This window comes from Tursiops truncatus, chromosome 15 (assembly GCF_011762595.2).
Source record: "Tursiops truncatus isolate mTurTru1 chromosome 15, mTurTru1.mat.Y, whole genome shotgun sequence".
Classification (NCBI taxonomy): domain Eukaryota; kingdom Metazoa; phylum Chordata; class Mammalia; order Artiodactyla; family Delphinidae; genus Tursiops; species Tursiops truncatus.
In genome coordinates, this window is record NC_047048.1 from 59499755 (window position 1) to 59752874 (window position 253120).

General features: G+C 44.5%; 7 protein-coding genes and 2 long non-coding RNA genes across 18 annotated transcripts; 6 read left to right on the forward strand and 3 right to left on the reverse strand.

Annotated features, from left to right (window-relative positions):
* Positions 1-5044: 5044 nt before the first annotated feature.
* DEFB127 (defensin beta 127) lies at positions 5045-6914 on the reverse strand. Its single transcript, XM_004326751.1, has 2 exons — positions 6866-6914; positions 5045-5298 (listed from the first exon to the last, which is right to left on the reverse strand). Exons 1-2 carry the CDS (start codon positions 6912-6914, stop codon positions 5045-5047), a joined length of 303 nt encoding a protein of 100 aa, XP_004326799.1.
* A 36643-nt stretch (positions 6915-43557) lies between these two features.
* Positions 43558-51217, forward strand: DEFB125 (defensin beta 125). Its single transcript, XM_004324918.4, has 2 exons — positions 43558-43641; positions 50649-51217. The coding sequence occupies exons 1-2, from the start codon at positions 43584-43586 to the stop codon at positions 51047-51049; spliced, it is 459 nt and encodes a 152-aa protein (XP_004324966.1). The 5' UTR covers positions 43558-43583; the 3' UTR covers positions 51050-51217.
* A 12775-nt stretch (positions 51218-63992) lies between these two features.
* On the forward strand, positions 63993-70673 carry DEFB115 (defensin beta 115). Its single transcript, XM_004324917.4, has 2 exons — positions 63993-64086; positions 70435-70673. Exons 1-2 carry the CDS (start codon positions 63993-63995, stop codon positions 70671-70673), a joined length of 333 nt encoding a protein of 110 aa, XP_004324965.4.
* Positions 70674-95806: 25133 nt separating this feature from the next.
* Positions 95807-171086, reverse strand: LOC117308348 (uncharacterized). The gene is made up of 2 exons (XR_012326261.1): positions 170965-171086; positions 95807-96042 (listed from the first exon to the last, which is right to left on the reverse strand). It is a non-coding gene; the product is annotated as an uncharacterized lncRNA (long non-coding RNA).
* LOC109552642 (beta-defensin 36) lies at positions 96021-114211 on the forward strand. Its single transcript, XM_033840997.2, has 2 exons — positions 96021-96317; positions 114032-114211. The coding sequence occupies exons 1-2, from the start codon at positions 96260-96262 to the stop codon at positions 114175-114177; spliced, it is 204 nt and encodes a 67-aa protein (XP_033696888.2). The 5' UTR covers positions 96021-96259; the 3' UTR covers positions 114178-114211.
* Positions 136490-145034, forward strand: REM1 (RRAD and GEM like GTPase 1). Of its 4 annotated transcripts, none has more exons than XM_033841375.2 (5): positions 136490-136617; positions 137481-138063; positions 139086-139174; positions 142974-143175; positions 144448-145034. In XM_033841375.2, exons 2-5 carry the CDS (start codon positions 137724-137726, stop codon positions 144717-144719), a joined length of 903 nt encoding a protein of 300 aa, XP_033697266.1. In that variant the 5' UTR covers positions 136490-136617; positions 137481-137723; the 3' UTR covers positions 144720-145034. The 4 variants fall into 4 exon arrangements, with proteins under 4 accessions (XP_033697266.1, XP_033697269.1, XP_033697268.1 ...); XM_033841378.2 differs by having other exon boundaries at positions 144296-144689; XM_033841377.2 differs by having other exon boundaries at positions 136503-136617; positions 137510-138063.
* HM13 (histocompatibility minor 13) lies at positions 169698-211018 on the forward strand. Of its 7 annotated transcripts, none has more exons than XM_073792840.1 (14): positions 169698-169986; positions 177024-177122; positions 182490-182572; positions 189100-189188; positions 190734-190912; positions 191005-191130; positions 191957-192014; positions 195131-195214; positions 200518-200554; positions 202926-203028; positions 207758-207843; positions 209547-209693; positions 210325-210487; positions 210609-211018. In XM_073792840.1, exons 1-14 carry the CDS (start codon positions 169804-169806, stop codon positions 210957-210959), a joined length of 1788 nt encoding a protein of 595 aa, XP_073648941.1. In that variant the 5' UTR covers positions 169698-169803; the 3' UTR covers positions 210960-211018. The 7 variants fall into 7 exon arrangements, 6 of the variants coding, with proteins under 6 accessions (XP_073648941.1, XP_033697262.1, XP_033697264.1 ...); XM_033841371.2 differs by having other exon boundaries at positions 169700-169986; positions 190827-190912; XM_033841373.2 differs by lacking the exon at positions 210325-210487 and having other exon boundaries at positions 169700-169986; positions 190827-190912; positions 210609-210845.
* A 20920-nt stretch (positions 211019-231938) lies between these two features.
* On the reverse strand, positions 231939-235148 carry LOC141276533 (uncharacterized). The gene is made up of 2 exons (XR_012326262.1): positions 234537-235148; positions 231939-233552 (listed from the first exon to the last, which is right to left on the reverse strand). It is a non-coding gene; the product is annotated as an uncharacterized lncRNA (long non-coding RNA).
* A 136-nt stretch (positions 235149-235284) lies between these two features.
* ID1 (inhibitor of DNA binding 1) lies at positions 235285-236510 on the forward strand. Its single transcript, XM_004311331.4, has 2 exons — positions 235285-235814; positions 236053-236510. Exons 1-2 carry the CDS (start codon positions 235392-235394, stop codon positions 236092-236094), a joined length of 465 nt encoding a protein of 154 aa, XP_004311379.1. The 5' UTR covers positions 235285-235391; the 3' UTR covers positions 236095-236510.
* The last annotated feature ends 16610 nt before the right edge of the window (positions 236511-253120 follow it).

The following is a 253120-nucleotide window of genomic DNA, read 5'->3' on the forward strand; positions in this document are numbered from 1 at the left end:
GACTCTGAGACACTTTCCCCTCTAAGACTGCCTCATGTGATGGTTGTTTTCAACCCATTATTGCACACAAGATCACACACATTCAGAACTTGCACATATTCATGGACATGCTTATGCACACTTTAGCCCCCAGTCCTGACTGCATCCCAGGAGTTTTCTGAGGTCACTTCTTTCATTCACTCACTGTTTCCTGAGGCTTGATTCCCAACATGCCCTCCAGACTTGGAACCTAATGTGATTGCCTCACCTGGGGGGTGGGAGTGAATGAGGACTGTGTGCGCTGACCACATGATATGCATCCTGGCATCCAGGTTGCGTAGGAGTGCCGTTAACACTGCTGTCTGCCAGGGTCTGGAAAGCTCCTTCAGTCAGAGGAGCCAAGAGGCCATGTTCATGCAGCAGCAGCAGCTGCCTGGTTCTTAGTGACACAGGCGCTGACTGCTGCATTAGCATACTGGGTAGCAGTGTGCTGGTGTTGGCTTGTACTGAGTACATAGAGCCCACTGTGAGCATCTCTTTCCAACTCCATATTCAGTGACTTCACATTATAGCTTGAAATAAACTAGGTGGGAGAATTTACACAAGGAAATTAGCAAACACTTTAAATCAGGTCTGCATCCCCACCTTGGGAGCTGGTTTATCAGTGCACTGTGGTTGTTCAGATTGTGCAATAAAGTACTAACATTTTTTTTAACTTGATGAAAAATGACTTTTTTTGTGGTTCACTTTATTAACCAGTAGGGAAACTGTTGGTCAGATTGGTCAGCCTTGGTGCAGGCAATAAAGAGACACATTGTCTGTAGGTTTTCTCATAGATAGATATTGAATGTTTCAAACACTTTTCCTGCATTTATTTAGAGGCTGTACATTATTGAGATTAAAAAGCCTAAATTTTTAAAAAGAAAATTAAATGCAAGTAAAGCAGGAGGAAGGTGATGATTAAGAGGAGAGCAAAACGTTGAGAAATATAAGGAGAGAAGAGTGTTGAAATCCCCAAATATAATTGAGGATTTCTCTATTTCTCTATTTTAGTTCCACCAGTTTTTATTTCGAAGTTCTATTCTTAGCTGCATTCACATTTAGTGAATATATTTTCTTGGCAAATTAACTTCTTTATGTCCCTCTTTATCCTTGCTAATATTCCTTGTTTTGCAATCTACCTTGCCCAGTATTAATATAGCCACTTCAGCTTTATTTTAATTAATGTTATATGTAATTAAAAAAATTTTATCTACATTTTTTTTAATATTTAAAGAGCTTTTTTGGTAGTCAGCAAATAGTTAGGTCTTCTTTTTTAATGCAATCTTTTTTGTTGTTGTTGTTTCTTTGTTTGTTTGCAGTACGCGGGCCTCTCACTCTTGTGGCCTCTCCCGCTGCGGAGCACAGGCTCCGGAAGCACAGGCCCAGTGGCCATGGCTCACGGGCCCAGCCGCTCTGCAGCATGTGGGATCTTCCCAGACCGGGGCATGAACCCATGTCCCCTGCCTTGGCAGGCGGACTCTCAACCACTGCGCCACCAGGGAAGCCCTGTGCAAAAGCTTTTAAGTTTCATTAGGTCCCATTTGTTTATTTTTGCTTTTATTTCCATTTCTCTAGGAGGTGGGTCCAAAAGGATCTTGCTGTGATTTAGGTCATAGAGTGTTCTGCTATGACATAAGTCACAGCAGAACACTCTATGTCATAAATGTCAGTTTTAAGCCACATAAAAGTTCATGTCAAGACAGAGGATCATAATGAAAACAAACTGTATGAAGGACAAGTGTGTAAATGTTTCTGTGTATGATATGTTCTGTTTGTTTTAAGTTTTGATGTTTAGTTGATTTTGTTTACATAGAATTAAAGCAACATTACTGTATTTGTAATTACAATTGAGAAAATTTCATGGTCAATATTTGTCCCCATAGACCTCATGTAATCTAAGTTCTATTTATGTACTCTTATCTAAGAAAAATGAGAAGGTTTTTAATATAATAATGAACATACTATATGCTAAAAATTTGTGGGATATTGCTAAAGCTTTGTAGAGAGGGAAATCTATAGCTTTAAAATGTTCATGTATGTGGGGCTTCCCTGTTGGCGCAGTGGTTGAGAATCTGCCTGCCAATGAAGTGGACATGGGTTCGAGCCCTGGTCTGGGAAGGTCCCACATGCCACAGAGAAACTAGGCCCGGCTGTCACAACTACTATGCCTGCACTCTAGAGCCCATGAGCCACAACTACTGAAGCCCGCGGGCCTAGATCCCGTGCTCCGCAACAAGAGAAGCCACTGCAATGAGAAGCCTGTGCACTGCAACGAAGAGTAGACCCCGCTCACTGCAACTAGAGAAAAAGTGCGTGTGCAGTAACGAAGACCCAACGCAGCCAAAAATAAAAAAATAAACAAATTTTTAAAAATGCTCATGTATGAAATGAAGAAAGGCTAAAAATAAGAGAGGTAAACATCATCTAACAATGTTAGAAAAAAGGGCATATTAAAACTAACAAAGTAGAAATAAGACATATTACACATTTAAAACAGGTGATATTATTGCATGTGAAGTTGTTTGAAAAATAAGTGAAAATAAAAACATTAATAAAGACATTAAAGAAATGGAAACTAAACAAAAATTAATAAAGAAAATTTGGTTTTTGTAAAGACTTATCAAATTAAGTGAATAGTGAGACATCAAGAAAAAAGCGAAGACACAAACAATGGTGAAATGAAAAAGTAGACATCACTATATATCTTACAGACATTAAAAAGAAAAAGAAGACTTTACAAATTATTTTAGGGAAATACATTTGAAAATCTTAACAAAATGGGAAAAATAATAAAGCAAAAATACAAAAGCTAACTAAAAGAAATAGAAAATGAGAATTGTCCTTTAAGTCTTCAAGAAACAACCTATAATTTGTATACTTCCTATAAAGAGTTGAATCTTAGTTGATTCTATCAAATGTTTAATGACGGTATAATACGAAGGCTCTTGGATAAATAGGAAAACAGAGACTCCTGCCAAATTGATTTTGTGTTTAGTTTTTTAATTTAAATAAACTTTTAATTTTAGAACAGTTTTCTATCTATAGAAAAGTAATACAAAGGTAATACAGAGAGCTCCTGTATACTCCTCATCCAGTTTTCCTTATTGTTAACATCTTATAAGACCATGATGCCTTTGTCACAGGTAAGTACATTGTTATTAACTAAGCTCTGCCCTTATTATAATAGTTTTTCTTTAACCTCCTTTTCCTGTTTTAGGAGACCATGCAGAATATCACATTACCTTTAGTTGTCATGTCTCTTTATCTTCCTCTGGTCTGCTACAGTTTCTCAGAAATTTCTTGTTTTTGATGAGTTTGACAGTTTTGAGGAGTATTGGTCAGATATTTTGCAGAATGCCACTCAGTTTGGGTTTTTCTCATTGTTAAACTGGGTTATGGGTTTTGGGGAGGAAGACGACAAAGGTGAAATGCCATTTGCATCACATCACACGTTCATGCTATCCATATGATTTTTCCATAAAATCTAAAACATGATTTTATGAGGTTTACCCATTGTAAAGTGACCCTTTTGCTCCTTTCCATAGTCTACTCTTTGGAAGGAAGTCACTAAGCACCGCCCATATTCAAGGGAGAGGGAGGTGAAGCCCCACCTCCTTGGGCAAGAAGTATTTACATAAATTACTTGGAATTCTTCTGTACAGAAAATCTGTCTCTTCTCATCCATTTATTTATTTATTTATTTATTCATATCAGTATGGACTCATGGATGTTCGCTTCTACCTTGTATTATAATCCAATGTTATGTTATTTATCTTACTGCTCAAATTGTCCCCATTTTGGCCATTCAAAGCTCTTTCAAAGTGACTCCTATGTCCCATTAATATGTGCCATCCTTCTGATTTTTTTTAACATCTTCACTGGAGTATACTTGCTTTACAAGGGTGTGTTAGCATCCTTCTGATTTTTAAAGCCTGTCCTTACTTTATGGCACTACGAGACACTTTAGGCTCATCTTGTATATTCCCCTGCCCCAGCCCTAGGACAGGAGATAAGAGGATAATTAAGAGAACACATACCATAAATTCATGATGGATACTACAGTGGTGAAATAATATAAGAAACAAAACTGAAAAATAAGTGTGAAAAGTAGTTGGAAAGAAAATTTTCATGTTAATCACATCCAAAAGGTATAATTTTAAGAATTAGGTTGAGTATATAAATGGATAGTCATTATGTCATCTTGCATATCAAGACAGCAACAAAATCTCATACAATACTGCAATTCAGACCAGTTCCTAGGTCCTTTACATTTCCTCCAAACACCTAAGGGCTCCAGTCACCTCAGTAAAGGATGCGTTACTAGTGGTAACACATTAAACAACGACAACAGCAAAGAAACAACTAAAAACTTTGTCTTGGAGTTACATATTTATGTCTGCCTCCACCTTATATGGTGAGCTCCATAATAGTGGAATGTTATTCTTCTCTATCTTCCCAGCTCACTGCTTTTACACAGGAGCTAAGGAAATTAGACTTCCCCATAGTTCAACTTTGGGTACTCTATTCTTAAACCAAACAAAATGCATGTATATCCTCCTAAAATGTCCTGTCTTTTCTAATTTCCTTCCATTTGTTGATTTCATCTTTTTCACTCAAATTACCTTCTCTACTAACACTCACCTGTTGAAATCCTACACATTTCACAAGGCACAACTTTAATCCTAAACTCACTCACATATTTTTCTTAATACTCAGCTTCATATTTCCCTCTCCTGAATTACAGATCTACTTTCCTGAGTTTCTCCTTCCAGTCTTCCATGTTATAGATTTTTTAGTGTACTGGTTGTACCCCCTTTTCAAGGGGAGGTCTGAGTTGTCCTTATCAATTCATCATTTGATATATTGAATGTTCAACCTCTGGTTAAAGAACAATGAGTCCGAAAACTGGCAATGAGATTTACTAGACTGAGATCTAGGAACAAGAAGGGAGAGGATGTGGACCTCTTCACCTCAGTTTATTGGAATAGGTTGAGAAATAAACTAACAGAAAATTGTGCTTGATTTATGTAAACGTTTTGTTGGAGTTTGTATAATTCTGTTCATCTGCATAATACTCTTGTGGAAAAGTAAATGCATATGTCACTGGCTTTGGACGAGGTGGTCTGGTAATTTTTTTACGTGCTTCCAGTTCCATGATATTGAGGCAACAATATCTCCCATTTTCACATAGTACTTCACGTATTTGTGCTGTTTTGCATATTTTCCTGCAGAATCCTTGTAAGTATTCACCCCAGCCTTTCTTAAGTTGTTCGGTTACTGTGTACATAAAGAACAATAGGCCAAGGTCACTGTTTGAAACAAAAGGCAACTTTAGTCATAGGGAAAACAGAGAATGTTTGTAGGGATAAAGTATATGGGAGACCCAGAGAACATATACCAGTAATATTCCACAGAGGATTCTCCAAGAGGGTGAACTTCAGTGTTTATGTCTAACTGATCACTCATATTTTATTCCTCTAAGGTTTTGGGCTTCCATCCTACATCTGATGGACTTCACCAAGAGCAACAGATCTTATTTGGGAAAATAAAGGAGCTGAATCCTTGATTTCAGGCTATGGATCTATGCTCCATCTGAGAACCTCAGAAAATCTGCCTCTATTTGAATGCTTCCAGAGTACTACTTCCCTACCACCGCTCGGAATACAATAATTTGTTACTAGGTATTTATGTCTGAATCAAACTCTGCTCTTGGGTTCATACTTGCTACCATGGTCAAGAATGACATTTTTTGGTCCAGTCAGATATTTTTACCCTCAACTTTATTCCTCCCCCATTACTTCTCAGTATTGTACATTTTTGTCAATGCATATCTTCTTTTGGCTTCTATGTCATCACAACAATCTTGGGTTTGTTTTATCCCTCTATGACCTCTCATTCTCTTTCTATCTCCAGAGGAAAGAATTTCTCCAGACCTTTGCTCACCTTGATATGTCTACTTTAGTGATCCTAAATATTTTCAATAATCTAAGAGTTTAGGATGTTCACATTTTGGCTTCGGGGCTTGTACTATCCTCTGGAATAAACCCCAGAGGATGAGACTGAGAACAAAGATGCAGCCTCCAACACCAGGTTCTAGAGATTCCTTTGATTCTTAGGAGTTTAAGGGGCTACAGATAGACCATTATTATTCCTATAATAAGGGACAAATATAAGGGGTCTGATTTTGAAAGAGGAAAGGAAGCTAATTTTTAAGTTTTTAGTATGTGCCAAGCCCCGTGCTAGATGTTTTACACGTTTTTGTCATTTAATAAATCCCCTATGAGCCAGGTGTCATTATCCCCACAAATGAGGAAATTAAGGCTCAGCCAGTCTTCACCTTTTATCCAAAGTCGATAAACTAGTAGATGTTGAAGGCATGTTTCTAAAACCTGAATCCAAAGTTTGTTCTCCTTCCACTGTTCACACACTGTAGTAAAATAGATTAAAATATATCTACAGTATGAGATTGGAAGAAAATATGGCTGGGTGCCAGAGTAAAATCTGTATCCAAAGAAATAAGGGCATCCCCAGATATTGGTCTTATGTCTTTCTGTAATGAGTCCTTCTCAGAGGAAATTATGACCTATTTCAGCTCTATGAATACTCCTTTTTTGAAAACAGTAGCATAGGAGAAGGGCTCAGGAAGAGGGAATTTCTGATGACATTGGATGGACTTCAGCCATCCTTAGGGTCCTATCTCTTCCTACTGTGAATTATAAAATTCTCTTGGGTTCTTGAAAGTACTCCATCCATTGTTGATTTGAGTGAGCCCCTGGAAGGCAGCTACGCTCACCTCTATAAAACCAACGTGGTCTGAGTCAGCCCTTGGAAATCTCTGGATTACCTGTGAAGTTTTGGAACAGCAGAATTGCAATGATCAGGAGGAGCCTCATGGCCAGGCTTCCAAGAGGAGGTGACAGCCAAGGCTCTTTGTCCACTATGTCATCTCCCTCAGAGACTTAGATTCTTATGCACTGAACCAGAACAGATGCTATGATACGAAGCGTGCCCCTAAACTTCTGAACTGTGGACTTCTGATCACGTGGGCAGGCACAGGAAATATGTTTACCCACTTTACCCATACATGGAATTCAGAGACACAGTGTGTTCCATCCCATCACACCTGATGCCATTCTGTAGGCTGTAGACTGCTGGTGAGAAAACTCTGTGCTTTCTCTACTTTGGCTGTCTGCCCAGATAGACCAAGGTAGACATGTACTCACTTCTAGGAATGAATAAGGAAATAGAATAAATGAAGCCTATTCCATTGACTGCATTCGGCTAAGTCTAGGTCTCTAGGTATTGTGTCTATCACTTCAGCCAGTCCAAATGGTAGCTGATTTTTATTCTTATATCCTAGCTAAATTTACAGACAAGCAATATACAATGATGGAAGATTAAAAGGATGACTACAATAAAATTTTCATTTAGAAATAGCAAAAAGGGGAGAAAATACAGAGATAACATAGCATAAAGCATCATCCTGATGGACCAAAATAGCAATGGTTTATTTCCTGCCAGTGTAGAGAATTCTTTAGTTAGTTTGTGTCTTTCTGGTCTGCTCTCTGGGAAGATTTGCTTTTCCATTGATTTCAGTGGACATATCTTGGAGAAGGTTGGGAGAAAATTCTTCTGGGGATTGTTCTACTTTGACAACACATTTCTTATTAATGCAGGTTTAGGAAACTATGTGAATGATTTTGTTACTCAGGCTTTGATTTCTATGGCATTATATTCCTTTTGAAAGATTAACGGAAGACTAATAGACTTTCCTTTGAATTGCTTTCAGTCATTTTCATGTCTAAGACCAATCCAGAAATCCATTTGAATCAAGGCAGTTCATTTTAGATCCAAACAAGGACACTAATATCATCTATGGAATAAGCTTTTGGAGATTATACTGTCTCTATCATCTTAGTTTAACAACCTCTCACTCTGGCTCTGGCTGTGAGCAGTTCAATACAATAGCCTCTGGACAGTGTAGATGAACTAGTTGAGATTGATTACCATAAATTTACATAGTATCAATGTATTTTATGTGTAATGCCACCAGCAACACTTGTCTATCTAAATACAGAAATGTACACAACAGATAGTCAGGTCAATACAGGTTTGTGGTGTGCCCAAGGACTTAAATGACTAAAAGAAGAGGAACAAAAGAGTTCTAGTTATTGAAGTAAATCATGGACTCTATTCTAGATAGGATAAGAAATACAAAGAGGGTAGGGCTGAAAAATTGATCTTTGAGTTTTGAAGATGAAAGAGTTTATTTGTATTAACAAAATGTATTGCCTCTACAATGAGGAGAACATTCTATATCTAACCTGCACTGTCTTCTTCACCAACTCTTTGATTAGAAAACTCACATTCCTTGTCCCACAGATAACATTAAAAGAACATCTTAGAAAAAATTGTGTCTAGTTGCTCCCACTTCAGTAATGTGTGTGTGCTTGCATGTGTGCATGCATACGTATACGTGTATGTCTATTCTATCCCCTGCTGCCATAGAGTCTCTGAGCCTGGAAAATCTCCTAGATTGATCCCATAAAGTAGGGAGTAGGTGTTCCCATGAGTAAGATGGATGAATAAAGAACATGATGTTTCTTAAAGAGGAAGAAATCACTAATCAGTACTTATTGCTAAATCTAAGGACCTCAAAGTCCACCGGGAGTTTTAAAAGTACAGATTGTTTTAGTATACTACTTATAAAAGGATGTAAGTGAGATAAATTTCTGGATAACTCACCCACCAGGCTCTATTGAGTTGAGGAGTTGAGAGCAAATTATTTATTTAAGTGGGTCAGCCAGGAAGCATGTTTATTTGAAAGTTTTTTGTTTTATTTTCCTTTTAATGTCAACTAAAAACGGTATTTAAAAATAGTTTTATCATGTAACTTGTACACTATTAACAAGAATCTGGAAATACAAAACAAAAGAGAAGGAACAAAATAACGAGTAGCATTACTACTATCTAAAGAAAACATCTGGGAACACGTTGTATACTATTCTAAATTTTTTCTTTAGCTGAATTAAAATTGCTTTATTGTTTATCCCAGATATCCGCTTATGGGATTTTCCTGATTCATAGGAAAGTTGTAGTAAAACTGTCTCAAACTTCCACCAATTGCATGACTTTTGAAAGACTAGGGTCTTTCAAACCTTTGCTAATTCCAGAGATGTTTACATTGTCAGGGATACACTGGCCTTCAGAATTCTCTGTCTTCATAGGTTAACTCTGATTTGCACAATGTCCACCCTCCCTGATGCAAAACTCTTCTTTAACTTCTAACAAAAATCAAATCATATACTAAGCATTTTGGAATTTAGCAGAATTTATACAAGACTCTAGGAAGCAGGGCTACTGAGAAGGTGATCACTTGGCAGTAACACAAATAACTTTCAATAGGACCAGAAGACATCATTGAACTATTTTTTTAACCTGACAGCTTTATTGCCATTTTTTAATTTAAAAAAATTTATGAAGCTCTTCCTTCCTTCCTTCCTTCCTCCATCCTTCCTTCCTTCCTTCTTTCATTCCTTCCTTCCTCCTCCCTCCCTCTTCCTTCCTTCCTTCCTCTTTCTTTCTTTCTTTCTTTTCCTTCTTTCTTATTGAAGTATAATTGACTTACAATATTATATTAGTTTCAGGTGTACAACATAGTGATTTGATATTTTTGTACATTACAAAATGATCACTGTGATAAGTTTAGTTACCATTTGGCACCAAAGTTATTACCATATTATTCTCTAGTCTGTACATTACATCCCTGTGACTTACTTATTTTATAATTGGAAGTTTGTACCTCTTTTTTTTTTGTGTGGTACGCGGGCCTCTCACTGCTGTGGCCTCTCCCGCTGCGGAGCACAGGCTCCGAACGTGCAGGCTCAGCGGCCATGGCTCACGGGCCCAGCCGCTCCGTGGCATGTGGGATTTTCCTGGACTGGGGCACGAACCTGCGTCCCCTGCATCGGCAGGCAGACTCTCAACCACTGCGCCACCAGGGAAGCCCGGAAGTTTTTACCTCTTAATCTCCCTCACTGATTTCACTAATCACCTCAACTCTCTCCCCCTCTGGCAACCAATAGTTTGTTCTTTGTATCTGAGTTTGTTTCTGTTTTGTTAGGTTTGTTCATTTGTTTTGTTTTTTAGATTCCACATATGAGCAAAATCATAGGTATTTGTCTTTCTCTGTCTGATTTATTTCACTTAGCATAATACCCTCTAGGCCCATCTGGCTTGTTGCAAATGGTAAGATTTCATTGCTTATTATGGCTGAGTAATATTCCTTTGTATAGATATACCACTTCTTCTTTATCCATCGATTTATTAATAAACACTTAAGTTGCTTCTATATCTTGGCTATCATAAATAATTTTGCAAATAATCCTGTAAATAATGAAAATAGGGGTGCATATATCTTTTTGAATTAGTGTTTTTTTTTTCCTTTTAAAAATGCCCAGAAGTGGAATTGCTGGATTGTATGGTAGTTCTATTTTTAATTTTTGAGGAATCTCCATACTGTTTTCCATAGTGGCTACACAAATTTATATTCCCACCAATAGGAAACAAAGGTTCCCTTTACTCCATATCTTAGCCAACACTCATTATTATCTATTTGATAATACCCTTTCTGACATCTGGTGTCTTATTGTGGTTTCAATTTGCATTTCCCTGATGATAGCGTTGTTGAGCATCTTTTCCTGTGTCTGTTGGCCATCTGTATGTTTTCTTTGGGAAAGTGTCTATTCAGGTCCTCTGCTCAATTTTTAATCAGGTTTTCTTTTTTTTTTGGTTGAGTTGTATGACAACTCATACAACTCATTTATATATTTTGAAAGTTAATCCCTTATTGGATATATGATTTGTAAATATCTTATCCAATAGGTAGGTTGTCCTTTTGTTTTGTTGATAGCTTCCTTTGCAGTGCAGGAGATTTTTAGTTTGATGTAGTCCCATCTGTTTATTTTTACTTTTGTTTCCCTTGCCTGAGGGGACATATCCAGAAATTATTGCTAAGACCAATGCCAAAGAGAGTACCACCTATGTTTTCTTCTAGGAGTTTCATGGTTTCAGGTTTACATCCAAACCTTCATTTTGAGTACATTTTTAAAATATGGTGTGAGATAGCGTTTCTATAGTTTCATTCTTTTGTGACTGTCCAGTTTTCCAAACACCATTTGTTGAAGAGACTATTCTTGCTCCACGGTATGTTCTGTGCTCCTTTGTCATAAATTGTCCATATATTTGTGGATTTATTTATGGGATAACAACTCAGTTCCATTGATCTAGGCATCTATATTTCTCTCTGCCAATACCATGCTGGTTTTTTTTTTTTTTTTAAACTTTTTTTTTGCGGTACACGGGCCTCTCACTGTTGTGGCCTCTCCCGTTGCAGAGCACAGGCTCCAGACGCACAGGCTCAGCAGCCATGGCTCACAGGCCCAGCCACTCCACGGCATGTGGGATCTTCCCAGACCCGGGGCACAAACCCGCGTCCCCTGCATCAGCAGGTGGACTCTCAACCACTGTGCCACCAGGGAAGCTCTACCATGCTGTTTTGATTACTATAACTTTGTAATATAGGAATTTTAAATCAGGAAGTGGAATACCTTCAGCTTTGTTCTTTTTTCTCAGGATTGCTTTTGCTTTGGGGGACTACTGTGGTTCCATATACATTCTAGAATTTTTTGTCCTATTTCTGTGAAAAAAGTCCTTGGGATTTTGATAGGGATTTCATTGAATCTGTAGATTGCTTTAGGTAATATGGACATTCTTATCCTGTTAACTCTTCCCATCCATGAGCATGGAATATATTTTAATTTATTTTTGTCCTCTTAATTTCTTTCAACAATATCTTTTCATTTATTTTTGTCCTCTTAATTTCTTTCAACAATATCTTTTTTTTTTAGGTTTCAATTTTGTTTTTATTTTTATTTTTTAAACATCTTTATTGGAATATAATTGGTTTACAATGGTGTGTTAGTTTCTGCTGTATAACAAAGTGAATCAGCTATACATATACATATATTCCAATTTCTCCTCCCTCTTGCATCACCCTCCCAACCTCCCTATCACACCCATCTAGGTGGACAAAAAGCACCGAGCTGATCTCCCTGTGCTATGCAGCTACTTCCCACTAGCTATCTATTTTACATTTGGTAGTGTATATATGTTCATGCCACTCTCTCACTTCGTCCCAGCTTACCCTTACCCCTCCCTGTGTCCTCAAGCCCGTTCTTACATGTGCGTCTTTATTCCTGTCCTGCCCCTAGGTTCTTCATAAGCTTTTTATTTATTTTTTTAGATTCCATATATATGTGTTAGCATATGGTGTTTGTTTTTCTCTTTCTGACTTACTTCACTCTGTATGACAGACTCTAGGTCCATCCACCTCACTACAAATAATTCAATTTCATGTCTTTTTATGGCTGAGTAATATTCCATTGCATATATGTGCCACATCTTCTTTATCCATTCATCTGTTGGTGGACACTTAGGTTGCTTCCATATCCTGGCTATTGTAAATAGAGCTGCAATGAATATTGCGGTACATGATTCTTTTTGAATTATGGTGTTCTCAGGGTATATGTCCAGTAGTGGGATTGCTGGATCATATGGTAATTCTATTTTTAGGTTTTTAAGGAACTTCCATACTGTTCTCCATAGTGACTGTATAAATTGACATTCCCACCAACAGTGCAAGAGCGTTCCCTTTTCTCCACACCCTCTCCAGCATTTATTGTTTGTAGATTTTAAAATTTATTTATTTTTGGCTGCATTGGGTCTTTGCTGCTGCATGCAGGCTCCCTCCAGTTGCGGCAAGCGGGGGCAAGTGCAACAGGCTTCTCATTGCAGTGGCCTCTCCCGCCGCAGAGAATGGGCTCTAGGCATGCAGGCTCAGCAGTCATGGCCCATGGGCTCGGTAGTTGTGGCTCGTGGGCTCCAGAGTGCAGGCTCAGTAGCTGTGGCGCACGGGCCCAGCTGCTCTGCGGCATGTGGGATCCTCCCAGACCAGGGCTTGAACCCATGTCCCCTGCACTGGCAGGTGGATTCTTAACCACTGTGCCACCAGGGAAGCCCTGTAGATTTTTTGATGATGGCCATTCTGACTGGTGTGAGATGATATCTCACTGTAGTTTTGACTTGCTTTTCTCTAATGATTAATGATGTTGAGCATTCTTTCATGTGTTTATTGGCAATCTGTATATCTTCTTTGGAGAAATGTCTATTTAGGTCTTCTGCCCATTTGTGGATTGGGTTGTTTGTTTTTTGATATTGAGCTGTATGAGCTGCTTGTAAATTTTGGAGATTAATCCTTTGTCAGTTGTTTCATTTGCAAATATTTTCTCCCTTTCTGAGGATTGTCTTTTCATCTTGTTTATGTTTTCCATTGCTGTGCAAAAGCTTTTAAGTTTCATTAGGTCCCATTTGTTTATTTTTGTTTTTATTTCCATTTCTCTAGGAGGTGGGTCAAAAAGGATCTTGCTGTGATTTATGTCATAGAGTGTTCTGCCTATATTTTCCTCTAATAGTTTTATAGTGTCTGACCTTACATTTAGGTTTTTAATCCATTTTGAATTTATTTTTGTGTATGGTGTTAGGGAGTATTCTAATTTCATTCTTTTACATGTAGCTGTCAGTTTTCCTGGCACCACTTTTTGAAGAGGTTGTCTTTTCTCCATTGTATATGGTTGCCTCCTTTATGAAAAATAAGGTGACCATATGTGCATGGGTTTATCTCTGGGCTTTCTAACCTGTTCCATTGATCTATATTTCTGTTTTTGTGCCAGTACCGTACTGTCTTGATTACTGTAGCTTTGTAGTATTGTCTGAAGTCCAGGAGCCTGATTCCTCCAGATACATTTTTGTTTCTCAAGATTGCTTTGGCTATTCAGGGTCTTTTGTGTTTCCATACAAATTGTAAAATTTTTTTGTTCTAATTCTGTGAAAAATGCAATTAGTAATTTGATAGGGATTGCATTGAATCTGTAGATTGCTTTGAATAGTATAGTCATTTTCACAATGTTGAACCCCCCAATCCAAGAACATTTTATATCTCTCCATCTGTTTGCATCATCTTTAATTTCTTTCATCAGTGTCTTATAGTTTTCTGAGTGCAGGTCTTTTACCTCCTTGCGGTAGGTTTATTCCTAGGTATTTTATTCTTTTTGTTGCAATGGTAAATGAGAGTGTTTCCATAATTTCTCTTTCAGGCTTTTCATCATTAGTGTATAGGAATGCAAAAGTTTTCTGTGCACTAATTTTGTATCCTCCTACTTTACCAAAGTAAAGTTTATTATCTTTTTTTTTTTTTTTTTTTTTTGCAGTACGCGAGCATCTCACTGTTGTGGCCTCTCCCGTTGCGGAGCACAGGCTTGGGACACGCAGGCTCAGCGGCCATGGCTCACAGGGCCAGCCGCTCCGCAGTATGTGTGATCTTCCCAGACCAGAGCACGAACCTGTGTCCCCTGCATCAGTAGGTGGACTCTCAACCAGTGCACCACCAGGGATGCCCAGTGTATGATCTTTTTAACATGTTGTTGGATTCGTTTTGCTAGTATTTTGTTGAGGATTTTTGCTTCTATTTTCATCAGTGATATTGGTCTGTAATTTTCTTTTTTTGTAATGTCTTTTTCTGGTTTTGGTATCTGGGTGATGGTAGCCTCATAGAATGCACTTGTGAGTGTTTCTTCCTCTGAAATTTTTTGGAATAGTTTCAGAAGGATAGGTGTTAACTTTTAAATGTTTGATAGAATTTGCCTGTGAAGCCATCTGTTCCTGGACTTTTGTTTGTTGGAAGTTTCTTTGTTTTTTTTTTTTTTTTTTTTTTTTGCTGTACGCGGGCCTCTCACTGTTGTGGCCCCTCCTGTTGCGGTGCACAGGCTCCGGACGCACAGGCTCAGCGGCCATGGCTCATGGGCCCAGCCGCTCCGCGGCATGTGGGATCCTCCCTGACCAGGGCATGAACCCGTGTCCCCTGCATCGGCAGGCAGACTCTCAACCACTGCGCCACCAGGGAAGCCCGGAAGTTTCTTAATTACAGTTTTAATTTCAGTTCTTGTGATTGGTCTGTTCATATTTTCTATTTCTTCTCGGTTCAGTCTTGGAAGATTGTACCTTTCTAAGGATTTGTCCATTTTCTAGGTGGTCCATTTTATTAGCGAATATTTGCTTGCAATAGTCTCTTATGGTCCACTGAATCTCTGTTTTGTCAGTTGTAACTTCTCCTTTTTCATTTCTAATTTTATTGAGTTGAGTCCTCTTCCTTTTTTTTCTTGATGAGTCTGGCTAAATGTTTACCAATTTTGTTTATCTTCTCAAAGAACCAACTTTTAATTTCATTGTTTTTTGCTAATGCTTTCTTCATCTCTATTTCTTTTATTTCTGCTCTGATCTTTATGATTTCTTTCCTTCTAATAACTTTGGGTTTTGTTTGTTTTTGTTTCTCTAGTTGCTTTAGGTATAAGGTTAGGTTGTTTATTTGAAATTTTTCTTGTTTCCTGAGGCAATATTTTATAGCTATAAACTTCCCTCTTAGAACTGCTTTTGTTGCATCCCATAGATTTTGGATCATTGTGTTCTCATTTTTATTTGTCTCTATGTATTTTTTGATTTCTTCTCTGTTCCATTGGTTGTTTAGTAACATATTTTGTAGCCTCCATGTGTTTGGTATTTTTACATAGTTTTTTTCCTGTAATTGTTTTTTAATGTCATATCATTGTTGTTGGAAAAGATGTTTGATAGTATTTAAGTTTTCTTAAATTTACAAAGACTTGATTAGTGGTCCAAGATGTGATCTATTTTGGAGAACGTTCCATGCACACTTGAGAAGAATGTGTATTCTGCTGCTTTCAGAGGGAATGTCCTATAAATATCAATTAAGTCTATCTGGCTAGTGTGTCATTTAAGACTTGTGTTTCCTTATTGCTTTTCTGTCTGGATGATCTGTCTGTTGGTGTAACTGGGGAGTTAAGGTCCCCCACTATTATTGTGTTACTGTCAACTTTCCCTTTATAGCTGTTAGCATCTAGTGTGTCAAAATTTAGTAAAATATCAAGTAATCATACTTCACTTGTCTGTACATGTATTATACTTCAACAAAGAATTAAAAGTGAGTGTGAATTCATGAATTTTTATATCAACAAAAAATGAGAGAATTCATTACCTGTGACCCTGCATAAAAAGAAATATTTAAGGGAATTCTTTAGGTAGTAAGAAATAGAGAAAAAAGAGACATAGAAATGCAGGAAAGAATAAGAATACTGTGTTAATAAATATAGTATGTACAAGAATACTAGTGTTTAAGTATATTAAACTTACAATATAGAATAACAATAAGACTACAATTAAGGTGTCCTAATGTTGTATTATATGGGAAGGTGTAAAGATATTTTATCAGTTGCTTATAAGTCATGGATACATGTTATACTCACAGGGTAAATATTTAAAGAATACTAAAAGGTTATATAACTAATTAGTTAATACAAGGGAAAATGGAAAAATGTCTTAAAAGAGTAATCTAAAAGAAGTAAGAAGATAAGAGGAATAAAAACAAGTAAGTCAAATAGAAAAAACCAGTAGTATAGTAGTTATAAATCAACTGTATCAATTCTTACATCAAAGGTAAGTAGAATAAATATTCCTATAAAGAGGCTATGTCTATAAGGTTGAATAAAGACAAAACTCCATACTGCTTAAGAGACATACTTTAAAGAAAACTTTGAAAGTGAAACAAAAGAAAACAATATTCTGGTGTATCTATGTTAATGCCAGAACAAAGTACACTTTAAGCCACAAAACATTACTTGTGATAAAAAGAGGAAAAAACATTAATATAAATGGGGAAAATAAACTAGACTCTATCACAATTTAAAGTCCATATGTATCTAACAATATGGCTGTAAAATATCTATAGAAAACCCCACAAGGACCAAAAGGAGAAGTAGAAAATTCAAAATTATAATGAGTTTTTAGTACATCTCTCTACAGTTGATAGAATAATTAAGGTAGAAAAGCACAGTAGATCTGAACAATGTGATTAAGAAACTTTACCTAACCGGCATATAAAACACTCAGTAATGATATAATTAATCTTTTATTGAAGGACATATGGTACATTATCAAGTGACCATATGCTTGGCCATACATTAAGCCAATCTCAACAATTTCCAGTGATTAAAATTAAATAAAAAGCGGGCTTCCCTGGTGGCACAGTGGTTGAGAGTCCGCCTACCGATGCAGGGGACACGGGTTCGTGCCCCGGTCCAGGAAGATCCCACATGCTGTGGAGCGGCTAGGCCCATGAGCCATGGCCACTGAGCCTGCGCGTCTGGAGCCTGTGCTCCACAACGGGAGAGGCCACAACAGTGAGAGGCTCGTGTACCGCAAAAAAAAAAAAAAAAAAAAAAATTAAATAAAAAGCTAATTGGTTTAAAGGATGTACATCATCTGTGTATTCTCTGATCAAAATGGAATGATGTTTGAAATAAAAAATAAGAAAATAACTAGAAAATACCCAATTACCTGGAAATGAAAAATTTATTTCTACATAATTCATGTGCTAAAGAAGTTACAATTGATAAAATAAACATTTTGTACTGAATACTAATGAATCCACAACACATAAAAACGTGCAGAACACAGCTAAAAGAGTACCTTAGAGGGAAATTAAAAGTTTTTATTAAATGCAAATCCTGGGGAAAAGGTGGAAAAATCAATAATCTGAGCTTCCTTTTCAAGGGGCCAGGAAAAAAAAAACAAAACAAACAAACAAACAAACAAAACAACTGCAGCAAATTAAATTCACGAAATGTGGGGGGAAATAAAAGATAAAATTAGAAATGAAGGAATAGCAGAAACACAACTGAGAATAATCAATAAAGTCAATTTTTTAAACAAAGAATAAAATTGATAGTTCCTTAGTAAGACTGATTATAAAACAGGGATAAAATTTCAAATAAGTATAATGAAAATTAGGGTCTCAGTAAAGATACTTCAAACATTTGAAGATTTAAAACAAATTTAAGAAAAATTTTACATTAAGAAACTGACAATTTAGATGAAATAGGTAATTTCTTCAAAAAAACAATTTAAGAAAACTGTGAGAAGGAAACTATAAAATCTTAATACTCCAATGTATTTTACATAAATTAAATGCATTATCGAGACCTTTTCCAAAGAGATAACCTAATCCAAGATGGCCAGTTAATTTTTTTTTTTTTTTTTTTTTTTTTTTTTGTGGTACGCGGGCCTCTCACTGTTGTGGCCTCTTCCGTTGCAGAGCACAGGCTCCGGACGCACAGGCTCAGCGGCCATGGCTCACGGGTCCAGCCACTCCGCGGCATGTGGGATCCTCCCAGACTGGGTCACGAACCCATGTCCCCTGCATCGGCAGGCAGACTCTCAACCACTGTGCCACCAGGGAAGCCCGGCCAGTTAATTTTTTAAAAATCTTTAAGGAAGCAATATTGCTAATCTCACACAAAGAGTTTCACAGACTATGAAAAGAGGAAGTATTCTCTAACTTCTTTATGAGGACAGCATAATATTAATACTAAAACCTGTCAATAATATTATAAGAATAGGCCATTTAAAACTCATTTTTTATCAACCTAGGACCAAAGGTTGTAAACAAAATATTGACAAATCAAAACAACCTGTATATAAAAAGAATAATACATCATCATTAAAAAGGGTTTATTCCTTGAGTATATCACTTAATATTTAAAAATTAATTAATGCAATTCAATACTTTAAATGAAAAAAGAGAAATATGTTGTGATTATCTCAAAAGATGTAGCTCAAGCATTAAAAAATTTCAATAGCAATTCATGATGAAATATCTCTTAAAGTAAGAATAGAAGGGGAACTTTTTAGTCTGGTAAGGAATAGCTTAAAATAATGTAAGGCATAATACTTCATGGTTAACTACTCAAAGTTTTTCCTTGATATCAAGATCATTCAAGAATTATATTGGGGATACTATGTTATGTAATAATACAATAAAAATAATTTAAAAGCATATGTTTGGAAAGATAGAGACAAATCTTTCATAGTTTCTTTAACAACATGGTTATATATACAGAAAATACAAAAGAATTTGAAATTATTAGAATTTAAAAGTGAATTTTGTAAGGTTGCTAGATATAAGATCATTATAAAATAATCAACCTGTTTTACGTATCAGCAACAAAAAATAGAAAATGAATTTTTTATAAAAACACAATTTATAATGGCTTCAAAACCATGAAATTCCCAAGAACAAATCTAACAAGATGTGTTCTAAATTTATATACTGAAAACAACAATTATTTTGAGAGGAATATAAAAAACCCCCCAAAATGGGGTATATAATTTGTTCATGAATTAAAGCATTCAGTATTGCAAAGATAAGTTATTCAAATGGACTTGTCTAATCGTGTGTGTGTGTATTTGTGTGTGTGTGTGTGTGTGTTCCTGTGTGTGTGTGTGTGTGAAAGACATTGCGGGGGGAGAGAGAGAGAGAGAGGGAAAATGGTTGTTCAGGAATAAAGAGAAATAGAAAAATAAATATTTTTATTTATTTTTATTTATAAAATATAAATATTTTTATTTATATTTAAATATAAAAATAAATAAATAAGAATCAATATTACACAAAAACAAATAGCAAGTGGTGACCATAATTTCAGTAATATTAATATTTACATTACATTTTAGTGGATTAAGCACTCCACCTGAAAAGTAAATATTTGAATTTCATAAAAAGGCATGATCCTAGTATGTACTGTCTAAAAGAACATAGATATATCTTATCAAGATAGATAACAATTGGAGACAAACAGTTTTGCATGGAAAAAGCTATACTATGCAAAGAGTAAGAATTAGAAAGCTGGAGTGGCTATATTAATATCAGACATAATCGACTCTAAGACAACGAGTGTTTACTAGAGATAATGAAAACCATTTACTAATGATGAAATCCATCAGACAGACATGAAGTAGCTGATAACAGATCCGAAAAATACATGAAGTAAAAATTGACAAAACTAAATTGAAAATAGACAAATCCAAGTTCATGGTTGGAAATTTTATCATTCACTGACAATTACTGATAGAATAATTAGATAAAAATTCAATAAGAACATAACAAATCTGAATAATACTATTAGCCACCTCAACTTAATTAATATTTATTGAACTTTACATCAAACAGCTGCAGAATACACATTCTTTTCATGTACACATGGAATCTTCACGGAGACAGATGGTGATCCTTAAACTAAGTTCTTTAAGTGTAAAAATATTGAAATATTGCAATGTATTGCAGTAGAAATAAGTTAAAAATGTTATCCAGAAAAAATTTCATAATTAAGTTGGAAATCAATAAAAATAAGGTAAGAAAAACACAAAATATTTTGAAACAAAACAACATACTTCTGGGCTTCCCTGGTGGCGCAGTGGTTAAGAATCCACCTGCCAATGCAGGGGACATGGGTTCGAGCCCTGGTCCGGGAAGATCCCACATGCTGCGGAGCAGCTAAGCCCATGCGCCACAACTACTGAGCCTGTGCTGTAGAGCCTGTGTGCCACAACTACTGAAGCCCGTGTGCCTAGAGCCTGTGCTCTGCAACAAGAGAAGTCATCGCAATGAGAAGCCCGTGCACTGCAACGAAGAGTAGCCTCTGCTCACCGCAACTAGAGAAAGCCCGTGCACAGCAACAAAAAACCCAACGCAGCCAAGGTAAATAAACAAATAAATAATAAAAAACAAAACAAAACAAAACCCAAAAAAACATACTTCTAAGTAAGCCATGTGTTAAATATATCATAATAAATATAATATTAATATATTTTATATTTATATAAATATATATAAATATAATATAAATTATCATAAGGATAATTTACATATGTTTTGAACTAAATGATAATGAAATATCAAACATAAACAACTTATTAAAATGTGTAGAATATAGCTATTACTGTGCTTAGAGGGAAATTTATAACTGTAGATGCATGTATCATCAAAGAACGGTTTAAAAACAAAGATCTAATTTTTCTACCTAAAGAATGAAGAAAAAAGACAACCAAATTACATTCAAGGTAAGTTGAAAGAAGGAACTAATAAATACATGGCCATAAGTCAATGAAATAGAAAACAGAAAAATAAGAAAATTAGCAAAAGAGAAATTAAGAAAATTAAGCTTAATTTGCTTTGAGCAAATTAAGAAAATTAACATTGCCCTAGCAAGACTGATCAAGAAAAATTTCTTGTTTCAGGAATTAAAGAAAGGTTATTATTATAGATCATATCAACATTAAAAGGATACTGAAAGTATTATTAATCACTTTATGTCAATACATTTGACATGAGATGAAATGTCAAGTTGTTTGAAAGACAAATATGACCAGAAAAAAGATTAAATAGAAAATCAGAACAGTTCATATCTGTTTAAGAATATGAGTAAATTTTCCAAAATCTCAAAAATAAAACTCTAGCCCCAGATAATTCAACTAGTGATTCATATCAAACATTTAAGGAAGATTTTCTCATGAAATTTTAAAGAAAAGATAAGAAGAGGAAACACTTCTTAACTTGTTTCATGTAGCCATCATAACATATACCAAAATCTGACAAAGACAACATGAAAACTACCGATAAATATCCCTTATAATCATAGACAGTCATCTTAAACTGGTATTAGTAAATAAATTCAAGCAATATGGAAATAATACAATGCACCAATGCTTAGTAGGTTTTTTGCTGGGAAGGAAAGGATATAGAATTGTTTATAGCATTTCCTTCTCATTTTGCTCTCTGCAGTTTCTACAGTGCTATCTCTTGTTCCATTCCTCATATTGAAAATTTGTGTTGAAATTGCTAGAAGTTTGCCAATTGTATTGATCTTTTCAAAAAAGCAGCTTTTTGTTCCATTGATTTTCTTTACAGTTTTTCTGTTTTCAGTTTCATTCATTTCTACTCCTGTCTTTATTACATCCTTTATTCTCCTTGCTCTAGGTTTAATTTGCTCTACTTTTCCTAATCTCTTCAGATGAGAGCGTAGATGAATGATTTGACACATTTCCTCTTTTGTAATATAAGCATTTCATACTCTAAATTTCCCCTTGAGCACCTATTTAGAACAAATTCCGAACAAGTTGAATTTTCATTTTTGTTCACTTAAGTGTGTATTTTATTTCCCTTGAGATTTTCTCTTTTCCTAGAAGTGTGTTGTGTAGTTTCTAAGTGTTTGGAGATTTTCCTGTTTTGTTTCTGTTATTGATTTCTAGTCAGATTCCATTATGGTCAATCATACAGGGAACAAACTCTGTATGATTTTCAATTCTTTCTAATTAGTTGAGGCTTGTTTTATGGCCTAGGATATAGTCTGTCTTGGTATAAGGTTCATGGGAACTTGAAAGAAATTCTTATTCTGCTGTAGTTGGGTAGAGTGCCCTATAAAGGCACTTGCAACTTTGCTGTTTGGAGCACACACATTAGGATTGCTCTGTCTTCTTGGTGTATTTGCCCTTTTATCATTAAGTAATGACGTCTATAATCCTGATAATTTTCTTTGCTCTGAAGTCTACTTTATCTGATATTAATACAGTCACTCCTGCTATATTTTGATTAATGTCTGCATGGTCTATTTTCCCCATTCTTTTACTTACAACCTACTTATATCATTATATTTGATGTGAGTATCTTGTAGACAACTTATATTTGGTGTTATTTTTAAATACTCTCTGACAATCTCCATTTCTGTGTATTTAGATCATTTAAATTTAAATATAATAATTTAAATGTAATTACTTATATGTTAAGGATTAAATATTTTTGTATTATTTTGTTTCCCTTTTTTCCTCTGTCTTCTTTTTCCTGTGAGTTACTTGGACATTATTTATAATATCATTTTGATATATCTAAAGTATTTTTTAGTGTACATCTTAACGTAGGTTTTATAGGGTTTGCTCTCAGTATTACGTTTATATCCACAGTTAATCAGCCTACTGGTGCATCATTTTACCAGTTCAGGTGAATTTTAAAACATTATATCCCTTATGTCTCTTTGATCTTCCCCATTTAAAACAATCTACAAATACTTCTCTACATATGTTGAGAACTACAATAGAGTGTTAGAATTTTTGCTTCAACTCTCAAACATAATTAGGAAAACTGCAAAGTAGAAGGAAAGTCTATGGTATTTACCAATATTTTTGTTCTTTCTGTTCTATCTTTCTTACTGATATACCAAGATTTCCTTTTTTTACTTCCTTTCTGGGTGGAGAACTTCCTCTAGTCATTCTTTTAGGTTGGTCTACTTGTGATCATTTTTTTCTTCAATTGAGAATGTATTTATTTGCTCTTTATTCTTGAATGATATTTTCTTAGATATAGATATCTGGGTTGACAATGTTCTTTCAGCACTTTAAAAATGTTGTTTCACTTCCTTCTGGCCTCCGTAGTTTCATGTGAGAAATCTTCTGTCCTTTGAATTGCTTTTCTTCTTTCGGTATGAGTGTTTTCTCTCCAGCAGTTTTAAAGACTTTTTCTTTGTTTTCAGTTTCAGAAAAGTTAATTTGATAAGTCTTGAGGTGCATATTTTCAAGATAACTATTTTAGTCATCTTCTTGAATCTGTAGGTTTATCTTTTTTCAAACTGGAAGACTTTTGACCATATCCTTGAATCATTTTATAGCCCCACACTTTTCCACTTTTTTTTTTCTGGAATTTCCATGACACAAATGTTATATCTCTTGTTATAATCTCATAGGCTACTGAGGCTTAGTTCATTTATTTTTCAGTCTATTTTCTCTCTTCTGTTCTATCTTCAAGTTTATTGAGTTTTTCCTCTGTTCCCTTCATTCTGCTATTGAAACTGTCTATTGAGTTATTTATTTTGGATACATATTGATTTTTTTCAGTTCTAAAATTTCCATTTGATTCTTTATACAGGCACACATAAAAGATATTCTGGGTTTGGATCCAGAACACTGCAATAAAATGAATATTGCAATAAAGTGAATCATACAATTTTTTTTTGTTTCCCAGTATACATAAAAGTTATGTTTATACTATACTATAGCCTACTAAATGTTCAGTAGCATTACATTTAAAAAACAACATATGTACCTTAATTAAAAAATATTTTATTGCTAAAAAATGTTAACCCTCATTTGAAGCTTCAGCAAGTCATGATCTTTTTGCTGGTTGAGAGTCTTGCCTCAGTGTTTATGGCTGCTGACTGAACAGGGTGGTGGTTGCTGAAGGTTGGGGTGGCTGTGGCGATTTTTAAAAATAAGACAACAATAAAGTTTGAGGCATTGATTGACACTTCTTTTCATTAGAACACTTAGAGTCCATTGTAAGGTGATTTGTTGGCCTAATTTCCATATTGTTGTGTCTCAGGGAGTAGGGAGGCCCAAGGAGAAGGAGAGAGATGGGGGAATGACCAATTAGTGAAGCAGTCAGAACATACACATAATATTTACTGTTTAAATTTGCTGTCTTATATGGGCATGATTTTTGGTGCCCCCAAATAATGACAATAGTAACATCAATGATCACTGATCACAGATCACCATAAAAAATATAATAATTATTAAAAGTTTGAAATATTATGAGAATTACCAAAATGTGATACAGAGATACAAAATGAACAAATGCTGTTGGAAAAAAATGGTGCCAATAGTCTTGCTTGATGCAGGGTTGATACAAACCTTTAAATTATAAAAAAAAATCAGTGTCTGGGCTTCCCTGGTGGCGCAGTGGTTGTGAGTCCGCCTGCCGATGCAGGGGACACGGGTTCATGCTCCGGTCCGGGAAGATCCCACATGCCGCGGAGTGGCTGGGCCCGTGAGCCATGGCCGCTGAGCCTGTGCGTCCAGAGCCTGTGCTCCGCAATGGGAGAGACCACAACAGTGAGAGGCCCACATACCGGGAAAAAAAAAAAAAATTCAGTGTCTGCAAAATGCAATAAAGTGAACTGCAATAAAAAGTGGATTGCCTATATTTTCTATTTCTTTGCTGAAGCTTTCTATTTGTTTACAGTCTTTCTTTCCTTTTAATGTGTTAGTAATTGTATGTTGAAGCATTTTTATGATGGCTACTTTAAAATTCTTGTCAAATAATTCAAACATCTGTTCATCTCTGTGTTGGTATTCATTGATTCTATTTTCATTCAAGTTGAGATCTGCCTGATTATTAGTATTTTGAATAATTTTTTAGTTTGAAACTTGGACAATTTGGGTATTATATCATGAGGTCCTGGATCTTAATTATATCTTTTTTTCAAATCAGGCCTCCTCTGATACAACTGCATTGGCATAGTCTCATTTCTACCTGGTGGGGGTGGAAGTCCAGGTTCTTCACTTGGTCTCTGTCAACATGAAGGACAGGAGGAACTCCTCATTACTGTTGGGAAACAGAGGGATTTCAGGCTTCCCACAAAGCTTCCACTGATACAACTCTGGCTAAGAGGGGGACAAATATCTCATTACTTATTCAAACATGGCCTGATTTAACTGACTTTGACTCTGTGTGTGTGTTTGTCTGTGTGTGTTCGTCTCATTACCCCTGAGTAGTGGTGAAAGTAATGACTAAAATTTTTTGACAGCAGTGGGTAGGAAGGGTGCCCCCTTACTGTCAGATAAGGGTGAAAGTTCAGGCTCTTAACATTGTCTACTGATACCATGGTGTGAGTGGTTTCATTATCACTGAGAGGTAGTGAAAGTCCTGATTTCCAATAGCCTTACTTTGTCACAAATCCCTGTATTTTACTGAGATAATTTCCTTCTATTTCTATTTTGTGGAGTGATTTTAATCATGAAAGTTTGTTGTATTTTGTTAGATGAATTTTATGCATCTAGAGATAGAAACATGTGATTTTTTTTTTTGCCGTACGCGGGCCTCTCACCACCGTGGGCTCTCCCGTTGCGGAGCACAGGCTCTGGACGCGCAGAATCAGCGGCCATGGCTCACGGGTCCAGCCGCTCTGCGGCACATGGGATCCTTCTGGACTGGGGCACGAACCCGTGTCCCCTGCATCGGCAGGCGGACTCTCAACCACTGCGCCACCAGGGAAGCCCCATGAATCATGTGATTTTATCTTTTATTTGTTAATGTGGTGTATCCCATTGATTGATTTTTGTATGTTGGGCCATCCTTGCATCTCAGTGATAAATTCCACTTTGTCATGTTGCACAACTCTTTATTGTGCTGTTGAACTTAGTTTGGCAGTATTGTTGAAGATCTCTGCATCCATGTTTGTTAGGGATATTGGCCTGTACTTTTTCTTTTACTGGCTTTGGTATCAAGGTAATGCTGGCCTTGTAAAATGAGTTTGGAATGGTTTCCTTTTCTTCAATTTTTTTGGAAGAGTTTGAGAATGATTAGTATTTATTCTTCTTGAAAATTTGGTAGACTTCACCAGTGAAGCCAGTTGGTCCTGAGCTTTTCTTTGTTAAGAGTTTCTCAGTTACTGAGTCAACCTCTACACAAGTTATAGGTCCACTCAGACTTTTTATTTTTTCATGATTCAGTTTGTAGGTTTATGTTTCTAGGAATATTATCCATTTCCTCCAGGTTATTCGTTTACTGACATATAATTGTTCATAGTAGTCTCTTCTGATCATTTTTATTTCTCTGGCATCAGATGTAATCCCTTTTCTTTCATTTTAAAAAATATGAGTCTTTTCAAAAATCATCTCTTAATTTCATTGATTTTTAAATTGGTTTTTTTTTTTCTGTTTTCTTGTTCATTTATTTCTGCTTGATCTTTGTTATTTCTTTCCTTCTGCTAAATTTGGGCTTAGTGTGTACTTATTTTCTAGTTTCTTGAGGTGTAAAGTTAAGTGTTTATTTGAGACCTTTCTTCTTTTTAAATGTAAGTGTCTATCGTTCTAAACTTCCCTCTTAGTATGGCTTTAGCTATGTCTCATAAGTTTTGGTGTGTTGTGTTTTTGTTTTCATTTGCCTCAATATATTTTCTAATTTTTCTTTTGATTTCCTCTTTGACCCCTTGTTCAAGAGTGTGTTGTTTAATTTTCACAAATTCATGACTTTAACAATTTGCTTTCTGCCATTAATTTCTTTTTTTTAACATCTTTAATGGAGTATAATTGCTTTAGAATGGTGTGTCAGTTTCTGCTTTATAACAAAGTGAATCAGTTATACATATACATATGTATGTATGTATTGTACTGAAAGTAACAGAGACAGAAACAAATGAAAGAAGACCTTTGGACTCCCAAAATTCTATTGGCAGAGAACAAGGTGATAAAATTACTCAGCAGTAAATATATGCATCACTCATGAAAAAGGAAAGATGGGTCTTATCAGTGAAAATAATGGAGTGGGTAGTTCCAAGTGCCCATCCCTACATCGACACATTGAAAAATCAAGCAAAAAGTGTCAGAATTAACTTTGTCAGAACTCTGGAACATAGTCAAAGGTTAACAGCAACCAAGTGAACACTGAATCAAGAAAAAGGAAATGTTAACATATTAGGAAAACTTTGCAGCATGTTTACTTGTCTTTCCAGTAACTCCTTACTCAGCAGTGGTCTGAAAGATGGCAGCCTGGATTTGTAGTGTGTCAGCCAGTGTCTGGTTCCAGAGAGAGCAGGGCAGACCTCCTTCTCAAAGCATTATGTTTATTTGTTCTAACCGATCAGGGGTATACTTCGACTGGCACAATGTATTCACCATTATTTTACTTAACTCAGAACCCACTCAAGGCAGAAACTGCCGGCACTCGCTGAAAACTTTGAAAGGAAAATGAACAATTTGCTGCCTCCTGGTGGCAGAAGTTACAGTTGAGGCTACCTTTATTTAGGTGTTGAAAGCCTAGCAGGAAAAGTTGCTTTGACAAATTAAGGAGTTCAAAAATCCATGTGTATACTGGGAATTCAGGAAGCTACACACATGCAGAGGGAAGGACACATGCCCAGAAAAGTTCCTTTTCTTGTTTTAATGTTGGAGTGACAACCTCCAAGCTCCTTTCATGTTAAGGCTGAAATAGGAAATCTGGCTTGGCATATAATAATTGGGTGCAACACTTCCTCACAGAAGTCTGTGTATTCTCCTATATTTTAGCTATAAGGTGTGAGATGTTGATCTAATTACTTTTTTCCTTTGTTAATAATTTGTTTTTTCTAATTAGAGGCTTGGACGTTCTTCTCTTACCCTAGACTTCAGGAATTTTACCTGGATTTGCTTAGGAAAGTGACATATCATCAACCTATCCTGGATCCAATGACATTTAAATCTCCAGACTTGTCTTATTTTTAAATTTTGGAATTATTTTGTTAAAATTTTTTTCTCAATTTAATTTTTTATCCTTTATGCATTCTTCTGAAACTGTTGACGTTTTTTGGATGACTCCTCCAGGTTCTCATCTACTCCCTCATTATTTCCATCCTTTGGGTTTTGTTGATGCTTTAAGGCATTTTTAGTACTTTGTTATCCAGGTTACTAAATTGGGTCTGAGTAGTGGTCATACATTTTTGCCTTGAATATTTCATTTGGGAAATCATGGTTTTAAAATTAAGTTAATCTTTTCTCTGCATGTGAATTTGAAGCAGCCTTCTACTCCATTTGGCAATGTATGAGTAAACTGTCTGCCAGTTTTTTGTGGATTTTTTTTGTTGTTAGAAACCTTTACAGCTTACCTGAACCTATGCATTCTCAAACTAAAATCAGGGAGAGGTCGGTATACTCATTCAACTCCTTTTTTAGTCTCTTTGGTGGACATAAGCCTCATACACTCATGTGGGAACAAAATTGACTCTCCACAGCCTTCACAGGTCTCTGAAAACTGGGAAATTCTTAAGGACTGCCAGGAATTTCTCTACCTCAGTCAAGGGGAAAAACCTCACAGCATTTCTCTTTGCCTGTAGCCCAGTAGAGCTAAGTCTTTACCTGTGCACCTGCCCAGAAGTATTAACAGCTCCTTGACACAGGAGAATTAGATACATTGAAATTCAGAGTAGAGGAGCAAGAAATGAAAGTCAGGTCACCAACTTCCAAGAATCCCTTGAGACACGTCTTCTAACATTACAACAGAAATGACAGCCCTGACCATGTAAGCATAATGAATAATTGACAATGTAGGTAGAGATGTTGGGTTGAGGAGATGAGGTGTATTTAACATCATGAGGAATCCAAAGTGACGTCTAAAGTTAACAGATGGTAATAAAATATTTGCATATCTAATTTCATATTATAAAGCTAACTAATAGGAGAACTAAAGAATAATATTACTAACAAAAAGTGGGGCTAAGTTAAAACCTCCTACATAAGTGAAAACAAGGAGCTCTAGGTACAATTTTAACTTCGTAAGTAAAGAAAAGGTTTTATACTATTCAGACATGAAGAGAACCATTAGAATATCAAACTTCGGAAATCTTCCTTTTGAGGGATGTTTCAGGGATTTTTACTTCATATTTTATTTCATTCAATAATATTTGAAAATGTTTCATCACATACATCTATGGCTTAGAATTAATAACTTTTTGTGAAATAGTTACATAATGAAATGTAATGGGATAAAGTATTTGGCCAACACAGGCTCAGTTAAGACTAGATTGGATTTTGTTTACTTTTGATTACCAGTCTGTTTTTCTTTGAATGTGACATTGTAGCAAGACAGAGTGACATAAGGGATATTATATAACTTATAGTTTAGTTGAATAAAGACCATATATATATTCATGTATTTTTATATACTTGTCCTGCTTTTCTATTAGCCATTGTGAATTAACTTGTGTATGGACCATTTTTTTGTCTCTGTAATTTCTGTTTGCTTAGATATTCTATTCTCGTCTCATCTCTTTCTTTTTAAAACTTTATCATTATTATTATTATTTTGGCTGTGTTGGGTCTTCATTGCTGCACTCGGGCTTTCTCTAGTTGCGGCAAGCGAAGGCTACTTTTCGTTGTAGTGCATGGGCTTCTCATTGCGGTGGCTTCTCTGGTTGTGGAGCACAGGCTCTAGGTGCAAGGGCTTCAGTAGTTGCAACACACAGGCTCAGTAGTTGCAGCACACAGGCTCTAGGGCATGCGGGCTTCAGGAGTTGTGTAGTGTGGGCTCAGTAGTTGTGACACACAGGCTTAGTTGCTCTGTAGCATGTGGGATTTTCCCCAACCAGGGATCAAACCCATGTTCCCTGCATTGGCAGGTGGATTCTTAACTACTGCACCACGAGGGAAGTCCCTCATCTCTTTCTTAATAAAAATCTTGCTTTATTGAAAATTTGTGTTGTATTTTGATTTCTTCTCTTTATTTTTACTATTTATCTTATTTGCTGTATTTAAGTTTGATGTACCAAATTTTCTCTACTCTTTCAATATGAATCTCTAAAAATTTATTTTAAACTTATGTCCTTGTCTAATATATGGATTGAACGGTATAAATTTTCCTCTAAGAACTCTGGTTGAGGGACTTACCTGGTTGCGCAGTGGTTAAGAATCCACCTGCCAATGCAGGGGACATGGGTTCAAGCCCTGGTCTGGGAAGATCTCATGTGCTGTGGAGCAACTAAGCCACAACTACTGAGCCAGTGTGCCACAACTAGAAAAGACTGTACGCCACAACTAGTGAAGCCTGCACACCTAGAGCCTGTGCTCTGCAACAAAAGAAGCCACTGCAATGAGAAGCCCTCACATCGCAACAAAGAGTAGCCCCCGCTTGCTGCAACTAGAGAAAGCCCACGCACAGCAGCAAAAGACCCAATGCAGCCAAAAATTAATTAATTAATTAAAAAAGAACTCTAGTTGATATGTTATATCTCTAATATAATTTAGTTCAGAAGATTTTATCTTATCAGCTTTGTTGGGTATGATTGATAAATAAAAATTGCTCTTATTAAGGTATAAAACATGATGTTTTGATACATATATACACTGTGCAGTGATTACCAAAATCAAATTAATTAACAAACCCATCACTACACATACTTACCATTTGTGTGTGTGTGTCTGATGAGAACACTTGAGATCTACTCTATTAACAAGTTTCAAGTATAAAATGTACTATTATTAACTATAGTTACCATGCTGTACATTAGGCCTCCAGAACTTATTAATCTTATAACAGAAGATTTGTACCCTTTGATTATTTTCCTTTCCCCCCACACCCAGCCTCTGGCAACCACTATTCTATTCTACAGCATTCAACTTTTTTTTTTTTTTTTTAAGATTCCACATATAAGTGAGATCATGTGATATTTGCCTTTCTGTGTCTGGCTTATTTCACTTATCATAATGTCCTCCAGTTTCATTCAGATTGTTGCAAATGGTAGAATTTCCTTCTTTTTAAAGGCTGAATATTAGGTTCTTACTATTGCCCTTTTTGTTCATTGTTTTCTGGGTGTTTTGAAGATCTTTTGTTCCTTTTTTCCTCTTTCGTGATTTGATGATTTTCTCTAGTGGTATCCTTTGATTCCTTTCTCTTTATATTTTGTGTATTTTCTACTATAGGGTTTTGCTTTGTGGTTGTCATGAGGCTTGGAGTCAAACTTTTAAATATCATATTAGGATCAAATACCAATGAACACTGAAATTGAATTCTCATTTAATTTATTTAAGGCAAAACCTATTCAAAGGCACTAGAGCCTGAATGCACACAGATATGAATGCCCATTTGCAGAGCTCATTCTTTTCTTCCTTTTTCCAAGTTTATTGAGATATAATTGACATATAACATTGTATAAGTTTAAGTTGTACAATGTGATAATTTGATATATGCATATATTGCAAAAGAATTACCACAATAATGTTACTTACCACATCCATCACCTCACAGCTCCTTTTCTTTGTGGTGAGAACTTTTTAATATTTACTTTCTTAGCAACTTTCAAGTGTACAATACAGTATTCTTAACTAAAGTCACCATGCTGTACATTACATCCCCAGAACTTGTCCATCTTATAACTGGAAGTTTGTACCCTTCACCAACATTTCCCTATTCGACTCCTGCCCCCTCCCCCATCCTCCCACCCTGGGTAACTGTCCTCTACTCTCTGTTTGCAGAGCTTATTCTTGAGGACTGTATGGCTATGCAAGATGAAAAGCTAACAGCTAGAAGTCAGCTTTGAAGATATCTTCAGGATTAGCATGAGATGAATTAGAGATATGTGGCCTTGGAGCAGGCAGAACCACTTCCAAATGTGGTTGTCCCTTCTTGTTCAAAATCCTTTCCTCCACGAACTCAGATTTTAGATATTTTAAATGGTAATAACCTATACCTCACATACCTTTTTATTTTATTTTTTAGTTTTGGCTGCGTCGGGTCTTCGTTGCTGCGCACAGGCTTTCTCTAGTTGCAGAGAGCGGGGGCTACTCTTCATTGCGGTGTGTGAGCTTCTTGTTGCGGTGGCTTCTCCTGTTGTGGAGCACGGGTTCTAGGCGCTGGGCTTCAGTAGTTGTGGCGCACGGGCTTAGTTGCTCTGTGGCATGTGGGACCTTCCTGGCCCAGGGCTCGAACCCGTGTCCCCTGCATTGGCAGGCGGATTCTTAACTACTGCACCACCAGGGAAGTCCCTCACATACCTTTTTAAAGCCTACATTTCTTAGCGTTTCACAGGTGCCAGAGACTGTGCTCGGTGTTCAATATGCCTTATTTTATTTAATTGTTAGAATCATTCTAGGAGGTATGTGTGTGATTATACCTTTTTCACCATTGAAGAAATTGCAGTAGAGACCACATCATAAGTAAAAGTAGTAGAGAGAGAACCTAGATATGTTTTGCCCAGTTTTGTCAGACTTAATCATGTGATCATAATTATTATATAATGCTTTTGTATAAGGAGATTGTGCGTCAATTTGCTTGGCACATTGTGGGTTCTAATACAATGTAGTTTCCTTTTCTCCCCCAAACTGTAAATCAGGGAAAGGTTATTCCCACCTAAGTTCAAGGATGAGATGAAGAAGAATGGTACAAGACAAGAAGACCGGAGAGTAAAGATATAGCTCTAAGATTATATTCTTCTTCTATAATCTCAGTGATCATAGTTCTATGATGATTTCAAGGTAGTGATCAAGGTGATTACTGAGGAGAAAGCACAGTGAGTTCTACCAGGAACCTTTAAAACACCATCTGGCTGTTCAAAGAGATCCTATGAGCCAAACCTCTGTCACACTCTTCTCTGCATAGTAATGAACTTTCCCACAGGTGAAAAATGGCTTATAATCACCCATAACCATGCAGAGCAAAGATGGGCAGGGCCCTCAGGAAACTTGCCTTTTTGCTTTTCACCCAGGAATCATCAACTTGTTACAGCCAAAATCCCTATAATGTGAGTAAATTTGAATATACTACCTTAGTATCTCAAAGTACCCTGAGTGGGAGTAAATGTTTTCTCTATTCTTCAAGTTCATAAACTTAGGCTCAAAGATGAGAAATCAATTGTCCATAGTTCAAGACTGAATACATGGTGAGACCATGAATAACCTCATATATGTCTGACCAAAAAGCTCATGGTTTTTTCTACTACCCTCCTTTGCTGAAATGACCTGCCTCTGTCCTCCCACCTTCCTGTGTGAGTTCAGGAGTTCTACCTACAGTGATAGACATGAGTATAAAAGACCATGATGTCCTACTAGTTGAGATAATCCATTCCTCAAATCTCTTCTACTAGATAATGATATATCATAGATGTATCTCTTGAAGGAGATGCATCAGAAACATCTGTAGGGCTTGTTTCCTGGTGAAGATAGAATAAATGAAGGTGATATTTCATTCTGATTACCTTCTCTGACTTACGTGGGGAGAGTTCTTAAGAGAAAAGTCCTACGGCTTTTAAGTCACAGTACAGAACTCTTGATCTCCCTTCTATCCTCTTTAAGTTTGCAATTTATATGAATGTAGATTTCCAGGGAGGAAAGAGAATTGCATAATATCAAAGTGCTCTTAATCGTCAATTAAGTCTGTCTCATTTCTAATAGCTAAAAATCAATATTTCTCTCCTCTGAAGTGGAGGTCCCAATATCTACATCGTAAGTTTGTTGTAGGAAATCCAATAAGAGAATGGATATGAAGGCACTCTGTAGAAATGCTTTTGTATTACTAGCCGCTTCAAAAGTATGTAGCGAATGCCTTCGATCTGTAGGAGGAGACCTTCACTCATTCTATATTACAGATCAGCGGTTCTCAAAGTGTGGTCCTTTGATCAGCAACATCAGCATCACCTGGGAGCTAGTGAGTAATGCTAATTCTCAGGCTCCACCATGGAATCAGAAACTGGAAATGAGGACCAGAAATCTTTTTTTTAAATTTATTTTAAAGCAGGCCCTACAGATGTTTCTGATGCATTTTAAAGTTTGGTAATACTGCTAAGGCAGGTTGGGAGCCTATGGGCTGGGAACTGTTTTCAAGGTTGACACCATTTCTGTCCATTAGTCTTAATGAGTGTTTCGGATTAACCTTCACTTGTGCCTGGCCTCTATTTTATTTTCATCCCTACCCTGGAACTGCTGGTGCTATGGAAATATGATGCTCTTCCAAACATTGTTGAATGGAGAGACAATGGGAAAGAGGTTATAGAGAGAAGACTGACCCCAGATTAAGTTCCTTTGCTTTAATGAACCAGGCATATAAGCAGTATAAGCAGTGATCATCGTTACTTTGGTTCATTTCCTAGTTGATAATTGATTCTAACAGTGGGGTAGATGTTTTATTACTGGAAGCTGAGGGTTTAAAGTTGTGGTTGATAGCCAGAACAGAGCTCACCTTCTGCTTGCCACATTTCCCTTTAAAATGATCTTTCTGAAACTCTCCACTTTTGCATTTCATCTTGCAATATCTGATTTTGTTTTCACACTTTCTCAAAAGTAAATTCTCTGCATGAAGGAATTATATAAATCATTAAGCCAAAGATATTTATCAAAATAAATTTAAAACAGCAAGCTTTTTTTTTTTTTTGCGGTCCGCGGGCCTCTCACTGTTGTGGCCTTTCCCGTTGCGAAGCATAGGCTCCGCGGCCGTGGCTCACGGGCCTCTCCGCGGTATGTGGGATCTTCCCGAACCGGGGCACGAACCCGCGCCCCCTGCATCGGCAGGCGGACCCTCAACCACTGCACCACCAGGGAAGCCCAACAAGCTTTTCTGAGCATTGACTATTCAAGTCTTTACCAGTTGCTTTCTTATATTTGTTCTAATAGTGAAAACCTCCTCTGAGGAATAAATGAGATTTCACCCACACATAAATATGTAGATATAAGATATATGTATGGACTTACCACTCCTGAAATCAGAATTCTGCATGCCAGCTTTCACCAGAATCCTATTTCTCTCTCTCTTTTTTTTTTTTAACCACATGGGAAAAATATAACACATCATTACACATCAACACAAAATCCCCAACCAATTTCCTAAACTGTAACCAAAACACACTTATACATCTAGATAGAACTCACAAGCTATCATCTTAAAATATAAAATGTTTAAATTATTGTTGTAATGATTCTTAGCATTATCCAAAACACACATGGCTTATTTTGACACTTGGTGGGAGTTTCAAAAGGTCTTTACATGTTCGTGAGGTCTTACAAATTACATTTGGAATGTAACTCTATGCTTGCCTTATATATTATATTAAAATGTATTGAATGATAGACAAGTACATATAAACTTTTTATGTATAAACATGGATTATATATAATATTGAGATATATGCACATTTTTGGTAATTTTAGGAATAAAATATACAAGAGGCATTTTACTAGGAATATATTAATCAGAGAGACACTCTTCAGGGTGTGCCTGTAAATATATAGATATACTATATACATATATAAAATCTCCCGTCACTTGGCTTGACATATAGAAGGGCTTCAAGAGATGTTGGAGCTCTTCTTGCCTTTCTCTATGTTGAGTCCGTTTATTGTTTTATTCAATATATATATATGAAATCAGTCCCTACTGAGCAGGACAGACAAGGCCAGGCACTTACATTAGAAAGGAGGAGAAAGAAAATAAAGAAGAAAATAAATAACTACAGATTGATATAAATATAATTATGGAAAGAAATAATGTGATGTAACACAGAGTAACTGAGTAGAGCTACTACTGACAGGGTGATATAGGAAATTATCCCTGAGGGAGTGACATTCAAGGTTAGACTTGAGAGATGAAAACGATCCAGCTATGTGAAGAGTTAGAAGAAAATTGTTAAAAACAAAGGGATTTTGTATTTGCAAGGCCATGAGCTGGTGAAAAGCTTGACGTATTTGTTGAACTGTTGTTTTAATGACTCTTCTTCCTCTTCATATTCTTCTGCACGCTTCAAGGCTCCCCACAGTGGTCCTTGGACTTAAAAGTTCCTTTCCAGCTGCTCCATCTATTATCCACTTTTTCCTCACTGTCACAAACATCTCTATGAACGTGACACTCAAGTGTCTTTCCTCAGCTGGGAAATCTGGATGGAGATCTAAGATCAAGTCTATATTTTCCCTTTCCACTCCTAATGTTCCACATTTTTTTGGGTTTTGTTGAGTTTTTTTCTCCCATATATCCTTCCTAAGCATTCCATTTATTTTTCTTAAAAGGCTCATTTATTTATTTTAATATTTATTTATTTAGCTGTGCCGGGTCTTCTTTGCCGCATGCGGGAATCTTTGTTGTGGCATGTAGGATCTTTAGTTGTGGCAGGTGGGATCTTTTAGTTGCTGTATGTGGGATCTAGTTCCCTGACCAGGGATGAAACCCACACCCCCTGCATTGGGAGTGTTGAGTCTTAGCCACAGGACCACCAGGGAAGTCCCAGCATTCCATTTCTAACGCTACCAGATCTTGGATGGATTGGTTAATCTCAGAGAATAATTGTGAATTGCTTGTATTTGTCTAGTAAGGGAACCTGAGTGTTCTCAGGGCCTTCAGTTTAGAAGTAGAACACCCTGTGTGTATGTGATGTATGTCATCAATGTCCCAGAGGCAGAGAGAGAAATCATGTAATCTAAACTTATAGAATTTCAAAGATACTGTAGACCAGAAGCATATTCTGAGGCAACTTTCATACTATTATTAATTTTCTCTTATCCATCAATCTGAACAGTCTTCTATTATAAGAGAACAAAATCGATCTCTAGATGCAGGCTGTAGGTTATTGAACAGCTCTCTTTCTGTTAGGAAGTTCTTTCTCAAAATCTAGTTTGTCACTTTGTGCCAGATATTTTTTATTTTAACATCTTTAATGGAGTATAATTGCTTTAAAATGTTGTTTTAGTTTCTACTGTATAACGAAGTGAACCAACTATATGTATACATATATCTCCATATCCCCTCCCACTAGCGTCTCCCTCTCACCCTCCTATCCGACCCATCTAGGTGGTCACAAAGCACTGAGGTGATCTCCCTGTGCTATGCAGCTGCTTCCCACTAGCTAGCTATTTTACATTTGGTAGTGTATATATGTCAATTCTACTCTCTCACTTCGTCCCAGTTTACCCTTCCCCCTCCTCGTGTCCTCAAGTCCACTCTCTATGTCTGTGTCTTTATTCCTGTCCTACCCCAAGATTCATCAGAACATTTTTTTTGATTCCATATATATATGTTAGCATACGGTATTAGTTTTTCTCTTTATGACTTACTTATGACAGACTCTAAGTCCATCTAGCTCCCTATAAATAACTCAATTTCGTTTCTTTTTATGACTAATATTCCATTGTATATATGTGCCACATCTTCTTTGTCCATTCATCTCTCGATGGACACTTAGGTTGCTTCCATGTCCTGGCTACTGTAAATAGTGCTGCAGTGAACATTGTGATACATGTCTCTTTTTGAATTATGCTTTTCTCAGGGTATATGCCCAGTAGTGGGATTGCTGGTTCATATCGTAGTTCTATTTTTAGATTTTTAAGGGACCTCCATACTGTTCTCCATAGTTGCTGTATCAATTTACATTCCCACCAACAGTGCAGGAGGTTTCCCTTTTATCCACAACCTCTCCAGCATTTATTGTTTGCAGATTTTTTATGATGGCCATTCTCACCCGTGTGAGGTGATATCTCGTAGTTTTGATTTGCATTTCTCTTATGATTAGTGATGTTAAGCATCCTTTCATATGTTTGTTGGCAATCTGTATATCTTCTATGGAGAGAAGTGTCTATTTAGCTCTTCTGCCGATTTTTTTCTTTTTTTTTTTTTTGCGGTACGCGGGCCTCTCACTGTTGTGGCCTCTCCCGTTGCGGAGCACAGGCTTTGGACGCGCAGGCTCAGCGGCCATGGCTCACGGGCCTAGCTGCTCCGCGGCATGTGGGATCTTCCCGGAGCGGGGCATGAACCTGTGTCCCCTGCATTGGCAGGCGGACTCTCAACCACTGTGCCACCAGGGAAGCCCAATCTATATATATATAGATATAAAGATATATAAAGGAAGACAGCAACCAAATCAATAAACAAATCTACCAATGATAATAAGTTCTAAACATTAAACTAAGATAAACATAAAACCAGAAACAAATTAGATGCAGAAGGGATACCCCAAGTCTATAGTTGCTCCCAAAGCCCACCTCCTCAATTTTGGGATGACTCGTTGTCTATTCAGGCATTCCACAGATGGAGGGCACATCAAGTTTATTGTGGAGATTTAATCCGCTGCTCCTGAAGCTCCGCAGAGAAATTTCCCTTTCTCTTCTTTGTTCGCACAGCTCCTGGGGCTCTGGTTTAGATTTGGCCCTGCCTCTGCGTGTAGGTCGCCTGATGGCATCTGTTCCCCACCCAGACAGGACAGAGTCAAAGCAGCAGCTGATTAGGGGGTTCTGGCTGACTCAGGCTGGGGGAAGGGAGGGGTATGGAATGAATGGCGGTCACGCAGTGGCAGAGGCCGGCATGATAGTGCAACAGCCTAAGGTGCGCCATGTATCCTTCTGGGGAAGTTGTCCCTGGATCACGGGACCCTGGCAGTGGCGGGCTGCACAGGCTCCTGGGAGGGGAGGTGTGGATAGTGACTTGCGCTTGTACACAGGCTTCTTGTTGGCTGCAGTACCAGCCTTAGTGTCTCATGCCCATCTCTGTTGTCCGCACTGATAGCCGCTGCTAACGCCCATCTCTGGAGCTAGTTTAGGTGGTGCTCTGAATCCCCTCTCCTCGTGCACCCCAAAACAATGGTCTCTTGCCTCTTAGGCAGTTCCAGACTTTTTCCTGGACTCCCTCCAAGCTATCTGTGATGCACTAGCTCCCTTTAGGCTGTGTTCACACAGTCGTCTCCCTGGGATCTGACCTCCAAAGACCGAGCTTCAGTTCACAGCCCCCACCCACCCCAGTGGGTGAGCAGACAAGCCTCTCAGGCTGGTGATTGCTGGTCGGCACTGATCGTCTTTGTGGGAATCTCTCCACTTTGCCCTCTTCATCCCTGTTGCTGTGCTCTCCTCCATGGCGCTGAAGCTTCCCCCCCACACCGGGCCCCCATCTCCACCAGTGAAGGGGCTTCTTAGTGTGTGGAAACTTTTCATCCTTCACAGCTCCCTCCTTGAGGTGCAGGTCCCATCCCTATCCTTTTGTCTCTGTTTATTCTTTATTTATTTTTTGCTCTACCTGGGTACGTGGGGAGTCTCTTGCCTTTTGGGAAGTCTGGGGTCTTCTGCCCATGTTCAGTAGGTGTTCTGTAGGAGTTGTTCCACATGTAGATGTCTTTCTGATGTATTTGTGGGAAGGAAGGTGATCTCCACGTGTTACTCCTCTGCCATCTTGAAGGTCCCCTCACCACCCCAGACTCTGGTGAGGCGTGGTTGTTATATTAAGTCCAGAGGTTTTGGATGAAAGAGGGAGGAATGGGATACTCCAGCTTGGTTGAATTGGAAGTCAATTTTATTTATTTATTTATTTTTTCGCTTTTTCCTATCACACTCTTTGTGGTCACCTTCAATTACAGAACTCATTTCTCTGTATATATCTTTAAATTTCTCTCTCTCTCTGTTTTTTATTTTGTCCACTGATTTAGAACAATATACTGGCACTGGTCACCTGTCAACTGAGCTCTTCTATTTGCCCCATCTCTAGCCTGCTCCTTTCATAGGTTGTGGTCTGCACATGCAGTTCCTCCCCTGGCCCTCTGTGATGTTCCACAAAACTCGTGGTATGCCTGCAAGCTATCAGCTCAATTAGATCTTGATGTTCGAAGAAAGGGATCATTAGTTTGGCCCTGCAGGTTGTGCCAACATTCTTGGAGAACTGAGTGTGCTACCTGAGATCGGATGAGGAGTGAGTGTTCTCTGGGCATTTCCATTTATTTGCTCCTTATTACATCATATTGTGTCTGAATCATAGCTCAGTGCAACAATATGGCCACGTAAACTTCTTTTCCAACCCTTGCAAACACACGGCAGTGGAATGTGATGTGATTATGGCCAATGATATTAAGCAGAAAATTTTTGGTGGAGTATCTGGTAAGATACTTTAAATGGGAGGGGGCAAAGATTCAAGTCATGTGTACCCATTAGCTTTTTAAAAATAGTTAATTAATTAATTGATTTTTAACATCTTTATTGAAGTATAATTGCTTTACAAAGGTTTGTTAGCTTGTGCTTTATAACAAAGTGATTCAGCCATACATATACATACATCACCATATATTGTCCCTCTTGACTCTCCCTCCCACCCTCCGTTTCCCAGCCCTCTAGGTGGTCACAAAGCACCAAGCTGATCTCCCTGTGCTATGTGGCTGCTTCCCACTAGCTATCTATTTTACATTTGGTAGTGTATATATGTCCACGCCACTCTCTCACTTCATCTCAGCTTTCCCTTCCACATCCCCGTGTCCTCAAGTACATTCTCTATGTCTGTGCCTTTATTCCTGTCCTGCCCCTAGGTTCTTCAGAACCGATTTTTTTTTTTTTTTTTTAGATTCCATATGGTATTTGTTTTTCGCTATCTGACTTACTTCACTCTATATGACAGACTCTATGTCCATCCATCTCACTACAAATAATTCAATTTTGTTTCTCTTTATGGCTGAGTAATATTCCATTGTATAAATGTGCCTTTCTTCTTTATCCATTCATCTGTTGATGTACACTTAGGTTGCTTCCATGTTCTGGCTATTGTAAATAGTGCTGCAATGAACATTTGGGTACATGACACTTTTTGAATTATGGTTTTCTCAGGGTATATGCCCAGTAGTGGGATTGTTGGGTCCTTTGGTAGTTCTGTTTTTAGCTTTTTAAGGAAGCTCCATACTGTTCTCCATAGTATCAATTTACATTCCCACCAACAGTGCAAGAGGGTTCCCTTTTCTCCACACCCTCTCCAGCATTTATTGTTTCTAGATTTTTTGATGATGGTCATTCTCACCAGTGTGAGGTGATATCTCATTGTAGTTTTGACTTGCGTTTCTCTAATGATTACTCATGTTGTGCATCCTTTCATGTGTTTGTTGGCAATCTGAATATCTTCTTTGGAGAAACGTCTCTTTAGGTCTTCCACCCATTTTTGAATTAGGTTGTTTGTCTTTCTGATATTGAGCTGCATGAGCTGCTTGTAAATTTTGGAGATTAATGCTTTGTCAGTTGCTTCCTTTGCAAATATTTTCTACCATTCTGAGGCTTGTATTTTTATATTGTTTATGATTTCCTTTGCTGTGCAATACTTTTAAGTTTCATTAGGTCCCATGTGTTTATTTTTATTTCCACTTCTCTAAGAGGTGGGTCAAAAAGGATCTTGCTGTGATTTATGTCATAGAGTGCTCTGCCAATATTTTCCTCTAAGAGTTTTATAGTTTCTGGTCTTACATCTAGCTCTTTAATCCATTTTGTTTTTATTTTTGTGTATGTGTTAGTAAGTGTTCTAATTACATTCTGTTACATATAGCTGTCCAGTTTTCCCAGGACCACTTATTGAAGAGGCTGTCTTTTCTCCACTGAATAGTCTTGCCTCCTTCATCAAAGATAAAGTGACCATATATGTATGAGTTTATCTCTGGGCTATCCATCCTGTTCCATTGATCTATATTTCTATTTTTGTGCCAGTAACATACTGTATTGATTACTGTAGCTTTGTAGTATAGTCTGAAGTCAGGGAGCCTGATTCCTCCAGCTCTTTTTTTCTTTCATGGATGCAACCTAAGTGTCCATTGAGAGATGAATGGATAAAGAAGATGTTGCACATATACACAGTGGAGTATTACTCAGTCATAAAAAATGAAATTGAGTTATTTGTAGGGAGGTGGATGGACATAGACTCTGTCATACAGAGTGAAGTAAATCAGAAACAGAAAAAATAAATACTGTAAGCTAACACATATATATGGAATCTAAAAAAAAAAAAAGGTTCTGATGAACCCAGGGGCAGGATAGGAATAAAGATTCAGATGTAGAGAATGGACTTGAGGACGCAGGGAGGGGGAAGGGAAAGCTGAGATGAAGTGAGAGAGTGGCATGGACATATATACACTACCAAATGTAAAATAGATAGCTAGTGGAAAGCAGCTGCATAGCACAGGGAGATGAGCTTGGTGCTTTGGGACCACCTAAAAGGGTGGGATAAGGAGAGTGGGAGGGACCCGTGAGAGGGAAGGGATATGGGGATATATGTATATGTATAGCTCACTCACTTTGTTATAAAGCAGAAACTAACACAACATTGTAAAGCAATTATACTCCATTAAAGATGTTAAAAAAAGAAAAAATGCTTAAATGAAGTGACAGGGGCACACATGTCCATGGATAGGAAGACTCAACATAGTAAAGAAGTCATTTTTCTTCAAACTACAACACAGCTGTAACTCAATTGCTTTCATATTCCCAACAAGATCTTTTATAGATATACTCAAGACTATTCTAAAATTTTTATTGAAAGGCAGAGGAACTGGGGGAGCTACAACAATTTTCAGAAAGCAGAATAAAGCAGGAGGTATCCCTACACTATCTCAAGACATATTATACAGCTACAGTAATCAAGAATGTGTTGTACTGGCAGAGGAACAGGTACATAATCCATGCAATAGAATAGAGCACCAAGTATGGCCAACTAATTTTTGACAAACCTGCCAAAGCAATTCAATGGAGGAAGGATAGTACTTCCAACAAATGGTTACTGCAAAAATTGGATATCCATGGCAAAAAAAAAAAAAAAAAAAAAAAAATCCATTTAAAGCAAACTTCACAACTTATAAAAAAATTAATACACAATGGATTGGGGCATCACTCAGATGGAGAAGGGGATAATCTATGGGATATCATAAGCTTACTGGTCCAAAACAAATTGGATCATGATATAGCATTCTGCTATCATGGCTATATACACAGTGTTGCATACAGACAGAGGAGACGTAACTGGCTCCATGCAAGGTTAAGGAGGACTTTATTGGGGAGTTGTTTCTTTCCATCAGGCCCTACACATCCTTAGGATTATACTTCATTTCATAAGGCCTCAGTTTCCTATAACAGTTTCTAGAACAGAGCATTATTTTGTCATGCACACTCAATGATGTAAGTTAATCATCTGGTGTTCTGGGTGGCATAGCGTTCTCCTCCTCTCTGGTTCATCACCCATGATAGGCCAGTAAAGGTGACCACTCAGAGTCCTAACTGTGCAAAGCGTTCTGCATTCCTCAGGACACAGGGCTCCCTCTCTCCCAGAAGCCATGAATCTCCTGATGCTGACCTTCATGATATGTGGGTTACTAAATCTGGTGACCAAAGGTAATGGAACCCTACAATGGAGAGATGATGGAACTAGGATGAGTTGTTGACCCTGGGCTCCCAGGTGTCTTGAGGGGGCAAGAGGTCCGCAGGAAAAGCCTTGGGCCAATAAAGAGCAGCACAAGTGCTCTTATGATGGCATGCTGGCAGCTCCATGTTCCTGCTCTCTAAGACTCTGTTAGAGGCACCTATGAAACTGGGGTGTCTTCTGAAACATTTCTCCAAAGGAAGAATTTCCTCAGTCTTCTGAGCAACTCTCTCTGTCTCTCTCTATAACTAACCACTGTTAACTCAGCCTGACTTTGCTTCTATTTTAACAATTTCATTGTTGCACCTGTTTTATTGTTGTGTCTCATTAGTCCAACTCTCACTACCATCTTGAATTCTCTTTTGTCGTGAAAGTGTTTTCAAGGGAGGTGCTCGTTTGTTTATGTTCTGAGGTACGGTGAACAAGTTCATCACACTTTTTGTAGGATCTGCAGAGCTGTCGTCAGAAAGATAACACAAATTTAAGTTAGAAGTGGGGATAAGTTAAGACAGAGTAAAAAGGTAAGTGACCAATAGGGACCTTCTGCTAATAGATCAATAATGAATGAGCTTATTCCCTCTTTTTAATAATGTTACTTTGGAAACTTACCTACTTTTATTGGAAAGTAATACTTGCAATTGATTAAAAAGTATCAAGCAATCAATAGGCTTATATGAGTTTAAGGAAAAGGACTCTCCTACCCTGGAATAACAGTACTTCAGTCTTCTCTTTCAGAATCTCTGAATCATTCAATGAAGTAATCTTACCAATTAGTTGTATATCCTAGTAGATCCAAATATTTATATACCTTAGATTTTTAAAAACCCAATGTAAAGAGATATGGGAACATATGTATATGTATAACTGATTCACTTTGTTATAAAGCAGAAACTAACACACCATTGTAAAGCAATTATACTCCAATAAAGATATTAAAAAAAAACCAATGTAAATTAATCATACAGATTCTTCTAAATGTACTAGCACAATATCTCGGAGACTTCTTATCAGTGCCTGAACCTACTTCATTATTTTTAATGTATACGTAGAATATATGGGGGTGAGGTTGTGAATTTCCTTTCTTAATTTAATTGGTCTACTAAGCAGGAAACTTTTAATTATCAGAAAAAATTCAGCTAGGAAAATTAGTAAACAAATGTATATCTTTCCCCTTATGGCCACACACACACACATACACACACACGCAAGATTGGCAAACAACTGACCGAATGGACTACAGTATGTGCACTCTTATCACTTGTGTGTGATAGTGTCAGCTTCCCACACACTGATCACTCCATTTTTTTATCACATTCTTTCGTGTATTACATTTCAGTGTGTGAAAATGTTGCCTTATCTTTGTTTGAATTCATCACGCTTCAATTATAAATGAGTTTGAACATCTATTCCATTGTATTTCTGAACTCTTTCTTATTGATTTTTAAGAGTTCTTTATGCACTAAGAAAATGGACTCCAAACTTGGAGACGTTGTATCTTGCTTAGAAAGGTAATCACTACCGTGAGATGGACATACATGTGCCTATGTATCTATATCTTGATTCACATGGACACATGTAAGTGACGTAAAGAATTATCACCTACACTCAATTCTGATTATGAACTATTCACCGAAATTTTGGAAAGTTTTGAAATAATAAAGAAGTAACAATACGGTTTTGCCCTTTTGCTCTCCCTGAGATTCCTGGATAACGTGGGAAAAAAATGTATATCCTCCTTTAAAATTTTCTAAAACATGATGAGTATTCTCCCACATATTAAATATTCTCCAAAAACTGAACTTTTAATTATTGCATAGAATTTCATGCAATGGGTGCTCTGTACCTTTTTAAAAATCAATTAATTTTAAGTAATTTAATGGCTACGTTGAATCTTCATTGCTTCATGCGGGGTTTCTCTAGTTGCGCCGAGTGGGGGGCTACTCTTCGTTGCAGCGTGCGGGCTTCTCATTGTGGTGGCTTCTCTTGTTGTGGAGCACGGGTTCTGGGCATGTGAGCTTCAGTAGTTGTGGTGTGCGGGCTCAGTAGTTCTGGCTCGCAGGCTCTAGAGTACAGGCTTGGTGGTGTGGCACACAGGCTTAGTTGCTCCGTGGCATGTGGGATCTTTCCAGACCAGGGCTCGAAACCGTGTCCCCTGCACTGACAGGCGGATTCTTAACCACTGCACCACTAGGGAAGTCCCTCTGTACCTTTTTTATCCAATTTCATATTTGGACATTTATGTGCTTATCATTTTTGCTAAGAAGTGTATTTATGTTTCATATACAAGTATATTCTATACAACCATTCATAGACATAAACCATTCAACATAAAATTCCTAGACATGCACCTTATTCCTGTCTGCTTAGTGCATTGTCAAATTCTGAATATTGCAAATGTTTAAAATGAAGGAACATATCTAAGTTTATAATATTTTCTATTTCTTTGATTATGGAGAAGTCAAACTTCAAATATATATTTATATATAAAGTGTGTGGTTCTGCTTATTTTCCTCTTTTATTGTGAGGGCGGTAGATTTGTTTCCTGCTGATTTATAAATTTTTGCTTATAGGTTCTATTTTGCAACTTAACTATTTAATGTTTTGAGTGTATTTTTCTGTTTTAAATTGAGATGGCACCTGAGGGTTTTGTAAAGAAACATTTTACCAAGCCAAACTGTCCATCAGTGGAGTGCTGTTAATAGCTGTATTTAAGTTGATGCTATCTGATTCTGTATCTGTTTTCTTTCTTTTTCTTTTTTTTTTCAGAGAGAATTCACACAAGGGATAATATTTTGGCTAGATGGCTTATGTGCCTGAATTAATACCACTGTAATTCATATTTTTTAGATTTATGATTTTGAAATATTGGTGATGGAGGTCACAAGTCCTAATGACATAATAATTCCAGACTGAGGAGCTTTGAAATAAGTGATGGTTGTCATTCTAAAAAAAAAAAATACATTAAGTTATAGATTATTCCCAGTCACCATCCTTGTATTGCTTAAGCCATATTCTTGGAACTATCTTTGATATTCTAAGCTGTGATATCCATATCTACCAGGAAATCTCTTACATCTACCTGCAAATTATGTCTAGAACCAACTGATCTCACCGCCTCCATCCACTGCTACCGCTCTGATTCAAGTCACTATCATCTCTCACCTGTTACTGCTTCTTATAGCTTCCGCACAGGTCTCTGTCCTTCTACTCTTGCCTCCTGCTGTCTTCTGTCAAGATAGCATAGAGTGTGATCTGCTCACACTGGAAGTCAGACCATGTACCTCTTCTGCTCAAATCTCGGCAGTGGCCCCCTCTTCACTCAGAACAATAACCAGGGTCCTTACAGTGACCCACCAGGCCCTCCATGATCTGGTGCCTATGACCTCTCTCACCTCGTCTCCCACTACTCTAGTCCTCTAGTCCTTGCTCACTTTGCCAGAGCCACACTGGTAAAGTGTGGCTTTCCACAGTGCCCTTCCTCAAACATGCCAGGCTTGCTCAACCCACAGAGTTCTGTTTTTTCCTCTGCTTAGAATGCACTTGCCCTACATACTGATGTGACTAATTCCTTCACCACCTTCAAGTCATCGTTTAATCGTCACCTTCTCTCAAGACCTCTGCTAACTGCTGTTTAAGAAACAGTCATCTGTCCCCATGACACACCAAATAGATTCCACTTAAATCTATTCTCTCATTTCTGAAAACTACTTATCATCCTCTCACATACAGGATAATTTACTCGTTTTCTTTACTGTCTGTTTTCCCCTGCTAGAAAGTAAGCTCTATGTGATTTTGTCTGCTTAGTTCACAAATGTACCCTGAGGACCTGGAACAGAGTCTGTACCATAGTTAGGGGCTCAAACCTCTGTTGAGTGATGAGCTGTACCCGAAATTTTAACTCTGGCAGGAATAGTTGAAAAGGAGTAATGAGCAATGCAAGTGAGAGGCAAGTTTAAAGAAGAATTGACAGAACAAGATGATTTAACGTGTTTGGGAATGGAAGAGAAATGCTGACAGGACTCAGATTTCGAGGATGGGTACCCTGGAGGAAAAAAAAAATACATAGAGAGGTAATCTTTGTAGAAGTTAGGAATGAGGAAGCAATGTTAGACTTTGTCCAGGATGAAAGATGTGGTACGGCTACCCTCGAAACTTACAGAAAATTCTACCAAGGGCAATAGAATTGGAGCCAGTAAAATAATAAAAGAACAGTGAATCATTGGAGAAGTTGGGATAAAGCCAACATCCCCAGGGGAGGAAATAGGAGCCAAGTTTTCATTGTGCTCTCTCTCCACCTCAACCCACGAAAGGTACTTTTCATACTTTATCAAGTTAAATGCAAAAAGGGTTGTTTTGAGAATTACTTGACCTTCTTCATACATCCTTGGCTTCCTCCAACATAGAGCCTTTGCACTAGCTGTTTCCTAGAATACACCAACCTTGGTACTTCTCGGGTGGTTTGCTGAGAAAGATGGTCATATAGTTGCTTGATAAATGATCATACAATGGAACAGACTAGTTTCACGGTAGATGCCTATCCTCCCTCCTCCAATGAATTAAGACGCTGCTTCGTAATCCTACTGTATTTCTTGTGTGAGCTCATCTTTCCTCTTTCCTAGGCCACCTTTTTGCACTGACCTTTCTTTCTTTTCAATTCTCCTGCTCCACTCCTGTCTGTGATGTTCCCTCCCAGCTTAGGACTTTACCCCACATCTCAAGATTTCAAAAATTCAAATGGCACTTTTTACCGCTGCCAACACTCATACCAGTATGGCTTTTCACCCATCTTCTCTTTCCCTCTTGACATAGCTGAGGAAGTGTGCTTCTCCATATCACGTACAGTCAGATGCTGTATGTGTTCTTAATCCTTGTCACCTAATCAAGGACTATGCCCTTCTTTTGCCTCATTTCCCTCTTCTACGTTAATCTCTCCCTTTCTACTTGTTCCTTCTTAATATTTGCAAACATGCTCTCTTATTTCGCAGCCTTCAAAACAAACCTGAAAAACCTTCCCTTGACTCCATATTGTCCTCCGAGCACTTCTCTATTTCTCTGCTCTTCCTCACAGCTAAACTTCCTAAGAGTTTTGTCTCCAGGTGCTATTTCCACTTCTCATTCACATGTCAACCACTTCACTTCTGTTTCTCCTCTTCTTACCACTCTGAAGATTACCAGTGACACTCATCATGTTAAATGCAGTGGAGGCTCCAGCTCCTGCGTTATCTCGCTCAACCTCACAGCAGTATTTGCCTACAAGTGTCCACGTGTTCCTTTAGGAAACGTTTTCCTCACTTGCGTAATCTAGTCATACCTGATACAACTTTCTTTGTATCCCTTTGGCATATGCCATTTTCATGCACACCAGCCTGACCCGCACCTGGCAGTATCCTCAAAGCATGGTCGATTGCTTGCAAATCAGTCCTGAACGCGGCAGTCTGGAAATGACAGGGAATTGTCAGCTCACTCTGGTATCATCTATCAACTACTGGATGGTGGGGAAATATTCCAGCTCCTCTGACCCTCAAGAAGGATAACTTGGACCTTTATCCTAGCCATACACTAGTTGCTGGATTTCCCCATGGGGTCATGCTCTAGTCAATCACAGTGGTAACTAACTGTATAACTCTCCTCTCTTTGGCTGTCTTATTTCCATAACTTCCCCATTTCCAAACTGATTTGGCGATGTGGGGAGTGCTGAATGCCCTCAACTCATTTATTATACAGTAGTCAAAATTTATCCCAAGGTCTGCTTTTGGGAAAACTAATCTAATTCTCCAGTGTCTCAGTCTCCTGTTTTGCTCTAAGTATCTGGCTGTTCCTTCTGAGCCTTCTCCTCCTATCTGAGCTCTCAATATTGACACTCCCCAGAATTTAACTATGGCCCCCTTTTATCTCACATTATTCCAACACTATATGTACTTTATCTATAACTGTAGTTTTAAATACTATCCATGGCAATGATTCCACAATTTACATCTACAGTCCAAACTTGTCTACCGAGTTGCTACAGCTATATCCTACTGCCCTCTGGACATCTGAGGTATATTGTGCTATATACCCCAAAACAAGCACTTGTAACCACCTTTTTCTCTTCCCTCCAAATCGTGTTCTTTCCTCTGTTTACTATTCTATGAATAGCAAGTATCACGAATCTCCCCTGTATCAGCTCAGAAATGTACTAATGTACTTGGATTTCTCCATCCTCCGCTGACTTATATCCAAACAATCGATGTCTTTAATCTGTTCTCTTCTTTACAACTCTCACAGCCCTGGTTCCAGCCATCTTCATGTTTTACTTGGCCAAAGCTTCTAACGTGTCTCCCAGATTCTATTCTTCCTTTTCCCTTATCTAATTTCCATGTGAAATCCCAGCTAACTGAAGTAAATTAACTCACATAATGGTTTGGAATAAATAAAAATGCTTAATAATGGCCAAATTGATTAGGCAATGGCATGGTTACTTCAAGCTCATTTTATCTCGTGCTCCTTTGTTCTTTGCACATTATACTTCAGACTCTTCAGCCTTCTCTTAATACCTTAAAGACATGATGCTGTTTCTCCACACTGGGACTGAGCATTTGATGGTCCTTTCCTGAAATAATCTTTGCCTCCTGTGTATCCTGTAGCCTCCTTTCATCCTTCTTGCCTTGCCATGGCTTAACTATTAGCTTTGCATATGTCTATCCTCTCTGTCTCATCTTCTTCCTCCTCCTCCTCTTTCCTTCTTCTCTGGTCTTTCTCCTGCCCCCTCCCCTCTCCTTCTCTCTCTCCTCTCCCCACCACCAGCAATTTCCTTGATAGCACATGTCACAGTTTTTAATATACAGTTTTAGTTTTCTTCTTTGTCTCTCCAAATGGCTTGTGGTATATGTTATCATATTACTTTAGATGGCAATAGTAGTAGTTGTCAAACTTTGGAATTAATGTTTGTTGTCTTGTGGCTAGAATTTAAAAATTGACTGCTTGTTTAACCCTGCAGCTGGCTGGTTTGTTGAAAGATGCTGGAAGAATGGTGTAGGACACTGCAGAAAACGATGTTTACATCTCGAAAGGTACAAACTTCTTTGTATGAACAAGCTGTCATGCTGCATTCCCCTAAGCAGTGACGATCCTTACACTCCATGGCCAATACGTCCCACATTCGGTGAAGATGTAACTTTTGGATTTGGTACTCACGATGGCTTTCCTTTTTCTCCCGTATCTGGGTTTGATGATGAGGTAACAATTAAAACAACTAAGACTCAAGAAACCACAGTAACTGGGACGACTGCTTCCGAGAGAGATTCTACCCAGACTTTGACAACTATTCCTCAGAGCGTTGAGGGTACAACATTTTCTCATGAGCCTGAGACAGCAGATCTATATAAGTATTGGGACTAATATCCAGGGAGCCAATTCTACAGATGTTATTTCACCGGGGACAGTTCAATTGAGAATTGGATGACATAGAGGTGGACATAATGTTACTGCCAAGGCAAGAACTGAGAGAGTTACCTCACAATTAGAAATGTATAAAGAGAAGTGTATAGAAGATATAGGGATTCTTTATTTTGGGCTTAAAATTTTTCTTTGTTTTCCTCTGATATACTAATATACATGTGCTAATATTTGGCATCAGGTGATATTTGTGTGTGTATTTTTCCATAATAAACAAACAAACAAACACATAAATAAATACCACAGTTTGGAGTTGCCTGTATAGTTGAGACTGAAATTTTGATTTTAGTAATACCTGAAACACTTACTATCATATATGGAAGTACCTATGAAGGCACATAAAAAGTTCCAGACAAGTCCTCCCTTTCCTGTCCCTCTGTCTTCACCAACATTTATTGTAAGTGCTGACTTTAAATCCCTGTTTGTATCATGAGGTCAAATTTTGTTTAATACTTCAACCGGAAACAAACCCAGTTTTAGTTAGAAACTACCTCATTCACCACAAACACTGATTTAACTAGATAGAGGTGCACATGGGACTTGCCTTAAGAGTACATCATATTAAATTAAGAGCTACATCACAAATTCTACTTATCTTTCCAATGCTCTTTCCACTCAAAAGTCTACTCAAAACTTCCAACTGTGGTGGTCTCATTGCGTGCCTCTCCAGATGTTCATTTTGTCCACAAATACTAGTTGTGTGTAGGGGGTCTATGCTTTGTCTGCCTCTGTGCGTGTGAGTGCTGTTTGCACAGCAACTGGTGGATCAGCGACTTTACTCTCTGATATCACAGAGAAGTAGTTACTCACTCTAAGGTTGACTAATTGTTAATGTGCTGAACTAAGGCTGGTGTGCTTCTGAGAGCCACAGTCCCAGATGCCTAAATGTCTCAGAATCAAGAAGGTTTATTCTCTAATTCTTTTTATTTTCTTAGGGTCAAGCTGCCAGTGACCCCAGCTGTAGATTTGATATTGGCCATCAGGCCACTGACCTTTAAGTAGGCATCATATTCCAATAGATCTTGGGCCTCTTGTTGGCTGGCAAACTATCCTACTTTTCTTGGGACTGAGGGTCTTCCCAGAACATGGGAATTAGAGTGCCAAAACCAAGAAAGTCTTCAGCAAACCTGGACAAGGTGATCGCCTTCTTTCTAGTGTACCTTGGCCTAAATTGCTCTTCTCCATTTCTTTGTATGGCTGACACCTCTTCACAGAGGCATTCTTTCACCATAAAGACATCCCTAGGCCACCAGTCTGCCTCAGCCTAGAGTACTCTTCTTGTATACCTTTACCTTAAATGTCACCTCCTCAGAAATAATCCTTGGCCACAAGACCACTCCTCACACTACTCTGCATTATTTTCTTCCTATCATTTAAATTCTTTGAAATTATTTTGTAGATTTCTTTGCTCTCCTTCTAAATTATTTTATCATTTACTTACATATAGCCTGTCATCACTACTATAATGTACATGGGGTCCTTACACTGTGGTCCTGTTCATGGCTGCATCCCAAACTGCTAGACCAGTGCCTTGCACATGGTGGATGCTCAATAAAAATTTTTGCACTTGTTCATGAAATCATCTCAATCAATATGAGAAGATCTGAAAATATAAAGTAGTAATCTTCGGGCTTCCCTGGTGGTGCAGTGGTTGAGAGTCTGTCTGCCCAATGCAGGGGACACAGGTTCATGCCCCGGTCTGGGAAGATCCCACATGTCGCGGAGTGGCTGGACCCGTGGGCCATGGCCACTGAGCCTGCGCGTCCGGAGCCTGTGTTCCACAACAGGAGAGGCTACTACAGTGAGAGGCCCACCTACCACAAAAATAAATAAATAAATAAATAAATAAAGTGGTAATCTTCAAACTGGAATACTGGTTGCAACATTTTTTCCCAAGATATGCATATTGATAATTTAAGGGAAATATTTTTTGACCCTTAATTTTTTAATATCTTGTGATACTCAGAGCATTCTTTTTTTTTTTAATTCGGTTATAGTTTCTTTACTATAGTAAAGTGTTTACTATAGCATAGTGTTGTGTTAGGTTCTGCTGTACACCGAAGTGAATCAGCTTTATGTATACATATATCCCCCCTTTTTTGGATTTCCTTCCCATTTAGGTCACCACAGAGCATCGAGACTAGTCCCTTGTGCTATATAGCAGGTTCTCTGTAGTTATCTGTTTATATATAGTAGCGTATGTATGTCAATCCCAATCTCCCAATTCATCCCAACCATCCCCTTTTCCCTGTTGGTGTTCATATGTTTGTTTTCTATGTCTGTGTCTCTATTATTGCTTTGCAAATTAATTCATCTGTACCATTTGTCTAGATTCCATATGTAAGCATTAATATATGATATTTGTTTTTCTCCTTCTGACTTACATTACTCTGTATGATAGTCTCTACATCCATCCACATCTCTAGAGATGACCCCATTTTGTTCTTTTTTATGGCTGAGTAATATTCCATTGTATATATGTACCACATCTTTTTTTTTTTTTTTTTTTTTTTTTTTGCCGTACGCAGGCCTCTCACTGTTGTGGCCTCTCCCATTGCAGAGCACAGGCTCCATACGTGCAGGCTCAGCAGCCATGGCTCATGGGCCCAGCCACTCTGCGGCATGTGGGATCTTCCCAGACCAGGGCACGAATCTGTGTCCCCTGCATCGGCAGGCAGACTCTCAACCACTGCGCCACCAGGGAAGCCCATGTACCACATCTTTATCCATTCATCTGTTGATGGACATTTAGGTTGCTTCCATATCACTTAACAGGCTCTTCTGTCTCCACTTTGTAAATTTTTGTTCTTTAACTTTGAAAGAAAACTTACCTCTCACCTCTTCTTTTTCTGCCAATCATGGATTGCTCAGAGTGGAAAAAGGTCCATGTGTCAAACCAGTTGATAGTTGAAAGATTGGTGCTGGTATTCAGAAAGTAAGTAATCATAGACTTTGGATAATAAATCCTTTAGAAATTCAAGTGACTTTGCATTTTTCATTTACCATAGCAATGACAGCAGGGCAAATCACCTGGTGGGTGATAGATCTTTGTAAATAAAATTTAGTGATAGCTTACTATGGGATTTGGGGCATATAAATTGCAAGGACTTAAAAGAACTGTGTACTCTCTCTCTCTCCCCATGTATCTATCATTTATCTATCTACCATCTAATCTTTAAACTTTCACATTTACCTTTTCGTGTGAATAAGATGTCTCAGTGATTACATTTAAAAAAATAAAAACTGGGAAGAAATTTGGTACTGACTCTCATCAGTAAAAAATAATATTCATCTACTACACATAAGCTAATTGAGAGAAAGCAATATGTATTTACTAAGAGGATGCATTTGTAGTACAAAAAATGTTATTCTTCATAAATAAATATTTTTCACATTTTATAATACATTTATGTGGTTTTAATCAATTTTGTTCCAAATATTGCAATAATGACTCAGTCTTGAATATGCTGTTAAATATTTAGAGCCTTATATTTACACAGATTTCACAATAAAAATTACAATATATATCCACATTTTTGCAGAGAAATATGATAGAATTATCAACAGTAGAGTTTCAAAGACTAAAATATATTACATTAAGGTCTAATTTTATGGGTATGTTGGAATAAAAACGAACAGCTGGAATAAAAGTTTAAAGAGAAAAAATGATGTAATATTGCTAATTGTTAAGGAAATGATTCCTTGCATATTTATTAAATGGATTACTGTCAATAACAAATTCTATGCATTCAGATTGAATTGAAAATTTAAATTGTAATTTTTTACGTGTCAATTTTTATAATATACCAGTAATCACATCATCTTGTTATATAAATTTATGATGAAATATTTTATATCTCAATTTAAAATTGTGTAAGAAAAAACACACCCTCAAAATCCAAAAAATTCAGGTTCGGACTGATGATTGTTTTTCCAATACTCTGATCATTATGTTTTTTTAAAAAATTCCTGTATATTCTGTTTCCATGATTATAGGTTTCACCATCATGCAGCATGATAGCTTTTGCTTTCTTTTTTAAAATTATTTTTTAATAAATGTTTATTATACCTATGTGAACTGCTAATTTTTAATCAAAAGCTCAGAACAGAAGACACTTGTTCAGGACCTCATGGTTATAAAGGACAAGACAGAGAACAGAAGAAAAGGGAAAGCACGGGGAGGAAGAGCACAGATGAAATTAAACAGATGTGACTTTGACTTTCAAGTCTACCACTTAGAAGTGACTTAATTTTGGGTGAGTTACACACCTATATGAGCCACAGTTTTCTCATCTCTAAAGTTGGAACAGTATCTACTTTTCAGGGGTCTTCTGAGGATTCAAAATTGTTCTTTTTCTTTTACTGGGGTATTGTTGTTTTAAAATGTGTTTGTTTCTACTGTATAGCGAAGTGGAGTTCCCTGTGCTATACAGCAAGTTCTCATTAGTTATCTATTTTATACATATTAGTGTATATATGTCAATCTCAATCTCCCAATTCATCCCACCCCCACCTTTCCCACCTTGGTGTCCATATGTTTGTTCTCTATGTCTGTGTCTCTATTTCTGCTTAGTAAACAGGTTCATCTGTACCATTTTTTTAGACTCCACATATATAAGTTAGTTTATGATATTTATTTTCCTCTTTCTGACTTACTTCACTCTATATGACAGTCACTAGGTCCATCCACATCTCTATAAATGACTCAGTTTTGTTCCCTTTTATGGCTGAGTAATATTCTATTGAATATAGTGGTATCTGTACCACGTCTTCTTTACCCATTTGTCTGTCCGTGGGCATTTAGGTTGCTTCCATGACTTGGCTGTTGTAAATAGTGCTGCAATGAACACTGGGGTGAATGTGTATGTTTGAATTATGGTTCTCTCTGGGTATATGCCCAGTAGTGGGGTTGCTGGGTCATATGGTAAATCTATTTTAATTTTTTTTTGCTTTAGGATTTTTTCTTTCTTTCTTTTTTTTTTGCAGTACACGGGCCTCTCACTGTTGTGGCCTCTCCCGTCGCGGAGCACAGGCTCGAGATGTGCAGGTTCAGCGGCCATGGCTTACGGGCCCAGCCGCTCCGCAGCAGGTGGGATCTTCCTGGACCGGGGCACGAACCCACGTCCCCTGCATCGGCAGGCGGACTCTCAACCACTGCGCCACCAGGGAAGCCCTCTTTTTCATTTTATTGATGATATCTTTTAATGTGTAAGTTTTAAATTTCTATGAACTTCCTTTTGTTGTCGCTTTAGCTTTTGGTATCATATCTAAAAAATCATTGCTTAATTCAAGATCATGAAGATTTACTCTTGTGTTTTCTTCTGAGAGTTTTAATTCTAACTCTTACATTTAGCTCTTTGATCCATTTTAATTTAATTTGTGTATGATATAACACAGGAGTCTTAATTTGTTCTTTTGTGTGTGGTTCTCCAGTTTTCTCAACTCTGTTCATTAAAAAGATGATTCTTCATTGAATTGTCTTGAAACTCTTATAGAAAATCAGTTGACGTTAAGTATTAAGATTCATTTCTAGACTCTCAATTCTATTCCATTGTTACATATGTCTAGCTATTTTGGAGTGTCCCCATCACCTCTCAGGTCTGATGATTCACCAGACCTAGATAAGCTCATGTGTACAATTTATTACCTTTAAAGGATACAGACTGAAATCAGCAAAGGAAAAAGACATAGAAGGAGTCTAGAAGAAACCAAGTATAAGATTCCTAGTTGGGTCACATGGACCCAGCTTAATTCTCCCAGCCATGATGTGTGATAACATATGCACAGTGCTGCCAGCCAAGGAAGCTTACTGGACCCTTGGTGTCTAGGGTTTCTATTGGGGATCAATCATGTAGGCATGGAGCACTCACATGCATGAAACTAACTACCCATCTTCAAATCCTGCTTCTAGAGTTCAAACTGATACAGCTTAGCCTAAAATCATATAAACCAGGTATTCACTGTATATCACATGGTTAGGACAAAATATCTGGCATGGTCCAAGTCAGGAATGCAAAGACACTTTCTCAGGTGGGATATTTTAAGGGTTCAGAGGTTATTTGCCAGATGCTGGTCATCGAACAATTCTGATGATTTTTGAAATGTGTAGATTTGGTCAGCCACAAGTCTGCTGTTAGTGATTTATTTCATAGTTTACACCCATGGCCTTTTGCCTAGGTTCTCTCAGAGAAAAATGATCCTGATTGAGCATTTACATTTAGTATAACATTTATGTAACATATATAGCAATAGTATCAGGGTGAATATGCATAACTTTTGGAGAAGCCAGTGTGCGGTAGGAATAGACTTCAAGAAAACTTATCTACTATATAAAGCCATTATATACATTTTACATGTTTTTTTACATTATAATTTTTTTTTTAAAGAAGATGTTAGGGGTAGGAGTTTATTAATTAATTTATTTATTTTTGCTGTGTTGGGTCTTCGTTTCTGTGCTAGGGCTTTCTCTAGTTGTGGCAAGTGGGGGCCACTCTTCGTCGCGGTGCGCGGGCCTCTCACTGTCGCGGCCTCTCTTGTTGCGGAGCACAGGCTCCAGACGCGCAGGCTCAGTAGTTGTGGCTCACGGGCCCGGTTGCTCCGCGGCATGTGGGATCCTCCCAGACCAGGGCTCAAACCCGTGTCCCCTGCATTAGCAGGCAGATTCTCAACCACTGCACCACCAGGGAAGCCCTACATTATAATTTGATTACTTGTTTCCCCCTTGATCTACCATTTTACCTTATGATAAATGTGTGCAGAACTACTTAGTATAGAAATTAGTTTATTGTTGGGCAGAGCCACGAGTGACTATCTCATATACAATTATAACAAAGAGAATAAAATACTTAGGAATGAATTTAACCAAAGAGGTGAAAGACCTGTACCCTGAACACTATAAGACATTTTAAAAATTGAACTAGTTGATTCACAATGTGGTGTTATTTTCTGTTGTACAGCAAAGTGATTCAGTTATGTATGTTTGTTTTCTGTGTGTCTGTTTCTGTTTTGTAAATAAGTTCATTTGTATCATATTTTAGGTTCCATATATAAGCGACATCGTATTGAGGCAGGAGATAGAAGGGTTCCAGGTTAAGCATGTACAACTGGCCTCCTGTTTACATTTCATGGGGTAGGAAAAGTGTGTGCTTCAGGCTGGACACTTAAAACTAGCCTCCTGTTTGCATTGCCTGAGACAAGAGATAGGTGGGCTCCAGGTTAGGCATTTACAATCAGCCTCCTGTTTGCTCTCCGAAATGGAAGTAACAACAGAAACAGGGTAAATAGCCAGGTTTCATCTCCTATGGACACCTTAAGATAGCTGTCATGGCAGGAACAAAGAGGGGCTAAACCCTGCTTGAGTAAAGGATCAAGAGAACACATATTTCCCCTCCTTTGGGCAAGGGAGACACTACACATGCACAGAAAGCCTCCTTGCAGGTGAAAATTCAGGGGATGCCAGGCCATAATAAAAAAGTCCACCCGTGCATATTTCCGCATCTACTCTGCTTTTCCAATAAACATTTTACTTTTCTCTTTACCTTCTGCCTCCTCATCGGAATTTTTTCTTGTCAAGGTAGGCAAGGACTGGGGATTTAGGCCCTAGCTGCTGGCCCCTGTGGTCTAGTGATTAGGACTCCTGATCAGGAAACTAAGGTCTCGCTTCCAGATACTACTCATTGCTGCAAGCATCCAAAATCAATATGATTTTTGTCTTTCACTGTCTTACTTACTTCACTTAGTATAATAATCTCTAGGTCCACCCATGTTGCTGCAAATGGCATTATTTCATTCCTTCTTTATGGCTGAGTAGTATTTCATTGTATGTATGAACCACAATTTCTTTATCCATTCATCTGTTGATGGGCATTTAGGTTCCTTCCATGTCTTGGCTATTGTACATATTTCTGTCATGAACATTGGTGTGCATGTATCTTTTTGAATTAGAGTTTTCATCTTTTCTGGATATATGCCCAAGAGTGGGATTGCTGGATCATATGGTAACTCTATTTTTAGTTTTTTAAGGAACCTCCATACTGTTCTCCATAGTGGTTGCACAAATTTATATTCCCACCAACAGTGTAGAAGTGTTCCCTTTTCTCCACATCCTCTCCAGCATTTATTGTTCGTGGACTTTTTAATGATGGTCATTCTGATGGGTGTGAAGTGATACTTCATTGTAGTTTTGATTTGCATTTCTCTGATAATTAGCGATGTTGATCATCTTTTCATGTGCCTATTGGCCATCTTTATGTCTTCTTTGAAGAAATGTCTACTTAGGTCTTCTGCTCACTTCTTGATTGTTTTTTTTTTTTTTTTGAGTTGTATGAGCTGTTTGTATATTTTGCAAACTAAGCCCTTGTCAGTTGCGTCATTTGCAAATATTTTCTCCCAGTCCATAGGTTGAATTTTTGTTTCATTTGTGGTTTTCTTTGCTGTGTGAAAGGCTATAAGTTTGATTAGATCCCCTTTGTTTGTTTTTTCTTTTATTTCTATTGCCTTGGGAGACTGACCTAAGAAAACATTGCTACAATTTATGTCAGAGAATATTTTTCCTGTAAAACACTGTGGAAAGAAATTGAAGACACAAATAAATGGAAAGATACTCTGTGTTCATTGATGGAAAGCAGTATTATTAAATATTGTACAGCCACTATGGAAAACAGTATGGAGTTTCCCCAAAAAATTAAAAATAGAACTACCATATGATCCAGGAATCGTGCTTATGGATGTAATAAAATCACTATCTTGAAGAGATATTTGCACTCTCATGTTCATTGCAGTATTTATCACAATAGTCAAGATATAGAAACAACACAAATGTCTGTCGACAGGTGAATGGAAAGAGAAGACGTATATATGTATGTATACACACACATGCACACACACACACACACCGTGACATATTAATCAGCATTTTAAAAAGAAAGAAATCTGCCTTTTGTGACAACATATATGGACCTGAAAAACATTATGCTAACTTAAATAAGTCAGATGAAGAAAGAAAAACACTTTATGATTTCATTTGTATGTGGAATCTCCATATTTAAACTCATAGAAGCCGAGAGTAGATGGTGGTTACCAGGGTCTGTGTGGAGGGGGAAATGGGGAGATGTCAGCCAGTGGTACAAAGCTTCAGTTATGCGAGATGAATAAGTGCTGAAGATCTATTGTACAACAATGTTTCTATAGTTAACAATGTTGTATTCTTCAAATTTGCTAAAAGAGTAGATCTTGTTTTCACCACAAAAAAAAAACAAATAACTATGTGAGGCAATGAATTAAAAAAACATGAAATGGATTAAAAGAAAAAGCATAGACTGAGAGATATTATTTACAAAAAAATATCCAACAAAGAACTCATATATAGAGTTTACAACATTTAGAAAGTGGGGAAATGAAAAGACATTTCACCAAAGATGATATGTGGATGGCAAATAAGTACATGAAAAGATGTTTAACATCACTGGCAATTAGGGAAGTGCAATTTAAGAACAAGATGAGATAGTACTACATATCTATTGCAATAGCTAGAATTAAAAACCATGACAGTATCACACAGTGATGAGGAGAAACTGAATCTCTCACACATTGCTGGTGAGAATGTTGAGTGGTGCAGGCACTCTGAAAAATAGTTTGGCAGTCTTTTAAAAAGCTAAATTTACAACTATCATGGAATCCATCAATCAAACCCCTAGGCATTTATCCAGAGAAATTAAAACATATGTTCACAAACAAACCTGTATGCAAATGTTCATAGCAGCTTTATTTGTAATAACCAAAATCTGGAAACAACCAAAATGTTCTATAATATGTTAATGGTTAGATAAACTGCAGTACATCCATACTATGGAACACTATGCAGCAATAACAGGAACAAACTATTGATATACACAGTGATCTCAGAAGTCATATTCTGTATGATTCTATTTATATAACATTCTCAAAATGACAAAATTAGAAAGATGGAGAAAAAATAGTTTGTTGCCAGGGGTTAGGGATGCTAAGGAAGTAGGGGGTTGAGTGTTACTATAAAGGGGCAGCACAAAGAAAATCTTTGTGGTGATTGAATAGTTTTGCATATTGATTGCTTACACTAATCAACACCTGTGAAAAATGACATTGAAATATACATATATATTGTACCAATGTCAGTTTCCTTGTTTTGACATTGTACTATAGTTATTCAAAATGTAATATTTGGGGAAACTGGGTAAAATGTACACAGAATTTCTTTATTATCTTTGCAAATTCTTGTTAATCTATAATAATTCCAAAATTAATAAAATAAATAAATAAAGACATAATTAAAACCAGAAGACTTACGTGTTTGGTGAGACAATATTCTCTGTTGTAAGGAGCAATGGCTTTGGAGTCAGGTGGACTAAAGTCCCATTCCTGACTCCATGGCTTACCAGCTGTGTGGCCTTCAGAAAGTTGACTGACCTCTCTGGCCTTCAGTTTTCTCTTCCAAAGAATGGTCTTTTTCAATTTTGTAGCCCAAACTTTAGCCATTTATATATCATCTTACAATTTTTTTTGCATTATCATCTATAAGCTGTAGAATTATTTACTTAATATTTTTTATAGAAACCAACAGACCATTTTCTTAAATCTGTATTTGATCACATCCTAAGGGATGTTATCTGTAAAATCACCAGATCAAGGTCTAGTGATTTTTTTCCTCAAATAAGCATTAAAATAAAAGTTATGAAAAACACATACTGCCGGTGACATGGGCAGTGACACATTCCAGAAAACACTTGTTTAGCCCAAATACTGTACTTTCACAGATGGAGAAAGTGATGTCTTACAGGCAAAAAGACAAAAACAAACTTTCAGATTTAAATGATCTCTTAAAATGTAAGTCACAATTCCCTATCATATATCAATTACAAAGTACTTAATAGAGACCTACAAGATCTGACATACTATAGTTCTGCCTGCCTGTATGATTCTCGCTTCTTTTATTCATCCCCTCAACTCATTCTACTGCAGGTACACTTGACTTTTGCTCTTCCTAACACACCTAGCACTTTCTTTCCTTAGAGCCTTTGCTCTTGCTGTTCTCTCTGCCTGGAGATTCTAGATATCCATGTGTCTCACTTCCTCAGTACATGTAGTTTTCTACTCAATATCACTTCCTCAGAGAGTCCTTCCCTGCACAACCTGTTCAAAATACACACACACACCATATATCATATTATTCTGTATCCCTTATCCTGCTTTATTTTTCTTTATAGTACTCGTCACCATCTGGCATTATATGTTTGTTGTCTCTCTCCCTAACCAGAGCGGCAGGACATTGTTCTCTTCTCCTTTTAGACCCAGTGCCTAGAACTGTGCCTAGTAAATAGATCCCTATCCAGCGAACACAGCAGTGCTTCCTACAGAATCTGAGAGAAGTGGTCACACAGACTCAGTTTGCAGCATTTGGACATTGGGAGCCACCACTTCTCCCAGACTGTCCAATTGTTTCTGGATGACTTCAATCATCAGAGGTCTTTCCAATTAGCTTAAACCTGCTCCCCCGCAGTTTCCACCCAGAACTTTTAGTTCTGCCCTCTAGGCTTGCACAGAACATGCCTTTTCAGAAGATAACAACTGTAACTCTCTTCAGCCCATTACTGCTTTTCAGGTTAAATGGGCCTCTTCTTCCTTCATTACTCAGGCATTGATCCTCTGGGATGATAGAAAGAACATATGCTCTGGGGACAGGTAAACCAGATCTAAATCCATACTTCACTCTAAACACTATGTAACCCTGAGCATATCGCATCTACCGTCAGGGATCCTGTGAGGATTCTAAGGGGTCAAGTATGTAAAGTTTTTATCATAGTTACTGAGAGACAGTGAGATTCAGTGGGTGGCTCGATGCTCACTGCTTTCCCGAACAACATGCTATCTGGATATCAAGGGGAAAAGACTTCATGAACCCCATCATGCTGCCCCTAACACCTGCCAACTTCACAAAGAAGAAACTATAATAGAAGAACACTGGACGTATTAAAAGATGTAAAGTAGCCATAAGACATACCAAGGAGTCAAAAAAGAAAATCCAGTGGGCTCACAGACAGACGTCCTGAAGGAGCCAAGGGATGCCCCCTTCTATACCGTCTTTGTTGCTCCCTTCTTCGGAGTCAGAGTCCAAGAAAGGCCTCAAAGCACTAATATCAAGGATTTGGATAGGTAATAAGGAGAAAAATGCAGTTAAAAAGAGCTGGACTACGAGTTGGGTTATGAGGGCTCTCAGTCTTTTCTTTCTTGCCCATAGTGTAACTCTAGACAATTCTCTTCCACTCTATGGGCCTGCATTTTCTTAACTGAGAAATGCCAATTCTAAGATCTATGTGGCTATAAGGGAATACCATAATGCATTTATTCATTCATTGTTTTCAACAAGTGTTCACTGCACAGTCTGGACATAAAGAAATCACAGCCAGTGCCTACTTTCAGAGGTCTCGTGGTCTGTAAAAGTTGCCAGTGTCATCCAATAGAGGAGATAAATTAGAAAAATACTTAGTTCCAACTTATCGTGATAAACATTATGAGAGAAAAAAGGAAGCACAGAGGCTGTGAGAATATAAGGGAGGGGGCTCAACTGCCCAAGGAGAGGAGTGGGAAAGGCTTCTTGGAAAGTGGGTCCATTCTCTCCACAATGCCACAGACTTGCAGGACTTGTATGTCCTCTGCTAATGCCTTCCACCTTCCCAGATGATGTCAAGAGAAGGACTCTGAATACTGGATGATCAATTTACATTGCTGACCTATAGGTTGATGTCCTGGGTAGTGGAACATTCTGTCCTTCTCTGATTTATTGTCCGTGACTCAGCCCTACCCAAGTCAATAAAACACAGAGTGAAAACCTACCCTCCCAAGCACAATCAGTATGCTGCTGGATGGTTCCTCACCCCTCCCAGGATATAGCAAACTCTTGTTCCTGGCCTTAGCTGTCCTTGTGGTCCTGACTCAGGCTTCCCCAGGTAACGAGATCATGGAGAGGAGGGAAAAAGGAGTAACAATGGGGTTCAACTCATAAAATCATTGGAAAACTAAACATGTATGGGAATGAGAACAGCTCAGAGGGATGGTACAGATCTGGTGAAAAGCCTTATAATGAATATGCCCCATTGTAAAGGCAGACTGTAACCGTGACCATGATGGTGCTTCTCATAGGGGAACCTGGCAAACATCAACAGAGTCCAGGATTTCTTTTCTTTTTCTTTTTAATTGGAGTATAATTTCTTTACAATGTTGTGTTAGCTTCTGCTGTAAAACAAAGTGAATCTGCTATGTGTATACATATATCCCCATATCCCCTCCCTCTTGCGTCTCCCTCCCACCTTCCCTATCCCACCGGTCTAGGTGGTCACAAAGCCCTGAGCTGATCTCCCTGTGCTATGTGGCCGCTTCCCACTAGTTATCTATTTTACCTTTGGTATTGTACATACGTCAATGCCACTCTCTCACTTTGTCCCAGCTTACCCTTCCCCCTCCCTTTGTCCTCAAGTCCATTCTCTACATCTGTGTCTTTATTCCTGTCTGGCACCTAGGTTCTTCAGAACCATTTTGTTTTATTTAGATTCCATATATATGTGTTAGCATATGATATTTGTTCTTCGCTTTCTGACTTACTTCACTCTGTATGACAGACTCTATGTCCATCCACCTCACTACAAATAACTCAATTTCATTTCTTTTTATGGCTGAGTAATATTCCATTGTATATAGGTGCCACATCTTCTTTATCCATTCATGTGTCGATGGACACTTAGGTTACTTCCATGTCCTAGCCATTGCAAATAGTGCTGCAATGAACATTGTGGTACATGACTCATTTAGAATTATGGTTTTTTCAGGGTATATGCCCAAGAGTGGGATTGCTGTGTCGTATGGTAGCTTTATTTTTAGATTTTTAAGTAACCTCCAAACTGTTCTCCATAGTGGCTGTATCAATTTACATTCCCACCAACAGTGCAAGAGGGTTCCCTTTTCCCCACACCCTCTACAGCATTTATTGTTTGTAGCTTTTTAAAATGATGGCCATTCTGAGTGGTGTAAGGTGATACCTGATTGTACTTTTGATTTGCATTTCTCTAATGATTAGTGATGTTGAGCATCCTTTCATGTGTTTGTTGGCAATCTGTATATCTTCTTTGGAGAAATGTCTATTTAGGTCTTCTGCCCATTTATGGATTGGGTTGTTGGTTTTTTGGTATTGAGCTGCATGAGCTGCTTGTATAATTTTCAGATTAATTCTTTGTCAGTTGCTTCTTTTGGAAATATTTTCTCCAATTCTCAGGGTTGTCTTTTTGTCTTGTTTATGGTTTCCTTTGCTGTGCAAAAGCTTTTAAGTTTCATTAGGTCCCATTTGTTTATTTTTGTTTTTATTTCCATTTCTCTAGGAGGTGGGTCAAAAAGGATCTTACTGTGATTTACATCATTGAGTGTTCTGCCTATGTTTTCCTCTACGAGTTTGATAGTGTCTGGCCTTACATTTAGATCTTTAATCCATTTTGAGCTTATTTTTGTGTACAATGTTAGGAAGTGTTCTAATTTCATTCTTTTACATGTACCTGTCCAGTTTTCCCAGCACCACTTATTGAAGAGGCTCTCTTTTCTCCACTGTATATTCTTGCCTCCTTTATCGAAGATAAGGTGACTGTATGTGCATGGGTTTATCTCTGAGCTTTCTATGCTGTTCCATTTATCTATATTTCTGTTTTTGTGCCAGTACCATACTGTCTTGATTACTGTAGCTTTGTAGTATAGTCTGAGGTCCAGCTGCCTGATTCCTCCAGCTCCGTTTTTCTTTCTCAAGATTGCTTTGGCTATTCGGGGTCTTTTGTGTTTTCATACAAATTGTGGAATTTTTTGTTCTAGTTCTGTGAAAAATGCCATTGGTAGTTTGATAAGGATTACATTGAATCTGTAGATTGCATTAGGTAGTATAGTCATTTTCACAATGTTGATTCTTCCAATCCAAAAACATGGTATATCTCTCCATCTGTTTGCATCATCTTTAATTTCTTTCATCAGTGTCTCATAATTTTCTGCATACAGGTCTTTTGTCTCCTTAGGTAGGTTTATTCCTAGATTTTTTATTCTTTTTGTTGCAATGGTAAATAGGAGTGTTTTCTTAATTTCACTTTCAGATTTTTCATCATTAGTGTATAGGAATGCCAGAGATTTCTGTGCATTAATTTTGTATCCTGCTACTTTACCAAATTCATTGATTAGCTCTAGTAGTTTTCTGGTAGCATCTTTAGAATTCTCTATGTATAGTATCATGTCATCTGCAAACAGTGACAGCTTTACTTCTTCTTTTCTGATTTGGATTCCTTTTATTTCTTTTTCTTCTCTGATTGCTGAGGCTAAAACTTCTAAAACTATGTTGAATAATAGTGGTACGAGTGGACAACTTTGTCTTGTTCCTGATCTTAGAGGAAATGGTTTCAGTTTTTCACCATTGAGAACGATATTGGCTGTGGATTTGTCATATATGGCCTTTATTATGTTGAGGTAAGTTCTCTCTATGCCTACTTTCTGGAGGGTTTTTATCATAACTCGGTGTTGAATTTTGTTGAAAGCTTTTTCTACATCTATTGAGATGATCATATGGTTTTTCTCCTTCAATTTGTTAATATGGTGTATCACATTGATTGATTTGCATATATTGAAGCATCTTTGCATCCCTGGGATAAACCCCACTTGATCATAGTGTATGATCCTTTTAATGTGCTGTTGGATTCTGTTTGCTAGTATTTTGATGAGGATTTTTGCATCTATGTTTATCAGAGATATTGGTCTGTAGTTTTCTTTTTGTGACATGTTTGTCCTGTTTTGGTATCAGGGTGATGGTGGCCTCATAGAATGAGTTGGGGAGTGTTCCTCCCTCTGCTATATTTTGGAACAGTTTGAGAAGGCTAGGTGTTAGCTCTTCTCTAAGTATTTGATAGAATTCTCCTATGAAGCCATCTGGTCCTCGGCTTTTGTTTGTTGGAAGATTTTTAATCACAGTTTCAATCACAGCCCTGTCAGTCACATGGCTGAAGAAAGAAGAAAAGTGAGAAGAGAAAGAAAGAAAGAAATAAAATACAGTAAAATAAAGTTATTAAAATGAAAAAAATTAAATTATTAAAATTAAAAAATTTAAGAAGTAATAAAAAAAAGAGAGAGCAACCATACCAATAAACAAATCCAGCAATGATAACAAGTGTTAAAAACTATACTAAGATAAACATAAAAATCAGAAACTGATCAGTCGTATACAACAAACCCCAAGTCTACAGTTGCTCCCAAAGTCCATCGCCTCAATTTTGGGATTATTAGTTGTCTATTCAGGTATTCCACAGGTGCAAGTACAGCAAGTTGATTGTGGAGACTTAATCTGCTGCTCCTGAACCTGCATGGAGAAACTTCCCTTTCTTTTCTGTGTTCGCACAGCTCCTGGGTTCAGCTTTGGATTTGGCCCTGCCTCTGCATCTAGGTTACCCTATGGCGTCTGTTTTTGCCCAAACAGGAGGGGGTTAAAGGAGCAGCTGAGTAGGTAGTTCTGGCTCACTCAGGCTGGGGGGAGGGAGGGGTAAGGAACATGGAGAGAGCCTGCTGTGGCAGAGGCTGATGTGTTGCAACAGCCTGAAACATGCAATGTGTTCTCCCGGGGAAGTTGTCTCTTGATCATGGGACCCTGGCAGTGGTGGGCTGCACAGGCTCCTGGGAGGGTTATGGATAGTGACCTGTGCTTGCACACAGGCTTTTTGGTGGCTGAAGCAGCAACCTTAGCATTTCATGCCAGTCTCTGGTATCCACGCTGATAGCCACGGCCCCCATCCATCTTTGAAGCTCATTTAGATGATGTTCTGAAGCTTGTTTAGGTGGTATTCTGAACCCCCTCTCCTTGCCCACCCCGAATCAATGGTCTCTTGGCTCTTAGGCAGTTCCAGACTTTTTCCCAGACTCCCTCCCGGTTAGCTTTGGTGCACTAGCCCCCTTCAGGCTGTGTTCAAGAAGTCCTCTCCCTGGGATCTGAACTCCGAAGCCTGATCCTCAGCTCCCAGCCCCGACCCGCCCCAGCAGGTGAGCAAACAAGCCTCTCAGGCTGGTGATGCTGGGCGGCACTGATCCTCTGTGCAAGCATCTCTCCACTTTGCCCTCTGCACCCCTGTTGCTGCACTCTCCTCCGTGGCTCCGAAGCTTCCCCTCCCCACCCACCTCCTGTTTCCACCAGTGAAGGGGCTTCCTAGTGTGTGGAAAATTTTCCTCCTTCACAACTCCCTCCCAGAGGTGTAGGTCTTGTCCCTATTCTTTTGTCTCTTTTTTTTTTCATTTTTCTTTTGCCTTACCCAGGTATGTGGGGGAGCTTCTTGCCTTTTGGGAAGTCTGAGGTCTTCTTCCAGCATTCAGTAGGTGTTCTGTAGGAGTTTTCCACATGTAGATGTATTTTTGATGTATTTGTGGGAAGGAAGTGATCTCCACGTCTTACTCCTCTGCCATTTGAAGGTCCTTCAAAAATGATCTTCTAGGGCTTCCCTGGTGGCGCAGTGGTTGAGAGTCCACCTGCCGATGCAGGGGACACGGGTTCGTGCCCCGGTGCAGGAGGATCCCACATGCCGTGGAGTGGCTAGGCCCGTGAGCCATGGCCGCTGAGCCTGTGCGTCCGGAGCCTGTGCTCTGCAAAGGGAGAGGCCACAACAGTGAGAGGTCCACGTACCGCAAAAAAAAAAAAAAAAAAAAGAAAGAAAGATCTTCTACAGCAGGCTTATCAGGCAAAATAAAGAATCTGAGCACTTGAAAGTTGATCTCTTGATACTAGTTATGAAGGGATCTTTATAGTCCTTTCTGGTGTCCAAGGTCTTCTGCTAGTTTTCAACTGGTGTTCTGTGAGAATTGTTGCATCTATAGATGTATTCCTGATGTATCTGTGGAGAGAGATGAACTCCATGTCCACCTACTCCCCTGCCATCTTGAATATCTCCAGTGTTTCTTGAATGAATCCCCTTCCATATGCAGAAGCAACCCCCAAATTCCTAGTGTCCTTAATATCCTGTCCCAAATGTCAACATGTTCTCATCCCAGGCATCTATCACTTCCAACTGATACCACTTCTGTACCACATCTTGCAGTAACCAGTCCCATTACTTTGCCTCTCCATTGTTGTGTGTCTTTGAACCCTCCTTTAAATCAATCAGAGGGGGCATCTTGCTCTTGTCTTAACGTGTATAGTGAAAATTTTGTAGGTTGATGTTGGTTATCTACAGGTTTGTAAAGCGGGCTCAAGCTGTGGAGCTTGGGCTACGACAGAAGATTCTGGATTCCAGATTGAACGTGGCCAAAGCACTGTAACAATACAACAGACTTCATGGCCAAGTGGTGAATAACTTTCTAACAAAAATGTTTTCCACTTGGGGCTTCCCAGGGGTTCTAAAGTTTATGATTTCTAATTCCATGATTTCCTTTTGGGTCATTGCTGTTGGAAGTTGCATCCTCTCTTCATTCACCTTTTCAAACTGAAAGTATTTGTTAACCACTCATTTGTTCTAGAAGCAAAAGAAGATAATCATGGGCTAACCCTGAGTTGGCTTCAACCTGCCTTAAACTACAGTGAGGGCAATTGGAATAGCTGAGGGAGTGCAGTCATCCTGACTCTGATTTTTTTCCAGTCCAGATATCCTAGTGAGAAAGAAACAATTGGGAGTTATCTCCCAGGAGGGGAGTTTGGAGGAAAAAATAAGTAAAGGTAATCATAATTTAAACCAAGATATTATGGTCTCTCAACTGAACTTAATGTGCTGAGGAAGCTGGGTCTATACTTTGTGTTCTATTGACCTATGTAGAGCTTAGAACATCTGCCTGCCGATCAGCAATACAAATTGATCACTCAGTGTTCAAAGTACTGCTCCAGACATCATCTGGGGCATGCACCTAGAACAGTGCCTGGCACATGGTAGGTGCTCAAAACTCACTGTTGAGTGAATAATGAATGCAGAGGGAAAAAACAGGTAATTGTAGGCATAGTCTCATTCCTTGGCAAGCATGTAGATTTGGGAACAAGGAGGAACCAGTGTTGGTGAGACTGAAAATTGACGGAGATGGAGATACCCTAAGCATAAAAATAAAGTCCAATTAGATCTGGTTGGAGGAAGGGCAATAACTACTCATATCTAATACATATCAAGACCAGCAGTAAGCATTCTACATGCACAGCTTTATTTGATATTCCCAAGAATGCCATTACACTTCAGTAGTTTGTTCTAACCATTATTACTACAATTACCAATGTCTTTAGTATAATTGTCTTTACTTTTTCATGTATTTGTTTATTTAGATAGATGGATGGGCCAGAAAGTGTGGTTATGGAACTGGCAGGTGCAGGAAGCATTGCAAAGAAAATGAGAAAAAGAGAGAAAAATGTGGGTTAAGAAAGCTTTGCTGCATCCCTGCAAAACATAAACCATCAGAACCTGCCAAGAAAGAAGAGATGACCTACAGGGCTATGGCAAGTACAGCTAAGTATCAACTTAAGACTTCTGACAAGAGAGTTTTGGCAGTTACTGTAATGAGTCAGTAAGGTGGCCATCCAGGTCACCTGCATGGTCCTTAGATCTTTAGTAGCTCAGGATACTGGGTCCTTACATGATCCATTAAAAAATATATGCTCGGGCTTCCCTGGTGGCGCAGTGGTTGAGAATCTGCCTGCTAATGCAGGGGACACGGGTTCGAGCCCTGGTCTGGGAGGATCCCATATGCCGCGGAGCAACCGGGCCCGTGAGCCACAACTACTGAGCCTGCGCGTCTGGAGCCTGTGCTCCGCAACAAGAGAGGCCGCGATAGTGAGAAGCCCGCGCACCGCGATGAAGAGTGGCCCCCCACTTGCCACAACTAGAGAAAGCCCTCACACAGAAATGAAGGCCCAACACAGCAAAAATAAATAAATTAATTAATAAACTCCTACCCCCAACATCTTCTTAAAATATATATATGTGTATATATATATATATATATATATATATATATATATATACTCATTCCAGCTATCATTCTTTCTTGTCTCTCCAGTCCTCTATAGCTTAACATCCCTAGGTTGTCCCAGGGTATGACGGGGATATCAGTTCTCATGGTAAACCAGTTTTATAGAATCTGAATCCTGAATTCCTAAGCCTCTAACTAGATGCTGTAGGTCTCTGAATGTGGAAGTTTTCCAGGCTATTGCAAATTCCACCGTGGTCACACATTCTTATCTAATGTCTCATCCTGGATTGTTGAGACAGGCCAGTGTGATCCAGAAATCTTTTTTTGCCTCTTTGGCTCAAGGTTTACCCCAAGGCTCTGCCTTATTGTCTCACTCTTGGAATCTGCCCCTTACCCCAACCCCTTAATCACACTTGGCTGTTAAAAGATTGGCATGCCTTCTGACCAGGAGACAACAATTACCTGTCCCAAACGAGTGGAAGGGGAAAATAGTAAAACAAGAAAATTAACTAACTAAACAACAAAAAAACCCTCAAATTTTACTGAGAACTTACTGTGTGCAAGGCCTTGTCTTAAGCACTTTACATATATAACTTCATTTTGCCCTAACAATAGCTCCATGAGGTAGGAAATAGTATTGTGTCCTTTGGTCAGAAGAGGAAACTAAGTCACAGAGAGTTTAAGTGACTCGCCCCAAGTGGTACAAATATCTAGCTCAGTAGCAGGACTTTGAACCCATGATGCCTGAGCTCAGACATTATTCTTCCTTAAGGTGGAAAAATGATTGCTGCAGTAATAAAAGCTTCCCTTTTCTCTTCCCACCCAGGATCTACTTCCTTAATGTGGAAGGTGTAGTGAAAGGGAAAGTTTTGTGAGCCTCCTTGTGGTTAAAATGTGTAACAAACCCAGCACTAAATGGTATATCCAGGCACAAATAGAAATTATCCCCAGTTGCAGTTAAGGAGGAAGTTGTTCCCATTTAGCAGACAGTCTTGGTTTAGAGGCCAATGCCAGTCAGGTCTAAAGTTGAATATTAGCCCTAGCCTCTGTTGACATAATAACTGGAGAATGTACACTGAAGACAAGGTACATAAATCATCAAATAATGGCAATTTCTAGCCCTTCAACTCATTTCTCAAAGTACTTTCACTTCAGTTCTCTAGTTTTTTCCCACTGTGATAATATGCGGTAACATTCATGTCCCAAACCTTAAAGGATGTCCTTGGGATATCTGGGGAGTGACTTAGAGACTGGATCTCAGATTACCTAGGCACAGTGATTCCAATTAACACTTCAATTCCAACCCAGACTACACCAATGGCTGCAGATAATAGCTACAAGCCTACCTGTTCTTGAACTAAGTGTTTTAATGTATTTTTTGGCTAGAGGAATTATGTCCACAAGTAGACCCAGGAGTCTTAGAGAGTTTCATAAACATGACTCCATGTCCACAGTCCGAAAGAAGTGAAAAGGATGCAGGGGAAATACAGATATGTTAATAGGATGGGACTAAGTCACCTTACTACTTACTTTGTCCAGCCCCAAAATGGAAGTATTAGATTATAAAATCCATATGCCTTTCAACTCTTAAAGCCATTTTCACTCTTTAAATTATGGTGAAGATCCATTCTTTACCTATGACTTCAGAAGATGCCATCGTAGATAGCAAAGGCATGAAGAATGAAAAGAGACTGAGAAACAGGAGAGTGCTCTCAACATACTCAAACCGTAATCCTAAAATACATCCCAGATACCTTCTTCTTCCTCACTGCTCCCTGCCCCCACTCATCATGTCAGCCACAAAGAGCTTCCAATTCTGCCTCCATAGCACCTATTCTCCATCCCTACCTCTACTATTCTAATTCAGCCATCATCTTTCCTTGACCATTATTATGGGCTGAATTGTGATCCCTTAAAATTCATATGTTGAAGTCTTAATCCCCAGTACCTCAGAACGGGACTGCATTTGGAGATAGGATAAACAAGTAATTTAAAGAGGTAATTAAGTTAAAATGACATCATTAGGGTGAGTCCTAATCCAAATGACTGACATTTTTATAAGAAGAGATTAGGAAACAGACACACCACAGAAGGAAATCCATGAGAAGACACAGAGGAGATGGACATCTACAAATCAAGGAGAGAGACCTCAGAAGAAATCAATCTCACCAGCACCTTGACTTCTAGTTTCCAGAATTGTGAGAAAATTAAACTCTGCTGTTTAAACCACCCAGTCTGTGGTACTTTATTATGGCAACCCTATCAGATTAATGCACACATACTATAACATTTGCATCCTATTGACCTCTTTGTCTCTGTTTATGCCTTTGACTCACTCCAATCTTTCCATACAGTTGCCAGGGAATCATTTCTAAAACCCAAATCTGACATTTTTGTTTTTCCTCCCAAACCCTTCAAAAGCTGTACAGTGATTACAGGAATCAATTCTAAACTCCCTTTATGATAATCCCCTTCTCACTTCAGTAGTGTCCCTTTCAATGCCCACCATGGACCTCACAAGCAACTTGTGTTCTTGGGAATTAATATATTTCTTGCCCTTTTTTATACATGTCCCCTTTTGCTGAGAAGGTTCTTCTTGCAAACCAGACTTATGCTTCTCTGTAAGCAACACCCGAACAGTTCTTCTACCTTCCCTAAGCCGTATATATTCATTCCTTTTTTTCCTCAGGAGGAATCTTTATTTACATTTTTACAAATAAAAATTGTATATATATTTAAGATAACATCATGATGATTTGATATATGTATACATAATCGACTTAATTAACACAGCCACCACCTCATATTGTTGCCCTTTAAAATTTTTTTTTCTTGAGGTATAGTTGATTTACAATGTTGTGTTAGTTTCTGGTGTATAGTGAAGTGATTCAGTTATACATATATATATTCTTTTTTATATTCTTTTCCATTATAGTTTATTACAGGATATTGAATAGAGTGCCCTGTGTTATACAGTAGGGCTTTGTTCTTTATCTATTTTATACATAGTAGAGTGTATCTGCTAATCCCAAATTCCTAATTTATCCCTCCCCCACCCTCTTTCTCCTTGGCAACTATAAGTTTGTTTTCTATGTCTGTGAGTCTGTTTCTGTTTTGCAAATAAGTTCATTTGTATCATGTTTTAGATTCCACGTATAACTGATATCATATGTTATTTGTCTTTCTTTTTCTGACTTACTTCACTTAGTTTCTCTAGGTCCACCCATGTTGCTGCAAATGGCAATATTTCATTCTTTTTTTATGAGTAACATTCCATTATACACATAGCACAGGTTTCCACTAGCTATCTATTTTACACATGGTAGTGTATATATGTCATCCTAATCTCCCAATTCATCCCACACCCCTTCCCCACCATGTCCACATGTCCATTCTTTACATCTGCATCTCTATTCTTGCCCTGCAAATGGGTCCAGCTGTACCATTTTTCTTTTGATTTGCATTTCTCTGATAATTAGTGATGTTGAGCGTCTTTTCATGTTCCTTTTGGTCATTTGTATGACTTTTTTGGAAAAAGGTCTATTTAGGTCTTCTGCCCATTTTTTTGATTGTCTTGTTTGTTTTTTGATATTGAGTTGTATGAGTTTTCTATACATTTTGGATATTAACTACTTATCAGTTGTATGGTTTTCAAATATTTCTGGAGATTGCCTTTTAACTTGGTTGATTGTTTCCTTAATTTGATGTAGTCACATGTTTAATTTTGCATTAGTTGCCTGTACTTTTAGAGTCAAATTTAAAAAAAACATTGCAGGACTAATTTCACATAGCTTTCTACTATGTTTTCTTCTAAGAGTTTTATGGTTTCAGGTCTTACATTTAAGTCATTAATCAGTTTTGAGTTGATTTTGTGTATGGTGTAATATGTCTTTTTTCCCCCCCTTGGTTAAGTTTAGCTAAAGCTTTGTTATTTTGTTTATGTTTTTAAAAAATCAACTCAGTTTTGTTGACGTTTTCTATTGTCTTGCTAGTCTCTTTTTTTTTCTGCTGTAATCTTTATTATTTCCTTCTTTCTGATAACTTGGAGCTTAATTTGTTCTTTTCCCAGTTCCATGAGCCATAAAGTAGGTTATTGATTTGAGATCTGTCTTTTTTCTTAATATAAATAGTTGGCACTAAAAACTTCCATCTTAGAACTGCTTTTGCTGCATCCCAAGACTTTGAGTATGTTTAGTTTTCATTTTTGGTTGTCTCAAGTACTTTTCAATTTTCCTTTTGGTTTCTTCTTTGATCCATTGGTTCTTCTGGAATGTGTATTTAATTTCCACATATTTGTGGATTTTATAGTTTTTTTTCCTGTTACTTATTTATAGTTTTATTCAATTGCTTTCAGGAAAGCTACATGATATAATTTCTATCTTCTTGAATTTGTTGAGCCTTGTTTTGTGGCCCAACATATAATTGATCTGTCATGGGAAATTTCCACACGTACTTTAAAAGAATATTTATTTTGTTGCTGTTGAGTGGAATGTTCTATTAATGTCTGTTAGGTCCATCTGGTCTATCATATTATTAAAATCCAGTTTTCTTACTGATTTTCCATCTGCATGATCCATCTATTTTTAAAAGTGAGGTATTTAAGATCTCTACTATTATTGTATTGCTGTATATTTCTCCTTCAATCGTGATAGTATTTGCTTTATATATTTGTGTAATACAATTTTAGGTGTATATATTTACAATTGTTATATCCCTTTAATTGATCCCTTATCATTATGTACTGACTACCTTTTATTCGTTTGACTAATTTTTACTAAAAGTCTAATTTTTCTGATATAAATAGAGCCAGCTCTACTCTCTTTGGCTACCACTTGCATAAAATATCTTTTTCCGTCCTTTCACTTTCAGTCTATGTATGTTCTTAAAGCTAAAGTGAGCCTCTTATAGACAGCATTTAGTTGGATCTTGTTTTTTCAATCCACTCAGCCAGTCTGTGTGTGTGTGTTTGATAATTTAATCCATTCACATTTAATGTAATTACTGATAGAGAAGGTGTGCCCAAGATGGGAGAGTAGGAAGACCCTGAGCTCACCTCTTCCAGTGGGCACATCAGAATCACAACTGTTTACAGAATAACCATCTATGAGACAGACCTGGAGACTAGCAGAAAAGATTTTCCACAACTAAAGATTTAAAAAGGGAACCACAGCAAGATGAGTGGAAGGGCAGGGATACAGTATAGTCAAGATGCCTGATCCCAGGTAGATGACCCACAAAAATGGGAGTATAATCACAATTGCAGAGGTATTCCCAAGGAGTGAAGGGTCCAAGCCTTATATCAGGCTCCTCAGCCTGGGGTTCCTGCACTGGCAAGATGAGCCCCTAGAATATCCAGTTTTGAAAGCCAGTGGGGCTTGCATATGGGAGAACTGGATAGCTGTAAGAAACAAATACTACGCTTTTAAAGGGCACAGACAAAATCTCACAGACTCCAAGTCCTGGCACAGAGGAAAGAATTTGAATGGAGCCTGGGTCAGACCCACTTGGAGAACCTCCCAGAGGGGCAGGAGGCAACTTGGACTCCCCCTGGGGACACAGATGGTGGTGGCAGCCATTTTGGGAAGTCATTTTACCACAGAGACACTGGTTCTAGCATCACCATTTTTGAGTCTCCCTCCTAACCTATTAGTGCTGGGGGGCTTACCTGCCCACTATTGGGCCAGCTTCAGCCACAGGACTCACTGGCCTCTGTTCAGCACCCCTAGGCTTCTCACTGTTTTCATCCATTTTTATCCCGAGTTCATTGAGCATCTTTATGATCATTACCTTGAACTCTATCAGGTAGACTGCTTATCTCCATAAAGTTCTTATTCTGAGGTTTTTGTCTTGTTTTTTCTTATGGAAAATAGTTCTCTGTCTCCTCATTTTGCTTAATTCTCTGTCTCCTCATTTTGCTTAATTCTCTGTTTTTATTTCTATGTATTAAGTAGGTCAGTTACATTTCCTGAATTTGGAGAAGTGGCCCTGTGTAAGAGATATCCTATGGGACTCAGCAGCACCTTTTCCTCTGGTTAACAGTGGTATATGCTCTAGGGGTGCCTTCTATGTGGGCTGCATTGGCCATTCTGCTGCAGGAGGGCTGACTACTGTGGGCATGATGGTAGGCCCTTGGCCTGGTTGGCTGTCATGCTTTGTCTCATGTGGAGGCTGCCAGCCCACTGATGCATGGGGTCAACTCCTGGTTTAACTGGCTCTGTGGCTTGGGGTGACCAGGGTTGTTGCTGGCCTACTGGTATGTGGGGCTTGGTCCCAGCACAGCTGGAGTATCTGAAGCTGGTGCTCGCCCACTAGTGAGTGGGAACAAGTCCTAGTGTGGCTGGCTGCCTTGCCCTTGGGGCCCATGGCTGGTGCTAGCCTGCTGGTGGGTGGAGATGGGCCCGAGTACAGCTTGTTTGGGGGGCCAGGGACACCTGGGGCTGTTGCCAACCCACTGGTTGGTGGAGCCAGGTCCCAGGGTAGCAGGCTGTAAGGCAATTTACATTCCCACCAACAGTGTACGAGGGTTCTCTTTTCTCCACATCCTTGCCAACATTTGTTGTTTGTGTTCTTTTTAATGTAGCCATTCTGACAATTGTGAGGTGATATTGTGGTTTTGATTTGCATTTCCCTGATGATTAGCAATGTTGAGCACCTTTTCATATGCCTCTTGGCCATCTGCGTTACCTCTTTGGAAAAAATGTCTTTTCAGTTTTTCTGCCCATTTTTCAACTTGGTTGTTTGTTTTTTTGATGTTGAGTTGTATGAGCTATTTATATATGTTTGTTTTTATTATTAATTCATTTCTGGTAATGAGAAGAGAGAGAGAGAGAGAGAGAGAAATGGTACTTCTATGTTCCTTGGGGTCTTTCCAGCAATAGGACATCTTAGGATGTCCCATATGTTAGTGGTTCATTTTAAGGACACTGAAAGAAGGGCAGAAGCAGAAGGAAATACCTTGATAGCTCCATGGCCGTCACCACTGGAAACTAAAATGTCAACATTTGTGAAGTGGGATAAGCAGGAAGATCACAGACCTTACTTTTAACAGCACAAGTTTAATAAGAACAAGTAGCATCCTTGTAGGTAGCAGAGAAAAGCCATTTACCACTATTGTGGTATTTCTTATAATGTATTGCAGATTGCATTATTGACCCCAATCCTTCACCCCTACTTGAATCCACACTTTTGTCAAGGTCTCATCCTAAAAAGAAGGTACTCCCCATCCCTTCATTTTTATCCTGGCTCTGTGACTTGCTTTAGTCAATGAAGTACGGGCAGAAGTGACAGTGTGCCAGTTCTGAGCCCAGGCTTTAAGAGGTGATGAATGTTTTCACTTGCCCTTTCGTGCCTCTGCCATCACCATGAGAAGAATATGCATTGATGGTGTAAAGACAGTGAGAGATACATGGAGCAGAGAGCAGAGGCATTCCAGATGACCCACAGATCTACAGTGAGAAATAGAGCTGCCCCTGTCACTCCAGCCTCAAGCAGAGTAATCCAGCCAAACTCCAGCTAGCTGCTGACATATGAGCAATAATAAAGGATCGCTGTTTTAAGCCAAAGTTTTCGGGTGGAGTGTTACATAGAAATGGCTTCCTAATCCATAAGGTCAGCAGTTAGATCAGAAAAGAGCCAAATGCTTTTTAGCACAATTATGGCAGGGTCTATCATTTCAAAATGGGTAGAAACAAAGACAAACTAACAAACTATATCAGAAACTATTCCTTCCGATATAGAATAGGACTGTCGTCTCCAAGAAAAATTAATGCTCTAGACTAGGGGTCTTCAGACATTTTCTGTCAAGGGCCAGGTAGTAAATATTTTAGAGTTTATAGGGCACACAGTCTGTCACAACTACTCGACTCTGCATTTATAGCACGAAAGCAACCATACACAGTATGTAAATAAATGGATGTGGCTCTGTTCCAATCAGACTTCATTTATAGACACTGAAATTTGAATTTCACATAATTTTCATGTCAAAAATTATTATTCTTTTGATTTTTATTCAACTACTTACAAATGTAAAAACCAGTCCTAGCTCATGGGCCATGCAAAATCAGGCAGCCAGCTAGATGTCGACTGGCAAACATTAAAAAGATGAATAATGCCAAATAATGTCAGGGACATGGGATAGAGGAATACTCACATGCTGCTGGTGGGCTGTAGATCAGAGACAAAACAACTGTGAAGGTTTAGGGCCCCTCACTTGCTTGGACCCATGTGAGTGATGGGAATTCTAAAATATTCTAAGTAAAGAAGGAAAACCAGGTTGCAATCAGAAAACATCGGTAAGTAAGCATTTCAGGTAAATTATCTTAAGAGATCCCAATAATCTATTGTAATTTCTTAGCTTCTTCTAAATAAATATTAACTTTTGGACCTAACTTTGAATTTTTAATTTTGTGTTCTTCTTAAAAAGAATCCCCAAATTGTAAAGGTATAAGGCCCCACAAAACCTAGATCTTCCTCTGAGATAGAGGCAGCCATTCTGGGTAGGAATCTAATGACCTTCAGTCCAATTAAGTGTAAGCATTTGTTCTAACCTAAAAATTCTACTCCTGGGTACATGTCCCAAAGAAGGCTACACACATGTCCATAAGAGAATATGCACAGGACTTCTGTTAAAGAAAGGTTCATGGTGACAGAGATTTGTAGATAATCTGGACTCCATCACTGGGAGAGTTGAAAGGTAAAACGTGATGGACACACTCCATAGAGTGTTATGTAGCAGTCGTAAGTTAGAGAATTGGGTGTATACAAATAAGTATGGATGGATGTTTAAAACTAGTGCTGACTGTAATGGCATCACCACTTGGAACACAGTTTGACAATTTCTTATAAAGTTAAACATACACTTATCATAAACCCAGCAATTCATTCCTAGGTATTTATTCCAGATAAATCAAGTCATGTGTCCCAGACACATGAATTTTCATAGCAGCTTTATCCATCATAAGTAGAAACAACCTAAATATTCATCAAGTAGTAAACAATAAATGATGCTATAGCCATACAATAGAATACTACTCAGCAATAAAGAAGAATTAACTGCTGCTACACACGATCTAGAGGAATCTAAAAAGCATTTGACTGAGTAAAAGAAGCCAGATGAAAAGGGAATTCAGTAAGTCCCCTACATACGAACATTCAAGTTGCAAACATTCAAAGATGCGAACGTGCATTGGCATGTCCAATCACGTAAGTTAGTTCATGTGTCTGCCGTATGTTGTCACATGAGTGCACCCTCTACAAGTGGTTGTGCTTTAGTGTACTTTACTGTACAGTACTGTATAGAGTGCAGTATCTTTATTTCAAGCCCAGGATGTCCGGAAGCAAGCTTAAGAGCAGTGGTGATGTAGCAGGTACTGCTAAGAAGCGCCAAGTGATAACGATGGAAACAAAAGTGAAAATAACTGAGAAAGTGGAGCAAGGTGAAAAGATGGTAGACATTGCTTGTTCTTATAACATGAATCATTAAACCATCAGCACAATTCTAAAGAACAGGACAAGATCACGGAACACGTGAAGTCTGCTGTGCGATGACGTCGACAATAATATCGAAGAAGCATGGAAAAGTGATGGAGGAGATGGAGAAACTTCTCAGTGTGTGGATATAGGATCAGCATCAGTGTCGAGTCCCGCTCAGCTTAATGCTGATTCAAGAGAAAACTAAAAGCCCTTATGAAGACTTGAAGAAGAAACACGGTGAAGAATCAGAGGGCACATCTCTTAATGCCAACCATGGCTGGTTTCATAGGTTCAAGGCTAGAACCAACTCTCACAATGTAAAATAAGTGGCAAGGCAGTGAGTGCAGATATGGTAGCTGCCCAGGAATTTCCTGAAACACTTCAAGAAATTATTGATGAAGGTACTTATTTACCTGAGCAGGTTTTTAATGTGGATGAGATAGGACTGTACTAGAGAAGGATGCCAGACCAAAGTTACATCAGTAAGGAGGAAAAGTTGACGCCAGGCTACCAAGCAGCAAAGGATAGGCTAACTGTGTTGTTTGGTGGCAATGCTCCCAGCAATATGAAGCTGAAGCCACTCTTAGTTTCTCAGGAGTCCTTAAAAACATAGCCAAGGGCTCTCTTCCCGTTGTGTGGAAGAGTAACCGCAAAGCCTGGGTTACACAGGCTGTTCTCCAGGACTGATTTTTCCACCACTTTATCCCGGAGGTAGAGAAATATTGCTTGGAGATGGACATCCGATTCAACGTTCTTTTGCTGCTCGACAGTTCTCTGGGCCACCCTCCATTCATGGACAACTTTCATCCCAACATCAAAGTAGTGCATCTGCCACTATATACTACATCACTCATCCAAATTATGGACCAGGGAGTTATAGCGACTTTCAAGAAATATTATTTACATCACACTTTTTGTCAGGCAGTAAAGGTGAGTGACGAATCAGGAAAAACCTTGCGACAATTTTGGAAGGACTATAACATCTACAAGGCCATAAAAAACATTGACTTTGGGTTTCCCTGGTGGCGCAGTGGTTGAGAGTCCGCCTGCTGATGCAGGGGACATGGGTTCGTGCACCGGTCCGGGAAGATCCCACATGCCGCAGAGCGGCTGGGCCCATGAGCCATGGCCGCTGAGCCTGCGCGTCCGGAGCCTGTGCTCCACAACGGGAGAGACCACAACAGTGAGAGGCCCGCGTACCGCAAAACAAACAAACAAACAAACAAAAAACACATTGACTTTGTTAGGCGTGAGGGTTACGGTCGTCACTATGAATGGGGTTTGGAAGAACATTTGTCCACATTCAAGATTTTCATGGATTTGAGAAGGTGGATGAGGAGTTCAAAGAGGTCTTCAGCAACTTACTGACCCTCAGCAAGAAGCTGGAGCTAGATCTGCAAGAGGACAACTTCGTTGGATTCCTTGCTGTGCAACACGATGGGCTTGCTAATGAAGACCTGATGGAATTGGAGGCTCAGAGAAAGGACAAAGAGAGACAAGAGAAGAAGAAGTAACGGAAGAACCGAAGAGATTCACCATGCAGGAAATGACAAGAGGATTTTCTTTATTTGAGGGGGGATTGTTAGTTTTTGAGGCACAGAATCCAAACATAGAACGGTACACAAAGGTTGCAGCTGCTGTTCAGAATGCAATCCAGTGTTACCATGTCATCTATGACGAGAAAAAAAGAGCTACTACCCAAATATCGCTGGATCATTTTTTCAAGAACATAGATAGAATTGAATCCAGCAAGGAACCAGAAACTGTACCATCAGTGTCAGATGTGAGTGAAATTGCAGTTCGCCCTCCGTCTCTTACTGCTGACGATCCTTCAGCTCTACCATCTCCCACCTCCTCTCCCTCCTCCAGTCGGTGACTCTTCTTGCCTTTTCACTAGATGCCAGCCCCTGTATGCCAGCTGTTGTACTGTACTACTGTACTTTTCAAGGTACTGGACTGTAATATTTAAAATATTTTCTTTATTTTTGTGGTTGTTTTTTATGTACTATTTGTGTAAAGTATTATAAACCTATTACAATAGCCAATTGTGTGAGTTGGGTACCTAGGCTAACTTTGTTGGACTTACGAACAAATTGGACTTACAAACATACTCTCAGAACGGAACTCGTTCATATGTAGGGGACTTGCTGTATACTGAATAAGTCCATTTGTGTAAAACTCTAGAAAAGACAAATCTAATCTACAGTTATAAAAAAATGTATCAGTGGTTGCCTGGAGCTGGTGAGAGGAGATGGACATTGAGTAGGATGGGTTCTGAGAGAGCTTATCTTTTTCAGTTTTATTGAGGTATAATTGACAAATAAAACTGTCAATTTTTATTCAAAGTGTACACAGTGATGATTTGATATACACATACCTTATGAAAGAATTCCTACAATCCAGTTAATTAACACAGCCACCCATCATCTCACATCTCAACACCTCACATCTTTACCATTTTTTTTTTTTTTTGGTACAAACATTTAAGTTTTACTCTCTTAGCGAATTTCAATTTTACAACGCAGTATTATCAACTATAGCCACCATGTTACACATTAGCTCTTCAGGCCTTATTTATCTTATAACTGAAATGTGTCCTTTTTACCAACTTCTCTTGATTTGACCCACCACCCCGCCCCCAGCCCTTGGCAATCACCATTCTATTCCCTGTTTCTATGAGTTGGACTTTAAAAAATAAAAAAAAAATTTTCAGATTCCACATATAAGTGATATCATGCAGTATTTGTCTTTCTGTGTCTGGTTCCCCAAATCTTTTTTGTGAGGTAACATTGGTTTATAACATTACATAAGTTTTACGTGTATTTAAACTTCTGTATACACTACACCGTGCTTACCACCAAAAGTTTTGTTTCCATCATCACCATACAGTTGACCCACTTTACACATTTTGCCCTCCCCTCCACATTTTGCCTCTTCCCTTTTGGTAACTACTAAGCCGTTATGAGAGAACTTTGAGGATGATGAAAATGTTCTAAACACAGGTGTCAAAACTCATCAAACTTTACACTTAAAATGGCGGTGTGCGTTTTATTTTGTGTAAATTATACCTCAGTAAAGTTGACTTCTTTAAAAACTAGAGCTGTTTTTTTTTAAAAATAAGCAATTAGGGCTTCCCTGGTGGCGCAGTGGTTGAGAGTCTGCCTGCTGATGCAGGGGGCACGGGTTCGTGCCCCGGTCTGGGAGGATCCTGCATGTCGCGGAGCGGCTGGGCCCGTGAGCCGTGGCCACTGAGCCTGCGCGTCCGGAGCCTGTTGCTCTGCAACGGGAGAGGCCACAACAGTGAGAGGCCCGCGTACAAAAAAAAAAAAAAAAAAAAAGCAATTAAGAAAAATAAGAATGAGATATATGACAGAAAACCACACATGTAAAATAAAGAGATATGCACACTAAAATATACATAATAAAACATAGGAAGAGATGCCTATGCAGAACATGGGTGGGAGTTGATTACGGGGGTAAAAATCAATAAATCAGTAAAATAAAACAAGAGAAAGGCTTTGTGTAAGACCAATGATGACAAATTTGCCATAATAATTAACTCAACCCTTGGGAAAAGAGGACTAAAAGAAAGGAGAAAAAGCTCTATTGACAAGGGGCTTACTTCTAAGGATTAGTAGTGAGGAAATCAGCCCTGGAACTCATCTCCTCCCATTCCAGAAAGGGCTGTAGAAAAGAAACCTGAGGTGCCATTTGAGTTTACAACAAAGGGCACAGATTCCTCCATTCTTGAGGAACGAAGTTGTTTCTAGCTAGACGGTAGGGTACCCAGTTGAGAGTCTTGAAGGACTGGAAAGAGAGAAGAGGAGAAAGTCACGGAGGCACCATTCTTACAGAAGCTTTAGTCTAGAAAGGACTTCCTTTGTACATCCAAAGAACCCTTAGTGGCACAGAGTTTCCCCTAACACTGAACCACTGTTTTGAGATCTACTTCTCCTCCGGTAAAGAACTCCATCATAGCCTTGAATGTTTGTTCTTGTGATCGCTGATTAGCAGAATAAGGTGGCCTAATGAAGGGATGACCTGAATCCATTATGTGCATTATTTAACAGAATCAACACTGGTTTTCAGCAATAGAGGAGACTCTTATAACAAACCCTTCCCCATCTGGAGTAAGGTACTGCAAGACAAAATGCCTGATTTCTCCACAGGCTAAAAAGGGACTCCCCCACACCTGAGCTATTCATCTCCATCTCTGGGGTGTCCAGCATTCTTAAGCTTCAGCATCTCCACTTCCTCATTTCTACCGATAACCAACTATTTTGCCATGGCTCTCATTCAAAGCTCTCCAAGAAAATAATCTGACTGGCTAAAAAGAATCTGATTTATTAGCTAATAGAGATAAACTATTGTGAAAGGACAGAAAATAATAGAACTGCCTCCCTTACTGATATCTGCAAATCTGCGCTTTTCTTTTTCGGCAAACATGAAGTCATATGTACTTGATGAGTGAGGTGAATGCTTGTCAGTAAGAAAAGAAAAGGAGCAAAGAAAATTATGGAAGCAGAGTGAAAAAAAGAGAGAGAAATGAATAAAGATTAGAGGTAATCTTTGTGAGAATGTGTGCTTTCCAGATAAAATTATGGAATTAGAAAGAAGGAGTCTAGGAAATTCCCTGGCTGTCCAGTGGTTAGGACTCCATGCTTTCAGTGCTGAGGGACTGGGTTCAATCCCTGGTCAGGGAACTAAGATCCCACAGACCATGCGGCACAGCCAAAAAAAATGAGTCTGTAAATGGTCCATCGAGAAGATTATCTGAGGATGTGGAAAAGTAGGAGGCATTCAGCAGGAAGGGGTTCACGCTGATGAGTGGACTTTGCTATGAAATGTTCAGGAGCCCAAAGTCCCCATACTGAAGGTGTAGTCAGAAACCTGGCCCTGAGGCCAATTGAACGTGCTTGACCTCTTTAAATATGCTCCTGCAGTGCTGTGGCCTTTACTCAACACGATTTACCTCTTCCTGAGCCTTAAGTGGGTACTGTTGCCACCTCTGGCCTAGTGCAAGGTAAGGTGGTGTCTGAGATTCAGAAAACTCTGCATCTGTTCCCTGCCTGGCCATCGACTCTTGCTTTGGCCTCCCTAGTTGGAGTGGGCCTAGCCTAGAAAATGAACTTTCTTATGTTTCCAGTGGATTCATCACATCTTGCCCAGGACCCTTCCACTCCTTTCTCAGATTTCTGCCACCAGCCCCTGGTTTTTCCCGCTTCTATCACTGCATCGAAGGGAAGTAAATAATCTACATTTCCCTCCTTTTTTTTTAGGGGTGGGGGATATTGGAGGGGAGTGATGAAAGAAAATGAAACCAACTGGTCCAAATAAGGCTTAGAAATTTTCTCACTTTCTATTACATTCCAACTCTCTGACTCCTGGTACTAAATGTAATTAGCAATGGCAATAGATAGGCTGGGGTTGGGGGATGGGCGTGGTTCATGTTACTTGAAATGATGTTTGACGATCTACCTCCAGAGGCTGTGTGGGGTAATGAAAATAACATGAGCTCTGGAGACAGACAAGTTTGGGTTCAAATTCTCACTTGGCCACTTATTAGCCATGGGATGCTGAACAAGCCAATTAGTGTATCTGAACCTCAGTTTTGTCATCTCTGATAAGGAGACAATATTACTGACCTCAGGAGGTTTGCTGTGAAGATTAAGAGGTAATGTCTGTAAAGCACACAGAGCAGTACCTGGTAGACAGAAAGCCCTCAATGTCATTTACTATGAATGTTCACCTTTCTTGATTTCTTGAAGCAGCTGACTTGACTTCTTTCCTCCCTGAAGCTCCCCTGTTCTCCTTCTTGTGAGATATTCAATATTCAATATTCAATAAAAGGGACAAGGATTGTCAGTGATTCAGAGACCTCTCTGCTCACTGTGCTTTTCCAAATCAAGGTTGAAATTATCAAAACTTTGGGTCTCAAGTCTAAGTGATTACTTAGAATCCAAGCTCAAGGACAGATCTCTCCTCTGTGTCTGGAGTGTATACGATGTAACTCTGTTTGAGCTCTAGTGAAAGATGATAAGGAAGGGTTCCAACATTTTATCAGAGAGTGTCTCCAAGCTTATCCCTGTTCCAGCTCTCCTTGTTCCTCCCAGGATGTCTTCCCTGGTTTCTTATCTTTACTGTTGCCTAAACTTTTCTAGAAGTTGCTCTTTCCCTCAATATTTCATTTCACTGTCTTCTTTCCCAGGAACCATACACTGATCTCTCCATGTCAGGTCATATTTTCATCCCTCCTAGAATGTCCTTCTTTAACTTCACCCCATCCAAAACTACCCAGGCCATTTTGAGTTTCTTGTGGACTAAGGACTAAGGCGCTGGGGAGGTGATGGGAGAAGAGCTGTCTAAGAGGGTTCCTGTCCTTAAAATGCTTACAGCTTTTTTAGGAAAAGGAAAGCAAACATTTTTAAATGAACTTCATATCCTTTCGAAAACGTTCAAGAAATGTTTGCCAAATAAATTGAATCTCGATTAAGCATATACTAGGTATTAGGGTCCTCTATTAAGCACCAGAAATACAGAGCTGTATAGGTTAGTGTCCCCTAATATCCAATATATTAGGATAAACTAGGTTATGATGCAGTAACCGAAAAAAGAATCTTGGTGGCTTATAGGAACAAAGGTTTAATTTTCACTCATGCTGCATATCTATTGCAGGTTTGCTAGTGACACTTCTCCATATCTTCTCACTCTGAAACCCAAACTGATTGAATAGCCACTCAAGTGTTGCTGATCACCATGGCAGATGGCAAGAGAGTTCTGGAGGGCCTTGCACTGGCCGTTATAGGCCCTGACCTTGGAAGTAATGCATAGTTCATAACTCACTGCCTACAACAGTGACATGGCCCCATACAACCACAAGAGGGCCAAGAAGTGAATCCTACCATGAGCCTAGAATGCAGAAAGCCAGACTTTTTTTTTTCTTTTTTTTTTGAGGTACGCGGGCCTCTCACTGTTGTGGTCTCTCCCGTTGCGGAGCACCAGGCTCAGCGGCCATGGCTCACGGGCCCAGCCGCTCCGCGGCATGTGGGATCTTCCCGGACCGGGGCACGAACCCGTGTCCGTTGCATCGGCAGGCGGACTCTCAACCACTGCGCCACCAGGGAAGCCCTGGAATCTTCTTTAAATTAATTTTTATTGGAATACAGTTTACAATGTTGCATTAGTTTCTCCTGTGCAGCAAAGTGAATCAGTTATACTTATACATATAACCAATCTTTTTTAGATTTCCTTCCCATTTAGGTCACCACAAAGCATTGAGTTGAGTTCCCTGCACTATGTAGTAGGTTCTCATTAGTTATCTATTTTATACATAGTAGTGTATATATGTCAATCCCAATCTCCCAAGTCATTGGAATCTTGATAGAGACTGCATTGACTCTACAGATGGCTTTGGGTAGTATGAACACTGTTATGATATTTATTCTTCTGATCATGGACAAAAGATATCTTTCCATTTGTTTGTATCTTCTTCAACTTCTTTTATCAAAGTCTTGTAGTTTTCAGTGTACAGATCTTTCACATCCTTTGTTAAATTTATTCTTAAGTATTTTATTGCTTTTGATACTATTGTAAATGGAATTATTTTTCTTTATTTTTTTTCAGATAATTCATTCTTAATGTATAGAAACACAACCGATTTTTGTATATTGGTTTTGTATCCTGCAGCTTTGCTCAAATCATTTATTAGTTTTAACAGTTTTTTGGTGGCATCTTTAGGATTTGCTATAGATCATGTCATCTGCAGACAGAGAAAATTGTACTTCTTTCCAACTTGGATCCCTTTTATTTCTTGTTCTCATCAGGTGGCTCTGGCTAAGACTTCCAGTACTATGTTGAATAGAAGTGGTGAAGGTGGCCACCCTTTTATTGTTCCTGATCTTAGAGGAAAAGCTTTCAACTTTTAACAACCGAGTGTGACATGTTCTGTGGTTGGAGGGATAGAGGGATTGCATCAGGCTAGACTCCATGGTTGGATGGACCTGCTGGCTAGGCTCTGCATTCAAGCAGGGCTGATGGCTGTGCTCTGTGGTAAGGTGAGACCACTGGAAGGGCTCTGCAATCACTTCTGACTGTGCAAGTTCTCATGCTGTGTTCCCTGGCAGGGAGGTGTCACGGGTTGTACTCCACGATTGGGAATGGCTACAGACTAGGCTCCACAATTCCTCCTGGTCAGGTGGGGTCTCAAGCTGGAGTCCTCAACCAGATGGTGTCACTGGCTGGACTCTGTGTTCAGGTGGGGTTACAGGCAGAGCTTTGTCGTCCAAGGAGGCCTCAGGCTGTGCTCTGCAGTCAGGGAAGTCTATAAGCTGTGTCCCAAAGTTAAGCAGGGCCACAGGCCTGGGCTTCACAGTCAGGCAAGCCACAGGCTGTGCTCTGCTGTTGGGGCCTACAGATGTATCCCACAGTTGGATGAGACCAGAGGCAGTGCTCCTTGGTTGGGTGGAGCTACATGCTATGCTCCATGATTGGGTGGTGTCACTGGTTAGATTCCCTGCCCAGGCTGTGTTCAGCAATTGGGTAAGGCCATAGGCTGGGCTGCGCTGCAGGGCAGAGCTGTAGGCTAGACTCTGCCCTAAGTTGAATTCCAAGGCTGCCCAGGGTCACTGTTCAGGATCCCTGGTTATATGGGCCCAGAGGCTATGCTTAACAGTTGGGCAGAGCTGCTGGCTTGGCTCCCTGCCCTAGCGTGACTGTAGAATGGGCTCTGTGGCTTCCCAGGATCTCTGGCCAAGCTTCCTGATCAGGGGGACTGGAGGCTGCACTCAGCAGTTGGGCAGGGGTGTGAATTTGCTTCCTTGCCTGGGTGGTAATAGAATGAGCTCACGGCTGTTATGGCTAATTGGCTGGGGACCCAAATCAGGCAGAACTGGCAACTGAGCTCCCTGGCCACACGGGGTCACATGCTTGGCTCTGCAGATGAGCAAATCTGCTGGCTGGGATCCCTGCCCAGCCTCTGCTGCAAGCAAGAATGTGGTCCACCAAGATCTGAGCACTGGTTGCTGTAAGCCCTGCCTCCCTTCTCCATCCCTATCTGATTCCCTGTAGGCAAGCTCTGCAGATTACCTCGGTGATCTGCTCATCTCTGCTGGGATAGTAGAGTGATGACTATCCATCTACTATCCCAGCAGAAAACTAGAGTGTTACTGTCTGAGGAGGCTAATACAAAGAGTGTCTGGTTAGAGGCACAGGGGACACAATGCCAGTTGAGAGCAAGGGTATCATATTGAACCCAGGAGAGTCAAGTAAAATTTTATATATAAAGTTAAAACCCAGCTTTCTTCCCCATCTCAACCTTGAGGATAGTGACAGGCAAACGTATACCTTCTGAGCAGGATTGTGGAGGATTCTTCCCAGGGAAATTGGCACAATCTCACAGAAAAAACCTGAAGACACAGATACCGTGTTTCTTAATCTGTTCAGGCTGCTATAACAAACTACCACAGACTGGGTGGTTTAAACAATAAACATTTATTTCTCACAGTTCTGGAGCCTGGGAGGTCCAAGATCAATGCAACAGCAGATTCAGCATCTGGTTCACAGACGGCCTTCTCACAGTGTCTTCACTTGGCAGAAGGGGCAAGAGAGCTCTCTGGGGTCTCTTTTAAAAGAGTACTAACCTCATTCATAAGGGATCTACCCTCATGACCTAATCACCTCCTTAAAGGCCCTGCCCCCTAATACTATCACACTGGAGGTTGGGACTTCAATATATGAATTTAGAGGGGGACACATTCAATGTATCAGGATTGTAGAGGATTCTTCCCAGGGAAATCTGGCCAGTACAAGAGAGAAACCATGAAACAAGAACAGGATGCTACTTTTTAAAGAAGAAAAAAGAAGGAATGAGAGGGCTTCCCTGGTGGCGCAGTGGTTGAGAGTCCGCCTGCCGATGCAGGGGACACGGATTCGTGCCCCGGTCCGGGAAGACCCCACATGCCGCGGAGCGGCTGGGCCCGTGAGCCATGGCCACTGAGCCTGCGCGTCCGGAGCCTGTGCCCCGCAACGGGAGAGGCCACAACAGTGAGAGGCCCGCGTACCGCAAAAAAAAAAAAAAAAAAAAAAAAAGAAGGAATGAGAAAAAAAACTTTAGAGAATCAACATACAAAGACAACATACAAAGAAATGTCTAGAGATAAGAATAAAGTGGCAGAGAAAAAAACAATGGAGAAAAACATAAGAAAATTAGAGAATCAGGGAATTGTACATTTGAAAAATAACAATTCCAGAATAGGGAGCAGGAAAACAAAGGGTGGGAAATCATCAAAGAAATAAGTCAAGGAAAACAATGTCCTAGAATTCAAGTTCATGAGTTTCCAGATTGACAGGGCCCATTGAGTACTCAGCAGAAAGCGAGTGGAGCAATGCCTTCAAAATTCAGAGAGAAAAACACTTCCCATATGAAATGAGCAAGCAAACTACTAACCAAATGTGAGATTAGTACATGAAGTCAGACATTTTCAGGAAGCTACCAGGAGACGCTCTACCAAAATAAAGGAGTAGAACAAGAAAGACCTTGGATCCAAAAAGCAGGGCATTCATCCATGGGTTCTCAAAGGAACCCCAGGATGATGTAAATGGAGATCCAGTATGGCAGCAGGTCACCAGATATAGAATCAATCCACTCAGAGTAGAGCAGGTCCAAGTGCCCAGGAGACAGGCTGCCAGGAAGATAAAATTGATGAAATAAATAACTAATGATTCTGAAAGTATTCAAAAGAGATGAAAGACAGCTAAATTCTCATCTTTCATAGCAGGAATTCAATGGATAATACCTGAAACTGAAAAAAGAAATAATAAGTAGCAATACAGGTAAGCATATTACTTATAAATATGGAAATAGAATCCAAAGAAACAAACAAAAGATGTGAAAGTGGTTTTCTTTGGAGAGCAAGAAATGGAGAAAGAGAATTGTGTGACTTCTATATTTTATTATAATTTCTTATTCAAAGTTGACTCAAAATCACGTGGATGAATGGTTTTGGTTTTGTTTTTAGTTTAAATAAATTGAATTTTTAAAATCATGTGGATGTATGACTTTGATGAAAATTTAAACTAAATATAAAAAAGAGGGAAACAATGGAGTGAGAATTCGGCCTGGGGATTAATTTTCCTGCTTAACAGTTTCTTTAACAATCCCAGAAAATAGGACCCCATTATAATGCTGTCTACCCCCAGTTTTCTATTAGAGAGATTCAAATAAATACAATATGCATTTGTATTAATATTCATGATTGTCCAGGAGGCAGGGAGTTATTTGCAAGCCTATGTTCAGGCTAGTATGTAATCCCATCACCTCCTCATGTTGGTTATGTAACTGGCATTGGGTAAATCACTTCAACAGCCTGAGCCTCACTTTCCCCAACCATAACCTGAAAACTCCAAAAGTTGTCCTGATAGCCTTAAGCTCTTCTGCAATCTCTTTTGACTCATAATGTTTCTAACTTGACATGTCCACTTGAAAGTCTAATGTGCATAAGTTGCTTTTAAAATATAATTGAAAGTTTTTTGAAATGCCTCCCATCAAGAGAAGAAATTTCCATCTCCTTGAATCTGGACGTATATATAGTTCTGCAAAAGTGATGCTTCCAAGACTCAGTTATAAAAGGCCATAAAACCTACTGCCAGTTTGCTGGAGCATTTACTCTTGGACCCCTGAGGTCCCATGTAGGACTTCAGTGAAGCCCAATCATATGAAATGATCACATAGATGCTTTGGTTGACATTCCCAGGTGAGCCTAGCCTTCAGGTGCCAGATGTGAGTGGAAAAGCTTCGAGTTTTCCAGATGAAGCCCCAGGCATTTTTATTAGATGCTGTTTTCTCTACAGTTTGGGATTAATTAAGTGATTATTATATGTGATAGAATGGTCATTAACAATTACTGAGAAGTTACTCTTTTTCAAGTATTGTCCTAAGAACTTTATGTGTTTAATCTTTTTAACAATTCAGTGAGCTAGATAACATTAAGATCTCTTTTTATCTGTGAAAACCTTAAGCCCATAGAGGTTAAGATATATATCAGAAAGCTTACAATTTGAAGGTCAGGGACTCAACCTAAGTCTATCGGACTTAAAAGTTCATGATCCTGGGCTTCCCTGGTGGTGCAGTGGTTGAGAGTCCGCCTGCCGATGCAGGGGACACAGGTTCATGCCCCGGTCCGGGAAGATCCCACATGTCATGGAGTGGCTAAGCCCGTGAGCCATGGCCGCTGAGCCTGCGCGTCGGGAGCCTGTGCTCTGCAACGGGAGAGGCCACAACAGTGATAGGCCCATGTACCACAAAATAAATAAATTAATTAATTAATTTTAAAAAAAAGTTCATGATCCTGGACTAGTATACAGTAGGGGCTCGATAAATTCAGAATAGAGTGACATGAGTGAAACAAAGGAGCCAATCACAAGAAAATCAGGAAGAATATTTCAGCTGAAGGGAATAGCAAGCACAAACAGGTTTAGTGTGTTCAATGGAAAGAATAAAGGCCAGCATGGCTGAAGAGTAGGGAGTGAGTGGGAATTTGTATGAGATAAACCCAGAGAGGTACACAGCAGCTGTATCAGGTAGGCCAGCGAGAAGAATTTGAATTTCATCCTAAATTACAAAGGATAGTCATCAGATAAACCAACATCATCTAATTTATATTTTTAAATGATGATTCTGATCAGTGGAGAACGGAATGTCCAAAAACAAGGTTAGAAGCCCTGCCTGAATATGAGAGTGAAGGAGAGGTGGTTCCCTAAAGGAAAATCAAGGGGCTGTGACTAGAAGAAAAGGACATCACTGCTGAGCACGCAGATGGCCCCTACACAGGCCGGGAAGTGAAGTTGCTGGAGTGCAGGGCATGCACATTTTAAGGATTTTGGTATTGGCAAACACGCTTCCAAAAAAGTTGCACCAGTTTGCATTTTCATGATCAAGATATTACTCTTTCCCTATATCATAGAAAATTCTGGAATTGTTAATAAAATTGAATTCTTGCCAATTTGGAGAAATGATACCTCACTATCATTTGAATTTGTTTTTCTTCGATTCCTGGTTAGAATGGGAAGTTGGTCTTCCTGACTCACCACGGACAGGCTATGATGTCAGAGGTGTGCCTAGGGGAACACACGTGGTAGAGCCTTCCCCTCTTCCCTTGTCCTCTGTGACTAAGATGCTCACTGTGGTTACACATATTTTGGCGTCCTCAGGAGGCTAACAAAGGCTTCAAAACCAGAGCTAAAGTAGTACATTGACTATGCAAGAAACAGGCCCAGAGGCAGACTGTGGTTTTTGCAAGAGCCACACGGTGTATTTGGGAGTTGGGGTCAAGGGAAAAGACCTCTGACCTAACTGTTTCAGAGACTTGGAGACTGAAGGCAACCCAGACTACCCTCAGGTGCAAACCCAATTACCTTGCCCTGTTTGGGTGTTTAAAACATAGATTCCCGCATTCTCTTACTTTTTATGTCATTTCAGGATCTAGAGAAGTATACATGATGCTTCCCTACTGCAGATCTGCCCCAAATACCTGACCGAAGAGACTGAGGCCCAGAAAAAAAAGTGATTCTCCCAAGATGACACAGAAAGTTAGTCACAGAGTCAGGACTGTATATTTTCAGCTCTGCCTTCCCCACCCTCCACACCAAAATCCTATATATATCCAGGCTTTTTTTTTTAATGCTTATTTTATGTATTTATTTAGTTTGGCTGCACCGGGTCTTCGTTGAGGCATGTGACATCTTTTAGTTGTGGTATGTGGGCTCATAGTTGCAGCACGCCAACTCTTAGTTGCAGCATGTGGGATCTAGTTCCCCGACCAGGGATCAAACCTGGGGCCCCTGCACTGGGATCACGGAGTCTTACCCACTGGACCACCAGGAAAGTCCACTATCCAGACGTTGTAGACAGTAGAGTCTCTTCTCTCAGGAAGGAAAGATTCCAACAGATACATTTCTGCCCCATTCCCTAGCCACCAGAATAGAAAATTGCATTTTGCAATTTTTTATAGCTTTGTTGAGTAGACAAAAGACTGCATATATTGAATGTATACAATTCAATTAGTTTGAACATATGCATTTGGTGATGTTTTTGTAGCACAGCCTGACGGGTACTCAGACAGCCCAAGCTAGGATGAAATTACATTTTACAATTCCTTTCCCTGTATGGAATTGAGTTAAGCTTTGCCACAAACTCTTTTCTTTTTCTTTCTTTTTTTTTTTTTTTTTTTTGCAAGAGATTGGGGAGGTGGACACGAAGCAGCATCCTTGTGCTCTGAAGGTTGTCATTGGTTAGAGGTGGTGAGGGGTGTCTACGGGTTTCAGTCTATCCTTGCTGTTCTCTGCTGCATGTCTACTCTCCTTCCCAACTGTCAGCCCTGTTGACCAAGCGACCAGTCCCCAGACCCTCCACTAAACACTTCTCTATGAACTCAAACAGGCAGTAGTTTTGAAGAGCAAACAACCTTTCACGGACTTCTACACCAGCTCCTTCAGTGACCCCACTACCACCCAGAAAGATCTTTACTTTCCCAGCTCCTCCCACAATTGAATAGAATCTCATCCTTATAATAAATTCCTTGTTCCATAATGCTGATAGCAGTTCTGCTGCTTCCCTGATTGAGCCTTAATTATGTTTGAAAAAATGAGCCTCCTTAACAGAAGTGAACGACAGTCATGGATTTCCAGGCCTTAGGCACTGAGTCCCTTCCTAGCTACTGTCTCCTCTTCATTGTAAAGCTTTTAGAAAGAGTTGTTTACACTTCTCTCTTTCTACCTTTCAGTCTTCAACCTCCTCAATCTGTTTTCTGCCCTTACAGAAATGGTTTTCAATGTTATTTTGTCTTGTAAGCCCTATATATGATCTTATACCCTTGACCTCTGTATCAAATAGGGTCCAATCAGGAAACGGAAGCCACGTAGGATATTTAATATAGGGAATTGGTGACACTGTTGTCGGAAGGCAGAAACAGCAAAAAGAGGACCCTGAGGAAACAGATATTAGTAACCACAGAATGCAGCTAGCACCCTCAGGCTGCAGGAATTGAGGGAAGAGAACGGATTTTCAAAACCTAAGAGTTCAGAGGAGGGACCCCCCCCCCAATAGCTGGTTCTTGGACCTCCGAGGAAGGGGCACAGCCTGGCGTCCAGAAGGCCTGACCCCATGGGTAGCCCTCAGATGACAGGGGGCTGTGGCTGCTAGTACTTCTGAGACGGCACAGCCAGGCTGGTCAGGGGAGCTTCATCTCTTACTACCGTTCTCCTGCCGGTTTTCGCCCCAGTTACATCATACTTCTCATATTCAACACCAACAGAAGCCTTTGTACAGACTTTCCTTTGCCTGGAACACCATTTAGGCTCATCTGCCTGGCGTTTTTGTATTTATTCCTCAAAGCGCTGTTCAGTGCCACCTTCTCGGCGAAGTTTTTCCGGACCTTCCGGACTCCGTGTGCGTGGCGCCCCCTTGTGGTCCCTTGGTTGGAGGTCGGACCTTGTTGCTTGACCTAAATGAAGAAAAGAAAGCGTGCCACTTCAGGACGTGTGGCTGCACTCTGTGGGGCTCAGGGGGCGCGGGGGCTGTACCCACGGGCGGCTGAGGGCACGTGCGGGTGACATCTGTTCCGGTTGGACGAAGGGAACGGGAGCCAGAGAGGCCAGAGCTCTCCCCCATTAGCTTTGCCATCGCATTGGACTGGCAGCTTCACTAGGCCACTTCCAGCCATGAAGCTCCTGTTGCTGACTCTGGCCGCACTGCTCCTCTTGTCCCAGCTCACTCCAGGTAACCTGGACCTCTTCAGGGGAGGGGGAGGTGTGGAGAGAGAGACCTGGTCACGGAATCCCACGGGCAGGGGGGATGAAATAGCATTTACAACCCCGAGTGCCGTGAGCTGTGATAGAGGGGATCTAGGGTCCTGGGGTGCACATGGGAGGGACCAGCCCTGGCTGAGGGCCAAGAGAGTCCTCCCGGAGGGATACTCTTGAGTCCTGAAAAGTGGTTAGAAATTAGAAGGGGAAGGAGAAGAGGTGGAAGTAGGAAGGGTGTCCCGGGCAGAAATCCTCTAATGCAAAAGTCCGGATGTGGGAGAGAGCACTGTGCCTTCAGTGAGCTGGCACAGAACGGAGGGGTGGGTTAAGGGTGCGGCAAGGGGTAAGGCTGAGGAAGCACTCAATGTCCAGGTCTCGATGAGCCTTGAATGCCAGGTGGGGGAGCCATGGGAAGGCTGAAGCAGAGGGGGGCCATGGTCAGACTTGCCCATTCCACCAACTCTAGCATACCTACCTGGCCCCTCTTGCTCACCTGGCAGAAACTTCTGCCCAGCCAAGGCTTTGAGCTCACCTGTCCACAGGGTCGGAAGGTGTGCATTTCCTCACCTCAGCCCTTGTATTTTGCCTGTGGCAAATGCCTGAAACACCACTCAGCTCGGGATAGACAGGAAAGCCTTAGAACCCAGGTTAGAAACTGCTCAACCATTTTCTAACTCTGTGACCTCCAGCAAGCAGCTCAGCGGCTCAGAGCTGCAATTTCCTCACTTCTCAGTCTGCTGCAACAAAGGCGTGTGTATAGCAATATCAGTTTGGGGGCACAACATTGAACACACTGAAATTTGGGTATGCAAAAACAAGTGTAACTTCTTCATTTTATATAACTCATCTAAATTTTCCCAGGAACTTCCATCCGGCTGATGGGACAGTTTAGGGAGAGGGGTGGTGGAGGGCACTTAGGGACTGTGCCTAAACTCAGCAGTTAAATAAATATTCATCAGTCCTGGTTTAAAACCATTTCAAGTTAATTCAGTCTCTTTTGAATAAATACTCAGTCTTTGAGCACTTCTCCTTCTGCTCCCCTGCTCCTTCCCAGGATAGCCCCTGGGTTCAGGAGAAGGTAACTTGATACGTCATGATTTAATTTATTAGTTCATTCAGTAAACATGATTGAATGGATTTCATGTTCTAGGCACTCTGATAGGTGCAGGAGGTAGCACAGTGAACATATCAGAACAAAACAAGGTAAGCAAAGTCTTCAGCCTCTCGGAGTTTACATTCTACTGAGAGAAACAGAAAAAAATTTTAAATAACTGAAACATACAAAATGTCAGGTGGTGAGTATAATGAGCAGAATAGGTGAGAAAGGGGATAGCAAATACCGGGGGGGGGGGTGTGGATTTGCTGTTTTAAAGGGGTGCTCATGGAATGGGTCACTGTGACCTGAGGGAGAATAAGGGGTGATCCATGTGGATTTGTGGAGAAGAACATTCAAGCTGGAGGGAACGTGAAGTGCAAAGATCCTGGGGCAGGAGCGTGAGGAGGTAGGGCTCGGCGCTGGACCTTCACTGACTTCTAGGACGATGTCCCTCATTGTGTGTGATCCCGTGACTGATGAAACCTCTTGGTCCTGTCGAGAGCCCCACTGACTCAGCCCTTCATCTCAGCCAAATCTTCCATCCGATCCCTAGGTTTAGGCTGTTCACACACAGCCCCTCCCACTGCCTTCTGCATAGGGATCTACTCCTGACGGGTCTCTCAGGCTCGCAGATCATCACTGGTTTTCCTGTCTTCACTAGAGACACAAGGGAACTTGGGGACCTTCTGGGTCTATTTTATGCCACAGGAGAGGAGAGGGAGAAGCTCAGCCACTTCCCTCAGCCATTTCTAAAACCCCCTCCAGGTGGCACCATAATGTGCTGTGCCGATGCTGTTAGCAATTTTCCTGGGCTGCAGTCTGAGGGCAAAAGGTAGATGCCCTCTTCTCTGGCAGTTTCTCCAGACCAATCTGGGTGTATGTAGCAAGAGATTCTTTTGCCCCTGTCCTTCTCACATTACTTATCTCTGCTTCCTAGATGTTCAGGTCGACCAGCAGGCCTTAGTGGGGGAGGGGAGGAAGGCCTCTGTCTCTAGCTTGCTGGTGGGTCCATCATCATCCTGGCTGGCAGAGGCAAGGTGTGGGCTCTGGTGGAGCTCTAAGGCCTCCTCCTGCTGCTGCTGCAGGAAGTGGATTTAAGTACTCCAGTTTCCCCTAGGGAGAGTATTTCCCTCTACTTCCTATTGGGTGTGGTGATGGTAAAGGATATTAAATGGAAGTTTCTTTGGCCGGACCCTCAAGCCTTTGCCTCCCGTGGCTTATGGTGAGGTGGTATTATCTGAATCTACCAGGCTCAGCTAATAATATATAAAGAAGCTCTTTGAAATTTGGAAATCCCTGACCTTTCTAGATAAATTTCAGTTCTTAAAAGTATTATCTTGTGGACTTCCCTGGTGGCACAGTGGTTGAGAGTCCGCCTGCCGATGCATGGGACACGGGTTCGTGCCCCGGTCCGGGAAGATCCCACATGCCGCGGAGCGGCTGGGCCCGTGAGCCATGGCCGCTGAGCCTGCGCGTCCGGAGCCTGTGCTCCGCAACGGGAGAGGCCACAACAGTGAGAGGCCTGCGTACCGCAAAAAAAATTGAGATTTCATTGTTAAATGGTGGGGATTTTTTTCTTACCTTTTTTGTAAAATAAAACACAATTACAGATACTGAAAACCACATAAAACAAATGTGCAGCTTAATGAACTGTTATAAAGCGCACACCCTTGTAACACCATCCAGGTCAATAAACAGAACATTGACAGTCACCTCAAAAACCCCTCCACCTATGCCCCATCACAACTGTCTCTCTCCCCAAATTAAGTACTATCCTGACTTTTATAGCGATCAACTATTTGCTCATCTTTATAGTTTCATTGCCAGGGCTGCATCCCTAGAAACCCTATTTTTGCCATGCTCACTTTTAAAATCTAATATTTCTTAAGATTTTTAGTGTTTTAATTTACTGGTTATATCTTCTTCCCTTTCTTGTCTCTATAATTTATCTGTTGGGTCATTTGACCCATAGTTTCCCACAGTACAGATTTTGCTAACCGCATATTCAAAGTGAATTCAACGTGTTCCTCGGACCTCTGTATTTCCTGCAAATTGGTGACTGGATCCAGAGGTTTGATCAGGCTCAAGTTCTAGGCTTTTTGGCAAAACGTTGGGGGATGGCATTTGCCTTTTTCATCAGAAGGCAAATAATATGTTTGTTATCTCTCTTTCAGTGACAAATTAATGCTCAAAGCTGAGATGCGTTAATTCTTTGCCTATTGCAAAACGGTGATATTCTATTATGTGATTTTCACTAGTTAGCTGGAATACTAATATAATAAAGACACTCCTCATCATCTACTATTTGGTTATGCAGCAGTACAGTTCATGTAAGAAAGACAGAATAAATGCTTGGCGATTTTTCTTTACATATGAATCTGCAAGATAATGATTTCTTTTCCTATCATCCACCAAATGTGACAAAATAGTTTTTAATATCATCATAAACTCATAGATTTAAATATATTTGATGACTTTTCATTCATTGCAGTCTTTTTTTCGTAAGTTTTTTATTTTATTTTATTTTTGGCTGCTTTGGGTCTTCATTGCTAAACACGGGCTTTTTCTAGTTGCGGCGAGCGGGGGCCACTGTGTTGTGGTTCGTGGACTTCTCGTTGCGGTGGCTTCTCTTGTTGCGAAGCACGGGCTCTAGGTACGTGGGCTTCAGTAGTTGTGGCATGCAGGCTCAGTAGTTCTGGCGCACGGGCTTATTTGTCTTCCCGGACCAGGGATCGAACCGTGTCCCCTGCATTGGCAGGCAGATTCTTAACCTCTGCGCCCCCAGGGAAGTCCCCACTGCAGTCTTTATTCTTACTGAAACTCAGCCAGTGGAAGCCTAAGCCTTATTTTACATATCCCTGTTAGTCTTTGGTAGTTTCCTTGTGATAAAGTCCATCTTATAAACACCACGAGGACACACCTGCGGTCTGACAAAGTTAAGCATATTAACTTACTGAAGCAAAGGAAGATACACACCAAAGGAACTGTGGAACATCTCACCAAATGAAGGAACAAATAAGGTTATTATAGGACTAAGGAGAATAGCAGAGTTTTAGATAAAATGTAAATGAAGCAGAGTTTGGTAGACTTCAAGGGCCATAGGATGGTGTGTAAAGAGGTTAACATCTGTTCTAGGTCCCATTTCCATCGGAAGTACAAAATTAAGAGAGATGTGGAATTTTATATCCCCAAACTCTTTCTCTGACACTCTGTCCCTGGCTCTGAAATCAAGGTTGTTCTTCTGTATAAAAAGACTTGATTCCTCAGGGAAAAATGTAACGTTCCAGCCTTGCCGATATGATTTCAGATACAAAGATTCTGATAAGTGTGGTTTGAGAAAACAGGGTTTCTTAGCACTTCGTCCTTTTATTAATTTACAAAAGCAGTTTCACTGGTACACAACTGGTTATCTGGTGTGACAAGATATTCTGGGCTTATCTTGTACAACTCCTGCACCAGACCTTGAATTAGCCATTTCTTCAAAAAGCCCTAATTTTTTAAGTAGGAAAATGGTATTTAAAAACTGTGATCTAGATGCTAGAGACATTAATGCTACTAAATTAGCCCTTCTTTCTATATCTTTTCAGAGCAGGTGAGAAAGTCAACACATTGAATATATGTGAAATACCTCATGATTTCATATTGATAATTCCTATTCAAAGTGAGGACTTCAGGATTTGTACTTAAATATTCCATATTACTTCTGTATGTTCTTTCTTCCGCACCAATATTCTCAGATATACTGTGTACTTCTTCGGCATTTTCAAGTCATCTTTTATTTGAAGAAGGTTTTCTTGAATTATAGTTTGTAGTATTTTTTCTGACATCTTGCTCTGATTTTCTTTCTCAAGGCCTCACCTTGTCTCTGTTGAATCTCCTTTCCCTATCCTCAGTATTTGTCACCTTCTATCGATTTTTCTCACCTTCTATCGAATTTTTTCCTTATCATTTCTTTTTCACCAGTTTTATTGAGTTATCATTTACATAAGATTAAATGTCCACATTTTTAAAAATTTATTTATTTTATTTATTTATTTTTGGCTGCGCGCGCGCTTTTCCTAGTTGCAGCGAGCGGGGGCCACTCTGTTGTGGGGCGTGGGCTTCTCATTGTGGTGGCCTCTCTTGTTGGAGCACGGGCTCTATGCACGCAGGCTCCAGTAGTTGTGGCTCACGGGCTCTAGAGTGCAGGCTCGGTAGTTGTGGCGCACAGGCTTAGTAGCTCCGCGTCATGTGGGATCTTCCCGGACCAGGGCTTGACCCCATGTCCCCTGCATTGGCAGGCAGATTCTCAACAACTGCACCACCAGGGAAGCCCTAAATGTCCACATTTTAAGTATACAACATGAGTTTCAACAAATGTATACATCCAGGTAGCCACTACCACAGTTGTAGTATAATACACTTCCGTTACCCCAAAAAGATCTCTCATGCCCCTTTGCAGTCGCCTCCCCAGTCCCCCAGCCACCAGCTATGACTAATCTACATTGTGTCACTTTAGTTTGGCTTCTTAGAATTAAACAACAGAATGGCTTTTGTGCCTGGATTCTTTAACTTAGCATAATGCTTTTGCAATTCATCCATGTTGTTCATGTATCGATATCTTGTTACCCTGTGTTGCTGAGTAGTATTCCATTGTATGAATACATACCACAATTTGTTTATCAATTAACTAGCTGTTAGATATTTGAGCAGTTTCCAGTTTTTAGCTATTATAAATAGAGCTACTATGAATGGTCCAATGAAGTTTTCATTTCTCTAGAGTAAATACCTAAGGGTGGAGTTGCTGGGTTGTATGATAAGGCTATGATAAAATTTATAAAAAACTGCAAACTGTTTTCCAAAGTGGCTATACTATTTTGCATTCCCATTCGCAATAAGAGATTTACAGTTGCTTCACATCATTGTCAACACATGGTATTGTCTGTCTTTTAATTTTAGCCATTCTAGTGGGTATGTAGTTTTAACTGTTGTTTTACTGATGGCTAAAATACTTAATGACTAATCATATTAAACACACTTTGATGTGCTTATTTGCCATGTATATGTCTTCTTTGTTGTAGTGTCCACTTTTAATCAGGTTTTTTGTTGAGTTGTGTGTTCTACATATTCTAGATAAACATTTTTTAAAAGATGTATGCTTTGTAAATATTTTCTTCCAGACTGTAAATTACCTTTTGATTTACTTAACAGTGTCTTTTGAAAGGTAAGAACTTTTAGTTTTGAAGAAGTCCAATGTGTTCATTTTTTCTTTTGTGGCTCATGTTTTTGTATCTTATCTAAAAAAAATCTTGCTTGACACAAGGTCAGAAACATTTTCTCCTATGGTTTCTTCCAGATGTTCTATTGTTTTAGCTCTTACATTTTAGGTCCATGATTCATTTTGTGTACAGTGTGGGGTAAGGGTTGAGTTTCACTTATTTACATATGGATGTGCGGCATCATTTAATGAAAAGAATTTCCTTTTCCCCCTTTGAATTACCTTGGCACCTTTGTTGAAAATCAGTTGACCATATAGGTTGGGATTTGTTTATGGACTCTTTCTGCCATTCCACTGACCTACATGTCTATTCTTATGCCAATACCACATTGTCTTGGTTACTATGACTTTGCAGTAAACCTTAAAATCAGGTACTGTGAGTCTTCCAACTTCATTCTTTTTCAGATTGTTTTATCTGTTTTAGGTCAATTGCATTTTCATATAAATTTTAGAATCAGCTTTTCAATTCTACAAAATAGCCTGCTGGAAATATTCTTGGGACTGCATTGATCAATTTAAGGAGAATTGAGATCTTATCAAAATTAAGTCTTTGAATCCATGAACATGGTATCTCTCTCGATTTCTTTATGTCTTCCTTTCTTTCTCTGAAATGTTTTGTGGTTTTTATATTTTGCATATTGTAGTAGGCTGAATAATGACTCCCCAGAGATGTCCAAGTCCTAATCCCCAAAACCCATGAATATGTTACCTTACATGGTAAAAGAGATTTTGCATGTGTCTTGAGATGGGGAGATTATCTTGGGTTTTCTGGGTGGACTCAATGTAATCACAAGAGACCTAATAAGAGGGCAGCAGGAGATCAGATTGTGGAGGAGAAGATAAGAAAATGGTTGTAGTAATGTAAGGAAGTGGTTATAAGCAAAGAATTACAGGTAGTTGTTAGAAAGTGAAAAGGGGAAGAAAATAGCTTCTGCCCTGAGAGTCTCCAGAAGGAACCAGCCCTGCTGGCACCTTGACTTTAGCCCAGTGAAACAATAAATTTGTGTTGTTTTAAGGCACTAAGTTTGTGGTAATTTTGCTACAGCAGCAATACGATATGAAACTAATACACATATATTTTGTTAAATTCATCACTGTTATGTATTTTTAAGCTGTTGTAAATGATATTTTTAAAGGTTCAGTTGTTTGTTGCTAGTGTATTGAAATACAGTCTTTTTTATTGAAGTAGAGTTGATTTACAATGTTGTGCCAATCTCTGCTCTACAGGAAAGTGACTCAGTTATACACATACAGACATTCTCTTTTTTATATTCTTTCCCATTATTGTTTATCACAGGATATTGAATATAGTTCCCAGTGCTATACAGTAGGACCTTGTTGTTTATCCATACTGTATATAATAGTTTGCATCTACTAATCCCACACTCCTAGTCCATCCCTCCCCCACCACCCCCTCCCTTGACAACCACAAGTCTGTTCTCTATGGCTATGAGTCTGTTTCTGTTTTGTAGATTGGTTCATTTGTGCCATATTTTAGATTCCACATATAAGTGATATCATATGGTATTTGTCTTTCTCTTTCTGACTCACTTCACTTAGTATGATAATCTCTAGTTGTATCCATGTTGATGCAAATGGCATTACTTCATTCTTTTTTATGGCTGAGTAGTATTCCACTGTATATATGTAGCACATTTTCTTTATCCATTCATCTGTCGATGGACATTTAGGTTGTTTCCATGTTTTGGCTATTGTGAATAGTGCTGCTATGAACAGAGGGGTGCATGTATCTTTTTGAATTATAGTTTTGTCTGGGTATATGCCCAATAAAAAAATGGGCATAAGACCTTAACAGACAATTCTCCAAAGAAGACATACAGATGGCCAGTAGGGACATGAAAAGATGCTCAACATCACTAATTATTAGAGAAATGCAAATCAAAACTCTAACGAGGTACCACCTCAAACTGGTCAGAATTACCATCATTAAAAAGTCTAGAGGGCTTCCCTGGTGGTGCAGCGGTTGAGAGTCCGCCTGCCGATGCAGGGGACACGGGTTCGTGCCCCGGTCCGGGAGGATCCCACATGCCGCGGAGCGGCTGGGCCCGTGAGCCATGGCCGCTGAGCCTGCGCGTCCGGAGCCTGTGCCCCGCAATGGGAGAGGCCACAACAGTGAGAGGCCCGTGTACCGCAAAAAAAAAAAAAAAAAAAAAAAAGTCTAGAAATAATAAATGCTAGAGAGGGTGTGGAGAAAAGGGAACACTCCTACACTGTTGGTGGGAATGTAAATTGATATAGCCACTATGGAGAACAGTATGGACATTCCTTAAAAAACTAAAAAAGAACTACCATACAACCCAGCAATCCCACTACTTGGCATATACCCTGAGAAAACCATAATTCAAGAAGAGTCATGTACCAAAGTGTTCATTGCAGCTCTATTTACAATAACCAGAACATGGAATCAACCTAAATGTCCATCGACAGATGAATGGATAAGGAAGATGTGGCACATATATGCAATGGAATATTACTCAGCCATAAAAAGAAACGAAATTGAGATATTTGTAGTGTGGTGGATGGACTTAGAGTCTGTCATACAGAGTGAAGTAAGTCAGAAAGAGAAAAACCAATACCATATGCTAACACATATATATGGAATTTAAGGGAAAAAAATGTCATGAAGAACCTAGGGGTAAGACAGGAATAAAGACACAGACCTACTAGAGAATGGACTTGAGGATATGGGGAGGGGGAAGGGTAATCTGTGACAAAGTGAGAGAGTGGCATGGACATATATACACTACCAAACGTAAAATAGATAGCTAGTGGGAAGCAGCCGCATAGCACAGGGAGATAAGCTTGGTGGTTTGTGACCACCTAGGTGGGTGGGATAGGGAGGGTGGGAGGGAGAGAGACGCAAGAGGGAAGAGATATGGGAACATATGTTTATGTATAACTGATTCACTTTGTTATAAAGCAGAAACTAACACACCATTGTAAAGCAATTATACTCCAATAAAGATGTAAAAAAAAAAAAAACTACAATGAGGTATCACTTGCTCTTATTTTTCTCACTTCTTAAGATATAAGTATTGATCATTGATTTAAGACCATTCTATCTAAAATACGCTTTTTAAAGTATAACTCTCCCTCTAATTACTACTTTATCTTGGTTCCACAAATATTTTTATGTATTGTACTTTTAATTTTAGTCAATTCAAACTTCTCGAATTTCTCTTCTGATTTCTCTTTTACCCATTAGTTATTTACCAGTACATTGTTCAATTTTCTAGTATTTAGGGATTTTCCAGGTGCATATCTATTATTAATTTTTAGTTTAACTCTATTGTGGACAGACATCACCTTTGTAAGACTTCAATCCTTCCATTTTTATTGAGATCCTGTATTACCCAGAATACATGGTATATCTTGGTATATCTTGAGATATACCACCAATAATATATCTTGGTATATCTTGAGATATACCACCAATGGTATATCTTGGTGAATATTCTGTGAGCACTTGGAGTGTTCTGTAAATATCTATTAAGTTAGTTGATAAACTCATTAGTTCAAGTATTCTATATCTTCTATTAACTTGTTCTATCAATTGTTGAGAAAGGAATGTTGAAATCTGAAATTATAATTGTGAATTTGTCTATTTCTCCTTTCAGTTCTTTCAGCTTTTTGTTTCATGTATTTTCAAGCTCTGTTTTTTGGTGTATTTGATTTAGGATTAATATGTCTTTTTGATAAATTGAGACTGTCATCATGAAATGACCTGTTTATACTTAGTAATTTAGTTGGTTCTGAAATCTACTTTTTAAATATTAGCATAGCTAATATGTTAATAATACTGCAGCTTTCCTTTGATTAGTGATTTCATGGTATTTTTTTATCTTTTTACTTTTAATATAGCTATGTCTCTACATTTAGAATGAATTTCTTATAGACAGCATGTGATTAGGTCTTGCTTTTTCATCCAATCTGACAATTTCTGCCTTTTAATTGGGATGTGCAGATCATTTATGCTTAATATAATTATCAATATGGTTGCATTTAACCTACCGTCTATTTGTTTTCTATCTGCCTATCCTTTCTTTGTTCACTTTATCTTCTTTGCTTCCCCTCTTTCAGATTACTTGACTCTTTTTATGATTCCAATCTGTATCCAGTATTGCCTTAATAGTTATACCTCTTTTTTTTTAATGGTTGCTCTAAGTTTTATATCTTCATGTTTGGATGGTTGCCAAATTGGTGTTTTTGTAGGAGGAGAGTAGTAATGTTGCTGACATTACTCTTCAAATCTTCTTAGTTTTTAAAAATCTGAAAGTCTATTTCTCCATTTGGGGAGGACTTTTGCTGTGTAAAGAATTCTGGATTGTCTTTTTTCCTTTTGTTGTTTTAAAGATATCTTTCTACTGTCTTCTTGTGTATGGTTTCTGATAAGAAGTCTTCTATTATTGTTACCGTTTTTCCCACGTACTTAATGTGTCTTTTCCTCTAGCTGGTTTTAAGATTTTTAACGTGATTTTCAAAAGTTTGATTATGTTATGGCTTTGCATAGCTTTCTTTCTTTTCTTTTTTTTTTTTTTAATGCGGTACGCGGGCCTCCCACTGCTGTGGCCTCTCCCGTCGCGGAGCACAGGCTCCGGACGCGCAGGCTCAGCGGCCATGACTCACGGGCCCAGCTGCTCCGCGGCATGTGGGATCTTCCCGGACCAGGGCACGAACCCGTGTCCCCTGCATCGGCAGGCGGACTCCCAACCACTGCGCCACCAGGGAAGCCCACATAGTTTTCTTTAGATTTTATTCTGCTTGGGGTTCACTGAGGTTCTGGATTCTATGGGTTTATAATTTTCATCAAACTTGAAACTTTTCAACCAGTATTTCTTTAAAAACTGTTTCTGCCTCAGAATGGGAGAAAATATTTGCAAACCAATCAACAGACAAAGGATTAATCTCCAAAATATATAAACAGCTCATGCAGCTCACTATTAAAAAAACAAACAACCCAATCCAAAAATGGGCAGAAAACCTAAATAGACATTTCTCCAAAGAAGACACACAGGTGGCCAAGAAGCACATAAAAAGCTGCTCAACATCACTAATTAGTAGAGAAATGCAAATCAAAACTACAATGAGGTACCACCTCACACCAGTTAGAATGGGTGTCATCAGAAAATCTACAAACAACAAATGCTGGAGAGGGTGTGGAGAAAAGGGAACCCTCTTGCACTGTCGGTGGGAATGTAAATTGATACAGCCACTATGGAGAACAGTATGGAGGTTCCTTAAAAAACTAAAAATAAAATTACCATATGATCCAGCAATGCCACTACTGGGCATATACCCAGAGAAAACCATAATTCAAAAAGACACATGCAGGGCTTCCCTGGTGGCGCAGTGGTTGGGAATCCGCCTGCCAATGCAAGGGACACGGATTCGTGCCCTGGTCTAGGAAGATCCCACATGCCGCAGAGCGGCTGGGCCTATGAGCCATGACCGCTGAGCCTGCGCGTCCAGAGCCTGTGCTCCGCAATGGGAGAGGCCACAACAGTGAGAGGCCTACGTACCACACACACACAAAAAAAACCCAAAAAGACACATGCACCCCAATGTTCATTGCAGCACTATTTACAGTAGCCAGGACATGGAAGCAACCTAAATGCCATTGACAGACTAATGGATAAAGAAAATGTGGTACATATACACAATGGAATATCACTCAGCCATAAAAAGGAATGAAATTGGGTCGTTTGTAGAGACGTGGTTGGATCTAGAGACTGTCATACAGAGTGAAGTAAGTCAGAAAGAGAAAAACAAATATTGTATATTAACTCACATATGTGGAACCTAGAAAAATGGTACAGATGAACCGGTTTGCAGGGCAGAAATTGAGACACAGATATAGAGAACAAACGTATGGACACCAAGCAGGGAAAGTGGCAGAGGGCTGGTGGTGTGATGAATTGGGCAATTGGGATTGACATGTATACACTGATGTGTGTAAAATTGATGACTAATAAGAACCTGCTGTATAAAAAAATGAATAAAATAAAATTCAAAAATTTAAAAAAAAAAAGAAAAGTTTCTGTCCCTCCCCTTTCCTCTCCTTTTGGTAATTTGATTGTATGTAAATTATACTGCTTATTATTGTCCCATGGGTCACTGATGTTCTGTTTTGGGGTTTTTTTTCTCAATATTTTTTCTCTCTACTTCCTTTTGGATAGTTTCTGTTGCTATGTCTTCAAGTTCATTTATCTTTACTTCTGCAGTGTGTACTCTATTGTTAACATCACTAAGTATGTTTTTCATTTAATATTTAATGTTTCATCTCAAGTTTTTTTAATCATTTAGGGGTTTATTTCAGTTTTGTTTGTCTGATTTTTACTACTTATAGGTATCATTTGAACAAATTTACCATTGGATAAACTAGAAAATTTTTCTTCTTTTTTTTCCAATATTTTTTATTGAAGTATAGTTGATTTGCAATGCTTCAAGTGTATAGCAAAGTGATTCAGTTTTATATATATGACTATATAGGTAACTTTTCAGATTATTTCCATTATAGATTATTACAAGATATTGAATATAATTCCCTGTGCTGTACAGTAGGTTCTTGTTGTTTATCTAGTTTACATACAGTAGTATATATCTGCCAAATATTTTCATGTGAAGTTTTTACGTCTTTATTTCTCTCCTCATAATGTTCATGTTTTCCTCAATCTTCTTGAGCTTATGAAGTGTATTTATAATAGTCGTTTCATCATTCTTGTCTGCTAGTTCCATAATCTTTGTCATTTCTGGATCTGTTGATTGATTTTATCCCGGTTGTCGTTCATACTTTCCTGCTTTTTTTTTTTTTTTTTTTTTTTAATGCCTGGAAAATTATTTGGATTCTTTGCACTGTGGATTTTATACTTTTGGTTACTGGAATTTTTTTTTTTCCTTTAAAGAGTATTGGTTTTTGTTCTGGTATGCAGTTAGTTGGAATCAGATGAATCCTTTCAAGATTGGCATTTAATCTTTTTAGGATGGGTATGTGACATCCTTTAATCTAGGGGTAATTTAGCCCCACCGTGCTGAAGATTTTACAAGGTCTTTCCACTCAGGCAGGTGGGGACACAAGATATTCCCAGCCCTGTGTGATCGCTGGGAATTGTTTTGCCTACTTCTTTTTGGTGGTTCTTTCCTAGGCCTTTGGTAGTTTCCCCTTACACTTGCACAGATAATACCTAAAGACTAGAGGAGTGCTCTGCAGAGCTCTATAGTACGCCCCCTTTGTGTGTGTGTCTCTCTCTGTCTGTGTATAGCCCCCTCTTCTTTGATTCTGTGACCCACAGATTCTAGCTGACTTGACCTCCTTGAACTCCTCGAACCTCAATTTCTATATCCTCCATTCAGTAAGATCACCAGAGCTTGTTTGAATTCCTCTTCCTGCACTACAGCCCAGAAACTGCTTCTAGTCCGTAAACTGGTGCAACCAGAGGGCTCATCTTGTTTGTTTCCCTTCTCTCCGGGATCATGTTTGAAAATCATTGTTTCCTATACATTTTGTCCAATTATCTTGTTGTTTAAAGCAGGAAAATCAATATGGCTCCTGTCACTCCATCTCAGCCTGAAGAAGATATCCCATTTCTTTTTTAAAATTTTTACATTTTTTCTCTTTTTTCTCTTCTATTTCTCTTAAAATATTGTCCGTTGAGATTATTTGCTTTTGTATCCCTTTCAAGTTAGACTTTTTTCTGAAAAGAATTTTCTTTAATTCCTAATTATATCTGTCACTGCACTTCTGAAATCTTTAATGCTAGCAGATTTTATAATATCTTATTTACTACATACAGCTCTCTAAGATCGGTGCTATTATGTCTTTTGTTTTCAAAAGAGAAAAATGAAGCTCTGTGAAGGGAAGTCACTTGCTCAATATCTCCCAGTTTACATGTGGTGGAGCTTTCAAATCCAGACTTTGGGGGTTTCAATAGGTGGGACAGTTCCTGGAGCAATCCCCACTGTCAAATTAAAAGTTCCATACCAATATTGTCTTAGAATAACTTTTAAGTTTTAAAGGAACTTAAAGAGTGTGATGGGTCAAACTTTTTACCAAGCTTCGTTTCAGGCAGTTGAGAAATACCCCACAGCCATCTTAGTCTCCATAATCCATCTGACTGAAGTAAAACCCCAGATTTCTCACAGTTTATTTTTTCAGGATCTGGTGCTTGTGATGATAGTTTGCTCAAGGTTCCAGAGAAGTTGTAAAAGATAATTTTTTAAAGTAAACTAATGATTCTCATACAGATATAAAAATGAACACATGTTAAAGATTTTATTTAACTCATAATGAGAGAACAAGGCAGATTTTGTAACTGGTTTAAAGCATAAAGGTATACACACACTACTATATATAATAGATAACCAACAAGGACCTACTGTATAACACAGGGAACTCTACTCAGTATTCTATGATAACCTATATGAGAAAAGAATCCGAAAAAGAATGAATATATGTATAGGTATAACTGAATCACTTTACTGTACACCTGAAACTAACACAACATTATAACTCAACTATACTCTACTAAAATATTTTTTAGAAAAATTTTAAAAAGCATAAAGGTATTAGTGGAGTAAGGGATTCTTGAATTTACAAGACAGAAACTGGTTCTTTTTTCCCCCATGGGGCAGAGGAAGGGAGGGAGTCAATTGAACCCCTCTGGAACAGAATTTACTTGAATATATAGGAAATAATTATTTTTGCATTACAATCATGAATCAAGAGCTCATAGAGATGTAAAACTCCCACGTAATCAGAATCAGATAACTCTGAAGTCTGTGACCTGTCTAGACCAGGGACTTCCGACACGGTTGGCAATGATTGACATTTTGGCACTGTTGGCTTTTGGGGCTAGACAGTTCTTTATTGTGGCTGTCCTGTGCATTGCAAGATATTTAGCAGAACCTTCGGCCTCATTAATCGCCAGTAGCACCCCACACCAGTTGTGACAACTAAAAACGTCTCCGAACATCTCATTGACAAACATCCCCTGGCGAGCAAAATTTCCCTATTTGAGCCAAGTTTTCCTCTAAAACACGAATTTTCCCTAGTCTCCCCCATACTGGTCAAAAAAATAATCTCAAAGAAAACTTATTCCTAATCACAAAATAAACTTGGTCTAAACCTACAACAGAAAGAAGGAAATAATAAACACAAAATGAATGAAATAAAGAATAGTCACGGCACCAAACTGCCTAAAGAAAGTAGTTTCACTGACACAGATAGAGGTTACAGACTTTATTCAGCTGATGGACATCAGGGAGCAGCTGAAGACCCAAGTCAGGGCAGCTTGGAGTTTTGATAGAATAAAGAGAAGAGAGGGGTGCATGTTCTTGTTTGGGTCAAGTAGTAGATTTCATCTTTAACTGCTGCAAAACTTGTGTTTGGAATAATGAGAAACTTCCAGATTTTTGTGCCTCTTGGTTGAGGCCATTGGTGCAATCCCATCCCCAAAACTGTCAGAGCAGTTCTTTTGAGAGCTGTTTTTGCAAGTCTTGAGTTTGTCAGTTAGTCAAGATTCTGGGGCAGGAAAGGTATCAAAAACAATATGGGGGCTTCCCTGGTGGCGCAGTGGTTGAGAGTCCGCCTGCCGATGCAGGGGACACGGGTTCCTGCCCTGGTCCAGGAAGATCCCACATGCCGCGGAGCGGCTGGACCCGTGAGCCATGGCCGCTGAGCCTGCGCATCCGGAGCCTGTGCTCCGCAACGGGAGAGGCCACAACAGTGAGAGGCCCGCTTACCGCAAAAAAAAAAAAAAAAAAAAAAAAAAAAAAAAATATGGATGGCTGTTGCCAGGGGCTAGGAGGAGGGGAGAATGGGGAGTTATTGTTTAATGCGAATAGAATTTCAGTTTTACAAGATGAAAAGAGTTATGGGAATGGATGGTGGTGATGGTTGCACAACAATATGAACATATTTAATACCACGGAACTGTGCACTTTAAGATAGTTAACATAAATTTTATGTCATGTGTATTTTACCGCCATTTGAAAAAACGTAAGTACAGCCACCTTCTTGATGATAGGCCTTGGCAAAGACAAAACAAAACAAGAATAAGGATATGAAGAAACTGATGGAATTTCAGCCAAATATATATATATGTATAGTGTGTGTGTGTATATATATACAAACACAATGAAATACTACTAAGCCATAAAAAAGAATGAAATAATTCCATCTGCAGCAACATGGATGGACCTGGAGATGATCATACTAAGTGAAGCCATATAGGGAAAGACAAATATCATATAATATCACTTATACGTGGAATCTAAAATATGATACAAATGAACTTATTTACAAAACAGAAACAGACTCACAGACTTCCAAAAAAAACTTATGGTTACCAAAGGGGAAAGGAGAGTGGGGAGAGACATAAATTAGGAGGTTGAGAATAACATATATGCTCTACTATATATAAAAAGAGATAACCAACAAGGACCTACAGTATAGCACAGGGAACTATACTCAATATATATATATATATATATTTTTTTTTTTTTTTGCGGTACGCGGGCCTCTCACTGTTGTGGCCTCTCCCGTTGCGGAGCACAGGCTCCAGACGCGCAGGCTCAGCAGCCGTGGCTCACGGGCCTAGCCGCTCCGCGGCATGTGGGATCTTCCCGGACCGGGGCATGAACCCGCATCCCCTGCATCGGCAGGCGGACTCTCAACCACTGCGCCACCAGGGAAGCCCTATACTCAATATTTTGTAATAACCTATAAGGGAAAAGAATCTGAAAAGAATATCTAGCACTGTGCTCTACACCTGAAACTAACACAATATTGTAAATCAACTATGCTTCAATTTTTTTAATTATAAAAACAGTACAGATGAATGCTGAAAATATTATGCTAAGTAAAAAGAAGCCAGGCCCCAAATGCTGCACATTATATGATTCCATTGGCATAAAATATCTAGATTAGGCAAGTCTATAGCAAGGAGGGCATATTGGTGGTTGCTCAGGGATGAGGAGAGGAGAAATGAAAATGCTTAATGGGTGCAGGGTTTCTGTTTGGGATGATTAAAAAGTTCTGGAACTAGACGGTGATGATGGTTGCACAACATTGTGAGTGTAATTAATGCCGCTGGACTGTACGCTTTAAAATACTTAAACTGATAAACTTTATGTAATTTGTATTTTACTACAATTTTTCGAAAGGGAGAAGAAGGGAATAAAAGAGAGGACCAGGGTCAGAGTCAAAGGAAACTGAGCACCCTCTATCTCATCTGTTCTAATCCTTTTACAGACATTTCAAATCCAGAATCTACCTCTTCTTAAGACTGACACTGTCTCTGTTCTTCTTTCTTATCAGGTAGCACCCGAAAATGCTGGAATCGTCATGGCAAATGCCGCCAGAAATGTTTCAGGAAGGAAAGGGTCTATGTTTTCTGCACAAATAATAAAATGTGCTGTGTGAAGCCCAAGTACCAGCCAAAACACCTTCCATGGAAAGCTTAAGTTCCTTGAAACCTGAAGTCATCAAAAGGCAGGTGAAGCTACGCTGAGTCTGACCACAGTGGATTCTCAATCTCTGTCAATAAACACTTCTGGCTGACCCCTATGTTTGCCTGTTAGTCTATCCAGCGGTTCTCAGGAAGTCCTCTTATAGATGGTCCATTAAGTCAAAACTATTTTCATTATAATAATAAGACATTACTTGCCATTTTATCTCACTTTCTCACAAGTGTGAAATTTTCTGGAATCTACATGACACACAATAACATCACCATTCTGGCAGCTAATGAAAGGTGTGCGTATGGATCCTTACGTTTTTAGAATTTTTTAAGATAGAACCTTAAGGTATAAATGTGTTCATTTTCAGAGATTCACTCAGGTTGTTCTCAGTAATTCTATGGTACTCTTATTAGCTATCTTTAGCTATATTATTAATCTCTGGAACCTCGTTATCATCTAATAAATCACTGCTTTGAAATTCCAAAATTTTCCTTTTACCTATGTGGAAACACAACAAAAACTAAAAACATTTTGTTGTCTGCAGGATCTGGGAGTCCCAGGGCTGGGGTCCTAGGGTTAGTGCCCACCCACTGGTGAGTGGAGCAGGATCCCAGGGTCTCTGGCCGCAGGGCTCTTGGGGTCCTAGGGTTAGTGCTAGTGCACTGGTGTGCAGGGTTGGGTCCATGGACACAGCCATGTCCCAAGGCAGCTGTGGGCTCAGGGAGCCTTAGGGCAGTTAGGCCTGCTGGGGTGGGGCTGTGTACCTGCCCAGCCAGTTGCGTGACCTGAGGTGTCCCAGTACTAGTGCCAAAAGGCTAGTAGGTGGAGCCAAGTCTCCAAGAACTAATGAGCTAGAAGGAGGATTCCAAAATGACACTTGCCAGCACCAGTGTCCACATGCTAGGATTAACTCACAAAAATGGCTGCCACCAGTGTCTGTGTCCCAGGGTGAGCTCCAGGAGGCTCTCTCAGATCAGCAGGTGGGTCTGACCCAGGCTCCTTTCAAATTACTGCTTCTGCCACAGGTCCCAGAGTGTGTGAGATTTTGTGTGTACACTTTAAGACTGGAGTCTCTATTTCCCACAGTGCTCTGGCTGTCCCAAAAGTAAACCCCACTGGCCTTCAAAGCCAAACATTCTGGGGGCTCATGTTCCTGATGAAGGACTGCTGGGCTGGGGAACCTGATGCGAGACTCAGATCCCTTGCTCCTTGGGGAGAACCTTGCAGTGGTAATTACCCTCCTATTGGTGGATCGCCCACCCCAGGGGCTATGGGTCTTGACTCCACCCCTCCTACCCATCTCATTGTGTTTCCTTCTTTATATCTTTAGTTGTAGAAGCAACAGACAACCTTTAAATAACCATTATAAATATTTCAAGGAAATTAGAGGAGAAGATTGACTGAAAGGATAATTTAAACCAATACACAGAAAAATAGTGTGTCAGTTTTCTATCAGTGCATTACAAAGCACTCTAAAACTCAGTGGATTAAAATAACAACCATTCATTATTTCTCAGAATTATGTGTGTTAATTAAATGGTTCTTCTGATATTCTAATCTGGGGTCACTGATGTAACTACATCTCTCTCCATGTGGCGTGGCCTCCGCATTTCAAGGAAGTTAACCTTGGCTTCTAACATGATAGCTAGGTCTAAGAGGGTAAGCCCCAATATGCATCATTTATCAAACTTCTGTTATTATGTTTTCTTATAAGTCATGTGACCCAGGGTCAATATGGAAAAAAAACTGCACAGGGACATGAATACTGCAGGCATGATTCACTGGGGATCATTGGTGTATCAGTCTATCACAAATGGAATCTCTAAGAATAAACTGGGCATTTTAAACTGAAAAATACAAAATCTAAAATTGCGGATTTATTGGTTACGCTTGACAGCAGACTGAACATAGTAGAAGAAAGAATCAGTAACTCAAAGACAGATCAATAGGAAATACAGTCAAAGCACAGAGAGAAAAAAGAAATGCAGACTAGAACAGAGCATGAGAAACTTATGGGACAATATCAAATGGTCTAACATATATATAGTTGGAGTCTCAGAACAAAAAGAAAGAGAGAATGGGGAAGAAATATTTTTTAAAGATAATGGCTGAAAATTTTCCAAAATTGTCGAAAGACATTAATCCACAGACTCAAGAAACTTAGGGAACTCCAAGCAGGATAGACACAAAGAAAATCAAAATAGCATAGCATAATCAAACTGTTAACAACCAAAAGAAAAAGTACTTCCTGATAACTGTGAATGTTTCAAACAAAACATGTTCAGGAATTTAATGGAGAAAATTAGAAGCCCTTATTGAAAGACACTATAAAAAACCTAAATTAATAGAGACATAATATTTCACAACTTAGATAACTCAGTATCTTAAAGATGTCAATTCTACACTAATTGTTTCCTAAATTCATTGAAATTCCAGTCAAAAAACTAACAAAATTTTTTCCAGAATCTGTTCGAAATTGTGCACATATAAACAAATATTTTATTAGGGACATAGACGTAGATGACAAAAATATCAATAAAGCACAAATATAGGATAATGGTTACTCTAAGAATATAGGAATTGCAAAAGGTAATGCTAATATTCTATTTTTTTATCTGGATGGTAGTTATAGAGATGTTTGTTGTCTTATTGCTTTTTATACTTTTATATATTTTTAAAATATTATTTTGCTTTCTCAATATATAATAAAATCAAGCTTTTTTAAAAGGAGATAAAAGTTATGAACAGAAAAAAATGCAAAAACTAGATCAGCTAAAAATCCTAGAAAGTAAAATATTTGAAAATTACATATCCTATAAAATATTTTTTCAGAATACGTAAGGAACTCTCAAAACTCAATAAAAAGAAACAAAACAACCTGATAACAAAATGAGCAAAAGATTTGAACTGACACTTCACCAAAAAAGTTACACATGTAACAAATAGGCACAAGAAAATAGATAGATATTAGAGAAATGCACATTAAAATCACAATAAAATACTGCTACACACATATCAGAGTGTCTAAAACGATTGACCGTAATGATTGCTGATGAGGAACAAGTGTTGGCAGCTGAAGCTATTGTACACTGCTGGTGGGAATGTAAAATGGTAATACAACCCCTTTGGAAACAATTGGGCAGTTTCTCAAAAAGTTTAATACACCACAGGATCCAACCACTCCACACCTAGGTATTTACCTAGAAGAAATGAAAACATGTCTACACGAGGACTTATAAGTAAATGTTCACAGCAACTTTATTTGTGGTAGCCAAAAACTGGAAAAAATCCAAACGTCCATTGACAAGTGAATGGATAAACAAATTGTGGTGTATCCATATAGTGGAATACTACTCAGCAATAAAAGCGATTAACTATTGAAACTCTGAAAAACATGAATGATTATGGATGATTCTCCAAATAATTATGCCAAGTGAAAGAAAACAGACAAAAATGAACATATATTGTATTATTCCATTTGTAAAAAACTCTAGAAACTGTTAATATGTAGTGAAAGTACATCAGTACTAGAACAGGGCAAGAGGAGGAGAAACAGGGAGTGGTATTAAGAGGGGATTACAAAGATGCACAAGGAAACTTTTGGGGATGATGGATATGTCCATTATCTTGATTTTGGTGATAGTTTCATATGGGTGCACATGTATGGTAAAACATCAAATTGCACACTTTAAATTAGTACAGTTTATTATATGTCAGTTGTACCTCAATAAAGTAAATAAACAAACAATGTTTTTTAGGAGGAAAAAAAGGCTAAAGGAAAATAGATATTTTTAAAAAGAGATAGAGTAACTGAACTGTATGTGATGAAACCAAAGAGGTGGACAAGGGCTAGATCTTAGAGGACTTCCCAAGTTAAAAATTATTTTGCAAATATAGATACAAATGGCAGACAACCCATTTCAGGCAACAGATCAACCCCAAATCTTCGGTGTTCCTTCAGCCCAATCTTCCCTGATAGCTATTGCCCATTTGGTAATTGGGCACCATCTAACTGGAAGACTCCTGGAATCACTGCTGATATCCTGGAAGGTTCACCCAGTCCTTCCCTTCCACTCCCCCCACTCCCCCGCTGCCCTCACTCAGGATCCTCACCATCAATACTTAAACTGAAGCCACACCGCCTCATGATGGCTTGATATGCCAGCTATCACAAAGACAAATTTGGACCTCACACACAGGACGAGAACTCCAGCCTGCTAGCTGCACAGACACTCCTCATTTCAATGATGAGACCCGTATTTTACCTGCTGACATTTATGGAACCCCACTTGTCACATTATAGCAGTTTACTGCACATCCAGTCTTCAACCATTTCTCACCACTTCCATTGCTACTACCCTGGTCCAAACCACGATCATTTCTGACCCGGATTGTTACATTGGCCTCCAACTGATTTCCCTCCTTCTGCCTTTATCCACGTTCAGTCTATTCTCAATAGAGCAACCAGAGTGATTCTGGCTCTCCTCTCCTCAAAACCCTCCTGTGATTTCTCATCTCACACAGAGTATAGCCAGAGCCCTTACAATAGCCTACAAGGCACCCCCGCAGTCTGGACTCCATTATTTCTCTGACCTCATCTTCGATTACTCTTCCACTGGTTCACTCCACTCAAGCCATCCTGGCCCCTTTGCTATTCCTCGGACGCACCAGGCATCGTCCAAATGTAACCATAAGTGGGGTCCGGCTGCTCGCCGCTCAAAAGCCAATAAAGCTAATAAAGAGCAAGCTTGGAGGAAAGGAAAGTTTATTTTATTTCAGATGCTGGCAACAGGGGGGTTTCAGTATTTTCAAGATAGCTCACAGGATATGGCTCAGAATATTATCTACAGCCCTTGAGGAGGAACTAAAGGTCCTTGACGATGCTTAATGACGAAACTATTATTATCTAGCCTTGTTGGACTGTTTCTGCATTTTCTCACTTCTCTGATTAAGCTTATCCTTTGGCTAAAGTTTTTCCACAGACAAAAGACAGGCTGAGGACATGGGGGGCAAGGACCATGGGGTCCTGCTCCATTTCACCAACTCACAGCCTTTGCAGTTGCTGTTCCCTCTCACTGGCACTCTCATCCCCAATCCTCTGAATGACTCTTTCTAACATCTTTTGGGTCTCTGTTCAAATATCACCTTCTCACTGCAGCCTTCTCCTAAATACCTTATTTTAAATTTTTCTTCAAAAACTGCTCTCCCTTGCTTCTTTTGGGCTTGAATTTCTCCACAGTATGTGTCAGTATCTACCATATTTTTTTCTTTATTGTGTTTATTACCCCCCATGAGAATGTGATAAAGGTACACTGAATATACATTACGGTTATCTGTCAAAGACCCAAGCATTAAAATAAATATTTTATTTTACCTAAAGATAGGGTACAGTCAGGAAAACAAAAAACAGAGTAGGTATTTCCAAAAAAGGGATTTAATACAGGAAATTGGTCACACATTTGTTGGAACACTTGAAGCCAAAAATGAAGTTGAAGTTATCCAGGTGTTAGTAACTACAGGAAGGGGCCACAACTCCTAAGGCCGGGAGACCCTTCCCTCTGCCCTCCAGTTCTTCCAGTTCCATTCCCCACCTTTCTCCACCCAGCTGTCTGACCCTCTGGAAGGACTGCATGAATAGGATCTCCTGCCTCTGGCCTCCCATTTGGTTTAAGGAGTGGGGTGATCTCAGCAAGATTTTTGGAGGAGAGAGTGAAGTCCGGGTATTTACCACTTCTGTCTCTGCAGAGTTGCCATCTGAATTAGTTAACTATCATCCTTGCAGTGTGACTCTTTTCTACTCCTGTGCTGTATTGAAGTGATGAGGACTGAGCTGTGTTGCAAATAAATCATTTTTTGTTTAGATAGATAGATAAATGATAGACGGGTAGATGATAGATAGATAGATAGATCTAGATATCTAGATATAGACAGATATATAGATATGTTTCACAGTCATTTTCTGAGCTCCATCTACCTTCTGCACAGGGCAAATGGGAAAAATAAAATGTGAATGTGATAAGAATCAATACCCTTGCATCTTCAAGTGTTTGATGGTGGCTCTAATCTCTGCAATTCCGCAGGGAAACAATATTGCTGTTGGTTCTCTACTATAGTATGTAGGGAAAGTTTCAGTGGCTTCCACTTGTCCATTTCTACAATAGTAGCCCTCACTCCATAGGTCAGGGAGCCAATGTGAAATTCTGCCAACTACAAAATATGTCTGTTCTAATTATACATTCAGAAAAGGAGTGGACTCACCGAAGGGTTCAGGGGCATTCAATGGTTCAATTGTGAGATATTCTTGGTCCAAAAATGTATGTATCATCTGACCTCCATACATCCTCCAATTTTGACACGTGACATTTTGGGTCCCTAGTTATTAGTGTCAACTCAGAAACAGCACTGCCTTTCCAAGGTATAAAATCACCCTGGTAGATGGCCACAGGTGCTTTAGTCTGAAGGAAGATTTTCAGTATATACTTGTAGCATTGTTACAGAGTCCTTCCTTCCTCTAAGGGACCAGTCTCCACTTCGGCCAAGGGCCTCTTGGTTTGTGAATTTAAGGGAGAAGCCATGATTCTCTATTGAGGCAAATCAGTAAGGGATTTTCCCCATAAGAGCAGAAATTTGTCTGTTTTGTCCACTGCTGAATCCTCAGTAGCTAGAATAATGCCTGGCACATAGTAGGTATTCGATAAATATTGGTTGAATTAATGGAAAACAGAAAAAATAGAGTGCTAATGCTAGTGATATGAAAGATTGGAATCATAATCTTAATACAACTGGGACAATGGAAATCATTAGGCATGCCAAACTCAGGGGTCCTTAGCCTCAACCAGATGTTCATTGGACTGTAGGTTCAAATTAGGAAAAAGTGAAGCAAAATTAATGAACATGTACATAATGCTGAAATATATCATTGAAAATTGCATCTAAAATGTTGGGAAACAGGATTTTTTTAACCATGTCTTAGATCTACTGAACCATGATCTCCATAAAACATATACTCATTTGTTCATTTAATCATATAACAGATATTTATTGATGACCCACAATTTGCCATGCACCATGTTGGTAAATAAGACAAACATGGTCTTTGCCATCATGGAGTCTACAACCTGTGGGAGAAAAAGACATGAGACAAGAAATAAATTCAAATTACATATGGTGGTAAAGGCTATGAAGAGTATAGTGATTGAGAATAAGGGAGGGAGGTCGTGAGGGAGGTGGATCTCCATGAGTAACGAGTGTAACCCTCTCTGAGGAGGTGGCATTTCACCTGTGATCTGTAGGATGAGAAATCGTGCTTGCAAAGAGTTGGGAGGGGATTTGCAGAAGAGTATTTCAGGTAGAGCAGCATGTGCTCAGGCCATTGAGGGAAGGGTGGCGTGTTCCAGAAACTGAAAGAATGGCTGTGTGGCTAAAGGTGTACAAGGGAAGAGAGAAACAAAATGAGATCTGTGAGGCAGGCAATGTGGTAGATCACACAATACTTTGATATCTGGATTTAAAAGACAAGTTCAGGAACAAGTTTATGTTTTAAAGTAGAGAACTCTGTCTTCCCTCCAATCACTTGTATTTACTCACAGTGTCTGCTTCCTCATATACGCTTTACCCCATCCCTCCTCCCACTACCCGCCCTACTCTTCAGTTTTGACTTTTCCCAAGGCACCTTTTCAGCTTCAACTCCATTTATAAACTGCTTTATTCTCTGTATTTCCCAATTAAAATTCTTGTGACAGAGAATCTGATTGATCCAGTTAATCATTTTGTACCAACCCATCTCATAGGTCACTGGCCAGCCTATGGGATTAGCTTGGCTTGCACATCTCGTGTCCAATCAACTGTGTCTGGAGCAAGGGGAAGGGGCCCTTGTGTTATACATGTGACTGGCACTTCAGCCAAGGCTGTGAGCAAAGAAGAGTATAAATGGCCGGCACGTGTACAGTGTCCCATATCTTCACACTTCCCTGTATCCTTACAATGACTTCTATAGGGAGGAATACGTATGTCTGCTCCTCTCCCCATGAAACAGTGAGTCCCTATGCTTAGAGAGAAATGAACATCAATGAAACAAGGGATTCTTGATGGAATTCTGAGGAAGGGGATGGCTCCTCTCTTCATGCCCCTCATGAAATCCCACTAAGTAAGAGCTTGACATTCACTCCTATTCAACCCAGTGCTCCTGTTTATAATAAATATTTTCTATCCTAAAAAATAAAATTCATAAATATTGTAACCTATCTACTCACAAAATTTCAAGAAAAATAAACTATAATATAAAAGGAGAGGGCTTCCCTGGTGCCGCAGTGGTTGAGAGTCCGCCTGCCGATGCATGGGACACTGATTCGTGCCCCGGTCCGGGAAGATCCCACGTGCCGCGGAGCGGCTTGGCCCGTGAGCCACGGCCGCTGAGCCTGCGCGTCCGGAGCCTGTGCTCCGCAACGGGAGAGGTCATACCAGTGAGAGGCCCACGTACCGCAAAAAAACCCAAAACAAACAAACAAAAAAAACCCCAAAAAAACCCCCACAAATGCAGGCCCCAATGGGTGTGTTATGTGTGCAAATTCAAATACAACCTAAAGTGCTTGCTGTGTCCTGACTTTCCAAAGCGGTGAACAGCTTTCCAAAACAGTAAAGTTCTAACCAAAACAAAATACAATTGTTCCTTGATTTACACCGTAATGTCATTCCAGGAAAATTCAATGTGCAAAAAATACTTGCAAAACAGCCTTAGATTCTGGGCTCAGAGAATTACAAATGGGCTCTCACCTACATAAATATCTAACAGGACATTTGAATTTGGGGGAGGAAATGGATCAATACTTCATTTTCCAGGACAGTCACGCATGTTGCATGCCGTTTGTTTTTGTTTTTTTAAACATCTTTATTGGAGTATAATTGCTTTACAATGGTGTGTTAGTTTCTGCTTTATAACAAAGTGAATCAGTTATACATATACATATGTTCCCATATCTCTTCCCTCTTGCGTCTCCCTCCCTCCCACCCTCCCTATCCCACCCCTCTAGGTGGTCACAAACCACCGAGCTGATCTCCCTGTGCTATGCGGCTGCTTCTCACTAGCTATCTATTTTACGTTTGGTAGTGTATATATGTCCATGCCACTCTCTCACTTTGTCACAGCTTACCCTTCCCCCTCCGTTTGGCTTCCCGGGTCCCCAATCTACAAATTCCAGTAGGGGGTCCATTAATTTGGATGATCAAAAATTGCCCCCGGAAAATTCCCAAAGTAACCCCTAGAGGGCAGTATCTCCCCTTTGAGAATCTGGCCATTAACAGTCCTCTCTCCCAGAATCGTCTATTCTTTTGAGACAAATGGAGCTGCATCATAAACAAGATAACTTACCCAAATTCAACTACGCGTGCTCAGAGAGAGAGAACGAGACAAGGGGGGTTTTGATTTTTTATTCAACTTACTGATATTTTCTTACTTTTTAAATCAAATTAATTTTGCCTTCTTTTTTTTCCTTTGTCTACCTGACCCTTCAAGCAGGATTCTTTTTTAATTGAAGTATAATTGATTACAATATTGTGTTAGTTTCATGTGTACAGCATAGTGATTCAGTATTTTTGCAGATTAAATTCTGTTATAGGTTGTTACAAGATAATGGATATAATTCCATGTGCTATACAGTAAGTCCTTGTTGCTTATCTTTTTTTTTTTTTTTTTTTTTTTTTGGGTACCCGGGCCTCTCACCTCTGTGGCCTCTCCCGTTGCAGAGCACAGTCTCCGGATGCGCAGGCCCAGCGGCCATGGCTCACGGGCCCAGCCGCTCCGCGGCATGTGGGATCTTCCCGGACCGGGGCACGAACCCCGCGTCCCCTGCATTGGCAGGCGGACTCCCAACCACTGCGCCACCAGGGAAGCCTGCTTATCTATTTTAAATATGGTAGTTTGTATCTGTTAATCCCTTACCCCTAATTTGTTCCTCCCCCCTTCCCTCTCCCCTTGGGTAATCACAAGCTTGTTTTCTATGTCTGTGAGTCTGTTTCTGTTTAGTATGTACATCCATTTGTATTAATTTTTAGATTCCACATGTAAGTGATATCATATAATCTTTGTTTTTCTCTGTCTGACTTATTTCACTAAGCATGATATTCTCTAGGTCCACCCATGTTGCTGCAAATGGCAGTATTTCGTTCTTTTTCATGGCTGAGTAATAATCCATTGATATATATCATATCTTCCTAATCCAATCATTTGTTGATGGACACTTGGGAGATTTTCAAATATTCACATAAATGGAATCATTCAGTATGTACACCTTTGTATCTGGCTTCTTTTGCTTAGCATAATGTTTTTTGAGATTAATTCATGTTGTATGTTTCAGTGTATTGTTATTGTTGTTTACTGTTATCATACCATATGGATGTAACTCAATTTATCTATTCATGTGTTGTTTCCAGTTATGAGATATTATAAATAAATACAATCTATTTGGGTTATTTCCAGGCATGGGATATTATAAATATAACGACTACAAACATTAGGGAAGTCTTTGTATATACATATTTCTATTCTTGTCAGTAACTCTGAAACTATTTTTCCAAAGTGGTTGTCCATGTTACATTCCCATCAGCAATATATTAGCATTCCAGTTGCTCCGTATCCTCACCGACACTCTCTATGGTCAGTCTTTTTTACATTAATCATTCTGGTGGTATGTAATGGCATCCCATTGTGAATTTAATTTTCATTTCCCTGATGCCTACTGATTTTGAGTATCTTTTCATGGGCTTATTGGCCATTTGTATATCTTCTTTGGTAAAATGTCAAATATTGGCCACTCCATTATTAGATTGCCTTTTTCTTACAGATTTGTAGGCATTCTTTAATATTCTGGAAATGAGTCCTTTGTCAGATAAATGTTGTGCAAATATGAACAATAGCAGTCCAAATAAACCAGGACAATCCCTCCTTGAGCCAGTGGCTGCATGAGTGGGAGAAGGGAATTGTCTCAATCCCTACACAAAGAAGGTACCTGTCAATGAAGACATCACACTTCATTGTGTGATTCCACTGCACAGAGATATTTATCTTTCATAAAAATGGCCCCTAAACATAAACTATTCCTTCCTTTGGTGTTATCACCAGAGAAACACAATGTGCTCCATTGATGGAGGAAAGCTCTCTATGTCAGTCTCCGGAAAGGCAACTTCCTGAACCATTTTCAAGAGTAATTTGGGCCATATGTGATTGTCGCCTGGCTCTCAGACTTAAATGTAGCTCTGGCACAATAAAAAATTCCACTCAACACTCTGCCATCAAGAACCCAGGTGGGGAAGGGGGTGGGGAGTCACAAAAACCCACCCTGAACCTCCTACGCTATCGATCATTGTAACTTTGTTCTTTTCCTTTCCTGTAAGCCCAGAGGGATCCAGCTGATCTGCAGGATGAGAAACTCCTCTAACCTTTATTCTAACTGAAGAAACTCTGAAGCATGTGAAAATACACATATATATGAATATTACATATTTTATATATGAGCACTATATATACACATATATTGTAACTGTTTAAAATATACATATAACATTTTTAAAGTTATATAAAAATGTATATATCCATTCTGACAAAATATGTAACAAAAGCTAACAGGGATTATGAAAAAGTGGTGAATATTTTGAAGCTCATCTATGTTTTATTTTCCCATAATGTGTTCTAAGCATATTACTCAAGTTACAAAAATTGGAAATTTAAAAAAATTTTCAGGAGGCATTTTAGCGCTAAAAATCTTGTTTTGGAAGACTAAGCACATATAGAAAATGTTCATGATACGCTGGCAACTAAAAAAAAAAACGAAGACAAAAAAAATGTACAGCTTGATTCCATTTTATTTGTAAATCACATTTTATGTATTTTTTTATTTGTGGGTATTTATGTATAGCAAAAATACTGACAACTTTTGCCTTCTTATTTGTGCTTCTCTGTTTTCTAAGTTTTCTCCATTGAACATGTATTACTTCTACAATTAGAAGAAAAATGTTATTTTAAAAGTACAAAAATGGCGTCCCTGGTGGCGCAGTGGTTGAGAGTCCGCCTGCTGATGCAGGGGATGCGGGTTTGTGCCCCGGTCCAGGAAGATCCCACATGCCGCGGAGCGGCTGGGCCCGTGAGCCATGGCCGCTGAGCCTGCGCGTCTGGAGCCTGTGTTCCGCAACGGGAGAGGCCACAGCAGTGAGAGGCCCGTGTACCGCAAAAAAAAAAAGTACAAAAAGGATGAGCATGGAAGACAAAAACAAGTCCAGAGGACCAGGGTGGAGTGCCAGCTCCACCACTTACTGGGTGTACAACCTGGGCAACTTGCTTAACTAAGAGCTTCAGTTGCCTTATAGAAAAAGAGGGGATAATAATATCCTACGACTGTGAGAATTAAGTGAGATGATGTAAGTAAAGCTGTTGGTACTTACTAAACTGATCTATTATCATTAGCTCAGCCATTCAGTGATTCTCTGGGGAATGTCTATGCTCTGAGTAGTACTTCTAAGCACCTATACAGAGCAAAAATTCCTCTCTGGCATCCCCCATCCACTTGGCTCACCTTGCACATCTCCAGTGCCATGGAGCTCCCTTCCTCCCAAAGCTTCCCCTTCACTCTGGCCTGTCCTACCAATGGGTGGCTCTTGTTCTACTTCAGAACTAGTCTTCTTTCTTTTTTTTTTTTTTTTAACATCTTTATTGGAGTATAATTGCTTTATAATGGTGTGTTAGTTTCTGCTTTATAACAAAGTGAATCAGCTATACATATATATATATCCCCATATCTCTTCCCTCTTGTGTCTCCCTCCCTCCCACCCTCCCTATCCCACCCCCTCTAGGTGGTCACAAAGCACTGAGCTGATCTCCCTGTGCTATGCGGCTGCTTCCCACTAGCTAGCTATTTTACATTTGGTAGTGTATATATGTCCATGCCACTCTCTCACTTTGTCCCAGCTTACCCTTCCCCCTCCCCGTGTCCTCAAGACCATTCTCTAGTAGGTCTGCATCTTTATTCCCGTCTTACCCCTAGATTCTTCATGACCATTTTTTTTTTAAGATTCCATGTATATGTGTTAGCATACGGTATTTGTTTTCCCCTTTCTGAGTTACTTCACTTTGTATGACAGACTCTAGGCCCATCCACCTCACTACAAATAACTCAATTTCGTTTCTTTTTATGGCTGAGTAATATTCCATTGTATATATGTGCCACATCTTCTTTATCCATTCATCTGTCGATGGACACTTAGTTTGCTTCCATGTCCTGGCTGTTGTAAATAGAGCTGCAATGAACACTGTGGTACATGACTCTTTTTGAATTGTGGTTTTCTCAGGGTATATGCCCAGTAGTGGGATTGCTGGGTCGTATGGCAGTTCTGTTTCTAGTTTTTTAAGGAACCTCCATACTGTTATCCATAGTGGCTGTATCAATTTACATTCCCACCAACAGTGCAAGAGGGTTCCCTTTTCACCACACCTTCCCAGTGTTTATTGTTTGTAGATTTTTTGATGATGGCCATTCTGACTGGTGTGAGATGATATCCCATTGTAGTTTTGATTTTCATTTCTCTAATGATTAATGATGTTGAGCATTCTTTCATGTGTTTGTTGGCAATCTGTATATCTTCTTTGGAGAAATGTCTATTTAGGTCTTCTGCCCATTTTTGGATTGGGTTATTTGTTTTTTTGATATTGAGCTGCATGAGCTGCTTGTAAATTTTGGAGATAAATCTTTGTCAGTTGCTTCATTTGCAAATATTTTCTCCCATTCTGAGGGTTGTCTTTTCATCTTGTTTATGTTTTCCTTTGCTGTGCAAAAGCTTTTAAGTTTCATTAGGTCCCATTTGTTTATTTTTGTTTTTATTTCCATCCCCTAGGAGGTGGGTCAAAAAAGATCTTGCTGTGATTTATGTCATAGAGTGTTCTGCCTATGTTTTCCTCTAAGAGTTTTATAGTGCCTGGCCTTACATTTAGGTCTTTAATCCATTTTGAGCTTATTTTTGTGTATGGTATTAGGAAGTGTTCTAATTTCATTCTTTTACACGTGGCTGTCCAGTTTTCCCAGAACCACTTATTGAAGAGGCTGTCTTTTCTCCATTGTATGTTCTTGCCTCCTTTATCAAAGATAAGGTGACCATATGTGCGTGGGTTTATCTCTGGGCTTTCTATCCTGTTCCATTGATCTATATTTCTGTTTTTGTGCCAGTACCATACTGTCTTGATTACTATAGCTTTGTAGTATAGGTTGAAGTCAGGAGAGCCTGATTCCTCCAGCTCCATTTTTCTTTCTCAAGATTGCTTTGTCTATTCAGGGTCTTTTGTGTCAGAACTGGTCTTGACTTGAGGTCCAAAGCTTTAAGTCCAAGTCCTAGCTCTGTGCCTTGGGAGCTCTGTGGCTTTAGACAAGTTACTTTCCCTCTCTGGTCTTGGGAGCCTCATCTGTAAATTATCTTGAGGAATCTTCCACCCTAGAATTGCCTTGTTTCCCTTGGCTTCTTAGGTGTATTCTTAGGATTTAGAAGGTTGGCCATAGGCTTAGATGAGGGTCCATTAGGATACTGGGTGGGAAATAGCCCTGCAAATGTGTAATCTTCAGAAAACTATCTCATCTGTTTTGTCTTCTTTCAACCTTCAGAAGGACAATGGCTGCCTCTGACGTGACTGAGAGAAACTCGGCATCACTTCTGTAGAATTCCCACCAAAAATGCCAAAGCTAGAGCCAATCATGAGGAAACATCAGACAAACTCAAACTGAGGGACATTTCACAAAGCCACTGGCCTGGATGCCTCAAAACCATCAATGTCATGAAAGACTAAAGAACTATTCCAGATTAAAAGAGATCAAAGAAACATGACAACTAAATGGAATATGTGGTCCAGGGATTTTCTGCAGCTAATCTAAAGATCAGACAATAGAAATTTGTCAGTGTTAATGTCCTGATTTTTATAATTGTACTGTGGTTATATAAGAAAATGCCTTTGGTTTTTAGGAAAAATCCACTGAGCTATTTAGGTATAAAAGGGTATCATATCTGCCATATATATATATATGAAATTATATTCATGTATAATTACATATGTATGTGTGCATATGTATATATATGGATTCATATATATATGAAACTATATTCGCATATGATTATATATGTATGTGTATATATGTATATATATATGGGGAGGAAATGAAAAGGTTATAGTGGTAAAGTAGCCATATTTGGAAAAACTGCGTGAAAGGTCTACAGGAATTCGTTGCGCTATTCTTGAAGATTTTCGGTAGGTCTGAAATTCCATGCAGAAGGCCAGCGGCGGGCCTCTTGCTCCATAGAAGTGATAGCGATTGCAGCAGCTTTCACTTGCTGAGCACTTATAATGTGCCGGATGCTCCCATCTGACCCCACAGCTACCCCCGCAAAGACCTGTCATTACGCCCATTTTGAAGAGCAGGATCCTGGCATCAGACAGGGGAAGTGACTTGCCCCAATCACACGGCCTGTGGCCTGTACATGTCCGAGTATGAACTTGAGTCTGTCTGACTCCTCACTCCTAGAAATCATTACCATCTCCACCGCATGAAGGTCACAAATTCCCTTGCACTACATCTGGGAGTATACAAAGAAAACACAGCTTCTTTATTCTTTGTAAAACAACTGAGGGGGAAGGGGTCTGAGTACAGAACTAAATTTAGCTCAATCCAGCTTAATTCAACAATTTAAATAGTCTCTTGAGGTTTCCTGAGTTCTGAGGGACTTAATCTATTCGGTAAAATTGCTCAGGGTTTCGGATTCCTCCTCTCCTCTCCCTGCTCCTCCCAATTGTGGTGGCCGGGAATGAGGAGGTGCGATGGTCCAGTGCTGGCTGGCATCTGCTGGAGTCTGGGTAGTTTGAGTCTGTCACTGAGAACACCCACTGCTTCCAGCTAAGGTCAAGTCGCTGGTGAACTGGTCTTGGCATCCCTCAGACTCACTGAGGCCTAGTGGGACAGGAGACTGACACGTCACTTCATGTCAGCTCTCTGTGATTCTGTGGCCTTGTCTGGGGTTCTTATCCTCTTTCTAGGCTCTAAACATCAAGCCCACGTCGCCCCCACCACATTGGGTCCTAAAACAGGCCCACTGGCAATCAGTTCAATGTCTAGGCCACCCAGAAACTAAGGAAGGTACGGAGGCAGGACTGATATTCCAGTGGGATGCTTTGTTATTAAATAATGCAGTGCTTCCCTCCTGGTTGGTAGAAGGTGCTGCCCCAAGCCCTTGGGTGTCTCCTCCTCCACTCCAGCTGCTTCTGTCTGACCTAGGGATCCCCAGATCCCTCTCATATCAGAAACTAAAGAGTTAACACCTGGCACAGCAGGCAGCCTCCAAGACTGTGCTCCAGCCTCAGGCTCAGCATCCCTTCTGAGGTTAAGTACTTTGAAACTCACCACTCATCTCTTAGCCTGGCCATGCAAGGTCCATTCTCCTATACCAAGGCTACCCTGACCTTCTCCAAAAACTCTCAAAGGACAGTGGACAAGAGCCCTTCTGCCCTTGGCCTTCCCCTCAACTTATGCAATGTGCCTGCCCCTTTCCGGGCTCAGTCCCAGAGAGAAGGTGGGCAAACACCAAGGGCCTTCTCCAACTCCCTTTCTCCCAAGCTCAAGTTTACTATAGAGGCTAAAACAGCTGGATAATTTCTTTCCCAGCCTCCCCTTACATCAGGAGTAGCCATGTGACACAGCTCTGGCCCATGAGAAGTAAGCAGAAGTCTGCTGAGGGGGATTCCAGGGAAAGTTTTTGCTTTCCTGGTGCAAGTGAGAAACTAGCCCATGCCAACCCTCCCCCACTTCCTGCTTTAAACAAGGACGTTAGGCCTGAGGTTTTGGTAGCCGTTTTTTACCCAAGAGGATCCCAGATGTTTGCCCTGAATCTGGAGGTAACATGGTTGCTGCCTACCTCCAGATTTCTTTTGATGTAAGAATCATAAGCCCCTACAAGTTGAGTTTCCTATTTTTTTCAGCCAAACACAATCCCGATACGGGGTAATTAGAATGCATGTCTGTCTACCCACTTCCCGGACTCTGCTCATGTTTTCTCCCTGCCTTGCTGTTCCCAGTTCCTTGGTCCTGGGAGAAACAGACATTTCCTCTGTCACCCCTCCCTGCATATGTGAAAACTTCACTTTCATAAAATCCTCATGGCCCTTCCTACCTGGACAGCCTCTTGAAATACTAACGTAGAGGATAAATGAACACAGAAAAATCCTTTCACTCTCAACAGGCCCTGCCTTTCAGGCGGAATGTACCATCTCATTCTGAATACCAGAGGCTTATTATTAACTCTATTATTACTAATTATTACCATTATTAAGTTATTACCATTATTAAGTTAATTATTATCATTATTAACTTGTTATCATTACTATTAACTCTATCTTTCTTTTTGCATTCCTTCTATAAACTCCTAATCTCCTGATATTATCATTATCCCCATTTTACGGATGAGGAGACTGGGAAGGCTTATGGAAGTAGAGTAATTTTTCCGGAGTTAGATAGAGTGAAAGTGATACAGGCTGGACCGGAACCATTTACAATGGTCATTAATGCCCACTCTCCTCGGATACCTCACTTCCCTCCATCAACCATCCCTCCATCCCTCCCACATTCTGGACCTCCCCCACCCCTCACCCCAGCCCCAGGAGTGGTGAGGCAATGACAAGAGGAGACATCTGGCAGCTTGTGCTTTACTGGAGAGCAAGGATGTCAGCCCCAGAACCAGCTAAACATTTTCAGGCTTGGAGGCCAGAGGCATAAGTCCATAGGGGAGACAGCACAGGGAGGCATCCGGGCACAGGTGCATGTAGGTTTCGTACTTCGTGCAGTAAGGCCGGCAGGCCCCGTGGCCCTTCCAGCACCGTTTGAATTCACTTCTCCCTATGCAGGGGAAGACTCCGGGTCACAGAGCCATCCAGGGGTTGCAGGTTATATCACTGGTCACAGATTTAACAAGAGATCAAGGTCACAGATTAGACCACTGACCACAGGTTAGACTACAAGCTACCAATTAGCTCTGTAGTCATTTGTTAGATAGACTCTGGTCGTAGAGCAGCCCTCAGGTCATAAGTTAGGCCACAAAACAAGAGCTATGACCACAGGTCAAGGGTTAGACTAGAGGTAACAGGCTAGACCACTACCCATAAATAATACAATCAGTTATAATTTAGACCACAGATCTCAGTCGAGGTTAACCCACACATCATAATTTAAACCACTGGTTACAAATCAGAGATGAATTTCTCATTCAGCTTAACCCACACCCCAAGTACACTCTAAGCACTTTTCATAAAAACAGTATTCGATTATAGTTTGTCTTATTATAATCCCAGTATATGGGTTAAGGAAACCAAGGCACGGAAAGATTAACAAATTTGCCCAAGGTCACACAGCCATTAAAGGAGCAGAGCCAGCCTTCAAATCCAGGCCATCTGGCTCCAGAGCCCAGACTTGTAACCACTATTCAAACTGCATTGCACACATAGGGACCTGTTTAATGTTACGATTTAGTGAAGAAATTTCCAACCATGGGCCATGAAAAAGGTGAGGCTTTGGGTCAATATCCCCTCCAAGGGTCTTTGGTCACAGCATGGTGTGGGGCACCTCCTTCATTTATTAATTCAGCAAACATGGGGCACTGGGAGTATCACAGTGAGCAAGGTGGCCATGGTCCATGCCCTCAAGGAGCTTCCACCTGACAGAGAAGGGGGTTAAAACCCAAGCAAATAAATACAGTAAGTAGAGTTGCGGTAAGTGCCCTGAAATAAGTGATCAGGGTGCTGTGATGCAATTAGGGCAGGTGTGGGAAGTGAGGAGAGAGGAGGACCACTTAGGCCTGTCACAGTGATATTTCTAGATATATGACCCAGCAACTCGGAAGAACTGGGACTGAGTAGGAGATGGAGGGAAAAAGCTTCCCTGCCTCACCCTGGATTAAAAGAGATCCCAAGGAGCTTCCCTGGTGGCGCAGTGGTTGGGAGTCCGCCTGCCAATGCAGGGGACACGGGTTCGTGCCCCGGTCCGGGAGGATCCCACATGCCGCGGAGTGGCTGGGCCCGTGAGCCATGGCCGCTGAGCCTGCGCGTCCGGAGCCTGTGCTCCGCAGCGGGAGAGGCCACACAGTGAGAGGCCCGCATACCGCAAAAAAAAAAAAAAAGTATCAGAGGTCTTTTTCAACCATCCCCATCAGCTCTTCCATCACTCCCCACATGCACCTGACACACTAGCGTCTTGTCTTGCTTTTATTCTTCGTAGTACCAATACTTATCTCTAACATATTATATGTTTATTTGGTTATTTTCTGTCTCTACTGACTAAAATATCAGCTCCATGAAAGCAAGAACCTTGTTTGCTTTCACTGCTTGATCCCCAGACATTGTAATAGTGCCTGGAACACAGTAAATGTCTTTATAATGAATATTTGTTGAGTGAATCCCATTTTAAAAATGAGGAACCAGAGGTATGGGCTGATTCAGCAACTCACTCTAAGCTGCCCAGCAAGTCAGTGGTGAGGCCAGAACTTAAACGCTGGTCTAGGCCTCCTCTGTCCCCCAGAAGCTGAGAACCTATCCTTCATTTCTACACATACACATATACACACGCACACACACACACACACATACACAGGTGATGTTACCTGGCGGCACATGAACCAGGACCAGGAAAGCCACAAAAAGCAGAAGCAGCTGTGTCATGGCCACAGGGCTCTAGAGCGGGGCAGGGGGCCACTGGGGAGAACACAAGAGAGGAGGAACCAAGCACACCGAGTCTTGCTGCCTATGGCCCAGCCTTTATTGGGCTGCAGATCAAGGCAGGAGTGTGGGCAGCAGGAGACCTAAGTGGGAGCCTGAGGCCCTGTGGCCCTAAGGATAGAGTGGATCTCAGCCAGCTACGTGGGGAACTGATCAGCCATACCGTCTGGAGGTTGCTGAGCCCTGAAGCTGGGGACAGAATGTCCTGAAGCAATGCTTGGGGTCAGAAACTGTACCTCTTCCCCCCCTGAGAGGGTGGGGAAAGGCTTGGTTTCAGAGAGACCTGGTTCAATGCCAGCATCTCCCTCTAATCACTATGATACCTTGGACAAGTCACTTAGCCTCTCTGAGCTCCAGGTTGTCACCTAGGAAATGATGACAAGCCTCCCTTGCAAGACTAAATACATGGAGGTTCCCTTCCCATGCCGAAGACACGGAACCAGGACTCACTGACGCATTCAAACAAGCATGTACAGTTGACCCTTGAACAACACAGGGGTTAGGGGCGCCAACCCTCAACGGCAGTCAACAATCCACCTATAACTTATAGTTGGCCCTCTGGATCTGCAGTTCTTCATATCCGAGGTCCTGCATCTGCAGATTCAACCAACCTCAGATCATGCAGTACTGCAGTATTTACTACTGAAAAGAATACTTAACTGGACCTGCGCACTTCAAACCTGTGTTGTTCAAGGGCCAACTGTATTTAGGCTTACTCAGAAAATGCGAAGAGTAATAATGCAAACCTCACAGAAAGTAATGGATACCTAGCTCATTTAGAGGATTAAAGGAAATAATACAATGGTTCTCAAAGTGTGGTACCCAGACTAGCAAGCAGCAGCAATACCTGGGGCTTGTTAGAAATGCAAATTCTCAAGCTCAATCCAAACCCACTGAATCAAAAGTTCTGGGGGTGGATCCCAGCAAGCTATGGTTTAACAAGCCCTCCAGGTGATTCTAACGCACCACTAAAGTTTGAGGCCACTGAGATAATATGGGTACAGAGCTTAGAACAGTGTCTGGTACACAGGCATCTGAGTTGCATCTTGGAAGATGAGTAGCGGGGAGGGTATTCAGGCAGAAGGAACAGAATGTGCCTGAAAGAGTAGGGTATTGGCTAGAGCAAGGAGTTTGTTGGAAGAGATTGGAAATGACCTTGTAGAGGACCAGAGCCAGAGCACAATGGGTCTTGAATGCCAAGTTCAGGCTTTTGTATTGTAGACAACTGTAAGTTTTGTAGCAAGGATGTCAACTGTTCAGATTTCAGTTTTGAATAGAGAAACTGAAACCCAAAGAAGGGAGGTGACTTGCCTAAGGCCATACAGCAATTGAGTTGTCTCACTCCCAGACAGTGCTGCACCACTCACAGCCCATCTTGTAGGTGGCAAAGGAAAGCTTAGAGGGCCAAGCCACAGAAGGAAACCAGGCGTGAGGGCGTTTAGCATCTGCCCAAAGACCTGCAGGGGCTGAGCTAGTCCACCAGGCTGCTGTGGGAGTTGCTCTGAGCTGGACACTTGGACCCCCTCAGCCATGACAATGAGCTCCACCCACAGGTACAGGCTGGTCGCCGTGGGGCCCACATACATGCCTGCCCCGGTCCATCATGACCTAAAAGGAAGCACCTTGCTCAAAGACCCATGGATGGCCAAAATCACAAGTTCCCTACAGCCAACTTCTCTTCTGTACCAAGTTCACAGTGTCTCTTTTCTCCTCCTACAGGCCTAGGAAGACTTGAGGGGGCGGGGGGTGGGGGGGGGGAGGGGGCGGTGGCAGGGGAAGCACAGACCGTGATAGAAAGGGACAATAGGCAGAGACCTGAGTGCCAAGCCCAGGTAAGCCGCAGTTTGCTCATCCTCTTAGTGTGGTATCAGGATTAAATGAGCTAATAATCCAGGCAAAGTGCTCAACCATGCCAGGCACAGCACAGGAGTCCAGTAGATATTCATCAAGTAGGGGACAGCCATTCTTCCAGGCACAGGACAGCCCTAGCTGCATAAGGGGCGCTTACCCTAGAATCTGCTGAAAGAATGAATGACCGCTGCCAAAACAAGACATTCAGAACCCGTCAGTGCAGACTTCCTGGGCTCCCTCCGCCCCTCAAGCCACTTCCCAAAATTAATTCTCAATCCGAAGCAGAGTTTCTCAAAGTGGGGTCTATGAACTCTGGGTCAGGCTCACTTAGACACTTGTTTAAAATGCAGATTCCCCACCCTCTCTGCCTCTGAGGACTGCTGAATCTGCCTCTCTTGCAGGGTGGGACCTGGAATCTGAAGAGTTAACAAGTTCCTCAAGCGGTTTTCGTGAAGGCTAAAGTTGGTGTGCCCCATTGCTGGAGTGGATAGATGCAGATGCAGAGGGGATCCAGGCTCAGGAATTCAGAACCCGTATCCTTCCCCTCTCTCGCCCCCCACCCCTGGCTAAGTACTTGAAGTGGCGGGTCAGCTGAGCTCTGCAAAAAGTCATTCAGCGGCCAAGGCCTTGGGGCGGAGACCCCGGGGCTGCCCTAATGGGGCGGGGCTGGACGGGGCGGGGTCGCGGCTCCTCCCCCGGCCCGGGCGTTGGGGCGGGACCGGCCTGAGGGGCAATGCTGCGAGGCAGTGGTACAGCCTGGTGCACCCGGCAGCTGTGGCGGCCGGGGACCCTGGACCCCTCCCCACACCGAGGTAAAGGCCCGCGCAGCCCGCCACCAACTTAGTCAAGTTGGTGCGGAGTTCGCCAGGCGCCCGTATGGGGTGACGGGTGGGGGGGGGGGGGGGCGGGGGGTGTTCTGCGGCACAGGCAGGGAAGAGGGGGGCCTCGAACCCGCGTCCTGGAGTGAGGACCCCCGGATCTCGGGCCCGGAGGGCTGTTCCCTGAGACAGGGAACCCTCCCGGGATCTGGGGACTCACACCCAGGACCCCCGGGCTGGGGAAGCTCGGACTCCGGGAATGGCATGCCCTCCTGGGCCCTGTAGGTCTCCTCTCCACCCGCCTCACCGCCGGGACCCCTTCCTGTCACCAAATCTGGGGTCCGGCTGCCTCGAAGCCCCCGCGCCCCCACAGCAGCTGGAGGCCGTAGTGCCAGCCGCTTCTGAATTTTTCACGGAGGGGGCGGGCCGGACACGCTGTTCCCATGGCACCGGGGCTCTCAGGTTTCAGCTGGAGGGAACCCCCAGACCCCCTAGCCTTTAGCAGGACCAAGCTGCCCGTCCTGCCTCTTCCTCAGCTCTCGTGGGATCGGGCAGCGGAAGTGAATCCCCCCGGGGCTCTCAACCCTCCTCCGTACCTCCCAACCCCGAACAGAACCGTGGGGAAGAGACCTGTGGGGAAGAAGAGAAGGGGGCAATTCGGGTGTCTTTCGTGAACGTGGGTCTCATGTTCTGAATGGCTGGGGCAGCTCTGTGTGCGTGCTTGTGTGGACATCCTATCTGGCTGCTGCCCCTCTGCCTATCTGTGTATCACGGGGGAGTGGGTTATCCTCAAGGCATAGGAAATGGCCTCTGGGTGTGCATGCATGTGTGTGTTCACACGCACTCACCCCTCCCAGCCTGACCCAGGTTCTCTCTGGGCCTGAAGCCAGAAAGCCCCCACAGGGAGGATCTGAGGCGCCTCCTCCTCCCATTTGAGCTCAAAGGAAGGAAGGACTGCTAGAAGGACTAGAAGGACGGCTCTGGAGGAAGCCGTCGCAGCAGCTCATCAGGACTCCATAGGAGAAGGGGCTCAAAGCACCTGGCTCACCACCCACTCCCCCTTCCTGCCGAAGGAAAGAAGGAAACCCCCCTTCCCAAGGATGACACTAAATACTCAGCAAGAGGCAAAGACCCCCCTGCGCCGCCGAGCCAGTACTCCACTGCCCCTGTCCACCCGGGGCCACCAGCCTGGCCTCCTGGGCACAGCACCTTCTACACAGTCCCAGCATCCCCGACTGGGCCAATCAGCCTCCCTCAACACCCCCACCCGGCAACCTTCATCTGCCCCCAGTGGTTGGTCCTCGGAATCCAGCGACTCTGAAGGCTCCTGGGAGGCCCTCTACCGTGTGGTACTGCTTGGAGATCCTGGCGTAGGGAAGACCAGCCTGGCCAGCCTCTTTGCAGGAAAACAAGAGCGGGATCTCCATGAACAGCTGGGAGGTAGGGACCCTGTGGGCTGGGAAGGGATGCGGTCGATGGAGTGAAATCCCTGTTATCTGGGGCATAACGCTGCCGAGAACAGGTGTACAACTCATGCACTGCTCAACCCTGAGGGGCATCTTTCACACAGACTATGAAGTGATGATCACCCCCCGGAGTGGTGCAGGGCACAGCCTGCACTAAGATCCACAGGAGGGAAATTCCTTGAATAGTGAATGAGAATTGTGCTAATTTCTCACAGGTGTGTGATGCATTTTCATGTCATAAGGGAAGCGATTCTGAGTTCCACAAGTCCCAAGTAGAAAGAAATGGTGAACTTCCTCCCAACTCTCAGACCCTGCCCCACAACCATCCATGCCCACCATGACCTGCAGCCGAACTAAGGTCCTACCCAAAATGGAGACTCCCAGACTCTTAAGTTGGGCCCTGGGTTCCTTTATTCCCAAGAGGTGCAGTGAGCTGAGAGGGCCTGGGGTCCCAGAATGATGGGGATCAGGGACCGGACAGAGGAAATGAAGATGAGTCCCTGCAGGACTGGCAGAGAGGACCCAGGGTGAGCGGGGGGAGAGGGCAGGTTAAAGGCAGAGAGGAGGTGGGGACACTCTGACCACGCCCTTTCCCCAGCCCTGACTGCTCAGAGTGTGAACCCATATGTACACACGTACACCGGTATGTATGACAGATAGGGAGACAGAGTTCCAGAGAGGGTAACGGGACCTGCCTGAAGCATACACTAAGCCAGGGAGAACTCCCAGCCCAAATTTAACCCCACCGCCCCACACTCATTCAATCAACCAAACCAACAAAACCTTTCTCAGCACCTACTGTGTGCCAGGTACCATGCTGGCAGCTGGTGGGACAGGGGCTCCTCATGGTGTTTCTTGGCCTATCAGGAGAGACAGACATCTAACAAATATGGTGAGCACTTCAAGGAGAAGTGGAGGGGGCGGAAAGAGGGGTTAGGGAGGCCTGCATCCTCCCCAGGCCTGCATCTCCTCCCTGAAATCCGTGTCTTTCCTCAGTTGCAGAAGATGTGTACGAGAGGACCCTCACGGTGGACGGAGAGGAGACCACACTGCTGGTCGTGGACACCTGGGAGGCTGAGAAACTGGTATGGTACAACAAGCAGGATCTGGGGGGAGGGATGCTGAGGCTAGTACCAGACTCCTGTCCCCTCTAGGACACTACAGAGCAGGGACAGGGCAGGGCCCATCCTCAGCACCTCCCCAAACCCGCAGCTCCTAAGCAGCCTTTCCAACCAAAGCCAGGAGGACCTCATGACCCTGACCCCCCTTTCTCACTCCATTCATCCTCTCCTCACAGCCATCCCAGGATGTGCTTCTCCCCCTGCAAATCTTCCCCTCATGAGCACCCTTATCCCATTCCACCCACCCACATTGTACAGAAAAAGGAACACCAGATTTAGCCTGAGGTTGAACCCCCTCTTCCTTTGTCTTACCAGTTGGCTTTGTGCACCTGACTTACCCGCTCTGAGCTTCAGTTTTCTCACCTAATAAATGGGTGGATCATTCCTGCCTTCCTTACCAGCTGGTTTTTTTAAACTTCTTACGCAGTTTCACTGAGATAAGCACAGTTTGGAGCATGCAAAAATGCTGAACGTGAGTGAAGAATTGTAAATAATGATAATTCTTATGGATCATGACTTCGTAGCTAGTAAAAAGAGGACACCAAAGATGTCCTTCCCTAGCCCATTCCAAAGCAGGAAGAGAGCATTGGGCAGGGACATGTCCCCATTATGCTTTTCTTATCTTGCTTGAGTTTTCTTACCTTTGTTTATCTTGTTGAGTCTTTTTTCTTGCTATACAGGTAACACATGCTCATTGTAGAACTTTGAAGCAATGCAACTAAGCAAAAAGGATCTAAAAATCACCTGGGATCCCATCTCTCTAGGGGGTAGGCCCCTCCCCTAACACTCAGGGAGGCCCTGCCCACAGGGTGGGGCTTAGGAGGGCAATGTTGGGTGATTGACAAGAATGGCTGACAGCTCCAGAGATAGGCCCAAATTTAGGGATGAAGGAGCTATGAGACCAATTCCTTTTAACTAGCATAAAAGGAAACCCAGGTCCAAATGAGCATCATAATAATGATGATGGTTCTCTAAGAGCAGCTGACATTTATGGAGCACCTTCTTCCTAAGTGTCAGCCCCTGTGCTAAACACTAGACATATATTTTGACATTCGGTCAAGACAAAAACTATACAATGAGTGTATTTCTGATTCCCATCCTACCAATGAGGAAATCAAAGCTCAGAGAGGTTATGTGTCCCAAGTTCTCAGATAGCAAGTGGGATTCAAACCCAGATTTATAATAGCCCAAAGCTTACACTCTTATGCACTAGGACCATCCCCACTGGGAGCATCACCTTCTGAACCTCCATCTGAGGTTCCACTCCTTCACTCACTTGTTTATTAAGAAACACTGGCTGGGGCTTCCCTGGTGGCGCAGTGGTTGAGAGTCCGCCTGCCGATGCAGGGGACGCAGGTTCGTGCCCCGGTCCGGAAAGATCCCACATGCCGCGGAGCGGCTGGGCCCGTGAGCCATGGCCGCTGAGCCTGCACGTCTGGAGCCTGTGCTCCGCAACGGGAGAGGCCCCAATAGTGAGAGGCCCGTGTACCGCAAAAAGAAAAAAAAGAAACACTGGCTGGCTGGTCCCCACCTCAGCCAGGGTGAAGGGAGGGCACCATGACCAAACCCAGATATGCAAAGTCTGCCCGGGGGTCTGACGTCAGGTCCCTGCAGGCCCATCACACACAGCCAGCCTCAGGGCCAGCCTGAGGGCAGCAGCCTGGAGGGTCCCACGTCCTAGGGCCAGCGGAAGGCCTTGGGGATCCAGTGGCCAGCTCACACCCAAGCTTTATTTTTAAAAAAAGAAAGGAAGGAAGAAGAAAGAAACACTGGCTGGATATTTATAATGGGCCAGGACACTGAAGACCCATCAGTGACTAAGGCAGACATGCCTCCTGGCCTCATGGAGCTCAGACTGGTGAAGGAGGGTCTACTTTTTGGATGCAGTTGAGAATCCTATGGGACAGAGTCCAGTGAATTAACAAGAGTGATCAGACTGGGAGTCCCATTTGGGAGACAGACTAGAAGGCAGGAATTGGAATTCTGTGCCCAGCTGGCTGGGTGGCCTTGAGAAAGTGTTCTCTTCTCTGGCCCTTGATTTCCCTACAGTTTCCCTGGCCGGTGTCTGTGAAGGCAGTTCCCAAAGAGGGTCCATACAGAGAGGGTCCATGTTGATGTCCGAGAGGCAAAATCTGACAGAACTGGGAGGGCCTTTGGTTCATCCAGTGGTACCCCAGCCTCGCTGACCATCAGGGTCACCTGAAGAGTATTAGAAATCAGATTCTCAAGTCTCACCCCAGACCTAATGAAATAGAACCTATAAAAGTGGGGTTCTGGAATCTGCATTTTTAATCACACCCCCAAGGGGTTCTTACCCACCAATCCATGTACCAACCAGCTTTTGTGATGCTGACACATAGCAAATCTTCTATAAATATTTGTGCAATGAATGAATGAATGGTCAAGACCCACCCTCTCATTCTACAAATGAGAAAACAGACTCCGAGGGAGGAAGGAACCTGTCCATAGTCACCGCTAAGAACCCAGAATAAGAACCCACATCTGTCTGACTCAGTTCAGGGTTATTTGGCCCCGGGGAAGGATCAGTACAGCTGTTCAGAACTTACCCCTTTTGACAATGATGTTGACCATGGATCTGATGCTTTCCTATTTATCTACCTTATTTGGTTATCAGAAAACTTTTCTGGCTTCTTTTCCGCTCACAAACAATACTTCCACCACGCTCGGCATTTCCCACTCCTGCCCACTCTCTTCCCCACTACTCAGCCGCTCATTCTTTCTAACCCCACTCACCAGTCCACTGTGAAGCCCTCCCACACTCTGCCCAGTTGAGTTCTTCTGGTCTACCCCCGCCCCAAGCCCCATGGGTCCTCCAGCCACTTGCATATGGCTCTCTTTTTTATGGCTGAGCTGCACAGCATGTGGGATCTTAGTTCCCTGACCAGGGATCGAACCCGCACCCCCTGCATTGGAAGCACGAGTCTTAACCACTGGACCGCCAGGGACGTCCCTGCATATGCCTCTCTTAATGGTACTTATCACACCGCATTATATCTCTCCATTTTCATAGCATCCCTTCCTAATCATGAGCTTTTGGAGGGCAGGTACTGTGTCTCCTTAAACACTTAGAAACACTTAGAAAGCCATTACCTAGGTGGTTCAGTCTCGGAGTGCTGTCCCTGACAAAAGAGCGTCATCCAAAACAATATCAAAATTACTCCAGTTCTTTCCTTTCCTTGTCAAACATCTTGAATGGACTCCACTTCTTAAAATGACCCTTGCCTCTCCTACCCCCTTCCCTTACACGCCACAGTTGCTCCTTCAACTCTCTCTTCAAGAGTATCCAGAAAAAAACCTCCCCTGGAAGACAGCCTCCTGTCCCCACTTCTCTCCCTTCCTTTTTTTTTCTTAACTCTGGACTGCAAAAAGCCAAAAGGACTGTCTGGCAAGACCAAACCCTCCTCAAACCAGACAAAGGCGCTGAAAAGGCAAAGCCAGAACTCTCCTTAGCAGAACCCAATAAATCTTTTGTCTCCAGTGCCCGGCCTACAGAAGGAACCAATGAATGAGAGAATGGAGTGAGGTAGTGTCATTAGCCCAATTTTTCAAGCAGAGAAACTGTGACTCAGAGAAGATCGGTGGTCTTCCAGGGTGACACAGGGAAATATGGCAGAATTTGTCCCCCAACCTGTCCAAAGTATCAAGCTCAGCCCCATCCCACCCATAGACCATCCCAGCCCCTCCTTTCTCAGCCAGGGCCTAGGTACCGTCTGAGGATGGGCCTGGGTTCCCTCCCCTACAGGATGAAAGCTGGAGCCAGGAGTCGTGCCTGCAGGTGGGCAGCGCCTACGTTATCGTGTACTCCATCGCAGACAGGGGCAGCTTCGAGAGTGCCTCTGAGCTCCGCATTCAGCTGCGGCGCACATATCAGGCGGACCACGTGCCCATCATCCTGGTGGGCAACAAGGCGGACCTGGCACGCTGCCGGGAAGTCTCCGTGGAAGGTAAGCCCTCCGCTCCACCCTCCTCCTCCACCTTTCTCTTAGCCCCGTTGTCACTGCGTCTCCTCCAGTGCTCCTCGATCTCAGTGACTCGTGCCCCACCACCCCCACCCCGGCCACCTCCATCCTGCATCTACTTGCCTAAGCCTGAAAGCTAGAAACCATTCTTGGCTTGCGTCCTCTCTCATTCCCTCAGACCAGTCCCCAGACCTTGTCAGTCCACCTCCCTTAACCCCACATTCCCTTCCTGTCCCCATGCCCAGAGCCTCTGCCCCATCCTGGCATCTCCACTTTAGCCTGGGCCAACCCCGGTACTTCTCTATCCCCACTCAATCGGTTCTCCTCACCAGCTGCCAGAGTTTTCCCGAACCAGAGCTGACCTTGTCACTTCTTTGCCTAAAAATTCCCCTATGTGCCCCAATGCCCTTAGTCTGAGACACTTTATTCACCAGGCATGATAGGCTCAGTGCCTGTAAGCTTTCCAAGGGCTTACATCTGAGACCTGAAAAAGACAATTATTGACTCCAAAATACAGTGAGAAAATGATAAATTCAAATTTCACAGAGCTTTGCGTACAAAACATAATATTGTGTCAGCCAGCAACTGCAAACCAAAATGCTTAAAGTTATACTTAAATTGTATTTAAAGTGGGATGGGGAATATTTTAATACAATTGGTGTATCAGGTGGGACCCATAACGATCTAAAAATGGCCCTACTCACAGGGCGAAATCTAAAAAATATGGAAACTGAGACCCAGAGTGGGGAGGCCAGTTCTACAGGGTCACCAGCCACTGAGGACTAGAACCCAGGCCCCTGCATCCAGCCCAGTGGCATCCTGGAGACGGAAGACCATATGCTTTATGAGCAGACGTCCCAAAATTCTGCAACATTATCCCCAGGAGATTTTGTTGAATCGCTAGTTCCCAGGCCTCACCTACCGAATCAGAATATCTGCGGGTGGGCTCAGCAACCTGCATTTTAACATGCTCCCCCAGACAATTCTGTTGCACAGATTAGACCCCTTCCCTGGCAGTCAAGACCCTTCCGTGGGACCTCCCGGTCTTCCCAGCCTCATTCTGCTATCAGTATCAATCACTAACCTGTGAACTAACTCCTCAAAGCCAGATTTATCTCTGAGTCCCCTGGCACGCAGCACGAGGGATGGGGAAAGGAAAAATCGTGCTTCCGGTTGAGATTGAACACACCTCCTGCTACCTTTATCTCCTTTTTCCGGTTGTGGCTCCGCCCTGGCTCACTGACCCCGCCCCCTCAGAGGGCCGCGCCTGCGCTGTGGTGTTCGACTGCAAATTCATCGAGACGTCAGCCACGCTGCAGCACAACGTGGCGGAGCTCTTCGAAGGCGTAGTGCGCCAACTGCGCTTGCGCCGCAGGAACTGCGCAGGCCGGGAGCCACCGGCCCCCCGACGACGGGCAAGCCTAGGCCAGCGGGCTCGACACTTCCTGGCACGCTTAACTGCCCGCAGCGCCCGCCGCCGGGCACTCAAGGCCCGCTCCAAGTCCTGCCACAACCTGGCCGTGCTCTGAGGCCACCCACCCACTCTCTGGGTGGGGGGCACTGGGGTGCATTCTAGCCTCCACCAGGGCCACGGAGAGGCAGAGTCTCTGTGGCTTGAAATCTACATCGTGGGCCTTGGCCGTCCACTCCCTCAACGTACAGAGCATCTCCCCAGCCGCAACTTCACGGACCTCTCTGCCCTGGGCAAGTGATGGACAGACCATGGGGCCAAAGCCTAAATTGGGGTTTTCATGCAGTGCGTGTCTTTGTGTAAAAAGTCTTCCTTGTCCTTGGGCTCTGGCCAACCCTCAGAAATTCCCCCACAATAAACTAGACCAGAAGGATGTCCTGTCTGAGCGCCCAGATCTCTTCTTTTGGGCTCTTCCAGGCGTCTCCACCTCCCGCTTTTCCATCTACACGGGCTGCAGACTGGGTTGGCCTGCTGACTTGGGTGTCAGGGTTAGTCAGTAAAATCACTGGACCAATTATGCATTCAGGCCCTTCTCTGAACCACTGGGCACAGCCCCTGCCCCACGACTTGGAGGGAGACACAGTGCAGCACAAGCAACCACAGTTTAGTGTGATGACCTCCTATTCTCTCATTAACTCGTTTTTTTAGATTATAAATTCACAAAATATTCTCTGAAAAAAAAATCTTCGCCCTCATCCTAGCAATATAATAGCTGGTGTTTGTTGGGAGCTGACTGGGTACTAAGCTGTCACAACTATTAATCTTCACGACCCATGTTTAACTAGTTAGAAAACAGAGGCATAGAACAGTGAAGGCTTGTGCTCCAGATCACACAGCAGCTATAAGTGAAGTTGCCAGGATTCCAGCCCAGGCTTGTGAGGCTAGAGTCTGTGGCCAGCTTATCCACAGTCCTCTTGGAGAATGTGACAAAAAACTATAGACTCCCAGGGAAATGGACTTTCAAACACAATTTTGCACACAATTGAAAGGGGGCAGGTGGACTCCATGAAACTCAATCCATTAATCCCCGGGATGGACCCCCGATTTAGTCCGACTCATTCCGTTTTCTAACTTTGGAAATTGAAGCCCAGAGAGGGGAAGTGAGCACCCCAGAGTCGCCCAGCCAGTAAGGGTAAGGACCAGACCTCAGGGCCCAGCCTCCTCCTATGTCTGTGTGGGAAGTAGGAGGTAGTGAGGCACCATGGCTGGGGATGGGCCTTGGGGGTCAGGTCAGGAGTTTCCAGCATAAGGGGAAGTGGTGTCACTACTTTGAGAGGAGAACATGATGCAAACAGTTTGGACCATTGTGTCCCTGATGCCTGACACCCCTGCCCCCAGCCAGCTGCCTGCCCAGATGCCTCAGCCCCCCACGTCGGCCATGTCCCCAGCGGTGACCCCCCAATCTTGCCAGCAGGGCACTGATGGTACTTACTTTCCTATCCCAACTCCAGCCCGGGGAAGGGAAAAGGAGGAGGGTCTTCCCCCACCCTAAGCTGTCTCTGGAGGCCTGTGGTCATGGGGGGAGGGGCTATAGTTGTGGAAAGTTGGCAGAGGCAGCCGGCAGCAGCCCGGGAGAGTGGAAAAAATGATATCAAACCCAGAAAAATGCAGGCCGGATGGAGGGCCCAAGCCGGCCCTGGGAGGTGAGAGGGAGGGAGGGAGGAGGCCCCACAGGCTGAGAAAGGAAGAGGGCCAGGGAGAGAGCGCAGGAGCTGGTTTGGAAAAACCTGGGGACAATCAGCGTGATTCCTTCCTTTCTTCATCCGCAAATATTAACTGAGGGCCTACTAAGTGCAGGGCACAGTGCCTGGTTCTAGGGACATAGTGGTGAAGAAGGAGTAGGGTGTTGCTCCCTGGAGCTCACAGTCTGGTGGGGAAAACAGACTAGAAAACACGTATATGATTAAAAGAATTACAAACTGATAGGGTGCTAAAAATCAGGGTGGTCATGAAAATAATCCTCTTAATTCACAGATGGGGAAATTGAGGGCCAGAAAGGGAGTACCCAAAGCTACTCAGATTGTGGAAGAAATCATTGAGACCAGGATTGGGGGAAGGCAGGGGAGGGAAGAAAGAAAGAAATAGTGCAGACTAGATGCAGGGGTGAGTATGCAGCCAACACAGCGAGACAGCACAGTGGTGGAGGGCATGGGCCCTAAACCAGGGGGTCAGTATTCAACCCCTGCTCTCTTCCATCTCTCTGTGCCTTAGTTTCCCCATCTATAAAATGGGCTTCATGACAATTCCCTCCCTCAGGATTGATGTGAGGATTAAATGACTTAAGATGTGTCAAGTACTTATAACAGTTTCTGTGTCTAGGAAGATTCAGGAAATGCTGGTTCCTGCTATCATATCTTAAAACATTAGGGAAACCAGAGTTTGTTTAGGGTTAGATATTTTGAGACCGTGAAGACTCGCTTGGGAGTATTTGCCCTATTAAGACACTGGAGGACTTTAGGAAACTCTCTTCCCTTCTTGGGCCTCAGTTTTCCCATCTGTAACATAAAGGGATTGAATCTGAGCTTGTAGCATATACTCATGTACTCACACGTTTGCTGTCTGCCTCCCCCACAGGAATGAGAGGTCCGCAAGGGCAAAACCCTTGGTGCTGCTCTCTCCTCAACACCTGCCTCAGTACCTGGCTCATCGTAGGGGATCACTAAATATTTGTGGAATGGATTAATTAACCAATCTGTTAAAGGGCCCTTCCAAACCTGATCTCTCTGATTCTAGGAGTCTGTAAATAAGGCATGGCTGGGAAAGCATGTAAGAAAACCACAATATTCCTCCCAGGGACATGGCCTATTATAGTTTAGAAAGTTCTTTCTCAGACATAAAAACAAACCAAAATAAAAACCCAAAAAAAAGCAAAAAGCTAACTTTGTTTTAGCTCTTTCTATGTGGTAGGCCCCATGCTCCATGCTTGGTACACATCTTCTCATTTTATCATCACCATCTGCTTGATAGGTACCATTTAACAGATAACAGATGAGCACATTGAGGCTAAGAGAACACAAGAAATTTGTCCAAGGCCACACAGCAAGAAAGTGTAGTCAGGATTCACACCCAGATCGGCTGTCAAGAGGCAGGTAGGAACTGCCATCTTCATTGTACAGTTGGGGAAACTGAGGCCCAGAGAAAGAAGAATCTCCCAAGGTCATGTAATAACAACAGCAAACAGTTCCGTCACTCTTACCATGTATCAGGTGCAGTGTTAAGTGCTTTTTGCACATTAAATCCTCAAAACTTCTCATATTATCACCATGCCAGTTTTCAGATGGAGAAACTATAGCAGATACCCGGCCAAGGTTGCACAGTTAGCAGATAGCCAGGATTCGAACCAGGGAAGTCTAGTCCCATGGTGTGAAAGGCTCAACTATATCGCACTGTGCGACGGTACAGCAAGTCCGACGCAGGCTGGTGTCTGCCCAGCGCCCTGCTGCCTGGGCTGGGGGCAGGGTGGAGAACAAAAGCACATTGAGAGTATCCTCAGACGCCAGCTGCGACTTTCCACCTTGAAGGGAGGGCACTGTTATGGAAAAAGTGATAAAGCTCTGGAAAGAGGAATGTCTCCCCAGGGGCCCCAAGTCTCCTCAGAGTTTCCCCCCTCCTTTTGCTTTGGGGGAAGGCCACAAACTGTGCTGTCCTGATCCAGACGAGATGAAGGCCACCTGGATCCCAGCACACCCCAGCCTGGCTACTCAAATACTGAGGATCACTGGCCCTGACGGAAAGTTCCAATTTCTCAGCCAAGGGCACGAAGCTTCCACTCGGGGACCCCCAAGGAATCAGGTTCAGGCTGGAACTCCCTTGTCCTTGGATGGTGAGAAATTCACATCTCCCAGGCACAGCTCAGTCCTTCCTTTACTCAGCAAACTTTGATAAGGGTATGTGCTCTGAAGGAAGGTAAGGAGGGTAGAGAGAGTCACAGCTGGCTGCTTTGTAAAACAAAATGTTTTTAAAGATTAAGAACCTCTAAGCTCTGCCATGACCACGTGACCTTAGGCAAATCAAAATATACGGAGTGAAGGGGCTAGGGTAGAATTCTTTATGCGACTGTCTCAAGAATATTTGAATATCCTAGTTCAACAGCATGAAAAAATATACAAGTTCAGTTTCAATTTCGGCGCCGTCTCCTTCCGTTCAGTTCAGGGTTTAGTTAAAAATAATATTAATGATGGGATGGGAGCTCTGGGTTCAACAGTGTGTGTTGTTTTCCTAGTTCCGTCTGATTCAAGTTCAAGGCTAAGATGGATCGCTGTTCCAGTTTCTGTGCCGCATAGCAAACCACCCAAAGCTTAGTGGCATAAAAACAATCATTTTATTATACTCATAGATTTTGTGAGTCAGGAATTTGGGCAAGGCGAAGTGGGTACTGCTCTTCTCTGGGACCTCGGCTGGGAAACTCACAAAGCCTGGAGCGACTGGAATCATCTCACATGTCGTCTGGAGGTTGATTCCAGCAGTAAAGTGGAGTCTCACCTACAACGTGGACTCTCTAGGTGTCCTGGTGCTTTTGTTTCCTCTTGCTGCCGTAACAAATTACCACAAACTTAACGGCTTAAAACAGCAAATTTATTATCTTATAGTTCTGTCAAATAGAAGTCCAACTTGGGTCCCACTGGGCTAAAACCAAGGTGTCTGCAGGGCTGCATTCCTTTCTAGAGGCTCTAGAGAAGCTTTTGCTTCCTTGCCTTTCTCAGCTGCTAGAAGCCGCTTTCCTTGGCGCTCGCTCCATCTTCAAAGCCAACAATGTCGAGCCAAGTCCATCTCATGCTGCCATCTCTCTGGTTCTCTCTCTTCTGCCTCACTCTTCCACCTTTGTGATTACATTGAGCCCATCCAGACAAACCAGCATAACCTTCCTGTTTTACAGTCAGCAGATTAGCAGCCTGAAATTCCATCTGTGACCTTAATTCTCCTCTGCCGTGTAACATAACATATTCACAGGTTCCAAGACTTCCCTGGTGGCCCAGTGGGTAAGACTCCATGCTCGCAATGCAGAGGACCCAGGTTCGATCCCTGGCCGGGGAACTAGATCCCGCATGCATGCTGTAGCTAAGAGTTTGAATGCCACAACTAAGTAGTCCATGTGCCGCAACTAAGACCTGGCACAGCCAAAATAAATAAGTAAATAAATATTTTTTTAAAAAAACATATTCACAGGTTCCAGAGACTAAGATGTGGACATCTGGGGGAGTCAACCCATGGCAGAATAAAGTGGAGGCTGAAGGAAGGCTGTGGCTGGGTCTTTACTCTCCTCCAACACACAAACTCAGTCTTGTTCTAATGAGTACAGAGAGAAGGCCCTAAAGTAAAGGGGTTCCTTCCTAGTGGGATGTCGGGGGCACTGGGACACTGTCCCCAGAGTCTGACCTTGCCTCCCTTCCTCAAACCCATGCCTCTCTCCAGGATCACCAGTTTCTTCAAGCCTGCACTGGGCAAATCTCCACCCACCTTTCAGAAAACACTACTCCTTACCGACAGATATAGGTCTTGCCTCAGAATTATCCCCCACCCCACTTCAGAAGTCTGAGTTATTGGGGCTGGATTAAGACTCCAGGTGCCCCAGCAGGGCAGTCAAGGGTGTTCTTAGCTCTTCTAGTCTTACAGAAGAGTCCAGAGTAAGTGTGACCACTCCAAACTCAGTCCTCTTCAAGGTCTGCCCACCTGTGTGAATAAGTTTGCATGCCTTTCCACACAGTCAGTTGTCTGTGAATCTTACATGCATGCGTGCACGTATGCACATGTGCACTTTGAATCCGAAACCTAAGCCAGGGGTCACAAATGCAGATGCTCACAGAATCAGGTAATATAAATCAATGACGTAGACTAGGTGACAAACATTAGGGAGCATCAAGGTCTGTGGCAAACTGGAAGTCCTTTCCTACCTAAAAGGAATGACTGAACTAAGCTGCCTATTACTCCTGTTAGGAAATTTCATTTTTTCTAACATATTTCATTTTTTGAAATGAAAAATATTTTTCAGATATTTCATTTTTTCTAAGAAAAGCAGCAAGCCAGATATTTATGTGCAGTATCCCAATTCCTAAATCACTATTGCTAATTCCAATTTTTTTAAGCCCTGGACAGGAGAAGCAAAACATGTCCCCCAGCCAGGTTCTGACCAGAGGCTGACAGTTTGTAACCTCTGGCCTAAACCCAAATAGTGAGAAAGAAATGTATTCTCAGCCATTCCCCAGTCTGCAGGGTCACCTCATACCATGTAGTTAGGACTTAATTATAAAGAACGATTTGTTCTTTTTGTTCAGCTCCTCCCAATCTCCTTTCCCAGAGTGCCTCTTCAGGCCTATTGGGATTCCAAAGGTGCCCAATGCCAAGTGGTACATATTTTTAATTGAACTTTGAATTACATAAATAATACATTTTAATTATAAGGATAAATCAGAAAAACAGAAAACATATGGTAAAAGTAAAAATGCATTTATCTCTTAAGCTGCCCTCAACTACACATGAGAGAAACCCTTATAAGGATATTTTCTAACAGAATGTCCAGAAGTAGACAATTCTAAGGTTGATTCATCAGCCTTAAAATGTCAGGACACTGAATCTGCATCTCCATAATTCTCTAGGCATTTCCTTCATGGTTGCAACATGGCTACAACAACTCCAAGCATCACATCCTCACACCAGTATTACAAGCAAGAATGGGAGGGGAAAGGTCAGAAAGAGGTTTTCTTTTTATCGAGGAGGAAGTTATTCTCCCAGCAGTTTCCTTTCATATCTCACTGGCCAGACTGAGTCTCATGGCCACCTCTAGCTGCAAGGGAGGCTGAGAAAGCAACTAACAGGCAAAAAGGAATGAGATCGCCACATTTGGCTCGGGCCAATAATGGTTCATCCCTTTGCCGCTCTTTTGTGAGCAACAGAGAAGTGGGTAAGGGTTGTTGGATAGCAATTTTAGTATTTTCCACAGAACTCCTTTCATTTCCCCGCCATCCCACTCCCCTCCCCAGAAGTACCCACCATTAGCAGTTTGGAGTGTATCCTTCCCGATTTTTCAGCACACTTAGATATATATTGTAGCAGACATTTGGCCATCTTTGTTTTCTTCCGTACTGTCAGAGTCACAATTTTGCTCTGTTGTTCTCATTTTCATGGGATCAAGAATAAATCCTGGGAATTCCCTGGTGGTCCAGTGGTTAAGATTCTATTGTCTCACTGCCAAGGGCCCAGGTTCAATCCCTGATATGGGAACTAACATCCCACAATCCCCACAGTGCAGACAAACAAATAAATAAATAAATAAAATAAAGACGGACTTACAAACCAGCTATGACCAATGAAATGTGAGGGAAGGTTGGCTGGAGGGCTCTAGAAAAAAGTTTCTTTGCTTTTGAAAAAGAGATGAAAAACAAGCAAACAAACAAAAAAAGAGCTGCAGCAGAAAGGGAGTCCCTTATCTTCTGGTAATTGAAATATATGAACGAGTTGCGTGGAACTGTAGCCACCATCTGGCAATTATGACGGGATCTAGTCAGAAGATGGCAAAGCTGAAAGATGGGAAGTCCCTGAGTCCTTGGTGATGAAGTCCAGCCACCGAATTAGCCAACCCTGAAGCTGCCCCACCTCTGGGCTTGTTATGTAAGATAATAATATGTCTTCAATGTTGAAGCAAGTTACCTTGGGGTTTCTGTGCCGAAGTCAAAATCGTCCATCTGGTACACATATATAGGTTTCTTCGCTTTTTTTCCACATAAATGGGGTCATAGTTATATGTGTTCAGTTGCACAGTTTGCTACAAGGGACTGAAAAGTTGCAAGGGATGAAATCCAAACTAGCGGTGATGGAAACAAAATAGAAGTATTTGTCTCCCTCATGCAAAAGAAGTCCAGAAGCGGGCAGTCCAAGGCAGGCATGGCATTCCACAGTGCAGGGACCCTGGCTCCTTCTATCTTGTGGTTCCACCATCTTCAATCCACTGTGCTGCCCAAGCTGCAGTAGTCACATCCACATTTCAGCCAGCAGGAAGTAGTTAGGAGCTCAAAAAAAAGTAAAGCCTCTCAGGCGATGTACATATCACCTCTGCTTACATCTCATTGGCAGAGCTTAGTCACATCACCACCCTTAATTGCAAAGGAGTCTAGAATACTTTATTCTGAATAGCCATGTGCCAGCTCAAAATCAGGGATTCTAGGGCTTCCCTGGTGGCGCAGTGGTTGAGAGTCCGCCTGCCGATGCAGGAGACACGGGTTCATGCCCCGGTCCGCGAGGATCCCACGTGCCGCAGAGCGGCTGGGCCCGTGAGCCATGGCCGCTGAGCCTGCGCGTCCGGAGCCTGTGCTCCGCGACGGGAGAGGCCACAGCAGTGAGAGGCCCGCGTATTGCAAAAAAAAAAAAAAAAAATCAGGGATTCTATGTTTGAAGGAAAGGTAGAAGAACAGCAAGGGGCAGCAAGCAATTGCTGCCTCGATACTGTACATATTATGTATAATTTGCTTTTTTCACTTAATTTCTCCTGGCTTTCTATCCATGCCAGTACACATAAATCTACCTTATTATTTGTTCTTCTTTTTCTAGCTTCTTAAGATAGAATCTTAGATCAAGTATTTGAGACCTTTCTTCTTTTATAATACAAGCATGTAAAGCTGTATAGAAAAAAAAGCTATATAATTTATATCTAGCTATAAATTTTCCTCCAAGCACTGCTCGAGATGCATCCCACAAATTTTGGTATGTTGTGTTTTCATTATCATTCAGTTTAAAATATTTTCCAATTTCCCCTGTGATTTCTTCTTCCCATAGATTATTCAGAAATACATTGTTTAATTTCCAAATATTTGAGGGGTTCCTATAGGTGCTTTTTGTTGTTGATTTCTAATTTAATCCAATTGCAAACTTGAGAGTGGTTTTGTATATAGGGTCTATCATAATCCATGTTCCATGTACACTTGAAAATAATCTGCATTCTGCCATTGTTTGGTGTAGTCTTCTAAAAATGTCAATTAGGCCTAGGTGATTGAAAATGCTGTTAGAGAAAAACATAGGCAGAACACTCTATGACATAAATCACAGCAAGATCCTTTTTGACCCACCTCCTAGGGAATGGAAATAAAAACAAAAATAAACAAATGGGACCTACTTTTGCACAGCAAAGGAAAACATAAACAAGATGAAAAGACAACCCTCAGAATGGCAGAAAATATTTGCAAACCAAGCAACTGACAAAGGATTAATCTCCAAAATTTACAAGCAGCTCATGCAGCTCACAATTAAAAAAACAAACAACCCAATCCAAAAATGGCCAGAAGACCTAAAAAGACATTTCTCCAAAGAAGATATACAGATTGCCAACAAACACATGAAAGGATGCTCAACATCACTAATCATTAGAGAAATACAGATCAAAACTACAATGAGGTATCACCTCACACCAGTCAGAATGGCCATCATCAAAATATCTACAAACAATAAATACTGGAGAGGGTGTGGAGAAAAGGGAACCCTCTTGCACTGTTGGTGGGAATGTAAATTGGTACAGCCACTATGGAGAACGTATGGAGGTTCCTTAAAAAACTAAAAATAGAACTACCATGCGACCCAGCAATCCCACAACTGGGCATATACCCTGAGAAAACCATAATTCAAAAAGAGTCATGTACCATAATGTTCATTGCAGCTCTATTTACAATAGCTAGGACATGCAAGCAACCTAAGTGTCCATCCACAGATGAATGGATAAAGAAGATGTGGCACATATACACAATGGAATACTACTCAGCCATAAAAAGGAATGAAATTGAGTTATTTGTAGTGAGGTGGATGGACCTAGAGTCTGTCATACAGAGTGAAGTAAGTCAGAAAGAGAAAAACATATACAGTATGCTAACACATATATATGGAATCTAAAAAAAGGTTCTGAAGAACTTAGGGGCAGGACAGGAATAAAGTTGCAGACATAGAGAATAGACTTGACGGGGAGGGGGAAGGGTAAGCTGGGACGAAGTAAGAAAGTGGCATGGACATATATATACTACCAAATGTAAAATAGGTAGCTAGTGGGAAGCAGCCGCATAGCACAGGGAGATCAGCTCGGTGCTTTGTGACCACCTAGAGGGGTGGGATAGGGAGGATGGGATGGAGACGCAAGAGGGAGGGGATATGGGGTTATATGTATACATATAGCTGATTCACTTTGTTATAAAGCAGAAACTAACACACCATTGTAAAGCAATTATACTCCAATAAAGTTTTTTTAAAAAATCAATGAGATGTTGAAATAATGCTATAGCCTACAAGAAAAGTTCTTATAAAAATTCATTTTGGGGCTTCCCTGGTGGCGCAGTGGTTGAGAGTCCGCCTGCCGATGCAGGGGACGTGGGTTCGTGCCCCGGTCTGGGAAGATCCCACATGCCGCGGAGCGGCTGGGCCCGTGAGCCGTGGCCGCTGAGCCTGCGCGTCCAGAGCCTGTGCTCCGCAACGGGAGAGGCCACAACAGTGAGAGGCCCACATACCGCAAAAAAAAAAAAAAAAAATTCATTTTGTTGCAAAAAAAGAAAAAGAAAATGCTGTTCAAGTCGTCCATATACTTAGTGATTTTATGTCTACTTGTTTTATCCTGAGAAAGGAGTGTTGAAATCTTCAGTTATAATTGTGATATGTCTTTTTCTCCTTTCAGTCTGTACATTTTTTCTTTAACTTGTTCTTTTCACTGCTGCAAAATATTCCACAGTATGGATTACATACTTTACCAATCGAAGGTGAGTGAATTTAGGTTAGTGTAACTGTTTTACAAACAGTGCGGCAGTGAATATTCTTTTTTTAAAATATTTATTTATTTATTTATTTGGCTGTGCCTGGTCTTCATTGCAGCGAGCGGGATCTTTTAGTTGCAGCATGCGAACTCTTTGTTGCGGCATGTGGGATCTAGTTCCCTGACCAGGGATCAAACCCGGCCCCCTGAATTGGGAGCATGGAGTCTTAACCACTGGACCACCAGGAAGTCCCTTTAGGGTTTATTTGGTTTTGTTTTTTTGTTTGTTTTAGGCAGTGAGTATTCTTGCACTTAGAGGAGAAATTACTGAATTCACATTCACTGAGTCAAAGGGCATGTACGTTTTACATTTTGACAGACTGCCAACTTGCCCTCCAAAAGGGCTCTTTTTGTTTATATTCATATCAACAGTGCCCAGTTCCCCACATTAGATGTTACCAGTTCCTATACTGTAATTTTTTTTTTTTTTTTTTTTTGCGGTACGCGGGCCTCTCACTGTTGTGGCCTCTTCCGTTGCGGAGCACAGGCTCCGGACGTGCAGGCTCAGCAGCCATGGCTCATGGACCCAGCCGCTCCGTGGCATGTGGGATCTCCCCGGACCGGGGCACGAACCCGTGTCCCCTGCATCGGCAGGCGGACTCTCAACCACTGCGTTACCAGGGAAGCCCAAGTATATTGTAATTTATAGGAAACATATATATTTGGTCATTCAGACAACCAAAATATATTCCTCATGTGTATTTGGTCTTCATCCACAGTTCTTGCCTCATAGCTCCCAACACCCTTATAAATGATAAGAGCAATGGGAGCGTGTTTTGTTATAATATTCGATCTCTTGTCCTCAGTTCCAGAAAACTACTTCAGAGCTATAAAGGTGAAATGGGTGGCTTGTTATCCATAACAAGCCCCTTTCTGCCACAGCTGTGTTGATGTTCATAAAGGTGACTTTTGGAAAGCACCTAAGGATTGGGGCTGGTTGCCAGGGGAACCAACCCTGAATAGAGGGGTGGAACTTTCAGTCCCACCATGTGATTTCCTAGGAGGGGAGAGGGGCTGGAGTTTGAATCAATCACCAATGGCCAATGAGTTAATCAAACATGCCCAGGTGAAAGCCCAAAAGAAGGGAGTTCAGAGAGCTTCCAAGTTGGGGAACCAGACCACTTCCACGTGTCCCCGTGCTGGGCCCCAAGACCCACGAGGACAGAAGTCCTTTGTTCAGGACCTCACCCTATGCACCTCTTCATCTGGCTGTTGATTTGTGTCCTTTTAATATCCTTTGTAATAAATCAGTCATCTAGTGAGTAAAAGGTTTTCCTGAGTTCTGTGAGCCGTTCTACCAGATTAATCAAACCCAAGAACGGGGTCATGGGAACCTCTAATTTATAGCCAGTCAGACAGAAGTACAGCTAACAACCCGGCATCTGCAGTGGAGGGCTGTCTTGTGGGACTGAGCCCTGTACCTAGGAGATCTGATGCTATCTCCAGGTAGATGGTGTCAGGATTGACACCAGCAGGGTATCCAAGAATTGCTTGTTGGTATGGGGAAGCACACACACACACACACACGTTGGAATTGGGTCTAGGAACCCAAAAGACCAGTCTTTTCTCATTTGATGTTCTCTCAGGGGCAGGATGAGGGAAGGCTGGGGGGAAAAAGATGTCTCATCGTTTACTTTGCATTTCTCTGATTCTTCTGAAGTTGAGCAATATTTCTCTCAATGAGTGTGCCTATTCGCTGCCCAAAATCCCAGTGAAACTTTGAAATTACAGCTTCCAAGGACCAGATTAAATTTTTAGCCTAGGTTACTCCACTCTTCATTATCTGCCTGGAGTAGAGGGGTGTTCTTTCTTCCAGATACCAGAGCTGTTTCATTAATCTTCACAACAGTAAGAGACAACACCATCTTACAGATGAGGAAAACTGAGGCTCCGAGTGGCTAAGTATTTTGTCCAAAGTCACTCAGTTAGTAACCTGCAGAGCTAAGGATTAAAACAGCAATGTCTGACTCCCAAGCCTGCTTCCCAGCATAGCTAGCTCATTTCACAGATTAGGAAACTGAAGTCCAGGGAGACAAAATAACATATAAAATTAAATGGTGAGCGAGCAGCAACCAGTTGACCAAATATTTCCCCTCCTTCCAGGTCTGGGTGACCAGCTGCAGAAGAGACAAGAGAGTGGAGGCAGGGACAGCCACCCAGCAGAGGAGTCAAGAGCATGGAAAATGTCTCTTTCAGCCAATTTTCCTGAGGAACCCTGGCTGAGGCTCAGGGCTGGGAATGGAAAGTGTGCAGGGAGGAGGCGGCAGCCGCGTCCATCCCCATCCGGAGAGGCTGTTTGCAAAGTCCTGCTGGGAGATGCAAGGAGGGGAATGCAGGGGGAGGGGGAGTAGACCCGGGAGGCCAAAGATCTGGCATCTGCCCAGAGCCTCGTCTCCTGGGAGAGGAGGAGCAGGCGTCCCCCGAGCTCCCCACTTCCTCCTTGGGCTCTCTCCCTCTGCCAGCTCCTGCTGTGCCCTGCCCGCTTGTCTGGGCATCAGCCATCCTAGAACTGAGACACTGGCAAACCCGACTCTCTGGGGACTGTGCACAGCTGACTCAGGGAGGTGCAGTGGCCAGGAAGAAGGACTGGTCTTTCTCTTGGAGATCTTGACCAGTGCTGGGCTTGAAAGCCATTGGCTTCATCCGTGCAGCCCCTCTGCCTGGAAAATCTCCCTTTGCTACTCACAGTGCCTGCAATTCCACCATTATAGATTTGACCAAGGCTGGTGTTCAGCCAGTATGCAAAGTATGGCTGTACCAGTTGTCAAAATATTTGGATACATTCCTACTAGTTGTTAAGAACCCCTGTCCCGAATGTCCCCCAAGTATCCCCCAAGTAATGGCCACTCCAGAGCTTCCTCTGGGACCACGCAGACCTCCCCACTTACAACCACTGAAGGGGTAATCCCTGCCATAGCAGGGCCGTCCAAGACTGTGTGGATATGTTGGTGAGTGACAGTCATAACAGTTGTTAACACTTTTCATATCATTCCTAGAAACAACACTTTCACTTATAAATTTGTCCCTTGTTTAAAGGCAAATTGATACAAATTTAGAGGTGAAAGGGCCTTGTGCAAACTCTTCATTTTCCAGATGGGGAAACTAAGGCCCAGAGAGAAGCAGAGACTTGCCCAAGGTCACACAGCCTGTCAGCATAAGCGAGGACAATAGGACACAGGTTCCAGACTCCTGACAACTCCCTGGGTGTCAAGTCATCTGGCCCCACAAACAGTGAACTCTAGCAGGTGATGGAAGAAGGTGACAGGGAGGAACCTGTCCTAAGACAGAACTGAGAACCAATCACTTGACTCTTGTACCTGGTAATTATAGTCTTGGCAACAGTCTCCTTGGTCACTATCGCCACAGAGATAGTTGTCATGGCAACCACCAGCCAGGGCCCCAACTTCCTGACACCAAGAGCCTTAAGATAAACCCAGAAGCAAGTTTGTTCCATAGCACTGACCCAGATCAGAGCTCCAAGTAGGAAAGAAACTTGCCCAACATCACACAGCAAGTTGGTGATGAAGCCAGGTTTCCTGAGTCCCCAGCCCAAGGCTCACAGCTGCCCCGCCCTTTCTGTGGCTGACACCCCCACCCCTGCCCCTGTTTTTTTGCCTGCCTTAGTGCTTCCCATATTTCTTCGACCCTCGGTCAGGATCTCCTTCCCACGGCATCTCACCCTTGGCTGCCTGTCAGCCACTCATCTTCCTGGGAACAGGCTGACATGAGCTTAGTGTAGGCCCCATCACAGGGGTTTTCATCATTAGCTGGGGCTCCCTGAAGACTGGAAAGCCTTCAACACCCTCTGCCCCCCCCCAGAAGAAATGATCTCCAATGGTGGAATTTCAGGCACTGTTAGCTCAGCATTGAGGAGCTCTTTTTGGGCAGTCAGGCCCTGCGTGATACCAGACAGAGCTGCCTCATTGTGGAGAGAGCTCTGGGCTGGAAAGCCGATGGCCTGGATTCTAGCCCTCCCCGCTCTGAGTCTGACCCCTGTTTTGCTTTATTCAAGTCCCTTCTTTTCTCTGGGACTTGTATCCTTCCAGAGAGATGGGGATGAGCATACTGTCCTATAATCGCCTCCATCACCACCACCATCCTGAGGCTGCTGGGGACCAGATGAAATTTGGCGTCGTAGTATCACCACATAAGGGGTAGTGTGGTTTAAAGAACTTGCCTACCTTCCTGTTATCTTCTTCTAGAATTATGGAATCTCAGGTTTGGAAGGATGGTCCCCACATAGGGAAGAGCTTGAGCAAAGGCAGGGAGGCCGAAAAGAATCTAGGAACCTCTGAGTAGTCTGTGTGTTGAAGTGTAGGGTGTACGGCTGGGAATGAAGAGAGGAGGCTACAAGGAGAGGCCAGAGGTGATGGAAAAGGATCAGTCACACCAGTCCCAGGTGTGCGGACATTGTCCCATGCACCTCAGGGACTCACTGAGTGCTCTGAGACAGTCCCCTGCCTGGGTCTGACCCACGTAATTCCAATACTGTGGGATACAACTATGTAGGATGAGGGACAGCCTGGAGGCAAAGAGAGCAAAGAGACCAGGGAACCATTCATCCATTCATTCAGTGAGTATCTGTTAGACACAACCTGAGCTGTATGACCTCATGCAAATTATTTGGCCTCTCTGCACTTCAGATTCCTCTTGTGTGAAGATGCCTGCCCACAGAAGGGGTGGTGTGAGGCTCAGATGAGTCAGTTAATACATACATGTAAATGTTAAGCACAGTGCATAGGAATAAATGTGTGTTATAACACTCCATAAATGTGTGTTATAATTATGATGATTATTGAGCATCTACTATGTGCCTGGAACCCTCTAGACAGTAGATGTACAGTGTGAACACTGGTAAACACTGTACATTATTCTGCCCTCAAGGGGCTCATAGTCTAACAGAGGAGACAAACACAAAACAGAAAACTTCATAAAAACAGAAAAAATAAAAATAATTACAAATTGTTGCAATCAGATGTAAATCTTAACCCCCAAACTCAGGTGGGCAAGGAATATTCATTTCTCAAAAACCAAGTTAAGTTCTACTATTCCCCTATACTTCTGGACTGGAGGGAAATTCAGTCTTCATCCTTACTGGAGGCTGCTCCTGCCAGGGACAGGGAGGGAAGCCAGGGGGCTCTCAGTAGCTCTGGACCATGTGGGGCTTCTAACCACAGTGCCCAAGGCCTCAAGGACACCTGAGTCCAGCAGCCCCTGCTTCTAAGCCGAGGAGGGACCTGGGAGTCTTGCTGGAGGCTGGGATCACCAGGACTGGGTCCAGCCTCCCCACGCCCTGTCCATTCATCCCCACAGTCTGGCCAAGAAGGGGGAGGATCCCCTGACCCCAGACTCCACTGATCTTCCTTCAGTTCACAGCCTCCAAGAGCTCCTTCCTCTCCCCTGTCCTTGACCTCAGAAAAAATGAGCACTCTCTCTACACCAAAGGTTTGCAAACTCTGAGTCTCCAAGAGACAAACTGGTAACCAAAAAATAAAGTGTGAGACTTGGTGACTGGAGAGCACAGGTCCCACTTAAAGGGGGCAGCACAGCTCAGCTCACCAAACAGCCATAAGGCAGTGTTGCCCAGTGGTTAGGACCCCACATTCTAGAGCTATGCTGCCTGGGTTCAAATTCTGATGCTGCTGTCTACTGTCTGTGAGTTCTTAGGCCAGTCACTTAACCACTCTGTGCCCATTTCCTTAACCATGATAAGGAATAATACTCGTACCTCCTGTACAACAACTTCCTGTGAGAAAGCACTTTGAACAGTGCCCGACATTAGTAGGTACTCAGTAACTATCAGTGCTCATCTCATGAAAATGCAGGGCTGAGACTGCCAGATCTTCTAAATATTCAAGGAAATCCAAATATCCAAATTTTCATTTTGAAATTGCTGTTTTTTAACTTTGGCAACTGAGTGAAGACAGTTGTTAAACCTTGGTGAAGGGCATACAGAACACCTCTATGAACAGGATAGGGCCTAGGAAACGCAGTTTGCAATATCTGCTCTATGATGTTTAAACACATAGAAAATGAAGCCAGAAAAGAAAGAGTCAGAGGCAGTTTCTGCTGTGAACCCCGTGACCAAACCTCTCCTAACCAAGAGATACAGGAAGGGGAGGAGAAAATAGAGGGGAAAAAATTAACATATCAAATTATCCTGGTAGATAGCGCATTGCACATTGAAGTGCTGTGTGTTATGAGGATTTTTTTTTTTAAGTAGCTGAGAAAGAATAGGCAAGGTTGTGGGGAAGGTAATGTATAAGGTGTCACCCGTGATAAGGAGCTAGCTTAACAAACAATCAGGAAGAGAGAAGATGGTGGGCGGAGGGGGAACAGCCTATGCAAAGGTCCTGAGGCATAAAAGCGCTTAATGCAAAAGAGGAGAGTGGTAATGGATGAGCCGGATATGTAGGCAGGGGCAGTGCATGCAGGGCCTCAAAGGCCACGGTGAGGAGCATGAGATTATTTTAAGGGCCATTGGGAGATATTGAAGGGTTTCAAGCAAAGAGGTATGATACAGAGTTGACTTCAGGAGACAAATTAGGAAACTGTTAAAATAGCCTGGGAGAGACGATGTGGCCTGGATTGGCCAGCAGCCTTGGACGTGGACAGCCCCAGATTTCTGAGTCTGGATTGGCCTCAAAATCAGAGGCTGGATTTAAGCCTCAAAGCAAACCCGCTGCTTTTACATCAGCCAGGTAGTGGCCTTCCCATAGCCAGTGTCCCCCAGGCCCATCTTGGACACCCCCATTTCACCTGGACTGAATCTGTTAACTGGCCTCAGCTGCCCTCTGCTGGCAGAAGAGGGCACTAGAGCAAGGGGAGCAGCTGCTTCCCAAAGCTGCGCAATTCTCAATGAAAAGGTCGCCTGGAGGGCTGGGATAGGGAGGGTGGGAGGGAGGGAGACGCAAGAGGGAAGACATATGGGAACATATGTATATGTACAACTGATTCATTTTGTTGTAAAGCAGAAACTAACACACCATTGTAAAGCACTTATACTCCAATAAAGATGTTAAAAATAAAATAAAATAAAATAAAGTACTATAAACTGTGGGGAAAAAGAAAGAGAATACCTCACCAGCACCCATCTTCCCCGTCTCAGTTAGTAGAATCTCTATCATCCAGTAGCTCAATTCAGAAACCCAGGACTCAGTTCCTCCTTCTCCCTCACTCCCCATCAGGGAGTCCTTTTGACTCTACTTTCTGAATAAAATCCTAAATCAGAAATGTCCTAAATATATCGAATCACGTCCACTTTTCTCCATCTCCACCAGACACACCCTAGCCAAAGCCACCACTATCTCTTCTTTGGCCGATTTGTTCACTGTCACTCTTGTCCTGCCCAATCCATTTCCCACTCAGCAGGCAGAGTGCTCATGGTATACTCTGACTCCAAAATCCTTTCTCCTCAGTGTATAGCTCCTCATACCATTCAATGTTGAACCAAATAGGGAAATCCCTGATATACACACAGCCCCATCCACCCTGGGCACTCTGCAGGCATGGAAAATCTTATGAAGATTCAGGAGAACAGAGGTGCTCATAGCCGAGCCTTACAAACGCACTTGCCCGCCCACCACCGGGAATTTTCCCCTCTCTCCACGTGGTGTCCCAGCCTCACCATCTCACTGGCTCCTCTCCTTCCTCCATCCTCCCCTTCATTTCTGTCTGTCTCATTCTCTCCCTCCCACAAATTCCTTATCATTTCTAATGCAAAGCACATTTGCCATCTCTGTTTATTTGGCACCTGCCAGTGAGGGCTCTTGGGGTCTCACATTCCCCTCAAGCAGATTGTCAAGGTTGTCTTCCCATACTATACATATACACAGTTCCCTCCCCAGGAAAAACACCTACCAAGACAATAACATTTTCACCTGAGTACAGCGTGGTGCTAACATTCTATGACTAACATTCCATCATTCCAGCATCCTATGGTGTGGCCTGAGATTACTAAAATCTCCGCTGAGCCCAGACTCAGACCATGTAATGGATGCTTCGTCCCCCACAGAGGACTTGTGTCGGTAGAACTGGACACCCTGACCACAAGGGAGCCTCCGGGCTCCTGAGGCAAATCACAGCATGTTAACTCAGCTCATGGGGGCTGCCACTGTAGCGCACAGATATGCTGTGGAAGAAAACAAAGACACAATGCAGAGAAAGGATCCTGGCAATATAGACATCCTGGTTTTCGGGGGCTAACCAAGGTCCAGCTCTGTCCCTGCCTGTCCTGTCCAGGGGTTGGTTTTTCACCTCTTCCTTGGAGCCTATACATTCCCGCTTTTGCCTAAAGTGCATCCGGCTGGCCTTCCTGGTTCCACCAACCACAGCGCCCTGACTCGCCGTCAGAGGCACTGCCTTTCCCTTGGCAAACCCAGCCTCTGTCCCCAATCCAGCGAGGAAGAAAGGGAACTGTAAGTGACAACTTTTTCTTTAGTCTTCAAAGATCTTTTATTTCCTTTTTGAATGTCAGGAGCAGAGGGATGGGTTCATCACACTCATTCCTTCATAGTAGACCATCATCACTCTTTTCCCCAAGGCCCTTGTTTTACTTTACTTATGTACATATTTTGTTTGTTTTAATTACCAGTTCCCACCCTCATTCCCATCCCTCTATAGGCAACCATTCTAGTGTGCTCAATATGTATTCTTTAATATGTAAATATCCTTGTTAGATTTGCAATGTTGCTATGTAATATGTACTTTTAAAATTTATTTTATTGTAGTATAGTTGATTACAATGTTGTGTTAATTTCTACTTACAGCAACATGATTCAGTTATACATGTGTACATTCTTTTTCATATTCTTTTCCATTAGGGTTTATCAGTGTGATATGTGCCTTTTTTTAACATTTTGTTATTTATTTTATTTATTTATTTTATTTATTTATTTTTGGCCACATTGGGTCTTTGTTGCTGTGCGCGGGCTTCCTCTAGTTGCGACAAACAGGGGCTACTCTTCATTGCGGTGCGCGGGCTTCTCATTGCGGTGGCTTCTCTTGTTGCAGAGCACGGGCTCCAGGCACATGGGCTTCAATAGTTGTGGCACGTGGGCTCATTAGTTGTGGCTCGTTGTGGCTCATGGGCTCTAGAGCACAGGTTCAGTATTTGTGGCACACAGGCTTAGTTGCTCCGTGGCATGTGGGATCTTCCCGGACCAGGGCTCGAACCTATGTCCCCTGCACTGGCAGGCAAACTCTTAACCACTGCGCCACCAGGGAAGTCCCTGATATGTGCTTTTATTTTTTTATTTTATTTTTTTCCTGATATGTGCTTTTAATCTACATAAATCATATCACACATTTTTCTTAATGCTCAGCTCTATGTTTTAAAGGTCTACACATGTTGATGAGGGTAGGGGGATTATGAGAGATGCAGTTGCTGCCCACCCAGATCCCCTTTACCAGACATAGTGGCCTGACCACCAGCTGTTGTGAGTATTGGTTAAAAAACACTCACGAAAAAAAAAAAAAAAAAAAAAAAAAAAAAAACACTCACGGCTGCCACCTTCTCTGGAGAATTGCCCTTGGTCAAACAGAAGCCAAATGGCCAGGGAGACTCCCCGCCTCCCTCCCTGACCCCTAGACTTGGCCAGTGACTGACAGATACAGGATTACAAGAGGCCTCAAGGCGGGAACAAGTCTGTGGCACACTTTGTGCCACAGAGATCCCCATGAGGTCATGCTGGAGCGAGTCCCCCGGCAGAGACCCCATCCTCACTTGGCCTTTTTTTTTTGCCCGTCGCGGAGCACAGGCTCCGGACGCGCAGGCTCAGCGGCCATGGCTCACGGGCCCAGCCGCTCCGCGGCACATGGGATCCTCCCGGACCGGGGCACGAACCCGCGTCCCCTGCATCGGCAGGCGGACTCTCAACCACTGCGCCACCAGGGAAGCCCCTCACTTGGCCTTTTATCTCCTGCCTTCCTTCCTTCTTCCCTTCCTCCTAAGGACACTCCCCACCAAAGGCAGTTAAACAAGAATCCTCATCTCTGGCTCTCTGACCTATGAGAGTGACCGTGCATTATCCTCCAAACTGGTACACATTTGAGAATGCAAGGGGTTCTATTAATAATCAGCCAGCGCAATCTTATGATAAACCATGATGGAAAAGAATATTAAAAAAAAGAATGTATATATATGTATAATTGAATCATTTTGCTGTACAGCAGAAACTAACACGACATTGTAAATCAATGAAAATATTGAAAATAAAAATTTAAAATATTGAAAAAATATTGAAAATATTGAAAAAATATATATTGAAAAAAAAGTCATCCAGGGAAAAGGGCAGAAGACATGACTGTCCTGACTGCACTGACCGGGCAGGCACTTGGCTCGTCGCTTCTCATTGTTGCCTAGTATCCCATGGCATACGCCCAGCACACTTTGTCTATTTGTTCCTCAGGGACACACACCTAGGTTCACTCTAACTTCCTGCTACCACCAGGAAAAAAAAAAAAAACTGCAGGAAAATCCTCAGACATGTTCCCTAATAGACCTGTGTGAGAATTTCTCTAGGATGATGGAACTGAAAACACAAGCTACATGAGCAGTTTTAGCCTCCAAAAAAATCTTCCCAAATGAGAATTCCAGTCTTACTGTAAGGAGGTATAGGGGCACAGAGAGTGTTTCACCCTGTTCCTTCTATCTTAGTAAAACCCCTGTGGCGCTTACTGCCGGCTCCACACTGCTAGAAATACAGGAGTTCCCTGAAGTTCCCTGAGGAAATCACATTTGACTCAAGCTTTGAGGAATGAGTAGGGGTTAACCAGTGTTGTGAGGAAAGATAAACATGGTTAGGTGGAGGGAACAATAAACTCATTCCTTCACATATAAATATTTATTGAGCACATATATTTAAAGGTCCTGTAGCCTCAGTAGGTAATTTAACAGTAAACATTTACACAGTTTTACTGCTTCCCTGCCCATTCTCTCCCAAGAATCAAGAACACAGGATCACCTGGGCTCCTGAGGCAGGACTATACCTCCTACAAATACAGTGGATCTCCTACACCAGCATTTGTCCAACTAAATGTGCACTTAGATCACCGGGACATCCAGTAGGTGTGGGTGGGGCCTGAGATTCTGCATTTCTGATAGGCTCCCAGCTACTACTACTAGTCTGGGGATCACGCCCTGATTAGCAAGGTCCTGCAGAACCACGATACCGTTATCACTCCCAAACAATCCACATTCAAATTTCCCCACGTGTCCGAAAATTTTCTTTATAGCCTTTTTAAAAATGTTGTGATCCAGGATCCAATCAAGGATGATAGATTACATTTGCTTTTCCCCTCCCTTCATTGTCCTTTCATCTACAACATGGATTTTTTGGTTTTTTTCTCTTTCATGGCACCAACATTTTTGAAGAGTTCAGGCTAGTTGTTCTGAATATGCCACAGTCTGGCTTTTTCTTATTTTTCCTGATGTTTCCTCATGAGTAGATGCAGGTTAAACATGTTTGGCAAGAAGACTACGCAGGTGATGTGTCCCCCGCATTGCATCACGTCTAGTCATTTTGTCCCATCCCATTCGGTGATGCTAAATTTGATCGCTTGGTTAAGGGAGTATCCACCAGGTCACTCCACTTTAAAGGGAAGTTTTTCCTTTTATAAATAACTACTAATCTGTGGGGTAAATTGTGTGACTATCCTGTCCCTCAAAAACCTTTCTCCCAAGGGTTAGCATCCACTAATGATCCTTGATTATTATTTTAAGAATTATTTAAGCATGGAATAGTGTGTGTAAGTGTGTGTGTATATGTGTGTGTGCATATATGAGAAAAAAATTGGAAAAACTGAAATCCATTCACAGTGACTGAACACAGTAATAAGAGAAATGGGGTGGGAGTAAGTCTGCATCTTTCTTTGGAACAAGTGTTTGGTAATTTAACTATCCCAGGCTCTAAACAGCCTCCATTATTGACCTCAGCTCAGATCTCCTCTGGGAAAGTAACACCATACAGGAGGCTTGGCAGATGAAGCCTCGGGGCACCACCCCCCCACGCACAAGATTGTCTTATCCCTGTCTCCAGAGAATACCAAGACAGGCTGGTTCCAAGCCAGAAATCCAACCCTCCAGAAGCCTTGACGGGAGCTTTCTGAACTTGAGTCGACCCCTCAGTTCCCTGGGTCATATTCACAGTCTCCCATGAGTGTAAAGGGAGATGGCCAGATCTGCCCCAGACCAAACTAAATCAAGTGCTCAGCCTTGCATGAAGCAGGAGTGTCTCTGATTTCCAATTGTATGCTCTCAGATGAAGAGGCTCGGAGCCATGAGGCCCAGCTGCTGGGCAAATCCTGTGGCCTGAATTATTGATGGATGAATTCATCAGGCACACTGCCTTCACCCATCCACTCAGGTCATGTCCAGTTTATTGAAAAACAGAGCCTGAAACTGTACACCATCTGCCCAGAACTAAGTCACTCTGGTCCAAACTCCTTAACCCTCTTTGTAGCTGGAATATTATAAAGAGCAGAGGCTTCAGAGCCCTACAGACCTGAGTTCAAGTCTCTCCTCTTCCTCTGCTGGACTGTGTGACCTGGCTGGCTAGTTTACCTCTGTGAGCCTGTTTCCTTATCTGCAAAATGGGACTAATCATATCTTACCAGTGTTATTGAGATCAAAGAAAACACCTATAAAGTTACCAGTACAGTGCCTGGCATGAACTAGGCAAACTCCATTATGCAAACTTTAATAGTCTGACTCCTTGCCTTTGTCTCCTCTCACTGTGAACCCTATACGCCAACCCCACCTCACCACCTGTCCAGCTTGGACCAGGCCATGTGATTTTACACTATCAGTGTCACTTATCAACTTATTGCCTCTCTGCTCTAAAACCACTCTTTTTGCCAGCTCTGTGATAATGGAACCTGACCTCGTAAATATTTCTTCCTTGCCAGCTGACATACTTTAAGCCTTTTCAGTAGAGTGTACTAGAGGAACACTGGAGGAGAATGGACCTTCCCTTCCTGGTTCGAGGTTGCCTCACTTCCTGGGTTCCTGGAGAACATGCTTTTTTCCCCCTGCTTGGCGCAGGGTTTCTCCAGTGCTAGGTGCCTGCCGGGTACAGCTTTCATCAATTTGTCTGCTACATACTTTCTCCAGCTCTTAACTAGAGCACCATTAGCATAGCCAGGAGCCCCAGACAGCTTGGGCCTGCACCCAAGTTCAGGTGACTCCTACCTATACCCTCTCCTCACTCCTGGACACACATACACTGGGAACCCGACAGAGCTGGCCATCTGCAGAGCAAGCCACCTGACTTTTGTCCTCTGGAACTGGCTGGAACCACCCTGGCCCAAGCCATATACAGAAGTTCACTAGGTTCCTAGAGAGGGAGGTCTCTCTGAATTACTAATCTCCCTTAAATTACTTAATTTAATTTAATTTAATTTACTTAAATTACTAATCTCCCTCTAAATTACTTAATCTGCAGTGGTTAAGAATCTGCCTGCCCATACAAGGGACACGGGTTCGAGCCCTGGTCCGGGAAGATCACACATGCCGCGGAGCAACTAAGCCCATGCGCCACAACTACTGAGCCTGCACTCTAGAGCCCATGAGCCACAACTACTGAGCCGGCGTGCCACAACTACTGAAGCCCGAGCCCATGCTATGCAACAAAAGAAGCCACCGAAATGAGAGAGCCCACGCACCTCAACAAAGAATAGCCCCCGCTCGCCGCTACTAGAGAAAGCCCGCACACAGCAACGAAGACCCAATGCAGCCTAAAATAAATAATTTTTTTAAAAAAACATGCTATGTAACATATAACTACACACTAACATCCTATAGACTTTGATTTATTTATTTTATTCATTTTATTTATTATCCTCCCAACAACCCCCCGCCACACTAAAAGTGCAAGCTTCATGAGGGCAGGGACGGACTTTTGCCTATATTGTTCCCTTCTGTGTCCCCAGAGCCTAGGACAGTGCCTGGATATGATGGGATACCCAAATACTTAAGGAGTGAGGGAATGATTAAATATTGGATGAATGCCTGCATGAATAAACAAATTCTTAGTTATTAGTGTCCTGGAGTTAAGGAGGTTGACTGGGACTAGGGAATGGGGTCCTCAGGTCTCCCTAGGGATGGATATCCACCGCAGTGGTCCAGTGTTCCTCTCCCTGCTACCAGCAAGTTGCTTAGCAACCGGCCGCCTGTCCCTCCGCCACCGCTAGAGGGCGCGCGGGCGGGGAGACGTGAACGCGCACGCGTGCGCGGCGCAGGCCGGCGAGGGAAGCACGTCACTTCCTGTTTCTTTAGGGGAACGTGGCTTTCCACGCATAGCCCGTCTTCCCTTCTGCGTCTCTGCTGCAGCTGCCGGACCTGAAGTCGGACCCCGAGTGCAGCCTTGCCATGGACTCGGCCCTCAGCGACCCGCATAACGGCAGTGTCGAGGCAGGCGGCCCAACCAACGGCACGACGCGGCCGCCTTCCACGCCCGAGGGCATCGCGCTGGCCTATGGCAGCCTCCTGCTCATGGCGCTGCTGCCCATCTTCTTCGGCGCCCTGCGCTCCGTGCGCTGCGCCCGCGGCAAGGTAGGGTCAGCGGCAAAGCCGGGCGCTGTCCACCTCCCACCCTGACACGGCTGGCACGGACCCTTCCCCCGCCCGCCCTGGACGGGACAGACACTTCCTCTGCCCGGACACTGACCCTTCCCAGCATTGCTCACCACCGCATCCCCAACCCGGGCCCACATCCCGGGGCTGACTTTAGGTGCCCCAGGATCTGGGCACCGATCCGCGAACCGGGTACTGACACCTTTCTCAAATAGGGAGCGGTTTCCACCCCCGTTCGGACCTTGACACATCCCTCCCTCTGTGCACCATGCTGGAAGCACTGTTGGCCGACCCTGACACTGTGATTCGGGTACTAATTGTTTTGAGCCTGCTGGACCCAGCCAGACCAGCCTCACGCTCTGCTCTGGCTGTTCATCCCATCTGGGACAGTCACCCCATCCCAGGCTCTGGGTCAACATCCATCTGTATCTGATGGGGCACTGGTTCTGACACCTCCTGAATAGTACAGCCTCTTGTCATTCCTCACCCTAACCCAGGGCAAATTCTGGCACCCAGGCTCATCCCTAGACTCTGACACCTGCCCAGCTGGAATCTGTGACCCATAGAGTGCTCTCCTAGAACCCCCAGATCAAGCCTTTGCCCCACCTAAAAAAAAAAAAAAAAAAAAAAAAAAAAAAAAAAAAAAAACTAACACAGGAATATTAGCTCCTGGAACCCCCAGCTCAGCTCCTAGTTTTTTGCATCACTTTCTGGAACCAGTTCTGGTCACACAACTCCTCAGGACCTGGCACTTTGGTGCCTCTCTTTTTAACCAGCCATAGACCCCTGGTTTGCTGGTTTCCTCTCCCTGACTACACCCAAGCTCGGACCTGTCCGAGCCTGAGCCCAGACCCTATTCCTAACCCCTAACCCTGACCCTGGTCCCACCCCAGACCCTACCTCAAAGTAGCTCTTCTCATGCCCCTTAAGACAGTCTTTCCACCAAATTGGGCTTACCTGCTGAGTAAGTGAGCTGCTGTAGGCCTTTCTTGTGAGACTGGGCCAGAGCTCATCCCTGTCCTTCAACATCTGTCCCATTGGATACCTAAGAGGACCCCAGGGCCTTCCACCTTCTGACTTCCTCTCTGTTACCCTTCTTCCCGATATTAAGCCCTCTCTAGCCCGTTGCACCAGTGACTTCTCACTTCCTGGCAGCCTCTCCCATCATCCTCCACCACCTCCTGATCTGCAGCTCCCTGCTGCTCCTCCCCCACCCAGACCTGAAGTTGAACCTTAGCGGAAGCCGTGGTACCCAAAGAGGGCAGACCCATAGAGGAGCTGCCACTTTTGAAACTGCTCAAGCCCAGGTTCTCAAAACATTACTCAACTTGAGCAGTGGCCGAGGCCTGCCACCTTCCTTTCTCAAGATCAGAGAACTTGAGGTTGGTTCCCTCTGTGGTCAGATGCAAAGGGGATTGGTCACGCTTAGGTGGCCCCATTTTCCGTACAATTCTGCCTCTTCTAAGCAGAGTTCTGGTGGCTTTCATCCTCCCTACCTTTGCTTCGGGCAAACACTTGGTACAGGGGGATGTTCTGAAATAGATCAGGACAAAGAAGGTGAAGGGCAGCAAGGAGTGAGCTGGGCACTTGATGTGAGGGGCTCCCTATACTGAGTAATTCTCCTTGGCACCATCTACACATGGATTAGTAATCTCTTCAGAAAACACTTTCCAGACAACAGAATTTCCTGAACCTCCACTGTTGTCCAGGGCAGACGGGTGCTGCAAAGATGAGTGGGTCAGAGCCCTGTCACCAAGGAGTTTAGGTGTCTGGATGAGAGAGGAATAATGAGATCTGTGATTGTGGTACAGGTAGTGCTGCAGGCTTTAGGGAGAAAGATTGAACACACCTGGGGCAGGGTAGGGCGGCTTTGTGCTGGAGGTGGGCTGGAGCCTTGAGGTAGAGGTCGAATTTCCCCCAGAAGACATTCGAGGCAGAGGAAACCAGGAAAGCAGCTGTACGAGGCAGTTTAGTTGATGGTGGAAGGTCTGGAGTGGCTGGAGCAGAGGGTAGGGATAGAAGAGAGCTTTCGATCTACTGAAGCATCTAAATACCTCTCCCCAGCATCTCCGGCAAGACAGGGGTGCTGGAAGACAGTGCATGGAATTGCAAACAGCCTGACCCTTAGTAGCCTCCCACCACCAGTAACCAGGGTATTCTAAAGTTTACAAGCCTTCGCCCTCTGATTCTCCCAGCAACTGAGTGAGACAGGCAGAGCCAGTTTTATTAACACCATTGTACAGAGAAACTGAGAGTCAAAGAAATGACTTCTCTGCCAATTAGGGGCAGAACCAGCTGTCCCTGGTCCTAGTCCGGGGCTCTCCTTGATGCAGGTGCCTCTGAAGACCCATACAAGTGGCCTAGGGAGAGGACAGGCCAAACGACGCCCTTTTTCTACCCTGAGTTGTTTCTCTAATCATTTGCCAAGGAGAGAAAAGTTAGCTTGGGGGCCCAGGAGTTTTGATTTCCCGCTAGTGTTAGACCCCCCACAGCCAGCTGAGAGGGCATGTGAGGACAGAATTCTCCCTGGGGGCAAGTTGTCCATGACAGGCAGGGCGAGTTGTGAAATCATGGGAGGAGATGTCCAGGAGTGTGTTGGGAAGAAGTAGCCATGGGCAGAGCCATCTGAGAGCAGTGCCCATTCCTGTCAGAGACCTCTGTTCCCAGAAGGGGGCAAATCCCAGCAACAGCTACTCATCATCGCTTCAAAGGCCTTTGGCCTGTAACTCAGAGGAGCCCCTCAGCCAGCTGGACTGGGTTCCTGCTCTGGGCTGGGTACCAGGGGTGCCAAGACAAAGAAGGCCAAGCCCTCCCCTCACAGAGCGCAGTCACCAAGGAGAAACAGCTGTGTGACCAGCCGACTGCTAGAGGTGGCAGCAGTGATCTTTGGCAGGGTGGATAGCTCAGCAGGTAGGACAGGAGGAGAGGGAGGCGTGGGCCCACAGGTGTTTTCCAGGAGGCAGTGAGCAGTTTGATGTGAGCCCAGTACAGGTACTTGGGTGATGTAACAGGAAGATGCTCTAGGATCCTGCGGCCATTCTGAGGTCCCGAATCCTGAGGGCAACGCACCAGTTAATCTTCGTAGTTACTACATGTTTGCATTTGTAAAAATTCAAGCAACGCAGAAGTATAAAGGAAAAGCCCCCCCCAGTACCACTTCTGTGGAAGTGACCCAGTTAGCTGTTTGGTGTGCCAGCTTCCAGACCTTTTCCTGTATATATACAAACATGTATGCGCCTGTGTGCACATACATATGTAAAAAATGGGATTTTGCGGTACATAATGGCCCTGAAACTTGATTCTTTTTTTTTTCCTTAACAGTATGTCTTGGTCATTTTCCTATGTCAGTACATGTAGATGTACCTTGTTTTATGGCGGGGAGGGTAGGTCACGCACGCCCAAGGTGTAGAATTCCAAAGGTACAGGGGGACAAAGTGAAATCTCCCTCCCACCCCAGCTTCGCAGTTTCCCTCCCCCGAGGCAGCCCCTGTTACATGTTTCTTGGCTATCCATCCAGAGCCTCTGTGCCTTTACAAAGAAATAAGCATATGCTTCCCCCCATTTTTTGCTACATAACTTACATTTTGTTATAGATACACTCTTTTTTACACCTTGCTGTTTTCACCACTTACATGTTGGAGATCTAATATGTCAGTACACATGGCACGGTTGTGTTCTTTAACAGCTGTGTGGTGTCCACCTGTACCCCCCAGCCATGATTCTCAAAATGTAACCTCAGGACCAGCAGCATCAGTTATCACCTGGGAACTTGTTAGAAACGCAGATCTGTTCACAAGCCCTCCTGGCGATTCTGATGCGAGCCCAAGTGTGAGGGCCCCTGATTTGGAGTCCTCCACTGGTCAGTTAGGTGTGTCAGTCTTCTGCTATCGCAAACCATGATGAAATTAATCTCCTTATACATTTGTTACTTTACACTTTTCTGTGTATTTGTAGGATAAATTCCTTAAAATCGATTTGCAGGGTCAAAGGCTCTGTGCATGTTTGATTTAGACGGATTTTATCACATTATCCATCATAGAGGTTGTACCAGTTTATACTCCCACCTGCAGTGACCTCAGTTCTTGTGTGATGGCTGCTTGGTAGTCCATTCTCCAGAGGTTTCTGAGCTGTTGTGGGATGCGATCAGGTCCTTCAGAAAGAGCTCCTGATAGGGGAGGTGACAGGCAGGAAGGGGGCTGGTGAGGTGGTGCTAGTGGAGACTGCAGTAGGGGCAAAGGGCTGGGGTGGGGGGTAGTTCAGGAGATGCTCAGGTGAGTGAGTGCACGTGGCAGTGAGGAGAGGAGACCCTGGGGTAACAGAATGGCCCACGAATTCCGGATCCTTTCTAGGGCATGGCCTGGAAGCAGAACTCCCAGAGCTCCAGCTGAGCCAACGACTTGAGCGAGCCATCTTCCCTCGCTGCTTTTGCTTCCGCTCTGATAACTGAGCGTGCAGAATGTCACTGGAAGCTGAATTTATTTCTGCTCTTTGTGTCAGTTCCCAACCCCCCCCCCACCGCCCCCAAGTATGTTTTGCATTTCAGGAGCCATTGCATTTGCATAAGAACGTCTAGTTTAAAAATCCAAATTGAATCAGTGGAGAATCCTGACAACTTTTTGTATTTTTCCAACTACAAAGATTCTGTTGCCTTCAGGATTCTGTTCCTCAGAAAGGTCGTAGGCTCCCTGAGCATCTTGTCACAACTTTCCAGCAGAAATTTCCAGATAGAAAACGTAGAGGACGTCTAGGGGGTAATAGCCAAGAGTTTGGGCTCTGGAACCAGACTGCCTCAGTGTGAATCCTGGCTCTGCCACTCGTCAGCTGTGTGACCTTAAAGCAAGTTATGTCACCTCTCTGAGCCTCAGTCTCTTCATCTGTAAAGTGGAGCTCTTAAAAGTACCTGCTTCCTGGGGTTACTGTGAGGATGAAATCATGTAAAGCACCTAGAACAATGCTTGGCACCTAGAAAGCTCTCAGTAAGTGTTATCCGTGTTACTGTCATCATTGGTCAGATTTCAAGTCTCCCGTTCTGACTCAACATTGCACGTGGGCTATTTCCAATAGCCACCCACAGAGGAGACAAGATTCCTCTGTGTGATGGAGCATCTGTCCAGCCTGGTTTGTCATCGAATAATATTAAGCCTCTTCCCGCCCAGGATCCTGGGCTGAATTGAAATGACTGTGGAAATGAGCGGTAACACTGGTTTGTAGGTGAAGCCAGAGTCCGTGAATGTTTTCATACCATGTGCCCTGCCTGCATCTACAGGTCCCTCTGCTTGGTAAGCGCTTCCCTTCCTCGTACACAAAGCAAACTCCTCAACTTAGTCAGCGTTTATCTGGCTTCGACTACATACCAGACCCTGTGGTTGGCCTTCAAGACCTTACTTAAGTGATATCTGCTCTAACCACCTCTGACACTCCCCTGCTTCCTTGCGAAAGTAGTGTCCTGTCTGCTTTCTCATGAATCCCTTCTACATAAGAATAATACAAATAGTTTATACAACTTGTAGGAAGCTCAAGGCACAACACAAGTACTTCCAGTGCTGTGGGGGAAAAAAATCATCAAATCCTGTCACCCCATTTTACAGCTGAGGAAATTGAGGCTCTGAGAAGGAAGTTAACTTCCCCAAGGTCCCAAACCTGGAAAGAAGCAGAGCTGGGAGTGCAGCTGGGCCTGCTGACATCAGAGCCCTCCCTCCACCACTGGGCGCTCATGCCACGTACCACCGCAGTATGCGTGTCTCTGTTCTGTCACATGTCACAGTATGCGGTGATACTCTGTTTACATGTCAAGGTCTTGGCCTACCTGCCTGTGAACTCTTTATGGTCAGGAGCTCATTTATTTTTGTGCCCACCCTGCTGCTACACAGGAAATATAATGATTTTATGGAGGTACACAGAGAGGGCAATGAATTTGCCCAGACCCCACAGCACAGTGCTGCCAAAAGCAGAAACCAAGGGCTGGGAGAGAAGAGGGAAGGAGGATGACCCTGCCACCCATGCCACTGCTGCTCACCCACCGCCACCCCACTCCCAGCAAAGCTGCCGGAGAGTGACTCACACAGAGCTACCTGGTCGCTCCACAAGGGCGGGTCTACCTTCAGCCCTGGGCCTGGGCCGCCTCAGCCATGCATATGTTGGGGTTTGGTTAAGGGCCTCCCCACTTGACTAAAAAACATTTTTAATATAAATTTAAACCAGAATCATACTACTATGATGGATTTGCATTCGAAAGTCTTCTGTCACGAATTCCATGGAGCTGACTTAATTTTCTATGTTGCACTGTTACTCTATTTCCAATTTTTTTCCATTTTGATAATACTGAAATGATTTTGATTGCCTTCGGTTGTTTTTCATGTAAATATTTATCCTCCGTCAGCTCTTTACCTAGATCACATTCTTGCCAACTATTGCATCTGCCATTGTGAATTTAAAGGTGGCTTTTACTCTGACCAGATTCAGTTTTCGCAGTCACACTTCTTGAGTTGAGTTTTGTCCAGATTTGCTTCTCCTTGCAGTTGGTGTCTTCCCATACTCGGTTTTAACCATTGTTAAGTTTTGTGTTTTGTTGGTTTATTTCCACTCATAATATTCACTGCCTACTGGATAAAAGACTGATCATATTTACATCTCAACTAATCCATAAGAAAACTGGAGGTAGTCCTCGCGAGGCCCAGAACTGCTCTCTTGTCACCAGTGTCCAGGGTTTTCTCTTTCAGTTATTATGTACCCATTGCCTCTGCCGCATGTGCCCTGGGTCCTCCCAGGAACTGTCCCTGTTGGAGTGCAGGTCTCCTCAATAGCAAGACGATGGGATCAGAGCGTCCTGCCCCAGGTTGGGTGGTCTGCAGCCCGGGCAGAGGGAACAGCACTTGCAAAGCCCTGAGGCAACTCAGTGATGGCAGGAGGGGAAGGAGATGAACGAGCTGTTGGGGCACCAAATTCCTGCCAGCATCCAACCCTCAGAGGCCAGAAGCACTCCCCGCACTCAGCAGGGCCTTTCTTCTCTCGTCTAGAATGCCTCGGACATGCCCGAGACCATCACCAGCCGGGACGCTGCCCGGTTCCCCATCATCGCCAGCTGCACGCTCTTGGGGCTCTACCTCTTCTTCAAAGTAAGTCCTTTGTCACCTGTTGTAGCATTCGGTTTGAATAACTTTATTTGATTTTGTTTTATTTTTCCCATCACAGGAGACATGCATGTTCATTTATAGAAAATAAAGAGCAGGAAAAATAACAATTTACCCTTAGGCCCACTACCCAGAGACCCCACTGTGATGTCGGGGGCCACTTCCCACCAGTCTTTATTTCCCTTCTTCGAGGAGCTTTCTGTTTTGTTTTCCTGATACCGGTTTGGTTTCATTGTACTCTTCATATTGGGGTGGGGTATAGCTATGTCTCGGACATACCTCTACCATACTAATTGCTTTTTTTTTTAATTTATCGAGGTTTATTTTCCCAATAAAAGTTACACAGGCTCAGTGTTGAAAACCTGGAAAACACAGAAAAGTAAAAAGGGGAAAACAGCAGCCATCCAAAACCCCCCTGCCAGAGACAGTCACAGAGTCCCTTTGGAGGTGTGTCCTTCCTCTGCTTTTCCCTGTGCATGGTTCCTCCATAGCTGTGAACATGTGGTGTATTCAGTCCTGTAGCTGCTTTTCTCACTTCACATTAATTACATCGTGAGCATTTTCTCATGTTACTGCAAACTCTCATTTTTTTTTTAATATAACATGTACTGTTTTCTGATTATAAAAGTAACATATGCAGAAAACTTAAAGAGAGGGAAATACACAGAGGTAATCACTATTAACGTTTTGGCATATCTCCTTTCAGGCTTTTCATAATCGTATTTTTAACCTAATGGTAATCATTTTATAACTTTTTTTTTAATAATACATTACAAGCACTTTTTTCCTGGTCATTGAAAATTCCTCAAGGATAACTTCCACCACCACCAACCCCCCACCCCGGCCACGCTGCTCGGCACATGGGATCTGAGTTCCCCGACCAGGGATCGAACCCGTGCCCCTTGCAGTGGAAGCGCAGAGTCCTAACCACTGGACCACCAGGGAAATCCCCCCTCAAGGATAACTTTTAATTCACATTTTAAAAATACATAAACATAGTTTAAGAAAATGTTTTTCAATCTAAGGGAAGGTGCAAACGAGCCATAGTCCTCTCCCCAGCGTAGTTCCTTGTGCCTCATTCTGTTATGCATAGGTCTACATTTAGGTAACAATTTTAAAACAAATATATGTATCGAACATATGGTTCTTACCAGGGAGATATTTTTGTATCCACACAGTCAGAGCTACCTCATTTTCTATAACAGCTGCTTGTGGTTGTGTTTCGTGGATGTGCCCCCGAGGGGCATTCAGTGGTGGGATGTCCCAGCACTGCTGCCATGAGCATCCTCGTGTAAGTATCTGGCAAGTATATCTGCAGTAGCATTACCAGATCAAACAGCATCTGGAATAGTTGGTGCCAGATCCCTCTGATTGTACCAATTTACATTTCCACCAACAGTTACAAGTGTGCTGGCTTCACTGTACTCCCACCTATACTGACTCGCATCAAAGCTCTTTATTTTTACCAGTCTGTGAGTGAGTCAGAAACATAATTTTTAACGCCTGCTTCCTGTTCCATCACTCCCTCATTATTGGATCAGCACTGCTCTTCTTAATGATTTCAGAATATCCCCACAAGCAGATACACCACGACTGACTTATAGCATCCCCCTCACTTTAAACAGAAAATATCGTTCTGATTTTTACTCTTATAAGTAAGAGTGCATCCAATAACGTTAGATACTCACTGATTTTTTCCCTGGACCTCGGGAGGAGAGGCGAATTTATCATATGCTTCGGTTCACAGCGCACTGGCGTCGGCCCACGCGAGGGCCCCTCCTTGTTTCCTTCACCACCTTCACCCTGATGCCCATCTCCATTTGCCACCTTCATTTCCCTTCACCAGAGGCACCTGCCCTAATGCGTTTGATTTGTGTCCTTGGATGTGTTTCTTTTTATAAAATATATGGTGTTAACGTATCTGTGTGTATTTAGTGAGAGTCTGGTTTCCGTAAGTAGAACTGTGTTCCTTCTCCTCTCCCCTGTGCTGCTGAGATCTCTCTGTGGCTCTGTACACATCTAGCTCATTGCCTCCGACTTGGCTTTTGGCAGATATTTCTCGAGTCTCTGCTGTGCTAAGTGCTAGGAATATACACCCAGGCCTTTGCTTCAGGACCATCTAACATTTTTAGTATTTAGGATTCTCTCCTTAGGCTAGATTCCCCAGAAAGGACTTTCTGGCAGCAGAGGGTGTGAACATTTTTATTTAAGGCTCCGGACGCCTGTTGCTCAGCCTGTCCTCCTCTCCAGGCAGGTAAGCCCCAGCCTGCCTTGTGCCAGAGGACACAGCATACCTCCTCCCAAGTCACCAGAGTGTCCTTGTTGAGATGTCTGAAAGGCAGCTGCCTGGATAGCACGGCCACCAGATCCCTTCCAAACTCCAGACTGACCGCTGGTTGTGGTTTGCTTAACAGTGGCTCTCACTCTGCCCCTTTCCTCCTCCTTTCCTGGTTGGGGCACTGGAGTTGGTTGCATTTCTCAAAATCATAAAATTTACCTTATCCCACCTCATTTAAACCTGATTGCTTTGAGGCAACTTATAAAAATTAAATCCAACAGCATAAGAAAAATAATAAAGGAAGAAACTGGGGTAAAGGAGAAAAAGTAAAATAGGAAAAGACAGTGAAGCTCTGGGTGAGGACCATACCCAGACCCCATGCTCTAAAGTCTAAAGACTTGTACTCTTGCCAGAAGTGCCTCTGACCACAGGCGTGACTCTGATTTTCTAGCAGCCAAAGCACAAAGGAAGTGAGACTTGGTGTACAATTCATAGTCCACACAGTCAAGCCGACCAGAAGCTCAAAGGTGTGGCCAGAGAGAAATTTCTCCCCAGGACCCACGTTGAAAGAACACTGTGTGAGAGGACACCATGTCTTCACGGGTAAACACGGTCCACACGCCTGTGTGGGTAGCAGCATTCACACTGTAGCCACTGATGTGCTCGTCCATTCGGTCATTCTACAGACACACACCAGATCCTGTGCTGGGTGCTGGGGACACTGCAGTGAGGAAAACAGCTGGCCCACCCCTGCCCTCAGGGAGCTTCTTGTTAAGTGGTGGAGACAGACACCGGTCAAGCAGTCACACAGATAAATGCGAAGTGACAGTCCTAGAAAGTGGTGTGAAGGCGGGGTCTGTAGCACCAGAAGAGCACGGAAGAATCTGCTCCTGCCCACGCCCCAGTCTCAGACAGCAGCACCTCACCCACCTCACTGCTCGGCCGAACTAGGAGGGTTCCTCCCTCCTCTCAGCACGCAGCCCTGGGCACAACCCACTTCGCTAGTCCAGAGCTGATCGGGGATCCGACCCTGGCTCATCACATCCCTCCTGCCCCCTAGCCCAGGGCACCATCCTCCTGGATGCAGCTCGCTCGCTGGGCTGTCGGCCTTGACTTTTGCCCTGTGGAGTCTGCCTTCCACACAGCAGCAGAGGGATCCTCTCAGGCCGTCAGATCAGATCACAGCCTTGCCCTCAGCCCTGCAGTACCGGCCTGTCTTACCCAGACGAAGCTAAAGCCTTTTTCACGGTCCATCTCCCTCTTACCTTCCCAGCCTCGTCTCCTGACACTCTCCTTCCTACCTTGGCTCCTGGCCACAGGCCCTCACCGTCCCCTGCACACATGAACGCATGCCCACCTCAGGACCTTTGCACTCACCCTTCCCTCCACCTCAAAGGCTCTTCCCCCAGGTATCCTCACAGCCGCTCCCTTACTTCGTTAAGGGCTCTACTCCTAAATGAAGTCAGTGTCGGAGGCTTTCCCAGGCCCCCTGTGTGATGCCCCACCCCCACCCCCGGCCTCCTTGCCCTGCTTTGCTTTTCTTCTTAGCGCCCATCTCCACCGGACAGTGTATTGCATGTTCATCTCGTGAGAGTCTCCCTCACTGGCACATGAACTCCATGAGAGCAGGGACTTCTCTGCCTATTCCAGTGCTGAGCACGATGCACTGCACGTAGCAGACAGTCGGTAAACATGAGCTGAATTAACGGAGGTCACGTCAAGGAAAACTGCTTGGCAACCTGGGTGAGGAGAGGAGAGCGTCCTGGGCAGCAGAGAGGCATGTACATGGGCTGCCCGCGGGTGGGAATGTGGCACAACAAGGCCAGTGTGGCCACAGCACGGAGAACGAGAAGGAGCGGCTGAGGAGGCCTGTGGTGGTCACCACGAGAGCACGAGAGGCCAGGGGGAGGATGTGGGCCTTGAGCTCGTGGGAGCAGAGGGAAGCTGCTGAGAGGCATTAAGCAGCAGATCGAGGGGCTCAGACAGAGGTTTAAACAGGTCCCTACTTGAGAGTGGCCAGTGGCCCCAGACCCCACACCACAGCACATTATTCCCTCCCAGTTAGAAAGCCTCACGGTAACAAATTAGAAGACGATGCAGGGCTTCCCTGGTGGCGCAGTGGTTAAGAATCTGCCTGCCAATGCAGGGGACACAGGTTTGAGCCCTGGTCCAGGAAGATCCCACATGCCGTGGAGCAACTAAGCCCATGCGCCACAACTACGGAGCCTGCGCTCTAGAGCCCGTGAGCCACAACTGCTGAGCCCATGTGCCACAACTACTGAAGCCCACGTGCCTAGAGCCCGTGCTCCGCAACAAGAGAAGCCACTGCAGTGAGAAGCCCGCGCGCCACAACGCAATGAAGAGTAGCCACCACTCGCCGCAACTAGAGAAAGCCCACATGCAGCAACAAAGACCCAACACAGCCAAAAATAAATAAAAGTAAATTTATGAAAAAAAAGACAGTGCAGCAACCATGGAGCCATATGGCGCAGCCTGCCTGAAGTCCAGCATTAACAACATGTGACCACTGGCTTTAGCCCTGCGAGAGACAACGTTCCTTGGGTTCACCTAACAATAACAGGACCAAGAAGCAGCTGTGAGGGCCTGCCATCAGAGCTTCAGAATCACTGGGGGAGGGCTCGTCCAGAAGAGCATGGAGAATGGAACAGGGTGCAGATGACTCAACTGTGTGGCCGCTGTAGGGGGCTCCCTAGATTTTGAGCAGAGAGAAGGAGGCTTGGAAGAGTGCATTCTGAGGTTCAGACGGCTCTCTTGGGACTCTGAACTTCAGACTCCCCTCCCCCATGCAGGACCCTCGACACGCACACAATATTGCCTGTCTGCCAATAATGGAGCCACCAAGCGCAAACCTACAGACTCCTTTGGGAGGTGCATCTGAGGGCTTGAAGTTCCTTCCCTTTTCCCTGTTGCCATAGAAACTAGAAGGCCCCCCAGTACCATTTGAGAGTCTTTCTGACACCATTCCCCAACTCCAGAAGAGAAGCGTGGACTCTGGTTTCCCCATAGCCACTGGCAACCCTGACTTCCTGTTTCTCTTTGTATTTCTGCCTCAGATATTCTCCCAGGAGTACATCAACCTCTTGCTGTCCATGTATTTCTTCGTGCTGGGAATCCTGGCCCTGTCGCACACCATCAGGTCAGAAGGCATCTCTGCGGCATTTGAAGCGGCTTTCGCAAGAGCAAGTACAGGGTCTCGGATGAGAACATGACCTTTGGCGTCATTCAGAGCCAGGTTTGAATCCTGGCTGTAAAATCCAAGGGAATCTTTCCCCTGTGTTATACCGTGGGTGACCTAGAACAAGAACCATAACCTCTCTGGGCCACAGTTTCTTTACAAGGAATGGTAAGAATATCCAGTGGGTATTTCCCACCACGGTTGTTGGGAAAGTTATTTGTGAACAGTAATGTCATGGTAGTTGTCACAGTACTGAGAAGAGTGATGCCATTGCCGCCTGCGAGGTGTCATAGTTGCTGCACACGCACTAAGCTGGCCTCTCACACGTGGTCTCAGCTCATAAGAGAGCGAGGCAGTATCGAGAGAAGTTAGGAGCACAGGCTCTGGAATTTCACTACCTGACTTTGAATCCAGACTCTGCCACTTAATAGCCCTGTGACTTTGGGCAGTTTACTTAATCTCTCTGGGCTCAATTTCCTCACCTGAACGTGAAGAAAACTGATAGTACCTTCCTTATGGGTCATGTGGAAAGCTTTTAGCACAGTGTCTGGCACTCAGTGTGTTCAATAAATGTTAGCCGTTGTTATTATTATTATTATTATCTGTTACATTCAGAAACTGAAGCTCAGAGAGGTTAAGAAATTTGCTAGGACAACACAGCTGATAAGCAGCAGAGCCAAGATTCAAACCTAAGTTTCTGTGGCCCCAGAGCCCATCCTCTTTTCACTGCCACCCTGCTCAGACTGCCGCACGTTGTGTCAGTTCAGTGGGGATGAAGGGTCTAAGCCCCCGGTCCTCGGGCGGGGCTGCTTACCAAATGGGAGTTGCGCCCCCAGCACACCCCCTCACTGTGACTACAAAAGCATCCCAGTCTATTTCCATCTGGTCTCTCGAGGAGGTACAGCCTCGGGCTGAGAACCACAGAGGTGGCCAGCACACCAGGAAAAGTTTCCAGAAGGCAGGAACACAACTTGGACTCAACTCCGAAGGGTAGGAAACCCGGAAGAGGGTGTAGGAGGGAGATGCCAGGCCAGGAGCTGGAAGGCCTGTGCACGTTGACAGTGCAGGCGGGATCTCCCAGAACAGTCAGAGAGAAAGAGCAGGGTCCTCGCGGAAGCGTGCAGAGCCAGGGGGAGTTTAGCCTCGTTCCTCTAAGCGGGACCCTGGAAGTCAGGAGCATAGGCTCAAAAGGCACATGGCCCTGGAACCAAGGCTCTGTTATTTGTGCAAGTTACTCAAGCTTTCCTAGCCTCAGTTTCTTCACCTATAAAATGGAGATGCTGCGAGCACCTCCTCGCAGGGGCGTGGGAAGGATCAAGCGAGCACGTCTGTGACCTGCCCAGAGCAAGTGCCAAGCGCACTGAGAGTGAGCGGCTGGCCCGAGTTCACACAGCTGGGACTGAGTTCAGTGTTGTCTCCAACTACACCTACCTTCACCCACAAGGCCTTGTTCCAGCGCCCCCACTCCCGCCAGCCCCGCCATCCTTTTAGGGTGGAAACCCAGAGAGCCTGACTGACCAGGACCCAGCAAGATAGTGGCAGACCCAGTCACCCTTCCTCAAGGGACAGACCTGTCCTTTCCTGATGGACCGGTGTGGGAGCAGTCACTTCCCATGCTGGTTTGGATCCCCCCCCAATTCTAGCCCATCTCCCCCCACCCCCCAGCATCTACAAGAGCCTTAAGAGCCCAGTCCTCCCCACAGCCCAGCCACCACCTCAGAGTGCAAGAACCCAGTATATTTTGTTCAGCCGTGTGCTGAGGAATTGATTATTTCACTTTATCTCAACAATCCTACGATCAGTACGAGCAGGATATTTTGAGCCTGTGTCATTTTGACACCAGAGACCTTTTTTTCCCTTTTAGAATAGTAACTGAGGAACAGTGTCCCAAATTTCCCGTGGATTAGCCAAGAAACAGTTGTCTGTCTTTTAACCAATTCATAATTCTTACTGTTAGAAATTATCAAAGAAAATAGAACCAAAGCAACTAAAACTGCACATGGTAAAATTTGTTAGTGACTAAAAATTAACAGAAGAATCATTTTCTTGATAAGATTCAGAGCACACAGTTTGACCTGGGAAGATTAGACCTTATGAAAATAATGGGTGGCCATGGGCATAAAGGGAACTCACCATTCAGGGTCCGAGCTATCCTCTGAAAAAAATTGATACGGGCTAAAAGCTGGGATGAAAGAACTCATTACTGTAAAATGTGCATGGAAAAGAACTGAATCAGATGAAAATAATTTTAGTAGAAAAGGGGAAGGACATAGTTTAATCATGCTATGTAGGTAGTTGATCTAAGAATTAAATTGACTTTTCTTCAATCAAATTGAATTTTCTTAAATATTTTCTCAGAGAGGTCTACAGTGTTGTTAGGATTTTGATGAATTGTTTATATGTATCCACAAACTCAGACCTGCCTCAGGATCCAAACAAGGTCTGGAGATTCAAGACAGGAAAACTGAGGCTCAGAGAGCTTCGTAGCTGCTAGGAGCAGAGTGAAGTTTTGAGCCCAGGTCTGTCTAACTCCACGGCCAGGTATTCCTTCCGGTCTGGCAAAAGTGAAGGGGAGAGGGAACTTAAAGACAGGGGCCTGGGCACCCTCTCTGGTGGGCCTGTGGTCTCCCGAGGACTGGCAGAGGAGAGGCCTGCTGAGAGGCTGTGGAAGCTGAGCCCGGAGCTGCATAGCCCAGGCAGAGACGCTCGTGGGATTCCTTCCACTTCCCGCGGCCGCCTCAAGCCTCCCTGCAAAGATAGCACAGCTTGAGGTTTCGGAGGAAGGCGAGGGCTCACAGCCTGCCTTCACCTTGTACGGTCACCAAGACTCAAGCCCATGCCAACATCCTTCCTGCCAAGGGAACCACAGCTTATTTTTATCACCTCTTAAGTTCATATCCCACCCAGATGACCTTTAGACGAAGAGGTTCTGCCACCCCAGGGGGGCGAGGCCACATCACCTGTTTCACTGACCCTTGCCTTCACCCCCAGGGGAGGAGTGCACCAGGATGTGATTTCCCAGCAGGAAGCAGTGGCCTTTAGGCTTGGCATGAGCCATCGAGGGCCGGAAGGAGTCTCTGCCTGCTACAAAAGCCCGCATTCAGAGGCGTTCCGCAAGCGTTTACTAGCTGCCTCCCAGGCCCCAAGCCTGGCATGAGTGTAGCGAAGGCGATAAGTCGGGACTCCTGCCCTCAAGGCAGGCTCACACCGGCCAGGTTGCTTGACTCTTACCATGTGTTACCCAGCAGCCCCTCTTTTCTCGAGATAACAAAGACATCAGTCTACAGACTTCCTACTTGGAGTTGAAGCTGCAGTGAAGCTTACAGGGTGCCAGGCATTCGTATAACCCTCTTAATATCCCTACGTTACAGTGTTCCAAACGAGGAAGCAGTTGCACAGAACAGTTAAGTCACTTTGCCAAGGTCACACAGCTCAGTGGCAGGGCCAGGCGTTGAACCCAGGAAGCCTGGCTCCAGAGTCCATACTCGTAACCACTGCATTCTGCTGGTTGAGCTCCTAAGGCAGATGCCAGGCTGGAGTGAAGGGCTTAGCGCCTCAGGCCTTCTCTCTGCCTCTGCACACACCCTCTGGCTTCAAACTCCCTAAAAATGATTCAGCAAACTGAGCTGAAAGTAGCTTCCAGCCTCATCCATCCCAGCTGCTGCCTCCCACCTGCTCAGAGCCCATTTGTAGAAACCCACTCCCAATTGCATCCTTGTGCTGACCATGTCTCCACATAATCACGAAGCCCTCTCATCATTCACGCCACAGCCCTGCAGACTGGGAGGGATTGGCTGTTGGACAGGTGGGGAAACTGAGGCCCAGAGATGGTTCTTAATCCATAGTTTCTTCCTCCAAGCCCCAGGGTCTTGGACAGCTCCCTTTTCCCTGCCTTTACCACCGTGCCCTCGGTACCACTCGGCCTGGGTCCATTTTCCTACAGCTGGGAGCACCATTCTGGATTTGCCTACCCCATCAGTCGTTGTCGGTCTGTTCTGGTGTTGCCAACTGCTTTCGAGCTCAGGCTCTGGACAAGTGCCAGCGATGATGGACACTCACAGTTCTTATGACCCCTGTTGAGGATCCAGTGCTGGGCTAAACTTCTCCCCACCTTCTCTCCTACCTTCACAGCAACCCTTTGAGTCAGGTGGTATTATCCCCACATATAACCAAGGAGACTGAGCCACTAAAGTGGCTCGCCCAGGGCCTCACATGGCCTCACATGGCCCCCCAAGCTTGTGTCCACTCCACGATGCTGCCGCACCAGGCTGAGCAGAAGCCCCTAGTTTTCTGTTCCTTCTCTGAAGGTGATCCAGAAAAGAAAGTCTCTGCTCCCTGCCTGGCCAGGAAGTGGACCATGCTGCGTAATCAGAGAGAATGCTTCCAGAGACAAGGCCAAGCCCATCGTGAGCAACAGAGGCCTCACGGAAGGAGTGAATGTGAGGTTGCTCCCACCCAAGGGGCTGTGATTCATCTAGCTCATCAAGTCCGGCTGAGTTCGTAAAAATCCCAGGCCTGACAGGTCATGGAGTGGGGTGTCCATCAGGTCATCTGACTTAATAGGTCTGGAAGGGAGTCCAGGAATATGCATTCTTTTTTTTCCCATATTTAATTCCTTTTATTTGGATTACAAAGCTGACACCATGCTTATTATTGAAGTAAGAGGTGCAGGTAACAATAATTCACATTATACTGTTTATGCTTTATCTGTGTTGGCATAGTTTATATAATATTTAAGGGATCACCTAGAAGGAATTGCCTCATGTCAACATAGCTAAGTGTTCTGGGAAACTGAAAATTAAAGGAAATAGTTAAAACAAATCACCAGAATAGTGTACTTTATAGTCAACTCCGGCTGGCTCTGGGTCTGCTAACTGCTAGAGAGAGAGAGGAATGTGCTGGATTTTTATGGGGTTTCAAAAACTTTAAAATAGTTTAACAGGCTACCTTTGAAAGAGTGATTGGATGGACTTTTTTTTTTTTTTTTTTTTTGCAGTACGCGGGCCTCTCACTATTGTGGCCTCTCCCGTTGTGGAGCACAGGCTCTGGACGCACAGGCTCAGCGGCCATGGCTCACGGGCCTAGCCGCTCCGCGGCATGTGGGATCTTCCCGGACCGGGGCATGAACCCGTGTCCCCTGCATCGGCAGGCAGACTCAACCACTGCGCCACCAGGGAAGCCCTGGATGGACATTTTAATGGAAAGTCTCTAATAGCCTCAAAATGCAAAGGAATGCTGCAGCTTTGAGTTGCCACATTGAACACATCTGAATGGCTTTGGGAATAAACAAGAGACTTCTGAGGAATTGGGACAAGGGGTTTATCTTTCCGTTCCTAGAGTCAAAAGCAGAATTCATGGGACTTCCCTGGTGGCGCAGTGGTTAAGAGTCCACCTGCCAATGCAGGGGACACGGGTTCGAGCCCTGGTCCGGGAAGATCCCACATGCCGCAGAGCAACTAAGCCCGTGCGCCACAACTACTGAGCCTGCGCTCCAGAGCCCACGAGCCACAACTGCTGAGCCTGTGTGTCACAACTACTGAAACCTGCACGCCTAGAGCCCGTGCTCTGCAACAAGAGAAGCCACCGCAATGAGAAGCCCACGCACCGCAATGAAGAGTAGCCCCCACTTGTCTCAACTAAAGAAAAAGCCCACGCGCAGCAACGAAGACCAACACAGCCAAAAATAAATAAATAAATGAATTTGTTTAAAAAAAAAATTCATGCCTCCTCACCCATCTACCTCTCTGCCTCCAGCCCAGGAGAGAGGGCTGCAGATCTCCTTTCCCTCTGTGGGCCTGGCCATGGTTGGCGCATCCTCTGCTTTACTCTGGACCAGGCCAGGTCAGCTGCCTCTGGCTGCGGGGGAGCCGGCAAGGAGAAAGTGGTTTATCTAGGACCATCTGAGGTTAATGAGCCCCTCTCGGCTGCTAGCCTTCCAGCATCCTAAGCAGTATGGGGCCCAGGCATGCTCACCCTCTAAGGAGTCAGATCTCACCCCAGGCTACTGGTTGGCACCTCATTTCAGCTCTGCCATCTGCCTAGACTCAGTGGGTCTCCTTCAAGAATGAGGACTTGCCCTACTCAGGCTTGAGCCAGAATATGCATTCTTGACAAGGGGCTCTGATACAGATGGTACATAAACTGGACTTTGGAATCCATTGCTCTCCTAAAAACTGTTTTATGTGAAAGTCTGCCTCTGCTTTGTGTTTCTTGGGTGATAACTAGGAGGCAGTATGGAAGCTCTAGGAGTCCAGAGACCTACGTTCAGGTCTCAGCTCAGATATTGACTTCCTATGTGACCTGGGCAGTCACTTGCCCTCTGAGGGCCTGTTTCCACATCTGTACAATGGGCACAATAACACCTACCTCTCAGGGCAGCTGTGAGGCTGTTGGGAGATAACAGCTTGTAAACAGATGCCTGGGGAGGGCGTCAGTGACTGTTGCCCATGGGGGCTCTGTTTGCCAACCTGCTTTGTCTTTCCTTCCAGCCCCTTCATGAATAAGTTTTTTCCAGCCAACTTCCCAAATCGACAGTACCAGCTGCTCTTCACCCAGGGCTCTGGGGAGAACAAGGAAGGTGAGTGCTGCCCACTTTCCCCTGCTTTGGGTGTCTTCCCCCACCCCCGCCTTTGTCTCTCCAATACTGGGACTCCCCGGTACAGCGAGTGATGGGAAAGGTGGGCTCTGGGATCACATCCCAGCTCTGCCGCTGGGTGCACACCGGTACCTCTCTGAGCCTTGAGTGGTTTGGTTGGGGTTTTTTCATCTGTAAAGTGAACATCATAATCTAGTACCTCCCTTATAGGCATGTTGTTAGGACTGTGAGTAAGCGATGAGTAGCAGGCATTCAGCACACTGCCCGGCTCACAGTGAACAGTAAACAGTTGGCTCTCGTGGCTGTTCTGATCATGTCAGTTTTTAGTGGGATTATTCCCCACCTACGATTTGAAAGGGGAGTTCCGTGGCTTTCGAAAAAATGAAAACTGCAGGGAATTGGGGAAAGCCTGGGTCACGTGGGTTAGTTAGGTTGTGGGTTCTACTGCTGTGACAGGATTATCAACGGCTCGGCCAGATGGAAGGTATTTCTCTCGTGTCAAAGTCTGAGCTTGCGAATGTCGCACTTGTGAATGTGCCTAGCATGTTCTGCCTCGTCCCTGGAGAGCAGCGATTTTATATGCAGATCCTGGAGAGCAGGATTCCTTTGTGCATTTCTAGGCATCTGCACCCAGTCAGTGACTTGAGTCTTTTCGCCTGTCTTGTGCTCTGCCGCACTCGGGGGCCCGCGGATGCAGAAGAGCGCACCATTGCTCCACGGGCCCTCCCGGAGGAAGGAGAGACAACTGTATCACGGGCCCATTTAGCTAAAGGGAAGCTAGAAAATGTGGCCGAGAGCTAGTTGGCCTTGTGTCCAGGGGAAAGTCATCAGGGTATTGTTAGCACAAAGGAGTGAACAACAACTGGGGCCAACCGGCAGTCTGCTACATTCTGGAATCTGAAAGGAAATGCTGTGCTCTGTGACCCTGGGCAAGCTCCACCGCCTCTCTGAGCTTCCTCAGTAGGACACTTGGAGGTGGTGGAGAAGAGGTCTAACATCAGGACGTCTGCCACAGGCTCCCCACCAGAGCACCCTGGGGTCCTCCTGCCTGCTGCTTCTCCAGGCCTCCCTCTCTTACCTTCCTCCTCCTGTGCTGTTGACACAGCGCTGCCAGCAAGCTTCTTGATTCCTTTGGTGGCACAGTGGAAAGATTCCTGAATGAACTGGGACCTTGCAAAAGCCTTGGGCTCGGTGCAGGCAGCATTGATTGAGCACCCACTGTGTGCAGGCTCCATGCTGAGCGCTGTGTAAGGGCCGTCTCACTTGCTCCCCACGGCAGTCCTATCAGGGAGGTGCTGTGATCCCCTTTTTACAGGTGGGGCAACTGAAGCTCAGAGAGGGAACTGCCTCCCCCGAGGCCGCCCAGCTACAAGCGCAGAGCCCGTGCTTCCAGCACCATGAGCCATCTCCCACTGACCCTGTGTCAGGCCTGTGTGCTCTCTGGGCCTCCATTCCCTCCTCTAGGAAATTGGAGGGGCTGGGTGGGGGGGCTCCAGTGAGCACCCCCGACCTGTGGATCTCTGACAGAGCCCACAGCCATGCCCTCCTCCGTCCAGGGGCTGACAGGTGGGAGGGGCAGCCCCGCCCCGGGGAGTGGACTTACCCGGCCTCTCTGCCCAGAGATCATCAACTATGAGTTTGACACCAAGGACCTGGTGTGCCTGGGCCTGAGCAGCATCGTTGGTGTCTGGTACCTGCTGAGGAAGGTACGTAGCCAGGGCCCAGGGCAGTGTTGGGGGAAGCACCTGAGGGGCAGGTTGGGGGCAGGAGAGCTGGACTCACTCACATCTTTCCCCAGCACTGGATTGCCAACAACCTCTTCGGCCTGGCCTTCTCCCTTAATGGGGTGGAGCTCCTGCACCTGAACAACGTCAGCACTGGCTGCATCCTGCTGGGCGGGCTCTTCATCTACGATGTCTTCTGGGTGAGTTGGGCAGGGACGCAAAGGATGTCTGGCTACCGGGCCCCCTCGCCGCCTCCTCCCCTGTCTCTGGCCCAAGCAGCGGTCGTCTGATAGAGGGAAGCTGCCCTGACCTGGAAGTAAGACCCCAGAGCACGTCCTTTCTGGGCCCAGTGCCCTCAGCTGTGGAATGGATGAGAGAGCAGAGTCCTCACTTGCTGAGAGCCCACCCTATGCCCAGGGCTTTCCAGCCGCCCTCTCTTCCTCATGGTGGCCCCAGCAGGGGTATTGCTTATCCTGTGTCTCTCCGGCAAGTGAGCTGAGGCTCAGACGTTGAGGCAAATGTGGTTAAAGCAGATGAGTGGACGCTGGTGAGCAAGGTACCGACTGTGAGGACGTAGGCTGCGTGCCAGCCCTGGGCTAAGAGACCTGCCACACTCACTCTGAGGGGCCCCGCTGAGGGATCGAGGGCAGCCTGACTCAGGCACCCTTTCCATGGCCTCAGGCAGCCTCTTTTCCCCTTAAGTACGTGGTGCTGGAGGACTTTCTCTCTTGGGAGGGGCAGACCCCTGAACTAACATAGGATGCCTGGCCGGGGGCATCAGAGGCCCTTTACCAACTCCTTGGAATTGCCCCTCGTTGCTACCTAGAACAAGGAACCCCGTGAAGTGTCCACATGGCCAGTGTCGGTGGCCACCTCATCTCAACTTCACATCTGCGCTGGAGCCCTTCCTGGCTCCCTGCCCCTTTCCCGCCCGTCCCAGGCAGCAGCACGTTGAGAAGCCCAAGCACAGCCATTCCTTCCCACCCAGCCCTCACCTCCCTCCAGACTCCTCTCTCCTCCTCCTAGGTATTTGGTACCAATGTGATGGTGACAGTGGCCAAGTCCTTTGAGGCACCAATAAAATGTAAGTGACCACCCCACCATGGGGAGCCCGTCTGCCCCCACCCTGGTGGCCCATCCCCTCGTGGTCCCCGTTTTGGTCCATACCCTCCCTTAGCTCTTCCTTCTCCAAGCTCCCCTGTGTCTCCAGCCTGGTTTCCTTCTCCCCTTTGATTCATCCACTGTGTTCCTGCACAGCCATCCTCCTCCCAGGCCCTGGCCTCCGGCCGTCTGGTCACAGTGCATGGCTCTGTGGGACGCTCTGTGGAATGGGGGTGAGCACAGAGAGGGGTGTCTGACGCAGCCTGTGCAGGGCAGGCAGGGGCCTCCAGAGGAGGATATCCCCCACGCCAAGACCTGGAGCCCTCCCCCTGGATCCCTTTGGCACATAAATCTCAGGTGCTGTCTGCCCCACGCCTCTCACACTGCCCTGATTCTGTTCTTCAGTGTATCCATTGTTATAAATATTAGAAAGCCCACCTACAAGCATCTGTAAAGAACGTGGAGACTTCCTTGGCGGTCCAGTGGTTAAGACCCCGCCCTTCCACTGCAGGGGGAGCGGGTTCAATCCCTGGTCAGGGAACTAAGATCCTGCATGCCGTGCTGCGTGGCAAAAAAAAAAAAAAAAAGTGGAAATGTTGTTATTTCACACTGCAGCAAGCCCAGTGGCAGAGCATCTAGAGTTGGGTTTCTGGCCCTCAGTGGCGTTGCCAAGAGCCAGGGTCACCTCAGCCCTCCACCCCACCATTCTCAACATGTTCAGGGGCAGAAAGGGGGAACTTTATGTCTCTCTTTCATCAGAGAGGGGTGTTTTTCCCCCAATCTCCCCTGTAGCCTCTCTCGTATTTCACTGGCCAGAATTGGGTCACGGGCCCAATTCTGTCATTCATCATCAAGGGGAATGGGAAAAGCATGATGAGCTTGGAGTTTAAGCCTTAGACTAATCAGGAATCACCTCCTGGCATCACAAGACCCAAAGAGGAGGAACGGAATCAGTCAGACATGATGGAAGGAAGCAGGGGGATCCTGTCAGGAAGACATCACAGCTCCACAAGGAGTGCTGCTTGGGCAGCGGGCCGATGGGGTGGAGTCAGCCCCAAGAGTGAAGAAATGACTGTCCTCCTCACGGTCTGACTCTCCCCTGATGCACACAGGTCCTCTCTGTGAGCTGGAGAGAGGTTGGTGGCCACTCGTTGTTCCTAGCTGCTGCAGTCGCAGCTCAGCGACCCTAGAGGAAAACAAGTTTCTCCCAGCTTTGGCTCGGATGAACCCATGGAGGCTGGCCTGGCCCGTGAGCTCGGCATTCCAGCCGGGAGTGGTGGAAAGGCCAGGGTCACTGCCCTCTCCAGTGCCTGAGGGCAGAGTATTTGAATCAGCAGCCTCCCAGAACCAAGGGTGTACGGTGAGGGCAGTTCTTCAGAGCAAGAGAACAGATGCTGGGCAAGCCAGCAAGAAGAGCAGCTGCGCCCTACGTGCTGCGATGGATGAAGCCAGCCAAGGTGTCAGGAAAGCTCTCCTGGGTCACGAAGGATGAATATGTGTTTACCAAGCATGCAGGGGCAGTAGGGGCATTTGAAAGAGAGAGTACAGCTTCAGCCAAGGGCTTCAATTAGGAAAATGCAGGAGGGAGCAGAGAATCGGGGAGGGAATGTGGCTGAGTTTAGGGGAGCAGCAGAAAAGAGGCCGGATATGGGGAAGCCAAGGATGGCATGTCAAGGAGCCTGGACACTGCCCAGCAGGCAGTGGATGAGCCCTTGGAAGACTCTGAGCAGGGAAATGACAGTCACCTCTGGTTTCTGGTGCTTGAAATTTGGTTTTCTGGCTTGGGGAGAAAGTCCGTTGCCCTCCACTGCTAGGAGTAGAGCTCAGAGGCAGTCTAACAGCGTGGTTAAGTGGACAGATGCTGAAGTCAGGAGGCCTGGACTTGAATCCCAGATGTGACGTTCGCTGGCTGCGTGGCCTGAGGGAAGAGGCTTCACCTCCCTGGGCCCTGGTTTCCACATCTGCCACTCAGAATTGAATGGTACCAGGTTTGGGAGGATCAGATGAGGAGAGCTGTAAATCACTTGATTGTGCATTCAGGGCAGGAAGAAGCAAGCAAGGAAGGGCCTCTGCAATTCATTAGGGAAGCACAAGCTTGCCCAGAACCCCCAGCTTACCTCTGCTTACGTACCAGTGGCCAGAGCTGGGTCACGTGACCACTCCTAGCTGCCAGGGAAGTCAGGAATTTGGGGACCAGGTTGTCCTGATTGTCTTAGCCTTATGCCACACTTGATTCATCCCCTGGGAGGGCGGCCACACACAAAAGCAGGACTGGGTTAGTAAAGAAGGCGTGACGTTAACAATGTGTGCAAATCACCTAATCCTCACCACAGTCCTGTGGGGTCAGTTCAGCTGTTATACCCATTTTATAGGTGAGACAACCAAGACCCAGAGCAGTTAAGTAAACTGTGCAGTCACACAGCACAGCCAGGATTCAGACCCACACAGTCTGACCCTGAAGCCCATACATAACTGCTCTCTGCCCCAGGCCCCTATGGATGAAATCCAGCTACAGCTGCCCCTTGCCATAACTGGACATACAGGGAGGCATTTCTCTCAATCTGTATTTATCCAAACAAGCTGGCCAGTAGGATTTCTGAGTAAGGAGCTCTAGCAAGGAATTTATAGGTATGTGACCTCTTCACCCTCAGCAGATACAGAAACAGCCTGTAGCCCAAGCTCTCCCTGCTTCAGAACAAGGGTCTGTCCACACCCCAGCTGCAGTGAGATGCATAGCCTATTAGATGCCAGCACCGTGTGGGCTGTTTCATCTTTTATATACTAGGCTTTAGGGTCATTCCCATTTAACCAGAGTTCTGGCTATACAAGGGCATTGAAATTGTATGACATGTGAGTTACAGCTGAATAAAGGCATTAAACCTTTAGCCTAGATGATCCTAGATTCTTCCCTGCTCTAACCAGCTGTGAGTCCAGATGGAGACATTGCCCTTCAGCCCTTCGACATCCTCTCAGCTCCCCATTCCCATCCCCCCACCCAGAAATGCAAGTGTGTGAGTTCCATACACCAGAGGTGGAGGGCTAGGAGTCAGAGTGAGCTGGGCTCTCACCACCTCCTCGCATCCCTGCCTCCCCCTGCAGTGGTGTTTCCCCAGGATCTGCTGGAGAAGGGCCTGGAAGCGGACAATTTTGCCATGCTGGGACTCGGAGACATCGTCATTCCAGGTGACCACGCTGAGGTGGGGGCCACAGTGCAAAGGGTGGAGGGGGCTTCCCTGGAGAAGGAGGAGTCCTGTGAAACACAGCCTTACCCACCAGGAGAGGGAAGGAGAAAGGATTAGGCTGGGAGATACCCCCGCCCCCTGCCCAGGGGTCTGGTGAAGGGGTCTACCTCAGCACACATTGTGGAGTGCCGGTCCTGGGCCAGGCCATGGGCTGCACACTGGGGGGACAGGGTGAGCAAGACTGCCCCTCATGGAGCTTCTGACTGGGTGAGCAGACATTACTCAGGAACTACAGACATAAATGTATATGACAGACTGCAGTACACTCTAAGCAAGCACATTCTGTGGCAGTGTTGAAGGGATCTGATCCCCTCACACACGTGCATGTGTGCACACCCCTCCCAGTGTTTTCAGGTGACACAAGTGTGCTAGAACTGCCGCAGGCCCTCGTCTCCCCAGTGCTGGGAGGGCTTCCGGGGGGACGTGCGCTGTGTGTGGACACGGGCACCATGGCTGTGGGTTCCTTTGTCTGCAGTGTTAGCGGAGGGACGGGTGGCACGCACCTGCTCGACTGCACGAGCTGGCCTTTGAGCCCATTATCCGTGTGTGGGTGGTAGTCAGCGTACCTGTGGACACAGGGACAGGTGCCCTGTGTGGAGGTCTGAGCCTGGACATACATCCCTGGCGGCCTGCAGCCCGAGCTACCTGGGGGCAAAGCTGAGCTCCCTCTCTGAGGGCAGCTGAAATGGCTGAGGCTTGGATTCTGTGTGTCTGCGAGATCCAGGCCTGGTGACGGGCACGGAACATCCAAAGAGCATTCTTACTCCCCTAGTCCCAGAGGCTCAGAGTCAGAGGGTTAGAAGCACCCCTGGTGTTTGCTTAAAAGAAGAAAGTTTGGAACGAATTAAAAGCCACTTTATTTTCCAGTGTAGGACATAATAGCAATTCTGCTAGTAAGCTGGGATGGTACAGGCACTGTGTTGTGATACCTTCCTTTTGTGATACGTATGATGGTGAAGCAAAGGCTTTCTCTCTTGTGCCAGTGAGGAAACTGAGGCTCAGAAATGAAGGGACTTAAGGTAAATTCACACACTAGGAAGCAAAAGGGCCAAGACTCAGACCAGGTCTCTCTGACTGCAAAAAATGTTATATTATCAGAACTGCTTTTATGACAGTAATAACAATAAGATAGTCCCAGAACTATCATTTGTCAAGCACCTGTTGTTGGCCAAGCACTATGCTGGGTGTTTTCTAATATGTTATCTTTGCTACTTCTAGCAGCCCGATGAGGTAGAGGGTATTTCCATGTCACTGATGAGGAAACTGAGGTTCAAAGAGACTTGCCTAAGGCCGTGGGGCCATGGTCTTGAAGCCAGGTGTTCCCATAGCTTGTGGTGCTGGGAGGAGGGACTGAAGAAACTGAGTCCCATAAAGCATTCGTCTCGCCCTGCGGGGGAGGGTCTGTCACAGGCACCTGCAGACTTCCCCATTGTCCTTGTTGGGTGGTTCTGGGCTTGAGGCCTGCATGGGACATCTCTGCATGTCCCCATATTCCTGTGTCTCTGAGTCTTTTCAGCAGTCACAATCAGTGTGAGTTATTGCACCCTCACAGAGCCTCGGGGATGATCTTGAGGGAAGAATGGGTTGTGGGCTGTTGCTTTGAGGATGAGTTGCATGATTATGAGTAAAAGCTCTTGGGAGCTCTGGCCCATGGATTAGTTGAAGAACAGTTGTAGAATTCAGCTGCCAGGGGCCACTGGGTTCCCAGTTTTTTTTCCAGAACGGCAGCATTTGTCTGTTCTCACCACCCACCAGCTCCCTACTCACAGTCCTCAGTGGGGACTAACTCATTTTCCTCTTTGAAATTAATCACATGTTGCCAGTCAGTGCTTCTGATGAGCACAGAATGTTTTGGCTACTGAGAACCTGCTGTCAACTGAATGAGGCTCAGCCCTGCTCTGTCTGAGCCCCAAGATAAGCCAGGGAGACAGACACACAGATGGACGTGTGTGCAACATGCAGAGGCCGGACTGGCTGGCTGTGTCTCAGGGACTCAGGTTTCCAGCGTGACTGGGCTCGGTTCTGAAGTGCAGATAGTGCAGTGGGTGGACAGAGTTCACCGTCCTTGCCTCAGCCCCTGCAGAGCCTCCGGTGGGCTGCTTGCTCCTGCTCTTTCTCCCTCCAGCCAAGCAACTGCCATGGAGGTTTTTCTCAAAATCTTTTTAGGTTATTCTCCCACTTAGAATTTTTCCGGTGTGTCCCCTGACTTCCACTCCTCGTACCCATGGAGCCCTGCATTGCATGGTTGGTCCATCCCCAGCATCTCCTGCTCTGGGCTGCAGCCTTACTGCCTCCTTGAGCCCTGCCACACCTCCTGAGCCCTCTTTCCTCTTTGCACACGCTGTTCCCTCTCCCTGGCAAGTGTCACTTCCTCAAAGAAGCCCTCCTTCCTCCCCACCTCCCCGCAGCCTGGGTCTCATCCCCTGATAGACCTTCCCATGACACAGGAAGCACCCTTTCACAGGCAGTCTTACATTGATTTTATTTTTTAACATCTTTATTGGAGTATAATTGCTTTACAGTGGTGTGTAAGTTTCTGTTGTATAACAAAGTGAATCTGCTATACATATACATATGTCCCCATATCTCCTCCCTTTTGCATCTCCCTCCCACCCTCCCTATCCCACACCTCTAGGTGGTCACAAAGCACTGAGCTGATCTCCCTGTGTTATGCGGCTGCTTCCCACTAGCTACCTGTTTTACGTTTGGTAGTGTATATATGTCCATGACACTCTCACTTCGTCCCAGCTTACCCTTCCCCTCCCCGTGTCCTCAAGTCCATTCTCTACATCTACGTCTTTATTCCTGTCCTGCCCCTGCGTTCTTCAGAGTCTTTTTTTTTTTTTTTAGATTCCATGTATATATGTGTTAGCATATGGTATTTGTTTTTCTCTTTCTGACTTACTTCACTCTGTATGACAGACTCTGGGTCCATCCACCTCACTATAAATAACTCAATTTCATTTCTTTTTATGGCTGAGTAATATTCCATCGTATATATGTGCCACATCTTTATCCATTCATCTGTCGATGGACGCTTAGGTTGCTTCCATGTCCTGGCTATTGGAATTAGAGCTGCAGTGAACATTGTGGTACATGACTCTTTTTGAATTATGGTTTTCTTAGGGTATATGCTCAGTTGTGGGATTGTTGGGTCATATGGTAGTTCTGTTTTTAGTTTTTTTGGTTTTGGGGGGTTTTTTGGTTTTGGTTTTGTTTTTGTTTTTTGCAGTATGCAGGCCTCTCACTGTTGTGGCCTCTCCCGTTGCGGAGCAACAGGCTCCCGACGCGCAGGCTCAGCAGCCATGGCTCACGGGCGCAGCTGCTCCGCGGCATGTGGGATCTTCCCGAACCGGGACACAAATCCGTGTCCCCTGCATCGGCAGGCGGACTGTCGACCACTGCGCCACCAGGGAAGCCCTGTTTTTAGTTTTTTAAGGAACCTCCATACTGTTCTCCATAGTGGCTGTATCAATTTACATTCCCACCGACAGTGCAAGAGGGTTACCTTTTCTCCACACCCTCTCCAGCATTTATTGTTTGTAGATTTTTTGATGATGGCCATTCCGACTGGTGCGAGGTGATGGCTCATTGTAGTTTTGATTTGCATTTCTCTGGTGATTAGTGATGTTGAGCATCCTTTCATGTGTTTGTTGGCAATCTGTATGTCTTCTTTGGAGAAATGTCTATTTAGGTCTTCTGGCCATTTTTGGATTGGGTTGTTTGTTTTTTTTGATATTGAGCTGCATGAGCTACTTGTAAATTTTAGAGAATCCTTTGTCAGTTGCTTGGTTTGCAAATATTTTCTGCCATTCTGAGGGTTGTCTTTTCATCTTGTTTATGTTTTCCTTTGCTGTGCAAAAGCTTTTAAGTTTCATTAGGTCCCATTTTTTTATTTTTGCTTTTATTTCCATTTTCTAGGAGGTGGGTCAAAAAGGATCTTGCTGTGATTTACGTCATAGAGTGTTCTGCCTGTGTTTTCCTCTAAGAGTTTTGTAGTGTCTGGTCTTACGTTTAGGTCTTTAATCCATTTTGAGTTTATTTTTGTGTATGGTGTTAGGGAGTGTTCTGATTTCATTCTTTTACATGTAGCTGTCCAGTTTTCCCAGCACCACTTATTGAAGAGGCTGTCTTTTCTCCATTGTATATTCTTGCCTCCTTTATCAAAGGTAAGGTGACCGTATGTGCATGGGTTTATCTCTGGGCTTTCTATCCTGTTCCATTGATCTCTATTTCTGTTTTTGTGCCAGTACCATACTGTCTTGATTACTGTAGCTTTGTAGTATAGTTTGAAGTCCAGGGGCCTGATTCCTCCAGCTCCATTTTTCTTTCTCAAGGTTGCTTTGGCTGTTTGGGGTCTTCTGTGTTTTCCATACAAATTGTGAAAATTTTTGTTCTAGTTCTGTGAAAAATGCCATTGGTAGTTTGATAGGGATTGCACTGACTCTGTAGATTGCTTTGGGTAGTATAGTCATTTTCACAATGTTGATTCTTCCAATCCAAGAACATTGTATATCTCTCCATCTGTTTGTATCATCTTTAATTTCTTTCCTCAGTGTCTTATAGTTTTCTGCATACAAGTCTTTTGTCTCCTTAGGTAGGTTTATTCCTAGGTATTTTATTCTTTTTGTTGCAATGGTAAATGGGAGTGTTTCCTTAATTTTTCTTGCAGATTTTTCATCATTAGTGTATAGGAATGCAAGAGATTTCTGTGAATTAATTTTATATCCTGCTACTTTAGCAAATTCATTGATTAGTAGTTTTCTGGTGGCATCTTTAGAATTCTCTATGTATAGTCTCATGTCATCTGCAAACAGTGACAGCTTTACTTCTTCTTTTCCGCTTATTTACACTGATTTTTGTTAATGTTCGGTCAGCATGCCCTGCCCCCTCGGCTGGGCTCTTGAGAGCAGTGGTTTTGCTTCCCCCTGTACTGCGTATGGTGCCTAGTGCTCAGGCACCCTATAAATGTTTGGGAGGGTGGGCCCAGTGTGCCACACTATGGTGCTCTGAGGTGCCAGGTCAGCGTGGTCCCAGACCAAAGCAAAATCCTGGGCCCGTCTCATTGTTCCAGGTGGCCTGAAGGTAGAGGAACGGGATTTCTGCTGGCAGTTCGCAGCGTCAGCCACACCCTTGGCCCCTGTTGATTGCTCCGTGGCTGAGAACAAGTGGGGACCCAGTTGCATATTAGCTGACTACCCTGCTCCTCCTCTACCACTGTCTAACCTGGCTTTCTCCCCACAGGAATCTTCATCGCCTTGCTGCTGCGTTTTGACATCAGGTAAGCCGCTTAGGCACCCTAGTGCTCAGGTTCCACAAGTGAGGGGCCTCCCCTGGGCAGGGAGGTTCTCTGGGGACCACAGAGAACTTGGGACCACAACTTCCACCCCCACAGCAGCCAGGGCAATTCCAATTTTATCTGCGTTTTGCATCTTGAGGTTCTAAGTGTTCAAAGAGCCTGGAGAGGGTGGGGGAGGTATGAATCACAGAGTGAGATTTAAACCCAGAGGGTCCTGGTGGTACCCATAGAGCTTTCTTACCGTGTGTTCTTGGCAAGTGAACTGACCTTTCTGAGGGAAGGTTTCTCATCCTTAAGTTAGTAGTAAACAGGAGCTCCTGCCCGGGGCTGACCGAGAAGATGTGGAGGGAGTGCTGAGCACAGGCTGACCTCAGCGGCTCCCAGGGAAGTCCAGCTGCAGGCACCGTCATCATCATTATCGCTTTTTATCAGCCGGGGTCAGGTCACCGTGTTCCAGCTGCTCTAGCTGTTCCACACCCTCTCCTTACTCAGACATTTTCAGTCCATTGTAGAAAGTGAGCACAAGGGCAAGGGAAGGGGGCCAAGTTGAGCCACCCCTTAAAACTCAGAAAAGGTCACACCGAGTTAATGCACCTGGTCATCTGGGCCCGCCACCAGTAGGTGGTGCTCAGCCTTCCCAGTGGAGGGCTTGCTGTGTGTGCGCTTAATTTTGAGGTGGTTTATGAACTTTTCTTAATCTCCTTGTGCCCAGTAGTTGCCAAAACAGCAATAGTGTTGAAAGTGGTCGTGAGAAACTCAGTGCCAGTGCGTGGAAATCCAAGTCGCATGTGAAACTTTAACTTTTGCTCACTGACGTAGATCTGGGTTATTTGGGTAGTGCCACTGTGGAGCCTTTGGAAGGGACCTGGCCAGTCTGTAAGTAGAAGCACAGCTGTGCCAGCTGCTCTGCCCCTAGATGTTCAGAGGTAATACAAAGAGCAACCCACGAGAGTCTCCCGGCCATTTGCTAGAGATACAGAGTCAGCTGGCAGCACCCTTGGAGGAAGGAGCTCATTCCTGGCCTGGACTTGCAGGATAAGCAAGTCCTTCCGAGATGGTTCCAGAATCTGCGTGACATTCCCAAAGGGAATCCGTTACCCTCCAGGCTGCACAACAGGACAGGTCTCAGTGTACTTGCAGCTCCAGGCCCAGAAGCCGCCAGGGTGAGGAGGGAAGGGCATCAGAAGTACTCATTCATTCCACAGATGTTGCTGGACACAGGCAAAGGTCCTGAGCTGCCACTGTGAAAGGGCATCAAGTGATGGCAGTGCCAGGTTGCACGGGTCAGCTCTTCTGAAGCTGATCTTGGGTGAATCGCCCAGAAAGCCACTGGCATTCTATCCATGTAATCAGCATCCACTCAGTATTCACAGAGGGTTACTGAACTATTAGCTCCTCTGCGCTTAAAAGAACTTTGCTGTCCAGTTTCTGTATCAGTGTTCCTCAGAGCATGATCCACCTGTGTCAGATTCAGAATGCAGAGCCCCAAACAACAAGGACCTACTGTGTAGCACAGGGAACTATACTTAATATTTTGTAATAACCTGTAAGGGAAGAGAATCTGAAGAAGAAAATATATATATATATATTTATATATATATCTGAATCACTGTGCTTTCCACCTGAAAGTAATTATATTATTATATCGTATATTATACATATAATAATAATACGTATTATATATATAATACGATATATATATCGTATCATATCGTATATTATATATGATATTATAAATCAACTATACTTCAATTTTTAAAAAAAGCCAAAAATAAATAAAGTTATTACAAAATTTAAAAAAAAAAATGCAGAGCCCCAGACCTATTAGATCCGACTCCCTGGAAATTGGACCTAGAACTCTGGGTGTTTCTTTTGTTTTGTTTTTGTTTTGTTTTTTTGGCCGTGCTGCGTGGCTTGTGGAATCTCAGTTCCCCGACCAGGGATTGAACCCGGCCACGGCATTGAAAGCCCAGAATCCTAACCGCTAGGCCACCAGGGAACTCCCATACAGCTCTATTTTTTTAACATGCTGTCCAGGTGATTTTTCTGCTGGCCTGAGCTTCCTAGCCACTGTTCTAGGTTATAGCACTTGACATTCAGCAACCACTAGGGAGATGGCTCGTGGTTTTCCCATTTTGCAGATGAGTAAACTGAGGCTGACAGAAGGAAAGTGACTGGTCCAAAGACACTTAGCTGGGGCAGAATCAGAGTGCATGCTCACCTCCAAGCCCCCGGCCCAGAGCTCTCAGCCACCCCACACAGCCTCCAGGGTCTTCCCCAGCTCCCCCCCTCCTCACTGTTGCTCTGCAGTGCCTCAATCTCACCCTCCTCTCTCCCCACACCATCACTGAAGCTTGAAGAAGAACACCCACACCTACTTCTACACCAGCTTTGCAGCCTACATCTTCGGCCTGGGCCTGACCATCTTCATCATGCACATCTTCAAACACGCCCAGGTGAGCATGACTGTCCTCGGTGTATCGGGAGTGCTTGCACCGCAAGTGACGGGCACATACTCGTCCCACATGCAAGCGGTCCAGTGGTGTAGAGCAGGCGTGTCTGTGCTTCTCTTGGCCTTTTCACCTGTGGTCGTTGCAAGGTGACTGCCCTACTTCAGGCAGCACATGCACACTGGTGGCAAGGAGGAGGAGGAAGGATGCCAGCATGCCTGTCGCCTTCATCAGGAAGATGACACCTTTCTCCGAGTCCTCTTAGCAGATTTTTGCCCACATCTCCTGGGACAGATCATTGTCCCTGGGCCCCAGCTGTAATGTGGCCATGGCTTCTCAGCCTCGGTAGTGGGAGCGGACAGAAGAACAGGATCAGGTGGGTGTTGGGGTTCTCAGCCCATTGTCCACCCACCAGGTAAGTGACAGGATGTCAGGGCCCCCCTTCCATCACTCCCCAAGCAGGCCAGGCTCTGCCCCCTTCTCCCACCTAGATGGGTACTGAGCTGCCACAGAGTGAACCAGGCTGGGCTGGGGCTGAAAGCTGTCCGTGTGGCCTGGAGAAGAGGAGCTGGGCAGGGGAAAGCCAGCAGACAAGGTTGCTCTCTACTGGAAGTAAGAGCACTCCCCATGTGTCAGGCTCTGCTCAGTACTTCAGGAGGATCCTGTGAACAGACGAGGGAACTGGAGTTCAGGTGCTATGTGGCAAGTGTGTGGTGGAGCCAGGATTCAAACCTGTGTCACGTGAAGACCAAGCCCAGGCTCTGAACCCCCGGCCATGGGAGAGGCAGTGTGGAGTGGAGGCCGAGGGAGCCCTGGTGTGAATCCAGGCTCCACCATCTGCTTTTGCAGGACTCTGGGCAAGTTGCTGAAGTTATACTCAGGATTCCTCACTGATTCGTGAAAACGGAAAATGAGGATAAATAATAGTAGCCACCTTGGGGTCGTCTGAGGGTGAAATGAGTTAATATAAGTAAAGTGCTCAGAATTGCCGGCCCAGTTAGCATTACTGTACCCCCCTCCACCCTCCCCTCCTCCCCCTCCCTTCCCGCTTCTCCAGGGCACCGGCCACAGGGAAGCCACATTTAAATTAATCACAAGAGCTGCTGGCCAGTTACTCTGTGCCAGGCACTGTGCTAAACCCTCTCGCTCATTAACTCATTTAGTCCTTACAATATTTTTATATCTACAAAGTCTGTGAAATTGATACTTATGTTTTACAGAAGGTCCAAGGTCCCCTGGCCCATAGAGAAACCAAGAACCAGTGGGGAAGCACCTCTCATTCACTTCTACCCCAAATGGCCTTGGAAGCTCCGCAAGCTAAGAGGGACATGCCCTTGGCAAAGAGGGCGCAGAGAGTGCTTGGGCCTCCTTAGCGGTCTCTTCTCCAGCTGTCAGTCCCGTGAGAGTCCAAGCCCAGAGCTATTCCACAGAGGGCCACCAGGTGGCAGGCTTGCCTTCTGCCTGGGCTAGACTCAGAGAAGGCTCCAGTGGGAGCTCTCACACAGGCTCAGGGCAGAGGTGGGAGAGGTGGTCCTCTCTGTGGGAGAGAGAAAAGGAGCCTTCCCTGGGTGATGCAGCAAGTCAAGCTGAGACCTGGCTGGAGCCCTAGACTCCTGGTCTCAGGCCTCTGCTACTCCCCAGCAGCAGCCCAGCTGTTCTCAGTCACCCACACGGGCATCTCTCTGAAAATCTTTTTTGGGATGGGGATTGGGACACAAGGGACACCTGTTCTTTGAGCTCCTTCTCCCTCTCCAAGACATAGGCAGTCCCAGTGCGAGCAGTTCCCTAGGTAGGGGTCACTTCTGCCTCTGTGTTCCCATTTGGCTTCTATCAAAAATGCACTCCAGGGCTTCCCTGGTGGCGCAGTGGTTGAGAGTCTGCCTGCCGATGCAGGGGACACAGGTTCGTGCCCCGGTCCGGGAAGATCCCACATGCTGCGGAGCGGCTAGGCCCGTGAGCCATGGCCGCTGAGCCTGCGCGTCCAGAGCCCGTGCTCCGCAATGAGAGAGGCCACAACAGTGAGAGGCCTGCGTATCGCAAAAAAAAAAGAAAAATGTGCTCCAAGCCAGGACTAGCAGCCTCCTAGAAAGACCTTTAATGAGGATCAGGTGTCCTCATCATACGGACGGAGAGGGAAGCCCAGAAAGGAAAGTGGTTTATCTGTGGTCACACAGCAAAGCCAAGGCAAGATGGAGAGGCAGGAGTCCTGACCCCCAGCTCACTGCCCCAAGCTGTACATCCCATCCTCTCCTTAGCACTGACTTTCTCTGGAGAGGTTCCCTGGTGCCTTGAGAGGAAAAAAAAGAATAGGTTTGTATCCCTGTGACACTAAGCAAACTCAGTTCTTCCCAAAGGAGCCCCTCAGGGCTTCCCTGGTGGCGCAGTGGTTGAGAGTCCACCTGCCGATGCAGGGGACACGGGTTCGTGCCCTGGTCCGGGAAGATCCCACATGCCGCGGAGCGGCTGGGCCCGTGAGCCGTGGCTGCTGAGCCTGCACATCCGGAGCCTGTGCTCCGCAACGGGAGAGGCCACAACAGTGAGAGGCCCGCATACCGCAAAAAGAAAAAGAAAAAAAAAAAAAAAAGAGCCCCTCAGTTGCTGCCAACTCTTAAATGAGGCAGGCCATGGTGGGACCAGACTTCTACGCACCCTCCTCCTGGGAAGCCTTCTATTTGGCCCAGCCTGGCCTTGGTGAAGAAAATATACTGGACTTAGAGACAGAGGAACCTGGGTCTGTATCCTGACCAACTGTGTGATTTAGGGCAGATCCTTTTTTTCTCCTCTGATCTTCAGTCTCTTCATCTATAAAAGTGATCTATTTTTCAGAAATTAAGTTTTAATCAGTTTGTATTTGTTTTAGTTTTATTTCATTAATTTTTGCTTTGCCTTTATTATTTTCTTCCTCCTTTGGGAGTGTTTATTTTATTCTTTTTCTGGCTTCCTGATTTGAAAACTGAGATTGTTTCTTTCCAGTCTTTCTAGTAAATATACTTAGGGTTACAGATTTTCCCCTGAGTACTGCTTTGGCTGCCTCTCTCAAGTCTTGGTGCACGCCTTTGTCGTTGTGATTTCTGTCATTCTTGGCCCAAAGCCTATCTCATAGCAAAGACCTGATGCAGGAGAAGAAGCTCAGCTGCCCAAGTTCAAATCCCAACTCAGCCACTTAACACCCTGTGTGACCTCAGGCAAGTCATTTCCTTCTGAACCTTAATAGCATCATCTGTAAAACTCAGATCCAAATGATTAGGGTGTTATTAGTTTCAAGGATAACATATATGAAGTAGGGTAGTTCACAGCTCACCCATGGCAGGAGCCAGGAAATGGTCTGATGGTCAGCCTCAGGAGACTCTGGAGCCGTGTTCTCTAGCCAGGTGTTGGCTTTGCCTTTGGAACGATGTCTCCTTCACCCTCACCCTAGTTATCTCCAGGACACCCCCTTAATTTTGTGAGCATCTGTGAGGAAGCCATTGGCTTAGTATTTACCAGGCCCTCTTCTGAGTACCAGGAATACAGCAGTGAACAAGACAGCTGTGGAGCCTGCCCTCATGGAGTTCACAGCGTAACAGGAGAGAAACTCCAGCCTATAATGGCACAGGGATGTTTCAGTCCAAGTTGCCAGAGAATGTTGTGAAGAATTGCAGGGGGAGTGGGGGAGCTGAGAGTGTGCAGCAAGAGGGCCTGACTCCGTGCAAGCAAAGGCTGCCCCACAGAAGTAACAGCTGAGCCGAGGTCTGATGGAGGAGGAACCTAGGCACAGGTGGGAGAACATCCCAGAAATGGTACATGCAGAGGTCCTGTAGCTTCAGGTGACAAGGAGGACCAAAATGAGGCCAGTGTGGCCAGAGTAGGGCAGGGCAGGTGAGGTTGGAGAAGGAAGCAGGGGTCACATCTCATGGGGACTTCAGGCTGCTGGGAGCATTGGGGGCCATGGAGGGTTGATCGGTAGCATGAGGTCCGGCTTTCAGATGCTGCAAGGAGAATGGTTTTGGAGTCTGGGGGGTGCCCAAGTTCAACCTCCAGTTTGCCATTTAGGCCTCCAAGGCCTGGGCTACCCCCTCTCCTCCCGAAGCATCAGCCTTCCTTCCGTACACAAGGAGGATGGTCACAGCGGGTGTGGAGATGGACTGAAGCGCTCCCCAGAGGCTGAGCTCGGTGCCCACAGTAGGTGCTCTGGGAGCAGGGCCTGTTAGTGTAATTGTCCCGTCCTCCAGACCCAGCTTCGCCAGGAGTTTCCTCACAGGCTCCAGGCCCAGACCACCTGGGCATGAATCCCGGTGGAGCCAATGACCTCAATCCAGGCCACAGAAAGTACTCCACCCATAGCAGCTATGTCATAATCGTTGTCATTCTAACAGCATCTCCTGGAGCGTTGTTAAAAGTGCAGACTTCCAGCCCCAGACCTAGGCAAGCAGGGTCTCTGGGAATAGGACCAACTCAGGAGGTTGCAAGTTTGAACCTGATGTCCTGGGCAGTTGGGATGCTGCCATCCAGACTCATGGGCGCCCTTAAAGCCCTGCATACTTGAGTTTCTTTGGGTTTCTTGTGTTCCCTCCCAGAGAAGAACAGCCCTGGTCTGGAGTCAGGAGCCCTGGGTTTGGGCCCAGCCACTGACTTGCTCTGTGAACCTGGGCGGTCAGTGTCCCTCAGTCACACCGGGAGAGGGTTGGGGTGATGGGCACAGCCCTGAGCATGTGCCCTGCCCATCACTGCCTCACCAGCCTGTGTTCTCTCTCAGCCTGCGCTCCTGTACCTGGTCCCCGCCTGCATCGGCTTTCCTGTCCTGGTGGCACTGGCCAAGGGAGAAGTGACAGAGATGTTCAGGTAAGAGGCGGCGGGGGGCACAGGTGCACCTGCAGGCAGCTAGTGGAGCCTGCCAGGGCTGTTGGTACATGTCTCCAGGGGAGCACTGTTCCCACCACCGGCCTCACCCCTCGCCCTTTCCACCAGCACATGGGTGCCAGACCCGTGGGCACCAGCGGAACCCTCCTGGGGGCCAGGAGCCAGGGGAGGGCAAGGCCTTGGGGCTCTCGAGGCAGCCCGCACACCCAGATGCCAGCTGAGTCCTGAGAAGGAACTGGCTGGTGTAGATTCCCCCCCAGACGGCCCCACTGTGGGGAACCCTGCATTCCCATTCCTGACTCTGCTGCCATGTGACTTCAGGCGTGTCCTTCCCCTCCTCCGGCCTCAGTTTCTACATGTGAGTAATAGAGGGGACCCTAGTGTGATGGAAATGCCCTGTTAGAAGTCAGGTGTCAATCCCCATTCAGTTGCCTCTGTGGCTGTAACCCACAGCTAGCTGCTTTCTCTCTGTCTCAGTCGCACATGTACCCCTTCCCCATGGCCATCCGCACACCTGCCACACCGATGATCAGCCCCACCCTGACCCCGAGGCCTGCATGACTCCGACAGGTGTCTGCTCCCCAGCAGCACTGACCCCGCCCGCCAGGGACCCAGAAATAGCTGCCGGCTGCAACTGAAGCTGCCCACTCGGGCCTCCCCCCAGCTCCACCTGCCTGGCCGAGCCTTCTGTGCACCTGGCTGCCTGCAGGGGGACCTGTGACTCACCCCTCCCCCGTACCTGCCTCTGCCCTTCCTAGGAGCCCCAGGCTCCCAACCTGCCTGCTCGTGGCTCCCGGCCTGGCAGAGCCCTGTGGACTCTGAGGCAAGGCTGGGGGTGAACCTGGGGGCAGATCTGGGGGAGCTCTGGGGGCAGGGGTGGACCTGAGCCCTGAGCTCAGTCGCTACCCTCACCCTCGGCTCCCAGCCCCCACTCGGGGCCACCTCCCCAGCCAGGACAGAGGGTGCCTGCCTTTAACCACTTGGTGCTTTGTTTCTCTAAATGTTCGCCCACATGGGCGCCCCACCTTTCTGTCCCCCACTCCCCAGGAGGTTCTTAGATTGAGGTGATAAAGCAAATGGTCTCTCTCTTCTCTTTCTGCCCATCTCTCTCCCTAATTCTCCACCTTATCTTTGGTTTTACTTTTCTTTTTATTGGCACTCTCCCTTTTTTTTTTAAATTCATTTACTTCTTTTTAAATAGGTAGTAACACATGCACATCGGTCAAAATTCCACAGCATGAAAAAAAAAATTCCATAGCATGAGAGGGACAACCCCTCAGACCTCAGCCACCCCCAGAGGCCAGCTCTGTCCCTGGACATTCAGAGACATCTCTGCACCTAAAAGCACACATGTGTGTACACATTCTTGTGTAGATGGTGGCATTCTCGGAGCATTCTACATCTTGATTTTTCACACAAGGGTGTGTCTGAGAGATGTTTCCGCAGCAGCACGTGTACATCTAGGGCATCCTAGTTCTTCTGCAGGGTGTCCCCCTATGTAGGTGCATCTTTTTCTCTTTGTTCTCCAAGTAACACTGGCTTCTTTCCACAGAGCCTGAAAGTGCAGAGATAGATAAAATAAGACCCAGTTCTGCTCCCTGCTCCTTGGAAGAGAAGTCTCTGTCCTCCCTTAGTCTCTTCCTCTCCATCTCTTTTTTCTGTCTCTCTGTCTGTCTCTCACACAGCTACGAGTCCTCAGCGGAAATCCTGCCTCATACCCCGAGGCTCACCCACTTCCCCACAGTCTCGGGCTCCCCAGCCAGCCTGGCGGACTCCATGCAGCAGAAGCTAGCTGGCCCTCGCCGCCGGCGCCCGCAGAATCCCAGCGCCATGTAATGCCCAGCGGGTGCCCACCTGCCCACTTCCCCCCACTGCCCTGGGGCCCAAGGTAGGGCAGACACCCCAGCTCCAGTGTACAGTGTACAGGGCAGGGAGGTTTGCCAGGGACAGGCGGCAAGAGGCAGCTCCTCCACCACCACCAGGCAGTCACGGTGCCCAGCCGCAGGGTGGGGGAGCAGGGCCTCAGAACCCTGGTGTCCTCACCAGTATGGTGGGACTCATGTGAGAGTGGGTGTCAGCAGCCCTTGTCATGCAGCAGTAGACACTGTTACCACTCTCCGTATACCGTATACATATAGCCTTGGGCAAGTCACTTTCCTCTCTCAGAAACCTCTCTGTTCGTCTGTAAGTGGGCACGTGCCTGCCTTGTGTGGTCGATCTGGTAAGGAAATGTGAGTGTTGTCCTTGGCGTGAGCTCACTTGCTCAGTAAGTGGAGCCCATAGTAAGAGTTAAGCAGGGTGTCCGCCTGGGAGAGTGGCACCCTGCCCCTTGCCAGTAGAGCAGCCCCCTGCCTGCCCGCACCCCTGGGGCTGAGCTGTTTGACTCCTGCCGTGTGCCCTGGGAGCCAGCGCATCTCCCGTAGCCTCATCCTGGCTGCCCCTTTTTTCCCCCATTCTCTCCAGTGGAAGGTTCAAGAAGCTTAAAATTGGCCTTCACAAGCCCAAGTCCAACCTTTCCCGTTTGCCGCTGCCCTTGCCACCTCTTGGCACCACCAGGCACAGAGAAAGCGGAGCAGGCAGCCTGTCTGAGGAGGGCGCACAGCGGGGCCGGGCCAAGTCCTGGAAGGTGCTGGGCTGAGGATGTGCGCGCCCAGGGGTTTCCCCGCGATGGTGGGAGGTGGGGCACAAAGATTCTGCTCTTCCCTCCTCTAAATGTGTCGTCGTTGTTGTTTTGTTCTTTTGGTCAGTTACGAGGAGTCAAATCCAAAGGATCCAGCAGCAGTGACAGAATCCAAAGAGGGAACAGAGGCCTCGACATCGAAGGGGCTGGAGAAGAAGGAGAAATGATGCGGCTGGTGCCTGACCCTCTGAGGGCCAGACACACGGGCCCGCACGGCCGCAGTCCTGCTGAAGGGGAACGGCAGCTCCAGGAGAGGGGCAGGGGCAGCAGGCTCCCTCCAACAGGGCCTCCGGGGCCTGGTTCCCTCTCCCGCATCTCTGGCCTCGCTCTGCCTCTCCCCATCCCTGCCCGCAAAGGAAGCCCCCGACTGCCCCCACCCCCCCAGGTGCCAGGTGGGAAAAGTGGGTCTGATTTTTAGACTTTTGTATTGTGGACTGACTTTGCCTCACATTAAAAACTCATCCCATTGCCCAGGCAGTCCACTGTGCTTCTGGAAGGTTCTTACCCAGTATCTTACAATGGGTTTACTAGGTCTCACCTTCCCACCCAGGGACTTTTCTGTAAGGAAGGGGACTGTGGACCGTCGCAACCTGTGTTGAGGCCCTGACCTCTGGGCCCCTCCTTCCTGTATGCCCACCCAGCGCCTGGCCAGTATGCCAGCTCAGCGCCCCCAGGATACCCTCTGGCCAGAAGAGGGGGCCCTCGAGCCCTCTCCCCTGCCATCCAGTTTTCCTGCCACGCTGCTCCCAATACTTGGGGGCAGTGAGGGTGTTGGACAGGTGCTGGATGCATTACCTACTGGCGGAAAGGTTTGCAGGGAGGAGGCCGTGGTACCAAAAGGCTGACCTGACTCAGCAAGGGGATCATTATCTGCAAAGCCAGGGAAATGGGCAGGGCCGTGTGAGCCCCAGGAAAGAGTTTGGATTTTATTCCCGGGATGGCAGAAGTCATCCTCTGTGATCCTGATGTCCCCATGGCTTCAGCTGGAGAGCCCTTGGACGCTAGGTTGCCCTAGAAATGAAGGCCCCACCGCTCCCATTCTGCCCATTCCTGAGATTCTTCCCAAAACGACTACTATAAGGCCAGGAAGATCCTGATTCTAGGAGCCGCCCCCAGGGCCGCTGGAGGGGCTGTGGGGTGGGGGTGGAGGGACTGGGCCCAGTGCTTCCGAGAGGCCATCCACGCCCGATAGCTGGAGATCCCATAGCTAGGGTTTCTCCAAGGTTTGCTGAAGACAGCAGCCCTGGCCTGTAGGAGAACCCCCAGTGGACCAAGCCAGGGGTGGGCACAGCCCTCATCTGCCTGCTTAGGGTGGGGTCACTGGGTGGAGAAACTGATGTGGGGGAGGGTGGCCGCTGGCCCGAGACTCAGACCTTCAGCACCCCACCCAGAGATCTCTCTTGCCTGACCTTCAGGTTTAAAGGCTGAAGATGACAGGGGCTGCCAGACAGTTTGGAGCTAAAGCACAGGTAGGAGCAGAGAAGGGGAGCTGTTACATGTACCGAGCACCTCAATACAGGATTTCCCTTAATTCTCACTCTCAGGCTGTGGGTGCTAGTATCAGCCCCATTGCACAAGTGAGAGAGTTGAGGCAGATTACCTAATAGATATGGATTTGACCTTGAGCCATCTGAATCAAATTCCAGAGTTCCTAAGGACTTTGCAACTCCTCTGCAGACCCCTGGGCCTGATCCCTACCAGCTTCTCTGGGCCTTCTGGAAAGGAGGGGTAGGAAATCTCAAAAGCCTCTCCCAGTCCAGGGGGTCCCTTTCAGGGACTTCTCGTATCTCTGCCGACTCCAGCCGCCTCCAGAGGGGAGGCCGTGTGGTCCTGGAACAAGGCCACTCTGAGGGCGGAAGATGGGGCAGGCAGCCCAGGCACACAGCACGGTTGGTTCTGCAGCCCGGAGCCCACAAAGGCCTCATTGAGTCACCGCCGGCCCCCGGCGGAGGCTGAGGTGGCCGTGGCGCCGGGCGCCTGCCACCTAATGGCCGTCCTGGCCTGGCCAGATGTTCCACAGACCTCGGCAGTGGCCGGCCAGGGCCCGCCGGCCAGCCGGCACCGCAGAGGCCACTCTAATTCCAATTAACCAGCTTCAGCTGAGCAAACAGCGGGCAGCGGTGGCCCAGCCCGGGCGGTAGGCCCGGCCCGCAGAGCCTCCGAGTCTAGACTCCAGATGTGAACCGCCACAGCCAGAGTCCCATGGAAAAATGGCACCAGGCCGGGCGCGGATTGGGTCCGCACGCCGGAGGGGGGGGTGGGCACGGCCCTGGGTGGGCCTAGTGCCAGCCTCACCCTGGAGTGGGAGTGGATTCTTAGGAAACTGCTCCAAAGCCCCCATATTCTGCCCCTGATTTGTTAGGTGTCCCTCTCTGTGGCCTCAGTCTCCCTTGACTATGGTAGGTGGGAGGGGTCTAATGTAGGGGAAGGGAGAAGGCCAGCCCTGCTGAGAGCTCCAGTACATTATTTCATTTGTATTTCACGTGTCTAGCATTATGCTATGTATTTTAGAAATACTTATGTAATCGATATAACAGCCCTGTGAGGTAGGTACTATCATTTTTACAGGTAAAGGAAATTGAAGCAGAGAGACATTTAAGTGCCCAAGGGGAGGATTTGAACCCAGGGTGCCTGGCTTCCAGAATCATGATATTCACCACAGGTGGTGGTGTTGCAAGTCAGGATGCAAAATTCCGGGTTCCGGTCTTGTGGTGGTGTTGGAGGAGAGGGTCAGCGTCTGACAGCAGGGCTGCCTACCACAATGTGACGGGCAGACCTACCCACTCTGTCCTGTTTCCTCAGCTGTGAAATGGGTAAGACCCTCCTGGGTGGCTCCAAATCTGGGAGTAAAGCCCTGAGATGCCCTTTTGGGGCTTCAGCACCATCTATGAGCTGGGCATCGGTCAAGCCGCTAGACACAGCAGGGAACACAGGGCAAGCGCGGGTTCCCCAGCTGACCTTGTGATCAGGGAAACAGACTTGAAACGGCTGAACAAATGGATAATGTCAAGTCAATGATAATGTCAAGACCTCAGGCAGGAAAGGTGCCACCGGCCCCACGCCAAAAAAAGGGCAAGACTTGCCCGGGGTCTCATAAGGAGTGGAGACCAGAGGCGGGGCCTGCTGCTCCCTGCCCACCCGGCTCTCCCACCGCTAGGATTCCCTCCACGTTCCAGGCCGGGTCATGGGAGGCGGAGGTTGGGGAGGAGGCAGCATCCTGCCCGGGTGCGTCAGGAAGGGCCGAGCGGGAAGGAAGGCACCACCCCCACCCCCGCCGCGGCCACACCTGGTCTCTCCAGGCGGGCAGGGGGGCCCGGGCCGGCGCTTGGCTCCAGCGAGTCTGGGCCGCCTCCCCGCGCCGCCCGGCGGGGGCCGCCAGATGGGCCGGCCGCCCGCCCAGCTACGCAGGCAGGAAACAGCCACCAGGGCTGCCAGGAAGGCGGACGCGAGTGGCGAGGCGGGGCCGAAGTGGCCCCGGCCCCTGAGGGGAGGGGTCAGGCGCAGGCGCGGCCAAGACCCTGTAAGCCGTGGAATGCCGACTCAGCCGCCTACATATCAGGGTTTCCTTGGGCAAGTCACTTCTCTTTTCTACCCCCCAGTTTCCCCACCAGTAAAATGCGTCTGCTTATCCCAGCTCTTTTCTTATCACTGTGTGACCTCAGGTCAGTTTCTTTCCCTTCTGTTCCTTGGTTTTCTTACCCAGAAAATGGGGCAACAGCGATGGGCCATCTCCACTGAGAGAAAACTCTGGGAGGGCTGAGCCTTTGCTTTCCTCCCCACCGTTGTAACCTGGCATCTGGCCCAGTGACCTAAAGAGTGGCACCCAGTATTTGTTGAATGACTTGTTGAATGTCCCAGGTCTAGGACAATCCTAGGGGACTGGCACATAGAAAGCACTTCATAAATGGACACACTCACATTGCCTTGGGTCTGCTGCTTACCCACAGTGTGGGTTCAGGCAAGCAGCTTCCGGTACCTGAGCCTCAGTTTCCTCGTCTGCCCCACGGGTGGCTGTGAGGATTTAATTGAAATAATCCATGGAAATAATCCATGGAAAGCACATACAGCAGGTCCCCAATAGATTATATGTATGGAAGAGTCTACAAGATGTGTAAAAAGAGATCCTAATTTGGGTAAATTTGACGACAAGAAAAATATGAAGGTGGCTTGGAAGGAAATTTTTACTGTACATGTAATCTTTTGTATACTTTATATTCTTTAATTTTTGAATTTTTCAAAGACAAATAGAATTGAAAATAAAAATAAATCCATCCCTGGCAAAAAGAAGTATCAGCTATTATCTCCAACTGTCAAAGGAAGCCCCTTAAACTCAGAAAGGGTCCAAAACCTTTCTGAGTCACAAGGAGCTGGGAAATGGCAAAGATGAGATTTGAACACAAATCTGTCGGACTCGAAATTAAAAACAAAGAGGAGTGAGGAAAGGAAGCTCATTTAGCCTTCATTACTGTTTCCAAGAGAGGATCCCTGTCTGAGTAGAGGGAAGAGGCCAGCAAAGTGGAAAAGAGTGAGAGGTAAGGAAAGGCGAGCAGATCTCACAAGGCCAGGCCGTGGAGCTTTGGCTTCATTCTGGAGGCGTTGGAAGCAAAGGAAGGATTCTGAGCCGGGGAGTGACATAGTCCTTTCTAAGCGTTAAAATTGGGAAGGCCTGGAAGCCAAGGATGGGGCCCCAGGTCAGTGAGAGTGATGCACTGAGTGATAAAAGGGCAAGGGCCCCGGGGCAGATGAACAGGAGAGATTGAGAAATCAAAGCAGGCCAGAGAGTGGACCCACGGTCATCCAGATATCCCTCAGCAGCATGGCAGGGCCATGAACCCACGTGTCCCAACTCTACTTACCAATTTCCTCTTCCTTGGAGGTTGTTCAACCCATACCACTCCCACCCTTAAAAATGTCCTAAGACCCCTGAAGGGGCCCTGAGTCTAGTCTGGTGCCAGGAAAGAAGCCTAAATTCCCAGCAGCTTTGAGCTGAAGGGAACTAAGGGATGAGAGCATGCTGGTGTAGATAACTGATTGAAACAGCATTTCCTCCACCCCAGCGTGTGCTCGGAGGGAAGGGCCTGTGATCTTGTTTGCAGGCACTTGTGCATATGTCTGATGCCCCCATGGGAGTGCAGTGCTCTTAGTGCAATGGGCAAGCTTTGGGTGTGCCCAAGGCACACATAAGTGCACGGCAGACCTATATGTGTGTGAACCTGCATGTGCACCAGCCTAGGGGCCTCGTGCACACCCATCCTTGCAGGCACCCAGGAGGTGTCCAACATGTACTGGGCAGTGTGAACAGAAACCTTCATGGATGGGGCTTCCCTGGTGGCGCAGTGGTTGAGAGTCCGCCTGCCGATGCAGGGGACACGGTTCGTGCGCCGGTCCGGGAGGATCCCACATGCCGCGGAGTGGCTGGGCCCTTGAGCCATGGCCGAAGAAGAACAGCAGCGCCATTATTGAGCATTTAGTGTGTGCCAAGCACCATCCCAAGTGTTTACATCCTCCATGTGGTGAGTCTCCATCATACAGATGAGGAAATAAAGGCACAGAGAAGGGAGCTGCCCACACAGCAACCACGAGCTTCCCCAGCTCTGAGTTCACATGAGGCCACCACCCCCTTGTCATTTTTCATGTCATTCAAAATTCATTTACAAAAACCTTTTATTATCTAGAAGTTACATCCATGCCTTGTAGAAAATTAGAATATGTGTTTAAAAAAATGGGAAAATAAAGCAGCGTATTCCTGCCACCCAGAGATGACTGCTGTTAACAGCTAAACATAGATTTCAGGGTTATTTTCTATTATGTATTTTTTAACACAAATAATATCTATAGTGCAAACTACTTTGACATCTCTTTTGTTTCCGTAGTTGACAATCTTCCCCTTCTCATTTTGCTCAGGTATCATCTTCTGTAATACCCAGACAGCATCCAACCTCTTTGTCATTTTAAGGCAGACCAGGTGAGACAAATAAGCCATCTGCATGTGAAGGCGGACGCCTGAGAGGCGGATGAGGCCCGCTGGGGTCAGTGATGGGCCCTTCCTCCCCACTGCACCCTGCCCTCCTGTGGAGGGGCCCAGACCCTTGCCCTCCTGAGACAAGCTATTGGGGAGGGTGGGCGGCGGCAGAGGGGACCAAGAGAAGGCCCAGCCCCTCGGCACTGCATTCTGGGCCTCTCCATGTGCCCGTGCCCCGCAAGTAGGCACCCCCCTTGCTGCTAAGAGCTGCATGCCCACCCCCTCTCAGGCTACCCTAGGGTCCAGCTGGGGCCCTGGAGTGGGGAGGGGAGGTGGAGGCACACAAGACACATGCGTCAAAGGTGTGATGGGGCGTGGGGCGTGGGGGATGGGGTTGGGGGGAGAGTAGAGAAAACCCAGGGGCCAAGGCCGGCAAGCCAGCTGCCATGATGTGGAGCTGGGGGGAGGGGCCAGGCCCTTTTCTGCTTGAGAGGTTCTCTGTGCGACTATACCTGTGTGTGAGGGTGAAAGAGTGTGTGTTCTTGTGGAATCTGTGTGAGTTTGTAGAAGTGTGTGGGTAAGCGTGAGGATGTGGAAAACTTACGTGGGGCACAGCTGCAGATGTGTTTCTACCTGGTGGTGGTTGTGAACTCATGCTTATGCGTCTGGATCTATCTTGACGTGTTTAAGAGTGTGTGTTTGTGAGAACGCTTGTGAGCCAGGGCCTGCATTGGTGTGTGTGTGAGAGAGCAAGAGAGGACAATCCCGTGTGACTGTGGGAAGGGGCTTGCGGAAAGGCTCTGCTGGTTCGAGCTGGTGAACGTGCGCTGATCCACCTACTTTCTGCCCTCGTGTGTGAGTAGGTCTGTGTTCCGGGTCTCGTGCTATGGTCTGTGCTCCCCTCTGCCTGGGTCCTTCCAAAGCCTCAGCCCCATTTTACAGATGAGGACACCCAGTCACCAGGTGCTGTTTTGATTCTGATTACCTTATTCTCTCTCTACCGCCGGCCTTCTGTCCAAATGCTGGCCAGTCCTTACTGCTCCAGTCAAATTGATGACACCTTGTTTTTTAAGCCTAAAACCTGCTTCTCCCAATTTGCTCAGCAACTCTTTGCTAATCACCCTGGATTTACCTAGGACATACTTTCCATGAATGAAAAAGCCATTCAGGGAACAGCACTGGGAAATGCCCCCACAGAGACGCTGATTTGTGCTTTATGCTGTGAAAGTCTCCTACTCTAACTGTTCAGGCCCAGATATGCAGCACATCAATGGGAAAGTTGCAACTGAGAGGGGGAAAAACAAAAAAACAAAAAAACTTTTTGTTTTCAATCTGTGTCTCTTTTAAGCCCCACAGGATGGAGATGTCCTGAAATAAGAAATTAAACAAGAGGGGAAACCCCATTATCTTTTTTAATGGGTCCCTCAGGATTCCACGCAGACCCCCTTCCCAGCCGCTGTGTGGTCCAGGCCTGAGAACACCCAGCCCCCCAGCCCCGTGGCCCACGCCCACCCACCACCCAGCCTGGGAGGCAGTTTCCCAGGATTCACATGGTAATGAAGGCATCCATCTTCTCCCAGACACACACTGGGCCCTCCGACCCTCCCAGGCCCCCCACACAATGGCCCCCCAGAGCGGAGGCCCCACCACCTGTTGGATTTTCCCAGGGAAGGGAGAGAGAGGGTCAAGGAGAAGAACCCCTTCCTCTCAACCCGCAGCCCACTGGCGCCTTCTACCTGGGAGTGAGACAGTGAGAAAGCCTGTGTTCTCACTCCCTCCTTAGCTGACTGCACCTTCAGTTTCCTCATCCGCAAAATGCAGGTGGTGGTACCTGAGTCATTGGTGGCTGGAAGGATTCCATTGGGAGTGGTGCTAAGTGAACTGCAGACAAAGGGGGAGTGGAGTCAATGCTAAACTCTCAGCGATCACCACCAGTTTACATGGGACCAGGCCAGATGCAGCACGTTGCATCATTGTCACAGTGCATCTCCATCACAATCCTGCGGTTGGCGCAGCTAGGATCCATTTGTAGAACAGGGCGCTGAGGCCCAGGGAAGATGGACTTCGTGCCCGGAGCACCACAGTTCTCAAAGCCACAGAGCCATGAATCCAGTTTGCCTCACCCCACAGCCTGAAATCCTAACCACTACTTTAGATCATTACCATCATCATTATCATCACAATTATTGAATTAGATAGTGATCCTGGAAAAGGCCACATGAAAGTCCCTAGGGAAGCCAAGAAGGGTGGCTTTACTCATCTCTGTCTCCCCAGGACTTAGCCAGAGCCTGGCACACAGTAGGTGATTAATAACTGAGGATTGCATGAGTGACATAACTGAAAAATGAAACACACATTTATTTCTGGGTCATAGAGTCTGTTTCATTATCTCTTACCTTCTGTTGAGCATCTACTGCAAAATGCTTATGAATAAATGATTCCCCAAATAAATGCATAGTTCCAACTTGCAATAAGTAAACAGAGACGAAGGCGGGGAGGGGGAGGGCATTCACAGCAAGTAACCGAAAATCAAAGTCATGACCTCTTTAAGTGGAATCTTGGAAATCCCTGGACCACACCACCTCCACAACACACACACACTGCTGCTCCCCAGTGCAGAAATTGCCTCACCTGCACCCTACCCAAATCCTTAAATATTCAGAAGTTATCTCTGTGCGTTTATAGGTGTGGGGACAGGATGATTTTTATCTTGTTTAGAGCTGATCTATATGTCCAAACTCTCTATAATGAATATGTGTTATCATTTTAATCAGCCTTAATATAAGGAATACATTATTATGAAACAACAAGTCATGTAGAAGTACATGCCACAGAAAGGGGAAGGTCCACCTTCAATCTGAGTCCTCGACCTGATCCCACATCCCAACGCCAGAGACAACCCCTATGCATCCTGCTGGAGTAACTGAGCATTTTATTTTATTTTTTGGCCGCGTCATATGGCATGCGGGACCCTGACCAGGGATCAAGCCTGTGCCCTCTGCAGTGGAAGTGTGGAGTCTTAACCATTGGACCGCCAGGGAAGTCCCTCTCTGGGCATTTTAAAAGTGTATTCTAGGGCTTCCCTGGTGGCATAATGGTTAAGAATCTGCCTGCCAATGCAGGAGACACGGGTTCGAGCCCTGGTCCTGGAAGATCCCACATGCCGCGGAGCAACTAAGCCCGTGCACAACAACTACTGAGCCCGTGTGCTATAACTACTGAAGCCCGCATGCCTAGAGCCTGTGCTCCACAACAAGAGAAGCCACGGCAATGAGAAGCCCATGCACCGCAACGAAGAGTAGACCCCACTTGCCGCAACTAGAGAAAGCCTGCGCATGGCAACAAAGACCCAGCGCAGCCAAAAATAAATAAATAAAACAAATATTTTTAAAAAAATAATAATAAAAAGTAAAAAAATTTTTTTAAAAAATCTTTTTAACGTACATTCTAGAGAAACCCTGAAGACATTATGCTACATGAAGGAGACCAGTCCCAAAAGACCAAATATTGTATGATTCCATTTATAGGAAGGAGCCAGGATAGGCAAACCTATAGAGACAGAAAGTGGATTAGTGGCTACCAGGGTCTGAGAGGTAGGGGTAAATGGAAAGTGATTGCTAATAGATTTCTTTTGGGGTTAATGAAGATGTTATAAAATTAATTGTGGTGATGGTTGCACAACTCTGTGATATACTAAAAACCATTGAGTTGTACACTTTAAATGGATGAATTGTATAATATGATACGTGAATTATATCTCAATAAAGATGTTAAAGAAAAAAAAGTAGATTCTAGAAATGCTCCTACCTCGGAGCCCTCAGCCCACTGACAGGGTGTTTCCCACCTCCAAGCCCCGGGTCCCACCTCCAGGTGGCTGTGACTGAGTGATTCTCAGGTCCAGTCACGGGTCCAGGTGAGTTCCTCAGACTGGTTCACAGATGTCTCCTTACCACACAATCTCAGACTGGGGGAAACCCCAGAAACAAAGCAAGCATTCTCCCTTAATCTTTTCTGGGTCCAAACCTCTCCCTTTTACATTGTAATTTTATTTCGTTTTTGAATCAGTAATACACTCTCATGGTATATAATTTTAAAAGTACAGACATCTCCCTTTTCACCCCCAGAGGCAGCCACACGGTGATCAGTTTCCTAGTGAGTTACAAGTAAATGCATATATTTTCTTTTTTATTCTTTTTAAACACAAGGGGTGGCAGTCTATGCATATTACCCTGCAACTCTGCAAACGGTTTTGTTTTGTTTTTCTACTTAACAAAGTACTTGGAGACCTTAGTATTTCAGGATAAAGGCTGCTTCCTCATTTTTTCACAGCTGCATGTATATATTCCACTACATGGAGAGAACAGCCTTTATTCAACCAGTCCCCTAGTGATGGACATATGGGTTTTTTCCAGTTGGCTGCTCTTCCTGGACATACATCATTTCACACATCTGAGTATATCCTTAGTATAAATTCCTGAAAGTGAAAGTGCTGTCTCATGATTTCCCAGAGCCACACGGTATTTCATAGTGTATTTAGCTATTCTCCTTTTGATGGATATTTAGATCGTTTCCAATTGGTTGCTCTTATGAACAAGACTGCTATGAACACTTTATAGATTCCTCGCAGACCCCTTTGGCAATGTGTTAGAAGCTGTGGAGCTTTTCCCCCCCCAAAAATGCATCAAATTCACCCAACATCGAAACCCAACCAGGAGCCTCAAAGTTAAGAAACTCTGATCTAAACCGACTGCTGTCACACAAACAGAGAAACGCAAGGCCGGAGATGAGCAGGGACAACCCTCCAGTACAGCGGGGATAGCAACCCTGCAGCAGTGGGCTCAGAGTTGTTGAGATTCCGCTCAGTGAGTCGGGCCACCATCCTCCTCTGCTCAAAGCCATCCCAGGGCTCCTATCTCACCAAAGTCCTCACTGTGGCCTCTGAGTTCCAGCTATGCCCCTTCCCCCATATCTCCCTGACCTTCACTTCCTAGCAGCCTTCTCCTTGCTCACTCAGCTAAAGTCACATTAGCCTCTTGAACATACCAGGCACCTTTCTGCCTCAGGACCTTTTACACTGATTGTGACTTCTGCCTGAAATGTTTTGCCCCCAGTAGCTGAAGGAAGTGAGAGAATAAGTTCTTTACTGAGATATCACCTTCTCAGAGAAGCCTTTACTGATCACCCCCACCCAAGACTGCAACCCACCCTAATCCCAGTCCTCCCTATATCCCCGTCTCCTGACTTATTTTCCTCCATAATATTTATCACCAGAGGAGATAATATTGCACTTACCCTGCTCATTGTGTGCCCTCCTCCCCTAAATATAAACTCCACAGGGTAGTGAGTTCTGTCTGTTCTGTTCACTATAATATCCCAGCGCGGGCCCAGAGCCAGGGGCGCAGTAGGTGCTCCACAAATATTTGTTGATTGAACGAAGCAATGAGGTTTGCAAAGCACTTAGCACACAGGAAGCTAAAGGAGGCGTGATATACGGGAACCCACAGGCTTTGAGAACCCCAGACTTCAACCCTAGCCCTACACCCAATCCTTCTTTTTTTTTTCCAGGATTTATATAGAGCTTTATTACAAATCAGTTGCCTTGATTTTTTGGTGAGTGGGGCAGGGAAGCAAAATGGTGTGATAAGTGAACATTCTATTTGGAGTCTGGAGATGCGGCTTTGAATTTTAACTGTTGTTCTTTTTTTCTTAACATCTTTATTGGAGTATAATTGCTCTACAATGGTGTGTTAGCTTCTTCTTTATAACAAAGTGAATCAGTTATACATATACAGATATCCCCATATCCCCTCCCTCTGGCGTCTCCCTCCCACCCTCCCTATCCCACCCCTCTAGGTGGTCACAAAGCACCGAGCTGATCTCCCTGTGCTATGCGGCTGCTTCCCACTAGCTATCTATTTTACGTTTGGTAGTGTATATATGTCCATGCCACTCTCTCCTTCGCCAAGTCACTTGTCATTCAGGACCTCCGTGTTCATCATCCCTTAATTGGAGGTGATGCCTAGAGCATCTCGAGCATCTCTATTCAGGGTGGCTGTGAGAATGAAACAAGATAATGATTTAAAGCCCTGATAAGAGCTTAATAAAAGTCAGCCAGCATTGCTGCTGCTATGATGATGGTGGTGGTGGTGGTGGTGGTGGTGGTGGTGGTAGTGATGCCGACAGACAGGGGTGTGTGCTGCGACCTCCACACGCAGATGCCCCTTCTCCTGCGGAAGGAGGTCACGTAGGGGAGGGGCATTCAGACCAGAGTCCTGAGATGTCTCACTGGTACTTTACAGCAAGAGGATGGGACTGTTGGGGTGGGGGGCAGCTAGAGGTAAAATGCTTCCACCAGAGAAGCCCTTAGACCCTGACTTCGGCTCCCCGCTTCCCAGTTGCCCCCGCCGGTGGCCACACCAGCCGCACCTCGCTCGCCGCCCGCCCGGAGAAGCTTTGGTGGGAGGGCAGCGGGAAGGCAAGCGGGTTTTTCCCACGCTCCCCCATCCCCTGAACATCTGGCTGCGAACATCTGCCTTTAGCCTTTGTCTCCGGGCCCCAGGCCGGCCTCGCACCCGCCTGCCGCCGCCCGCGGCCCCCGCCCACCTGTGAACCGCTCCCGCAGGGCGGCTCCCGATACCCCCGCCCGCCCGGTCGGTTCCCACGGGGTGAGCGCGGGAAGCGGGGCGGCCCATCTGCCTGGCGCGGCGGGTCCGGCCGCCGGGCGGCCGCAAGGGGCGGAACGTCCCCTTTCAGGCGGATGCGCGCCCCAGCAAAGCCCGGGGTGCGGGGCCGCTCCCTGCGCGCTCGGCCCAAAGTCACTGCCGGGGCTGCCGGGGGCACCCGGGCTCCCAGCCTCTTCGCGAAGCGCCTCCCTGACGACCTGCTCGCCGCCCCACCCCCACCTCTCCCGCCAACCCCGGACGCCCCGGGTTCCCCGCGCACCCCTGCACCTCTAGCCCCCAACCTTTAACTGCGCTGGCCCTTCTGCCTGGAAACGCCCCTTTCCCTCCTTGCTTGCCTAACGTTTCATTTCGTGAGGTGTAAAAATGACGCACAAATATAGCGACTTCTGTTTCCAGTACCCTATTCCCACCGCCCAGAGCTAACCACCCGGCAGTTTGATGTGTTTGCTCCCCTCCCATCTTCTTTAAAAGAAAAAACCAGCCCCCACCACCATCTTACTTCCCCGACCGGGGATCGATCCCAAGTCCCCTGCGGTGGAGGCATGGAGTCCAAGGCACTGGACCGCTAGGGAATTCCCCCCTCCCATCTTCTATAAAGAATAAAACTTTACAGGTAGTGCTAGCTTTCTGGTAACCAGTGTCCCTGCCCTTTTCTCCAAGACTACCTGCCACCCCTCCACCTCCCAGTTACCAACACGACGTGAGCATGTTTCTTCCAGGCCATGTTTTCTTATACTTTTACTACACAGAAATTTATTAACATTGTGGTTTTTTTAGATTTACACTTTAAAAAAAATCATTTTGCGTTTTCCCCTAAGCAGTATCATATTTTTGCATGTATCCAGCAGAATACATACACGTCTAGTTCATTCCTGTTAACCGCTGTCTACCACTCCACTGTCACTTCATTTCTCTGTCCTCCTGTTGTTGGATGGGTCGGTACTTTTCAATCTGCTCTGCTATCGGCACAGCCGCGGTGTTGCTGCCTGTGTCTTTGGCATCTTGAGGGCAGGACTGTCAGGGTATGTCCGTGGGAGTGAACTGCTGGGACATAGGGCATTCCCATGATCACTTTTACTCAATATCGCCGAACTGAGCTCGCAAGTGATCACACCAGTTTACATACTCACCAACGGTGGATGAGAATTTTTGTCACCAATTTGTCACCAACATCCTCATCAATTTACATGATCAGATTTTGAAGATTTTGCAGTTTGATGTGGCAGTTGCCTCCTTTGTACCTCCCAGATGTGCAAATGTTCAGGCTCAGGAGCCTCTGCCTTGTCCTTCCTCACTTTGTTTCATCTCAGTTGGCAAATCGCCTCTTCTTACAAGAAGGCCTCCCTGAGCTCCCTTAGTTGACTGGGATATCTCCCAGGCCATGCCTCCCACAGCCCCTTGTGCTTCCCCATCTCAGCTCTGGCAACTGGGGGTTGACTGCCTGCTCCACCAGACCATGAGCTCCCCAGGCAGGGACCAGGTTTGCAGGCTGTGAGGAGCCTGAAAGTGCTACAGAGGGTGCTCCTGGAAGGCTTCATCCCCTCAAAATAAGGGCCTTCTCTTTCTAGCTCCTGCAAAGTGCCCCTTGGGAGGGCAGCAGCTCACATATCGATGGCATCTGGGTCCCCAGCATGTGGACTCAGCAGCCAGGAACCAACCACCTGGTTCCCTGAAAGCACCAACTAGCACCTTGTTCTTTCAATGCTGTGTCTAGCACAGAGTTGGTGTGAAATAATTGTTTACGGAATGAATGGCTGACACTTTATGCTTCTAAAGTTCCATAATTCAGTGGTGAAGCACGTACCGGACTATTTCAATGGGGTTACCTCTGGGAGAGGTGGAAGAGTCACAGTAATAATAACAACTAGTGTGTATTGAACGCCGACTTTGCTAGGCGCTGTTCTAAGCTCTTTATGTGACTTGACTCATTTAATCCTCATAGAGATGGGAACTCTTACCGACCCCAGTTTCATAGATGGGGAAACTGAGACACAAGGAAATGAAGTGACTTACAGACCCACAGCTTATAAGCAGTGGACTGGGATGTGAACCCAGAGCTCTTTTCCTGAGAGACCTCACCCTGCAGTCTTCTAGGAAAAGGGCCCCTTTCTTCCTTAAGTGTCTCTGAGGTGTGGACTTCCTTTTTAACCAGAGCAGTTCTGCTTTCGCATCAGCAAAGAATAATAAGACTTTTTAAAAGACCTGAGAGGTTGACCTGAGTCACAGTATCTGTGGAGTATAGCCTCACCCATGACCTGAGGCAAGGGTGCATTTGAACGGCACTTAGAGTTGGGGAGACCGGAGAGGGTGGGACTGCTTCAGGCTTTTTTGGGTGGATAGGGACCTGGGCAGGCCCTGAGAGACACGCCCTGAGAGACACACCCTCAGCAGGTTCGGGTTCCGGGCCCCAGGGCAGGAGGGGGCCCCAGGTGTGCTGGGGCAAGTGAGTCAAGGGAGGGCTGGGCTGGGCACCTGGCAGGGGTGGAGATTTCTGCGTCTGGAAAGGGGAGCTGTGGGGCCTCCTGTGCATCCCTTATGGACATACGGGGAGCCCACCGAAGCCCCACACCAGAGGCCTCTTGCCCAGTCTCCCTCCTTCCACCTCCGTGGGCCTTGCAGCAGGGGTGGTGGTCTCTGCAGTCTCTGCAGAGGGCATCCTGGCTTGAGGCATGCCTGGCTGGTGGCATCAGCTTCTGTGGCTGCCAGGATCAGACCGGCTCCCATGCCTCTGCCCTGGGCAGAGCCCAGGTCCACATTCCTGAGCATGAGCTCCTGGGGTCTGTGTGGGTGTGGTTGAGTGGCTGTGTGTCCTTAGGGCTTATATAGGATTCTGAAGTAAGTGTGTGTGTGTGTGTGTGTGTGTGTGTGTGTGTGTGTTGGGGGAGGTGTCTACATCTAAAAAGACTTTGGGGGACTTCCTTGGCGGTCCAGTGGTTAGGACTCTGTGCTTTCGCTGAGGAGGGTGCAGGTTCAATCCCTGGTCGGGAAACTAAGATCCCTCAAGCCACACAGCGTGGCCAGTAACTAACTAAATAAAAAGACTCTGGGGGTGGCGGGAGGCAATACGGGGTCTTTGAACCGGTGAAGGTGGTGTTGGCTGGGTATGTGCCTTGCAGGGAGCCGGTGCACGGGGGAAGCTGGCTTCTTGATTTGTGTTTGGTTGTTTTCTCTAAGATGCGGGCACTGTGTGTCAGCATCTCGGTGTGAACGATACTGATCTGGGTGTAAGTATTTGTTGTGTTTGGTGAATGTGTGTTGCAGTGTAAGGTGTGCGTCTTGAGGGTGTTGCTGTGGTGTGTTGCTTTAGTGTTCTGTTAGGTGTGACAGTTGGGTATTTGGATGTGTTGCCTCCTTGGTCTCTTATGTTTGTTGATGTGTTGGTTGTGCAGATTCGGGTTTGGGTTGTGTGTTGGTTGTCCCTATCACGTAGTGCTGTGTTGTGGGTTTGGCAGGCTGCTTTGTTGGTTGTGTGTATTGAGGTGTTGCTGTCAGTTGATGTGTCAGTCATGTCAGTTTGCACATATGTGCTGTGTTGGTCGTAGAGGTGTGTCACTCAGTGTGTGTGTGTAGCAGTGTGTTTGTGCAGCCCTGCAGGTTTGGCTGAGTGACCTAAAATGGGACGTCCCTGGGCCCCGACTCTGTGCCTCCCTTTGGCCCTGAGGCCCCAGGGCAGCAGTGGTCCTTTGTCAGGCCACAAGAGAGCCCTCCCCGCATCTGCAGGGGACCAAGGGAGCGGCCCAGGCAGGCAGGCTCCAGCTTCCCTGTTCATTGCTCTGGGGTCTCTTTGGAAAACGGGATGGGAAGCTAAAGGTGCACCCAAGGCTGAACCCCTGTATTCCCTGACATAACCCAGGAGTCCAGCACAGACCCCCTAGGATGGAGGGATGGTGACAGGCCTCATTTTACAGATGGGGAAACTGAGGTCCAGAATGGGAGAGGGACTTGGCAGAGGTTTTACAGTTGTTAAGGACAGATAGCTTGAAGTCCCCACACGCTCATGCACTCCTCCGTAGACTCCTGCTGGTTTGGGGGGATGAAAAAATGATACCCCTGGAAGGACACAAAACCGTGTGCTGCCTCCCATTTCTGAATGCTTTCCATGTGCTGAGTACTGAAGAGTCATAACCTTGTGGATTCAGTTCAAATTTTGGCTCCATTTTGCACATGAGGTAACCAAGGACCGTAAGTTAACAATTCATTAATTCAACAGTTATTACTCTAAATATCACTCTATTTTAAGTACTATGCTGTGTGAACTTGAGCAAGTCACTTACCCTCTCTGGGTCAGGCCCTGTGCTCAGCTCTAGGGACATAGCAGTGACCGAAGGAGCTGTGGTTCCTGCCCCACTAGAACTCGCAGCCTGGGGAGGGTGCGGAGAAGATGGACAATTCCCAAGAAAACAAAGATCATTTCAGATGGTAAATAATTCTATGAATAATGAAGACTAGGAGAATGTGAAAGAAAGTGAATAGTCAAGGGAGATTCTAAGAAGGCCTCTGAGGAGGTGACCCTTGACCTGAGACTTGAAGACTGAAGAGTCTTAAAGAGCTGGAAGAGCCTTCAAGGCAGAGGGAACAGCAAGGGCAAAGGCCCTGAGGTGGGACTACGCTAGTTTAGTAAAGGAGGCTGTGTGGCTGGTGAGAGAAAGGGAGGAGCAGGAGATGTGGTTGGTGTGGTTGGTGGTGCCTGCAGGGGCTGCAGGCCCGGGAGGAGTTTGGATTTTCTTCTCAGCATGATGGGCAGAGAGGAGTGCTGGCTGAGCACACAGTTCTGGGGGTAGAGTGTGGAGGGGGCGCTTCTAGTCTCCCATTATGGGGGGCGGGGACAGCCAGAGCCAAAGGTCTCTCCCCTGCAGCTCCAGCAGCCCCAGCCCAGAGGCGCCGGCCTGGCGGCTGGAAGACTACGCTGTGGGCACATCTGGGGAACAGCTGCTTGGCCAGGCCAGAGCGGGTCACGTGGCACAGGCAGGACCGCCCTGGAGCCTACAAGGCCAAGACTCCCTGGAGGGGCAGTGGGGAAAGTGCCGGACATGTACCCGAATCCCCACAGTGTAGACACACGTGCACACAAGCCCCACAGCCCCTCACAGCCACTGCCTCAGGAGCCAGACCACCTAGGCTCGACACCACATCCTAGCTGTGTGATCTATCTGAAACAAGTCACTCAACTTCTCTGGGCCTCAGTGACCTCAGCTGTAAGGGAGACACAATACTACCACCTCCGTCATGGGTGGTTTTTCTCTCATCAACGAATACTCATTGAGTGCCTCCTGTGTGCCAGGCACTGTACTCGGCCCTGGGTTATGGCAATGACGAGAACAGCAGTGGTCCCTGCCCTCCTGAGCTCACTGTCTTAGGTTAAACTTGGAACCAGGCCTGACCCACACTGAGCACTTAGAAAATGGGAGCCATTGCCTTGAATCCTGGGAGCCACAGGAAGGATTGTAAAGGCAGAAAGGGAGCTGTGATGACAGAGGCACAATAACGAAAGGCCTTCCCATTCATCACCTCCTGGCGTAGCTTATTTCACTCTCACAACCGCTCCACAGAGACGAGTAAGGGTTAGGTCCAGTTTACACATGGGGAAAGTGAGGCACAACTTGTCAGTGGCAGAGCCAGGATTTGAAGGTGTGAAGGGCTGGTCCCTTCTCCTCTCTGGCCCCCAGTATTCCCATCTGTGAAATGGTGCATTATAATCGCAGAGCTGCTGCCAGCCCCAGGGAGCAGCTGTGAAACTCAGATGGTGCCAGGTGTGTGTGAAGGGCTTTCTGAGAGACAGCGGAACCCTGGGGTGGGACCATGGGGGTTCATTTAATGAGTCCTCCAAACTTCCTGGCCACCAAAAGAAGGGTCTGTTTTCCTGAGCTGACCTGGTAGTAGGGTTCAGAGGCAAACACTCTCTCAATTCCCACTACCAAGGAGAGGGCCAGAAAAAATGGCCATTTGGCAAAACTATAAACAGGCAGTCTTTATTTAAATTCCTTGTCAGGCCTTAAAAATGCTAGAGATAAAAACCAATGTCTGGAAGTACTGAAAATTTTCTGGAGTGAAATGAAGCCAGCTTTTCCCCAGAGGCTTAGGATGGGTGTGTGTATAGGGGGGGTGTCATTATTTCAGTTGGGAAGTTTGAGGGGAGCAGAGTGAAGGGAACGTTTCAGGGGGGTCTGAAAGCCCACCTTCCAGGGCTCACTAAAAACCCCTGAGAGCAAAATTACAACCAAATGGGTCCCGGAGGGACGGGCCTAGACTTGAACAGATGTTTTTACTGTTTAGTGAGCATCTACTCTGTGCTAAGACCACAGTAGGAGTTTTGCAAGCCAAGCCTAATCTCAATGACTCCTCGAAGTAACCTAAGGAGGTAGGAACTTCTATCATTTTGCCAGTGAGGAAGCAGAGGCTCAGAGAGGTGAACGGTCTTGCTCCAGATCACAGAGTATAACAAGGATTTAAATCCCAAGCTTTTGGACCCCAAGCCCCAGCCCTTTACACTATTCCACAGCCAACTGTCTCTCCTCAAACTGTCAAAGCTTTACGTGCCATTCACATGTCTTCATTCAGGCCTTTTCTCCTTGTGCTTTTCCCATATAAAGTGCCCAGAGGATAAGTCACCTCCTCTAGGAAGCCTCCCTGATTTCCTCCAAAGTAGAACTCATCTTTTCTTTGTGTGGCTAAGGCACCTAGCAGGCAATTTTCGTAATACAGTCTTGATATGGCTAGCACAGGAGGTGGACGCTCATGAATGTGAAGTGCACTTAGCTATTGGGGGTCCTAATTGTCCCTTGACTTTCTTTCTCTCCCTATTTGTCTGCAAAGTGTCTTTGACATTCCACCTCATCCTAGTCAGCAGTCAGGCCAGAGGGAGGTATATTAAACATTTGGAGGTTGCTTTTTATTACACAAAGTAGTACATGAAAAACACTTCTGTTTAAAAATATATTCAAGAAATACCTATGTGTAATGGATCATAGACCTAAAACCTAAAACTTCTGGAAAATATAAGAGAAAAGCTTTGTGATCTTGGGTTAAGCAGAGATTTTTTACATACGACAAGGAAAGCATGATTCATAAAATTAAAATTTTTTTAAATTTTTATTTATTTATTTATTATTTTTGGCTGTGTTGGGTCTTCGTTTCTGTGAGAGGGCTTTCTCTAGTTGCGGGGAGTGGGGACCACTCTTCATCGCGGTGCACGGGCTTCTCACTGTCACGGCCTCTCTTGTTGCGGAGCACAGGCTCCAGATGCGCAGGCTCAGTAGTTGTGGCTCACGGGTCCAGTTGCTTCGCGGCATGTGGGATCTTCCCAGACCAGGGCTCGAGCCCGTGTCCCCTGCATTGGCAGGCAGATTCTCAACCACTGCGCCACCAGGGAAGCCCATAAAATTAAAAATTGATAAATTGGACTTCATCAAATTTAAAACTTTTTTTTTTTGGCTGTGTTGCACCTTCGTTGCTGTGCATGGCTTTCTCTAGTTGTGGGGCAAGCAAGGGCTACTCTTCATTGCGGTGCGTAGGCTTCTCAACGCGGTGGCTTCTCTTGCTGCGGAGCATGGGCTCTAGGCACGTGGGCTTCAGCTGTTGCAGCACGCAGGCCCTAGAGTGCAGGCTCAATAGTTGTGGCGCAAGGGCTTAGCTGCTCCATGGCCTGTGGGATCTTCCTGGACCAGGGATCGAGCCCATGTCCCCTGCATTGGCAGGCGGATTCTTAACCACTGTGCCACCAGGGAAGTCCTAAAACTTCTGTTCTTCAAAAGACATTATTAAGAGGATAAAAAGCATAGACACACACTAAAGAAACATTCATAAATCATATATCTCACAAGTGATATTTGTTCAAAATATATAAAGAACTCTCAAAACTCAAAAATAAAACAAACAACCAAATTAAAAGAAATGGACAAAAGATTAAAGGGTGCACGAGGGATCCTTGTGATGGAACTGCTCTGTGTGTTCACTCTGGTGATGATCACACAAATCTACACATGTGATAAAATTGCACAGAACAAAATACACACTCACAAGTGCATGTAATCAGGTGAAATCTGAATTTAAGCAGAAATCAGAGGAATCTTATTGTGATATTGTACTGTAGTCATGCAAGATGCTACCATTAGGAAAACTGGGTGAAGGATACAAGGGGTCTCTATTATTTCTTACGACTGCATGTGAATCTACAATTATCTAAAAATAATGTTTTTATGAGCAAAAGAAATGAATATCTTCACCAAAGGAGATATATGGATGGTATATAGGTACATGAAAAGATGCTCGACATCTCTAGTCATTAGGAAAATACAAATTAATACCACAGTGAGACACTACAACACGTCTGTTAGAGTGACTTTTAGCTTTTATTATCCATTCTCATAAATGAGCATACAACTGTTAGAGAAGATGTGGAGGAACTGGAGTCTTTTTTTTTGAATATTTATTTATTTATTGGGTTGCACCAGGTCTTAGTTGCAGCATGTGAACTCTTAGTTGCAGCATATGGGATCTAGTTCCCTGACCAGGGATCGAACCTGCGCCCCCTGCATTGGGAGCATGGAGTCTTAACCACTGTGCCACCAGGGAAGTCCCGGAACTGGAGTCTTAACACTCCTGATGGGAATGTAAAATGGTGCACTCACTGTGGAAAAGAGTTTAGCAGTTTCTTATAAAGTTAAATAAATATCTACTATGTGACCCAGTCATTTCACTTCTAAGTATCTGTCTAAAAGAAATGAAAGCATAGATTCAGAGAAATTCTCGTATACAAGTGTTCATAACAGCTTTATTTGTACTAACCCAAAAGCCCATCAACAAGTGAGTGATAAACACATTGAAGTACATCCACATCCTCCTACTACTCAGCAATAAAAAGGAGCAAACATTCTCAAAATAATTATGCTGATTTAAAGAAACTAGGCTGAAAAAACTACCAAAAAAGAGTATATACTCTATACATTATATGCTGTCTATACTGTACTCGAGTATATAAAATTCTAGAAAATGCAAACTGATCTATAGAGTGCTTGAGCACTGGGTAAGAGAGAGGGGAGGGAGGGGTTACAAGGGACAGATTAAAACTTTTAGGGGTGATGAAGTATACAGTTTTCTTAAATGTGGTGATGGTGCATGAGTATATATGTATGTCAGAACTTATCAGGTTGGACACTTTAAATATATGCACTTTGTGCATGTTAATTATACTTCAGTAACATTCTTTTAGGGAATTCCCTGGCAGTCCAGTGGTTAGGAGTTGGTGCTGTCACTACCGAGGGCCTGGGTTCAATTCCTGGTGGGGGAACTAAGATCCTACAAATCAAGCAGCATGGCCAGAAAAAAACAAAAATCAAAAACACTGTTTTTCAAAAAACAGAAGAATTAAATACCCCTGTGAAGATCAAAGTGAAATTCTGATTTCATATTGTTCCCCTTCCCTTCTCCGGTAACGTTAATAATTTGTTGTTTATCCTACTTTTTTTTTCTTTCTAATATTTTTTATTGAGGTGGAATTTAAATACAATGAAATGCACAAAAACATATAATTCGAAGTGTTTTGACTAAATCATACACTGTGTAACCCGCACCTCATCATGATATGGACCATTTCTATCCCTCCAGAAAGGTTCCCCACACCCTACCCTGGCAATTCTCACCCTCCACTCCCAGAGGCAACCACCATTCTGATTTCTTTCCCCTAGATTAGCTGTGCCTGTTCTAGAACTTCAAATAAGAGAAATCACACAGTACTGTGTTTGAAATTTTTTTCTGTAGCATAATTTCCTCTCTTGTTTTAAATTCATTTCCAGATACACACGTACTCAGGAGCAATAAGAGGTCCTACCTTGACCCCCAGTCTAAAACTTGCTTTCTCCATCAACAGTAGGATCTAGATATCTCTCCGAGCCATGCTTCCCACCTGCTGCATAGCCAGGCCACTGCATTGACTTCCATTAATAATTTATATCATGTTGATGGACATTTAGGTTATTTCAACTTCCCCTCTCTTGCAAGTAGCACCTCAGTGAAACAGGCTGAACAGACATCCTTTGTGCCCCTGTGTGTAGGTTTCTCTGGAATTGATTCCAGCAAGTAGAATTGCTGGATCAATTAATAAACACTAGGTAATGAATTAATATTCTAATTTCCTCTGGTTGGTCATTGTCCTTCCAATTCCTTTGCACAGCAAAAAGTTCTCTCCAATCATTAGAGGATTGCTAAACAAGGTCTAGGGCGTTTGGAGAGTTTGGGGTAGGGGAGTGCTAAGGGGATGAGGAGTCCAGCTAATTAGTGATCTCTCTCCTTTGAAGCTGGTCTCGCTGATCAGCTTTCCTGGTTTCCAGATGTGGAGGCAGGGGGCCGGTTTATCGGCCCCTCCCCCAACCTGTGGGAAAAGGAAACTCGCTGATACCCAGTGAATTAATTGCAGGGGGAAAGGGGGCCATAATATCATCCTCTCCTATGTGAGCACAGAATTTTAGCCCCGCTAACGCTGTGTGACCTTGGATGGCTATTCTGAGCCTCAGTTTCCCCGCCTCTAGCCTATCCAGGGCTCTGGGGGCAGACTGCCTACCCTGGCAGGAAGGAACTGCATTACAATAAAGTGCCCTTGTTATAATAATGCAGCCATTACAACAGCTCTGGCTCCTGGGAAGCTTTTTGAGCCTCGGTTTCCTCCTTTGTATAAAGAAACCAAACAACTCCCCTCTTAGAGTTGTGGCGCGGACCGCGTAAGAGTGACAAAGCAAACTCTTCACACAGTGCCTGGCACCAAGTAAGAATGCAATAAATCGTCACCTTTGTCATTATCGAGATACCAGGCAGAAGTTCGGGCTCAGAGAGGACCCGAGACTCAACTAAATTCATCCTGCAGCAGAGTTGGAATCGGAACTCTTTCCCCAGGCGTGAGCTGGGAGCTTGAGGTGGGGAGGAGGCAGTGAAGAAACCTCCCAAGTGGCCGGAGCTGTGGGCCTGGTGGAGAGGTGTGGGGCGGGGAGGTAAGGTGACCCTTGCCCAGCGCCCGCGCCCGCGAGGAGGGCATTCCCAGGCCTCCCACCCGAGGCCTGCAGGTGACTGGCGGAGCTGGGGGTAGCTGGGGAGCTCCGGGGCTGGGTTTGCCGTCTCCATGGCGACCGCCCGCGCGGCGCCAGCCTGACAGCCCGTCCGGGTTTTATGAATGGGTGACGTCACGGGCCTGGCGTCTAACGGTCTGAGCCGCTTGTTCAGACGCTGACACAGAGCAGCCCCGGGAGTGGGGTGGGTGGGAGGGGGGAGACTCGAGCTCCGCAGCTGCCGCGCCGTGGGAGGGAGACCCTGATCCGAGGTCTTTGGGGGGGAAGGCAAAAAGGGAGAAAAAAAATTTAATTACTTAATGATGCAGATTTGGGGAATTTTTGCAGGGGGCTGTAAATCCAGGGGAGCATCAGGGAAGGCAGTCCACTCTGGGCGCCTTCTATCTTGTTCAGGTCCCAGAGACCCAGTCCCCAATCCTGGAGGAAGACTTTCCAGAATTAATTGCTCCCATCCCAAGGGGCCTGGGTTAGCCCGCCTGGTTCCAGGAACATTAACCAGCAACATTCTCTGGGAATTGGGAAAGGACACCGCCCCGGTGGGCAGAGTGTAAAGGAGGGCCCGCTTTAAGTTTCAGCTCAAATATTTGGGAGATCAGGGTCCCAGAGATAATCTTCCAATAGGGTCCAGAAGCCCAGGCTCAAGTACTGGGCGACCCAGATCCCGCTGCTTCTCCATCGGGACCTCAGTTTCCCTCATCTGTAAAATGGGGCTGGAAAAGTGAGAAAATGAACCTGGGAAAACTGATTCTTGGAATCTTTTCGTTATTGGTAATACCGGTTTAGCCTCCTTCCCGAGGAGCCCAAGGCAGCCCTTGCCTCCACTAGCGACCTTGCACCGTGTCCTCCCACTCTCTCTGTTCTTGAGTCTCGGGTCCCTTTCCACGCCGGTGAAGGTGCAGTACTAGAGCAGGAGGCGGGACCCAGAAGCTCTCTAGGCCGCGCCTCCAGACCTCCCATTGGCTGTTTTTGAACGTCTGAGGCCGCCCCCAAGGTGGGCGGGTGGGTGCGCCGCGGCGTCTCTATAAAAGTCGGGCGGTGGGGCTCGCATCTAGCTTTCTACAGCAGTCTTTTTACCGTTTCAACTTCATCCCGCACTCCCGTCGTCCGCCTCCTCCGTCCGCTTCACCTTCTCTCACCCAGACGCCAGAATCATGAAGGTCGCCAGTGGCAGCGCCGCGGCCGCCGCGGGCCCCAGCTGCGCGCTGAAGGCGGGCAAGACTGCGGGCGGCGCGGGCGAGGTAGTGCGCTGCCTGTCCGAGCAGAGCGTGGCCATCTCGCGCTGCGCCGGCGGCCCCGGGGCGCGCCTGCCCGCCCTGCTAGACGAGCAGCAGGTGAACGTGCTACTCTACGACATGAATGGCTGCTACTCGCGCCTCAAGGAGCTGGTGCCCACCCTGCCCCAGAACCGCAAGGTGAGCAGGGTGGAGATCCTCCAGCACGTCATCGACTACATCTGGGACCTGGAGTTGGAGCTGAACTCGGAATCCCAAGTCGGGACCCCCGGGGGCCGGGGACTCCCCGTCCGGGCTCCGCTCAGCACCCTTAACGACGAAATCAGCGCCCTGGCGGCAGAGGTGAGGTCCGAGTTGGAGTACGAGATCATTTTCCTTCTACGGATGGGGAAACTGAGGCCCAGAGAGGGAGGGGTTACTTGACCCTATGTCCGCCCCATCCTTTCGGGTACCTAGCTGCTCAAGGATGCCCAAGGAGATTGGAAAAGGTGCTGCCTCCTCGTGTTTCCTGGGGAAGAGGGGCTTGCAGCCCTGTCCCCTCCAACCTGCCCGTCTCACTTCTCTCTCCGTTTCATCACAGGCGGCGTGCGTTCCAGCGGACGATCGCATCTTGTGTCGCTGAAGTGCCGCCCTCAGGGACCGGCGGACTCCAGCCCTTCAAGGGGCGAGAGGAATAACTGTTCTCTGGTCCTTCCAAGCGCCTCGCCGGAGCTGGGGAGGAACAAGACAGATCGGCGGCCATTGGGCGCTAGCTGGATCCAGCCCGGGGCTGGGGGACTGACAGGGCAGGCTGACCCTCCCTCCTCGCCCACCAGCCACCAGAGACTTGGGGGAGTCCCCTCGTGTGTTTCTATTTTTTGAAAAGCAGACATTTTAAAAAATGGTCACGTTTGGTGCTTCTCAGATTTCTGAGGAAATTAATTGCTTTGTATTGTATATTACAATGATCACCGACTGAGAATATTGTTTTACAATAGTTCTGTGGGTTTTTTTTTTTTTTTTGGTTGTTGTTATTAAACAAATACTTTCGATGGTGAAGTTGCAGTGAATTCTTGGATTGAGGGGAGGGGTCTGGGCTGGGGTGACCCCTGACCCTTTTCGCAGCTGCTGCTAGGGGGAGGGGACTGGAAGGCCACATCTGGACTGTCGCTTTTACTGACCTGAAATGAGTGTTTCCGGTGTCTTTAAAGTCTATTCTTTCCCCCCATCCCTGGCCATTTCCCCGCTCCCTAGTGTCATAAAATTAAATCCTTTAGACTTTTAGGGTTTCTCGAAGTGGTCACTGGGTCGTATGGGTCACCTGGGGAGGTTGTTAAATGCAGATCAACCTGCCAAGGCCTCCTCTGGGTTGAAGAGTTTTCAACAAGTCAGTTACATTGGAGAACCAGGTCACCGGACCACCTGCATCTTGGCCGAAATGGGTGAAGCGAGACCCACAGGAAAGGGACTTTCCCAGAACCTCAGCTTGTCGGGGGCAGGACTTCCATCTTGCCCCATTCCCCTGTAGGAGGTGCCCCCCCCCCCACGGGCTCCAGGCTTGTCCAAGTGGGTGAGCAAGTTGGCAGGGCCAGCCTGGGCACAGCTGCTGGGCCACCTGCTCTGGGTCTGGACTCGGCCCCCTCACCCTGGCCTGGCTATGCCAGCAGCTCACAGAACTTCTCTCTCCCCCAGGGCTCCTGTGTGGGCTCTGAGGAGGAGTGCGCAAGTCAGTCTGCAGCTCCTGAGCAGGAAAAAGGTGTCATTGACAAGGACCTATCTGCCTGGACATGTGTGAAAGTTTGTACTCATGGGGGAGTGCATATGAGTGTCTGGACCTGTGTGTGTGACATGAGTGAACTGGTAGTTACCCTGTGGGGCTGGGTCATCTGTTGGTGTGCAGGCCTGGGGGTGTGGGTGAGGATACACATGGGGATGTGTGCAGAAGGGCAAATGTGCGCACATGTGTTCTGCAGGATAAGTGAGCACACTCCAACTGTCTGGGCTGGTGTGCTCTGCTGAAATGCACTGTGCGGCTCTTGGCCTGGCTCTGGCTTGATGGACGGGTTTGTGTGTCTGGGGGCTGCAGAACTGCACTGGGTTTCTAAGTAGATGTCTGTAAATTGGCTGGCATTCCTGGGTCTCTGCTGGTCTAGGAGTGGGGGTGGGGTGGTAGGTTTATTCAGGAAAACCCTAAAATGTTCAAGTACCACCTTTCCAGGCAGTTGTTAGGACCTCGGGGACACCAACCCTTAAGTATCCCTACCAGGCAGTTGCCAGGTATTACACAGGTAGAAACTGAGCCCCAGAAAAGGCAAAGAACTTGTCCCAGAGAGTGTAAGGACTGTTAATATATTTTGTCAATAAATAAAATAGAATAAAATAAACAGCACCAAGCACCACGAGCCTCACTGTGCTCTAAACCCTTTACAGAAAGGATTTCATGGATCTCTGTGCGGCTAAGGGCAGGATTCTGAATAATAATAATAATAATAATAATAATAATAATAATAATAATAATAATGAAGACTATCAACTATGAGCACTAACAATAAGCCAGATATCAACCCCCTCTCCGAGCACATTCTAGACTTTATCAAAGAGCCCAGTATTCGGAGGTAAATCGTGTGAGCCCAGCATTCGGAGGTAAATCGTGTCCTTCGCTACTGCCCACTCAACTGCCCACTCAACTCCCCACCGGCTACTGTTTTGTAGCATTAACTTCACAGAACTGTTGTAGAGAATAAATGAAATAGAGCACTTAGCACGTAGTGTTTGCGAGCTATAAGTTATTATTAACTGTCCCCTGAACGTCCTTGCAGTGTCCTCAGAGGCACACGTGTGCCCCACTCCCTCCCGCGTGCCCCCCCCACCCGCCTACCAGCCCACCCACCGGGCCGTGGGCGTGTCCCCGCGAGTACTCCCCCACGGCACGACCCTTTTCCAGGAGAGGAAGGGGCTGTGCCGGAGGGGTGGGGGCCCGGGTCACCTCCCCCGCAGTGCAGGCACACTCTGGCTTCCACGTTTCCCTCTTTTCCCCTTTGGCCCGGGCCCAGCCCATCTGGAGGCCGGCTCGGCGGCGGCCTGGGAGCGTTTCCATCAGCTGGGCCCGAGGAATGCGGAGCTATTTAACCTGAGCATCCCCAGGTGTACGGAGGCGCCTGGCTGTCTGGGGCCCGCCGCCTTTGGCACGGCCGCGCTAGACAAACAGCGCGCCGCCCCCGCCCTGCCCCTCCGCCCGCAGCTGCAGCCAGGCCTGGGAACTGGCGGGCGCCGGCGGCTTGCATAAGAGGCTCGCGCTCCGCGCTCCGCGGAGGGAGGGGCGAGCGGGGGACGGGGGCCGCCGGGGGGTGTGAGAGCAAGAGTGTGTGTGTGTGCACGTGTGTGCGTGCGTGTGCGCAGCGCGCAAAACCCTGCTGCGAGTGTGTGTATGTACAGCACTGAAAACCCTGCTCTCTGCGTGTGTTTGTGTGTGTGTGTGTGTGTGTGTGTGTGTGTGTGTGTGTGTAGCACACAAAACCCTGCTCCTTTGGGCCGCCGCTGGGGAAATCATTAACTCCTTAACCCTGCCAGACAGGGGGCAGGAGCTGGGCGCGGGGAGGGGGTGGGGGAGACCGCAGAGAAAAACCAGGACAAAGTTCTTTGGGCATTGGACCCTGCCTCTCCAGGGCTTTGGGGCCCAAGAGCTGAAGGATTTTTTTCTTTTCTTTAACAAACACTTCTAGAGTGCTTATTCTGTGCCGGGTACTATATTAAACTCAAAATTAATTTGGTTAATTCTCCTCACAGCTGTAAGGGGGCAATGCTATCATATGCTCATTTTAATAATAGCAACAACAGCAGCACAACAGTAAAGGTAAGATAACATTTTAGTAGGGAGGCTGGTAGAACACAGCTTCTGAATCAGCCTTGATGCTCCTCACTTCGCCTGTCTGAGCCTCCATTTTCTCATCTGGGAAATGGGCTCCAGAACCTCAGCCTCAAGGATCAATTGAAGGGTTGTGAATGGAAAGCTTGGCACCAGGACTGGCTCAGTGTAGACACTCGGTATATGTTGGTATAAAATGTTTTGTGCCCTCACTACGGGGATTGTCTCATGAGCCCTATCAGATGTGTGAACCCATCGCTATTCCTACTTTTCAGATGATAAAAGGGAGACATCAGAGAAGTGACCCACCCAAGGCCACACAGGGACTGACTTAGAACTTTCTGGAAACTAGGCTTCTGAGGGGCTTCACGTTCCCACAGGACATCCAATTGAGCTTTTCTTTTTTCTTTTTAAATAGGAATGAATTTTTTTAAACCAGTTTTTGTTTTTTAATGTTTTTATTTTTGACTGTGTTGGGTCTTCGTTGCTGCACGCAGGCTTTCTCTAGTTGTGGTGGGGGGGGCTACTCTTCATTGCAGTGCGTGGGCTTCTCATTACAGTGGCTTCTCTTGTTGCGGAGCATGGGCTTGTGGGCTTCCGTAGTTGTGGCACATGGGCTCAGTAGTTGTGGCTCTTGGGCTCTAGAACGCAGGCTCAGTAGTTGTGATGCCCGGGCTTAGTTGCTCCACGGCACCCAATTTAGCTTTTTCATCTTATTTCCAATCGAAATCACACCGGGTCATTATATATTTTTGTTTTAAACACATAAACTGGAAAAACGCAAGACATAACGCATATCACAATTTTTGCAACTCATGTTTTGGCATTTCTTAATTTTAAAAAATCTAATGAGAGCCTTGAAAGATGGAAATGGCCCAGGCTCTCTCTTCCTCTAAGAGGTCGTGGGCCAGGTCCAATGTGACCTGGCTCTGAGAAGACAGGTCCCACAGTGGGGCACAGTCTTGAACCAGGTAGTGACCAACCAAACTGTGGACACGTCTGCTTGGATCCTGGTGGCTAGGGATCACTAGACCCTGACCTCTGGAGGCACATGCCCCCCTCCACAGAGGTCAAGGGGGTTTCATGCGCAAACACCAACCTTACACTTGCCAATTTGAGTCACCCAGACCTCAAAGTGCCCCTGGAGCTGCCTCCCCGCCCCCCAACATTGCCTCCTGAGCCTAAGACTCAGGGGTAAAACCTTTCTTCACACCAGCTACTCTTATTGAGTCCCAGGGACTGCACACAGGGAGGGCTCCCGGCTGTCCAGGTCACACACTGCAAGGCTTTCCATTGACAGTTGGGCCTGGGAGTCCAGCCTGACTACCAGAGGGAAAGGTGAGTCATGGCTCAGCCAGGGTCCCGGGCGCCGCTTTCCGGGAAAGGGAAGGGAACGGAAGAGAGGAAATCAAAAGGCCTGGAGGCGCACAAGGCGGTGGGGCGTTCTTATCTTCCCGGGACCCGCCCTGGTTGGCGCTTCCTGCCCCAACTCTTGCAAAATGGATTTCCCAGCGCTGCCCCCAAGAGGGGCACCGCGGGCCATACAGGGTTGCATCAGGGCCTTGTGCAAGGCATAGCTGGCGGGGAGGGCGATGCTGCAGGCCAAGAGGGGGCAAGGGAAGGGGGACTTGGCTTCTAGGTCCAGTGCCACTTCTGATTGGCACTTGCCACCTCCCTGGCCTTCATCATCCTCAGCTTTAAAATGGGTGTTACAGCCACTGTTCTGAGGTTTCAGTGACATCATCCCCGTCCCATCCACTCCTCAAGCCTCACCCAAGCCAGGCCATTGTCATCTCTACCTGGAAAACTGTACCAGCCCCAACTGGTTCATTCAACAAACATGTTGGCCCTTGAACAATGTGGTTTTGACCTGCACGGAGTCCACTTATAAACGGATTTTTTTCAATAGTAAACACGACAGCAGGGGTCCCCAACACCCGGGCCGCAGACCGGTACCTGTCCTGGGCCTGTTAGGAACCGGGCCGCTCAGCAGGAGGTGAGTGGCGAGCGAGCCAGCGAAGCTTCGTCTGCAGCTCCCCACGCTCGCATCACCGCCTGAACCATCCCCCCGCTCCTCCCCGGTCCGTGGAAGAATTGTCTTCCATGAAACCGGTCCCTGGTGCCGAAAATGTTGGGGACCGCTGCACTACAGGACTACAAGATCGGTGCGTGGCTGAAACCACTGATGCAGAACCACGAGTGCGGAATCCCCGATAAGGAGAGCTGAGTATAAACTACACGCGGATTTTCACTGCGTCGGGTCGGTGTCCCTAACCCACTCATTGTTCAAGGGTCAACGGTAGTTACAAAGTTTCTACCTGTGCTAGGAGTGGGTTGCAGGAGCTGAGAATTTAGATAAAAATCCTTGCCCTACTGGAATTTACGTTCCTAGTGGAAGAAGACAGACAGTAAGTAAATATGCATAAGCATAATCAGAGGTGGATTTACCCTGAAATGACTGAAGCTTACATTTCAAGTCTTCTGGAAGGAGTCCTAGCAATGAGTTATGTGGGGTTTTGTTTGTTTGTTTCTTTCTTTCTTTGTATGGGTGTATTTTTGTAAAATTTGCAAGATGTTGTGCCTAGATGCAAAAATCTAGACCCACAAAACCTAGATTCTCTCCTGTATATGCAGAGGGCATGCAACAGGATCCAAGCTTGAAGACACGGCTGCTGGAGGCGGAGCAGAATCATGTCTACTCGGTAGTTCATGTTTTCAGCTTGAGACCCCGGTCTCTGAGCGGCAGAGAAGAGCTGGGTGGATCAGCGCGCTCCAGCACAGCTGAACTCACTCAGCTCACAGCAAACCTGGGCGCCCTGCCCGCTCTGCCCTTTCTCGGACCACTGGCCCCCCTTGCCGGGAAGACCCGGAACTGCGCCAGCGCCGGCGAGAAACCAGGCCTGGTTCCCGAGGGCTGTGAAGGCTGGTGCCTTGGCGGCCTCTGGCGGACTGTCTGGGAACTGCAGCCAGAGCTGTGATTTCTGTGTCTGGTATGTGACTGTGTGTCTGTGTGCATGTACACAGCAGGTGACGAATCCAGAAATCTCCACCCAGCTCCTGCTCTGATCAGGGCCTTAGTTACTCTGTCCCCCATTCTTTCATACTCTTCCTTCTTCCTTGCTGTATGACAGCCCCCTCTGAGCCTCATTACCTTATCCACAAGAGGAGGAGATCTTAGGCAAATTCTTGAAATTTTTTAAAATTGTGAAATGTATTATACATACAAAAGGGTACATATCACGAATGCATACAGTTTAAAGACAATAATAAAATAAACACTTGAGTATCAGCCACCGTGCTTAAGAAATAGAATATTAAATCTTTCGGTGCCCCTCTGGATAAAATCCCCTCTCTCCCTGTAAAGACATTACCACTACTCAGAACTTTGTGTTATTTAATCATTTACTTTTCTTTTATTTTTTCCCACATACGTACCAGTATGCATCCTTAAATAATCTATTGCTTAATTTTACCTGGTTTTTTCTGTTATAGAATCATACTAAAAAATAAATAAATAGAATCATACTGTGTGTAGTTTTCTGTCACTTGCTTTTCTCATGTAATATGAATTACACTAGAGCCATCCACAGTGATGTGTGTAGCCTTAATTCACTCACTTTTCACTGTGTATAGTATTCTGTAATGTGATTTTTTTTTTTTTTTGGCCGTGCTGCTCCTCATGCAGGATCTTAGTTCCCCAACCAGAGATTGAACCCACAACCCCTGCAGTGGAAGCGGGGAGTCTTAATCATTGGACTGCCAAGGAAGTCCCTCTAATGTGATTTATTTACCCAATCCTCTGTTGCTGGACCTCTGGGTTTTTGCATTGTTTTTGCTGTTATCAGCAGGGCTGCTCTGAATGTCCTTGTGCATATCTCCCAGTGAAGATGTGTGTGAAGGAGTGAGATGGCTGCATCACAGGGCATACACAGTTTAAATGTTACTAGGTTGGACTGGAGTCTATTTTGATTAAACAGAGGAGTTAGAACTGGGAAGTCCCTTACATACCACTTAACCCAACACACTCACTGTAGAGATAAGAAAAGGAAAACGCAGAGAAGTTAAGTGACTTGCCCAGAGTCCCCAGCCTTGACCTCCCCATTTTGAGGATTAGCAAGACTATTTCATCGTTAAAATTGTCTTCTGGGCTGGTTTTAGAATTCTGGACAAAGTAGAAACAAGGACACTCCTTGGAAAGCATGCCACAGACACACACACACACACACACACACACACACACACACACATTCACTCCATCTCCAAGTCCTGCCAATTCTAACCCCCTAAATGTATCCCAAATGCACGCATTTCTGCCCATCCCCCTGGCTTCCATTACCTCGCACCTGGACATTGCAGTAGCCTCCTCACTGGTCTCCCTGCTTCTAGCACTGTCCCCCCCCCAACATTCTCCAAATGGCAGCCAGAGGGATCTTTCTAAAATGTTGGCAGAACGTATCACTTGCCTGCATAAGAGTCTCCTGTACCTTCCAGTTGCTCTTAGAATACAATCCTAATTCTGTACCACAGCTCACAAGGCACAGTAAGGCCTGGCTCCTGCCTATGTCCTCCCACTCGCCTGCACTCACCTCACTGCTCTCCTGTCACTTTGGTCACTTTCCAATTACTCTTCCCTGACTGGGAGGCCTTTGCATGTGCTGTGCCTGTTGCCTGAAATTCTATGCCCCACAAATAAACATTCTTGTCACTCAGGTCTCAGCCCAAATGTTCCATCAGAGGGGTCTTCCTGACCATAACATCTCTTTTCTTTTTTTTAAAAAAAAAAATATTTATTTGTTTATTTGGCTGTGCCAGGTCTTAATTTGCAGCATGCATGCGGGATCTAGTTCCCTGACCAGGGATCGAACGCAGGCCCCCTGCATTGGGAGCATGGAGTCTTAACCACTGGACCACCAGGGAAGTCCCACCATCTCCCTTCTTTCTTTCTTTTTTTTTTTGGCCACTCCTCTTGTGGGATCTTTGTTTCCCGACCAGGAACTGAACCCAGGCCCTCGGCAGTGAAAGCGCAGAGTCCTAACCACTGGACCACCAGGGAATTCCCACCATCTCCTTTCATTCCCTGACTTTCACCCTGTTTTTTGTTTCCTTCCTAGCACCATTCACATCTGTAATCGTCCTTGGGGAAATCTGCTTAACCTCTCTGGACTCGTTGCACTTAGAACAACTCATTATCCTTGTGGCAGGTTTTTTTTTTTTTTGGCAATACGCGGGCCTCTCACTGTTATGGCCTCTTCCGCTGCGGAGCACAGGCTCTGGACGCGCAGGCTCAGCGGCCATGGCTCACGGGCCCAGCCGCTCCGCGGCATGTGGGATCCTCCCGGAGTGGGGCACGAACCTGTGTTCCCTGCATCGGCAGGCGGACCCTCAACCACTGCGCCAGCAGGGAAGCCCGTGGCAGTTTTTTTAAATTGCCACAATTATTCCTTCCTTTGAAAGGTGGGTCTATGTCCCTTCCCTGTGAACCTGGATGGGTTTCTGTGACTGCTTTGACCAATAGTTTACAGCAATTGATGCTACATGACTTCCAAGGCTAGATTAGGAAAGGGCATTCAGCCTCCGTCTGGTTTCCCTGGGGCACTCACTCTGGAGGAAGCAGCAGCCAGGTGAGCCTGCCATGAGACCTTCCTGCTGGCAAGGCCATGGGCAGGCGCTCCCAATGACACTGCCAGCTGAGCTCAGCCATCCGGTCATTCAGGTCTACAAGAAGTTATCTTGGATCCTCTGGACTAACCCGTCTGTCAGCTGAATCCCACTGAGTGACCACAGCTGACGCCACAGGGAGCAGAATTGCCCAACCAAGCCCTGCCTGAATCCCTGATCTATAGAATCTGTGAGATATAATAAAATGGCTGTTGTCTTTTAAGACGCAAAGTTTTGGAGTAGTTGTTACCAAACAGTATAAAACCAAAACAATCTTGTGTGTTTGTTCCCTTGTTTATTGTGACTCCTTTCTCTAGGACGGGGGCTCCATGGGCTGCTTTGTTCTCTGCTGTATGACCTCTGTCCAGCACAAAGCCTGGCATGCAATTGGTGCTCAGTAAATACTTGTTGAATGAAAGACAGCGTGGATGAATAGAGGTACTCACACTATACTCCACTCCAGCTCCATTCACCCTGCTGCGTGGGGTTTTGGGGACAATCCTGCAGATACCTTGGCATTGGGAAGAGGGGTACCCAAGTTCCTGCCATCCCCTGGCAGCCCAGTCCCTAGCTCTGGAAGTGGGTACTGAGAGTTGCTTTGATCACCAAAGCCCACTGGGGCCTCAGGGCCTCTCCAGTAAGTGCCCACCTGCCATGACCTCTCTTCTATGGTCCAGCCCGTGGGCTTTGCATAAGTTCCTTCCAATGATGTCTTTCAAGCCTCCTTTACCTAAAGTCACTTCCTCCAGAAAGCTGGTGCACTTTGGGAACTTTCCCAGGCTCTCTACCTGACCTCCAGAAACAAGTCCCTTCAACTGCTTCTTTATTTTTTTTTAATATTTATTTATTTATTTGGTTGTGCCAGGTCTTAGTTGCAGCACATGGGCTCCTTAGTTGTGGCATAAGAAATCTTAGTTGCAGCATGCATGTGGGATCTAGTTCCCTGACCAATGATCAAAACCAGACCCCCTGCATTGGGAGCGTAGAGTCTTATCCACTGCGCCACAATGGAAGTCTCTCAACTGCTTCTTGATCACAGACAATTCCAGGGGTTTCTCCAAGATCATTCCTGCTCAGTGCCTGCAGAACACCTCTTTGCCCTATACTGTTATCTCCCAACAAGGACACACAGCCCTCTTTCCTGCAGTTCAGTCCCCTGACAAGGACAGCCCCATCCCAAGATACCTATGTGCCAAGCCCTCTGCTAGGTGTTTTGCTGCCAGTATCTCATTTCAACACCTCCACAACCCAGTGAGGTCAGATTCATAATTATCTCACTTTATAAATAAGAAAGCTGAGGCTCCAAGAGGAAAAATAAGTTCCAGGTACATGGCTGGCAAGTAATCTTCTGGGATCCAATTCATCATCGTCAACATTATGATTGTAATTTCTTAAAGTACTGTCTGTAAAGGTAACAGTCCACTAAAGGACGCTAAATTCAGTGGGTCAGACTTTAAGCAGAAACAGGATATTTTCACAGTTTCAAAATATCCCCCTTAATGTATTTAATAATTACAAAGAGTAAAATATTAATTTCAATATCAATCCCCCTAAACAAGGGATCAAGATGATGTCACCAGTTATACACATCAACCTCATGAAGTCTTGGGCATATGTCACTTCTGTGGTGTTTTTCCCCAAAAATGCGTAACCTCAATTTGATCACGAGAAAACCTACGACAAACCCAAATTGACGGACAGTCTACAAAAGAGCTGGCTAGTATTCTTCAAATGTGTCAAGATCATGAAAAAGATGGAAGGACAGAGGAGCTGTCCAAATTGGAGGGGACTAAGGAGACATGACAACCGCATGTGATGTGGGGTCCTTCCTGGACTGGATCCCAGAACAGAAAAAGGACATTAATAGGCAAACTGATGAAACCCAGATAACTTCTGTTGTTAGAACTTTAGTTAATAGTAATATCCAAGGTTAATTTCTTAGTTCTGATAAGAGTTCTATCATTATGTAAGATGTTGGCAAAAGGGAAAGCTGGGCATAGGACATACAGGAACTCTGTACTAGTTTTGCAACTTCTGTAAGTCTAAAACTACCTCAAAAGGAAGAAAAAAACATTAAAATAAAAAAGAGAGAGAATGAAGGCTAAGCTAGAGTAAGCCTCCTACAGCCCAACTCTCCCACTGGTTACAGCTAAAAACTCTGGACAAATACAAAAAGCAACTACTTAAGAAAGCCATTCTCTGCTGGCGCAGTGGTTAAGAATCTGCCTGCCAATGCAGGGGGACACAGGTTCGAGTCCTGATCCAGGAGGTTGCCACATGCCGCGGAGCAACGAAGCCCGTGCGCCACAACTACTGAGCCCACGTGCCTACAGCCTGTGCTCCGCAACAAGAGAAGCCACTGCAATGAGAAGCCCGCGCACCGCAACGACGAGTGGCGCCCGCTTGCCGCAACTAGAGAAAGTCAGCGTGCAGCAACGAAGACCCAACATAGCCAAAAATAAATAAATAAATAAATAAATAAATAAGAAAGAACACTGTAAAGTAAATAATAGAGAGCAGATTGGAATGAAAAGTCAAAATATGAAGGACAACCCACACAGCAGTAGTGAGTTTCCTGGTAGATGTTCTTCCTGTATCTTCTTGCTTAGACCCAGGGTACTCTGAGTTCAGGAAACTGCACACCTGACATGAGCAGCAAAAACTCCCATAGAGAAGCCCAACATTCTGGCCAGAGAACGGGGAAAATGGACCTCCGGAAGCTGGAAAGTGTGAGGAATTCCTTGGTATTATTTTTTTAATTTAATTAAATATATATATATATTTATTTATTTATTTATTTTTGGCTGTGTTGGTTCTTTGTTGCGGTGCGCAGGCTTCTCATTGCGGTGGCTTCTCTTGTTGCAAGCCATGGGCTCTAGGGGCGCCGGCTTCAGTAGTTGCAGAAAACGGGCTCATTAGTTGCAGAACGCGGGCTCAGCAGTTGTGGCTCACAGGCTCTAGAGCTCAGGCTCAGTAGTTGTGGCACACGGTCTTAGTTGCTCTGTGGCATATGGGATCTTCCCGGACCAGGGCTTGAACCCGTGTCCTCTGCATTGGCAGGAGGATTCTTAACAACTGCGCCACCAGGGAAGCCCTCCTTGTTATTATTTTTATTTAATCTTTGCTCTCAGCCCCAGTCTGCTCTGCAGTTCCCAAAGTCGTTGAGAGAAGAGTCTTGAGAAAACCCACCTGCTGGAGAAAAGAACTTGGAAAAGGGACCCCTGAGTGTAAATACTGTGGGGCGAATCTGTCTTTTCTCTGTTTTCTGTCTTTTCTCTTGATGCTTTGCCCCAGGGGTAGGCCCAGTGGTGACAGTGCTGGTGGTTAGAACTCTGAGAGAACTTCATATTTCAGACCAGAGGACCAGAAAAAATGGGCCTGTAGAGCCAGATAATGTAGATAAAATGCTGGAGAGGAGAGAATGGATGAAGGAAACCCTCTAATTCTGTGTATGAACCAACACAAGTCCTGGGCTCAACTCCAAGCTGAGCCTGTATGGAAGACACCCCAAGAAGGTGAGCAAAGCTTTGGGTACTGACACCGTGTAAACCACTGCCCATATCCCAGACTAACCCCTGCACCAGGCAGACCCAAACCACATAGCAAAGCTTTGAAAGTAAAACTGATTAGAATCACTGCCTGCAGCAGGTGACATAGAACATGCAGTCTGCACCTAACCAGGTTTGCCTGCTACTAAAAAAGAACAAATTTCCAGAGGCTTTTTAACAGTACCCAGAGTCTCAGAAGATAATATTGAAAATGTCCAGGATACAATAAAAAGTTGCTCAATAAGGAACATCCAGCCAATTCTCAAAGCAAACGACAATAGATGCAAACCGTGAAAAGACCCAGATGTTGGAATTGTCAGACAAAGACTTCAAAGCAGCTATTATAACAGTACGCTGTGAGGGAAAGATGGATGCTTTAGAATGAATGTGAAAACAGACATTCTCAGCAGAGAAATAGAAACCATAAAAAAAGAGCCAAAAAACAGGCGGTGTTGGTCAAAAGGTACAAAGCCTCAGTAATACAAAACAAACAAGTTCTGGAGATCTGTACAGCACAGGGCCTGTAGTTAGTATTGTATTGTATGTATACTTAAAAACTTGCTGGGTGTGATGAATTGGGAGATTGGGATTGACATATATATGTCAATATGTATAAAATGGATAACTAATAAGAACCTGCTGTATAAAAAAATAAATAAAATAAAATAAAATAAAAAGTTTTACAGAATAAAAAGAAAAAAACTTGCTGGGAGGGTAGATCTTATGTTAATTGCTCTCACCACACAAAGGAAATCAATATTTTTAAAGGCAGGGGCAGGAGGAAACTTTTGGAGGTCATGCATAAATTTATGGTCTTGATTATTGTGGTGAAATTTTCAGTAGTGTATACTTACCTTCAAACTCATCAAGTTGTATACATTAAATATCTGTAGCTTTCTCTATGTCGATTATACCTTAATAAAATGATTTAAAAAAGAATCACTGAATTATACTAAGAAAAAACAAAAAAAAAACAAATGACAATTTTAGAACTTAAGAAGCACAATATCTCAGATCTTAAAAATTCAGAGGATGGTCTCAATAACAAAGGGAGATGACAAAGAAAAGACTCAGTAAACCTGAAGCTAGATCAATAGGAGTGAAGCAATCTAAAGAAGAGAGAGAGAAAATATTTTAAAAACTGAACAGAGACTTAGGGACATGTGGGAAAATATCAAAAGATTTAATATGCACGAAATTGGAGTCCCTTAAAGTTGCAGAAAAAGAATTTTTTTAAATGACGACTGAAATTTTCTCAAGTTTGGTGAAAAACTTAAATTTACAGATTCAAGAAACCCAGCAAACGCCAAACAGGATAAACTCAAAGACAACCCACACTCACACATCTCATAATCAAACTAAAAACCACCAGTAAGGAAAAAACAATCTTGAAAGCAGCCAGGAAAAAAAAAAGAACCAAAAGCCAAAACCACTTTACATTTAGGGGGCCATGGAGGCCAGAAGATAGTGGAACAGCATCTTTAAATTGCTGCAGGTTGGGACTTCCCTCGTGGCACAGTGGTTAAGAATCCGCCTGCCAATGCAGAGGACACAGGTTTGGGCCCTGGTCCGCGAAGATCCCACATGCCGCGGAGCAACTAAGCCCGTGCGCCACAACTACTGAGTCTGTGCTCTAGAGCTTGTGAGTCACAGCTACTGAGCCCACACACCTAGAGTCCATGCTCTGCAACAAGAGAATCCACTGCAATGAGAAGCCCATGCACCGCAACGAAGAGTAGCCCCCGCTCACTGCAACTAGAGAAAGCCCGCGTGCAGCAACGAAGACCCAACGCAGCCATAAATAAATAAATAAATAAATAAAAATACAGTGCTGCAAGGGACTTCCCCAGCAGTCCAGTGGTTAGGACTTTGTACTTCCACTGCAGGGGGCATGGGTTCAATCTCTGGTTGGGGAGCTAAGATCTCGCATGCCACGCAACACGGTCAAAATAAATAAATAATAACAATAATAATAATAAAAATAAAGTCCTGCAAGAAAAGAACTGTCAACAACTCTACATCTAGCAAAAATATCCTTCAGGAATGAAAATAAAATAAAGACATTTTCAATGAAGGAAACTAAGAGAATTTATCATCTGTGGGCCTGCTCTAAAACAAAGTTAAAGGAAGTTCTTCAGGCTGAAGGGATATGACCCCAGAGATAAACTTGGGAGTTTAGGAATAAATAAAAAGCAACAAGAGGGTAAAAATATGAATAAGTATAATAGATTACATTTCTCCTGTCAAGTTCTTTAAAATATATATGACTTGAGAGCAAAAATCCTAACATTTTTTGGGGTATTTCAATGAATGTAGATGTAATACATATATGATAACTATTATAAAGGGGAAAAGGTAAAGGCACCTTTATGGTTTTAATGCATCTATCTTTTACTTGAGGTGTAAAGTATGAACACTAAATAGACTGTCAAACGTTAAGTATGTATATTGTAATCCCTAGAGAAACACAGAACCTACAGAAAATTAATACAAAGATATACAGCCAAAAAGCCAATAAGTAAATTAAAATGGAAGAGTAAGAATACCAAAATAATCCATTGCACAGCTAGATCCCACTTCATCCCAGTCTGGAAGCAGAGGGACCTGAGTGAACAGGCTTGATGGGTAGAGCATGCAGGAAAAGTGAGCCTGTGGGTTTTATGTGTGTAATTTTGGACTGATTAGAGAGGGTACTTTCCACGGGGGTCAAGGAAAGCCTCTCTGAGGAGATGATATTGAGTTGAAATTGGGAGGACAACGGTGGGGTTTGGGGTGTCAATACTTAATACCCTCTTTCCTGCCCAAGTTCTGAAACAACTGAGTCAAATGAGGAGTCAGATATATTGAATCCAAATAACATTTTGTTACCATTCCAGTTACTCCAAACCACCTGAAAACTTAGTGTGTAAAACAGCTGTCTGATGTTAATGGATTCTGTTGGTTGGGAATTCAGAAAGGGCACAGCAGAGATGTTCCATAATGTCTAGGATCTTAGCCGGGAAGACTCGATGGCTGAGGCGGACTTGACGGCTAGGGGCTGGGATTGTCTGGAGACGTACACGGCTAGAAGCTGAGGTTGGGTGTAGGCTGGCACCTCAGCTGGGCTGCAGCCAGAGCACCTAGATATGACATGGGCTAGTTTGGCTTCCTCACGGCATGGTGGCTGGGTTATAAGAGAGAGCATCCCAAGAGAGTCCATGGCATTTTATGATCCAGCTTTGGAAGTCACACAGCATCACTTTGACCATGTCCTATGATTAAAGCTGTCACAAAGGTGCACTCAAGTTCAAGGAATGGGGACATAGATGCCACCACCTGATGACAGGAGTGTCAAGGTCACATTGTAAAGAGAACGTGTGGAATTGGAGATACTGTTAAGGCCACAATAACTGATAAACTTGTTTGTAGACCAGAGTTTAAGTCTGCGGGTGAGAAGTGAGGTGTGTTGCTCCAGTAAAGCCTTTCTCATGGAAACACGCCAGTGGGAATAAATGAGCCTTGTTCTTGAGAGAAGAGCAGTTCAGCAGAGGGAGTAGTTGCAAAGGCCCTGCCATGGGCAAGAGTGGAGTATGTTCCAAGACCTGAAAGGCAGCATGGCTGGGGCATGGTGGGAGAGGAGAGGTTGATGGGGGAGTTGCATTTGCTGAGTTTGGCAGGAGGGACCTTAAATATCAGGCTAAGGAGTTTGCTGGGAGGCCAGTGGGTGCTAAGGAACTCTGAAGGATGCCATGAAGCTGTCCCCACAAGGGCCAGAGTCACATCAGGGGGCATTATCCCCATGCCCATGAGGCAGTTGGGTTTGAGAAGACAAGGCTTTGGGACTTGACCAGGGTCCCTCACACCCTGCCCTGTGCACCCTCGTTTTGTCCTGTGGTGCAGAAGGCCCTGGGAGATCAGGAACAGAAGCAGCAGACCATTCCGTGTGGAGCCCCAGGGCGGGATCTGAAGGGACCAGTGCCTACCCCAGAGTTAATTTGACCCCCTGCGCCCCCAGGATCCCACGGCCACAGCCCTTCGCCAAGTTGGACTATTCTCTTGGTGGTCAGAGCAGAGCACTGGGCTGGACCTCAAGGCAATGCCCACACTGCCCATAGCTCCATCCATAGCTTAGCTGATACGTCACTGCTGTGGGCACCTCTAGGAGAAGCTCCGCTTAGACCATCGCATTCACCCTCCTGGTCCCCAAGCAGAGTTTGGGTGTGACTGGCATTATAGAAACGTGGAAAGGAGGCCATGCAGGCAGCCACGAAGAGGGGTTGAAACCAGCAGAGGATAGAGCTGGGACTAGAATCCTAGACGTGGGCCTCCCAAGCGCTCAGTTTCACGGCCCCTGATAACCAGGGGGTCCTTTGATGTCGTTTGTATACATCTGCCCAGGTCGGGGGTGGTGCTGATGAGGACCCGGACCCCAGGCCCGGGATGCCAATGCAGCGAGTTCTGTCGAAGCCCCACCCCCGCGCCCCTTCTCCTGGCTCGAGGCGAGTTCGGATACCCGTCCGGCCGCTTCGTGCCCTTCCTGCGGTCAGAGCTTGAGGGCTTCACGGTCCTGCTCCGCTCGGGGAACGTCTTCGCCTCCTCTGCCTCAGAGGTCGCCTGCA

Bases quoted from the DNA above. Each gene is read 5' to 3' on its own strand.
- DEFB127 (XM_004326751.1), bottom strand. From the start codon at position 6,914: ATGAGGCTCCTCCTGATCATTGCAATTCTGCTGTTCCAAAACTTCACA. The intron at 5,299-6,865 runs GTAATCCAGAGA...TTATGTACACAG, and splicing joins GCTGTTCCAAAACTTCACAG to TAACCGAACAACTTAAGAAA.
- DEFB125 (XM_004324918.4), top strand. From the start codon at position 43,584: ATGAATCTCCTGATGCTGACCTTCATGATATGTGGGTTACTAAATCTG. The intron at 43,642-50,648 runs GTAATGGAACCC...TTAACCCTGCAG, and splicing joins ACTAAATCTGGTGACCAAAG to CTGGCTGGTTTGTTGAAAGA.
- DEFB115 (XM_004324917.4), top strand. From the start codon at position 63,993: ATGCTGCTGGATGGTTCCTCACCCCTCCCAGGATATAGCAAACTCTTG. The intron at 64,087-70,434 runs GTAACGAGATCA...TTATTTAGATAG, and splicing joins CCTGACTCAGGCTTCCCCAG to ATGGATGGGCCAGAAAGTGT.
- LOC109552642 (XM_033840997.2), top strand. From the start codon at position 96,260: ATGAAGCTCCTGTTGCTGACTCTGGCCGCACTGCTCCTCTTGTCCCAG. The intron at 96,318-114,031 runs GTAACCTGGACC...CTTTCTTATCAG, and splicing joins CTTGTCCCAGCTCACTCCAG to GTAGCACCCGAAAATGCTGG.
- REM1 (XM_033841375.2), top strand. From the start codon at position 137,724: ATGACACTAAATACTCAGCAAGAGGCAAAGACCCCCCTGCGCCGCCGA. The intron at 139,175-142,973 runs GTATGGTACAAC...CCTCCCCTACAG, and splicing joins CCTGGGAGGCTGAGAAACTG to GATGAAAGCTGGAGCCAGGA. The intron at 143,176-144,447 runs GTAAGCCCTCCG...CCGCCCCCTCAG, and splicing joins CCGGGAAGTCTCCGTGGAAG to AGGGCCGCGCCTGCGCTGTG.
- HM13 (XM_073792840.1), top strand. From the start codon at position 169,804: ATGGACTCGGCCCTCAGCGACCCGCATAACGGCAGTGTCGAGGCAGGC. The intron at 189,189-190,733 runs GTGAGTGCTGCC...GATCTCTGACAG, and splicing joins CTCTGGGGAGAACAAGGAAG to AGCCCACAGCCATGCCCTCC. The intron at 195,215-200,517 runs GTGACCACGCTG...TTCTCCCCACAG, and splicing joins CGGAGACATCGTCATTCCAG to GAATCTTCATCGCCTTGCTG.
- ID1 (XM_004311331.4), top strand. From the start codon at position 235,392: ATGAAGGTCGCCAGTGGCAGCGCCGCGGCCGCCGCGGGCCCCAGCTGC. The intron at 235,815-236,052 runs GTGAGGTCCGAG...GTTTCATCACAG, and splicing joins TCAGCGCCCTGGCGGCAGAG to GCGGCGTGCGTTCCAGCGGA.